A 225,723-nucleotide genomic window follows, 5' to 3' on the forward strand; every position below is an offset into this window, starting at 1 on the left:
GACCCGGGCCCTGACCTGCTAGAGGAAAAGCCTTCGTAAACGCGTTGCCCCGGCTCATGGTGAAGTGTGGCAAGAAAGAGTGGCCGCCTCCTTCCCCGGCCTCCCAGCAGGTTTTCAATGACACGCTGCTTGGAAGTCCTGAACCTGGTTTCGTAACAGTTTCTTAGGAATAGTAGTTAAAAAAACAGCCCACGGTCGCCTTTAGCATTAGAGATGCCCCAGTAAGTAGTACAGTTTTGGAACTCATTCCAAAGCGGGCGCAGGAAGGACATACAGGTTATAACATTGATTCAGGTGAACTTGTAGTTTATAAATTCAAGTTTATTCGAAGAAATAGGATGAAGAAACATTTTAGGTTGATGGGGGCGAAGGCTGCTTCAGCCTGAATTTATTGAGCGTTTACTATGCTCCCTTGACTGAATCAGGCACTGAAGGAAATTTAAATTTGGGGGAAGAGGAGGGTGAACACTCTACATTAAAATAATAGTAATGACACCATTAGCTCCTCTTGGTTTTCCAAGTGCCACTGTCTGCTGGTTCTGGGGCGCCCTGCCTGTCTGTGCATGTTAAATATTCTTCCCTGGTTGCCCTCTGTGGCCCACGGTTTCCATTTTTGTTGTTGAACATTCCTCCTCTTGTCTCCTTGAGCAATCTCTTCCCCATCATGGACGTACCTACCAGGTGTCCAGTGCACCAAGGACTCCCAAATGTATGTCTTCAGGCTACACCCGTTCAAGCAACAGCATCTTCATTTGGACTTCACACAGGTACTTTACAGGTGTCCCACATCGACATCGACATCGGCATCTCCCATCTCCTGCTTCGGATGCTGCGTCTCGCCCTCCCCACCTGGAACCGAGCCCATTTTCATTCCTTGCTTCAGATAATGGCACCCACTTGCCCAAGGCAGAAATCCATGAGTACCCCTACATTATATTTCCTTCATTTCCTTTATTCTGTTACCGAATTCTGTTGGCTTTTATCTCCTCGAGTACCTGTCACACCCACCCCCGCCCCCTTAAATCTCTACTCTCACTGTCTTCATTAATCAAGTAGTCACCCCATCTCCCGACTCACCTCCCTTGGACTCTTGCAATAGCCTCTACTTACTTTGCACTGCAGTCCAGCCTCAGTTCTACCAGTGATCTCTCTGACATGAAAATATGATTATGATATTCCTCTGCCAAGATTTTGTCAGGGGCTCCCCATCACCAGTACAGCCCCTCATGGACTGGCCCCAGACTGGTAACTTCATTTACATTTTTTTTTCTTTATTGATTTTAGAGAGAGAGGAAGGGAGAGGGAGAGAGAGAGAGAAATATCATTGAGAGAGAACATCCATTGGCCACCTCCTGCACGCCCCCCCACTGGGGATTTGGCCCACAACCTGGGCACGTGCCCTGACCGGAAATCGAACCGGTGACCTCTTGGTGCAGGGGTCGATGCTCAACCACTGAGCCACACCGACCAGGCCCTCATTTATACTCTTATCTATTTGCTCCACTCAACTAGCCACACTCAACTCCTTGCTTTTCCAGCATCCGGCTCGGTTCCCTCAAGATCCTCCAGGTCTCGGACGAACACTGGTCTCCCCCGTGGAACCTTTCATAGCTTTCCAAGATAGACTTGCCCTCCTTTGTCGTTTTTGGCCTCATTTCTATAATCACATTGATATTGTACTATAATTATTTCTGTGCAAATATAACTGATGAAGCAACCCCCACCTCTACTCTTTGAAAAAATAATTTGAACTTATTTGAAATTACCTCCCGGACACCTGGTAGGTAAGTCCATGATGGGGAAGAGATTGCTCAAGGAGACAAGAGGAGGAATGTTCAACAACAACAAAAATGGAAACCGTGGATCCTAGACTCGTGCTCTCTGCCTTCCTCGTTTGGAGATTCCAGAAGAATGTCCATGCAGTTCACCCAAGGGTTTGACTCAACCCTGACTACACTTTTATAGTCATAAAATTTCAAACTTTCTGCCCGTTCCTGGCGTGTCAGAGTACTGAGTTTCAAATGACAGCTGTGTAATAAGTTACGCGTTAAGTGTCAAGAGGTGAGTCAGCAGCGAACATGGAGATGAGGAAAACTGACACTGTCCTGCATGTCAGGACAGAAATACGCATTTTAAGATACATTTAAAAGCTACAGTGTGACATTCGGAACTACAAAGGCTCCCGGAAAACTTTGCAGTTCGGAACATCGCAGCGCAGGTTTTCAGTGTATTGCCTCTGAGAATTACTGTTTGTCTTTGAGGGCCATGTATGTGTGTATGACGGGATCATTATATTTGGATGGACCCAAATTTCCGAAGATCTCTGCACCTCACGCTGGCATAAGATCACGCGAGGGGACAGAGTTGGCGGCCCGGAGGCCACTGCCTTGTTTGGCTGAGGCCCAGCCGGAGTTGACATCGCCTGCACCGTCACACTTACACACCTGTCACTACTCTTCTGCAGTGTAACTCACTGGGAAATGGGCTGTGGTGTGGCTGGACCCACCCTCTCTCAGATGAGTAGTAGGGGTAGCAATGTTCTGTCCTTAGAAGTTGTGGTCCTGTAGTTCCAGGAGATGATTAACAGCTAAAGGCGTGGCGAGCCAGGGCTGAGCTGGGCAGGGTGGTGAGCCAAGGCTGAAGAAGGAGCGTCTGAAAGGCTGGCTCAGGATTAGATACTAGACAAACTGCTGTTTTCCTGAACGCATTAAGGAAATGATGAAGGCTAACAAGTTTTATTTTCCTTACTGAGCCCTTGGAGCACAGAGACCATATTTTTGCATTGTTTTATTTCCAGGGCATAGCACAGTGCCTGGCATGGATGCCTAACAGGTACGTGTTCAGTGGATGGAGTGAAAAATTGGAGGTTTTATTGATTGATTGATTTTTTTAGAGAAGAAAGACATCTGTGTGGACCAGAATTGTTAGGGGACCTTCTGTGGGAGATCAGACACGGACCTCAGCTTGCAGGGTTCGTGGGCAGGCATATTGAAGGCATTGAGGAGAGGCATGACTCCTTCAAGAGCAAATTTTTAGCAACAGGAATAAACAAGACCAATGTGGGGCTATGACAGGAAGCCTTTGTATGTTCTTGAACAAGATGACCAGCTTGGAATTATATAGAGAAGATCTGTAGAGGAAATTACACTAAGCAAGAGGATGAGCTAAACCAGAGCTGTTCCAGAAAAGTCTTCAGGCTGTGACTTGAGATCACCGGAACAGTGAGGTCACCGCCCACCACCCCTCGTCCCAGGGCCTGTGACACTGGCCTCGCCTGGCTCTGCCCCCGTCACTGGCCGCTCCTCTTCAGTCTACCTCAATGCCTGGCCCTGAGATCTCATTTATCCTTGGAGATTTCAATGTGTTTCCCACACAGGAGCCCGAGTAGTCTTCTGAATGTAGAGTTGTTACTTCCCCAACTTAAAATTGTTCGGTGACTTACCATTTATGTAAAAGAAAATCCAAATTCTTGCCGAGGCCTGCAGACCCCGAATGGCCTGTCCTTAGCTCCCTCACTGCATCTCATGTTGCTCAAGGCTTTGCATTCTTAATTCCCTTGTCTGGAGCAGTGGTTCTCAACTAGGGGTGATGTCATCCCCCAGGAACATTTGGCAGTGGGCAGAAACACTGTCACATTTCCTGTGTGTACGTGTGGGGTGGGGCGTCAGCACCAGGATCCAGTGGGAGAGGCCGGGGAGGCTGCTAACCACGCTGCAGTGGACCAGACCCCACAGCAGAATTCCACGGTCCGAAGTGGCGGTCGTGCCGATGGTCACCTGTAACACTCTGCCCAGGTCTCCAAGTGGCCAACTCCTTTCATCTTCTGTGCTCCAGGATGAACGTCGTCTCCTGAGAAGAGCCATCCCGAACTCCCTGCTCACTCTCTGGACCATAGACGGACGCTCTAACCACTGAGCCAAACCGGCCAGGGCCCTGCTCACCTCTGTCACAGGGTCCTGTTGATTGTTTATCACAACCCGTGCCTGTTTTGCTGATTTATTTGCTTATCATCTTTCTCCCTCTCTCGGAAGAAAATCCCGTTAAGGGCCTGTCTCTCTTGATGGTCACTCTGTGTGTAAAGTCTGTTCCCGCGGCCCGGAGTAGGAGTCAGGAGACTTGTTCAGCACCCACGTAGCGTCTACGATGAGTCTCTGCACGGAAACTCAGCAATCAGACCTTCTCGTATTATGTTTCTCTTTCCTGTACAGTTGAAATGTACAGTCACCAAGAGAGCAGAGTGAAGACACCTGGGAAGAAGGTGTGATGACGGACGGCGGACCTGGCAGGCTGCTGTTCTGCTGTCCGAACTCGGATGCGCGCCAGGAGGGCCCCTCGGCCCGAGCAGCTTCGCATAGTCAGAACCGGACGTGGAGAAACGTTACGGCCAGATTAGCCACTGTCTGGGAAATGATGGGAATCGTCCGGGAAGGAAAGATGGTGAGGGAGAATGGCATCCCCAAATGAGATAAAATTAGAACGTTTTTGACGAAGCGATCTCTTAGAAAATTAGAAACCCGATTCTTTAATGGGCATCCACATGAAAAAAGCCAGTCGATCTGTATTTGGAAATGTGGTTCATGTACATTTCATTTCCTTCACTTGAGAAAATGTCGGTAGTGGACACTGGTGGCTTTGCCTTGTCCTGCTGTCGGTGACAGAGCGGAGCACTTGACCACAGCACGAGTGTGACTCTGTGTGGCTAGTTGCTGGCCACAGTGATTGGTATGGGGTGATTCAGGCCCACGAGCACCCTTTCCCAGGAGTTTTCAAAGTAAAACTTACAGCCCTGGCTGGTTTGGCTCAGTGGTTAGAGCATCGGCCCGCAAACCAGAGAGTCCTGGGTTCGGTTTCCGCTGAGGGCACGTACCTCAGATGCAGTTTGTTCCCAACACCAGTTGGCGTCATGTGGGTGACAACCAGTCGATGTGTCTCTCTCCCATCCATGTTTCTCTCTCTTCCTCCCTCTCTCCCTCCTGTCTGAGGATAAATGTAAAAATGTCCTCGTGTGAGGATAAAAAAGAAAAAAGAACTTATAGGCAGGATCCCTTTTTCTCTGATTGCAAAGCGGCAAAGATGTGAGCTCAGCTGCTTGTGGCCATGGCGTAGCTGGTCTAAAAGAGGAAGACATGTGGGGGGTGCCCCTGAGGGTCCTGCACCCTCTTATAAAATGGGGAGTTTGGGGTGTTCACTGGACCCCTTAAAGTTCAGCAGCATGAAATCCTAATAAATATCAGATCAAATTCAATACCCATGACATGGCATCTTACCAGTCATCATCTGAGTTAACCAGAGTTAGTGGCTTACTCAGCGGACTCCTTAATTCTTGGCTGACTTACTGTCAGCTTAGGCGATTTCGTTTCCATAGCATGTTATTTCACTTTGAAACACTCTGATTTTCTTATCTGCGAAATTGGGATGAGAAATAATACTTACACCTGATGTCTTTCGATAAGGCCCCAGATGGAAGCCCTACACCATGTTGTTATGGCCATTAGTGCTGTTCCCATGGTTACTGTTGTCCTCACTGACAGCATGGTACTTTAACAACCTAGATATTGTTTTCCTGGCTGTGGTGTGTATTTTATTACCGTCTCAAAGACACAGGAGGCTTTGGACGTCCGCTGGCCAAACCCTGCTCCCTGGAGGATTGTCCCGACCTCTGTTCAAATGTGGTGACAGGGATGGAAGACCTGCTGCCTCCGGGGCAGCCTGTTCCTTTTGCAGACTCCTCTAGCTGCTAAGTCGTCGTCCCAGTGATTAAACCCACCTCCCAGTGATGGGAATCGTCCGGGAAGGAAAGATGGTGAGGGAGAATGGCATCCCCAAATGAGATAAAATTAGAACGTTTTTGACGAAGCGATCTCTTAGAAAATTCCCACACATCGCTCTTACTTCTGTTGTTTTCAGCCACAGAAAGTTGTGCTCTTTTCCGTAAGATTCTTTAACTTTGAAAACATCTCTCATGTTTTCCAGCTAAAAATACTCAGTTCTCCCCATTTCGGAAGGCCTGGTAAATATTAAACTGGTCAATTCAACTTCTCCTCATCCTACAAAGGACTTAGAGTGCATCCTGAAGAAAGGAAAGTGAGCCCTGGCTCAGCGGTTAGAGCGTCGGCCTGCGGACCAGAGAGACCCGAGTTTGGTTCCCGCTAAAAGCACGTACCTCAGTTGCCATTTGTCCCTCGCCCTGGTTGGTCGTGCAGGTGGCAGCCACTCGATGTGTCCCTTTCACATCAGTGTTTCTCTCCCTTCCCACTCTATCTGAACAAAAAAATTGAAAAATGTCCTCGGGTGAGGATTGAAAAAAAGAAAGTAAAATAAAGTGGGTTCTAGCATCGGTGTGGAACAGTGGTCAGAGCTGAATAAGAGGAAGAATCAGAGCTGCAAGGGGAACACAAAGAATGTGATCGGAGGGGCAGGCGTGCGCACGAGCCCGTGGCTTAAACTTGTTTGGCTCCAATCTGAAATCAGAAGAGGCCGTGATAGTCAGTTATCAGGAACAGGAAAGCATCCGTCTGTCATCACCCAAACACTCCCCCCCTTCCCCCATGGGCCTTCATCTGAGGAGGCTCTTATCTAGGTTCACTGGCGCTGGCCTCATCAACAAGTCACATACCATCCACAATGGGCTGAATTCACAACGCACTTTTGTTATCAACTTTGGAAAAATTGCGGCATCAAAAAATAAAGCCAGGTTTTTACAATGAGCTGGATTCATGGTTCGGGGCCATTAAACCTTCTCTCCGTTCGGACACTGTGTTTTTATCAGGACAGTTTAAGGTCTATTGTAACTTGTTTTGCAACTCTGTCTCTTTGTTAGCCAATGTGTGTTTGTGTTCAAAAGACTGCGTTTTCTATTTGATTGCTGTGTTTTTATGAATACATACGAAGCCGGGTTCCCCAAATCTTCATACCGTTAGTTTTTGAGACGCACATGCTTCTACTGCCTCAGAACACAAGCGACTGCGTGATCTGTTTCTTCAATTCTTTAAAACGTCCTAGTAGGTCTTGAAGTCTTCACCGTACCTCAGGAGTCACTGCTCTCCCTGGGTGTTCGTTTGCCAAATTAGGACCTTCTTCGTCTTCAGCTACGTCATCGAGGTGAATGTGGAAGAAGGTTGGGTCCCTGATGTTCTGCTCCAGCTGTAGCCCAAGTGCACCCAGCTGGCGGCGTTACAAAACTACTGTCTAGAAAGCTGAGAAGAGACCATGTCTAAGGGCAGTTACCACCAATGACTTATACCCGCCTTTAAAAACCACACCTTCAGACCTGGACAGCCCCAGATTCACGTCCTGACCCCGGCCATTCAGAGGTCGTGTGGCCCTGAGCAGTGGCTCACCTCTCTGAACCTCAGTGTCATCGTCTGCAAGTAGCAGCAGGTCCTTGCTGACCCCCCGACTGGATGGCTGCTCAGAGGATCAGTAGGGCTGCCAGCCCACGTGGGCATTTGTGTGCATGGTTGGGAAGTTTTCTGTGCCTGTAATCCGAGAGAAAGGAGGGAGAAGCAGGAAGTGGACCTGCTTCTGCTCAGCAGCCACCTGGTGGGGTGGAGGGAAGGTGGGCGGAGAATCGGAGTCCTGACACTGGCGGTGGGCGGGGCTTCAGCTCTTCTAACCGGCTTTCCTTATCCAGAAACGAGAGGATCGGACAACAGGCTTCTAAAGGCCAATTTAAACAATGGCTGGGGACAGGCCCCTTCATTTCTGTTCCCAGTCATCATTTCCAAAGTACACCTCAGGAACCAAGTGCCTAATGCAGCTTATTTTACTTAACTTTCCGAACAGCCCTGAAGTACTAATATGTAGATATCACTAATGTCCTCAGTTATAAAGACAGTGACGGGGAGGGGCCTAGCACCATGTCCGGCAGGCAGTCAGTAATCGTAAACTGAAGGACTAAAGAAAAGAACCTGTTAAGTGGGCTGCCGGTTTGGGGCCATGGAAATTCAGTTGGTAGAAATGAGCAAAAGTGCTACGGTCTCTACTAAAAAATCCAGAAGTAAAGGCTAGAAATAGCTAGAGATTTTGTCCTGAAGCCATTCACTAGGATTTTTGTGCATAAACATCTCTCTACTTTTTAAAATTTTTTAAATTTATCTTTATTGATTTTAAGAGAGAGAAGAAGGGAGAGGGAGGGAGAGAGAGAAACATTGATGAGTGAAAACATCCAATTGGCCGCCTCCTGCATGTCCTTCACTGGGGGTGGGGCCCACAACCTGGATATGTGCCCTGACCGGGCATCAAACCATTGACCTCTGGGCACATAGGTCAACGCTCAACCGCTGAGCCACACCAGCTGGGCTCTCTACTTTTATATAAAACAAATCTTATAGCAGATTTTCTATATAAGATTTGTTAGAATCGTAGCAGTAGAAAGGATCTCAGACTAGTTTGTTAAAATCCCTCACTGTACTGATGAGGACAGGTAAGGTCCAGGAGGTGGAGTTCCCCAGGCTCCTGCTGGACACGCCAAACCAGGACCAAGTCCAGTTCCTGAATGCTTGGGACAGCCTGGGGTCAAATACTGTCCCTGACTTACTCTGAAGCTTCACAGGAGACGGTTCTGTTGTTTCTTAAATTGCATTTGTATTGGCCCCTTGGTGTCCTGCAAGTCGAGGGAGGGGTGTGCAAGGACACCAGGGGTGTTTCACAGTGGAGAGCGTTTGCTTCTGAGTCATGTCTAGGGTTCTCTGACTTCGATGAAAAACTCGATGGGGGGTGGAAATTGACCAGATTTATTTTCCCACCTCTCGGGAACCTGACCAGTCTGAGCCTCTGCTATGTGCACACGTTCTCGCGCGCGTGCACACACACACACACACACACACACACACACACTTTACCTCTTGGGCCGGCTGGTTTGAAAGTAGTTCAAGAACACAATAGGAAAATAACCCCGTGTCCTTAGCTCCTGGCATGTCGGCCGAAGCCCTGAACCCAGCCAGAGGAAGTTGCCCAGCGAGGACGGATCTTTGTGAAAGTGACAGATATATTCAGGGCACCAGTGTTTTCGAGTTGAACTTCCTTGTTAAAATTCACTTCACACTCCAAAGAAAAGAGGGAAATGGGATATTGTCTGATGGAGTAACAGAGTTTTGGGGACGCATGCGGTGGTAGAAATGCTGAGAAGAATTACAGGTGTATGTCGAGGCAGAATGCTGGAGGCCCAGGTGCTTCTCGTTCCAAACTTGGTGCGCGTGCGGCTTCCATTCCCTGCCCCGGGAAACCCGCCTCAGCCCTGAAATTGCACTGATAAGAGAGAGAGAAGCTGGCTCTTCCCAACAGTATCCCTGGAATGTATAGGAAAGCCTTTTTGCACATTTGAAAATCATCGTTTCTGATTAAGTGGTTTTGCACATGTTTTCTTTCACTGTTTCAACGTCTTTTAATTCGGCAAACCAGTCACCGTAGTTTCACGGATCGAAGAGAAGCCGTTTCGGGCGCTGCTGGCAGCGCTGACGTCCGACTTCCAAAGGCACCCAGCAGCGGGCGGCACGGGCTTCCCCCGCAGTGAGGCCATCCGCGGTGTGCGAACGCTCCTAAGACCAGGTGCTGCCCGAGCTGTGCTCTGACGTTTACTGCACGTGACTCTCGCGTTCGAGAGGCAGCTGATCACAAGCAATTGGATTGCTTTCTAGACCTCTTAGCAGAACATGTTTGAAACACATGGAGCGGGAGCTCTTAGAGGATGGAGCAGTGTTCTGTCTTCTCTGTCCAGGTGGACGTGCTCCCTTCCACCTGGAAGAAGAGTGTTCGTTTGGTTTGATGTTGTCACGCAAACAGTTTTCCACCGATGGAAGTAAAACTTCTTGTAATACAGGCCTTGACTTTGCCGGCTCCACGTTTTACTAACATTGCCCCTTATTCCATCTTCGTCCTGCATGGTTAATACATAAGGCGTACAGCTTCCATAAGGCTGTGCCTAGACAGATGTCCATCGAGAGGAACCCACCTACTGTGTGTCCCCCGAGGGGGTGTGGGTTGTGCCCATGTGGGGGATTGTGTTCGGCTGAGGTGGGAGACAGAAGGAGACAGTAGGAGGGGCGTTAGATCAGAAGCGGGGTTTGTGGGTTCTAATTTGAGACCTGCAGTGTGAGATCAACTCCTCTGTTTCCACTCTGTGAGTGAGGGATTGATCGCGAGTGTTTGTAAACGGTGCCTCCGTTCCCAGCAAATGGTGGTTCATTTAAGCCCAAGAGAGTGTTTCGTTGTGCTGTTCACACAGTGTCAGTGGGTGTACAGTGACTTGTTCTTTATTACGATACCCAAAATGGTAATACCCTTCTGTGCTAACGGGACAGTTAGGTAAACACCGGGTTATGGGATTATACAGATGGGATCGTCTTATACAGTCTGATACTTACGATACACACTATAATTGATACATTTATACACATAATCATCTAACAACATGATACCTTTCTGTGTGGCTGTGCACCTTAGTCGGTTCGGGCTGCTGTTTCTCCCTGCTCTGGAGATTGGGAAGTCCAAGACTGAGGCCCCAACAGACAGTTGGTGAGAGCGAGCTGCAGGGTACGTGGAGGGCTGTCACCTCTGTCCGCGTGGGGGCAGGCGAGGGAGCTGTGGGGGTCTCTTTCCTAAGGGCACTAATCACATTCTTAGTGCCCCACCCTCATGACCTAATCACCTCCCAAAGCCTTCACCTCCTAACACCATCACATGGAAGTTAGGGTTTCAACATGCCAGTTTTAGGGAACACACATTCAGTCTATGGCATTATAAGTCTAATATGTTTTTAGTAGATTTTGATGAGTTTGTGAGGAAACTTACTATGATGAACCATCTCCTATGTTTATGTCTCTCTGTGTATCAGGAGTAAGGAATGTGTTCCCTAAGTGAACGTGGTCCGTTTGACTACATCCCCAAGTCGCTGTGAGCCTGCGGTGCGTGTGGGCCAGAGAGAGCCTTGCCCGGGAGGCCTGGGCCCCAGCACTCACGTTGTGTTACAGAACCCCCCTCGGCCCCCGTTTTCCACGTGGGGAGAAGAAAGAGTACAACAGACGTTAGGAACGGAGTTTGAAGATGAAGCCTGAGCGTGGAGAGTGGGAAGCGCCCCGCGTGCTTTTTCAAGGGGGTGGGAAAGAAGAAACGTTGCTGCGTGTTGGTTGTGTTTAGGTGAATTTTTCACTGTAGAAGAGTCGCCTCCTTCCCCTGGTTGTGACTTCCAGATGCCGAATTCTTTCAGCAGGGTGGGACCCCCAGAGAAAGGGACCTGGGGATGATGGTTTATTCATTACACCCTGGAGATGATCGTGGCAACACATGGAGTGCACTTCGTTTCTTGGTTGGAAATACTACGATGTGTCTTTAAATGAAGGGCCGGGTGGCCAGCAGCCTCATGGGAGCTGCCTCCTGAGTGTGGACGGTGTTTTCAGGAGGGTAGGGTGTACTGAAGAAGCAAAGTGTCCACTATGCTGATTTTTTAAAAATGTCTCAAGTGATAGAGAAAATATGTGAATGGTCACAAGAAATACTATTTTAGCAAGATCCTAGACAGGCTCCCTTCACTGCATGTTGAGTCTGGAGAATGGAGCTAATGCTCACTTGTCCTAAACACCTTAGTGTTGCTGATTGCATGTATATTTAATACACTCATTGCTCCAGTGTACATGAGTTCCAGTGTACGTGAGTTCCAGTGTACATAAATTCCAGTGTACGTGAGTTCCAGTGTACGTGAGTTCCAGTGTACATGAGCTCCAGTGTACGAGTTCCAGTGTACATGAGCTCCAGTGTATAGGAGCTCCAATGTACATGAGTTCCAAATCAGGGCCAAGTGTATCCCAAAGCAGTTTCAGTGGAACTTCTAATCTTGTTTAGTTCCAAATGCCTTTGCTTTCTTCCTGTGTGATCCTGATAATTGTTTATTCTGTTAACAACAGTAACTAACATTTATGGAGCCCTTACCATGAATTGAGTGATGTACTTTATAAAGCAGTCTTTTTAAGATAGTATAATCCAGATACATTTATTTGTTTAACAAGATTTTATTCTGTACTCTCTACCAGGCACAAAGGATATAGCAGTCAATATAGGCGAGTCCCTGCCCAGAGCACATTTGTACTGTGCTCAGTATTCCTCTACTGAGCAGAGGAATGAATACACAGACTCTGTGTGGCCGCGACCCCTGCCGCTCGCCGGGGGTGTAAAGCACCAAGGGCCCCAGTTCTGTGCACCGTGACTGCCACTGTGACACTCTGGTCAAGGCTGTCTTCCACCGTCTGCTCCCTGCCAGGGACCGACCATGAAGTAACATTAGGGCACACCTGTTCTGGAGAACATAGGGACCTCTCCTGCAGGTGACATTGGCTCAGAATTCCCCCAGCGGCCCTAACGACTGCCCTGGACTGCACAGGGGTCTAGGACACGCCCACATTGAGGACACACCCGGGGAGGTCTCTCAGCTCTCCCCTTTTTCTCTCACGTGGGCAGATTTTCTAGTAAAGTTCTTGCCGGTTTAAGCCCCTCTTGGCCTCTGCTTCTCTGAGGACTCAGACTAGAATGACACTGTGTTAGGGAGAATGAATGCTATAAAGAAAAAGAAAAACATGGTAAAGGGTTAGCGGTATGGCCTTTTGAATATGGGTGGTCAGGGGAGGGTGAGGCAGAGGTGGCATGTGAGCCACATACATAGAATTGGAGAGCCCTGGCCAGTTTGGCTCAGTGGTTAGAGCGTCGGCCTGCAGACCAGAGAGTCCCGGGTCCGGTTCCTGCTAAGGGCACGTCCCTCGGTTGCAGTTTGTCCCCGGCCCCAGTTGGGGTCGTGTGGGTGGCAACCACTCGATGTGTCTCTCTCTCTCATGGATGTCTCTCTCTCTCTCTCTTCCCCCCTCTCTCCCTCCTGCTCTATCTGAAGATAAATGCAAAAATGTCCTTGGGTGAGGATTAAAAAAAAATAGACTTGGAGAAAAGTCTGACTTCCTGAGTGAAGTAAACTGCTTAAGACGATAGTTCTGATTGGTGGCCGATCAGTAGCCAGCTGGCACCAGTACCTCCCCTGCTTTCATAGGTATTTGCAAGCGCATTATGACAAAGTGTGACGAGAGTATCTGTTGGGGGCCAGCTGCCATCAGACAGTTGCATGTAGTGAGCAGAACCGCTTCTGGGGGCAACGGGCCAGCGCCACAGAACAGTGAGCTGCTGTCTGCGGGGCCGGGCCTGTGTTCCCTCAGCCCGCTCCAGCCTGGCCCCCTCCCTGGCCCTGCGTATTTAACCTGCGGGGCTGCAGCTTCTGTCCGAGTTCTTCCATCCCCAGTGAAAGTGGGGAGTGACACCGAATTGATCTTTCTTCTTCTGTTTCCCAGTCCTGTTTCCTGAAATGGCTCTCTTTCCGACAGGGCCCAAGCTGTCACTGAAATGTGTTTCCAAATATCACACAGGGCTGAGTAACAGGCCCGTCGTTTGGGGTCTGAACTACGGCCTCTTAGAAAGAACTCCCCCATCCTTGCCCACATGTGCCAGGTCTTCCTGTTCAGCCTGTTACACTGAGCAGTGGGGAATGTTCACGCGCAGGGTTGACATCCAGCTCTTCTGTCTGAGGAATTTAAATGAGGGCACACCCTGTTATTTATCTGACAATACTTCAGTCTGAGCCTCGAAATCCTGAGCAATTTTACGTCTTTCTTACTTCTGCAAGGCTCCACCGCTTAAAGCATCACTATTTTCTACACAGCCTTTGACGCAGCAGCAAAGAATTGCCCACCCCCCCCCCCCTTGCTCTTTTGGCGACAGCCTGGCCCTCGCTCCCCATTCCCAGGAAGCCAGCTGCCCATCGTTCCCTGGGGTAGAGCCTGGGGAGGTGGAAAGTATTCTTCAGAAGAAAAGAGGTGTTCAAAACAAGTCTTTCCTAAGCTTAATGGAAAGCAGTTGTGGCTGAGAGTCCGCAGTGATGTCATGCAGGTTTTAGCAGCGGCTGCAGCAGAGCGAGGAAACCGGAATCAGTCGGCCCCTGGCCAGCCGAGCCGGGGCTGGAGGTGGCACCTCGTCCCTCTCACTCCAGACGGCCGTCCTGCCCCCAGAAGCCTCCCTGAGCATCGCTGGCTCCCTCCGTGCCCCGGCTACGCAAACGCTTAGAAATGCGTCCGTTTAGAAAAGGCAAAATTTCAAGTGGGTGCAATAGACGGTCATCCGGACTAAAACGTCATTGTCCGTATTCACACTTGATCATGTGATAACCGATGATGAGCTGTTTTCATTATCAAGTTCTTTTGAATACTAAGGAATGGAGAATGAGAAATGACTGAAGGGAGTTACTCGCCAAGAAGTGCTTTTTTTTTTTTCTTTTTAAACAGTAGTTCCAGTGATTAATGGAACTCATTACGGAGAGAACAATTGGCCATCTGATCATCAAGAAATGGGCTAAATAGAATAGGAAATGTCATTGCATGACCCAGACGTCCGTGGACAGAGTAATGGGAATTGGGAGAGCTTCCTCTGAAGTTTTGAAAGTAGGAAATATTTTCATTCGAAGGAATGTTTTCGGGGGTGTCCTTCAGCTGTATAGTTTTCATAGTGCTTCTCTTTCCGCTCTGGGTCCGTTCTTCCCCCTCCTCCGCTGGTGCGCAGGGAGGGTACACCCGCCGGGGCACAGCCCTGCGCGGACTCGGCGGTTTTCATCACGGCGCCCTGGGGGGTCTCTCCACCTTCGGAATGAAATGTGCACACGGCTGCTTCTGTTCAGTCACTTGGCATCTCTAAAGGTGTCAGACAGCTGAGCTAGAATTAATAGACACTTCCAGGAAAGGAAGAAATACAATAGTGAACCGAGGGTTATTCCATCATTTTCTAACCAGTATTAAAAAAAAAAAATTCTTAGCTTCTCCCTTTTTAAACTCTGCTTTATAGTACTGGGGAGTCCTGTTCTACAGCTAACATATTTCAATGTTGGCCCCTTTCGGTGGTTGACTGAATGGTGATCCATTTGGAGATAGTTAAATTCACGCAACAAAATTCCAATTTAATGAAAAATAGTAACTCATTTCAAACTGCCAATAAAAACTAAACCATTTCCGCAAAGCGAATACTCAACCATGAGTAACTTTCATTTTTAAAAGGTTAAAATGGCCCACGAAATGGCCTGATGGAAGCCTCATGGCTAGCATTTATCACAGGTGCCAACATTGTCGTTTCAAAACAGGAAAACTCCAAAACATAAATAAAAGGAATATATCTTAAAGCTATATTGTAAATTATACCAATGATCTACAATGATAATATGTATAAATACAATACATTGATGTTACTACTTTCTAGGGATTACATTTTTCATAAGAAAAAATTTTTTTAATTTCTCTAATTGCAGGTCTAGAGGCTGATTAAGACAACCACCGATCCCAACACCACATACAGATTCGTTGTCAATAAGCAGCGTTGCTACGTGGCATTTGCCTTCCTACACGGTACACACGCCTTCTTCCACTTCCTGAGCTTGATGTGGTAGTTGTCTGTGGATGGAACGTTTCTTCTCCACTTCAGCATCTGTCGCAGAACCCTTCACTGAAGTCAGTGGAAGAACTGATGTTTATTTCTCACCGGTTCTGTGCTACATCCTTCCTCAGCCATAGTCTAAGCTAGATCTGTACCCTTCTATCCATCTGGGTCTTCTACACCATATGTGCACACTGCACGGGGTGGGGATGACACCCGTCGGAGGTTTGCGCGCTCGGCTCTGTGTTTCATGGCGTGTCCTCCCTGGGGCTTCAGGACCTGAGCAGGGTTTAAAGATTCACCAAAGACAGCTGCCAAGTCACAGTTCTCCCTCTCACATATATTTATATGTCTATTCGTGTGTATTTTATTTGATTTTACTCTTCTAAAGATGTATAAGTGATTTTACTCAAAGTGAAATCCCATCGGCACACAGCACTGGGGTGTGAGGAACGTGAACTTGAGGTAACCTTGGCCTTTAAAACTAGTAGCAGGATGTTCCCTGAGTCATTGTCTCCGGCTCCCTGACGGAATGTTAAGTGAATATAACAACCCAGTTGAACTCCGGAGAATGCCTGGAGCCATTACCTAATGATTCAGAGCACGCGGAGGAAGACAAAGCCCTTTAGAAAAGGTCAACAAGCCTCGTGAAGAGACTTCATCCAGACATGCTGCTGTGTCGTGGTCACCAGGAAGGACCCAGCCCAGCCCTTTCTGTCAATGACGTTTGTACATCATCTTCCATAAGGTGCACCCCTTAAATAAAACATGGGATGAGTCTAGGTGTCTTGACTGTGTGTTGACTCTGGACACCACGCGGAGAGCCTATCTGGGAATAGTTCGTAGGGAAGGAGAAGGGCTGGGCTCTCTGGTCATCTGGATTCCTCAGTGAAGAGGCTGGATTGTTTGCACCAAGTGAAAACAGAATGAGGCATAAAGACAAGTGACTTCAAAGTTTTTAAAACAAGATTGTGAGTTGTTTATTAGCATTTGAGATGAGGCTGAAATTAAATGTCATAAAAAGAAAATTGCTCTTCAGTTGTTGCTACTGACGAGGAGTGTGAGTGGAATAACAAAACAGCAACATTTGTGTTCAGAGGTTTGGGGCTGGTACAACTTTCTTCTCATAGGTCTTCTGACTCTGGCACAGTGGTACCCTCTGTGGGCTCGGCTGTGACCACTATAGGGATATTCTCAGACACCCACCCCTTAGGAGTCCTGTTGAAGGACCGTCTACCAGAAAGAGGATTGGCAAAGGCCATGAACCTGGAATCTGTTAGAAGTAGTAGCTCAAAATCGGGAACCTTGAATTTAACCATTTTTGATGCTTTTTCAAAACCTCCAAATGGGGTGGCAACTCTGTGAGAAAGGAAAAGCAAAAGAATAAATTAATGTTTAAATGTATCTACTAGAAAATGGAAAACAACTTCGTTCCCACTTTTACAGGCATGTTATGCTACATTCTTAGCGTGACTGTCAGCGTTTGACCTCTGAGACAACCCTTTATGAGAAAACAGATACTCCTGTAAAGTCCCATTGTATGTGCCCTTAGTCTGGGGCTACACTAATCTCTTCCCTGTGCCTGGAGATTGTAACAGTCATTTCTTGCCTTTGAGTCTTCGCTCACGAGGTGTCCCTACACAAGAGATTTCCTCCCTGCCTCCACTCCACCTGTGCATGGCCTGTGGCCTGTAAGTTCTAACTTCCCAACCACGGTCCCAGCCCACACTCCCTGCCTTAGCCAAATTCCTTCAGCATTGCCTTATGTCAGTCATTCAGAGCTTATGACAAGGACTTAGATTGTCATTACTCTTTGTATTCAACTAGGAACGTGGTCACCATTCAGGTGCTCTATGAACGTTGAAAGCTGACAGTTCAGAACTGGGTACAGGCACCAGCCACTGTTTGAAGTGCTTCTCACACTATTGGTAAGGAACCGCCATGGGCCCTGGTTCAAGCGCAGATGCTGATTTAGTTCGTCCAGGACATGTCCTGAGAGTCTGCATCTCTCACCACTTCCCGCGTGATGCCTGTGCGGGTCTGTGGCTCGCACCTCGGGTACCAAGGCTCTAGAGGGCTGCCTCACTAGATCCTCCCAGCTGCCTCGTCAGTTGGTTCTGCTAACATCCCTATGTCGTAGATGAAACGGAGACAGAATCCATGAAATGACTTGCTCAAAGTCACCCACTATTAAGATGTAGAACCAGGATTTAAACCCAGGTCCTCGGACTCCCCAGAGTCCTGCTTTTCTGTTCACTACCTTGCGCCACTCCCTCATGAGATACTTCTTAAGGAGAGTCGGGCCTTCTGCAGTCACTTTCTAAATACAGCGTACTTAGGAATGGCAACCCACTTGGGCTATGTCTGAATGATGTCAGACTACGTTGCTGTCAAATTCATCATGCTGCTGTCTGATTCCCTGCCCCATGTTTGATCATTGGATTTAATGACTTGAAGAGTCTTTAGAATTCTAATTTGATTCCATACATAAGTAAAACCTATTATTCTTGGGTTTCCAAGATAATATTTTATCATTTTTAAAAGGTGCCATTGTATATAAATAGTTTGTTCATTTGTTGACTCATTTCATTGATTCATACAACAAATAAGTGATTGCTTAATATATCTTCTCTGCTGTGTGCTAGGAATTCAAAGATGGAAAGGCTGTAGTTATTCTTAACTTCAGTAAGCTCACAGAGAAGTAAAGATGAAACATGAGGAAAAGAACACATCGTGGAATAAGATAGTTACTCTAAAGGGAGAATATCCTGAATACAGAGTTGCTTAGGCTAAAAAGCACCAGTCTGCCTGGTAGGTAAGGAAACACTTGTTAAGCTCAGAGCCTGGGATCAGAACCAGCTATGAAATTTGTAAGGCCCAGTACAAAATGAAAACTCAGGGCCCTTTTTAAAAATTGTTAAGAATATCAAAACAGAGACAGCCAAGCATCAAGCTAAGCATGGCCCTTCTAGGTTGGCGCCACACAACTGTACAGACAGCACATGTACCAGTGGGGATTGTAACCCATTCTACCATTCTTTTGACATTGTTCCCATAAATACTGACTCTGTTGGATATGGAGCATGTTTGTAGAAGAATCTTAGAAGCTAACTTTGGAAGATACCGACTTTGACTTTCAGTCATCCTAGTTCCAGGAGATTAGCTGACCTTCAACAGTTGAGCCAGGATGTCGTAGAACCAGGATGATGAACACCAGGATGACCCACACAGATGACCACTTGACCAGTTTCAAGATCCTTATCATAATGGACTGTGCCAGCCTGCACGTGGAAAACTTTTCAACTCCCTCCCCTTGATTTCTGTGTTCTGCTTTGCTGCTTCCTCCTTATAAAAACCTCTGCCTGCACTGGGACGTGGAGATGGACTTTGAGACAGGAGTCCCCTATCTCCTCGGGTTACCAGCACTTGAATAAATCTCTTTCCTTTTTCACCAGCACCTGTCTCATGAGTTTAGTTTTTGTGGCGGCAGGCAGCTGAACTTGGGTTCTGGTTACACACATCCATCCCGGGAGTTTAAGAATATATGGTTTCCACTGGATACAAGATGCTGTACTTTATGTCTAGATTTAGACAGAATCTGGTCAATTAATTTTATGTTTATGAATTCCAGAAACAAATTTTACTTTTTTTTTTTTTTTTTTTTTTTTCCAGCATTAAATCAAAAAAGAAATGCTCCTCAGCCACTGAAATCCAGTATTTGGTTTTGGTAGTAAGTGCATTGCTTTTTCCTTTTTTGTCCAGTTCTGTGTTGTTTTTCCCTCCCAGTCTGTGGGTCATTTTCTTCTCTTATAAATGAAAACATTCCCTTCCGTTCCATCACTGGTCTCCTACCTCCTACCTCTGACCCAGTGAAAGCTTGCTGTTTGAAAAGCAGTGTTTTCTTTTCTTTGGCACCTTTGAGGCTATATCCTGTTTGAGTTTTTATTGCTCTAGGCACACAAAGTAAAGAAAGTCCATTAACAGAGATGTTAAGCATTCCAAGTGAGATTACTTGCAGGATATTTAAGGTCTCTGAAAATAGTTTCAAGTTTTAGGCAAAGATAGTGAAGCAAAAATTTCCACTAAAAGATTTGGACTAGTCAGAAGGTAACTGTTCATCCCTATAATTCCCACAAAATTTCTTCAAACATAGATCTGACTTAACATGATTTTACATTTGGTCATCTCTGGGAGTGAATAGGAAGCCTGTTACACTCAGATTTACAGTTAATAGATGCTTTCTTGTTTATTTTGATCAATAATAGGATTGCATTTATACTGATTAATAGTGCTGGACTTATAATACACTCCTAATAATTACTGATTATAAGGTAAAGAATGTTATAAAATGATTGTATAGAAATTAAAATAAAGTCATTTGACTAGATACCTAGTGTATGTAATACATTTAAAGGTACACCATAGAATTATTGTACAGGTGAGGAAATTAATATGAGGAGGGTGAAGTAACATAGTCACAGCTTCTTGAAGCAGAGCTGGGAACCTTGCTTCCAGTTTAATTTTCATCCCATGTTGCATGGGTTATTTAAATTATAATATAATAATGCCCAGTCGGTGTGGCCCAGTGGTTGAGCATTGACCCATGCACCAAGAGGTCACTGGTTCAATTCCCAAGGTTGTAGGCCAAATTCCCAGTGAGGGGCATGCAGAAGGCAGCCAATCGATGTTCTCTCTCATCGATATTCTCTCTCACTGATGTTTCTATCTCTCTCTCCCTCTCCCTTCCTCTCTCTCTAAAATCAATAAAGAAAAAAATAAATAAATATAGTATAATTTTTTTAATCCTCACTTCAGGATATTTTTCCATTTGTTTTCAGACAGAGTGGGAGGGAGAGAGAGAAATATTGATGCGAGAGAGACACTGGACTGGTTGCCTCCTACACAACCCTGACCAGGGCCAGGGACTAAACCACAACCGAAGTACATACCCTTGACTGGAATCGAACCCGAGACTCTTTGGTCCAAGGGCCAATGCTCCAACTGCTGTGCCAAACCAGCCAGGGCTAAATATAGTATAATATTTAATAGTATGTTCAAAGTGAGTACAAGAATGCAAAGCTGTATTACTAGGGGTATTTTGAAATCATGATTAGACCTGGAAGCCGTTTCTCCTCCTGTCATTATCCCTGACGAGCACCGGTAGCTGCCTCTCAGCTGACACGCGTCATTAACAGTATCTGATAATTATGTACAATAATGTGAGGCCACCAAATAATGTCATTTTACTCTTTGCAACGGACTTTGGGAGTATTTGGAAACTATTTCTCTCCCTCTCTCTCTTTGTCTCTCTCTGTTGGCTCTCATTTGTTTTTGCAAAAATGAATAAACATGTATTAGAATAAAGTCTTAATAATGTTGAATTATTTAAGAAAGGAAAGGAAAAATTGTAGTTGGTATTACATTTTATTTTTAAAATGTATAATAGTTGTGTGAAGAACTAAATTTCTGGTCAAATTATTTTCTTATAACCTTGAGTAGTTTGATAATAGAAACTCCCATTAAATAACCTACGTAGAAATTATTTTAACCTTTTTTAAATTATTGGAATGTGTTCTGGACTAATTCAAAGAATGGCATTTTATCACATTTAATTTATAAACACCTGGATAACTCTTGAGATTATTTTATCAATGTGATTTTATAAAATAAGAGTTTGTTGAAGTGTAAGGTACATTTTTAAAAGTATGTAAATCATAAGGTAAAACTTGATGAATATTATTCTGTTGTAATTATTTGCTGCTGGTATATAAAAATATCATTAATTTTTATGTTGACCTTGTGATCTTGCTAAATTTACTTACTAAGTCTACTTACTAACCTGTAGCTTCTTTTGAGTTTCCTGTGAACAAAGACAATTTTTCCTTTTCTATACTTACACCTTTTGTTTATTAAAACAACTTCTTTGTCTGAAAGAAATTGTTTTTATGTTAACTTTCACCTCTAAAGAATATTTTCACTGGATATAGACTTACAGGCCGGCAGTTATTTATTTCATAATTGTAAAGGCAATATTACAGGAGCTTTAAGATGTTCTTATTGTCTTTGGTTTGCGGCCGGTTTGCAGCCCTGCGCCTTCGCGTGGCTGACACCATGTGGCTGACGCCATGTGGCTGACGCCATGTGGCTGACACCATGTGGCTGACACCATGTGGCTGACTGGCTTGCGTAGTACTTTGTGGATCTGAGGCCTGAAGTCTTTTGTCAATTTTGAAAAACTCTTGACCACTAATTCTTCAGATATTCTTTCTGCCTTATTCTCTGTGTTATTCCCTCCTGAGACTAACCACCCCTGTAGGTTGGCATTTTCATTTCCAGGTGTGTCTGCTCTTTCCCTACATTTTAAATCCACTGTTTCTTCTGTGCTCCAGTCTGAACAGTTGGAATCTTGTCTGCTTCAGTGTATGAATCCTCTCTTCAGCTGTGTTTAATCTGCCATGAACTCTATTTATTAATTTTTAAAACATTCCTGTTACTAAATATAACGCAAGTACAGAAAACCTCATAAACACGGACAGTAGCTTATTCCAAAGTGGACCGCCTTGTAACCACCACTCGAGCGGAGGCAATACCACGTCCTGCCGGTCACACCCTCTCCTGCCCGAGTGGTGGTCAGCATTTTGACTTTCAGGATAATATCAACTTATAACTGTTTTTTTAAAACTTACTTTCTGTGTTAATAACCCAAGTATGCATCTCTAAATACAATGGTTTAGTTTTGCCTGTCTAATAAAATTGTGTCTTTCTAATCTTTTTTATACTATAGATACCCTTTTCATCCCTTCCCCACATTTATTTATTGAAGACATTGGATCATTTGTCCATATGATTTCCCACTGACTGGATTGTACTGATTCCGCTCCTCGGTATATTCTAGCATTTCTCTGTTCTTGGTGTTTCCTGTAAATTTTATATGGATCCGGTGACTTGATACTTTGACTTGTTCACTTCAGTTGCTACATCTTTGTTTTTTGTAGAATTCCCGTTTAACCCTCTTTTAAAAAAGAACATTCTCAATCGGCTGGAATTCCTCATCTTCTCAGCTCGCCTCTTGGTCCTGTTTCCCACAGTTGTTTCAAAGTGAGTGTCTGATAGTCTAATCGTTAGCTCTTTTATGGGTCTTGTTTCTTTTGTTTATTATTTTTCTCTTCGTTTTTAGTCATTTGGTCTTGTCTCATGGTATGCTTGGTGATTGGCAGGTGACTGATGAGCATCATGTATAAACATGCAGAGATCATCAGAGTCTCTGAGTGGTGTCATCTTTCTTGGAGCGAGGACAGACCGTTGTCTATGACAAGCAGTTTGATTTGAAGGAGGTGATCTTTATCCAACCCGGCACTGTGTTGATCGGCACAGCGTTTATTTTCATGAACAGTGACACATCACTTGTTCCTCTTTATTCCATGGTATAGCCTTTAGAGTTCCCAACTCAAAGCTTGGAATACCTGGACCCCTCCTCCCCGCACACCCTGGGCTTAGGGCTGTTCTAACAAAGGGTTCAGGCTCTGCACCATGGTGTGGAGACCCGGGTAGTGCAGACCAACCCTGTCGCCCAGGAGAACCAGTTACCTGTTGAAGCTCCTGTAGTCAGGCAGCTCTGCCTTGCCTTCGGGCTGGAACAGCTTAGGGTACAGAGCCTCTAACAGCTCCGGATCGCTGCCCATGGCCTGTTCCCAGGGCGACTGGTAGTACTTGGGGACAGCTGTGGTGTTGAATCTCTCCGGAGGAATTTCCTTCAGTGGCCCAGAATATCCTTTGGAAAAATATAGCAAAATAAGTAAACACAGAGTGGCCGAGAGTTACGAGACTCCCCCTGACATTCTGCTTAGTCTTCATGCGAAATAGCTGTATGAAGAAGGCACCCTTTCTTAGAAAGGAGTCGTCCAAAAGGCTTAGATATGTTTCAGCCCCTTTAAAGGAAATTTCCAAAGAAACCACTGTTAGTATACATTTGTTCCGTGTAACTATTCACTTAATTTTTAAAAATTGGGCCCCTTATATTAATTTATGGTAGGCTTTAGATGTCCCAGTTAGTGAATTAATTTGAGAATAGACAGTGAGCGTCTGCTGTGGTCTGGGCCCTCGAGAGAAGGCAGGTAAGACCGTCCCTGGTCTCGGAGCTGATTTGTTAGGGGTGATACTCGGGTGTTGTTTCCGAAAGTGCTGGCTACGGTGCTGAGCTTCAGGACGGTGCAGAAATCCGCATTCATGCCCTGGGTGAGGCCCTGCCCTCCCGTCCCCCTGGACCCTGTTCCCACGGGCCTCTCTCCTGACCCTCCTGCGTCTGGTCACCTCCTCAGCCGCCTCCTCTCACCAGGACCAGACTTCTGTCAGCGCCGTGTAACCATCACACGAACTCTGGCAGAAGCCGGGGACCACTTCCGCAGCATCGAGTCACACGCCTCAAGGACGCCCGCACGGCCGACTGTCCCCCGCGGGGCCTGCCCCGAGCCGGCGCACCCCGCCCTCCCCAGCCGCCTGCGCTCCGGGGCCCCTGCTCCCGCCTGCTCCCCGTCTCCGCCACATCCTCAACCCCTGCCTGTCCTTCCTTCACACGTGACAGGCCCCGGGGCTTCCTTGGTGGTTCATTTTCTGATTGCCTCCAGCATCTAAACGGGCCTCTGTTTAACGCGCCTTCTCGGCCACGCAAAGATCGGCGTCAGACTCTCGTCTCCACACCACCCTCCGCCAGGACGTCCGTTCCCGCCCCTGGCTCCAGTGCCCCTGCACACTGCGGACTCCAGGTTCTGACTTGGACCTGCTGGGTCTGTGCTGACAGGTGTCCCCAGCCCACTCCACGGCATGTCTGCACCTCGGTGACACGTGGGCAACCCTCCCTGCCTCCTTCCCCTTCCCCGTGCGGAAAGTTTCCCCAAGAACCACTGTCTCAGCAAATGCTACCCCTGTGCCCTCAGAGGCCAGGACAAGCCTTATCCCCGACTCCCCTGTTCCCACGACACCAGCTGAGGATGACGGACTGCGCTTCCTAAGGACTTCCAGAACCGTGGCTCTCGGACTCTGTTTCCAAACCCCCTGGGCACCTACTTGAAATGTTCCGAAGGACCAGATGTTGAGAGCTTCCCCCAGAGATCTGGCTGCGGTCGGTCTCGGGTCTGGCTCATGGTCTTATGCAGGTGATTTGCAAAGAGAATACTGGGAGCCTTCGCTCTAGCGCCGCCCTCTGTCCCTTATCCCTGCCCCAGGCCGGCCCTGCCCGCGTCCTGCCTGACCGGTCACCACCGCCTTCGTGCCCACCCTTTAGCTCTCCATCCCTCCCAGGCACCCCTGCACTGCTGCCCCCGTGACCTGTGACCAGGACACGTGATCATGTCACTCAGTTCTCGGGACAAAAATCTCAACCACTCAGCATGACACACCTGTCCCCACCAACCTGTCCTGCCTCACCTCCTGACGTCCCCATATTTTATGCTCCAGAACTGTGGCTCTAGTTGAAGCTTGCTGTCCCTTACGTCTCCCTCCCTGTCCCATGTGTCCCCTGAGCCTGCACTCTCCGACTTCAGCCTCCGCTTGAGGTGACCTCTCCTGCGCGGCCGCCGTGGAAAGCTGGGCCGCCGGCCTGCGTCCCGCCTGGGTCCGTACAGACGCCCGCCTCCACCGCACCCTGTTCCTGTTCCCCTCCTGCAGCTCATCAGGGGTCAGGGTGCAGACACTGGGCAGTCTGCCATTGTAGATTTTTAAAAATTTCCTAAAATCCCACTACGCCAACACATTTATTTTATTTGTGTATCTTTTCCCTCCTGTTTGTCTTCACCCACAGACATGATGATCATGTAACTGTGAATCTGGGACCAGACCTGGATTTAATCCTTCATCAGTCCATATGTAGCCGTTTGTAACATCAGTTTAATTTGTTAAAATGCAGATTGTAATAGATATGTTGTGGGGTTATTGTAAATGAAGGAAGACAAATACGTGTCAGCGCATTTCACAAATTGTACAGTTTCATACGAGTAGAATTTCAGTACAATTACACTGACTAGATTTTTAATCTAGCAGGTGATTGTCAAGAGACACACTGGGCCATCGGAAAGAACCTGAGACCACTGTCCATGTTTGGATGACTCCTTCAGGTCTGAATCTTTACACGGACCTTGACTCCCCCACAGACAAATAGGGGGTGGGTAAGAGAGGATCTACAGTTGTTCATGTGGAAAATGCAATAATTCATAAGTAGCAATGCAAGAATGAACTCTGCATTTCGTGTACTCGCAACTGCACACCTACTTTTGCCCATTGTGACCAGCATGCGACCAGCTGTGGTACTTTGATGCCATTTACCAAAGCGTCCGGGTGACCTGGGTCACTCATTTAAAGGCACAGCAACCTTATTGTTTCATTTGTAAGGCGATGAGTTACCTGGTGCGATGTTTTCTGGATTCGGGGGGCTCCTTGGATCCGGGGTGTTGGGAGGAGTAAACGGGGCTTGCTGGGACCCGCCTTCCAAGGGACTTCCGTCCAGTTTCCCGTTCTGCATGGCACGGTTGTGCTGTATTGGTCAAAAGTCAACTGCTGAAAACTCAGAAGTATTAGACACTCCTATAGGAAATACGCGAGCTGACCTCCATTCATAGATCTGGGACTTAACACAATGACGCTTCCTTTTTCGAGGGCTTCTCAGTAATTTACATGGTCCTCGGCTGAGCTTTGAATGAGAGACTTTACTGAAGTCTGTCTGGGATCTGTTTTATGATGACAGTCCACACCATCATAATTTTCTCAGCCTTAACTGTGTGCCAAGTGCAGGGTCTTGGCTTTGTATCAATTACTCCGTTCCCTTCTCCCGGCCTCCCTGCAAGGGGAGTCTGCCTACTCTTCAGTGTCCACTGATCTCACATCGAGGTACCGTCAGACACGTGGCTCAGACATTGTTACATTACTAGTTTATTTATAGTTGGGCTTAGATGAGATTCCTTAAGATGCCTTGTTTCAAAATTCAGTCTGATATTCCAACACTAGTTGTGTGTAACAGAAAAGAAATTTGTACCACTAAATTGCATAAACTGGTAGAAGGATTAAATCCCATAAACTTGAGGTTTCTATCAAATAAAATGCTTAAAAGATGTTTGTCTTTAAGTTTTAGGTGAGTTTGTGTATCATGCATTAGTGTTCGTTCTGTGGCAGTAACAAAGCAGTTTGAAAACATTTGCATTGCAACAGAGAAAACCGACACTGTAACAGCTGATGTCCTCAGAAGGGTCTCTGATACAGCGCTGTTCTACCTACGTGTGGGAGGCACCTGTGTGTGTTTGAAAAGGCCAATCTGTGTAAGAATTGTATAAAGTGAAATTATCATTTAAATTTAGAAAAAAAATTTGGTAAAGAGCATAGCAGAGAAAGACCAATTTGGACTTGTTTCTGTGTGACATAGCAGAAAGTGTCTTAATCCTTTCTTATTTCTGTATGTACTTATAAGGGGATATCGTGAAGTACAGTTTTACATTTTAATGCTTAACTTTATAGAAATGTGAGGATAAAAGACTCTTTTGTCCTAAGATCTCAATATTTCCCATAATTAAAGGCCATAATTAAGGGCCTCACCTGAGGTGTTATACATATAAGTTGTGCCAAATACATAGTAAAAGTTATTTTTTGAACAAAATAAATACATATTTAGAATCCCCCATATATGTAGTTTGGTGTTACTTAAGAATTACTTTTTATAGTATACGTCCCCTTTCCCAACCTTATTTAAGATTTCTAGAGATTTCAAAGAGCCCCCAGTTACCAAATGCAGAGATGGTCTTGACGGAAATGGGGGTTGCTTTGCTTTATATCCTTTGCAGTGGTTTATAGAAGTTTAAATATCATGAGCCACTCCTGGCCCGTGTGGCTCCGTGGTTGAGCGTCGACCCTGCACCAAGAGGTCGCAGGTTGGATTCCCGGTCAGGGCACATGCCCAGGTTGTGGGCCTGATCCCTAGTGGGGGGCATGCAGGAGGCGGCCAATTCATGTTCTCTCTCTCTCTCCCTCTCCCTCCACTCTCTCTGAAATCAATAAAGGAAAAAAAAAGTTTTTTTTTTAATATATCACATTTCTTGTCTCCTCCCGTGGCCGCTCCTGTCCTTCCTGTGTCCTGTCATGCCTTCCTGAGTGGGGTCATTCGTCCCTGAACCAGAGCCCACACCGGCTGTGTGGCCCCTCGGGTCCCCTCCTCCACGAACGCACATCCCCTGTGGTCTCTGTCAGGAGGTTTCTGCGGCCTGGATCGGCCGGTGCCTGACCAGTCGAGCGAGCCCAAAACTGCACTTCCATCGGCTATTTTTAAAGTGATACTTCATACTTGAGCAAACGGCAGGGAGGGAGTCTGCTTGTTTGTTACTAGCTTTTCATTTAGGAAACCTTTGTTCGAAGAGTTTTATGCTCACTGGTTTTATGGTTCACAGGCACCAAAGCTCCCCACACAATGTAGCCAGTGTCCGGGGACCGAGTGTGGCTGCAGGTCCCGGGCTCCTGTCGGTTCCAGGGTGTCCTCAGGCAAGACGCTCCCGCGTGCCCTGTGGGGCGCTGTGTGCTCTGGGAGTGTTCCCGCCCCAAACATTCACCCCGAGATGATAACACCGTGTTCACTCCCAGCACCACGACCTCCCCCTGCCCCCCTCCCCGGCTCCTAGCAGAACAGACCTGGCGTCAAGTGCCAAGTCTCCAAGCTCACGGCGTCCCTGTTGAACTAAAAAGATATTCAGTCGTACATAATGTTCCTTTATTGACCCACTGAGACTGTTCATTGTCAGGAACAAGGGTGGAATACTTGTTTGGGAACCTCGTAATAGGAATACATTTAGAAATGTATGCCTGACCGGTGTGGCTCCATGGTTAGAGTGTCGATCCTGCACCTAGAGGTCACCAGTTCAATTCCCGGTCAGGGCACATGCCCAGGTTGTGGGTCCGATCCCCAGTGGGGGGCGTGCAGGAGGCGGCCAGTGGATGTTCTCTCTCATCGATGTTTCTATCTCTCTCTCCCTCCCTTCCTCTCTCTGTAAAATAAGTAAAGAAAAAATAAGAAAAAGAAAACAGCCCTGGCCGGTTTGGCTCAGCGGTTAGAGCATCGGCCTGCGGTACAGAGAGACCCGGGTTCGGTTCCCGCTAAGGGCATGTACCTCGGTTGCAGTTTGTCCCCGGCCCTGGTTGGTCGTGCGGGTGGCAGCCACTCGATGTGTCCCTTTCATGTCGATGTTTCTCTCTCACTCTCCCTTCCTCTCTCTCCCTTCCACTCTATCTGTACAAAAAATGGAAAAATTGCCTCGGGTGAGGATAAAAAATAAAAAAAATAAAAAAAAAGAAAAAGAAAACAGAAATATTGCCCATTTATTTACATCCCATGTGACCAAGTTATACTTACGTGTATCTGTGCTTTTGATTCATACTGGAAATTTTCAAACGTGTACTTATCAGATCGTCTCTGCCGCATCTTAAATAGCCTGGCCCCGCGGTTACTGAGATGGGACAGTTCTTCCAACATGATGTCTCTGGGGACGCTGACCTTTTTGCCCAGGTCCATGCCATCGACATCTGGAAAACGATATTCGCATGCATGAAAACACCAAGGTAAGCATTTTAGCTGCTTTTCTAAATTCCGTAATTTATTGCCTGCCATCTGTGGGCGGCCGAGTCGCAGGCTCTTGCGTCAGACTGCTGTGGGCCGGATCCTGGCTTCGCTCCTTTCTAACCACATGATCACGGATATTACTTATTTCCTCTAAACCTCGGTGTCCTCGTCTCTAAAGTGGGGCTCCTGCGTTAAGACCTACCGCATAGGGTTGCTAGGAGGGTTTTTAAAAATGCTTCCTATAAAGTATTTCTGTGGTACTTGTCACACAGGAAGAGTGACTGAAAGTAAGTTGTCATTACTAGTAGACAAATTTAGTCTTTCCAAACTTAGAGAGTTTTTAAACAGCACTGCTGAGAGTTCTCTGAACGGGCTCAGCGTTGCTCCCCACATGTTAGGTGTTAGCCGGAGCCGTCCCTGCCCTGAGTGCTCGCCCCCACCGTGCCCCCTTCCCTGCCTGTCAACCTGCAGCCAGCGCCCAGCCCGGCGAGCGAGGCAGCTAAGTGAGGAAGGACAGCCTTCCCAGGCCCCTCGGCCATCTGTCGCCCCCTCAGATCCTGTCCCCGACCACCGCGCACAGCCTCTCGGTTCCGCTCTGCGTGTTTGTGGTTTGAACTTCCCTTCTGTTTGAGTCGTCATGTTCCCGTGCCTTGGACATAGTGGGCTCGCTCTGGAAGCCGGAGAGAGAACAGGAAACCCCAGCCACTCGGCATCGAACAGCACGTCTCCAGCATCAGTGGCGGAGGGAGTCTCAGGGGAAACAAACTCCTTGACTGAACGGAGGTGAGCAGGGAGCCTTAGCGAAACGCCCGCTCTGCTCACACCGAGATTTCTAGCACTGACTGCGCGTCCAGAGCGAGAGGCCCGAGCAGGGGTCTCAGCCTCTACCTCACATGTAGACAACGAAGAGCCAGGTAAACCCAAAGCAAGCAGGAGTCAGCAGTAATGAGGATGAGACCAGGAATCACAGACGGAAGAACAACACCGACGGAGCAAGCACAGAAGACAGATGCCCGTTCGGGGCGGGACAGGGGACAGGCGGACGCGGCAGGCGGCCAAGGGCAGGAGGGACGCCGCAAGGCGCTCTGCACACACCTTTCAAAACTGGGAACAAGGGATCAATTCTTTGAAAAGCTCAAAGTACCACATCTCACCCAATCTGAAGTAGATCATCCGAGTCCTTCTCCACCTACTAGGCCACGGAACTTAGAAATGGGAAATGTCTCAAAAAAGAGATCTTCAGAGCTAGATGGTTTCACTGGAGAATTCCACCTTTGAAGGAAGAATTCACACCAGTGCTACATATTCTGTGCCTAAAAGTGGAAGAAGAGGGAACACTTCCCAGTTCATGGTTTAGCTCATAGAATTCTGATACCAGAACCAAACTGGAGAATTCCACCTTTTAAGGAAGAATTCACACCGGTGCTACATATTCTGTGCCTAAAAGTGGAAGAAGAGGGTACACTTCCCAGTTCATGGCTTAGCTAATAGAACTCTGATACCGGAACCAGAACTCTGATACCGGAACCAAACAAGAAGAACACACAGAAAGCCACAGACCAATACCCCTCGTGCACATAGAAGCAGACGTCTTCCACAGAACATCGGCAGATAGAATTCAACAACATTTAAATGTGATTCTACACCATGAGCAAGTGCAGTTTATTCCAGGCATAGGAGACTGGTTCAGGATTCACAGATCAGTCCCTGCAATGCAGCCGACAGAGAAAGACCACATGGTCGGCCCTTCGGGATCTAGAGGCGGGCAGTGTTGTTAAACTCGACAACAGCAGTGCAGACCACTAAAGGAAGAACTCGTAGGTTGGACTTGATCAGAATCGTAAACTTGTATTCTGAGAAAGAGTCTGTGAAGAGGGTGAGAAGCAAAGCTACAAAGTGGAGAACAATATTTGCAAAACATGTGTTGGACAATAGGCCAGGGTGTATAAGGAACTCGCAAAACTCGCCAGTGAAAAGGCCAAACAGTCCAATCAGAGCACAAGACACGAAGGGACGTTTCACCCACAAAGATGTGCAGGTGACCAATACGCGTGTGGAGAGAGAGTCCAAACCACTGTTCAAATTAGAGATCAAACTGCAGCGAGACCCCACACCTGCTGCTGGGAGGAACCCTCCCCTTGGGGAGGGGGTGGAGGAACCCGACCACCCATGGCTGCTGGGATGTAAACTGGAAAAGAATGTCTAGGTTCCCTCTAACACTGAGCATAGAACTACCAGCATTCCCAGGCACTTACCCCAGCGAAAGGAAACATTCGCACAGAAACCTATGTGCAAAACACAGAACCCAGATGTACTTCAGCAGGGAAATGGTTAAAAACACTGGTCCATCCGCACTGTGACCCACAGCAGTACGAAGGAACAAAGTGTTGGAAGGAACGCGATACCTGGCTACGTGACGAGTTACACTGAGTGAGAAAAGCCATCCCTAGTGCTATGCTCGCGATTTCTATGGCATTCTTGAAATGAAAATATACACATACACAAACGAGGGCAGACTAGTGACGGGCAGGAGGCTCTAGACTATCTCAAGGTCAGTATTCTGGTTGTGGTGGTGCACCGTCTTTTACAAGATACTATGGGCAAAGCTGGGAAGAGACCAGCTCCATTATTTCTTACATTTGCACGTGAGACCACAATGATCTCAGAATACAAAATGTAAGAGGCGCCGAGCCGTGGAAAGACATGAATGATCTGTACGTGAATATTGCTGAATGACAAGCCAGTCGGTAAAAGAGTCCAGAGTCCACTGATCGATCGAGTTTCAGGAATTCCATGAGTCAGTTCAACTCCGAGAACGCAGCCATTATTACAGTTAAACGGCAAAGTTCGTAATTAGATCAATTATATTAAAAAACAAAGCAAATAAAGTCTCAAAATGTATCTCTATATCTTTCGCTACTTTCTGCTATTATCTGTGCTGTTGACTCTATTTGTATCTCACGCATCTGTGTGGTGGAAACTATGTAACGTCCCGCACTGCCCATCTCTTCCCATCTGCAGGCAGGGACTGCTGGGAGCTCGAAATCGGCCGCATGGGAGTGTTTATACCACGGAATCCGCGGACCAAGGCATGTCCCCCGCCCCACAGAACCAGTCGTGAGATGTTCACTAGTAGACACCAGTGTGTTAAGTCTGCATATGTTGCAACCAACCAACAAATGACAAAAGACACAAAGTAAATTCTCCGAGGTGTTCTTCCTTTGTCGTCCAATAGCTACGTCTGCGAAGTAACCAGAGCAGGAGTCCCAGACCCCTTGCACTGGAGAATCCGATGTATGGACAGGCTGGTCACTTCAGCTTCCAGAGTGGGGAAAACTGTCAGCTGGGCCCGTGAGTCCATGTCCAGCTGTCCCCTGCCCTTTACTGCAAACCCCGGTGCAGGGTCTCAGCCGTGTGTGAGCTGGATGCCTGGTAAATGATATAATTTGTTCAGGATACGCATCCTTGACCTGAGGATTAGCAGGTTGTCTCTGTGGCATTAGATCACCCATTGAAAATAAGATTGCTCGGCGTACTTTCCTCTTGATGTCATTGATGCTGATCCAGAATTTTCCGCGTATTCTTTTATTATTTCATCGGGTTCGTCTATTATGTTTTGCTGCTCTTTCAAGGAAATCAGTGATTATCTTTGAATAAATATTTAATTATGAAAGGATATCAACAAATAACTTTAGGGTCTTGACCATAATCAAAGTAATTTCTACCAAAAACCCCACAGTTTTTAATCTGCTAGAAATATTAAATAATTGTTATTGATATTCTTTCTCAGTAGGGTCCTCAAATGTACAATGTTTTTGTAGTTAAATTAAAATGTAAAATTTTACATTAAAAAGTTCACATATTTCGCCCAGGCCTGTTTGGCTCAGCCGTTAGAGCACCGGCTTACAGTCTGGAGAGACCCGGGTTTTTTCCCCCGCTAAGGGCACGTACCTCGGTTGCAGTTTGTCCCCAGCCCTGATTGGGTCATGTGGGTGGCGACCACCCGGTGTGTCCCTTTCATGTCGATGTTTCTCTCTCTCTCTCCCCCTCCCACTCTATCTGAACAAAATATCAAAAAATGTCCTCGGGTGAGGATAAAAAAAAAAAAAATGTTCACATACTTTGATATTTCAATTTTTAAGTATATTTTCCTTCCACTTTCCATGCTGTGGAACTGCATTGCTATGAGTACTAGAAGCCAAGAGGAAAATCACACTTACTGGGAGAGGATTCGTTATCACTGAAAATGTGGTCAGTTCCTTTTCCAAACCTACTTCAATGTGGAGACTTATGAGTAAACACTGGGCTTAAATTTCTCCAAAAGGAAACATTCTGGTGTTGTTGTTTTTCACATTAGTTTCATAGATTAACAGTCTCAAACTAAGTCAAAAAAAATGTATGTGTGCCCAAGTAACTCTGCATTTTTTATTTGAAATTTTGATCCTGCCAAAATGACGTATTTAGTTAGATCAGTGAATTCAATTCACACTTTGTAAAAATACCCACTTACAAATCATTGTAGTAAGACAAACCATCTTTCACAGCTATGTCCCGTGGTCTCTTGGCAGGGGCAGCTCTCATGGGTGGGCAAAACCCTGAAACGGACCAGCTGGAGGGGTCCTGCGGATTTACTTCGGAGCCAAGAGATTTTCTGTGCCCCTGACAGACTGTCTGGTTGGCCTATATGATTGAATATTAATCCATGACATATATACATTGTTGCATAATACAATGTAGTATATAAATGATAATAGTACAGACTGTGATTCTGAATCATGCCTGAAAAAGACAACTGGTAAAAAGTTCATTAATGATTTTCTCCATATTAAAAAGTTGATATTGAAATCCATCTGGGATTTTTTTTTCTCCTATTTTACATTTTACATCTCTTCCCTTTGATTTGAGTTCTGAGGCTATTTTGTAAAGTGATCAAAATTTTACTGTTAGTTAAAACAGTATCATGTAATGGCTGGGTGAATCTATAAACATTTAAGAAATGAGATTACACGAACTGAATCACACCCGGAGAATCGTCTAGTGCTGTTTCTAGGAGGGACACCTAGAGCCTGTGAAAGTGAGAAAGACACTGGGGTGATGGACTCGTGGGGCCAGAATCAAACGTTTGCTGTGAACTAGAACTGAGCCTGGTTTTCTGCTGCTCCTGTTCAGGGGTGCTGGGGGGTGGGGTGCTTTCTAGAGGTTCAGCAGTCTGTGGCAAGCTCACAACATCTGTGAATTCACAAGATATTACTGCCCACCAATTTTCAAAATAAAACATCCTTTTGTCCCCCCCTAGGGTTATGAGAAATTTTCAACCAAAGAAAACTAACAAACGTGTACACTAAAGCATTAGGTTGCTTTTCTCCCCCACGCTTGTTCATCTGTGGTGTTGAAGGCCTTCCTGGTGTCCTTATTTTGATACTGATGACGTGACTGATTGCAGTTCAGGACGTGCTTACCCAGGAGAGGCAACGGAGTCCTCACAATCTCGCATCCGAAGTTCAAGATTTTGCACTGGGTTTTCAAAGGGCCCTTGCCGCTCTGTCAATAGTGTCGCTGCCTGCGTCCTTGGTGGAGGAGCGCCGTGCCCTGGCGTCTGACCTCGGCCCGGAGCTCGGGGAGCAGACGGAACTGGAGAACAAGGTGCAGCAGCACATCCAGCCCCCCAGTCTCGAATGAGGACGCCGATGTGTGGTGTGGACCCTGGGGCTCCTGGCACCCTACCGACCACAGCACTGCCGTTAGATCCGGGTTCCGCTCGCACACAGCGAAGCCTTTTCCTGGCGTCGCAAAAGCAGTCTGTCCAGTGCCCGTCTGTGTGCTGGGAAAGGCCCGTCACAGCCAGGAGGGAAAAACAAAAACAAACGCACACCAAAATGAAAGCCCCGCTGGGCCAGGTGAGGACTGAGGACGACAGAGCAGCCCGGGAGGCCCTGGGGTCCTCCGGTGCCCCAAGCTCTCCCGAACCTCGGCCGTCGCTGTGCCGACAATCGGGGACCGCATGCTCCCACTTCCCGCGACAGTTCACTTCCAGTTCCGCCGCACTGACTCCGGACAACGCCAGGTGCTCCCCAGCGTCCCGCTCCGTCCGCATCCTTTGATCCTGCCCCCTTTCTGCCCCGTGGGGTTCACGTCTCCGGTGGGGTGCCGAGTGACGTGGTCAGCCGCGCAGAGCACGCCCAGACCGGGGTGCACGGCCGCCTCTCCTGCCCCCAGCGGGCACAGGTGACGGCCGGGCCCTCGTGTGTCCGCTCCGGCGTTTAGACTCTCACTTAGGTGGTCGCACACGGCTGATACTTCTGTGCAAAACATAGAGCTTTGGGCTCTCAACAGTATCACGGGCCGGCTGCTGCCGTTGGCCCCGCTGCTTCAGAGAGTGACGAGGGTCATAGCAGGGCGGTCGGTGTGGGCAGTCCCAAGTGCCACCTTCGGGTCAGGGGACACGTATTCGTTATGTGTTGGGAGTGTGGTCTGTTTGCTTCTGAGACACAGTTTGAAACCAAATGTAATGGGTTCATCGTGAGTAACAATTGGGGGGGAGTTAGTAGAGGCTGGGAGCTCCCATTTTTACCCGGTGCCACCCAGTTCCACGTGTCTGTGTGTGCACAGCATCTCAGTAATTCTCTGAGGTCATTTCTGCAGACGGGATGCATGCGCTGCTGTCAAACTCTTGTTTTTTAATATTTATCTTTTTCTACGGATTTATCTCAAAGGCTCGCCAGCTGCAGTCTCCCCCACAACTAGGACTGGACTGAACTTGCCTCTTGTGCTCGGAAGAGGGCTCGTCGAGCCGTCTGGTGGTCACATTCTGTTCTCCTACTGAGTGGCCTTTGCAAAGGGTGGTCAGAAATAATTCCCTTGTGATGCTACAAAGAAATTGTGATGCGTCAGGGAAGAGGCCTTGAAAACATTCTTCTCTTCGTGCTTATCAAGGACAGTCCAGTCCTGGGTGGACTGAATGCGTCTTATCCTTACGATGGAGCCCGTTGGTTTGCTTTAAACCAGCCAGATGTGTGCCGCGGGGACGTGATTGGGGGATGGTGCCCAGAAAGGCTTCTCTGCTTCCTCACTTCTGCATCCTTAGAAAAATGATACTCCCCTGAGCTCCGCTCCCTAAACCCCGTCGTGTGCGGACAGCGAAGTCCCCTGGAAGATGTCAGGGGGAGTAAGAGCCGGGCATCGTTTACGCTGCTTCCTAAAGTCCTGCAGCTCGTTTATGTGGGGGCTGGAAGGTCTGTGATGATCCCTGTGTTATCTGGAGCCTTGAGCACCAGACAGAGGCGGGACATGTGACCCACTCAGGGCTGGGCCTCCCCCGCGCTGGGAGCCGGCTCTCCGGGGGCCTGCACCCGGCCAGGACCCGCTGGTGCGGACACAGGAGTTTGAGGGGGGTCTCCCCCTTGAGACTTGACTGTGTTTTTTTATATTTCATAAACACAAAAGTTATGCTATATAAGTAAAAGAAAAAGACATTCTTATTCTTGCAGGTCTATGTCTGGACTAACCTAAATTAGGACCCAACATATGATTTAAACCAGGACTTCATTACATGGGTCCATTGGTGTATGATTATGATGTGATGAGAAAATAATACCATCTCAGGTCTAGTTCTAAGGTAAATAAGTTAGTCTGAAATTCCAGTGATTATCTGTTGCCGTATTGACCAGGTAAACTATGAAAACAATTTCAACTAGACTACCTGAAGCAGGCGCACAGGAAGCCTATACATGTTAAGGAGGAGTGCATTTAGCTGCTTTGGGTTGATGTCCACTCTGGAATCTGATGCAGAATTATTCTCGCTTTATTCCAAGCTAGTTTGACATCATAAAACATGGGAACTAAGTGGGGCCCAGATTTTGTCTTGCAGAAAACAAAGACCCTTTCGACTGGACTACGCTGTCCGGGGAGCATCTAAAACCGTCTTCTGTTGTTTCCATTCAGCTTTCTTTAGGGAAGATGAGGTGCAAACACCCTGTCGTGCTGCCCTGCAGACCTCTCCCCCAGGCTCAGATGCGAGGTCCCGTTCCTGTCCACCGACAGGGTGCAGCACCGTCCTGAGAAGGCCACGTGGCCACCGGGAATGGCTGGAACCAGCCCTTCACCGGATCTGCATGTTGCACGGACTCTCTTTGAACACGGATGCTCTCCTGTGCCCATGGCTGACGCTGAATTTCCGTTACAGCCATGAAAACGCAGGTCGAAAGAAGGCATTTCTTCCTTTCTAGAGCTCTTTGCCAGCCCTTAAAGAAAAGGCCGGAGCGGAGTGTCCCCTTGCACCGAATTTACATCGACAAGTTGTTGACTCAGCACCTAATTTACATCGACAAGTTGTTGACTCATTGGCTTTGAGACTGCCAGAACTTTATATTGTCCTAGAAATTACACATAAAAGTAGATTTCCACACAAAATAATCCTGGTCAATTAATTACTAAGTATGATGACTAGTTTCAGGGTTAAAAAAAAAAAAAACTTACAGTGACTATGAAATCCAACTTAACACCTTTTGTAAAAAAAAAAAAAAAAGGATGATTGAACATATTTTGAGTGATTTTGTACTATAAGGGAAAACCAAGACCCGCCATGGGGGCTGAATAATGAAGACAAATATGAGACCCACCCCCCAGAATGAAAGAGCTGAAAGGGGTCCCCTTGTCAGGTGCAAGGCGAGCCCCGCAGAATGTACATCGGCAGCGAGCGGCTCATTCCTCAGAGCAGTTGTCGTCTGAAAATAGCTCCCAGATGAGGAAGGATGACTACAGGAGGGTTAGTGACCAGGGGCTGGTCTCCACCCCCAGAGCCGGGGTCTGCGGGCCAGAGCTCCCGCTCAGAGCACGCAGCCCGGGGCTAGGGACGGCCGCCAGGGAGGGGCAGCGTTAGTGCCGGGCCACGCTCATGCTAAAGGGTTCGCACGGGTACCGTGTCCGTGGATCTCCTTCACGATGGCTGAGGCTTGCTGTCTCCTCTGCTTCACCATGGTGCTGTGCGACAGCATGGCTCCGTGCCCTGGGAAAACAAACACTGCTGGGCAATGGGGGCCCTCCTCGGGGGCCTTATCATCGTCCTTCAGAGAGAGAGCATCTTTGTTCTTTGGGAAGAATTCATCATGGCTTTCTACGGAGAGACTGTCCTCCGCATTCCTTGTCTGGTGACGGGGCCTGTCATCATGGACGGGCAGCGACCCAGTGAGCAGAGGGGCACTGGGTGCCAGGCCGGGCTTATCTATGCACAGGGCAGTGATCAGCAGGCAAGGGGAACCAGGGAGGGCTGCCTCCTTCCCCTCCCGCTCTCTCTCCCAGTGTATTGTCATCTGTCCCTGTGTCCTGACTGGCCTGCTTTTGTGCCGGCATCCCAGGACATCAGTCCCAGCAAACTGTAAGAATGAAGGAAGGACACCCGGTTAACCAGACGCCTCGGGGCGAGGTTTTAAAATTGGCATCAACAGCTGTCCTTTAAGACAAAGAATGCCCATTTGTGAGTCACAACCCTGAACCTCCTTGGACCACTGAGTAACAAGACATTTTAGGAAACAATGCACCTACCTCTCAGCCGTGCTTCCCGGCAGGACAGATCCCAGCGTGTGGGGGAGAGACCGGCGGTGGGGTGCGGGTGGCTCTGGGGCCCGATGGTTTCTATCCTTGAGCCTGAGACGGCATGGTCCCTCGCTCTGATCAGCTGGAGACTGAGCCCTTCAGAGGAGACTGGCACTCGGCTGACGTCGGCTGACTATATATAGCACCGAGTGCTTCAGCTACTCATATCTTCCTGGCGAGAGAGGACCGGGCAAGATTAGGCTCTCTCCATTGTGTTTCTGGTTGGCGAGGCGGTTGAATGAACAGACAGGGTTTTGGGGGAGCACATGCTGTTTGGAGAGCAGCCGGAAGGGATTTTAAAAACGTTTTAAGACACAGCTCTAATGCTGCATCTTCGTTGAGAGGGGCGACGCGGGAATTAGAGCAGAACAGTAGGATGTCACCAGAAAGAACGAAATCACAGGCAACCACATCATGGGGCTCCAAGGAGGAAGCAGGCCGCGGTGCGGGGGGCCAGCAGAGCCGTCCCGTGACCGGGTAATACCTGCACGGTGAAGTGGGGAGCACTCTGACGCGGATGCTCGATGCTGGGCAGTTCTGAGTAGAAGCGGAGACTCCCGACGGGTCGTGCTGTTTGAGGGGACCCTGTAGAGAGGTGTGCACACACGCAGGCCCTTCTCTGCCAGCCTGGGGGTCAGGGTCCCTGTTGGGGAGAAGGATGGGAGGAGAGGTATGGAGGCAGCCGTGCCGCCTCCTCGCTGGTCCTGGGGCACAGAGGTTTGCTTCCATTTCTGGATTCAGCTTTTGTGATTCTCCACTTGCTGGAGCTTCTCTCCCCCCCCCCCCCCCCACATGGCTCTCATGTGCACAGGACCCCGACCCTGCCTCCCGAGTCTGTCCCCAAGCCTCCTGCCTGAAAGGCCGCAGGGTGCCACCCTCTGGTCCCTCACTCTGCTTCATGGTTCTTCATATTTTTGTCTATCTTGTCGGCTTTGGCAAAATAGTCTCTCACTGGTACCGAATTAATCCCTGCAATACAAACATTCGCTTAGAAGCGATGGCAATAGGTTAGCTTAGACCTGCCCTCTGGCGCCATGAACTGTCAGTCCGTTGACCAGACACCAAAATGTGTCACCTGTTTCCGCCTCACACAGAGCAACTTCTCTCCTGAGTGGCCACTTAACTGATTATGTCAAAGGGGAGAGACAGAAAACCCCCCAAACTCAGACGTCGTCAAATGATGGAAGTTTGTTTTCTCATACAGGCTTGGTCCAGACGGAAACCATCCGGGATTGGTGTGACAGACAGGACGTCAGGGCCTCGGTCACCTTCTGATGTTTGCTCCATTGTCCCCACAACGCAGACCCTCAGACCAAAAGCGTGGCGCCAGCTCCACTCAGCAGGGAACAGGTAAGGAGCAAGGTGCTCTGTCTCCTGCAGAACACGACCCGGCGCTGCTCAGACCTCCTTCCCTCCCAGCCGCCGGCCAGAACGTAGTCCCCGAGCCACACAGGGCTCGAGAGAGGCTGGTGACGCCGACTTCCTTCTGCAGGGCCCTGTGCCGGCTACAGCTGAGAGGTTAGCTTACTGACCAGGGAGGCCGATGGCCACTGGGAGCCGGCACTCAGCTTCTGCCACAGGAACATGTCCACATTGATTTATCTACCATCTGTCTATCTGTGTATCTATGTATCTATGTATGTATCTTTATATCTATGTATGTATCTATGTATCTATGTGTGTATGTATGTATGCATGTATCTATCTATCTATCTATCTATCTATCTATCTATCTATCTATCTATCTATCATGTCTTTCCTACTAAAATATGGCCTCCATAAGGGCTTGGGGTTTGTCTATATCTTCAGCAGCAAGAATTGTGTGTAGCCTTGGCCGCTGGGACTCAGTGGTTGGAATGTCGGTCCAAGCACCAGAGGGTCACAGGTTTAATTCCCGGTCAAGGGCACATACCTGGGTTGCAGGTTTAATCCCCAACCCAGGCCAGGATGAGTGCAGGAGGCAACCAATCGATGTGACTCTCTCACACTGATATCTCTCCCTGTCCCTCCCTCCCTTCCACTCTCTAGAAACCAATGGAACCCTGGCCAGTTTGGCTCAATGGTTAGAGCATTGGCCAGCAGACCAAAGAGTCTCGGGTTTGACTCTGGTCAAGGGCAGGTACCTCAGTAGCAGTTCTTCCCTGGCCCTGGTTGGGGTCATGTGGGATGCGACCAATCAATGTGTCTCTGTCATATCGAGGTTTCTCTCTCGCTCTCTCTCTCTCCCCCACTCTCTCTCTCTCTCTTCCTCTCCCATTCTGTCTGAAGATAAATGGAAAAATATCCTCAGGTGAAGATTTTAAAAATAAAATCAATGGAAAAAAATATGCTCAGGTGAGGATTAACAACAAAAAAAGGGAGCATTGTGTCTGGCCTGCGGGTTGGGACCACCTGCGGACTGCACTGAAGGTCTGGCGTGCGTTTGGAATTCTCTTCGTTATATGCAGTCCTCCGGGGAAACGGGGCTGTTATATAAATAAATAAATAAATAAATAAATAAGCTGTTATATTAATTAATTAATTAATTAAATTCAGAAAGCGTCCATTTTCCTGTGTGGTCACCTTCCTGTGTTTCCTACTTTGTGTTATTTTCAGTGCTACAGGTTGAGTTGCTTATGTTCATTTTCATTTCCAAAATGAAAGGAGATCTTTTATGTATTTTTAAAAATATATCACCTTACTTGGTTTTGCTTATTTTGCTTATTTTTTTATTATGCTTAAAAGTGTTTTGCCTTATTTTCTAAGCTCATTTATCCATATCTCTAATAGCGTTCTGGCTTCTGAGTTCATATTTGTTCTGGAAGAAGAAAGAACATACCGCTGTGTTGTACTTTTCAGACAGTATGTGCCGACCACGTGACACAGAGGCTACATTGTAGCGAGAACGGGAGTGGATGTTACCAAGCACGTTCTGTCGTCCGTTCTGAGAGCTGGTGCGTTTCCATCTTTAGTCTAGTTGCAGTGAAAACAGTCCCATTTCATCTGCATGGAGACCTAGCTCCGATTATACCTCCTTCTAAATCTGTCCTGTTGCTTAGCCAGGGGCACCCCAATACATTTAATTTTTAAACCTGCCCTGTTGCCATGTGTTTGTCTGCAGCCTCCACCCTCCGACCCCTAAGGCCCAGGAGTGTCCCCCGCACGCAGGCACCCGGGAAGGACCTCCGCACTGCGCTTGTCTTTTCCTACCCGTCGTTCTTGACCGGAAGCTTCCTCCACCCCACTTTAAGTAGAGTGATACTCACTGTTCCCCTCAGGAGTACCTTACAGTAATCTGTGCTCAGGATGAGGTCTTTTCTCAGAGGCAACGTGATGGGTTCTCACGGTAGAATGTGGGGCCCCAGGAGGTTAGGAAGGAGGGTGTTCTGTACAGAGCTCGTCAGCTCCCCTGGACCGACGGTCCCCATTGCTGGGGCTGCCGCGGTTACGTGCATCTCCGTCACCCCTTGCTGAAAGAGAAAGAGTTTAAATAAGGTGAGTTTTACTGCCAATAGGCCACTTGCCAGAAAGCCACAGCGAGAGGGCCCGTGAGAGGAGCCTTATTCAGCCCGCGGTAAACAAGGTCTGGCTGGCGAAGCTCTTGTTTTCCTTCTGCTTCTCTTTGCCCCACTTTCAGTCTATATTCGGTGGCTGTGGGCAGTTAGATCAGGGCCAGACCCGGGGGTGGGGGACAGGATGTAGGGACAGACCATCGGAAAGGTGCCAGGCAGCATGTTGGTGTTCTTGAGGCTCCGTTCTGGACCCAGGCACACGTCGCCCCAACAGGGCAGCTGCTGGGCTACTGTTAGGAGCAATCTGGGGGGCCTTGTCCGGTGCTGACCCAGGAGGAAGGGATCTGTGACGGCTCATATCTGTGAGGTGTCCACGGAGGGGGCCTGGGCTGTGCAAAACGCCCTATGCAGCCTTTTTTTTTTTTAAATCCTCACCCAAGGATATTTTTTATATATATCTTCAGACAGAGTGGGAGGGAGGAAAAGGGAGAGGGAGAAACAGACGTGAGAGGGACACATCAACTGGTTGCCTCCCACACGACCCGAACAGGGCCGGGGACAAACTGCAGCTGAGGTACGTGCCCTTGGCCGGAATCGAACCTGTGACTAATTGTTTCACGGGCCGATGCTCTAACCGCTGAGCCACCCCGGCCAGGGCACCCTATGCCTTCGTGATGGCCGATCGGCCTGCCACGTCCCCGTGGTGCCTAATCTCCTCGACTGAGGAGCGTCCAGCTTACCACGATCTCCTTAGCAGGCGTGCAAGGCAGATGGTCGGCAGGACTGTGTGGTTGTGCCGCCGGCCAGGTGAGACGGGACAAGACAGACGGGTGAGTCTGCAGCTAAGCTCATTGCCGTCTAGGCCCAAGGGCCCAACAGTGGGCAGAGACCCTGCGAAGCCACCACCGACTGGTGCGGGCGAGGCCTCGCCCTTGTCTAGCATGAGGTCCTGAGAGATTCCGTCCCCCGCTGGTCACCCATGAACAGCACCAAGAGGAACTAAATCCAGGCTCTGTCGGATCCCACAGCCTCTGTATTCGCACAGTGCTGCGCAGAAACCTCTCTCTTCCTAAACGCGGAGTCCCGTGGCACTGATACCTGCATGACTCGTGTCAGGAAGCGGGGGGAGGCCTGTCAGGGTGACTTTTCAACGCTCTCCTTGCTGATTTGCATGGACGTCCGGCCTCCCAACACGAGGTTTGCTTTGGCCGTAGTTCTTTTGACTTAGAACATCTGTGGCACTTTTCCAACTCCTGTTTTTCTGGTTTGCAAACTTCTAGCATCCCTGCTGGTGTCCGTTCTCAGGGAGCTTTCCTTTCCTTCAGCTGTGCAAATACTGAGGTTATGAACATGCTGGACATAAACAGATGGAAACACGTCCATGGGCTGTGCAGACCTCCCCTCCCTTTCCTGGCCCGTGGGCCCCCCACAGGCACGCCGCCTTCGTGCCAGGAACGCGGCTCAGGCCCAACTCCACCCGAGTAGGCGTTTCCGAGGCCAGCCCGGCGTTCCGTCGTCCTCCTCGGCAGACGGGCCCCCCTGCTCAGGCTCTCCTTGCAGACCCTTAAATTAAGACGTGAGGTGAGCTGGGGAGAAGGAGAGGCAGACAGCCCGGGCCTGGCCCGTCGAGGGCAGAAGCTGACGCCACAGGGTCGGGAACGTGGAAGGAAAGAACATTTCCTAGGCAGGAATATTAAGGAACAAGTTGCCAAAGAAAACCCGCAGCTCACCCTTCCCTTCGCTTGCACAAGCCCAGCAGCCTCAGCCAGGGCTCGGGCCGCTTCCTCTCGCGGACCCAGCCAGGCTGGGTTTTTCCTACAGTCCGCAGCGTGTGTTCCTGGACGGTGTTCTCAACCGCAAGAACGTCTGCGTTCACCTGCAAATCTAGCGCGACCCCATTAAAATCCATCACAGGGAACACGGCGTTCTCCTAAAGAATGCAGAGTCAAGCCCCGGCCGGTTTGGCTCAGCGGATAGAGCGTCAGCCCGTGGACCAAAGATTCTCGGGTTCGATTCCGGTCAAGGGCATGTACCTCGGTTGCAGTTCGGTTCCAGCCCTGGTTGGGGTCTTGCGGGAGGCAGCCAATCGATGAGTCTCCCTCACGTCGATGTTTTTCTCTCTCTCCCTCCCTCTCTATCTGAAAATCAATGGAAAAATATCCTCTGGTGAGGATTAAAAGGAAAAAAAGCAGAGTCAAGAAATGCAGTGGCTGGGCCACAGCCACGCCTCGCACGCCACGTGTCCGCAGCGTGGCTGGAGTGAGGACAGTCTCCGCACCCTCGGCCGTGGCGTGGGGCTGGTCACAATGCCTGGCCCTAGGGAGTGTGTAAGAGCTGCCCGCCGCTCCTGCTATCGCCGTGAACAAGCTCAACTCCAGCGTAAACTTGCGGAAGGAGGACGATCCGGATGCGCGGCGTCACCTCCAACAATAACGGCTGAGCCCCCGTTTCAGATGAGACAGAGGCTGTCACAGGACGACGGTCGGCGGGACAAGTGGCATGTTCCTCAGCCGAGAAGGACACAGGCGTGGCGCTGCTGCGGAGTCCACACGCACAATCCAGCACGTGGCTCAGGGAGGGGTCGCTAAGAACCGGGGCGTCGGACGTGAACAGCGGGGCCTGGCAAGTGCATAGCCCACGTGGGACAGTTCTCAGTGCGTCAGAACCTCGCGTCACGAACAAAGTCTGGGCTGCGGGACTGGCGCCCTGTTCTGCTCCCTGCTCACAGCCCAGGTCCTCGGGCCACTGCTTTTTGGGTCGCGTGCCTGAGTCCAGGCCCACCATCGCCTCCCTCAGCCAGCCAGGACAGGCTCGAAGAGTAAGGAGTTGGGAGCTTAGCAAATGTTTTCTGAGTGAGTGAGTGAGAAGATGAGTGAAAACGCCCCGGCTGGGCAGCGGGGGCGGTGAGACGTTTGTCCCGATGCTCCAAGGTTGCGGGTTTGATCCCCGGTCAGGGCACACGTGGAACAGTTGACCAATGAATGCATGAATACGTGGAACAATGAATTGTTCGTCGTTGTTTCTCCTCTCTCTCTCTCTCTCAAATCAATACATTTTTTTTAAAAAAGAAAGAAATTGGAGAAGAACCAGCAGAGCCAAGTTCCAGAGAAAAGGGAATTCTAAGGCACGCAGTCCCAGTCCAGTTCTGCTCAGAGGTCGTGGGTGCCTCAGGGGAAAAGGTCATTGGACTTGGCAGGAAGTGGGGCACTGGCAGGATTTAGAGAGACCTTTGCAGTGTGGGGGTATCAGAACCCCAAGAGGCCACATTCAAGGCAAGAATGGGTGGATGGCAAGTGGGAAGTATTTATGGAAAGGACTGGCCGTGAACCGAAGGGGAGAGAGCTCAGTGGCCAAAGGAACGGAACGTGTGTGTGCATGTGTGTGTGTGTGCATGCGTGTGCGTGCTTGTTCGTGCGTGCATGTGTGTGCATGCATGTGCATGTGTGTGTGCTTGTTTGTGTGTGTGTGTGCTTGTTTGTGTGTGTGTGTGCTTGTTCGTGCGTGCATGTGCATTCATGTGTGTGCATGTGTGTGCACACGTGTGTGCATGTGTGTGCATTCATGTGTGTGTGCTTGTTTGTGCGTGTGTGTGTGCACGCTCACACATGCAGCATGGTTACTCATGTTTGTGATGTTTCTTTCTTTGTGAACTTGCACGCAATCCATGGACCTTTCTAGGAGGGGTTTGTGTTTTCTCTGCCACCTGTGTGAGGACGTTATAGACTGGGCTCCGGCTTAAATGGGTCCAGAAATGAACATTTTCGGTCCTTCCCACAGTGCACAGTTTCACTCTGAAACCCTGTCTGGACCTGCCGGGGCAGCGAATTCTCGGGAGAGCTTTTCCTCCCCTGTCAGGTTCTTCCTGCCCGTTTCCCGGGCTGCTCTCCTCTGAGGGCCGCGCGTGGGCCTGCGGCCAGTGGGCTGTCCCGAGTGCGGCTTGGGGGGGAAGAGGCAGCCTCTCCCCCGGCGCCCAGCAGCCTCCACGCGTGTCCCTGGGCTCCCGCCCCGCTCCCTGCCGCGTTCCCGTTCGTTTGCAAAGTGGGTTGTGTTGTTCTTGTTTCTCGGTATTTTTATCGAGCAGTTTGTGGGTGAATTAAGAGAATGATGAATACCTTTCTTTTTTTAGGCAGCATTTAAATACAGTTGAAAATTATACAGGTATTCGTGGGAAAGACCTTGTCTTTGTTAGTCTAGTGCCAGTGCTGGGGGCCCCGTGAACCAGTGGGTCCCTTGAAGCGACGGCACCAGGGACCCGAAATGATGGCTTCTGAAGGGCACGTAACGGGGGCCGCCGTTCCAGGGAGGCCTGTGCAAACACTCTCCCCTGCAGACGACCTGTTCACCACGCCGGAGTCCAGATGCCCTCTGGAGCTCGATTTTTCTGGTGCCCGCGACGTGCTGGTTAATCTAGTGTGTCTGCCCAGCAGGTGGGCGCCAGGAGCCAGAGGTGCTGACCCCTGCACCCGGTTGCTGGGCGGCGTGAGCCTGTACCGGCTGCCCTTAGTCTCCAGCCGGCTCATCTCCATCCCAGAGGCCACACCGGCGTCATCTTCCATGTGCTCTGTGCTGGGAGGTTAAGAAGACCTGACAGTCCTGTCTCAAAACCCCTTGAGTCCCCAGACTGACTGCGGAGGCCTTGCCCTCCTCCTCCTCCTCCGGCACGCGTTCAGGGAGGGAGCACGCTGTGTCCGGGCGGGGTTCCGAGGAGTTGCTTTGACCGGCATCCTTAAAGGAGCCACTGGTCTCTGTGAGCGAGGGCATCTCAAGCATGTTGTGCTAAGTGACCTGTTCGGAGCCAGTGATGCCATCTGGGAAATGGGTCTGATGATTCTCACGAGCTGGGGCCTGGGTCACGTTCGCTCTCAGCAGGTTCCGCTGGGCTGGCCAGCCTCGCGTGTTCCCGTCGGGGCAACATCACAGATCAGCGGTGCGCCTCGGGTCCCTTCCCTCTGCTGGGTCACGGGTCCCAGTCGTGTGCTTTGTCTTCCTGGGTGCTCCCAGCTCAGTCCCCTGCTATTTCGAACACCTTGAACTAGCAGAGCCCGATTTCGCTCCTTTCTTTCTGGTTTGCTCCTTCGACAGAGTCGAATCCCGATGTCCTCAAGGGCCGGAGACCATGCCTGCCGGCTGGAGGCCATGCTGTGGGGACACGTGCTGCTCTGCACGCAGCGTGGCCTCCGGCGAAGCCCTCCGGCAAACGAAGGGTCGCGGCTCAGTGCAGTCCTATGGAGCGGGTCTATTTTCTGCTTTAATTATGCCTGAGTCGTTCCTGGTGCGCGGAGAATCAGAATGGTCTCCTGGGGCACACAGGCTCGGGCCTGAGCTGGGGCCACTCGCCTCGTGTGGCAGGTGGTGGGCAACCCTGCTGTCCACACAGGCCTCTCAGCTGCCTCGTGATGTCTTGCTCTGCAGACTGTTCTGACATGTCCCAAATCTGCGGCACCAAACCTGTGGCGGAGGCTGAGGGGAAATCCACCCTTCCTGTCCCTGACCTCCTCCAACCAAGGGCATCTCCGCTTTTCTATATCGTGTTGAAATGCCGTGTTCTCCTCTACGTTCTCGTGCTTCTGATGCGGGACGTGCAGCCTGGTTTTTGTGTTTTCTGTTGGTCCCGCCTGCTTGGTAACAGGCGTCCTGGCTTATTCTTCTTCGTATTGTGTTTCTAACACCCACCGTTTGGAGATTCGAAACAGCTGCGTTTTTCTTACAACATGAAATAAACTTCGCTCCTTTGGCTTGACCTTCTACCTTGTTGGATCGACTTCTCGCTAATGTGTCATTTTTATCTTCGACCTGGTGACCTGGAGCTCACCTGCTAACTCTTACAACACTTCCCAAGAAATCCTTTGGAGGGACTGCAGCCCCGGGCGGGACGGGTCTCACCGGTTCACGCCTGACGCCGGAAATCTGCTAGTCCGGGCAACACACTGCAGATGTATTTATTTGTAAAGCATTTCACAGTTTCTAGATGCTTTCTCCTCTTTAGAAACCCCTCACGATAATTCTGTGAGTTAAGTATTATTGTTTTACCCATGTTGCAGTTGGAGAAGGTTGGGAACTAGGACCCAGGGGCGGCTGTGGTAGGCTCATCAGGAGGCTGCCTCGCCCACAGGGATCCTGTTCTTGCAAATCTTCTCCTGGAAGACCCTCCCCTGCCCACCCGACATGTGATGTGACCGGGAGCCCCTCATCTGAGGTGACCTCCAGCTCCTGGGCTGCGCTGACTGACCTCCCAGAGGCCATGTGCCATTAAGGGGGACTGATACCGTGCCCCCTCCTGGCCCCGTCATGGGTGCACGGGAACAGCCTGGACAGTGGAATGTTTCCTCCCTGCGGGTGGTGAGGGGCTGAGGGGGAGGCCTCTTCTCTGGCCGGGAGGCTGCCCTGTGGGAGCCAGAGGAGCCATGGACACCGTCACCAGGGGCCACGGAGAACACTGGTCCCTGGGAAGGAAGCTGGGGTGCATGGAGACAGAGCAACGACAGGGACCTGGCAGCCCTGCCCCAGCTGCCCATGACCATTGTGGTTTTGTCCTGCCCGGTCGGTGTCCTGAGCCTCAGCTACTTCTCGTGGGGCTCCGGCAACTTCCGGTGGCCTGGCCTCCGCAGCTGGGAGGAGGCAGAACCAAGGCGTGGAAGGATTCTCTCCAAATTTCACGCCGGGCCGCTGAACCACAGTGCCCATCGTGCCCCACTCTGGGGTCCTCGGTCCTGGGGTCACCGACACCGAGACAGTGGGGGCAGGAGCACGGCGCGGCTCTCTCGGCTCCCGGGATCTGTGTCACCAGGTCCCTCGGAAGCTACGTCGTTCAGTCCCTGCGCGTGTAGAACTCGACGAACTCTTCCCTGGCGGGACTCGGACCCCACGCCCCCCTTTGAATGATCAGAGCCAAGGAAGGGGAGCATGGAGGGTTTTTTCAATGCGGATTTTCTTTTTTCTTTTTTTATCCTCACCTGAGGACATTTTTCCATTTTTTGTTCAGATAGAGCGGGAGGGAGAGTGAGAGAGAGAGAGACATCGATGTGAAAGGGACACATCGAGTGGCTGCCACTCGCACGACCAACCAGGGCCGGGAACAAACTGCAACCGAGGTACGTGTCCTTAGCAGGAACCGAACCCGGGTCTTTCTGTACCGCAGGCCGACGCTCCAACCGCTGAGCCACACCGGCCAGGGCTCAATGTGGACTTTAACAGTCTCCCAGAAGGCTTCATTCTGGAGCGACAACCAGCCCATGTGGTTTAACGACATCCTCTGTCCGTCCTACGTGCCAGAATATGCCAGGCTCACGGTGGCTCATCCTTTCTGGGTGACAGGAAGCAGTGCTCTGTGGTCCTGGTCTCACACGGAGCCCACGTCACACTCTCCAGCGTCTCCTACAACCTCCCTCCAGTCCCTCCCGTACCGGAGGGAGACTTGGCTGTTTTGATGTGGACTCCTTGACCCAGGCTTTTTATTTCCAAATCACATCACTGAAGAGCTGACTGATGCTGAAAAAGTGTATCGATCTACATATAAGGAGACATTACGTGCACCATTAATATCGACCTTCTCTTTAATACATTCTAGGTTTTTGTTTTGTTTTTGTGCGCAGAAGCCCGGCAGTGAATGAAAGGACCCTTTCCAGGCCCCACCATTCTGGGTACAGTCTTCCTAGGAGTTCTGAGATCGGTGAGTCCTTCGTAACTGTTCGGCTGAGAGGTGGGGACGCGTCTGGAGAGGCCACGCAGCGCGCTCTGCCGTTAGACGTCGGCGACCAGGAGGCGTCTGCCCAGCTGTGCCCGGCCGTTCCCACTGAACTCATTGGCAAAGCAGCAACGGCAGCAACAACAGAAACAAATACCCGCTTAATATGAACACGCAGAGAAGGGCGTGTAAATAAAACCAGCCTGAGACCCATCACTCCATTCAGAGGGACCGAGTTAGGTGGCGTCTCAAAGGTCAGGTGAGGGTCTGCTGTGTTCTCAGCGACCAGCGTGGGGGATGATGGGCTCCACCCGGCCCTTCTCCTTCCTCACCCTGCACACGGCTTCCGTGGGCATCAGTAGAGACATAAAAGGTCGGAGGAGCGAAAGTCCAACACCAGACAAAGGCAGCAGCCCCTGGCCGGAGAGGGCAGTCACTCAGCCCTGGTGCCTGGGCTGTCCGGGGATCGCTGTGTTGTTTGTGTCCCTGCCAAGTCGCCTACCTTCTGAAGCCCTGGCTCAGGAAACGCGATGGGCAGGGAGGTGCCTCCGGTCCCGGGGACTGTGTCTGCTGCCAGCGCCCTTTGTTTTATTTTTACTGTACGGAGCACAAGGGGCCATGTAATTACGAGGCTCGGCTATTTATACTCTGAGGCTAAAGAAGGCTAAAGAAGGCTTGGCCCTCGGCGGCGTCCCCCGCGCCCCGTGGCCTTTCTGCTTTGCCAAACCTGAGCTGCCAAGCTGCCCTGTGCCAGAACGGCCGCCGGCACCTTGGTGTCTGAGGCACACAGACCCTCTTCAGAACAGGGGGAGATTTTCGCACTTTGGCAACCTGAAATGCCACATGAAGGTGCTGCAGGACCTGGTGGAGAATTCCCACTGGTCCCCGGAGAGAAGCGAACACGGGGGGTGACACTGTGCCGGGCTTGGTGGGTGATGATGAAGGACTGGAGACGGCACCTGCTCACCAAGGGCTTGTTCAGAGCTCGTAGTGGCTGAAGGTAGGTGAGGAAAAGTGAGCTGTGGGACACGGTTGCACTTTTCCCCACTTACCAAGACCAAGTCTGATCGGGCGTCGGGTACTGCGCTCACCGCCGCCTAAGTATTTTGTGTGTCGTTTTCATACGTGTGTTTTTCTTGGTTACCCTGCACGGCGGTGTACACAGACCAGGCCTCTCCACCCCACCTTGCAAATGAGACGTCTGAGACTTTGCACGATTCACTAGCATGTCCCCCTCCTGCTGCTGCTGGACAGAACCAGGGTTCGAAGCCAGCTCTTTGGATTCTAAGATCCACATACTTGACCCCCATGTTATCCTCTTCCCCCTTTCTGGTTGATCAGAAATAGTAACCAAACAAATTTTGACGTCTCTATTGTGGGAACATTCGAGACGTGCCTGAAGGCCTCATTCTTCCTGGTGACGAATCTGAATCCTAACATGCGAGGGCATGCTTCCCGAGCCAACGCCACCAGCTCGGTACGTGTGGTGAGAGTTCTCGCATTAAACTAGCAGGTTAGGACGTAAAGTCAGGAACACGCCGCACACGAATCCAGAAAGACACTGACGGACTTATTCTCACCTAGACAGAGCCCTAGTGTGGAAACCTGTTTGTGTGGGAAAATGGAAGCCAATTCCTTGAATTAGCCATTCCTTGAATTAACTATTCCAGTGCCCATGCTGAAATAGCTCAGAAAAGACATTTCCAGAGGAAACATTACTAACACATCTGCAGAGATACCATGATAAAGAATGAATTCTGCCCGGCCAATGTGGCTCAGTGGTTGAGCCTCGACCCATGCACCCAGAGGTCATCAGTTCAATTCCCGGTCAGGACACATGCCCAGCTTGTGGGCCAATCCCCAGTGGGGGGCATGCAGGAGGCAGCCAATCGATGTTCTCTCTCATTGATGCTTCTATCTCTCTCCCTCTCTCTTTCTCTCTCTCTAAAATCAATAAAATATATATTTTTTTAAGAATGAATTCCTTCTGTTTTTGGCCCCTTTCTTAGTTACCTATTACTGTCCGTTGCTGATCATCATGAAAGGGAAATTGTCTCATATTTTCAGGAATTCTTAGTATTAGGTCATTGTTACTCAATGGACGGACATCCGGTGCTTGGAACTTAAGTGACTGACTCAAGATTACAACTGTGAATCACTGTCTCAGCCAAAAGGAGAACCAGGGACTTCCTGTTACAACTGTCCTCTCTGGAGGAAGTCTGCCTCCTCGCCATCACTTCTCCTCAGATCCCCAGCTTTCTGTGCAGGTCATGTGGCTTGTTCTCCGGTGTGGCCAGCACACTGCTCTCCAAGAAGACATCAAGTCGGATTAGGATGTGTTTCCGTGGCTGGCACTGGAGCCTCGTGGCTGTTTCGAGATTACATCTAACAGTGAGGGCTCCTGTCAGATGCTAATTTCTGTGGGCAGGCTTTGCCCTAAGGGTTGTTGTTCCAGAGAACGGAGGTTTTGAATTGCAGAGCCAGGCTGTAGGCAGGCTCAGGGTGAGACAGCGTGACCCATGCCCTCCTCCTAGACACCCACCGGTTTCTACCTGGTGTGATGTAAGATTTCAGGAACTGTCACCTCTGACGCACACAGGTATCACTGTTGTCTGGACATGAATGATTCCTTCATTCAGTTCGCATCAAATAAGAGTTTATCGGTGGTTCTTCAGAGTTTAGAAATCAATGCTACCTGTGTATTGATCATCCCTAATGATCAAGTTTATTTTTCCCTCTGTCCACTCCCAATCCTAAGCTCTATAAAGCATTTCCTCTAGGGCAGTTATCTCGATCTATAGTTTTTATTGTAGGCTTTGAAGACATAAACTTGGCCTTGTTGACTTACATTTGGACATCATTTCTGAGACAAGCCAGAGATGGCCCAGGTGGGCGGGAGCGACTGGCCTCCCCGTTGGTGTCTCTTATACTGCAGATATTAACGGCAAGTTTCACCTTCCTTAAGTATCACCTTTTACTTCCTCTTCACAGAACTCTTCGGGCCCTCAAGGGAAGGCAGTATTGTGGATTACAGAAAATGTAAACTTTAATGGCGTCTTCTAAGTTCTCTGCTCGCTCTGTGTTCCGTGGGTACGTGCTGGCAGACATGGCCATCAGAACACAAGCTCTGTGCTGGGTAGCTCCTTGTCTGTCCGGCTCCTCCGACCTCCTCGGAGCTGCTGCACCGACCGCCGGTCATTCTCACGTGTACTTCCATCTCCTCCCCAGCTACAGCTTGCCTCCTCTGAAAACGCGATTCAATTTCCCTCCGTAGATTTGCTACCTGCCTGCAATACTTTTTGAATGTATTGTCTTCAGAGAGTCTAGAAATTGGACCAAGAGAAGAGGCTGAGAGGGGTTAGAGTAGCCCCGATCATCCCTTTCCATCAGCAGTCAGAGGGAACATCACATCGTCCCCACCGTCTATGCCTACCGACTGCCTTCTTCCCTAGAACAAGGGACGGGTTGTCCCCTGGTGGCTGGATCCCACCCTGTTGACAGCCTCACATCACTCAGGAGCTCCGCCTTGTCACCCGGGCCTTCTGTCCCCTCAGCCTGCTTGACGTTCCCTCCAGGCGTTTCACCGTTACCTGAAACGGTGTTAGGTATTTTCTCGTCCCCTTCCACGTAGCACGCAGTGGGTAATGGATGGCTTGCGGGCCAACCCCCTGCCACGTGTCGAGCAGAATGTGATCGGAACACAGCTTTGGCACCGACAACGCGAAGTTAGGTTGTCCCGGTAGAGATTGCATGGGACACGAAGCCTAAAATATTTATTCTCTGGCCCTTCACTGAAAAATGGGCCAATGGCCCGGCCGGTGTGGCTCAGGGGACTGAGCATCATCCCATGGACCGAGAGGTCCCAGTTCAATTCCAGTCAGGGCACCTGCCCGGGTTGCAGGCTCGATCCCCAGTAGGGGGCGTGCCAGGGGCAGCAATTGATGTTTCTCTCTCATATCGATGTTTCTATCTCTCCTCTCCTCTCTCTCTAAAAAAAAAAATGAATAAATAAAATCATATTTAAAAGAAAAAGTGGGCCCTGGCCAGTTTGGCTCAGCGGTTGGAGCGTCGGCCTGTGGACCAGAGAGTCCCGGGTTCAGTTCCCGCTAGGGGCACGTGCAAAAAAAAAAGTGTGCCAACCCCTGCCCTGGAATATAAGCCCCGCTAGGAAAGTACTTGGTTTCGCTCCTGCCGTGTGCCCCGTACCCAGCAGGACCCGGGCACCCAGCAGAGGCCCAGGAAGCCTGTTTCAGAGACAGAAGGAAACTCCCTTCTGGCTTCTTGCTCCCATCGACCTCTTCATGTTCGTCAAGTTGCCGCCTGGAAGAAAGTCCCTACGGTCAGCTAAACGCGGTTTGGAGATAGAGAGGATAAGTTCGAGAACTTGGGGGAGGGGCTGGCAATAGTATGAAACGTGGGTCTGTTTTTTCTTTGCCAGCATCTGTCTCACTGTTTTAGAGCAAAATCTGTCAGGAATAAGTGACATTTCTTTTAATAGTCCTTCTTTACAACTACTTACCCAGCATACCACTTGATACCCTTGGTTATTCTTGCTATAATGTTGGCTTTTTTTTAACTCCATAATTTATGGAATTTCTTTTTTTTTTTATCCTCACCCGAGGAGATATATATATATATATATATATATATATATATATATATATATTTTGCATTTACCTTCAGATAGAGTGGGAGAGAGAGAGGGAGGAAGAGAGAGAGAAACATCGACATGAGAGGGACACATTGAGTGGTCAACACCCACACAACCCCAACCAGGGCCGGGGACAAACTGCAACCGAGGTATGTGCCCTTAGCGGGAATCGACCCCAGGACTCTCTGGTCCACGGGCCGACGCTCTCACCACTGAGCCAAACCGGCCAGGGCTATGGAGTGTGATTTTTATGGAATAATTCTTTTTCTGTGTTGTTGGCTGAGTGCCTATTAGTATGAATGTGAAGTCCGCCCTCCCTTTTCACCTTCTGCTCACGAGACTTCGCCCGGAAGGTAAACCCCCCAGGCCCCTGGCGTCCTGTCCACGCCACGCCGCCGCGTGGGAGGCACCTCCATCCTGGCCTCGCGCTCCGAGACCGCGTGGCTCGCCACCAGCACGAGAGGGCGGTCTTCCTGCGCCCACACTTACAGCAAAGGAGAATGAGCAGAACTCTCGGCCGGATCCGATCCCCCTGAGAACCTGTTCGGTCCGGAATGAGCTGGCGGCCACCAGCCCGGACCGTCCACTGGAGTCTTGGAGTATGTTTACGAAACAGGAGGTCCAAGCCCGAATGTGTCCCAAAATAATCCCGAGTGCGAGTTATTGTTTCCTCTCAGGGATTTAACAGCTGTGTGAACTCGGATCAGGCAAAGGCACGGGACTGAGGACACCATTACCCCCATGCCCTGAGCATCGGAGCCGTCCTGAGCACATCTGTGCGGGGTCCCCACACCCAGAGACGTCACGGTCCTCCGTCAGGGCGACTGGCTGCGGCCTATGGAGCCCCCTGGGTTCGCGCCTGACGGGTCTCCAGGGCACATGCGACCCCCGCGCCGAGGCGCTGACCCTTGGTTGGGTCTCACGGCAGTGACCATGGCCGAGCACCCTGAGGAGATAGTTGTCACTACACAGCTGCATGCATTCCTAGGTCCACTTCAAACTGTGACCTAGGTAAATAGTAATGTTTTATCATCGTAATAATGGCACTCCCGAGTCACTTGGGTGTAGCCGCATTTCCTAGTGACCAGGCTGGTAAAGACCCAGACCGTGGGGAACAGGAAGACGAATCTACACCATGGAGTGAACAGTGTTTTCTAACTGTGGTTTTTTGGCCTTGTTTTTGAGTTCCAATAGATGGTTTTTGCTTATTTTTCATAAATCTCCGTCACAGGGTAGATTCATCGTTTTGGGGGGAAGGGAACCTCTTGCGAGGACCAGCCGTTCCCGGGGTCAGGCGCCCAGGCTGGACCTGCTCTGAGGTGTGGTGGGGCCGAGCGCAGTGACCTGTCTGGGTTTGGTTTCGTCCCAGTGATGGAGACGGCTGGACTAGGTGCCCTCTTCCCGGCCGGGTCTGCAGTGTCACTGGCTGTTTTAGGGCCTCTGGGATGTGTGTTGCGGAAACAAATTCACAAGATGGAATCAGGTATATATGCCGACTTCCAGTTTTTTATTGCTTATTTTCAATATTCCCTGCAAAATGAGGATAAAATAAAATGTATTTGGCTTTAATATATTTATATATATATATAAATCACATAGACACAGATGACAGTGTGGTGGCAGCCAGAGGAGGGGTGGGGTGGGCAGAGGGAAATGGGGACAGACAGAGACTTTGTTGGGGGGATGGACACACGATGCAGTGGGCAGATGACGTTTTGTTGAGTTGCACCCTTGAAACCTGTTTGGTTTTATGAACCAATGTCACCCCAATACATTCAATTAACACATACAAAAATAAAAATAAGTAAATAAATAATTCTAAACAAGTACAACAATACCAAAAATAGAAAGAATGAAAGAAGGAAGGGAGGGAGGGAGGGAGGGAGGGGAGAAAGAAAGAAAGAGAGAGAAAGAAAAAGAAAGAAGAAAGAAAGAAGGAAGGAAGGGAGAGAGAGAGAGAGAGAGAGAGAGAAAGAAAGAGAAAGAAAGAAAGAAAGAAAGAAAGAAAGAAAGAAAGAGAAGAAAGAAAGAAAGAAAGAAAGAAAGAAAGAAAGAAAGAAAGAAAGAAAGAAAGAAAGAAAGAAAGAAAGAAGAAACTCTCTAGGCACTTTGGGACATGATGATGCAATAATACGCTTTTGTATGGCGCTGATGCTCTGAGTTTGACAGAGTTCAAGGTTATAAAAAAAGTATTATTTCTTCTCGGCCGGTGTGGCTCAGTGGTTGAGCGCTGACCCCTGCACCAAGAGGTCACCAGTTCTATTCCCGGTCAGGTTGTGGGCCAAATCCCCAGCGGGGGGCATGCAGGAGGCTGCCAATCGATGTTCTCTCTCATCCATGTTTTTATTCTCTCTCCCTCTCCCTCTCTAAAATCAATAAAGGAAAAAAATAAAGTATCATGTCTCCCAAGGAGTAACAGGTGCCCTGAAGCAACTAAATAAAGTATAGCAGATATTGTGATCAAAACAGAAAATCCTTTTTAAAAAGGAACGTATTCAGCTTATTCATCCTTTGTCATTCCAAGGGCACACCCAGCCCTGGGGTCAGTGAGAAAATGTTCAAACAGTCGTATGCAGCTTCCTAATACGAGACCAGTTCAGAGTCCTGAACAGGGCAAGGCCGTGAACACAGGCCTGGGGGGAGTCCTCTGGGGGCCCAAAGCTGGGGCTCCCTGTTCACTGTGCCTCCCCCCCCCCCCCGGGTGTTATTGCTCAAGGCAAAGAGGGGAGAAGGGGCGAAGCATCGAATCGCTGAAATACAAATCTCAGCACGAGGACTTACACAGCGAGGGTCTGTGTCCCGTGGGTCACGAGCGGGCAATCCGGACACTGGACGCAATAGCCAACCACACAGACAGAGGGCAACCTGGCACCCTGCGGACCTGGTGCCCAGTCTGAGCCTGTTGCCAAAAACAACGTCAAATGTTGGTTGAAAAACAGAACTTTGTTTGTGTGCACAGGCTGGAATGTTCAGGCCATGAATTAATGCAGACGGGAGCCCAGAGCGGTCAGCAGAGCACACCCGCGGAGGGTGTGCCCGGTCCTGGATGAACTTGTGCCTTTGCAGTTTTATGAGGATGGAAAGCAAAGCCCAGGGCTTGCCCAGCATGAGCCGTTCAACAAGCAGGATACACGCCCTCCATGAAACTGGGGCACCGAGGACTGAGCTCCTATTGTGAGATACAGCAGATCGTGGGCGCCAAGAGGGAGTCTCCGGAGCTCCCAGGATGGGTGTGCTGAGGCGCCTGCCAGTCAAACGAACACCCTCTGCAGGCACCCACCTTTCCTGCCTGAGGAGCCCCCAGGGAAACTGAGCACCTTATGAAAATATACACGATGCACAGCAGGGAAGGAGACACCGAGGGGAAGAGCCACAAGACAAGAGACAGAGGAATCTCTTCTTCAGTCTGCTGCTGGATTAGCAGACGGGAACAGCCTGGAGCTCGGCCCGCGCTGTGGAGCCGCTCCTGGTGGTCTCTGCCTGTGGCCACTGCACGGCGCAGGGCCTGGCGGTGCAGCGGGCACGCCCAGAACGCCCGTGGCTCAGGAGGGGCACCTGGGCACGTGGATTTGCTATTGCAAAAATGAAGAAATCGCAGGACAGAAAGGTTAAGAAACTTGTTCAAGTCACAAAGCAAAGGAGAGCCAGGATGGGGATTCGAACCCAGGCTACCTGACTACAGGCGATTACGAAGGCAGGCTCTGGGCCAAATACCTGGGCTGATCCCCGCCCCCAGCCCTGGATCGGGTGGACTGTGAGCTCTGGACACTGTGGGGGCGGGGATGCGTCGGCTCCGCTCACCTCCGTGAGCGTGGCAGCTTGAGGCTGGCAGGTGCTGGGCACACAGCCATGGAGTGGATGAAACCTGGCGTGTCGCTGCTTCCGCTCCCGACGGGAGCTCTCTGCTCTGCTCGGGTCCGTGGGGTGTGCAAGCCAGAGCAAAAGCATTCTGAATTGTTTTCTTTTGGAAGATGAAAGAGAAGGATCTCTAATGGACTCGTGGGGATTGTGGGGACACGAAACCCCAGGTCTGTGGGTGAGCAACCAGACCCAGAGCGGCCGGGGACTCCAGGGCGCAGCCTCAGGGAGAGCGAGGGTGGAGTTGGAGCAGCAGACCGAGCACGTGTCAGGGAGGGAGACGGAGAAAGTCTGCTCCGGCCAGGTGGATGCTGACCCTAAGGTCAGCATGCAGGCCAGGTACGTGTCACTTAGAAACACGAGAGTGTTGTGGATCAGCAGAGGAGCTGAGGTGGACCCATTGTCTCTCCTGTGCCGGGACCTCAGCTGATGTGAGACCTGGCCTCCCCCCTGCCGCCCGGGGCCAAGGGAGACACTGAGGCAGATGGGGCCCGGCCTGGTGTGGAGGGCCGGGTCCCAGCCCAGGTGGCCACAGTGACCGGGAGACCTGGACCCCTGAGTCACTTTCCTTTATCACAGTTCCTTCCTTCCTGTTCTCCTGCTTCTAACTTCCCTCGATTCCCAAGCACAACAAACACGTTTTACTCCGAAGTGTGATCACGTCACAGGATCCACGGGAGCCTGTTGACTCGCATGAGCCCGCGAGAAGCGTTCGGAACCAGGCCCTGTGCGGCCCGACCTGCTCCTTGTCCTCCTGGGCCTGCCTCCTAACCCAGCTCTCCGGGCTGCGGGGCGTAGCGGAGGGACCGGCGGGCGACCCGCGGCCAGAGGCCTGAACGGTCTAATTGTGACCATAGACGGCCGCCGAGCAAGCTGGGTTCACCATCTTCCCCGGCAGCATCTCATCGTCCGCCTGCTCGTGCGGAAGTGTTGGCCGTGAGCCGTGTGTGCGGAGCAGACAGCCCGATGGCTGGCGTGCAGGGCCCGTGGGTTCCAGAGCCCCAGGCCGTGACCGGTCGGCCCTGGGCCAGTGGGACCTTGGGAGGAGACAGGCACCACTGAGGCCTTCAGACAGGTGCACCTGCGGCCCGAGACGGGGATGCTGGGAGGGGGTGGGGGGTGAATGCACGTTACTCAGAGGGCCGGGCCGTCTGGGCCAGTGGGCTGTGCAGCACCGGAGGGTCACCCATGGGAGGGGAGGCGGAGAGGCAGGAAAAGATGAAACCGGAGTTTCACAGGAGTTTGGACCACTGGGAGCCATTGAGAGTTTTACAGCAGGGGAGAGGGCAGCGGGCATTTCCTAACGTTGTCCTAACACCTGCGTGGAGAGCAGGCGGAGGTGCGTGTGGGGCCCTGCTGCAGGGTCCGAGGGAATGGGGGGGCCTGCTCCAAAGCCCTGAGGACGGCGCCAGGAGGGCCGGTGGGGAGTCTGGGGCTGAGGACGGGTGTGTTGAGCAAGGGGTCGGCAGACAGAGGACGGGGCTGGCTTCCTCCTGGCCTCAGGCCAGGGCAGGTCGGGGTGACCGGGGCCCTGCGGGAGAAGGCGGAGAGGAGCGGCCGTGGGGCCCAGGGACTCGTCTGCTCTGCGAGGATCAAACCACGGAGCAGGGTGGTGACCAGGTGACTGAGGAGCGTGGTGACCGGCCGTGCGCTGGCTCTCTGGAGGTGTGGGGGCCTGACGCCGTGTCAAAGGGCACGGGAAGCACGTGACATCTCCACAGAGACTTCCCCCCTCTGGCTGGGGCACTGAGCTGCCCAGCACTTTTTAAGTTCTCACTGGAGGATATTCTCCCATCTACCTTCAGATAGCAAGGGAGGGAGGGAGGGAGGGAGAGAAACATCCACGTGAGAGGCACACAGCAGCTAGTTGCCTCCCACAGGACCCGACCAGGGCCGGGGATGAACCGCAACTGAAGTACGTGCCCTTGACCGGAGTCGAACCCGCGACTCTTTGGTCTGCGACTCTTCAGACCAACGCTCTCACACTGAGCCACGCCGGCTGCGCTGCCCCAGCTTCAAGCCCACTCCCTCCTGGTCTCAGCTCAGGCCGGCCCCTGGGGCAGGGCTCAGCCGGCACGGCGCATGGTGGTTTGAGCTGGTGGCGTTTTGTGCTGCGGTCTCCCCCCTCCCTCCGAAGGTCCATGACGCCGAGTGGCGGTTCCCATGCTCCTCAGGTGCCCCTTCCCGCAGACGTCACCGAAGGTCAGCGCCTGGCTTCAGGAGTGGTGAGCAGATTGAGGGGCTGAGGGCTGCCTGCCCCTTCAGTTCACTCCTGGCAGAGGTCGCTGGTGTCCGGGACAGAGACAGAGAACAATGGCAGGGATAGTGACCTGGCTTCCGCACAGACGGTCATTCCCGAGGTGGGTCTGACAAGGTGCGTGGGCTGCGTGTGCCGCTGGGTGACTGAGGGGCGGGGCGGAATGGCCCTCCTGGCATCCGGTCGCCCACTTTTTTTTTTTTAAATGCTCACCCGAGGATATTTTCCCATTTATCTTTAGATAGAGTGGAAAGGGGGGAGAGAGAGAATCAGAAAAGGGAGAGAAACATTGATGTGAGAGACACATCGATTGGTTGCTTCCCCCACGACCTGACCAGGGCCGGGGACGAACCACAACCGAGGTACGTGCCCTTGACAGGAATCGAACCCAGGACTTTGGTCTGTGGGCGGACGCTCTAACTGCTGAGCCACAGCAGCCAGGGCCGGAGTCACCCACTTTTAAGATGCAGGGATTGGAAGGCCAGGCTCTGGCGTCTGCTGTCTGGATTGGAACCCTGAACCCATCGCTCACCAGCGTGACATCTCGGGGCAGAAACTCGACCGTGTGTTCCCTGCCTACGTCACCTGTGGAACGGACGCCACCCGGCGACGCCCTCCCAGCGGCCGTGGGCGTCCCCAGCCCCCAGGAGACCAGGCCGCACATGCGACAGGCAGCCCCAGTGATGACTGCGTTTATCATTCCCCGGGTCCCTCGTTCTCTACGTCCCCCACGAAGCCTTTCCCCCCAGCTTCTCAGTCCTCATCCCAGTCGACGCACGCGGCCTGTGCCGAGGACCCGACAGGAAACCGGAACATGCCCGCGCCCCTCCCAGGGGGCAGAGCAGGCCGCGGGCCTCCGGGTCTGTCCCTGGGGCGTCCACTGAGGCCACGCAGGCCGGGGCCGCAGAGTTTTAGCAGGGTCCTCCTGCTGCTGCCCTTGACCTTCATCGGTCCTGGTCGAGTGCTTGACACCTCAAACGACTGCCTGCCTGGAGAGCAAGGTGACAGTTCAGGCGGAGGGCGCCACCTGAATCCCCACTTGGGTTTCCCTTCACTCTGTGAATAGGATTTGTTTTTGTTTTGTTTTTATCCTCATCCAAGGACATTTTTCCATTTTTTTTACAGACAGAGTGGGAGGGAGAGAGAGGAAGAGAGAGAGAGGGAAACATTGACGTGAAGGGACACATCGAGTGGCTGCCACCCGCACGACCAACCAGGGCCGGGGACAAACTGCAACCGAGGTACGTGCCCTTAGCGGGAACCGAACCCGGGTCTCTCCGGACCACAGGTGGACGCTCCAACCGCTGAGCCAAACCGGCCAGGGCATCTTTGAATAGGATTTTTGCTGCTAGGAACACAGAGAGGCGCCGCTGGGTCTCAAGGGCACACCCTTCCGCTGGCCTTGCCCAGGGAGCTTCCCGTGGCAGGAGGCCCGCCGGGCATGTGGCAGGGTGGCCTGGGTTTGGGGGCGCTCTGCCCCAATTTTGTTTTTTCTGTGTTTGAAAATCCGCGATAAACTCGGGCATTTCTTTTCAGGTCTGTTTTTGGCCGTCACGATTCTCCACATGAGAATCCACGATTCTCCGTCGAAAGATGTCCACGTCCTCCTCACGTCGGCGCTGTCGTGTGGCTGCAGATCCCTGGACGTTCCCGTTCCAGGCCGCGCGTGTTGGAGTGAGCTCCCTGGACGGCCGCGCCGTCTCCACCTCGCTCCGTCAGAAGCACACGTCGCTCCACACCTCCCGCCCTGCAGCCGTCGTGCCGTGTGTCTCCATTTCGGGAGGACTTCGAGGTGGAGATAATGATAGAGTATCACAGAACCGTCCCCTGTCGGCTGCCAGGACGTCACCTCTGTCTGCAAAGCAGGAAGGGACGAGGGGTGCGAACACGGGCCGCGTCTGGGCCTCGCCACGCCGGCTCGGGTCTGCGCACACCCGGCGACTTCGGGGGCATGAAACGGAACCGGCAGCTCAGAGGCTTAACCTTCCGTACACCGTGCTGCCGGGGCTGGCGTTGTACCAAGGCGGGCAGCGGTGCCCCCCGAAGTCGAGCCCGTGCTGGGTTGTAAAAGCCCTGAAGGAAGGCACAGCATTGAAGGGGAAGAGCCCCGTGCTCCTCTCGGCTTTTGAAACCCTGCCTGCGTTTCACCACGTGGCCTCCAGCCCCTTTCTCAGTTTAACGGTCCGAGTTTTGAAAACCTGCCGGAAATATTCCCACGTCCGTTCTTCATCTTTTAAAAGCGGGTTCTGTCACCGAAGCATTCTGGTGGCGTCCGTCGCGGAGCACACTTCGCGTCCAGAGGACTCGCACAGGCCGGCTAGGATTGCAGGGCGGGAGCAGAAGTTAACCATTGCAGGTCCCGCCGCATCCTCTGCTCTGCGAAACGCAGACCACGCGTCCCCGAGATTGGACCCGGTCTGACAGGGGCGGGCCCCTGGCGAAAGGTCGGGCTGCCCCGGCGCTCTCTTAGCCTCTTCTTCCCAGAAACGGGGCAGCGGCCACGGGAGGCCGGTTCCCAGCAGGGCCCTGCCCTCTGCTGGCTGAAGGCCCTTCCAGGGGAAGCCAGCGGCAGCCCTCTGTGCTCGGAGGGGGGTGGCGAGCTGAGCAAGAGGGTGAGCCCGGAGGAGGAGGAGGAGGAGGAGGAGGAGGAGGAGGAGGAGGAGGAGGAGGAGGAGGAAGCAGAGGCTGAGAGGGGGTGAGCAGTCCTGGGACCGGCAGGGACACCTGGGGACAGTCCAGTGATGGCGGGTGGATTGCAGTGTCCCAGGAGGTGAGGGAGGCGTCTTTCCCGTGGAAACCCTGGCACTCTCTGTCCGTCCTCCGCCCTCCTGTCCTGCCCGCAGACCTCGCTTCCCGGTGCTGGCGGAACCCACTTCCTCCCACGGGCTGCTCAGGCCTCCTGCTGTGGACCCCGCCAGGGCGCCCTGTGGCTGCCCGCAGCAGCGTCGCCAATTCCACCCATAATTCCACCTGTCGCCTGGTTGTGTACAGTGAGTTGCAAATAGTTTCAACACCTTGAAGCGTTTTATTTTATTTTTATTTTTTAAATTTTTTTAGGGTACGTGCCCCTAGCAGGAACCGAACCCAGGACTCTGTGGTCCGCAGGCCGACGCTCCAACCGCTGAGCCAGACCGGCCAGGGCCGTGCTTAAGAAGCATTTTAAAGAATAACAGTCCAGCCCTGGCCGGTGTGGCTCAGCGGTTAGAGCGTCGGCCTGCGGTCCAGAGAGACCCGGGTTCGGTTCCCCCTGAGGGCATGTACCTCGGTTGCAGTTTGTCCCCGGCCCTGGTTGGTTATGCAGGTGGCAGCCACTCGATGTGTCCCTTTCACGTCGATGTTTCTCTCTCTCTTCCTCTCTCTCCCTCCCGCTCTATCTGAACAAAAAATGGAAAAATGTCCTTGGGTGAGGATAAAAAAAAATAATCAAAGTTTGCCCGGCCAGTGTGACTCAGTGGTTGAGCACTGACCCTGCACCAAGAGGTCGCTGGTTCCATTCCCGATCAGGGCACATGCCCAGGTTGTGAGCCCGATCCCCAGTGGGGAGCATGCAATCGATGTCCTCTCTCATTGATGTTTCTATCTCCCTCTCTCTCTTCCTCTCTCTCTAAAATTCAATAAAGAAAAAATAAAATAAAATCATCAAAGTTTCTTAAAAAAAAAAATTAAAGCTTGTCATTGATAACTTCAAATAATAACCACTTGGGGGATGCTAAGTGAAGTAACGTAATGCTCAGGGGTTTCTTCCAGGCACACGTCTGTGGAACTGTGTGTGCCATGAATATCGACGTGTTCCTGGTGGTAAAAAAAAAATTGGTTTTATGCTTATGGCTAAAATTCCCTCTTTCGCTCCTTTTGGGATCTTAGATGGCCCCCTTTCGATGTGTTTGAAGAGTAATTTTGGAGTAAGGGAATGGTGAAATAAAAATGTGTTACAGCCCTGGCCGGTTTGGCTCAGCAGTTAGAGCGTCGGCCTGCGGTCCGGAGAGACTGGGGTTCGGTTCCCCCCAAGGGCACGTATCTCGGTTGCAGTTTGTCCCCAGCCTTGGTTGGGTCATTCAGGAGGCAACCACTCGATGTGTCCCTTTCACATCGATGTTTCTCTCTCCCTCTCTCTTCCTCCCATGCTATCTGAAAAAAAATGGAAAAATGTCCTCAGGTGAGGATAAAAAAAAAGAAAAACTGTGTTACAGATTCTCTTAGAACTTCAGGCGAAGGATTGATGCGTTTGGTTCATACCACTGACTTTCTATGTGAAGGCATTGTAGACCTCGGGCAGACTTCTTCCTTTCTCAGTCTCTCCTTCGTTATAGAAAAGGAGACATCCAGGGGCTTTGCATTCAAGCCCACCGTGGCCGAAGCAACAGAGTGACGGGAAGTGGGGTTTCAGAGCCGCCCTGGGGGCACCGCAGGGCCCGCACCTCGGCCTCCCTGGGCCTGTTCTCTGCTGGGCGGGGCCTGGCTTAGCTGAGCACTGCACTTTGACTGCTTTATCACAGGATCAGGGTTCTCTCCCCTCTTCCCCGCCCTCTAGTACAGACCAACCTCAATAAATTACAGGCATGCGGTGCTGCCAACAGTCAGAGTTGCCGTTACTATAAATAGAAACCGGAGAAAAAGTCATCTGAAGTCAAGGACGGAGAGGCATGGAAATGGCGTGAAGGTCCAAACAATGCCAAACTGTGAGAAAATAGGTAGCCTCACCCTCCCTTTTGAGAGTGTCCTTCTTCTTGGGCCACCTGCCGGTCGGGCAGGAAGCTACGGTCCGCAGGACATGGAGGGCGACAGGAAAAACCAGCAAGCCCACCTCTTGACAGGAGGCTCCTCCTCACAGGCCAGGGGCCAGCCTGCTGCAGCTCCTGGCTGCTGTCCTGGTCCCTCCGTCCACGTCCGTCCACGTCCGTCCACGTCCGTCCACGTCCACGTGGGAGTGAGTAGGGGCAGTGCCTTCCCCAGTCTTAGGATGGGGCCAGGGACCCACGAGCTGCCCTCACGGCTACGCTGTGGCTATTGTCCAGTGAAAGCCAGGGACCCGAACTCCCCTTGGCTCGGCTGCGTGTTGTGGAGATGACACTACCTCCCCCTTAGTGCATTTTGCCGTGTTTACGCACCAAGCACCTGGGATTCCTCCGAAAAAGGGCTTTTCCTGGGCAGTCATTGCTTAACACAATGCAGAGCTAAGATCCCTTTTGTTATTTTAATCTCTACCCGTCCTCATCTTTCAAGTATGTTTCCCAGTGCTGGCTGGCTCTTGAAAAGTGTTTTTTATCAGAATGCCAAAAGTAGCCATTTTATTCAGGATTTATTTATTTTCTAAAGTGTCGAAAAGTTGTGCTGCAGGATACTGGCTGACCAGGCAGCCACATTCCAGTTGGTAGTTTTAATATCATGGAAGATCAGACAAAGCCATTTTTTTGAAAGTTTTCCTTAAATATGATTTATTATAAAGGAAGGCTTCCGCCGAACAGAGTCAGCCCTGGGCCAGCCTGTAGGGGACAAGTCACTGTAAATTGTCTGAGCGAGTCCGACCAACATGTCATCAAGTCGGAGTATCAGTGGCTGTGCATAGGACTCACTTCCAATGTGCTGTAAAGGGAAGAATTTAAAAAGACTGATACAAAAATATGTTTGGATCTCAAACTTCCTAGCTTGCATTTGAAACGGATCATATTTTCAGATAATTTTTTTCCTCCAAAGTTTTCTACATGTTGCAGTTAAAATGTTGCAGTGAGTGAGAAATCCTTGGATGGGTCTGGAAGCTGATAATGTAGAAACTAAAATTTAAAAATATGTAGTCGATGAGATGAAATCTTCTTTGGGGTGAAGAGATTAATTCAAAGCAATGCTTTATAAGGAAAAATGAAAAGCCTCTTTGAATTGGTTTTCAAGTTATCTTTTATTACTAACATGATTTTGCATTTCAGAATGTATGTTTCCAATGCAGTGTCTGGGATTAACACAGGTGGGGATCCACCTAATGAGCAAGAAAACAGCCTTTTCCTAATGAAGACGTGTGGACAGTGTAGCTACTTCTACTTTGACTAGAAATCAAATGTGAAAATCTACTTCCTCTTACAAAAACAAACATGTCTATAGCTCTTCTCTAATTCTAATAACTGAGCCTACGTGATATAATCATTTTTATCCAAAGTTTCAGTTCACTAATACATATATATGCTTGAGCCCTCTAGGGTGGCCCTTTCCAATGTCGTGACGTTATGGTGCCAAAACATGAAAGAAACCCATTCAGAGACAAAGGGACTAGAAGCGTGCATTTATAGACTCAAAATACTAGACACAGTTGAAATCATCTCAACAAAGAACACGTCCCACAATGCAATGCTGAGACATTTCAACTCAGTTTGAGGAAAGGTGCTAGGTCAGCGTCCCGGTGGCCGCACACTGTACTTTTAGAGAGTGCGCTTCAATCCGTGGTCAACAGGGACTCCTTCTACCGGGTCACTGCTCCCATGAGAGAGGTCTCGCGGCCAGTGTGGTCTGCGCTGACAGGCCACAGCTCCCTTATCAGACAGTCCTCCAGGGGTGTGTTCCACCCACAGGCACCAGCTCTCGGGGGGCTTGGGTCCTGCCTCAGACGTTAGCTTGAGTCTAAGCAACCCAGCTTCACTCAGTACACTGTGGGATGTTTTGACAATGACACTTCTCAGATACAGCTACAAAGTAGGACTTGAAACACTGGTTTCTAGGAAGCGCAGGAGACATTGCCTTGTGGATGTAAGATGGTGAGACTCACCTTTCTCTTGGTGTCTGGAATAAATTCAGGTAGCTTAGTACCGGTGAGCATTTTGATCCAGGGCACACCGAGAGAGGGTGGCTGTTTTATAATCATATTTGTTTAAAATGTCTGCTTCTCTGCATTTTGAGTCTAGTGAAAGGTTCAGTGACTATTATTATGCATATCAACATATGGAATTGGAGCATATCAAATCCTAGGAGACATGGAAATGACTCCTATGATTATAAAAGAAAGCAACAAAATATGATCCCATCCCATCAGGCAAGGTCCGCTCTGCTGAACCAGCCATGTCTGCAAACACCGCCGTCTGCAATGGGTCAGCATGTTCTGTGGGGGGTTCCCGAGAATTTGCTGACAGATTAATCAATATATCCGGCATTGTTTTTTAAGATTCCATAGACACTCTTAGGGATCAATAATGACATCTTAAAATGTGAGAGAACTAACGCTGTATCAATTTAAGATCATACAACTTTCTAAAGTATTCATCTTTTCTCCATAACTAAAGAAGGTCGGTGCATCATAGCAGAGCTGATTGCGATTTCTTCAAATTTGTGTTCTTTTACTTCCAAACTAAGCGATCACTTGTACCCTGGAAACACTTTTTAATTTTATTCTGTGAAAGACACCATCGTAATGATAAGTACAAGAGTTAAAAAAGTAAAACAAAGCAAAATAGTCAGTTTCAAAAACCTAAGAAAGTTTTCAATACTTGAAATGTTTTTAGTTTTAAAATATTCTCAACGCTAGCTTCTGGTGTAAAGTACTGGGCGTGCCTCATGGGCGTGGCTGTGATCTGAAGGAGTGGGTGTGGCTGTGGCCTGAGGAGTGGGTGTGGCTATGGCTGTGAGGAGCGGGTGTGGCTGTGAGGAATGGGTGTGGCTGTGAGGAATGGGTGTGGCTGTGAGGAATGGGTGTGGCTGTGAGGAATGGGCGTGGCTGTGAGCAGTGGGTGTGGCCTGAGGAGTGGGTGTGGTCATGAGAAGCTGCCCTCTGACTGGTCATGCTCCTGGTCACGCTCACGAGGCTCCAGCTGACCTGGCAGCTGTCTGCCTTTCTTGGAGTTATGTTTCCTAGAACTAAATAAATGACCTTCAATTGCCTAATGACTGACACATCCATCGACCACTTCCCCAACCCACCAATAGTCTCTTCCTTGACGTCAACCCTCACTCCATGTCACACGTACCACAAAACCTGCCACCCAACAAATGACCTTTGACGATGCACGCAGTAACACTGACGACCTAATCCACTCCTAAAGCGAACCCCATATTCATATGATGAGCAACAAAAATGCGTAATGAAGGCCATTCTGATCTCAGAAATCAGAGCTGTGAGGGATAAGAGATTAGATCATCTCATCTGACCAGCGAGGACATCGGAACCCTGAAACCATCCCTGTCTCGGGCTGCTGGCTTCTAATGGATTAAAAATAAATCCTATGCCTAAATCTATTTCCCACATCTTAGACCATTTGCCTCAAAAGTCCTTCTGAAATGTGTAATTACCTTCCTCTCAGATAATTCTTTCTTTCTGAGAATGCCCATATTTCAGCTCTACAACAATATCTGAATTTTATTAGATTTTTAAAAATGTTTCTGAGAAATGCTTAAAATAACACCAAAGAAGTCTTTTTTTAATATCATTATTCATGGGCATGTTCCCACCGACAACGCCCCAGTTCTAGGCCTGGACGCTACCGCTCAGTCCGATCAGCACATCATATTTCATTCCTTCCTTCCTGGACCGAGATGATGGGAGAAAACCCTGCGTTTTAATTGAGCAGGGTTTGATTCGCCTGGACTACCCCATGTCCACGAGTAAGTGGAAGGAAGGTCCTGAATTAGATAACAGATGCCCGCATGTCCACCAGAGAATGAATTCTTTCTTCAAAGACGTTCTCTGTGCGTCAGCAGACAGGGAAATGATTCACACTCCTGTGTGCGCACTTACACACACACACACACACACTCAGATACGTGACTGCTGAAAACAAGCCAAGAGTGGACCTAAAACTACAGAAGGAGTCGAGAACCCTGCAAAGGAATACTTTTGAAAAGTACGCTTATGGGCGTCTTTCATGTTTGGCGCCTCCACCCCCTGGGGTGTGGATTATAGTTGCCGTCGGCTACTGAAAGGCAGTAGTCAGACCTGGTCTCCAGGGACAGCATTTCGGACTCATTTCTGGAAGGCTGCCTAGAGTATGCATGCCGCATCTGGGGGCCACGCGGGGAGACGGTGGCCATGTTGTGATTGGGAGGGGATGCAACACTATACTCTCGTCTTCCCAGGGAGCCCACGCTGGCCTTTGGGGCTCGGGGGACACAGGGCAGCCTGTCATTCCAGTCCTCCGAGGGGCCCAGGAGCACCTTCCTCCGAGCGGCGGAGACCACGTGCGCCACAAGGGACTCCTGGATGTTCCTGGGCTCAAAGGCGTCATCCACCAGACCGAGGGGGGACGTGGCTGCTGCTTCCCAAGGAGTTGGTCTCCTGTGTGCCTTCTCTTGCCCATCGGTTGGTTTGCTCGGGTAGCGACACGCAGGCTCCCAGGGAGGTGTCGCAGGAATGGGGGGCGGGATCGGTCCTCCGGGAAGAGACAGGGAGCGGCCACTCTCCTAGAAACAAGGAAAACGTTAGGATATCTTATTCATTCTGGCTTGTGCCAACTGACTGTGCCAACTGACCCAAGGTGTTCGCGGCACCATGAGCAGGCCCTGTAAAATCGGGGCCGGCAGAGCTCAGAAGTCCAGCCAAGCGGCTGCCTCTACCGGGGGCGGAGCTCTGGTCTGGGACTCCGCCCCCTGAGGGCCTCCTGGTCGCTCTCTGAGCCCACAGCTCGAGGCTACCAAGTCCCCTAGGCTGGACCGCTGTCGCCCTGGAGCGCCCGGCCTGCGGTCTGCCCTCCACACACCCCGTGTGCGTGCACAGCCAGCCCCCCAGTCCTGAGTTCCGGCACGCAACCGGTGAGTCAGTCACCACGCAGGAGCAGAGCCGGCTCTTGACTCTTCTCAAGTGGTCTTTCACCGGTCATCTTGGGTTAGTGCCCCGAAGAGAGCAAGAGCAAGCCTAGGCTACTTCGGTGTCGTGACGTCCCTAGTGTAACGGAGTGGGGGGCTGTTCCCTCTCAAATTATTTCCTGGGGGTGCAGCTCACCCCGGTCTCTCTTTCCCAAGCCTGGGGACTGCCCACGTCGGGGGGAGACGCTCGCCGCCGTCTCATTCGCGTTCTCCTCCCTTTTGTGCGCGTGGCGGTCCTGCTCCTGGGAGCGTGTGTCCCGGGACATGCCCTAGGGCAGCGGTGCTCCCCTTTCCTAATGCCCGACCCTCGAACCCAGTTCCTGGGGTTGTCTGTGGGCAGGTCTGCCTGTGGGCGGACCCCCTGGAGACCGAGGAGCGGAGTCTGCGTTCCTAAGGCCATCGAAAATATGTGTTTTTCAATGATCAGGCGACCCCTGTGAAGGGCCGTTGGACCCCTAAAGGGGCCGCCACCCACAGGTTGAGAACCGCTGGCCTAGGGGAGCTAATGGTCGGTCTGTCTCATATGCAAAAGTACAGCGTACTGAAAGCTCTCGACCCTTCTGCACTCCCCGCACCCCCATCCGCAGGCGGTGCGCCCGAACTCCGGCCAAGGTGGCCAAGGTGCACCTGGCAGATGAGTCAGCCTGGGAGGTCCCAACCTGTCTGCAACAACAAGCGTTGCCACAGTTACAGGTGCTCAGATGCCATGAACGGTGTTCACGGCTTTTCCTTCTCCATCAAGTTCGTTAATTTAAAGTGAACGGCACCCCTGGGCCTGACAGACCATCTCCGACCCTGAAGTTCAGTTTCTGTGTTTGCCCTCGGATGGTCCGTTCTTGGCTCGCTAGGGGCCAGTCGAAGGGGCCTTGCTTCTCTCTTCATCATTAAAACTCCAGTCATGATGGTTGAATCGCATCAAAAACGTGCTTCCATTAACCTCCTTCTCCTAATGTGACCCCAACAGTAAGTAAGTAAGTCCACTCCCCTCTACAGTCAGGGCGGGGAAAAGCCTGGTTTCCGTCACCTGATTCCCATGTCACTGCATGTATGTATCGCCTTCATTCATTCACTCACAGCTGTTTTACTGAGCACCTACTACGTCCAGGCAGTTGACCAGGAGCCTGGAAACACAGAGTGATCAGTGGAGTCCTGGCCCCCAGCGAGTGCACAGCACAACCCTGTCTTTGGCTCTACAGGGGCAGCGTAGTCAGTACTCGAAGGTCATTTTAGAGAACAGGCTCTTCAGTCATCTTGGCTGGACCAATAGGGGACTTTCTCGATGGTGAGACGTATTGACATTCAGTATGAGAAAGAGAAACCCAGCTCTTGTCTTTCATGGTATATGTTATACCTCCCTCTGGTCCTTGCCTATGAAGAGAGAGCAGTTGGTCCACAGAGTCCCTGGGGGTCCGATCATCCTTCCCGCCCTCTCATCAGACAGGGCCCCTCAGGGGCCCGTGGTAGTTGGGGCTTTAAAAACAACAGAGACTTGAAGGGGTGATGATAAAGCATCCAAGACGCCACAGAAATGCAGAAGAGGCTCCTGAACATACACACAGGTGACTAACACCACTGGTGAATGACTGGAGAAAGTGACACTTATCACGACGTCTGGAAGGGTTACAGACCACGGGACGCATACACGTCAGCGACGGAACATCCGAAACACTGGCCAGAAGAGAAAGCCGTGTTTCCTGATCTTTCTCCCACCCACTTAGTTCTGAAATCTCCAGAAGAATGGAAACGTAGAGATGGAAAGTTCAAAACGTTGTTGAATGATCTCCTAATAACAGAACTCAGAGATTTGTTTTCCACGGAGGTGGCCTCCTGTACCCACCCTGACCGGAGATCAAACCCGCAGCCTTTGGGTGCACGGACGGCGCTCCAACCAAACGAGCCACCAGGCCAGAGCTCCCTGTCCCTTGGATCCAGCCACACTGTGAACACACCAGGCACACCGGTGCCCCAGGACCTCTGCACTCACTCAGGTCACGATCTGGCTCGTCTGGCTGTCTCTCAGGATGCCCTGCCCCGCCCCTCCGCATTCTCCCTCCTCCTAGGCTCACGCCTGCCTCCAGAATAAATGTTCTATTTCGTTACTTTGCTTCTCTGCGTCTTCTCACCAGATTCCAGCTCCATCCAAGTGTCCTAGGACGTGCCCGAGGAGCAAATGCTCCGTGTTCGCCGCAGGACACGATCATTTCTCTGTCGCGCGGCCAGAATCAGGAAGCTGGACTAGCTCCCCGAGATGTGAGGTCCCCTGGGAGGAGGTGGCCGGTCCCGTGTGTCAGCTGCAGGCTGTGGGGCTCACACACAACTGACGCACCCCGCCACCCCAGCGGACGCACAGCCAGGCGCGCACCGCCGCGTCCGGCGAGAGAGCAGGGTTCATGGGTGTGCACACTCGGGCCCATTTTCTCAGCAGGCGGAGGCTTTACGTGGGACTAGAAAACTCTCCGTAGAGGAGGGATTCCTGTAGCTCCATCTTCAGCCACAGGACCGATGGTCCCTTGAGCTTGTTTAGATATAGTCAAGCTGGGAGTCGGAGCGTAGGGAGAATTTTAAGATCATTTTTGCTCTAGCCTCTGAATCAAACCGTTTCCAGCCCATGTTCCCTGGGACCCGCCCCCTTAAAGTGGTTCTCACGTGTTCTCCCACCAAGTGGAGATTCGGGAAGTCCTGCGGCAGCACCGCATCTAAGTGGAGCCAAGGGCAGTGCGGAGACAGGACCCTGAGCCGCGTCGTGCGCTAGGCGGGGAGCCACGTGAACACACGTCGCCTCGACAGTCCCGTGAACACAGCCGGCGAGCTCAGACCTCCGAGGAGGAGCTGCTACTGCTCCCGTCTGCCTCGGCCACGGACGACTGTCTCCATTCCTCTTAGGGGAACTTTTAGAGTAAAGTTGCAGTTCTCAATCAACTGACTTTCAAAAAGAGTTTTACTTCGTGTTTGAGGGAACCCCCTGGTCAGAGAGGGTCAGCGCTGTGACCCTGGAAGCCCAGACAATGCCTCGGACACATGCGAACTCGGATGTCACCCTGACCCGGAGCCCTGCCTCGGCCCCTTGTTGGGTGACAACCAGATTCCACCTCCAGCCTTAGTCTCCGCGGCTGTGAGTCGGGGACACGCTGGTACCCTTTCTGGGTGACGGGGAGAGGACAGATCGCGTTTATGAGTCGGACGCCACAGAGCACGAGACACAGGGGTTATTCTTGTCCTTGTGAGAAGAGTCTGGAAGGCCCTGAAAGGTGTCAGAGACCTGGCAGAACCTTTTGTTCAAGAGGCAAGTGCGCAGGCCAGCTGCCAACCCCGACAAAAATAGGGGGGGCCCTGAACTGGCGTTGCGCCCGCGCCAGAGAGAGCGGTGCCGCCAGGAAGGAGGCGGAGGGCGGGCTGGCCGGGAACATCGGTGACCTCATCTCCCCGCCGGCCCCGGGTGGGCCCACACGCGGATTTCTTCGTGCCCTTGGCCCTGCTGTTACAAAATAATAAAAATAACCACAGTCACGTAAGGTCAGGAAGACAGGTGACGGGGACCTGCACGAGTCTGTGTGTGGTCCCTTTCATCTCAGAGGCAACGACACAATAAAATCCGTAGCATTCTTGCCACCTGCTTGTGACAGGTCTAAGCACTTCTTTCCCTACCAACCCTCTCCACCCCCCGTACCCCTGTCTCGCAATCAAGGAAACTGGGGCACAGCCATTAGGTCACACCGCTGGAAGGTGGACAGGGGGACAGGGCACCAGACCATGGGGCACAGCCATTAGGTCACACCGCTGGAAGGTGGACAGGGGGACAGGGCACCAGACCACAGAGAATGAAACTGCGTCTAAACAATGTATGTTCAGGCGCCACACCTGCTCCTGGAGAGAAACGATGACGGCAGCCCTTTCTCCTCGCCACCCTCGCTCATCCTCAAACAGGAAGAACGTCACCCTGAAGACCCCTCGGGCAGACCCCTCTGGGCAGAGACCGTGTTCTAGTTCAACAGCTGGAGCTGTCATCATGGTTTCCTGTGATCCTTGGGGGAAAGACTTACTTAGTCCATTTTTATGTCAATTGCTTTGAACATAAAAATAAAATCCTTTAAACACATTTCAAAATATTTTCTGAAAAGCTTTCTCTCTCTCAGAGATTTAAACAGTAAAGATCATCTAGAGTCCCCCCGGAGGAAAAAGAAATCAATACCCACTGTATGGGACAGCATCATTGCCAACGATATATCCGAAAAGGGGTTAATTTCCAATATATAGAGAGTGCTCATACAACTCAACAAAAGGAAGACAAAGAATCCAATTAAAAAATGGGCAGAGGAACTAAATAGACACCTCTCCAAACAGGACATACAAATGGCCAAGAGACATAGGAAGAAATGCTCAACATCACTCATCATCAGAGAGATGCAAATTAAAACAACAATGAGGTACCACCTCACACCTGTCAGAATGGCCGCCATCAACAAATCATCAAACAACTAGTGTTGGCGAGGGTGTGGAGAAAAGGGGACTCTAGTGCACTGCTGGTGGGAATGCAGACTGGTACAAGCCACTATGGAAAACACTATGGTGTTACCTCAAAAAATTAAAAATTGAACTGCCATTTGACCCAGTGATCCCACTGCTAGGAATATACCCCAAGAAGCCTGAAACACTAATCAGAAAGATTATATGTACCCCTATGTTTGTAGCAGCACTATTTACAATAGCTAAGATCTGGAAACAACCCGTGTCCATCAGTAGACGAGTGGATAAAAAAGCAGTGGTACATGTACACAATGGAGTACTATGCAGCGGTAAGAAAGGAAGATCTCTTATCCTTTGAGATGACATGGAGGGACCTGGAAAGTATTATCCTAAGTGAAAGAAGCCAAGCAGAAAAAGACAAATACCACAAGATCTCACTTATATACGGAATATAATGAACATAACAGTCTGAGGAACGGGGTAGTCCCAGAGACATGGAAGTGGGGTACAGACTGACAATCCCCAGAACAGGGGGTGGTGGGGGAGAGATAAACCACAGAACTTATATGCATGTGTGCATGAACAGTGGACATGGACAACAAAGCTGGGGACAGGGCAGGGAGGGACAGGGAGGGAGTAACCAGTGGGGGGGGGGGGACATCTGTAACAAAAATAAATTAAAAAAAAAAGAAATCAATAACAGATATCAGAAGTTCCAACTTCATCAGTTTCTACAGAGAAAAAAGTAGTTTTCACACTAAACAAAGGGTGTAGGACGTATATCAAACAGACGAATCTTCGACTTGCGGGGGCCTTTGTGGAGGAGAATGTGAGTGCCTGGCACTTCATAGACGAGAGTCATCATTATTGGTGCAAAATTAAAACTTACCCTGTGTACCTTATTAGAATTAGAAATACGACAAATTATAAAGCCACTTGAAATGTCTTTAGCTATGTGAATTTGGCTTTAGCTGTTCCTAATATCCTAAATACCTCTCCTAAAACAAATCCGGGCAACCTTCTCCCTCCCTCATTCACAAAAAGAAAAGTCATCGTGAGTGTGCATTTATCCCCAGAAGAAAAACGAGGCTAAGAGAGCAGATTTTTTATAGATTATGTGCCTACTATTTGTGGATGAAAAGGGGGTGATGTAATACATCATAAATTCCTGAGGGGCAGGTCATGGTGGGCAGTCCAGCCCAGCCCTGTGACTTCTTTAGTGAAAGGTTTAACCTTTGAAATGCAGAAGCGAGGCCCCTGCAGGGGGATCAGCCCCTAAGGGAGCAGCTCATCTCTGAGTCATCCTGAGATCCAGCCCACTTCCCTGTCTCCACCTTCAGGTGACCTTCCCACCTCCGTCCTGGATCCCAGATGCATTGAATAAACCACAAAGTCATTCTTCCCGGAGCCTCTGAGATCTCGCTCTGGGTTTATGTCGTCTTTGTGGCTCAGATAAACTCAAAAACATTCTCTCCAGGTTTGGACATTTCCACACGTCGGGAGTGGATTCGGCGTCACTGAAGCAAACCCATTTCCCAGCGGGAAGGTGTTGGCTGTATAAGGAAAGTGCGTCAGTTGATTTCAAGAACGAGAATTCTTAAGAAATGTGTGTGTGAGTCTAACATCCTTGACTGGGCCCTTTGCACAATCACATCTGCCAAATTTCCCATCGATTTTTTTCAGACAGAGTGGAAGGGAAGGGGGGAGAGAGAGAGAGAAACGTCCATGTGAGAGAGACATTAATCGGCTGCCTCCCACACGACTCCAACCAGGGCCGGGGATCAAACCTGCAACCCAGGTATGTGCCCCTGATGGGTGACTGACCCTGGGCCCCTTTGGCCTGTGGGCCGATGCTCTAACCCTGAGTCACACCAGCCAGTCCCCTGGGCTCCGTTAGTCTTGGCGCCCCCCTGATCACGTCACGAAACACAGATCGGATCTGGTCGATGATGGTGACGGCGACCCCCATGACGGGAGCCGCACAGAAGCTCCGCTCTGGTGACAAGACCCTGCTGCTTCCTGTCCGCCCCCACCCCACTCCTACCGCCCAGGACCTCAGATCCCGGCAGCGTCCAGCCGCCTTCAGGACAAAGCCTCGGTCAGCCGGCCACAGACACAGTGTCCGTCAGGCTACCTGTCCCATCTTGACCTCGGTCGTGTTTCAGCCCAGGCCCAGGAGAGGGGAGTCACCCTGCGGACCCTCAGAAACCAGACAGAACGCCGCCTCGGCGGACCTCAGACCTGATACAAAGATCAACTACTGCGGCCGTGACCAGTCCGAGCCCACAGCCGGTCTGAACCCAGGACCGGTCCGAGCCCACGGCAGGTCCGAGCCCACAGCCAGTCCGAGCCCATGGCCAGTCCAAGCCCACGGCCGGTCAGAGCCCACGGCAGGTCAGCGCTCAGGACCGGTCCAAACCCAAAACCGATCAGAGCCCATGGCTGGTCCGAGCCCACGGCCGGTCAGAGCCCACGGCCGGCCCAAGCCCATGGCTGGTCCAAGCTCACGGCTGGTCAGAGACCAGGACCCCAAATCCCTCCGCCACCATGAGCAAGGTTCCCCCCATGACCGTCCCCAGGAAGCCACCGGGTGGACGGGTCTCTGAGCCCCAGCTCACCTGTGACTCTGGGCTCGGAGCCATTTCCTCAACTACAAACATCTTTCTTGTCGGCAAACCCCTGCTCCGGTGCTGTGAGCAGGGAGCCCCTCCGGGCTAGTGGCACAAATACACACCCGCGAGGACACTGCCTCACGGGGACGAGGGAAATGCAGTGTGAGGAACAGGCATGGCTTGATCTTTGTAACTCTTTCTCTCTGCTCCTTATGATTAAATAGATCCTTTGATTCATGTCTTGAGCCCTAGGGATAATTTTTTCTTTTTTTTTTATTGATGTTGGAGAGAAAGGAAGGGAGAGAGAGAGAAACATTGATGAGAGAGAACATCGACTGGCCACCTCCGGCAGGCCCCCCTGGGGATCAGCCCACAACCTGGGCATGTGCCGGACCAGGAACCGAACAAGTGACCTCTCGGTACAGGGTCGATGCTCAATCACTGAGCCACACCGGCCGGGCTTTATATGAACAGTACAAAGAACTTTATTCCCCACTTGCTGATGTTTTAGCACATTTGTTTCCTCTTTCCTTCACTTATCCATCCCCGTACACACACACACACACACACACACACACACACACACACGGGCTGTATGGCCGCACACCCCCTGGTGTGCACACGTATTACTTTGAACCATTTGAAAATAAGTAGCAGACATCATGCTCCTTTATCCTCAAATATTTCACTATATAGTCCCTAAGAATAAAGACATTCATTCTATAACCACAGTAAAAAAGTGTTTAACAATGATAAAAATTTTGGGTTTATTTACCTACAGACCTTATACAGATTCTGCCAATTATCCCAATAATGATCTTTACAGCAATGTCTTTTTCTGGTCCCGAATCCAATTCAGGATCACATAGTACATTTAGTTATCTTTAGACTAGACAATTACATGTTATAGGCTTTACCATTTTTAGTTCCTAGTTACCAGTTTCTTATAATAGGATTTTTTTTGCTAGTACAATTGTTGCCTTTGAAATTTTAAAGGGTTCACTTTTTGTATTTTCTCTTCCATGTAAGGCCAATAACTGATTAGAGAAATGACATTTTGTGGTACCAGCATGTGAGAGTAAAAAAAAAAAAATTGAAGGGGGCTTGCCAAAGGGACAAAGGAGCCAGTTTGCAGAGCTGCCCACTGGTCAAGTCTGGGACCATGTAAATATCAAAATAAACATGAGCCCGGCCGGTGTGACTCAGTGGCTGAGCATCGACCCATGCTCCAAGAGGCTGCCGGTTTGATTCCTGGTCAGGGCACATGCCCAGGTTGTGGCCAAATCCCCGGTGGCGGGCATGCAGGAGGCGGCCAATCGATATTCTCTCTCGTCGATATTTCTATCTCTCTCCCCCTCTTCCTTCTTCTCTCTCTAAAAATCAATAAAGAAAAAAATTTAAAAAACACAATAAATATGACAAAGGAATTAGAATCCATTGAATAGGAATGCATGTGTCCACACTAATAATAGATAACTAACTGGGAAATGCAAGGCAGATTCTTGTGGCAGGATGATGATTTGTCAATATTAATGTGCCAGAGTTCGAAAATCGGTATTTGGCAACTGTCACTGTAAAAAGTGATTTGGGGAGAAGGATCGAGAGGTCTGATGAGGAGCAACATAGTTTCAAGATCTTAAAGTATCTCCCACAGATACAAGAGGGAAAATAATAAATGATACAGAGTACACCTTGCCTGAGCTGCCAAGATTAACATCATCGATGCCTCTGCATCTGAAACCCCGAGGACACCACACGCGTGTGTAGCATTCTAACTGTGCACGCACAGCGTGATCTAGTCGTGAGAAATAGCTGATAAACCCCAAATAAGGAACCCGCATTAAAAACAGGGGGTGCAGCGCCTTGCGTTCTTTGTAATGCCAGTGTTGTTAAAAAGTCGTAAGAACTATTCCAGATTAGAAAGCTAGATATGTGATCTTATTCTATAAGAGAAACAAAAAGCCACAGAGGACATTATTGGGACCACTGGCCAAAAATGGAATATTCCCCGGGGACAATGTTTAACCTACTGTTCTTGGGAAATTTTTAAGATTTATTAGCAAATCACATTTTTGTTTCCTTTGTCAAGAAACACGGCCCCAGCGTGGCATTTAAAACCAGGAATGAAGCATCTGGGAAATCATCGCCACCTGTTTTCTTAAGCACAGAACAGGGAAGGTTTTGCTCGACGGCCCTGTCACATCCCCGGTCCCCGCTGGGGAGTTTTACGTTCATGACATCTTTCTCATTCGAGGGAACTGACACACACATGTTAGGACGACGTAGAGACATCTTTTATCAGAAGTGTCCCGGGCACGTTTCTACAGAACAGAAAGCATTTACTTCACTTGAAAACACTTGGACATGCTCTGGCCTGTTAGCTCAGTCGCTTAGAGCATGGGCCTGAGACACCAAGGTTGTGGGTTTAATCCCTGGTCAGGGCACATTCCAGAATCAACCAATAAGTGCATCAATAAGTGGAACAACAAATCTCTCTGTCTCTCAAATCAATAATTTATAAAAATGTTTAAAAAAAAAAAAGGCCCTGGCCGGTTTGGCTCAGCAGTAAGAACGTCAGCTTGCGGTCCAGAGAGACCTGGGTTCGATTCCCGCTAAGGGCACGTACTTCGGTTGTAGTTTGTCCCCGGCCCTGGTTGGGTCGTGCAGGTGGCAGCCACTCGATGTGTCCCTTTCACGTCGATGTTTCTCTCTCTCTCTCTCTCCTTGCCACTCTATCTGAATAAAAAATGTAAAAATGTCCTCGGGTGAGGAAAAAGAAAAGAAAAGAAAAGAAAAGAAAAGAAAAGAAAAGAAAAGAAAAGAAAAGAAAAGAAAAGAAAAGAAAAGAAGCCCGGCCAGTGTGGCTCAGTGAATTGAGCATCCTCCCCTGGACTGAGAGGTCCATGTTTGATTGCCGGTCAGGGCACAGGCCGGGGCTGCAGGCTCGATCCCCAGTAGGGGGCGTGCAGGAGGCAGCCGAACCATGTCTCTCTCTGTCTCAGATCCATGTTTCTATCTCTCTCTCCCTTCTTCTCTCTCTAAAAAATCAATAAAAACGTATTTTAGGTTTGGCTCGGTGGTTGAGGCCCTGGCCTGCGGACCAATGAGCCGCGGGTTTGATTCCAGCCAAGGGCACGTACCTTGGTTGCGGTTCGTCCTCAGCCCTGGTTGGGGTCATTCAGGAGGCAGCCAGTCGATGTGTCCCTCTCACGTTGATGTTTCCGTCTCTCTCTCCCTCTCACTTCCTCTCTCTCTAAAATCAATAAAGAAAAAGAATTTTAAAAAAAAGAGAGAGAAACAAAGAGCAGTAAACACCTGGGCACCTGCACTGCGGAGGGCGCCCTGTACCCTCCAGGAGGTCTGTCCGCTGTGCTGCACACTGGCAGGAACACAAAGGTGTGCTGAATGCAAACTGCACTTAAAACGACTAACAGCTGACGGGGACGCCAGGGAACAGAGAAGGGACAGGTCAGCAGCCGTGCCTCCCGCGCCCGTGTGCCCGCGCACCGCCGGGTGCAGGCTGCCCACGCAGCACGCGCTCTGGCCCAGGCATCGACGGCGGGGGCAGCGGAAGGAGCCAGAGAGACGACACCGACCCCGGGCACACCTGCGACCCCGTTACCGGTCCCGGGGGCGTCTCGGGAGGCACTGGGATGCGTTTACCTGTCGGACTGTCCAAATCGGAGCCCGGGCACTTGTTTTGCCCGTGGCCTCGGCTGTCACGACAGTTCTGCCTGTTGGCGTAGCCTTCTCAGCACACCCCCAAAACAGCCAGGTGTGCCTCTCCGGGCCCATCCGTGCGTGTCGGGACTGCCGTCAGCTTTGCTGCCTGGGCCACAGTTACTCAGAGGACCTCGCTCCTTCCCCTGGACTGCTCCTCCTTCCCAGGTGTCCGTCACTGTGACAGGGCGCTGGGTGGTTACCGATCCCCCAGTTGCTACCCCATGTCGTTCACTTTCCGTGTTGATCCAGCCAAAGGCGGAGATGCCACAACAAACGCCTTGCGAAGTAGCCACAGACCCTCCATCTGACACCAGGCCGCTCGCCCCGCGGGCTCAGCCCCGCGCAGAGCCCGCCCCGGAGGACTGAGCCTCGGCCTCATCCACATGCCTGCGAGGAGAGCCTGCCGACCCGGCCTGGCTGCACTTCTCCAACCACTGTCCCTTGCAGACACACGGGGACGGGCTGGAAACAATGTCTCGAGCTGCCCTGGCCGGTTTGGCTCAGCGGTTAGCGTGTCCTCACACCGAAGGGTCCTGGCTTGGATTCCCGGTCAAGGGCATGTACCTGGGTTGCTGGTTCGATCCCCAGCCCTGGTCAGGGCTCGTGTGGGAAGCAACCAATTGATGTGTCTCTCTCACCTCGATGTTTCTCTCTCTCTTCCCACTCCCTCCCTCCCTCCCTCTCTTCCACGCTCTCAAAAATCAATGGAAAAAATATCCGGTAAGGATTAACAGCAACAACAAATGATAAATGTCTAGAGCTTGGCCCCGATGACCACTGAGCGCCTGGAATCGCACACGGCGACGGAGGCTACACCGCGGCCTCTCGTTTCTGTCCCCGAAGGGCTTGGTGCAGACCCTCCTACAATCTTCATGCGGGCCAGCGATTCCCTGGTGAAACGCAACTCGGATGTTACAACTAGTTGCTAAATTCAAGTCAGTCTAGATCAGTGCAGGAAAACTTTTTTTTGCATAAAATGAAGTCTAGCTGAGAAAAAATGAAGCCTGTGATACAGTGTTTCCCCACGACACACGGATAAACCCTCATACACCCCCCCCAAGACAGGGTCTTGGCTTTGAGCATGGCTGACAGCGCTGGGCAGACAACTACAGAAGTCTCAAAACAAAGCAAAATGACAACCAAACCGGCTGAACACTGACAGCAAAGAGCATCCTTACAAAACGGCTCTTCTCCGTGAAAAACTGCTTTCTGTGTGAAGGCACAGACATGGGACCGAATTGCATCAACTAGAATGTGCACTTGACAGCAAAGGATGGAGAGCCAGCGACTCGGGAGAAAGGACAGGCAGAAGGTTCTAGAACTTCTGCTCCACAGCACAGCATGCCCATCTCCTACCTTACTCCAGGCGCCTGCCGGTGTCCTAGGACCGGGGGACCCCTGGGGCCCGAACACTCCCTTCTCAGGAGCTCCTGTGCTCCAAGCTTCGTCGCTGCATTGTGACCACACTGCACACACACGGGACCCTGAGCACATCCTTCTGCTCATGACTGAAGCAAAGAAAAATTATTTCTCCCGGCCGATGCTCCCCTTTCCCTCTCACGGAAAAGGTGGTGTATTTAACATTAAGATGTTTTCCTTTCAAAAACTCTGGAATTAGAGCGGTGAGGAATACATACAGTTTGTCTTGTGAGGTTTTAAATGAATCCATGTTTTTAAAAATCATTGATCTAAGTCAAGATACAAGCTCTAAGAACCCGAGTATTTTTTAGGAGCTCTTTCTGTGGAACCTTATACAACCCCGGGAAAAGGATCTAGGCCGCGGTTCTCCACCTGGGGGGGCCAACGACCCTTTCACAGGGGTCGCCTGAGACATGACAGTAGCAAGATTACGGAAGTAGCAACGAAAATAACTTGACGGTTGGGGCCACCGCAACACCAGGACCTGTGTTAAAGGGCCGCGGCATCAGGAAGGGTGAGAACCACTGAGTCTCAGCGGACTCTGGGTGCGGGAGGGCTTCGCACACCTGCCGGGTGCTGCGGGGGGGCGGGGCGGCCGCGAGGAGAGACGGCTGGGCCCCATGCCTCCCTACCAGCTGCTGGCTTGGGGCAATTTTCTTAACTACCCTGAGCTGCAGTTTCCTTATCAGTTAAGAAGAAATGAGGATAATTCCCAACAGATAAGGATGTGGTTAGATTTCAGCTCAGCACAGTAAAGGCCTCTCACACATTGTGTATGTCTCCTGGACACGGCAAGACCCTTTCCACCTCTTTCCCGCAAGTGTGTGAGGTTGTCTTCGGGTACACTGAAATGTACCTTCTTGTTACTCTGTTCATTCGTTTTAACTTCTTTTTTTTTTTTCTGTATGTGCCCCTAGCTGCTAGAACCGAACCTGGGACTCTCCGGTCCGCAGGCTGACGCTCCAACTGCTGAGCCAAACCGGCCAGGGCCGTTTTAACTTCTTGGTCACCAGTAGCCTTGTACTTGCTGTGGTCCCCAGATACCCAGCGCCCCGTTCCCTGTGGTCTCGTCTCCTCCACGGGGCAGCATACAAACATGTCTCTCGTGTCACAGAACCTCCAGACACGTCCCCGTCCCTTTTGTTTTAGAAATAAACTTGAGTGTGTCAAAGGTCTGAAAACAAGTCACCTGTCCATTGTCCCAGGCGCTCTGACCGCGCCTCGTGGGTCCACCCCATCGTTCCATCACCTCGCTCTAAGGTTCAACCAAAATGCCGGGCTCTTTCCCTGCAAAGGGCATGAGCTCAGTTTTGCAAATTCTACGATCATATTTGTTTTCACGTTTAGCAAAGCTAATCAGCATTCAAAATGCTTCAAAATTCTCCTTCAGCCTCGATCCCCAAATAAGAATGCTCTGGTGCCAGGGAGATTTAAGGGAGTTGTTAGGAGGAACATTTGTGATGGGAGATAACACTCTGGCCCTCCCGCCAAGGGAAGGGAGTCAGGGATCCCTTTTCCAGAGCTAAGCAACTTGGTGACTCCCTCCTCTGCACGATAAAGAGGTGCCCTTCTGTTCCTAGCAATATTTACTCTCTGCCTGGATTAGAGGCAGGGGGCGGACGACACCACATCTCAAGCAAGGCCTCTGTATTCTTCTGTTGAAATCAGTAGAAACAATGTTTCTTTCAAATTCCGCTGCCAGGAAGCCCCTCCGGAGCGGGAGCAGCGTTTGCTGCCCTCTGCTGGACGCCGGGAGCACAGCCACCCGCGGCGCTTCCCCTTCTCCACTGGGGCATCTGAACGGGGCGCATGTCCAAGCCCGCTGTCCTGACCAGGAGCCGAACTGGGAAACTACTTAAGGGCTTAAAGAATGAAGTTGACTTCGCCGGGGTTTTTGTGTGTGTGTGTTCGAAAAGTATTTTTCAAAATATGGTTCACAGCCCATTCGCATCCATCAGAATCACCTGGGGTGTGTGTTCCAGAAATTAGTTCCTGGGCTCCACCCAGACCCACCAAATCCAAGTTTCCAAGGTGGGGCCAGAGGATCCTCGCTCCCCTCGGGGAACAGAAGCTGGGCAACCTCGTTGGAAGGCTGTCCAGGTGCTCAAGTCTGCGCAGGGGGAAAGCAGGGTACTTGGCGAACTCAAGCATACAATTCAAATTAAAATCAAGAGTTCTAAGTGATGCACTTGGCTTTCTTTGCTCTTTATTTCGGTAACGCCACCCAAAATGGGTCATGACATTCTGCGGCTGTTTCGCAATGTAGAATTCCAGCTCCATTTAGCTCTATGGGTTTGTAGGAAAAACCACCTGACCTGTACTGACAGGCAGTCTCGTGGGCCAGACTCTCAACAAACTGTGGGGTTAGGGGAAAAAAAACAAACACCTAATTGTGGAAGGACTGGTATGGAGCTTGAAATGAGCACTTTCTATCGGTCCAGCCTATTTCTTACTGATTTTTTAGCTTTAGAGAACGGTTTTGTGAACATTTTTTAAAAACCAATCTGAGATAGACGAGGAGAAACAAGAACCAAGGGGTCTGCGATGGAGACCTAGTTGTTTTTTTTACTTTTAAGGGGAAAAAATGTGATTAAATGTCACCAAGGGAAGCTGAACGGAATTGATTTAACTGCACTTGAAATAAAGTCGACTGTGGAATCCGGGGAGGTTTCCAGAAGCTCAGCTTGTTTTGCTTTTTTCTCTTCCAGAGCAGATCCTGACTTCTGCTTCTGACTCAGAGGATTCTAGAAGTTCCAGAAAACCCACAAAAATCCCCTGGGGTTTGAGCGGCGGCTGGAATTTTAGGTTCCTCCCTCGGCCAGCAGGCCTGGAGCTGGGGGTTTGCTCCGGGCAGACCGGGGCTCCACTCCCTCTGCTTTTGGAAAGCGATCCTGTTTCTGGGGCAAGGGGATCGAGTACCCTGAAGGGGCCAGGTTGCTGACCCTTTGTCCTGGGACAGCGGTGGGAAGGGGGATGGGAACAGCTGTCCGCCGCAGCTGTCAGTGCCCAACGGCTGCCGTTGGATCCGGGCGGCCTGGGGACAGCCCGCCAACTGCCCCACTCTCCGTGGGAGGGGCCTCGGGGCACCGGCTCTCCTACTCTGAGAACACAGTTATTCAACCAGCATTTCCCAGGAAGTTTCCTTTACATCCCTCAGGGCGCCTGGCTTGCTTGAGTTCACGCCGGTGCTTTGAATTGAACCCAGCTGACACCGGTTTCTCGTTCCCAAAAGTACCGAGCCCGTGGTTAAGGCCTGGCCTCATCTCTGCGAACCGCTCGGACAACGCCGGGCACAGACGAAGACAAAGGCCGGAGGGGGAGGAACACGGACGGAGAAAACTTCAGTGAGGACGGCGACGAAGACACGGCTCTCCGTGGCCCGCTCCCCGTCGGGAGGCGATCGACACCCCGCTCGCGATCTCTAGCTCAGTCGCTGGGCCCCTTCACCCGGGCTTCCCATCAGCAAAGAACACAAGGGACGTGTTTCTCCCTGGCCGGTGCGGCTCCGGTTAGAGCACTGGCCTGCAGGCCGAAGGCTCTCGGGTGTGAATCCCAGTCAAGGACACATACCTGGGCTGCGGGTTCGATCACCGGCCCCGGTCAGGGTCGTGCGGGAGGCAACCAATCATGTGTCTCTCTCATGTTGTTGTTTCTCTCCCCCTCCCTCCACTCTCTCTAGAAAATCAATGGGGAGAATATCCTCGGGGAACGTATCTCACTGTTGTGTGTGTGTGTGTGTGTGTGTGTGTGCATGCATGCGTGCGCTTCTCCTGCGAGGTCTTGAACAGCAGCTGTAGTTTCTTCAGAGCAGGCTTGCGGCGGGCCAGGCCCCTCCCCCACACGACGCACACTGACCCACTGCACTCTGAGACCCGGGATCACGCCTGTCCCTGTCCCCACTTCCCAGCCGAGCGGCTGAGGCAGGGGGAGGCAGTTGGCCGTCCACACCCTCAGCGCAAAGCGTGCCTCTCAGCGCCCAGCTGCCTTCCTGCAAGGTGTCACGTCGCCCACCCACGAGGGTCCTTTAAGAAATGCTCACCTGTGGCTCCCCTACATCAGATCATGGTTTTTCTGTTTCTGTTTTTGTCTTTATTGATTTTAGAGAGAGAGGAAGGGAGAAGGAGAGAGAGAAACATTGATGAGAGAGAACATCGATTGGCTGCCTCCTGCAGGCCCCCCACTGGGGATCAGCCCACAACCTGGGCATGTGCCCTGACCGGAAATCGAACCAGCGACCTCTTGGTGCTGGGTCGACGCTCCACCACTGAGCCACACCAGCTGGGCATGACTTGGTTTTAATTTAAAATTTGGGCGGCACAGTTTTTGCATTATCGTTGCTGAATAGGAGGACTGACGTTCTCCTGCGGTGCATTGGTGCAGCCCTATTACCAGGCTGGCCGGAACGCTCTCGGGCACTCGGCCGGGCACGCCACCTGTCCGGCACGTGGTGACCAGCACGTCAGGCGTCCCTCCCGCTGACTGAGCTCTAGCTTCCGGCCTCTCTACCTTCACGTGGGGCCACTCAACTCTTCGAGGCTTGTCAGCGTGTCTTACTTTGATGGGGAAGGTGTAAGTAGCGGAGTTATCTCTGAGACAGGTGCAGCTGGTCGTCTCTGATGGGCAAGTCTGCTCACCTGTGACCTCTGCCGTGCTGGGATGGGGGCGGTGAGCCTGTGATTGGAGACTGGCTCAGGGGCCTCTCGGGTCTGCAGTCTCAGCCCACGACTGGAGACATGTCCTTGTCTTTGCTCAACTTCCTCCTCTGTAAAGTGGGCGGTAACAGTAGCTATGCCGACTTTGGCCGTTTTGCTGTGACTACAAAAGTTAACACTGCTAAGTATGTAAAGTGACTCCGGCCTGCAGTAAGCCACACTAAGGATGACGTGAAGCCAGGAGACACTTCCTTCTAGCTGGGGGTGGGGGCGTCCACTTTGTTTCTCTAGATGGCATTTCTGCCCACTCCCAGCCCGCGCATGTCACCGGCTCAGCCTGCGATAATGAAGGAAGTGGGGGCGCACGTGGACACGTCTCCTGCAGACCGGTCTCCCCATCTCTCACGGCACCTGCCTGAGCAGCCGGGTCCTTCCCGATGCGCCAGCGCAGCCGGAGCCCCGCAGACAGAGCTGAACAGGTCTCCGGGAGTCGGGGTCCAAGGGGACCGTGGCCACCTGCGGTGGGCGCTGTAGGCAGAGCACAGGTAGGGGTGTCTGATCTCCAGGCCCAACCCCAGCCCACGGCTGAGCAGCTTAGCGATCGTGGGAGAAGGTGCTTTATACCCTTGTCTGTGGAATGGGAGCAGTAACAGCCTCCCGTTAGGGTGGTGCCGAGGACGAGTGAACGCACAAGGCAGCTGGTCACGAGTGCGGGTCCAGCTAAACGCTGTGGGATCTTGGGCCAGACGGTCAGCCTCTCTGTGCCTCAGAACCCCGCTGTGACCATACACGGGGATGTGTGCCTGTTCTGTAAGGACGGCTGATGAACAGAGATCATCTACGCTGGGTTGGGGGGGTGGTTGCAGGGGGTCAAAGGGGGCAACTTCAGTGATAAAATAAATAAGTCCTGGGCATGTGATGAGCAGCCCGGGGACTACAGTGTATTTGAATGTTGCTGAGATTATGTTGACAGTCCTCACACAAGCACAAGTGTGTACCTGTGCGGTGACCATGGGAACTAGACGCACTGTGTGATCAGCTCGCAGCCTACACAACACCGAATCGGCGCTGTACACCTGCACCGGCGTGTGACAGGACGATTACCCCCAATGAGGAGAGAGAATCTCCGGAAGGTGCTGCCATGTGCCTTAGACCTCAGGGCTTGACTCGGGGCCTTCGAGGGGCCTCAGAGAGGTGATGCCACCAAATAAAGACATCGAAGGTCCCCGGACTTCTACAGTGCCTCCTGAAAAACAACAAAAACACAGCACTTTGCGTTTTGCTATTTACTCTCTGTGTCCCCTAGACCAGGGGTGCTCCCCCTTCCTAATGCCGGACCCTCTAGTACAGCTCCTCGTGTTGTCTGTGGGCGCATCTGCGTGTGGGCGGACCCGCCTGGAGATGGTGGAGGAGCGGGGTCTCGGTTCCTAAGACCATCGGAAATATGTGTTTTCCGATGGTCTTAGGCGACCCCTGTGAAAGGGTCACTCGACCCCCAAAGGGGTTGCGACCCACAGGTTGAGACCACTGCCCTAGACTGTGCATGTCTCTTCAACTCAGAGCCCAGGGCAATCCCTTGTTGCCTGTTGTCCTATGACCAGCCTCCGTGGTGACCGCGAGGACCAGCCGCGGGGCGGGGGGAGCAGGTGTCCCCCGCGCACTGACTGCCACCATTAGTTTGAGTCATTATCACTGTCAGGTGGGGGAAGGGCGCTGGGCTGGACCCTGGCTCTGGGTCACCAGTCGTAAAGCACACGTCATTCGTGCCAAGAACGGGGTAAACATTTGAACCAATAAAAAAAAGGAAAACAGAAAATCTAAGAAAATCTGTGTATCAAGGCAAAAAGGTATGTGAACTCCAGAGCCCTGCGGAAGCCCCTCGCGCTCCCTTTGAACCGGAGGTAGACTGTTCGCCGGGAAACCTGCGAGAACTGTCCCACGGGGCTTGGTATTCGATTTTTAGACTAAATTTCTCTATGTTCGGTTGCCTTTGAGTGCTGAGTTCTGTGATTTCCAAGTGCCAAATGGTAGGTTAGTGTACACACATACAGGCCATGGACACACTGATTTTTTAAACACTTAACAAGCTGACTGTCCCTGACAGAACTGAGGACAAGGTAGTTCTCCTGGGCCCCCCAGAAGACTGGCTTTCATTGTCCTTGTGCTCCAGAGGATGGCCCATACATTTTTTAAGTTTTTAAAAAATATGTTTTTATTGATTTTTTAGAGAGAGAGGAAGGGAGAGAGAGAGAGAAACATCGACGTGAGAGAGAAACATTGATCGGCTGCCTCCTGCACGCCCCCTGCTGGGGATCGAACCCGCAACCCTGGCCTGTGCCCTGAGTGGGATTGAACTGGGGCCTCTCAGTCCCTGGGACGATGCTCAGTCCACTGAGCCACACCGGCTGGGCTGGCCCATGATTTGGATACCTCAGTTTTAAACAATTAAATCATAAGGGCAGAAACGGAGGCTGGCCTCTGTTGGCAGTTCTGCCCGGTGTCTGGGTCCTGTGGGGGTCACCTCGCTGGCCTCCTGGCCCCCGGCCACCTCTGGTGGGAAGTTTCGAGAACAGGGCCCATGTTTTCCCAGAATACTGGCTGATGACTTCCGCGGCACTGGTGTGACATGAGTCTGTGTCCCCCAGAGTCCGTCATAAGGGGACAGGGGACCAGCCAGGGTCAGTGTCTCTGGGAATACAGTGTGAGGTCCTAGAACTCACACATCTTTCTCATGAACTTTCAACAACTTTTAAAACAAACACAACGACCGGATTCCAAGCGGGAATGAGCTCACAGCCCAGGGCCGCCCTCTGGATGCATAGGAAGCACTGAGCTTATCAGGAAACAGTCGCGTCTTGGTGACTGTCACCCGTACCCCTGCCCGGCCAGGGGTCCCGGGGCTGCCCCGGAAAAGGTGTGCTGGCAGGTGCCTGGGGCCCGAACACAGCGCGGCCCCCAGGGAAGGGCGACTCAGCTGAACGGCCCTGTGTCTCCTGCGCTCAGAGGAGTCGCTGCCCAAATACCAGAGTCCGTGCTCGGACGCCCGGCACCGAAAAGTGACCCTCAAGCTCTTTAACCGAGTACGGAGCCGGGACAGTGGTCCCCCACCTTCGGTGTTGACCCCTGGGTTCCGACATCACGGGTGTAACTTGATGCCCGGCTAGAATCTAGGCTACGGGGGCAGATCCCAGGTCCCAGAGCCCGCCCACTCCTGGACAGGGGTCCGAGCTTCCCAGCCCGAGACAGCCCTGCTTTCTTCACGCAACTGCTGCTCACTCGGATCAGTTTCTCAATGGTTAAAACGAGCTGTTTCTTGTGAGGATGAAATGAGACAGACGTTCTCGTGAGCGATCATGCTACATATATTTTAAAGTGCAAACTTTTACATGGTCTATAGTGACAACCCAGATGTGCGTTAGCAAACACATTCCTAAAAACGTGTGGCTTCTACTCTCGCTGAATCGTCCAAATGTGGTGTGTTTTCTCCTCTCTCAAAGCGAAATGCGCCTCTTCTTGAGAGACGAGGAACAAAGCCGCACCTGTTCTGAGACCACAGTGGCCCCACTCAGAGCCCCGCCCACCGCCCCCCCCTCCCTCCCTCCCGTGAGACTGGCACGTCCAGGCTGTCCCCACGCGCCGGGCCGTCCGGAAGGGAGGTTCCAGAGGGTACGAAGCTCGTAGAGAGAGGGGCACAGGGCCCTGCAGGACCCTGAGCCTGTAGACTGCAGTGGGGCCCCTGGGTGAAGACACAGGCACCCAACACGGAGCAGGCACCCAGCGGGGCGTCGACGCTACCGTGTCGGCTGTGAACACCTGGCCGCGTAGGTGCTCTCCGAGACGGGCGGCTGACACCGGACGAGGGGAGCGGCCGGGCGCAAAGAGAAACAAACATGGCCCCCTGGAGCCCCAAACCAGCCAGCACAGCCCACCCCTGCCGTCCCCACAAAGCCAACAGCACCCAGGCTGCAAAGGGGCCAGGGGGGAGGCTGAGCTCCTGCGTCCTGTCTCCCACCTGCCCCAGGGCATCATCCCCAGTTTTCACCTGCAAGGGGTCCCTGCAGCTGTTTCTGCAGCCAAGTCCAGGGCCCCTTTCCCTCCCTCTGCCCACCCCACGGGCGAGGCTAGACCTCGTCCACAGGCGGGGCTGTGTGACTCGAGCTGACACGGATGCTCCCAGGTCCCAGCGGAAGCTTTGCCTGCGCGCCTGCCATGTGCCTGAGGAACCTTACAGGGACTCATGACAGTCCCCGTCATGTTTGTTCTGTCATTAGTCAGGAACCCCAAAAAGGGCCCTGCTAAGACCACCATCTGTCCAAGGAAGCGGACCTGGACCTGGGAATACGTCCGGGTCGGCACACCGTGGGCTGCGTGCGAGCCGACGCTCTCAGGCCGCCTGCCTGTGTCCCATGGTCCTTCCTGATTCCTGTCCTCCAGAGGCCGTGTGAAGGCTGCAAAGGGGTGCGAACACCTCGCCTCCCGCTTGACCTGAAGGAGCCTTTCTGGTCGTTCTGCCAGGAGAGAAGGCAGGTGCGCAGTGGCCAGCAGGTGTCCTTTGCAGCGGAGGCTGACACCGGCCGTCGTGTTGGAGAAAGGTCAGGCTGCTGCCTGCTTAACCCGGCACTCACCTTCCAGCTGATCCTCCCAAAAGGCACGTGAGAGCCCCGCTACACCCGTGTTTGCACCCCGAGGTAAACGCCATCAAAGGCCATGGCGGATTTTCAGAGAAAAGGCAGAAGGGCCGGCCCGTTGTGCGGTGGCCGGCTGAGCCCTCCTCCCCGCTGGCCTGTGTTAGAGAGACGGGGCTGCCGTTCCCGGGGACACGCACATGCGCACAGGAGGGCAGGCAGGCGCCTGGGAGGCAACACGAGGGAAACATCAGAACAGATACAGGTCAGACGGCTCGCAGAGGGGAGATGAAGGAAACAGTACATTGAAAGGATGAAGAAGAAAGTCATGTTTTAATAGGACAGTGAAAAACAGGGCAGCTGTGGTGTGTGATAGCAGAGAAAGAACAAGATCACAGGTGTTTTCGAGGGAAGGGTACCCCGTCCCCCGAAACTGGCCCGTTGGCACGAGCGGTCTCTACACAGACCCCCCGTGTGCCGTGGACGGTTTTCCCTGGAGCTGTCAGAAAGGCTTTGTGACTCTCTGCATGAAATCACGTTGACTCTTTTCCAACGTTGCTGAGACTCGGACTTAAAATAGACATGAGCGAGGTCTCCGGGTCCCTGTCAGCAGCGTGGCTAACTCGGAAGCCAGCTGGGTGACAGCGTGTGACCCGTCCGAGCGCACAGGTAACCTTGTCTGACTCCTCCGGCCCGTCAGAGAGAAATCAGGAGGTGAAGGTGCGCGGTCAGGACTGTGAGGGGCAGTGAGAAGCAGGGGTCAAAAAGCACAGACACGGGAGCCACGTCCGCGAGGCCGCTGGGAACCGGTGACCATCGCGGGCGCTCACCCTCCGGCCCCCCCAGCCCGTTCCTGCCGCCCCGCGCGCAGTAGGGACGGAACCCTGCTCTCCGACCACGTGGACCTCCGTCCGCGGCCCCCCATCTTCCTACCTTCCTCCACTGCGCTGTACCCCACCGCCGGCCTCAGCCCAGGAAAACCAGCGGTGCTTCCGGCAATGGGAGCTGTGCCCGCCTGGCCCCCCGAGCGACCGGGCGATGGGGTCACTGTCTAAGGGCAGTCACCTTTCCCCCCACCTCGTTGGAAGACGTCTCCTGAAATAAGTCCGTCTGTGTCAGACTTCTGACAAGGAACCGCCTACATCCCAGTGTCCAATAATGATCAATACCCTCTCTCTCACCCCCTCGCTGAACTGAGGACTTGCCCACAAGCCCAGGCGCCTTCTCTGCAGGGTCACCCAGGTGGCTGAGGCGGACAGGCCAGAGCTGATCCCTGTCCTCGGTCAATTTCTTATCCCTTCACACTAGCACTAGAGAGCAAACGCTACTTTAAGAAGAAACCTCAGTGAATGCGTGTTGAATGCTCGCGGCCTCGAGCCCCGTGTCCTGGAGCACCGCTGTCCCCTTGCAGAGGGCTGGGCCCTGACATCTCCGAACACTGCTCCTTGCCTGTCTCCTGGCTAACGCATGAACCCTAAGAATCCTGTTTCCTTAATATCATGACACATGCCTATTCTGGGGTGTCCCGGATTTTTTTTAAGTGCACAAAGAAGATAAATATGGTTGAAGTCCACCCGAGTTAGATTTTTGAGTCAGTGACACCATTAGGCTCCTTGGACCCACACTGGGAGGTGACATCTGAAACTAAGTAAGTGGAGGACTCGCTAAGCATTCTCGGGGACTCAAGGAACACGGCAAACAATTCGCTTCAAGCAACGTGGACACCCGGCGTCTGCCACAAGGTTACCCTTCCGCGGTGGTGGGTTTCCACACCTGCACGGACACGCCACTTCTCTTAGCCGAGAACTTGGGCCTTGGAGCCACAGGATACGACGTGGAGGCCGACGACTCTGGCTTTGGAGAGCTGGGGATGCCCGCGGGCACTGGGGAGGCACTGACGGCGGCCGTGGGCTCTGGGAAGAAGACTGGCTGGGGGCTGTAGGCTGGCACCGAGTACACGGATGAGGCCTGCACGCTGGTGGGTGAGCTGGCGTTCACGGCCCTGGGCGGGAGAGCCTGCTTCGTGATGGGCACCGAGTTGACCTTGGCGGGTGACCTTTGGGGGAGGCCCGCCTTTGCATCTGGAGGTTGGAAAGTGAACAAGGATGCATTTAGCTGATACGGTTGGTGCTTCATGACATCCAAGGCGTTGAGGGGTTTCTTGCCCTTTTTCTTGCTGGTCTTGGAGGCCGGTGGGGCTGATGGCTGGGACTTGAGAGCAGCCAGGGGGTAGGAGGGCGAGTGGATGGGGTTGTAGGCCACGGGAGGTGGTGCTCGGACGTTGGAGGAGTACTTCCAACCCGCCGGGAGCGACGGTGTAGGGGACTGGGCCCGGGCGGCGTGGGCCTGCACGGTGTCGGAATCCACCACGTACTTCTCCATCCTCGACTGCCTTTTGGCGAAGAGCTGGGCCCCTTTCCCCTGCATCCCGGGCAGCTCGCTGGGTGGCCCCGCTGAGCCCACGTGCGCTGCGCTGCCGGCTGGCGCTGGGGCCGCTGGCATGGGGGCCGCTGGCATGGGGGCTGCCCCCTTGGCGGTGTTGGCGGTGTAGTTCACACTGGCCACTGCCGCCTGGGGACCTCTGAAGGGACCGGCCAGGTTGAGGGCACTGGTGGGCCGGGCAGCAGGGTAAGACGGCTGCGCTATTTTGATGGATGATGTAATGCTGCCCTGCGAGGGGGTGACGGTGGGGAAGGCAGGAGGGTGGGCTGGAGCCACGCCAGGCGACCAGACCGGAGACACCGGAGTCGCTGGCTGGGAGGAGGAGGACTTGACTGCAGGTTTGGGGGCTACGGGAGGGGGCGTCTTCTGCTTGGCAGAGGGGCCTTGCATGAAATTACAGGCCTCTGCCCCTAAGCTGAGGTAGTCTTCCTCCGGGCCGGAGTCAGCCCCGGCCCCAGGGCCCGGGCGTTTGCCTTCCGAGTTCTGGAGAAGCGACAGGAGCGCGGGGTTGGGGTTCACTTTGGGCTCCTTGAACGTGAACATGGGCTTGGCGGTGCTCCTGCGCTTGGCCTCCTGCAGGATGCCGGTTCTCTTGGCGGGCACAGCGATCCTCTCGTCCCGGGAGGCGATGCGCTCCGGGCACCAGGGCGCCGGCTGCGGCCAGGGCGGGGGCTGCGCGGGGCTGGCCGGGGGGCTGGTCGCTGCGCGGGCCGGGGCCCCCGGGGGCGGCGTGACCGCGGAGTAGGGCGGCGGCACAGGGAACTCCGTCGTGGGGCTCGTCAGGCTGCGGGGTGGGGAGAAGGCGGCTGTCGGCTGGGCCCCGGACCCCGGGAAGGGTCGCGCCGTCCTGTTCATGGGGGCCATCCTGGGGGCCTCTGCTGTGCCGGGCGCAGCCCCGAAGCCATTGTGCTGGGGCGCGTGTCCAGGGCCGTGGCTCACCTCGATGTAGCTCCTGCTCACGGAGCTCTGGCTGGTCACCGTGGCCTCCTCCGCCTGTCGGTAGGAAGTCACTGTCCTCAAGCTGTCCCCGTGCGCGCCGGCCCCCTCCTCCTTCTGCGCAGCGATCTGGTCCATCCTCTCCCTCCTCCTTGCGAACATGAGGGCCCCCTTGCCCGAGGTGTCAGGCAGCATCTCCATCTTGTCCCCTGGGGTCAGTTTCTTCTCAATGTCCCCGAGCCCGGAATCCCAGTCGAAGGTCACGACTTGGGCGCTGTCGTCTGTGTCGGACAGCAGCTCCTCGTCCACGTCCGACTCGCTGGCGCCCAGCAGTGCCGCCTCGCAGGAGCTGTCCCAGTCGCCGTCCTCCGGGTCCCCCGGCTCCTCCTGGTCCTCCTGCCGCCGGAGCTCCCCGGTCCCGTAACTGACCAGCGTGAACTTCTTGGCGCGCCGCCGCCGCTTCTTAAACATCAGCACCCCCCTGGAGTGGGGGCTGGGGGCGGCCGTCAGCAGCAGCGCGATGCTTCTGCATTTGGACTTGGCTTCCTTCACCTGCTTGTCCGACAGGCTCTCGCTCCTCCGCAGCCCTGGGGAAGGACAGAGTCACACTGAGCCAGGAGGGGGAGGCAGCCCCCCCATCCCGCAACGCCCACATCTGCCCGGAGCAGACGCAAGGACCCGTGCCGCCCCCGCGACTCCGTGCTGGGGCCACCCCACCCCCCTGCGCCCCATCTTCACAATCTGCACCCCTACTAGGACATGGGTAACTCAGGCATCGCGCCACCTGCTCACGGAAACACACTCCTGTGTGCTGATGACTGGGCGGATCCTCCCGCCTCAGCGGTCGAGGTGGGGAGTAAATCCCAGCTAACGGATGCGATCAGAACTAAAAAGAGCGCTTAAGAACAGTGTTTTCTGAAAAAGCAAGCTAAGACATACCTTGTATTTCCGGATTTAAAACTAAAATGTCAATATAAAACTGTTCCCAAGCCTTTTTAAAAAGCAGGGGTGGGGGCGAGGGGGGCAAAAATGTTGTTGAGCTTCACGTTTTAATGTAATGACCTGAACTATTCAAGTTTTCTTCCCCCCCCTCCTTTGACTTCCCTCCGAAGTCTTTCCACTCATGGAGACTGAATCAGTATACATTCGGAAACCAAGGGGATACTTGGAAGTACTGAATCATGAGTCACAATAATGCAAACAGTCGATGGTTGCGATACTTTAGCTACAAAGTTATCTAGATAAATTTGTTTGCAATGTGTTGCTATTTTAGAAATATAATATTACTTCAGTTGCAGCAAGAATCAGTGTAAATCTTGGGGAAATGTCAAAGTTACAGGACAGTGATCCTTTTAACTGTGGGTAAGAAATTAATTTCTTAAATAACAATACAGAAATTAAATAATGTAAAATGAGAGCTTGACAGTTTTAAAATAAAATTTAAAAATGTCATCATTGTTATAAAAAAAAGAAATTGGTGTCAAATTAATGTATAGCATCAATTAGTTATAATTATGTCTCCAAGGATCATGATCCAGAAATGAGTTTTAAACTCCTCAACACAGTTGAGTATTTTATGATTGAAAATCAGCTCTTTTTGTACTAAGAGAAAAAAAAAATCAGACTTAATGGTTAATTCAAAAAAGAAACAGACACAGAGTAAGTAGTTTTCTAGCAAAGTTACGGATACTCACTGGAAGCACAGGTCTAGTTGGAGAAAGCAAAGCAGCGAACAGTCTCCGAAACGCACCCTGTGTTATACAACTTACGGTTCAACTGACAGTCGCAGTTGCACACTTGTCGCGGACACCGCTGCCAACATGTGAAGTGTGGGAAGCCGCCTGAGCACGCGTGTTTCAGATCTATAAATGTGAGGACGCCCACGAAGCGTCAAGTATCTGGGGTGATTGACAGCACTTGCCAAGGAAGCTACAGAGGGCTGTGCTAAAAATAGGCTTCCAGAGGAATGACCGCAGGTTAGAGGACCGAGTCTCACTGCTCTGAATAACCAAGTTCCTTGCTGTCATGTATCACTCAGACATCCGAGTGCCTTTCCCCTCCTCGGGTGACAGTCCAAAATGTGTGCAAAAAAGGGAAGAAAATGTCCAAAGCCCTAAAACCTCCCTGCTAGGCTCGCCCTGGTTCTTCTTTCTCCGATCGCTCCCCTGGGTGAAACAGAACGCTGGGAACAGCCTTCAGTTGAAACAGACTGGCCGTGTGGGGACATTTCAGGGCCTCCACGTGGCCCTGGACACGGACCCGGTGTCCAGAGGGAGATGACAAGCCCTGCAGTCTGGGGAAGACTTGCAAAATGGGGCGGATCGTGTAACTGCCCAGGTCCCACATGTCCTTGTCTGTCAACTCGCTCCTGCAGGAATCATCGGGCCGCGCAGTGATGTGTCTCAAAAGGGGAACCTGCTTTCCCTAGGCGCCCCGAGCCTCGGACTCGACCGTTTCTGACATTTAAACCCAGAGCCCACATCCCTCCACACACGTGCTGTCTTGACATGAGCTATGACAACTCTGAGACAGATCAAAAGAGCACCGTTAACAGTATCGTCGTCTCTGGCAGTTCCTGTGCCTTTGGGGGTAAAAGAAAGTGCATTGAAAACACTGACCTCTGCCACAAAGTTCAAACTTCCTGCTTCCAATTCCGAAACGAGCATTGTACCCAATTTCATTTTCTTACTTTGTGCATCTAATCTTTTTTTTTTTTGAAGCCAATGAGAGACAGAAGAAAAAAATACTCTTTAAAAGAAAGCCGTCCCCGCAGGCCGAGCCTCAGGGGAATGCCCGCAGCCCCCCGCCCCCGCGGCCCCGCAGGACTCACGTGCGTGGCGCGCTCTGTGCTTGTGAGGTCTGCTGTGGTCCCTTGTGCAGCGCGGATCGTCCCCCTGCTCGGTGCCTTCTGATGAGACGGCAAAGGCTACCAGAGAAGGAGGTGCTTCTGAACGCCCTCCTTCCACCAGGGAGTCCACACGCCCCGCCTGCAGCCTGCACCCGCCCTGCGGCTTGTCAGAGCAGCCCAGGATCACTTCCACGAGGGGCAGCCCCGCGTCCCCGGCTCCTTGCCCCTGGGTCACTCTCAGCTCTCGGCCGCTGCAGATCTGGATGATCTTGCTAGACCTCAGAGAAGGGTCCCCTTTCTCACTGCCGGGGACTGAATTTACGTGCACAGTCCCGCTGCGGTGTGAGGGAGGATCCGGGTCAGGACGCTTAGGTTCTTCCGCTCCCAGGAGAGCCACCACGGGGGCACCAGCGCTGGGGTGTGCGTCCTGCGACAGGGACAGCTGTAGCTCGACCACAGGGCCTGGCCAGCCTGTGTCTGCCTTGTCCCGGGAGGCAGCCCCCTCTGCCGAGCGTGCTCTCGGGGTGTCCGGTGTGGGGGGGGCCTCAGGGCAGCTCAGGCATGTTTCTTCCTTTTTGCTGCTGGAAGAAGTGGGGCTGCCGTCTCGGCCCTCGGCGAGGGGGGCTACGCGCTGGGTGAGGGCCAGGCAGGGCTCCCCGTCCCGGCTCCGTGTGGCGGCGCGGATCTGCAGGGTGGTGCTGCTCACGCACCCCTCGGTGGGGAGACGCTCGTGGGTTTTGTTTTCAGTTTCAGAGACCGAAGTCTCACTGATGCCACGGGACGGTCTGCACACAGAAAACCATCAGAGGGTTAAGTCAGAGGGCCCACACCTGCCAAAGCACCCCGCACGCCCACGACGTCTAGCACACGTCCCCGTGTCGCCTCCTGAAAGCCAGCTGCGGCACATGTGGAAACTGAAACTGGCAACACACTGACCCGATGACTTAAACATTTTTCAAATACTTCTTTGCTTTTATAGTCAAGCAGCACGGCTGACGAGAGATTCTAAAACCCAAAGCCATCCTAAACGTAACTTCTATTTTTTTTTTTTAAAGGGACAGGTGAATGCTACATGGATGCTCTTCCGCGAAAACGACTCGGCTGTTCTCAAAACACTGTGTTTGTCATCGTGGGAGAAAGCGTGTCTGGGTCTCACTGACCAAGGTTAGGTCTGGGCACTGTGGAGCCGCAAAGGCACCCAGAGATCAGAGCCATATTCTCGGACAGGTCCCGCAGGGAACCCTTCCGGGGGCTCCCTTCCCCGGACGGAAGGAAACCAGGCTGAGCTCCCGGGGCGGCACTTTGTAACCCGTAGACCCCAGCCCAGCGCTCTGGGTAGAGAGAACGCCTTCCGTGCGGCAAAGGGACACGGAGTCATGGAGCATTTATATTCTGAGACATCTCCCCGGCCCCACGTGAGCCTGTCTCTGGGAGCAATTTCCTTTTAGGACCTCTGGAGTCAAGCCGGTCCCGTCTCTCCACGGAGGAGCCCAGGTCTTCTTCGATTCTGACCCTCAAATCTGGGTGCACCCAAAGCAGTGTCGACGTAAGGGTTAAACAGCGTCTAGCTCCGACTCTCATCTTACACGCTGACGGCTGTGGGCAGAGACGTGTCGTCCACGGAACAGCTGTGGGAGACGCCTTCCTTTCTGGCACTTGTAAGGGGGTTTTGTTGTTTTTTTAAGAAGCAGCTGTGTCCTCTGCCCCCCTTCCTCCCTCAAAATGCACCCTGACTAATGCAGGATCATTAGCCGAAGGAGGCAAGCCCCCTTCTTGTCCACGCAGGGGAATCTACCTTAGAATTTTTGTGGCCGTACCATGTCATACTATTATAATGACTCCTACCTTTGAGTCTGACTACATTTAGCAAAACGAAACAATAAAAACCATGCACGAAATGCCGCCTTCTCTAAGCGTGTACGTCATCTACGAAGCTTCCCGGTAATACACAACAACTGTGATAGTATTTTAAAATCACGCGGACAGGTAATTAGGTCTTTCCTGGGCAGGAGATGATGAGGACCTCGGGTGCCACTGCGTTTGAGGGCGCAGAGGGCAGAGAGGTTCTGCAGCAAGGCCCCGGGGGGACTGGGTGCCGTCACTTGGCATCGTGTCGGCGGTCACTCAGGAAGCAGGGTGAGGGTGTGAACTCACCCCGGCCTCGGAGGCGGTCAGCGTGAACTCTTACCGGTGGCCGGAGTAGGAGGGATGCGCGTGAACACAATCATCCACGCACCAGAGGTTGGAGCTGTACGCCCGAAAGCGCTCACTTCCAGTCCGCCTCGTGGGTGCACCGTCCCACAGTTCCTGGGCCAGGCAGGGAAGCCGAACCTGACACCCCAAAACGCACCTCTCCGGCAGGAGGGTGGCTTTATTTTTAAGAAACAAAAGACTCAGGAAGAACCTGTGACCTCCCCCCCCCCCACTGCCTGGAAGAACGGAGACCCAGTGCCTGTTCCGGAATTGAGCCGTCACCCGATGTCCACAGGGAACACGGGCAGGTGTGGGGGAGCTGAAGGAGCCCAGGGGTCAGACTCCTCTGTCCCATTGTCTCCTGCGGCCCGGCCAACATTTGTTTACCAAACACTTCCTCCTTCCTCCCCTCTGAAGGCCCCAGCACCACCCTACCTCAGCTGAAGATGCCACTCCAGCCCAGCGCGCCCGGGGCCTTGGTCGTAATGAACCCCTGTCCATACAAACATAATTACATTTGGTGATTCTCTCCTGCTGATCAGTCTCGTGTCAATTTAATTCTGAGACCAGCCAGAAGAACCCAGAAGGGCAGAGTAAAATTTCCTTCTCCCCAATACATAATTATCCAATTAAGAAAAATCTTATTTTAATACAATTTAAGATAATAGAGGCTTGATGGTGAAGACGTATTTTAAGAGAACCTGACCCAGCTACCTCCGGGCCACGGTCCAGGGAAGGGAGCCAGCTGCCCTCGAGTGACAGAGGACATTCATGTGAGTGGGAGAACAATTTACATCCAGGAGATGTGTTCAGGGGCCATGGTGGTGCCGGTGCCGGTACCGGTGCCGACACAAGGACTGCCTTTCGGGGCGCATTCATGTGAGGTCTGTTTCCAACATCACCGATTATTTATTCAGTCACGTCAAAGTACTTAAGAGAGAACAATGATCACGATTCCATTTGCTAAAAGTAGCAGAGAATAATACAGTTGTTTCTGACAGTAAATATGTAGCCAAGACTCAGCTTTAAACCACCCAGGGTTTTCCCCGCTGGTCTAAACAGGACCTAGTAGGGAATGTCCCAGGCCACGTGTTCCAAAGAAACCGGCCTCATGAACTCAGTACAGGCACTAAAAAAGGAAACAGACTGAGCCGGCATTTCCCCCGCGTGGGGTGTGGTTAAACCGCCACGAAGATGGAAGTATTCTCGGAGCTCGGATGTATGCAGGGTCGTGGCTCACACGGTGACCACACGCGACCTCCCTGCTGGGCTCCTTTCTAAAGCACATGGCCACTTTACAAATAACTAGGCCCCGCAGGGCTTGCCCACGGGCTTGATGAGTGGCTCCGCACGTGGGAGGGGTCAGAATAATGCGAGAGTTCTTGTATTTGCACCAGGTTTGGGCCGTAGCGAGTCCGTGTCGGTGGAGAAATGGAGTCATACTGAAGGACCATCAGAGGGATGATGCTGTGTCAGGTCTCTGAAGAGGTTTCCCCACACCCCCAGGAAGCCTTCCTCTGTGGAGTCATTAACATGCCACGTCGGGGTCTCACTGCAAAGCCGCGTGGGCTGGGCTGCTTTCGCACACCACGGAAATGTAGATGCTACAGGTTTTGTTCTTACCTGTGCTAGCCTTGCCTCATTATTTCCCTCTGTGTTTATGTTCAACGTTGCTTCTGCGTTTTTAAGGAATCAGTGGGGAGGGTGGATTTGGGGAGATCGAATTAACAAGTGATGTCCGGCCGGGGTGGCTCAGTGGTTGAGTGTGGACCCCTGCACCAAGAGGTCGCCAGTTCGATTCCCGGTCAGGGCACATGCCCAGGTTGTGGGCCTGATCCCCAGTGGGGGGCGTGCAGGAGGCGGCCAGTCGATGTTCTCTCTCATCGATGTTTCTGTCTCTCCCTCTCCCTTCCTCTCTCTCTAAAAAACAAATCAATAAAGGAAAAAAAATTAACAAGTGATTTGCATTGGTAGTTCAAAACCTTTATTCTAACCACCCAAATATTGGTTTCGCTGGAGGGTCTGGCAAGCAGGGGTCTGGCTACTTTTAAGGTTTTTCGTTACTGTTCTCCTTGTCCTGGGCATGTTTGTTCTTTAAGAAAATGTAGTGTACAGTGTCATGGTTTGGTATTTAAATGTTTCTCATTCATCTGGGAATCTGGGAATTATAAGTTAGTGATCCTGGCCAACCACAAAACCTTAACCTGGAGGGATTCAATTCTGTTCAACATACCGAGCTATCTAAGGCATTAGTTTTAATTAGCTGAGATTTTCAGCAAAGCTCCTGAAACAAAGATTTTCAAAGTAATTTTCAATCAACCAGAAAATTCAGCGGATTAAAATCAGCACTTTTCAAACACAGTGGTTTCTCTGTTTAGCTCTCCTGCCCTCCCACAGGGCACCTGGATTCCCCATCAATGACGAGCCGTGTGTGTAACAAGAGTCATAGCCGCTCCCATCCAGCTGCAAGGGCACACCGATATTCCAGCCCCCGTTCTTACCGCCTGATGAGCATGTGAAGAGAGTCCGAGATGCTTTCCATGAGCTTGATGACCTGCGGGTAGGTGAGGTCCGCACACGGGTTGCCGTTGATGGAGACCACTTCATCCCCTTCACAGAGCCCGGACCCGGACGCTTTGCTCTGGCTCCGGATCTGAGAGGATCAAAGAAGGAGCAGCAGTAAGAATCGTGCCCCTTGTAAAGACCACGCCACCGTCTCCGAGGAACGTGTACGGGGCAGGTACGTGGACTGTGAGTCGTACAGTCAGCCCAGACTTCATGTTTACCTGTTAACCCGTAAGACCATCTTACACATGCCCCGCCCCACACACACGTGGCAGGTACCGTGATGTCCACTTTAACTCCTGTGACTGTCAACAAACACAAGAGGAGAGGACATCAATACTAGAGAAACGAGAATGCAAGAGACAGGTAGGGAAGAACGGAAGACGTTTTTAGATCCAGTCCACGTGGAAAAGAATCACGCCACGTGGTGAAGTCCGACTCCCACCAGTGACCTCGCCCATTCACGTGCATTTGACGAGCCTGTCGCACTGCGAAGGGGGCGGACGTCGGAGGGAGATGCCGGCGGCGGTCTGTTTCAGGAGACGGAGGTGCAGGTAAACACACTCAATTATGTTCAACATGCCCAGCGTGGCGGGAAATCGGACAGCCAGGGTACTGAGAAGGATGTCCGAGGAAGAAGTCCTTTTGAAACCAAGTATTCAAGACTTAGCACTAGGCAAACTTCGGCCAAAAAAAAAGATAGAGAAAAGATTGTGCACGAAACAAGAACAGCAGCCGCGTCATCTAGGCCAGAAGGATGCGGAACAGCCGGAGCAAAGACCGAGGCGAGGACGGTCACCCCCGGAGAAGAGAAACGCAGGGACACCAGCCTGCGAGGGCTCCCACGGACTCTCCGTGAGGGGGGCCTGGCGGTGAGGTCCCTAGGATCACGGAGTGTTGGCTGGTCACTGTCCCTCTGCCTACAGCCCATCTCCACCCTCCAGTGTGGCTTCGTGGCCGGGTGCCCTTCACATTGGCCCCGGCTGGGTCTGGTCAGCGGGACCGCCACGTAGAGATGGGAGAACGAGGCAACCGGTGCCAGGCAGGAGTTCCCCCAATTTCAAGAACACTTGGGGGTGCTATTCTGGGTATTTTCCACCGAGGTGACCCCCCTCTGACGATTCAAGTCACGATTCTGAGTCCAGAGCGGCCCCACCGGGGCGCAGACTTCCCGAAGGACGCCCTGGAGGCCGGCGGTTCTCACTGGGCAGGAAATAGTCTCCGGGTGCCCGTCACAGCCCCCCACGGACCCCTGCTGCGGTCTGCAAGGGTACTGTGTTCACCGATAAGGATCTAAAGTTCATATCTCCACGGGCATTTGCATTTGGAAGGATACTCTTGAAAGCAAAAGAAAACCTTTAACTTCTAGAGCAGTAACGCTGCTGAAATCCAAAGTCATTCAGTTTTGTTCTGGGAGGCTCCTCCTTTTTTTTTTTAATATGTTTTTATTGATTATTATTTTTTTTTGAGAGAGAGAGGAAGAGAGAGAGAAACATCGATGTGAGGGAGATACATTGATCTCGACTGCCTCCTGCATGCCCCCCATTGGGGATCGGGCCCACAACCTGAGCATGTGCCCTGATCGGGAACCGAACCTGCGACCTATCGGTGCAGGGTTGATGCTCAGCCACTGAGCCACCCCGGCCGGGCAGGCTCCGTCCTTCTATCGCATATTCAGATCTGTGGAAGGTCTTCTTCTTTTCCGACAAATCAACCTCATTCCTTTTATTTTGGAAGAATATACTAATTTACTGCAAAAATTAAATGAACTTCCTATTTCAAAGGTGATAAAGAAGCAACGAGCGCCAAGAGAGAGGATTGGCCCAATTTCGGGGAAAAAGGCCTATTTCACAGCCACATATACTTGTTCCCTTCTGTCCAGCCTGAGGGACGGACATACAGACTCCGAGAGAGCTCCCAATACGTCGAGGAGGAAAAATGCCCAACAACGAACTCTTCAGTTAGGTTAGAGTTTTGGGGGGCACGTCTTCCATTTCAATGTGTGTTTAACTATTCTTAAAGGACTGGACAATACTCAATATTGTGACCCAGTGTGTTACAATTTCAAAGTCGAGTGTCTTTTGCAGACTGTGATTCAGTACGACACATCTGTGGGAACAGGCTGTGTGACTCCTGTCGTCTGGGGCACCCTCAGGGACCCCCCACCCCGCACACACTGCCGAGTCTCTCCCCACACAAGGCCGTATCCCCGCAGGGCCTCAGCGGAACCGCCACGTGGCTGAGCGGGACGGGGTATGTGAAATTTACCAACACTACGCTCCATGGCTTACAGCTCCGGGCCCCCCGGGAAAGGCTCCCTTTAGCGCAACCAAGGACAAATGGCACGTTAAGGCTCCTCTGCAAAATTGAGCATTATTTCCACGTTATTTCCACGTCATTGAATGAATCTGAGAGTGTGTCAGCTACGCTCAGTTTTATGAATAAATAATTCCCTGGCAAAATGAAGAAGTCCCTTCTCTTTCACTGTCGCTTCATGCCCACATCTCTCAGAGCCAGCTGGGCGGGGGGACCGGTCTGCGTGCCCCCAGAAGCCTGGGGTGGGGCCGGTTGGGGTGGGTCTCCCCCACGTCCACAGTGTCCGCTTCCTGGTGGGGACACTGCCCTCGTCTCATGTGCGAGTTGTTGACAAGTCCTCTTGGAAGGTGTCAGTGGTAGAACCAAGACCTTCTCCTGAAATACCATGATGACGTCTATGAACAGACACGAGGAGGAGAAAACAGGTACGCATCTGGCCTATTGCAGGCTGGGAGGGCTCGTGGTGACCCTTGACTGCAGCCTGGGGACCCGGGGATGATGAAGGAGGGGTGAGGGACGACCGCAGAGCACAGGCTGCGGTCGGGGACGAAGATTCCGGTGGACCTTGGGGAGCAGTCTGTGAGCCACGCGCTCTTCTGGAAGCCCCAGCCCCCCACGTCTGCAAGGCAGGCCTTGGGCAAAACTCGCCCTGCACCTGAGACAGGATTTAATCAGCATCCCTTTGGCACAGCTGGCCCTTAGCCCGAAGCCCTGGGAAGGTCTGTGCTCCTCAGCTGACCGACAAAGGGTCACCAAGGTCACCAGGAGGCGCAGCAGGGCGATGACCACACAGCTCGTTATAGAAACGGTAAACACCCCTTTGACAGGCTCGCCCCCAGACCCTGAGGGGGTGAGGGGTCCCCCCACTGAAGCTGGGTCTACAGCAGTTGGGGACTCATGCTCACAGGGGTGCAACGCGTTGGGAAATCAACGGCAGAGAGCAGGGGACAGTTTCGGGGTGACGAGAACCAGCACGCAAGGGGCTAAAAGCAAGAACGACCCGGAAGCGCTACGCATCCGGGAGCTGAGTGCGGAGATCCAAACAGGACACGGAGACGGAAGAGTCGCGGGAATAAAGAATGAGGGGACGTAAACAAGAAATCTAACTGGTAACTGAGCCGGGTCAGAACAGAGGACGGAGGCAGAGCCGACAGGTTGCTCAGCTTCCGTTCCAAGCTCCATCCAGGTGCCGGGGTGTCGCCGTGGCGAGGAGACAGAGTGCGTGTCCCCGACGCCCCTTCTGGGGGCCCCGGTGAGGCCCAGCGTAGCAGGTGTGGCTCCGAGACCTCCGTTTGGCACTGAGTGACGCTCGGAGAGGCTGGGCACCCAGAGGCTCGGTGTTGCTGGTGCAGACCTGGGAGACAGTTCACTCTGGACACGGAAGGGTCACTGGCAGGGTCTCAATCCCAGGTCAAGGCTAAGGTGTGAAACCTGAGCCCGGCGCTGGCCCAGAGCTCCCCGACCGTGGCAGATGGTGCCAGTCCCTTGGGTAGCCTGTGGCCAGTGCCTTTGAAGCCATTCCCGGAGGCTCTGCCCGAGCTGCCTTGCAGACCTCTGCCCAGTCCTTCCCGACCCGGAGGACTCGAGGTCTCTGTCCCGCAGCGCGCCCAGCCTGGTCCGCACAGCAGAGCCACCAGCACACACGGAGGGAAGGGGGAGGCGACCATGTCTTTGGTCCAGAACAGAAGAGAAATGTGCGGGCGATGGGACGGGCAACGTGGGAACTGCCCCCAGGCAGAGGGGACGAGGTCACCATCTCCAGGGAGAAGGAGGGGCCAAGGGAGAGGACCCTGGAGGATGAGGAAGGATGTCCAGGGTCCAAGGATGTCCAGGGATGATAGCAAACAAACCAGGCAACCAGAGGAGAAGAATCAACACTCAGCGAGGAACCCGCCGGGGGTGACGTGAGGGGGACGCGAGGGCCCTGTCACAGGCTCAGCTGTTCAGGAGAGCAGCTGATTCCAGGGAGCGAGGTGTTTCTCCCCAGAAGCACTGGTAAGTGCAGGGAGGACTGAACAAGAGTGTGATCACACAATCGTGTGCCCGGACGGTGCAAACCACCCTCCAGTGGGATGTTCCAGCCGGGAGACCGTGCCCACGGAGGCAGCCTCCGACCTCTCGGGTGTTCTGCCCTCAGACCTCAGTCCCAGCTCCGTAGGCTGCTGGCGGTGTTTCAGGCTGGAGACGGGACAGTCCAGCCCTGGGCGGACGGTGACGGATCGCAGACCCCGGGCAGAACGCTTCCTTCTGAGGGACTGTCTGGAGCCTTGGGACCTCGTCTCCATAAAAGTAGAAAGCATCCCTGGCAGCAGCCTCGGACAGATTCCCAGCGGCCTCGGCAGGAGCGGGCCCTTGGCGGCGCACCCTCGGGAATGTGCGAGCCGCCGGGTCCCGCAGGCAGGAGCCGAGCCGCTGTCCCTGCCGTGACCTGCTCCAGGCAGCGTCGTGATGCCGAGCAGCCAGTACAGATATGGAATGGTATTCTCCCGCCTGCCTCCCGGAATGTGGACGGCCAGCTCCTTCTGCGGAACGCGGAGGGGCCCCGCGGGGCGTGGACGGCCCGCGCTGTCGGCCGGACGCTGACGGATCGCAGGAGGCTCCAGAACACAAAACATACCTTTAAAAGAAATTAAAAACACATGTGGAAGCCGAAGGAGGAGACAAGTAGTCGGTGTGATCAGGGTTACTCAGAAGAGAGAGAAGAATGCGAGCCCTCTCTTGGGGTCTCCCCAGCCTCTGTGCGTGTTTGTGACGACACACACGACCTCCTCGATCGGGCCCAGCGGTCTTCCGCGTGGTCAGAACACAGTAGAGACGAAGTTCGGCGTGACTTTGTACATCGCTGTAGGTGTCCGGGGCCCTTCCTCAAGCCGGTTGCTCAACTTGATATAGTTCTGGTAAGCGTTCGCCCTCGGTTTACCGGCGGTCAGCAGTGGAGAGAGAGACATGCTCACCGTATAAAGGAAGGTGCCATAGGTGATGCACCAAAGCAAGGGGGCAGGTGGGGAGAACCAACATTTCAAAACACATGAACATCTTTTTATTATTATTATTATTTTTTTAATCCTCACCCGAGGACATTTTTTGCATTCCTCTTCAGACAGAGCGGGAGGCAGAGAGGGAGGAAGAGAGAGAGAGAAATACTGATGTGAGAGAGACACATCTAGTGGTCGCCACCCACCGACCCCAACCGAGGCCGGGGACAGATTGCGACCGAGGTACATGCCCTTAGTGGGAACCAAACCTGGGACTCTGGTCCGCGGGCCGACGTTCTCACCACTGAGGCAAATGGGCCAGGGCATGAACATCTTAAATAAATAAAAAAGGACTCAAAATACTGGGGTCAATTAACGAAAGTGTAAAACACATGGGCTCAAAGAGACTTCAAGCCTCTGTTAGATTCAAGGGTAAGGATGGGCGTTGATAACGATGAGCCCGTCATTCAAAATGTTTCTATCATCTTCGGCTGGCTGATCAGACACTGAAAAGTAGGCGCTTTGTTTTAGAAGCAGCACCGTCCCGGTGGGAGTTCTGCCCCGTGTTACAGACGGGGGACGGAGAGTTCGTCATCCGGGGTCCTGGGTCCTTGGCCTGCGTCGGTGTTTTACTGAAACGGCTCGGCTTCAGACCCCGACTCTGCCTCTCGTGTCCAGAGATGTGAGCCCGGACGCTCTGCCCCTACGGCTCTGGCCTCCCAAGTTTTACTCCATCTCACTACACAAGGCGGAGCGGTTCCCTCTGCCTGGCTGCTCAGCCATAAAACTGCAACAACGGAGACACATCAAGTGTAAAATGTCCTCCAAATGACAAGAGCACAGACTTTTTAACAAATGTGTCAGTTCTATTCTTTTGCTCTGGCCTTGAAGTTTATTAGCAAACAGGAGATTGTATCTTAATTCTGCACGAACTCCTGTGACAAGGCATTTAACTTGTCAGGAGCCATTCTCCAGGAGAACGAAGGGAGCTCTGATTCCTAAATCTATACGTTATTAAAACGTGACACACACACAAGCACACACACATGCATACACACATACATATTCACACATACACATATGCACACATACATATATACACATACATATACACACATACACACACATATACACATATACATATTCACACACATAAACATACACACACACACATATACACATATACATATATTCACATACATATATATATATATATATATATATATATATAATACATCACAGTGTTTCCACTTTGGAAAGTTACATAAAATTTCTGTTGAGCCCTGGCGGGTTTGGCTCAGGGGTTAGAGCATCAGCCCACAGACGGAAGGATTGTGGGTTTGATTCCCATCGAGGGCATGTACCTGAGCTGCAGATTCGATCCCTGGCCGTCGGAGTTGTCCAGGAGGCAACCTGTCGATGTGTCTCTCTCACATCGATGTCTCCCTCCCTCCTTCCCTCCCTCCCTCCCTCTCACTCTGTCTACAGATCAATGGGAAAATGTCTTCAGGTGAGGATGAACAAAAATAAATAAATAAATAAATACAATTTTGGTTGAGGTTTTAATCAAAGAAGCGTGGACAGTACAAATGTAAAAATGTTCTGCATCATCTTAATGCCTTCAGGAGGGAACCGGTGAGAGCCGGTCTCCACGCGACGGGGACAGTGCCACCCCCGCGGCACGTGGATGTGGTGGCACAGAGGAGCTGCGCAGGCCGGGGGAAGTTAAGGAAGGATTGTCCCTTTCAGGCAAGGACTGGTTTAGGTGGTCACCTCCAAAGCTCTGTTGACCAGTGTCCGTGTCATTAAGGCCAGCATCAGCGATCGAGTGTGCGACCCCAAGCGGCACCTTCGAGCGCGGTGGTCATGGAACCGGTCTGCACGTAAATCTGGACTGAGGACTTCGAAGGCACTTTGTTCTTGTGGGGCCCTCGACTGGTATTCACCATGTTAGAAATAATAATGACGCACTTGACCATCAGGAGACGAATGGATAAAAAAGCTGTGGTACATGTACACAATGGAGTACTATGCAGCTGTAAGAAAGGAAGATCTCTTATCCTTTGAGACGACATGGAGGGACCTGGAAAGTATCATCCTAAGTGAAACAAGCCAAACACAGAAAGAGAAGTTTCATATAATCTCACTTATTTGTGGAATATAATGAACATAACAGTCTGAGGAACGGGGTAGTCCCAGAGATGTGGAAGTGGGGTACAGACTGACAATCCCCAGAAGAGGGGGTGGTGGGGGAGAGATAAACCACAGAACTTATATGCATGTATGCATAAACAATGGACATGGACAACAAACTGGGGAAAGGGCAGGGAGGGAGGGGGAGGGGGGAATCAGTGGAGGGAAAAAGAGAAACATCTGTAACAAAAATTAATTAATAAAAAAAAAGTGACACACTTGAAATCTTTGTTCTATAACTGATGTTAAAATAAAATGGCAGGTATAGTCACTGAGATACTTTGTTTTTATGCAGAATGACCACGTTTTCCATAACTGAGCTAATGTGGGGGGACGCACGGCCTGCTTTCCGTTTCTGTACATGAACGTCGGAGCTCGGGGAACACAGCTGGCCCCTCCAGCACGCGCCCACCTCCCTGCCGTGCTCCGCGTGGGCGCTGCAGGGTGTGCAGAGGGCCTGGGCCCACAGAGACGCACAGCGGGAACGGAGGAGCGCAGCCTTCCACGACTTTGGACACCCTTCTCCGGTGCCACATCAACCTCAACATGTCGTCGTTCCCGGAGTGGCCATGTGGCATCTGAGCACAGCCACGCCCTTTCATGCGTGGTTACGTGGAAACCCACTGGTCGTGTCTGCCCACGACTGTCCCCGCCCACAGCGGCCTCTCTCACATCACGCCTTGGTCACCCGGAGCTGCGGGATCCCCGGCTTGTGCAGATCTAGCAGGGCCGACGCGTTTCTTTATCCTACATCCAGAACCACACTCCCGACATCGTCAGCGATCCCAGCAGGGCTGGTCCTGGTCCGGGGCAGGCGCAGCTTTCTGACCGTCCCGCGGAAGCGCACAGGCTGCGGGTCGTTCCCGGGGGGCGACAGGCTCACTTTGCTCATTGACCAGAAAGCGTCCGCTGGATTCCCAGGCCCAGTAACTGCTGCTCGTCTGTTTGCTACTCTGTCCAGGAGGAATGGTGGTCCGTGGGAAAATGGCCAGCAATGCCCGGCAGTGTGGCTCCGTGGCTGAGCATCGGCCCTGCACCAAGAGGTCGTTGGTTTGATTCCCGGCCAGGGCACACGCCCAGGTTGTGGGCCTGATCCCCAGTGGGGGGCCTGCAGGAGGCGGCCAATCGATGTTCTCGCTCATCAATGTTTCTATCTCTCTCTCCCTCTCTCCCTCTCCCTTCCTCTCTCTCTAAAATCAATAAAGAGAAAACTTTTGAAGTGGCCAGCAAGTCAATGTACAAGGGCTTCCTCAGGACACGTCTCACCCTTCAAAGTCCTTCAAGTGTACTTCCAGCCTGTCCCGCGGGCTGTTACGAGGGCACATGCTCGAGGCTGAATAAAGTGCAAACGCTCGCTCCGTCAGGGAGACCAGAACGCGTTTCCTGGCCAATGGCGACGTGCGGAACCCCGGGCGGGGGGAGGGGTGCACCTGCAGTAGCTTCGGCTCCATCCACGCAAATATCAACACGGTGACGAAGACAAACAGCATTTCGTGTTTCTGTGAAACTCGCTCTGACCTCACCGATCCCCTCGAAAGCGTCTCGAGACCCCGAGAGGTGCGGCCACGTCTGAGAGGTGCCGAGACCTGGAGGGACTGACACATGTCACCAGCACGCTGGCATCTGGAGAGCTGAGCTGGGCAGGCGGAATCCACCCGAGGCCACGTAAGGGCGACGGGAGTGAGGTCCAGCCTGAAAGTGAGGCGGGTGGACAGCAGGAGGGACTCTAGGGACCGTGTGGGGAGCCGGCTCTGGTCTGGGAGGTGGGAGGGACGTGCAGTTCCAGCCGGTTCTGGGGGTTCAGAGTCCACGGTCTGCAGATGGGCGGCCTGGGGGAGCAAGACGTGTTCCCGGGGCCAGAATGTCAAGGTTGGTCTGGAAATGGCTCCTGGAACATTGATCAGTCTCCAAACTACTGGCCAGTTGGAATCAAGTCAGAGCTGTGACTGTAACACAAGGACTTTGTGCCTTTTACACTTGATGTGCGTCCTGCACATAGTAGGTGTGCAGTAAATACGAGTTGAATAAATGACAATGTGAGTGAGTTGAATTTTACCCAAAGGTCTGTCTCAACTTCCCTCAGTGCCTGGGCAAACCGTCGCTCCAAACCTACTGCTCTTTGTCCTTTCTCTGTATACTCTTTCAGGCACGAGACTGCGCCGACATGGATGGGACCATCAGGGAGTGCCCGAGTACCTGTGCCGAGGACTGGCCTGCTGGACATGGGACGTCAGAGATAGCTGAGTCCCCCGCCGAGCAGTGGCCGCCCCCCATCACTCAGGAGGCCGCTCCTGTAGTCACTGCAGGTCAGCACACGCCTCTGCCCCTCGACAGGCAAGGTCACGGGCAAGCAGTGCAACTTGCCCACCTTGACTACGTGTGGACTTGGAGCCTGTGGAGGTCAGCACATGTGGAGCAGCGTGTAGTCTGTGGGGGTCAGCACATGTGGAGCAGCGTGTAGTCTGTGGAGGTCAGCACATGTGGAGCAGCGTGTAGTCTGTGGGGGTCAGCACATGTGGAGCAGCGTGTAGTCTGTGGAGGTCAGCACATGTGGAGCAGCGTGTAGCCTGTGGAGGTCAGCACATGTGGAGCCATGGCGTGTGGTCTGTGGAGGTCAGCACATGTGGAGCCATGGCGTGTGGTCTGTGGGGGTCAGCACATGTGGAGCCATGGCGTGTGGGTCATGCCATGGCGTGTGGTCTGTGGGGGTCAGCACATGTGGAGCCATGGCGTGTGGTCTGTGGAGGTCAGCACATGTGGAGCCATGGCGTGTGGTCTGTGGAGGTCAGCACATGTGGAGCCATGGCGTGTGGTCTGTGGAGGTCAGCACATGTGGAGCCATGGCGTGTGGTCTGTGGGGGTCAGCACACGTGGAGCCATGGCGTGTAGTCTATGGAGGTCAGCACACGTGGAGCCATGGCATGTGGTCTGTGGAGGTCAGCACATGTGGAGCCATGGCGTGTGGTCTGTGGAGGTCAGCACATGTGGAGCCATGGCGTGTAGTCTATGGAGGTCAGCACATGTGGAGCCATGGCGTGTGGTCTGTGGAGGTCAGCACATGTGGAGCAGCGTGTAGCCTGTGGAGGTCAGCACATGTGGAGCCATGGCGTGTGGTCTGTGGAGGTCAGCACATGTGGAGCCATGGCGTGTGGTCTGTGGGGGTCAGCACACGTGGAGCCATGGCGTGTGGTCTGTGGAGGTCAGCACACGTGGAGCCATGGCGTGTGGTCTGTGGAGGTCAGCACACGTGGAGCCATGGCGTGTGGTCTGTGGAGGTCAGCACATGTGGAGCCATGGCGTGTGGTCTGTGGGGGTCAGCACATGTGGAGCCATGACGTGTGGTCTGTGGAGGTCAGCACATGTGGAGCCATGGCGTGTGGTCTGTGGAGGTCGGTGCACATGTGGAGCCATGGCGTGTGGTCTGTGGGGGTCAGCACATGTGGAGCCATGGCGTGTGGTCTGTGGGGGTCAGCACATGTGGAGCAGTGTGTAGTCTATGGAGGTCAGCACATGTGGAGCCATGGCGTGTGGTCTGTGGGGGTCAGCACATGTGGAGCCATGGCGTGTGGTCTGTGGAGGTCAGCACATGTGGAGCCATGGCGTGTGGTCTGTGGGGGTCAGCACATGTGGAGCCATGGCGTGTGGTCTGTGGGGGTCAGCACATGTGGAGCCATGGCGTGTGGTCTGTGGGGGTCAGCACATGTGGAGCCATGGCGTGTGGTCTGTGGAGGTCAGCACATGTGGAGCCATGGCGTGTGGTCTGTGGGGGTCAGCACATGTGGAGCCATGGCGTGTGGTCTGTGGAGGTCAGCACATGTGGAGCCATGGCGTGTGGTCTGTGGAGGTCAGCACATGTGGAGCAGCGTGTAGCCTGTGGAGGTCAGCACATGTGGAGCCATGGCGTGTGGTCTGTGGAGGTCAGCACACGTGCGGAGCCACAGCGTGTAGTCTGTGGAGGTCAGCACATGTGGAGCCATGGCGTGTGGTCTGTGGGGGTCAGCACACGTGGAGCCATGGTGTGTGGTCTGTGGAGGTCAGCACACGTGGAGCCATGGCGTGTGGTCTGTGGGGGTCAGCACATGTGGAGCCACAGCGTGTAGTCTGTGGGGGTCAGCACATGTGGAGCCATGGCGTGTGGTCTGTGGAGGTCAGCACATGTGGAGCCATGGCGTGTGGTCTGTGGAGGTCAGCACATGTGGAGCAGCGTGTAGTCTGTGGAGGTCAGCACACGTGGAGCAAGGTGTGGCGTGATGCATGGGTTCCCACCTGCCTGGTGCCCTCTGTGCGTGTAAGGGCACCGCTGATGTCCCTGCAGGGACTGGTGGGCACTCCTCTGTGTTTCTGCGGGAAGAGCCGGACCTAGCGCCATCATCCCTCCGACCTGTCCCAGGCACGGGCTGCCGAGCAGAGCCTTGCGGAGCACATGGACTCAGCCTCCTTGCTGTCACCTCCCCGAGGTCGGAGCTGGAGCAGGAGGCTGGCGTCGTTGCTCGTGCAGTCAGTGAGCTAAGTCAGCCTCTCTGCTACGTGTTCACTGAGGACCTTTCAGGTGACGGCGGTGTCCTGAGCCTTGGCACAGGTGGTCACTGCCCTCAGGAGCATCCCACACTAGATAGGTAAGTGGACGGTGGAACCCAACAGGACAGCTGCTGTGACCACAGTCAGGGAGGGCTCTCAGACAAGGTGAGGTCCCAAAGGACAAATACGTGCCAGTCGCATGAGCAGGGGCAAGGGGCGTCGGAGACTCTAAGCCCAGGACGGGCACACAGGTGGTCAGCATCCGATGGACCAGCTCCTTGGGACACGACCCGGCCTGCATGGGTGCGGCAGTACTGCCACCCCACGGACAAACGGCCAGAGAAGTCCCGTTTGCTCTTCCAAGAGAGGCTCACAGCCCAGCAGCGCCCACCGGCAGGCTTGTGAGATCGTGGAGTCACCGCAACCCGGCTGACTCAGCATCCGGCCACAATCTGCCCACGATTCCCCGCTGTGGCAGCGCCTGGGGCGGTGTGTGTCCAGCGGCTCCAGGTCCCTGCTGTGCCTCTGCTGAGCACAGACTGTGGGTGTGCAGACTTTCAGGAGGACTGCGCCCATCCCCCCCACCTGGAGGTGGGCCCTGCGCATCTGCATTTTCCATGAGCTTCCCAGGGGACCCCGAGGCCGATTTTTTAACCCAACCTGCTATTACTTTTTACAAAACACTTAAGGAAATATGTTTGGGCCAACATTTGTGTGTGTGTGTGTGTGTGTGTGTGTGTGTGTGTGTGTGTATGTGAGAGAGAGAGTCCTGAGTGACTTTCTTCTCAGTGATCATAATATCAACTCTATAAGCTTTGACTAACCATACTTTCCACCCTGGCTGGTGGCTCAGGTGGCTGGAACATCGTCCTGCACACCAAAGGGTTCACCACCCGTTCAGGGAACACACCTGGGTTTCGGGTTCGATTTCTGTTGGGGCTCGAATGGAAAGCAGCAAATCAGTGTTTCTCTCTCCTATCGACGTTCTCTCTCTCTCCCTCTCTCTTTCTGAAATCAGTAAAAACACATCCTCGGGTGAGGGTTAAAAATAAATAACCATACTTTTCAAGAAGACTAAAAAATGAGTTTATGATCATTAGTTTAAGATTTTTTTTGCATGTTCTTTAATTTTAACTATATACCTTTCGTTGTTCTCAAAACAAAGATGTTCCAAGACTTTCTGCATTCAGAGCAGTAGACATAATGGAACTGCTGAAGACCAGTTACGTGGGCAGCGGGACCCACACTGTCCCTGAGGGTCCGTGCAGGCAAATGACTAGCTTTAAAAAGTATGTGTGTAGCCTCCAGACACACAGAAAGCTCCAAGTGGTGTGGCTGGTGTGGCTCAGTGGCTGAGCGTCAACCCATGAATCGAGAGGTCGCCAGTTCGATTCCTGGTCAGGGCACACGCCCAGGTTGTGGGCCTGATCCCCAGTGGGGGGCATACGGGAGGCAGCCAATCAATGTTCTCTCTCATCGATGTTTCTCTCTCTCTCCCTCTCCCTGCCTCTCTCTCTCAAATCAACAAAGAAAAAACAACAACAAAAATCTCCAAGTGCCATCTGACAATACTTGTGCTCAATGTATAGTTCAAGTGGAGCACACTTTCAAGTCCTGGTGACCTCAGCAAGTACCTTTATTCTCCAGCTGTTCATAACATTGAACATGCCAAACACAGGGGATTTCCACTAATTCTTTATTTTAATTTGAAACTAAATATGATGACATTTCAATTTCCTCTCTATTATTACATAAACCCGAAGCCAAGAAACGGAATCACCAAGTGCCTATTTTATAAGGAAAATGATCTCCACAGTGATTAAATTAGTCATGTATAACGTGGTATCTTCTAATACATGAAGGAAATGGGACAGTCAAAAGGCAGAGAAACATGTCAAAGTATTTTAATGAGTTAGAGTTATACACATTTGATATCACTCGAGCAAACTACACAATAACCTTTAGAAATTATGCTCTTTTTTTTTTTTTTTTTTGGTACGTGCCCTTAGCGGGAACCGAACCCAGGACTTTCTGGTCCACAGGCAGATGCTCCAACCGCTGAGCCAAACTGGCCAGGGCTAGAAATTATGCTTTTAAAGGACAAAAACACATTAATTTCTTGAGACAAGAACTTCCCTAATGTTACAGATTGTCTGTAGAAGATTTAAGCAATATTGAGTCCCCTCTTCCTTTGAAAGGTGGCTCCCAGCTCAAGGCAAACAGCTTCTACAAGACGTATCTGCTATAAAAATAAAATATAACGAGTATCATGAAGAAAATAAAAAATGCACAACCAGCATGTCCCTTCGGGAATGATCTCAGCTCCAATCCACTGTTTTATAGACGACCATTCGCAGTGCTCACTGCTCTGGGTCAGATTTCCCTGGACACTGCAGCTGTTAATGGGGAAGAAGCTCAGAGTCCTACTGAATCACCTCTGGGCTCGGCGCACAGACAAGATCAGCCACCTGCCTGGCTCCGGAGCGAACAGGTGTCTCGTTAAGGAAAACACGAAGGTGCTGTTTTTATTTCACAGTCTGTCCTTGGTCCATAGGCAGCTACAAATACGCACATGTGCGTGGGTTTCACATGGAAGGCTGTCTTCTGCATGTGGTCTCCACGTGAGAAACACTTCCTTTCTCTCTTCCTTTGTTTCCTTCCACTCAGTTGACCTGTTCTCCTTTTAACTGTGCATGGCAGGACCACGGGGGCAGGACCACAGGGCAGGACCACAGGGCAGGACCACGGGGGCAGGACCACAGGGCAGGACCACGGGGGCAGGACCACAGGGCAGGACCATGGGAGAAGGACCACAGGGCAGGACCACAGGGCAGGGCCACGGGGGCAGGACCATGGGGGCAGGACCAGGGGAGAAAGATCACAGGGCAGGACCACGGGGGCAGGACCACGGGGGCAGGACCAGGGGAGAAGGACCACAGGGGCAGGACCACGAGGGCAGGACCAGGGGAGAAGGATCACAGGGCAGGACCACGGGGGCAGGACCAGGGGAGAAGGACCACAGGGCAGGACCACGGGGGCAGGACCACGAGGGCAGGACCAGGGGAAAAGGATCACAGGGCAGGACCATGGGGGCAGGACCAGGGGAGAAGGACCACAGGGCAGGACCACGGGGGCAGGACCACGAGGGCAGGACCACGAGGGCAGGACCAGGGGAGAAGGACCACAGGGCAGGACCACGGGGGCAGGACCACGAGGGCAGGACCACGAGGGCAGGACCAGGGGAGAAGGATCACAGGGCAGGACCATGGGGGCAGGACCAGGGGAGAAGGACCACAGGGCAGGACCACGGGGGCAGGACCACGAGGGCAGGACCAAGGGAGAAGGATCACAGGGCAGGACCACAGGGGCAGGACCAGGGGAGAAGGACCACAGGGCAGGACCACGGGGGCAGGACCACGAGGGCAGGACCAGGGGAGAAGGATCACAGGGCAGGACCACGGGGGCAGGACCACAGGGGCAGGACCATGGGGGCAGGACCAGGGGAGAAGGATCACAGGGCAGGACCACGGGGGGACCACAGGGGAAGGACACGGGAGCAGGACCATGGGGGAAGGACACAGGGGCAGGACCGCAGGGGCAGAACCACGGGGGCAGGACCATGGGGCAGGACCACAGGTCCACGGTGCTGCAGACGCCAAGGCCCCCATCACACTTCACACAGGTTAACGACACCCTCGGGGCACAAAGCCTGGGAGAAAATGATGGTGACTACGCGAAGGCGGGGATTCTTGACCTCCTGACAGGGACGTGTGTGGGCAGGGAGGACACCAGCGTGGAACAGGAATTCTCCCGTGGACGGCACAATAAAACTCCACTTCCCCCATTCGTTTGGAACCCTGGACCCACAGACCGTGCTCCCATGAATGACTCTGAATGCTGGTGCTCAGAGCCTCTCTGGACATGTTCAGCAGAAGCCAACAGAAGGGGCAGCAGAGGGGGAGGAGGGCAGCGAGAGGCCCGGACCCCTGCACACGGTGCGCTCCACCTCTGAAGAGTGGAATGAACCTTTCCCGCCTCCCCCCTGCTGACCTCTGCTTCCTCTCCCCAGGCACCCCCTCCCCCTCCTCCTGGCAACTCAGACGGCGATGAGGTCACCGACGCCCAAATACGGCCCTGGTTCGGAGCAGCACACACGGTCAGACGGCGCTCAGCCCCACCACAGTGCCCAGGGGAGCCACGGACTGTGAGCCCTGCGGGTCTGGGCTGTCCCACGGACGGGGCGGTGACCCTGGCTGCACTCTGTGTCTCCTGCAGCCTCCTATCTTATAGGGCCAGCACCAGCAAGCCCTCCTGTTCTCCGATGTGCCGCAGGGAGAAAGGAGGCGACTCGACATTCACCCCAACTCTGGGGTTCTCCCCCATGAGTGAGGTTCTGGATGTTAAAAGCAAAGAAAGGTTGACATGAGAATGACCTTCCCTGGCTTCCCTTCTCCACCTCTTGCTCCCTGCCACCTCGTAGGTCACTAGACCTTGCCACCTAGAAGGGGAGACTGCGGAGGTAGCTTCAGCCCCGTCACCCTGCGGGCGCCTTGCTTGTCCCGGGGGCCGCTCTCTGGAGCCCCTCTCTGCCCCAGAGCCCTCCCGCTCCCTGCCAGGTCCTCTGGCGGAAATAACTCCTTGAACGCGGTGGCATTTAACATCTCTGCTCCAAAACCTTTTGAAAACACCAGGCAACAGCTTGAAGGTGGTTGCGGACGGCACTCCAAGCGACTCCTCCTCCGCTCACCACTGTGTGGCTCCGAGCGCGTTACCGAGTCAGGGACTCCAGCTCTTCAAACGGGAGCAATAGACGCATCCCACGGGGGTGCTGAGAGGAAGAGCAACAGTGTGTGGGAAACGGTCACCGCGTAACCAGCAGTAAGCGGAGGCTGCTGTTCCTGCCGCGTACACCGGGCTTGGCGCTCAAGGGGGATCCAAGGCAGGACAGGTATTTCCCCTCGAATACCTGCCGTGGCGTCTGGTCTGGGTTCTGGCTTTTGAAGAAATGATGTGGCATCTGTTTAAAGAGCTCCAGCCTGGCATCACTGCAGCGAGAGCCCAGCGACCACGGGCGCTCAGACCACGAGGCCGCACTGCCCGCCTCACGGCACGGGACCCCGTGGAAGGAGGCCTCGCTCCCACCTCCAAGGAGGCGAAGAGAACAGACCAAACGCATCCTAAGAGCACACTTGTCTGTGTGCACGTCTATCAGTTAGTGACAAAAATAATGAAAATGCTCAGACAGGCATCAATGATTTCTTGGTTAAAATCCAAGCACATTTCGTCATAGGTTCTCGGTCCTTCTCCTGCCCAGATAATCTCATTATTCCGCGGGCGGGCATTTGGCTAAGAAGACAAGAGACGGAATTAAAGAACCAGAATCCAGAGGCGAAGGGCACGGGCTCCCAGTCCTCGGCATCGTCAACGCGCGAGGCCCCCTTCGTTCGCGTTAAGGACAGGACACTTCCTGCCACGTGACCCACACCGGTCATGGAGTCAGCTCTGCCTTTCACAGAACACACTGCTTTGCCCTGCGTGAAGAGCTGCTGGGCACAGGCCTTCCCAGTCGTTTTCCAGAACCCTCAGCAACCCGTCAGCACCCGAACCCTTGTGAACCCCGGCACGCGGGTGCCCACGTATCGATCCGTCCACCCCTACGCCACTCCATCCCTCCCTCTGCAAATTGCACTCGGGTTGGAGGTGTCCTCTTCCAAATGGGGTTAACTACGCACTCCCAGCACCGACGCCCGGCTCCTCGGGCCCTCCTCGCCCTCGGAAACCTCGCCCCTCGAGATGCTCCCGGGGCGCCGCGCCCGGCTCTCCCAACAGGTGCGGCAGATGAGCACCGAGTTCATTTATAGACTTCGTGGTCCCCAGCTGTCGCTGATGTCAGGGTTTCTGCTGAAATTGTGTATTTCTGGCATGTGCCTCATGCCCAGGGCAGTTCTAACCCCACCCGCAGGGCCCAGGGATGGGTGGGGGCCGGGCCTCAGAGAAAGAAAGCAGATTCCCTGCAGGAATAACACTGCTCGGCAGAGGTGGCCCGAGGGGGACGGAAGCAGAGGCCTCCTCAGAGGGCCAGATGTCCTCGGGAGAACAGGAACGGTCATCAGCATGGACTGGACATCCGCAGCAGACCGACTAAAGGATAAGCCCCGCCCCCGCCCCGCCCCCTCCATGAGTCTGGGATGAAACTCGCGGATGGAATGCACGTCAGCCCGTCAGAATAAAAGTTAACACTCATCTGAGATGCCTTTACAATCCGAGGAATTCTGAAAAGCATTTCATATGCAAGTGTATATATTCTCGTGTGTGTGTGTGTGTGTGTGTGTGTGCATGTGTATTTAAATATTTGGAGGCAAAGGGGGGGCGGAGAAAAGACCCCGAAAGTAGTTGAACAGGTTCCCAAACAGACACCTAGGAACACGTGGGTGAGCTGCAGCTGGGGAGCCTCCCTCAGGGCAGGTGGGTGAGCTGCAGCTGGGGAGCCTCCCTCAGGGCACGTGGGTGAGCTGCAGCTGGGGAGCCTCCATCGGGGCAGGTGGGTGAGCTGCAGCTGGGGAGCCTCCCTCAGGGCACGTGGGTGAGCTGCAGCTGGGGAGCCTCCTTCAGGGCAGGTGGGTGAGCTGCAGCTGGGGAGCCTCCATGAGGGCACGTGGGTGAGCTGCAGCTGGGGAGCCTCCATCGGGGCAGGTGGGTGAGCTGCAGCTGGGGAGCCTCCCTCAGGGCACGTGGGTGAGCTGCAGCTGGGGGGCCTCCCTCAGAGCACGTGGGTGAGCTGCAGCTGGGGGGCCTCCCTCAGGGCACGTGGGTGAGCTGCAGCTGGGGAGCCTCCTTCAGGGCAGGTGGGTGAGCTGCAGCTGGGGAGCCTCCCTCAGGGCAGGGAGCAGGAGATTCGCACCCGAGGAAACTGCCTGAGGAGCAGTGGAGGCCAGAGGAGGCCGGGCTAACCCACCCAGGCCCAGCATGTGGGTGGGCCCAGGGGTGGGGCGGGGGTTGTTCAAAGACCTCAGAGATTCACGCAGACTGTTTACAAGCCGTTTTGACAGTTTGATCCAAGGGAATAGGGCTTCCTTCCAGATTTCAAACCCACAAAATGAAGGCGGCCTCCTAAAAGGAGGTAAATTGGTCTAAAGGAAAAGGTTTCCAGATACATTGCAATCCAATAAAATCATGTTTCTCCACAACGGCCAGTCCTTTCTCAGCCTACTGTGTTACGACCTCATCTCCACTTCGTGAAAGACTTTCCTTTTCAAGAGAACACTCACGCACACACCACATCTGGCTTCCTGCTTCAGTCTCCTCCTCCTGTCGTTAATTCTGCAAATCGGTGACAGATTAATAAACGTCTCCTGTCGCTCTCCTGCTCGGGCACTGCTCGGACCCCCGTCAGGCCTCGGCCCCGCTCTGCTGGGTGTTGGCAGCTCCCTAGCCGGATGGAGCTGTCTCTGCCCAACACCCACAGGGGCCCCAGTGGAGGCCGCTGTCCCCGGGCAGAGCCAGAGCCCAGGCCGCTGACAGAGACGCTCAGATCTGAGCAGATGGGACGCAAAGCCCCGCAGGAGCCGGGATGCGGACTGGAGGCCGTGGAGAGGCGCCAGGACGGTGGGGGAGGCACGGGCTTGGGTGGTGGAGGGGCTGCTGAGCCAGGGCAGGGCTTCTGACACGAGCGACAATCAATAGCAGCGTCGGGTGCAGGAGATTCCGGATGGACGGCACTGACGCGGTGGTTGGTGGCGAGCGGGTCGTGGAGAGGGTCAGGGATCAGGAGCTGAGTCCTAAGTAACTGCCAGGACAGCAGCCTCCAGTGTGGTTCAAGGCCCTTGGAGGGTCCCTGAGAGCCTCTCGGAGGATCCGTGAGGTCAAGACTATTTCGTGATGATGGTGAAGCACCGATGGCCCTTTGCACGTTCACCAGTGACAGGGGAGCTTTTCGGAGGCTGCCTGACTTTCGATGACATCATCCCTCTGATGGCTGATGGGATGTATGCCTCCCAGGCTGGCCACCTCCCTGCTAGTCTGGACTGTCCTGCACCCTCAGCTCACGTCTTGTGCACCTCACCTCAGCCTGTCCCTCTGCCTTCAGGACTGTCTGGAATCTGGTCCTCCCACCACGGCCTCATTCGGTCCCTCCTCGGCCTGTTGCGAGGGGCTCTACCCCAGCCTCCTCGCTCTGCGTGTGCCACAGGCTCCCCTCCAAAGCCTGGGCAGAGGCTGCTCATGAACAGACTGACCCTGTCTCCCCCACTCCGTGTCCCGCGCCCACTCTGCCCTCCAGTCTGGGTGCCGCCGGCCATACCCTGCACACTGCCCGTCACTCTGGAATGAGCTCCCCTGAGTCCTTCTCCGCTGAACGCGGCTCAGTGCGCCCCTCCCCTTCTCTGTCCTCTCCTCTTTCACTAGCTCAGCCTTCCCCGTCTCCGGGCTATTTCTGGCTCATGTATCTGCAGCTCTGGACCTTGTGTATACACATAGTTCGCGCAGGTCACATCCCTGCTCCCGGGGCTGTGGACGCATTTCCAAAGTCTCCTTCTGGCTCAGCTCATCGACCTCTTTTGTGTGACCACCTCCTTCTTTTTCCAGATCAAGGAACTGGAGGGCCTGCTGCTCAGCGTCAACACCAGAGGGGTTTCTAGGGACATTCGTCAGGGTTGAACCTGCTGCTGAAGTCGAGGCCGGAGGCCTGAAGGACCGGGCCCTGAGGCTCCTGGGCCGCTGGTCTCTGCAGAGAGCCAGCCTGCTCCGGGCAGCCCTGGGGGCCCCACGTCTGACCTCCGCACTCTGGGGAGACAGGTTGGGGGTCTGAATCTGGGACTCCTCCATGGGCTGTGAGTTAAATTCCTTCTCCCCAGGAGAAAGCCATGGTCATTTATCAAGAACCAATTGAAAGGCCAGTGCTCACTGACTTCCCCAGAATCGGCAGCTGTCCTCAGAGCGCTTCTAAGGAAGCCGGGAGGCTCTTCCCAGAACTTGGAGGGAAGGAGCCAGAGCCCCGCCTCTGCCCCAGCCAGCCCTGTTTTTAGAAGGAGGTGTCGCTCCAGCTGCTGGGCTGAACCCCAGCTCTCCGGGAAGCTCCTGCTGCCCCAGGGGCAGGGGCTCCCCCCCTTCAGCCTCCTCCCAGGAACACCCCTCCCGTCCTCGGGAAAGGACACTCCTTTCGCCTAAAGTTTCCTTCAAAACAGGGAAGTGGGCGCTGTGAAAATCAAAGCAACAGAAACAAAGCAGATGAAACAACAGACAGGCAGGTGCGCGGACACGCCCCGGTGGGAGGGGCGCTGGCGAGGGGCGCGCGTGGGCACGACTGCTCCCCCTGCTGGACAGGAGGGGAACCACCTTCTGCTCAGGGAGTCGGCTGCGGTTTGAGGGGTGAGCCCTGCTCAGCCCTCTGAGGCGCTGGAGCCTGAACTCAGATCCTCCCACTGAGTAGCTTGTGTGACCATGGTGGGAAATGATCCCTTTAGCTCAGATTTACTGAGAAAGTGTTACATGTCAGGCGCTGAGCTAATTACTTCACATGTTGCATAACTTTTCTGAGTCATTTTCTTTTCTGTAGAGTTATGATGATGAAACACACTCTACCTGTTGTTGTGAAGAATACAGAAAAAGCAACTTACACTCCCAAACATGGAATAAGTGAATAAAAACAATATAACTATTTAAAAAGTAACAGTGGGACCGGCAGGTTCTCTGCTAGTATATTTAAACAGACAATTCTCACTCTACTCTTAGCTGCGCCAGTATTCTTTTCAAATACATTTTTATTGATGTTTTTAGAGAGAGAGAAACATCAATCGGCCACCTCCCACACACCCCACTGGGGATCGAGCCCAAAACCTGGGCATGTGCCCAGGAATGGAACCGGGACCTCTCAGTCCGTGGAACACACTCAGTCCACTGAGCCACACCGGCCGGGCCATCAGTATTAAGTGAAGAAAAGAATCTAGAAGCCATCATTTCGGTGCGTATTAGGTATGCTAATAAGTGAAGAAAGTAAAATAAAAAACAACTAAAGTTACATCATCTTTAAGTCCATGTGAAATCCTAGAGGATGAAAAGCATAGTCTTCAATCCCTCCTTGATGCTATTTGGGTGTAGGACATCCTAGGTCCTGGGAGAAAATAAATCCCCCCCCTGAAGAAAATTATTAGACCTCGATTTTTGGTCTCATCTCCCTTTATTCACTTGCTCTGTGAACTTGACCCTGTCGGTCCACTTATGCCCATGTCCACTTGGATATCTGCATGAGCCCGTTGTCTTCCTTCGCAATTTCACCTCGAGCAAGGGTAAGGATCGCGAGAGCCCAGAGAAGCCTTCGTGTGAGCGCGGTTCAGGAACAGCCCCGACTTCAGGAGGACACGATATGCCCGCAGTCTGGGAGGACGACAACAGCAATCCACCGCTACGTTCTGGCCCGTTCGGGGTGCTCCCGGGGAATTTGTTGGAAGCTTCTGGGGCAACGTCAGTAGAGCAAAAACATTCTGTTTCCTGGTTCCCGTGACCCAGCTGGGGGGGTGGGGGGCAGAGACAGGATGAGCATGAGTGTGGAACAATGTGGACTTACTGGCTAAATCCCTCTTGGGAACGGGCTACACTCCCTGCCACCCTTAGTGCCCACTTTGGACCGGAGAAGGTGGAAATGGCCATGTGTGCCCATTATCACCTCTCAAGTTGGGACAGGCCGTGCTGTGTCCCATCAATGCCTTGATACCACCAATGCCAGCCGGTCAGGGTCAAGTTTCTGGGCTACTTCTTAAACCACATGGACTAGGAGGGAGAAAGGGGCCGGGTTTTCAGATCTTGCCCAGGGTGGTTTTGTGCAGACACTGACCCCTGCAGGTGACCAGTGACACTGGAATTCTGGTTTTCAGGACCCTGGGTGACCTCACCGAACGTGTGATGACCTGCAGGGCACTCTGGGCCCGGGGACTCCAGGCTGAGTGGACATTGGTGCACACACTGAACTTGCTTTACTAGCTTTGGTTCCTAAAAAGTCCACGGACAGAAGAGCGGAACCTGGGCTGTCCGTTCCTGGGGCGGTTCCTGCCGTGACGGTCACAAGATGAATGAGAACGTCCGTGTTCGTATCGAGCCCCTGACCGAGAACGTCTGTCTGCCGTTGGTTCTGGGAGGGGGGACAGGGCTGGGGGCCGTGGGCTGGGTGTCAACAACCATCCGAGCCCGAAAAGGGATTTCTCCTGACAACGCAGACCGTGTGCGCCGAGGTGGGGTGCGTGTGCACACGCTGCAGGGGAGGAGGGCTCCTCTCACCGGGTCACAGGCTTGTCTGCAGGGCTTCTCACTTTAATCCCAGGGAAGACGGCAGAAAACCCAACACTGTGGGAGGCACACATGGAGCTCAGACTCCCGGGCAGCGATCACATTTCAGCGGCCCCTCCCTGTCCCTCAGCTTTGAGAGGCTGCAGGGTGATGTGGACGGCCTGTGTCCACGTGAACCCAGCTCGGCGAGCTGGCGTGAACACAGAGGCGGCCCCAGCAGACGGCGTGGTACCGAATTAGATCCCCGATCAGGGATGAGGTGAGGTCATCGCCCCGCGGCCCCGCAGGGCCCAGCCCAGCCAGCAGATGCTCAGTAAGCCGGTCTGGGCGCCTCCTCGGCGTTCAGCAAATGCTCGTTGATGAGTTGACCGACTTACTGACGGACAGGACGCTCCTGGGAACGCCAGGCTGGACGGTGGGGCTTTCGACATTAATTCTATTAATATGCCGGAGGCTTAGGCAAGTCCCAACATTTTCCTGCTGCGTGTCTGTGACACGGAGATGCCCGCCTGCCTGCACTGGTCACAGGAAAGAAGAGAAGGCTGAGAAAAGACGAGATGATTGCTGAAGCCCAGGCACCAGCTCTCAGGGACTCAGGGCTTGACGGCTCAGCTGTCACCCCCCCGAAAGGGGAGCCCGAGGGCCAGCAGGAGCCCGCGGCGCAGCCAGGAACACAGAGCACACCGGCAGGGCCGGCTGAAGGAGCCGCAGGGACCGTGTACCCCTAAACCCTTCTCCGTCCTGTCCGGGCTCTCCCGCTTGAGTGAACTCGGGTCACTTGCTGTCCTCACAGCCTGCCACACCCAACCCCCGGCGACCCTGAAGCCACCAGCCTTTGCTGGAGCCCGGGACCTACGGTAGATTTCCCTCCCTCGCAGCATGTCCTGGGGCCATTTATCCCAGAAGTCACTGATGGCACCGGTGTCTTTTGTCTGGGGAGGACCGTGGGAACCATCCCAGGGCCCAACGTTGGCTGGGCGGGAGCGGGAAGAGCAGAGGAATGACAGGAGGTGTGGCGGTCACTTCAGAAGTCGGTGACCAGGTGCAGACTGAGCAGAGCCGCCCCCAGCTGCAGGGCTGCTCTGAGAACACACCTCGTAACCTCTGCTCCCGCGTCTAATCCGCCCACAAACGCACTGAGGGAGGCTGGGGTCTGGTCTCGGGACTCCAGGGGCTGAGGAGGGGACCGAGTTTGGGACGAGGCGATGAGGGGCTGAGCAGGAAAGACGCTCCACGTGGGGTTCGGTGTCAGGCCACAGAGTGGACAGGAAAGGTGCCCTGGAGGGCCGGGCACGCAGCTTCAGGAGCAGACACCGCGGGGCCGGGCGTCCCTGCTGCGGGACAGGACGCGCTCAGTGACGGGCACGAGGGCCAAGCTCTGAGTCCCGACAAGTCCCCACGCTGAGGCAGGCTGAGCAGGATGCTCGGGTACGAGTGCGCGGCCCTGAGTCCAGGGAAGGAAGGACTTCCAAGGGGAGGGATGGAGGACGCGGGGTCACACTTACTGTGGAGCAGTAAGGAGAGCTGGGAGGACGAGGTGGCAAGTGGGTCCCTGCTGAGCCTCACGCCTCTTTCTGGAGAGTGTGTATGGGGGGGGGGTTCAGGGAGAGGCAGGGGGGGGTTCAGGGAGAGGTGGTGGTGGGGGTTCAGGGAGAGACGGGGGGGTTCAGGGAGAGGCGGGGGTGTTCAGGGAGAGGCGGGGGGGTCAGGGAGAGGCGGGGGGGTTCAGGGAGAGGTGGGGGGGGCAAGGATGTGCAGATCTGTCTTCCAAGAAACACCAGGACGAAGGGAGACTGAATAGGAGCTGGACAGGGGCCTGGGGCACCACAGGACTCCTTCCCAGGTGTAGGGGAAGGTTGGAGTGAAAGGTGGACTTGGGGGGACCTTTGATGGAGAGACTGAAGGGAAACGTGAAATGAAAGGGGGAGGCGGGGAGGTCACACCCAGTCGCGGTGCTGCCTCGGCCACGCTGCCGAGGTGCCCGGGGTGCTTGTGTGCCAGGGGGAATGAGTTTGCTTTTGGATGTGTGCCAAACAGACGGACAGGAATGTGGTAGATGCTGGCTGGAGACGAAAGGGGGGACTTCCAAGAGGCCATGAAGGTCCCGCTGAGACTGGACTAAGGCGGCTACTCCCCCGAGTCCCTGCCCTCAGCTCCTGGTCCCACAAGCCCAGGCTCGGCGGCGCCTCCTGGGACATCTGGGAAATGTGTTCAAGGAGCATCCGCTTCCTCGGAGGAGAGCGGACCGCCTTCCAGAGGCCTGCGCTGGTCGCTGGCACTTACACAGCGATATCTGGAAGGGAACTCCAGCATCTCCATCGAACGAGGCCCGTCCACGCGGCGTGTTCACGAGCAGCCCGTGGACACGGCCGAGGGCACGGACAGCGGACTGGGGTCTGAGGTGGGCAGCCTGGGCCTCTCCCGGGCGCCTGGCTCTCCCCGCGCTCAGGGCCGCCTGCCTCCCCTCCCGTCACGCAACCTGCTCCCGCAGACGGCGGACGGGTCACCGTGAAGAACTGCGTGTCCCCAGGAGGGACAGGCACCATGATTTTGCTCCCAGGTGAACGGTGGGATACACTTTAGTTTACTTTTTCTGTTTCTATACCGTCCAGGGCTCTTTTTTTTGGTGCCCGTTGGTTAGAGTTTTGAATCTCTCCGCACATGAATGGTTTACACTGTGCCTGCCCCGAGTGGTTATATTATATAAGAAAATGATGTAAGTACATTTAAAATCGGACCTTTGCACCTTGGTCCGCGACCCCGAGGTGGCTTCTGGGAAAGTGTTCTCACTGTGGCTGTTTCCCTCGCTGGTCCTGTGCCAGGGGCTCTGCCTGGAGCTGCCCGAGCCGGGTCTGCTCGGCCACTGCTGGGGCCACACCGCCCTCTAGTGGCCACGTCCGAGAACAGGCAGCTCTTTCCTGGGTGCGACGGGTTTCCAACCAGACCCGTGACCTACAGAAATGACCCTGTGCCAGTCGGAGGGGCGCGGGGACAGAGGCTTTGTTTCCCGATATCCGCTCACAAGATGTCGGTATAAGAAGAACACCTTCGCCCTGGCCGGTTTGGCTCAGCGGTTAGAGCGTCGGCCTGCGGTCCGGAGAGACCCGGGTTCGGTTCCCGCTAAGGGCACGTACCTCGGTTGCAGTTTGACCCCGGCCCTGGTTGGTCGTGTGGGTGGCAGCCACTCGATGTGTCCCTTCACGTCGATGTCTCTCTCTCTCTCTCTCTCTTCCTCTCTCTCCCTCCCACTCTATCTGTGCAAAAAATGGAAAAAAATGTCCTCGGGTGAGGATAAATAAAAAAAAAAGAAGAAGAACACCTTCGCCCCGAGCTCGTCTGTGCCGATGACTGAGTAACTGGGGGTGCCTGCGAGGCCCGGGGACTCGGCAGCGGGGTGATAGCGGAACGGCCCCTTGGTGGCCAACTCTCGACAGCTCAGGGCTCAGGACGTATGTCCCAGAACCGAGGACAAGCAGTGGTCAACTCTTCCCCTGCGGCCAAGGCTTCCCAAGGGGATCCGTCAGGTGACGACCTGAGCCCCGGGATTGCTGGGGAGCAGAGCAGGGATGTGGGTGCCCTGTGAAGCTGCTCTGGGGGGGCACTGCCCTGACTGCCGCCACCAAGCCCACTAAGCCTCCGCTGAGCCTCCCTGGCCGTTGTGGGCCAGGCAGCAGCCACCCGCCCAGGACTCAGCGGGCTGGGCTGTGCTGGGCTGTCGGGGCTCAGGAGCCCGGCTGCTCACAGGGCCGGAAGGCTGCCCGGCCCGGGGCCCGTCCGGGGCCAGGCTGCAGACACGGGCTGTGCTGTCCTGGTGTGTCACATGGTTTCGGGTCCTTTCCGCGGTCTCGGTGCATCGTGACTCTCCCATGACGGGCTCCCAGCGAGGACAGGACAGAGACGGGCTGGTAGTCCCTTGGGTGGAAGTGACTCTCGCGGTTACCTGGGGCGGTGGGGACCCCGGAGGGGACGCTGTGCTTCGAACCTGGGATCTCGCGTCAGCTCGGCACAGAGTGGTTATGTGACGTGTGTGTCACCCGACCTTCCCGGCTCAGGTCCTCATCTGCACTCCGTGACACTGGCTCAGGAGAGGGGTTTACGTGCGGGGTGTGCCGCGTACATTCCGCCAGGACACCGCCTCACACGCTCGCTAAGCACGTCAGTGGTCTGAACGTCCTTCCTGCCCAGCTGCATCGCACAGGGGCCGGGACAGACGCTGAGTGGCTGGAGGGTGACACCTGGTGAGATCGCACACGGCTCTGGGGCAAGACTGTCCTGTCAAGTGACACAGAGTCCACGAGAGACAAATTACGCGGACTGTTCACAAGCCGACTGGTGACAAGGGGGACGGATAGCCCCAACGTCCCTGCAAAGGTCAAGCTCTCCTCGTTAGAAATGAGTGTCAGACCCAGCTCTCTGTGTCCCCTTCTGCGATGCTAGAAAACATGTCTTTTTCCATGTCCTTCGAGCTGTCCCTAGACAACGGAAGGAAACCGCTATCTGGGATTCCGAAACTTAAATGAAACGGGGACAGGAGGTAGTCAGTGAGCTGACGACAGCTGCAGTTGGACGCTCGCTAGGAGACAGCTTCGGGGTCACGGCGGGGCAGCCAGAGAAAGAAGAGACGGCCCGTGCGGGGCCGAGTGCAGCCTGCTGGCCGAACCCGCAAGGCTGCAGCGCCGACCTCACGGCGTCCACCCGAGACCTCAGGAGACTCCGGCCGACTCCCCAGCAGCCCGGAGCTGCCCACAGTCCCCACAGCCAGGCCGGGCATGGCGGGGCCGACTGGCCGGGTCCCCCGCCTCGCCCGTGGCTCACACCTCGCACCGGAACTCGGGGTGGAAGCCACGTCCTCGCAGGGTCACAGCTGGCTGGGCCGTGGAGCCGGGGATTACCGGGGAGCGGTCCGGGCTGGGCTGCCAATGCCGAGCAGGGTCAAGGGCTGCCGGCAGGTGCCTGTCCTCCGGAGCTGGAAGGGGGGAGGGATCCCCGGACGCTTTACAGAAGAAGCGAGGAGATGGGGGGACAGGGGAGGCACACAGCCCAGCAGGAACCCGGCCACGCCCATTTCTGGCCTCTTCTCTGCCTTCCGTGGAATGGCTGGGTCCCACGGGTTCAGCGCCACCTCAGCCACGAAGGCCACGCCTTTTCTGGGGCAGCACGGATTTCTGGTGTGCCGGCAGACGGCAGGGGCCCAGCCTGTCACTACGTGGAGCCTACAGCCGGCTCTGTATTTAACCATCAAACCAGATCCGTAAAATGCTTATTATTTTATATTTTATATACGAGGAAGTCAAGGCCCACGAAGGGTAAGGCGGTGGCACAGGACTGCACAGCGGGGCCAGGAAGAGGGAAATTGTGTCCAAAGGCCTCGCCTCGGCAGGGCCCCTCGGGCTCCGGAACACCGGTCAGCAGCCCGGTGCTGGGCTCGCTGGACGCCAGCCGGCTCTGATCGGGTGACCCGGTTCGGACCGTCGGGCTTTGCCTTGTTCTGGAGGACCAAGCCCGTGACCCTCTTCCAGCCCCTTGGCCTCTGGACCTCACCCTGCCCCTGACAAGCTGCATGATGGCCTGGCCCTTCCAGGGTGTCCACTTCCCTTGTCCCCCTTCACCCGGGACGGGGGCCCCGCCGTCGGATTTCACCTGGATGTCTGGACTCCTCCAACCCGTCCGCAGCTAAACCGGGGCTATTTGTGTGGATGCCCAGGTCTCCCCGAATGGCTACCATCCCTGCCTTAGACCGGCCTCGCTCTTGAACTTTGGCTTTTTCTAGAAGGAACGGCGTGCTCCGGCTACCCCCCCGTCTCCTGTTCCCACACTTCTCCTGAAGTCTGGTCTACTTGTTAGACTTGTCCTGCTAGTATTGGGAATCTGTCTCCCGGGTTGTTGATCACGCTGTGTGGGGTCTTTGTCCAGCTCCTTCAGCCCCATCACGGGGGGCGTGTGGCCCATGACGTCCGTCTGGGAGAAGGGGGGACTCACAGAGCTGGACTGCACACAGGTGGGAAGGGGCGTGGGGTTGGTTGTAGGGAGGAAGGTGGGACAGTGGGTGGAGCCACAGTAAAACAGTTTTAAATGCCAGGATGAGACACAGACGCAACCAACAGAGAAACGGACTGGTCCTTCGGCAGCCTGGGGAGATGTCAGAGCGCAGGACGGGCTGGAGAAGACGGGACAGAGACCGGAAGCCACCCACAGGCAAGCAGGATGTGGTGAGAGCCTGGATGAGTTCACCCATCGCCACCCAGAGGAAGGAGACAGGAGACAGTGTGAAGCACCAACCAGAGGCTCAGTGAGAGGCTGGGTCCCAGGGCGGCCGAGATCAGGGGCCAACAGCACATTCCCAGCGAGGGCAGTGCCGCTGGTGAGGCAAAGGCGTCCAGGAAAGAGAGTTCACACGCTGCGGGGAGGACCGGCTCTCTCGCTGAGACGGCCCCGCAACAACACTGACTCTCCCGGAGGCGCTGCTAGCTCGCGAGGACTTGCGCAGAGAGATGTGTCTGACGCAGCTGACCTGCGGAGATTAGCCTCGAAGGGAAAAGACACCAGAGCCGAAGAGATCAGTCGGGATCCATGTGGGAGAAGAAGTCATGACGGAGCATCAGGGAACCGTGGGGCGTTCGAACCCAGCCTGGCCGGGAGCCCCCAGTGTCTGTCCCACCACATGCTGGGTCTGGGTCTCCACGGGCCAGCGGCCCGCGACGGCGGAAGAGTCACCTATGAGAAAAGCAATGACGTCACTTGGCTTCACAAAGTGTCGCCTCTAGAACCGGGCTCTGGCACGTGAGGACGCTGACCCGAAGACACTCGTGCGAGCCCAGCCCTTCCCACGAGAGAAGCACAGACGAGTGGCCGCGGCCGGGCCCCTCTGGCACTGAGCATGCTCTCCACCAAGGTGCTGTGGAAACGCCTCTCTTCTTGGACCCAGGGTGGTAGCCATCTGAACCGAACTCCCAGCGGTGGTCACTGCATCCTCAAGTCTCCTTCCCAAAAGGTGTATCATGTGACCGAGATGAGCAACTGCGGTTGTTTCTAAGCCAGTGTCCTCAGCTGGCAAGTGGGAACATCAGGACCTGCTCTTTCTTCCTGGGAAGAAAGGGGGATCTTAGAGAAGGTCGACAGAGAACCTCGGCTTTTCCAGATCATTCTGAGCGACGGCAGGTGGCTGTCCTCGGGGTGGCTCTTTGGCTCTCTGGTCCGATGCCACCGCCTAGTGTCGTCAGCATGACGCTCACGTCCCTCCAGGACCACGCTGGGCTTCTTTCGGTTCTGGTCCTTCAAATTCAAATCCGTGGCTCCAAAGGCAGGAGAAAGTGTGGGTGTTTCTGGTGGGTTCTGTGGGGAGGAGGGAACTTTTTGGGCACAAGCTGGTATTTGCCCAGGGGCATTCTGAGTCAGCAGACAAGGACTCGACTTCCAATGAGAATCACGAAGTTTAGGAAGTAAGTGAAAAGTACTTGGCAGGATCTATATTTACTCATGAAGAAGGGAATTTGGATGGGGGTTGGCCAAACCGGACAGGCCCCAGGATGACCCCAACCTCATCGTCACAGTCACAGAAACTGTCAGTTACCACCGGCACCGAGACGTGGCTTCGTCCCAGGACGGGCGCATCCCGGAAGGGAGCCGACCCCGGCGTGTGCACACGCGGCGCACACGGCACCCGCGGGTGCACCGCTGGAGAAGCGAAGACCTGCTCTTATACGTGAGCACTTTCTAAACTGCAGAAGAACTGATACTGCACCATCATTCTCTTCTGCAGCACAGAAGTCTGACCACAACTCTCCTTTCCCGTTGTGATGTTCTCCGCACCGTAAGAGGAGCCCTTGCCGATGATTTACTCACGGTCACGGCGGATAAATGATGGACCAGAAATGCAAGCCCATGACTGTCCCACTCAGATGGCTCCCTCTCTGTTGGCTGTCTGCACGCAGGGGTGTGGGGAGAGGCAGGGCAGGCAGAACAGCCAGCTTGCAAAACAGGTATTTCTGACTCCCTGCCACCTCCTGCCGCAGGCTTCCCGAGGGACAGCATTAACGCCTTCCGCACTCCCTCCATCACCGAGAGCACACTCACCTCCAAGGGACTTGAGTGGCCTGCCCGAGGTCACAAAGCCAGCCCCCGAGACAGCCGGGGTTCAAACCCAGAGAAGTGTGACCTGCAACGTGAGGTGCAGGGCAAAAAGCTCTCAGCCAGGACGCCTCTGGCCCCTGCCAACCCCAGGACACAGCTAGAGGTCACGGAAAGAAACTCCAGGGGGCACCCAAGGGGCAGGTCTGCAGGGCTTCTTATAGTGCCTCCGACAGATCCGCTCCTGCGTTTTGGAGGGGGAGGGGAAGAAAACATCAAATGTCTTATTTTCCCGGATGGGCACACGAGGGATCTGATTTTGCTTGCAGGCTCAGACTGCGGTGGGTGTGCTAACCACTGTTCCGGCTCCTTTTCCTCTCTGATGTTTGAGGAGGGCCCGTCGGAAGGGAGGGGGGTCCCAGGTCAGGACTCCTGCCTGTCCACCTGCAGTGGTTCAGGACCACCTGCAGAGCACCTGGAAGGTCACAGGTCACCCGGACGGCGCTGTGAGGTCCACCCCCAGGAAGGATTTGGGGCTGGGAGACCATTACTCCCCCTTTCATGCTTTCTCAAAAGAGGGAACCCCGTTCTTCTCAGCGACGGGGCAGAGACTTCGGGTGGCTCCCCTCGCATCTCCCACGGGGACAGTCACACCTGGATGGGTGGATCGGGCCGTGATTGTTTCCGAGAACTGCAGTTACTGAACTGAAGAGTGGGTGGGGCCAACCCTTGCTCCCACTGTCGGGGCCCCGCTGCGCTCATGGGCGGTGGCCCCGCGTGTGCTTCAAGCTCCTGGACGGAAGCCAACTCCCCTCCGGACTCCGGCCGGCAAGTCAGGCTGCCCCTCCCCCAGAGGCTATTAGCTTTGGTTTAATTAACATTAATTCCTAAAAGACAAGGAAGTGCCATGTTGGCCTCAGGTCCAAGTCGCATGGTCCAGTCCCCCTTTAAGCGAGGACACTAACCAGCCGCAGTTCAAACCTAAATGTGTGCGTGCTAGTCCGCCTTGACCCTGGGCGGCGGGAGGGGCTGCCGTCCTGCGCTGCCATGGAAACGCGCAGGCGTGGCCGGCAGCGGGGCAGCGGGACGGTCGTTCTCCAGAGTCCTGGACTTGTTCTGCATTGTCCCTGGCTTTCTGTTTAAAAGGCACATGATAAATATCTGTTGATTGACTACAGTAGGGTACTAAACAGCAGCTGGTGTTTAAATTAATCCTACTTGAGCCAAAACAGCTGGCCCGAGGCACTGGGCCCATCTCAGGAACCAAACCCCGCCTTCAATCAGGGTGCAGCGTGTTGAATGTCGAGATGAAGGGACAGGAGGAGGGCGCCCCTCACTGGCACTAGAAAGTGCTCGGCCCCCAGGCCAGGCCAGCTCTCTGTCACCTCTCAGAGGGTCCCAGGAACAGCTGGCCAGCCCAAGGAGGCCGGGGGTCACCAGGGGTCACCAGGGGGCCAGACAAAGGGAAAGAACCCAGGTGTTCTGGGCTGTACAAGAAGGTCCCGAGAGGAGCAATGGTCTCCTTTCTCAACGACAGCTTCGTCCGTTCACACTGACAAGAAGCTGTGCCGGGGTCCTGGGTGCTGAAGCTGTCCCCCACGGGCAAACGCCTCGGGGGTGGCGGGCCCCCTTAGAAAGCCTGCTGGGCCAGCGTTACCAGTCAGTCGTGAAGATGACCTTTCCATTGCTTTATTTTCAGCTCCTGTCTAACTCTGGCCTGTTTCTTCATTGACTCAGAAATGGAAGGAGGGAGAAGAGGGTGACTAATTACTGCCCCTAAAATTTCACAACACGTTTATTGTATAAAAAAAAACACAACAATTTTGTGGAACGTTTTCTTGACATATTCCTGAGTGTAGGCTGGTTTCCGTCAGCGGAATTTGGGGTCATTGTGGACAGGCAGCGGGGGTCACTCTCTGACAAGTCCGGGCGGCACACACAGCTGGAGAACATACAGGCCTGGGGGAGACTGGAGGGAGGTGTCTGGGCAGAAGGTCACGTCCTGGCCACATGCAGGTGGCCCGTGGACACGGGGTGGGCTCCGCAAAGGTTCCCAGAGAGAAGTCTGGGATTTCCATCCAGGGCCCACATGTATGGACCGGCAACCGCGGTCCCCAGCGTCCACCACACAGCGTGACTGCAATGACAATCCCAGAGAAACTGGAGGGAGCACCGCTGAGCCCTAACTTGACCAGACAAAATAAAAACCGTCATCAAAGCATCTAACACTGAGCAGCTCGGCCTGTGTCCTCATTCCTCAGATGGCATTTGGGGACTTCCAGCAAAGCCCCTTGGGTATTCCTTGTGTTTCCAAAACACGCTCTTGGTAACCAGATAAACGAACTTGCTCAAGAGCCAGTGCAATGCCACGGCCACCCCACTGCACCCCACCCAACATGGCCGCCCCCCTGCACCCCACCCAACACGGCCATCCCCTGCACCCCTCCCAACACGGCCACCCCCCTGCACCCCACCCAACACGGCCACCCCCTGCACCCCACCCAACACGGCCACCCCCTGCACCCCACCCAACACGGCCACCCCCCTGCACCCCACCCAACACGGCCATCCCCTGCACCCCACCCAACACGGCCACCCCCTGCACCCCACCCAACACGGCCACCCCCTGCACCCACCCAACACGGCCACCCCCTGCACCCACCCAACAACGCCACCCCTGCACCCCTCCCAACACGGCCACCCCTGACACCTCCAACACGGCCACCCCCCTGCACCCCACTCAACATGGCCATCCCCTGCACCCCTCCAACACAGCCCCCCCCTGCACCCCACACAACACGGCCATCCCCTGCACCCCACCCAACACGGCCACCCCCTGCACCCCTCCAACACGGCCACCCCCCTGCACCCCACCCAACACGGCCACCCCCTGCACCCCTCCAACACGGCCACCCCCCTGCACCCCACTCAACATGGCCATCCCCTGCACCCCTCCAACACAGCCACCCCCCTGCACCCCACCCAACACGGCCATCCCCCTGCACCCCACCCAACACGGCCACCCCCTGCACCCCTCCAACACGGCCACCCCCCTGCACCCCACCCAACACGGCCACCCCCTGCACCCCTCCAACACGGCCACCCCCCTGCACCCCACCCAACACGGCCACCCCCTGCACCCCACCCAACACGGCCACCCCCTGCACCCCTCCAACACGGCCACCCCCCTGCACCCCACCCAACACGGCCACCCCCTGCACCCCTCCAACACGGCCACCCCCCTGCACCCCACCCAACACGGCCACCCCCTGCACCCCTCCAACACGGCCACCCCCTGCACCCCTCCATCACGGCCACCCCCTGCACCCCACCCAACACGGCCACCCCCTGCACCCCTCCAACACGGCCACCCCCTGCACCCCACCCAACACGGCCAACCCCTGCACCCCACCCAACACGGCCACCCCCTGCACCCCTCCATCACGGCCACCCCCTGCACCCCACCCAACACGGCCATCCCCTGCACCCCTCCAACACGGCCACCCCCTGCACCCCACCCAACATGGCCTCCCCCCTGCACCCCACCCAACACGGCCATCCCCTGCACCCCTCCCAACACGGCCACCCCCCTGCACCCCACCCAACATGGCCGCCCCCTGCACCCCTCCAACACGGCCACCCCCTGCACCCCTCCAACACGGCCACCCCCCTGCACCCCACTCAACACGGCCATCCCCTGCACCCCTCCAACACGACCACCCCCCTGCACCCCACCCAACACGGCCATCCCCTGCACCCACCCAACACGGCCACCCCCTGCACCCCTCCAACACGGCCACCCCCTTGCACCCCACCCAACACGGCCACCCCCTGCACCCCTCCAACACGGCCACACACCTGCACCCCACCCAACACGGCCACCCCCTGCACCCCTCCAACACGGCCACCCCCTGCACCCCACCCAACACGGCCATCCCCTGCACCCCTCCAACACGGCCACCCCCTGCACCCCACCCAACATGGCCGCCCCCCTGCACCCCACCCAACACGGCCACCCCCCTGCACCCCACCCAACACGGCCACCCCCTGCACCCCTCCAACACGGCCATCCCCTGCACCCCTCCCAACACGGCCACCCCCCTGCACCCCACCCAACATGGCCGCCCCCTGCCCCCCCAGCTGCAGCTGCTGGTGTGGCCGTCAGCGGACAGAGCAGGACCAGGTTTCCGTGACCTGCACCTGGAGCACCTTCGACTCGGTATTATTTACGAACACCCTGTGCTTAGAGGACGGGGTGCTGAGGGCCGGCGTATGCACCCTACCCAAGGCAGGTACCCAGTTATTGAAAGTATCCAGTTAAAAAAAAGAGGGAGGCAAAACCCACTCACATTATCTTAGTGGGTACTGAGGGGTACTGAGGGGCAGTGAGGGGCAGGACCAGTCACGAGAGCGTGTGTGGGTCCCGGTGGGGAACGAACTGCTCAGGGTCCCGATGGAGCACAACCCCTGGGAAGTTCTCAGTGAAGCCTCCGCTGACCCACATGTTGCCCCCACTGGGCTGGGGCCCCTCAGGGCACCAGTGCAGTTTCGTCACGCGGGTCCGTGCCAGGTACCTGGTCGGCACTGGACCGCCAACCGGTAAGTGAATGAAGTCTCGTGATAACTCGTAACCCAGGAGCACACTAGACGTCAGGCGAACAGTGACTACGGATGACAGCACAGCTCCAGGGGTCTCCTGGGGTCAGGGGCAATCATTTTGCTGTCATCGTTAAATAGACGCCCTCGAGGAGAATGGACAGAATGGCCCCTACTGCTGTTAATTAAAATGAGACAAAGACATCACGGAAGCTGGGAATCTGTCCCTGATGCCAAGCACCCACTAGTCAAGCGTGAACAACAGAACATCCCCACAAGTGAGGTAGGTTCTCATCCAAGATCAGTTTTGTTGCCATTTCTACCGATTTTTCATGTTTTAAAAAGTAACTAACACTCTACCAAAAAACAAAAACAAAATGATTTGTAAGCAACTTCCAAATAAACAGCCATTCCCACAGTGGTGACCTTGTAGAAAGAACACCCGGAACCCCATAAAACCCCAAGGACTGCAGACAACCCTGACTCACGAGAACACAGTGCTCATCTGGCCTCCGGCCACGGGCGACGTCACGGCTGGGAAATTCCAAGCCGGGTGGTGTTACACTCGGAAGGAGCCCGTGAGCACCCATAACCGGACCTTCAGTGCAAGGCTGGTCTCCCCGGCCCAGGCAGCAAGCTCTCCAGGGCGAGTTCCCGCCAGGGCAGCAGGGGGCAGTGGAGGCACTGGCTAACTGCATACACTTCTTTTGTTGTTAATTCTCACCTGAGGATGTTTTTTCCATTGACATTTCAGAGAGAGTGGAAGGGAGGGAGGGAGGGGAGAGAGAGAGAGAAAGAGAGAGAGAGAGACAGAGAGAGAGAGAGAGACAGAGACAGAGACAGAGACAGAGAAACATCGATGTGGAAGACACATCTATTGGTTGCCTCCTGCAAGACTCCTATCAGGACCGAGGTCAAACCTGCAACCCCTGTATGTACCCTTCACTGGGAATCGAACCCACAGCCCTTGGGTCCGTGGGCTCACATGCTGAGCCAAACCAGCCAAGGGTTGATCATATACACTTTTTATTATGAACTAGAGAGAAAAAGTCTATTTCCTTCCAACTTCATTTTTCCATTTTAAACACCACACGTGTACGTGGTTTGAAATATAGTTCTAGTCCCAGATGCGTTTTTGGAGCCGTATAAAATGTTTACAAAGTGCAATGAGATGTCTAGATAGCATTTTGGGGATTTACAGTTGAATTTCATGTCACAGGGAAATGTTTGGAGGAAGTAAATACTACAGAGTGACCCTGGGCTCCCACATGCCCGTTCCGGGCTCGGACCCTCCGGGGGGGTGGACTCTCAGAGCCGGCCCACGGCCCCACCAGCGGGGAAGGAAGGGCTGCCGGGCCCGGCTCACTCCCGGCCCACGCCCTTACCGGGGCCCGGACAGAGGCCCAGGAGTGACCGAACACTGGTGTCCTCAGGCCCTCATCCAGCGTGTCCATCTGGCCACACCGCGTTTCATGACGAGCAGCTGGGCTTCTGTCCTCTGGTGTGTTCTCAGGAACCCCGCTGGGAAGGGCTGCTGTGCCCCACGTCAGTCTGATCGTGCCTCTGCAAAAGCTCATTTCTGTCTTCGAAAGGGGACGCTCCCGCAGGCGAGGAGGAACTGAACCTGGTGGTGTACGTTGGAAACTGGAAACGTTCTCTGTCTATTAGCCGATCGATATATATTTTATGTTCTTCAAAAGTCACACCTCGTCACTCCCTGACCCAAACCCCAGGACTGAGTAGAAGACACTGGTCTTTTCAGCTCAGCTGGGCCCCACGAGGCGGGTCCCCTTCCTCCGGGCGCACCCCAGCCGTGCCGTGGCCCCCGGTTCCAGGTGCGTTCTTTTTTTTTTTTATCCTCACCCGAGGACATTTTTCCATTTTTTTGTACAGACAGAGTGGGAGGGAGAGAGAGGAAGGGAGAGAGAGAGAGAAACATCGATGTGAAGAGACACATCAAGTGGCTGCCACCCGCACGACCAACCAGGGCCGGGGACAAACTGCAACCGAGGTGCGTGCCCTTAGCGGGAACCGAACCCGGGTCTCTCCGGACCGCAGGCCGACGCTCTAACCGCTGAGCCAAACCAGCCAGGGCCCAGGTGCATTCTTAGCGGTGACTGTCCAAGGCCCGGGCTTCAGTTAGGAAGGCCTGTCAGCCACGCACCCCGCCTGCCCGAGCTGGGAAAGTCTGCACCAGGGCACACGACTGTCCTACATGGGACAGGGGCCTCGCTGGAGCCAGCGCGGGGCTCTCACAGTTCTGCTGAAACAATGTCCCTCTTGACGTGCGGTCTGACTGGCACCTGCAGGTTCCAGGCCCGTCAATGACATTCTCCTGACAGTAGCAGCTTCCCCCGTGAGGAAGCCGCCGGGCTCCCCCTGCATGTCTGGGGTCGGCCCCACGGCCTGCCTGCTGTCTTTAAGGTCTGCCCTCTCTTTTTTTTTTTTTTTTTTTTTATCCTCAGCCGAGGATATTTTTCCATTTTTTGTACAGATAGAGTGGGAGGGAGAGAGAGGAAGGGAGAGAGAGAGAGAAACATCGACGTGAAGGGACACATCGAGTGGCTGCCACCCGCACGACCAACCAGGGCCGGGGACAAACTGCAACCGAAGTACGTGCCCTCAGAGAGAACCGAACCCGGGTCTCTCCGGACCACAGGCCGACGCTCTAACCGCTGAGCCAAACTGGCCAGGGCGAGGTCTGCCCTCTCCACGGTCCGGGGCCAGGCTGTCCCAGCAGATTCTCCCAAGGCCAAACCAGGCACCGCTCAGCCCGTCAAGGACGCCGCCAACCGAGAACGCCGGGTCCTCTCGTCCCGAAGTCAGCACACACATCGGACGTCACATACTCCCCACCCACCTTGGTACTGTGGGTTAGCTGTGTGTTTTCATCAAGTCTCCTTCTCTAAGGTTGCAGGTGCAGTGAGGGGTCCACATTGTAAGTAAACTCTCTTTTTTTAAAAAAGATAAAAGGGTTTTTTCTCCCTCAAAGGCCAGTAAAGGGAAACACCTCCACGGGCTTGGGGGTGAGAAAGTTTAGTTACAATGTTGTGAATCTCGGCTTTCACATGGGAGCTGGTTGATACCCCAGGGAGGTGTCCAGAGGCGCCCAGGGAAACATGGACCTGCCTCGTCCGGGAGCTGTAGGTACCATCCTCCCTTTCCCCAGGGGCAGGGGTCCCACAGAACTGGGTGCGGATGGGCGACCCCAGGGTGCCCTCGGCTGGGCTGGCAGGAGGCACCTCGGAGCCTCGGCCGAGCGCCCAGCGCGGTTCTGTGTCCCCGGGTGCAGAAACGTGTCACCACCAGCCGGGAGCAGGCTTTGGCCGCAGCCCACCGGTTCGGAAGCCTGAGGGCAGGCCCCACCCGGCGAAGGGCACCGTCCGTCTGAAAAGCCCGGTCTCAGGGGAGGGCAGAGGGAGAGGCCTGCTGCTGAGGTATCGGGAAGCCCAGTGGGCACCTTACTCTTCGTGCCCGTGGGGCAGGGGCGGGACGGAGGGAGGGAGGGAGGGAGGGAGGACCACATGGGCAGTAAGACAGAGTTCGGCTGCGGTGGGCTCTCTGCTAGAAGTGGCCGACGAGCTGGTCCAGCCACTGAAGGCCGTTTTGTTACATGTGAAGTGGGGACAATAGCGCCCACCCAGCAGGCTCAGGAAGGTGAACCATGGGCACTGCTGTCTTAGGAGCTGGACAGGAAGAGGGAGGAGGACCAGTGGCGTCATCCTCGAAGGTGACCGTCCGTGAGTGAGTCGTCAGGGCTCGTGAGGGGGGCCTACTCCCCTAACCCATCAGTGGCTCAGGGGCTAAGAGAGCCTCATCCGTCCGCTGGCCTGCAGCGGTACACTCCACAGCTGGGCCACGCTGGGGCCCGGGCAGGCTCCCCCGCGCCAGGGCCCGGGTGGGGCCCTGAGCCCTGCCGGGGCTGCCCGCGTGGAGGGAGCTGTGCCCCGGACACAACCCCAACTCGCCTCTCATCGGAGCTCGGGACGGTGTCCGTGAGGACCGCAGCTGTGCCGACTCGGACGGCCCCCCCCCAGCACCCGAACTGTATCTGCCCCCGGCAGACGTCCGCAAAGGTGCCTGGATGACCGTGTACGCGAACCAGCGCGTGGGAAGGAGGGGAGGGCGGAGGCAGCCGCCACGGCCTCGTCCATGGGGACGGCAGCGGGGACTCCAGGCAGGAAAGGCCCTTGGCCTGCGCACCAGGACGCGCTGACGTCTGACCAGAGTGGCCTGCTCTGGAATTTGGGGGAAAGAACAGAATGGCTTGCACAACAGAGAGCGAGCACGGCCCAGACGGATGGAGGGAGAGGAGAGAGCGCGCAGGAGGGCCCGAGGAGGCCACGGGGGAGGGAGGCCACGGGGGAGGGAGGCCACGGGGGACAGGCCACGGGGGAGGGAGGCCACGGGGGGAGGTCACGGGGGGGAGGCCACGGGGGGAGGCCACGGGGGGAGGCCACGGGGGAGGGAGGTAGTGAGAAGTCTGGGTGTCAGTGGGTGAAGCGGACAGTGGGGCAGCCCTGGCGATGGGGACCAGAGAGACACACAGCGGGAATGTGTCCTGTGTCATCTGAAGTTCATTGCTGTGCTGTCCCATGACCCCAGACCTCCCCGGCCAGCTCCTGAAACCCCCTATCGCCGGTTTCCATGACTGCGGCGTGGGAGGGAAGGGACGGAGCTGTGCCCGAGCTCGGGTTGACGTCAGCCCAGAGATAAGGGACACAGAGTAATCGGCAGACAGGAAATCCGAGCAGAGCCCACCGCCAGCGAGACGGGACCCGGAGCACGCTCTGGCCTGTATGAGGACATGACCTCAAGGGGCAGGAGGTCCCGCCAACCCTTGGGGCCTGTTCCCCCTCCTGCCGGAACGGCTCAGTTCCTCGTCTGGGACCCTCTGGGTTCCTGGGGGCAGTGTCCCATCCGTAGGCGCGTCGGGATGGGGTGTGGGTCTAAGGGACAGTACAGAGTGTCTGTTGAATGAACAAACGATGCTTTATCACAGGTCTTCATTAAGAACGTCCCAATATTAACGAGAAAATCAAACAGGAGGGAGGCAGGGGGATGGAGGGAGTCGGGGAGGAAGAATGGAACCTGAAGGTACCCTCGGGTAGGGTTTATTCCTTATCTCCGATTTATCTTTAACTGGCACCTCTGTATTCTAGCATTAGGTTGAGTGGGTCTAAAGCCTGGGGGGTGGTCTTCTTGGGTGGTTATCAGACCTTTGTGCAAAAAGCTAATGCCGGGTGGTAGGTTGGGGATCCGGGGACACAGCCTGCAACAGAGGTTCTACAAACACCGAATAAACCATGACAACACTCACACTAATTTTATTTAAATCCTCACCCGAGGATACCTTTCCACTTATCCTCAGATAGAGCAGGGGAGAGAGAGAGAGAGCAACATTGATGTGAGAGAGACACATCGATTGGTTGCCTCCCACACGATCCCGACTGGGGCCAGGGACCGCACAGTAACCGAGGTACGTGCCCTTGACCGGAATTGAACCTGAAACTCTGGTCCAGGGGCCGACACTCTAACCGCTGAGCCAAACCGGCCAGGGCACGCACACTAATTTTAAAAAGTGAGGGGGTCCCCACGTCCTGTGAAAGTAAAATCAGATGTTTAAAGTAAGTTAAAGATTCAAAACTTAAAAAATCAGGTTTGGGGACCAGCTCTAAATACGTGAGAACCGACGTGAGTGTCCCTTCCTGCCGCAGCTGTGTGCAGCCCTGAACTGGCGGTTGCTGGGAAGACAGACCCGTACGTCTGCAGATGGTTTCTCAGTCCGGTGGCCTGGCGGCTAACCCTTACCTGGACGGATCCACCCGCGAGGCTGCTGACAGGGTGAAAACACACTTCAACAGCACACAAACGACGGCCCGGATCCCCGCGGTGGACACCTCCCACGGGGGCCTGTGGAAAGGCTCTGACCCGGAGCACAAGGGTGTGCACAGCAGTGGCTCCTTCTTAAAGGCAAAGGGGTAGTGGCTCTGTGCTCACTCTCCACCCTGCTTTCCAGAATGTCCTTTCCTCCGCTTGTCTCTTCCTACGAAGGGACAGAACTCGCCCCGCTGGGCCAGCCCACTCATGGGGTTGCCACGTGCTCAGTGCCCGCATGGCTGTGCCCACAATGCCCCTTGCCCCTCGGTGTGTGTGCCCCGGATTCTGGACGTTGCAGAGGGTGGTGGGGAGGAGAGGCCTGCCCACAGACGGGGCGACGCCCCAGAACCAAAGGCGCGGCCTGCCCACAGACGGGGCGACGCCCCAGAACCATTTCCAGACATGGAAACCGGGACTGGGTCGGTTCGGGCAGATAGAAGCTTCCGCCGGTTCTTACGCTGGCCGGTCTCCCGAGCCGACTCCTCAACCCCTCGGCACAGGGCGAGCGGGAACAAAGTGACCTGTGTCTCCCACACTCTGCGACCTCTGGGCACGGTCAAAGCCTAATAAGTACGGCAGACACTGGGAAAATGAGGGGCCCGGGTTACCCAGAAACCTTCACAACCATGGAATTTCAGAGCAGGGTTAAGAGTCTTTGAAAATAAGAACTAAATATTTACATGACCTCCCCTGTGTGCAGATACGTCTTTATAATTGCGTTTATTTTTGCTTTGCCAGAAAATGTTTAGCTATTTACTGATTCATAAAAGGAGCATGCACCCCCAACACAAAACCTCAAAACCCCTCAAAACGCACTCACGACGCTTCCTTCCTTCATGGCTACCTTCCATCATTCCGTGGCCTGGGCTCCGGAGACTTTGTTCCCTTTTGTTTTCCTGGTCATTTTTAATCAGTTTTCCTCTATTTCCTGATAGAAAACCTCTACCTTTAACAGGAGGTTCTCAGGGCAAATCCTCGCTTTTTTCCCAGAAAGTGACCCCTGGGGGGCCCCTCGCTCTCCAGGATCCCTCCATTGCCCCGTGGGGATCCTTCAAAACCTACAGGCACCTGCCCTGGCTGGTGTTGCTCAGCAGTTAGAGCGTCAGCCTGCGGTCCGGAGAGACCCGGGTTCGGTTCCCGCTAAGGGCACGTACCTCGGTTGCAGTTTGTCCCCGGCCCTGGTTGGTCGGGCGGGTGGCAGCCACTCGATGTGTCCCTTCACGTCGATGTTTCCCTCTCTCTCTCTTCCTCTCTCTCTCTCTCCCACTCTGTCTGTACAAAAAATGGAAAAATGTCCTCGGGAGAGGATAAAAAAAACCAATTACAAGCACCTTGACGACCAACAACCCGAAAGCCTGACCTGTCCTCAGAACGAGTCAAAGGTAAAATGACATCTTTTCTGCACACCAGGCCCGGACTCCTCCTGCCGCGGGGTTGGCTGGGCGCAGGGACACCCGAAGAGCCGCCCCCTAGACACACCGGGGCGACAAACGGGCGTGCCTCCCGGGGTCGCCCCCCTGCTCGCCTCCGCACCACGCGGTGAGACCGTGCGTCCCCTCTGTCGCTTCACGTGTGAACGTCCGCCATCTGACACATAGTCACGGAGCAAAACCACAGGCGAAACAGACTGCTGGGGGCCTGGTGTGGAGGCCACCTCCGACGGGGACGCCTCTCTGGGAGGTAACATTCGAAGCCCCCCGAATGATGGCCACACGGAGATGGAAACGTCTAGGAGAAGCCTGTCCCACCCCAAAGGGAGAGCCTGGAGACACGGGCCAGCCCGAGCACCCAGCCCGTGGGGACACTGCGGGCGGGTCTCTCAACCTGGCACTGTCGTCATTCAGGGCTTGACCGTTCTTTGGGTGGGGGGGGGGCTGTTCTGTACAGTGCAGGGTGCTTGGCAGCATTTATGCACCCACTAGATGCCAGGAGGCTACTTCTAGTAGTGACAACCAAAAAATGTCTCCAGAAATTGCCAATTGTCCGTGAGGGTGGGGCAAGATTGAAAGGCACTGTTGTAGGTCAAGGCAAGAAAGCAGGACATCGTTCCAAGTGGAGGGGACACTGTCAGAGCAGGCGAGGCCCAGGGTGATTGGATCGCGGCCCCCCCAGAGGACATCGGAGGCTACAACAGGGGCCCGAGTCGGAGGGGACAGAGCAGGACGGCAGCCAGGAGGGTCCGTCACAGGGCTGGGGAACCTTTTTCTGCCCAGCGCCATTAGGATACTTAATATACCATTTGCAGGCCGCACGAAGTTACCAGCCTGAAAATCAGCCTGCTCTGCTCGGCTCACTTGGTGAGAGTGTGATGTGGGCTGGTGTTGATTCCACGGGCCTCACACAGCCCACGGGCCGGCCGTGCCCCACCCGTTTAGGTGGAGGGTGCTGAGAGGAAGAAAGGAACCGAGCACTGGGTTCTGTTCTGTCCATACGGAGTTGGACCTGCGCCATAAGCCTGAGATGGCAGTGCCCTCCATGGATGGCGAAGACTCGAAATACCTGCGGGCGCAGGGGTTGAGCGTCGGAGTTCTGTTAGCCACACCAGGCTTGCAATACCTGCCAGACACCAGGAGGAGGCGTCAAGGGGACAGTTAGATGCACCGGGCGGCGCACTGAGGAGGGTCGGGGTCGCAGTCGCAGTCACAGACGGGATTTGGAGATGAGAGGTCGGATGGGAACACCCGGTGCACCAGCTCCCGGGGACGCTGGGACAAATGGCCGCAAGCTGGTGGCTGCAAGCAACAGAGATTTGTTCTCCTGTAGTCTGCAGGCCAGACGTCCACACGTCCAGGTGTCTGTGGGGCGGGAACTCCCTCTGGAGGCCCAAGGGAGACCATTCCTGGGTTCTCTTAGCTTTGGTCCCTGCCCAGCATCCCTGCGGCCTTGCGGCCGCCTCACTCCAAGCTCCACCTCTGAGGTGACAGTGCCTCCTCTGCTCGGATAAGGACATTTGTCATTGCATTTAGGGCCCATCTGAACAGTCCAGGTTGATCTCTTCCTCTCAAACCCCTTCGTGTAATTGCACCTGCAGAGACCCCTTTTCCCAAATAAGGTAATGCAAGCTAACATTCACACGTCCTGGGGATTAGGATGTGGACACATCTCTTTGGGGGACACCGTTAAGCCCACTCCTAGGAGAGCGTGAAGAGAGAGCAGACAAAGCCCTCACCCCCACCCCCAACCCCGGCTGAAGCTCCAAGGGCAGAGCAAGGGAGACTCCGCCACACACAAGTTGGCAGAGAAGGAGCAGCTAAGAAGAATGGCTGGGTGGTGCAGTGGTCACAGGTGACGAGGGATCAGGGCTCTCTCTGGGGGTTCTTTTTTTTTTTTTTTTTAATTTTTATTATTTTTTTTTTTTTATCCTCACCCGAGGACATTTTTCCATTTTTTGTTCAGGTAGAGTGGGAGGGAGAGAGGAACAGAGAGAGAGAGAGAAACATCGATGTGAAAGGAACACATCGAGTGGCTGCCACCCGCACGACCAGGGCTGGGGACAAACTGCAACCGAAGTACGTGCCCTTAGCAGGAACCGAACCCGGGTCTCTCAGGACCGCAGGCCGACGCTCTAACCGCTGAGCAAAACCGGCCAGGGCTCTCTGGGGTTCTTGATTCCTTTGTATCTCCCTGTTTCTTTTTCTTAAATTTAACTTTATTGTGTATTTTTTTTCTTTATTGATTTTAGAAAGAGAGAGGGAGAGAGAGATAGAAACACCGATGAGAGAGAACATCGACTGGCCGCCTCCTGCATGCCCCCCACTGGGGATCAGGCCCACAACCTGGGCATGTGCCCTGACCGGGAATCAAACCGGCGACCTCCTGGTGCAGGGTGGACGCTCAACCACTGAGCCACATGGGCTGGGCTCTCCCTGTCTCTTTGTACCAGATTCATCCCAGGGTAATTTAAAAAGACAGTCCTTGAGGTAAAGTGAATGCTGATAGTGATCTTGAAAAGCACGTTGTCCATGCTATTAAACTGTCTTGAGATTCTTGGGAAAACTCGGGTTTTCACCCACACATGTATTGCTTTAGGTGAGGACATGCAGAGAGGGAGGGAGGGAGGGAAGGAGGGAGTGGGGGCGGGGGAGGGAAACTTTCATTCTGTGCCAAGTTTTTACTACAACAGCGACCACCACTCTCGTTTTAAGTCCTCTCCCGAGCTCACGGAGAGCTAACATTTGAACCTATGTAGCAAATTCTCTGGAACACAGCAGGCTCCAGGGGTCAGCAGAGGGCCCAGACTCTGTGATTGGCCAGTGAACTAAAGGGGGGGTGAGTGGGGTTGGGGGCAGCAGTGTCCTGAGGCCCGGATGCGGTAACGGGAAATCTATCTCGGTGACGCAATTAGTGCTTTGCTCCTGGGGAAATACACTCACTGTCTCATCACAGAGGTAAGAGGGTCAGTACTGCCGATAGCCTCGGAGCCCGTCCGTTCCCGCTCCCCTTGCTGACGAACACACGGATCCTAAACTCCTTGAACAGAAATAGACCATGAAGGTCACAGTTTTATCGGTCTTACTAGGTAAAAATCGATACATTTTAAATCAAAGTAAAATCGAATCTCCGAAAGGTGTGTTTTTTCGGGGGTGGCGCTCTTAGAGGTTGTCAGGGCACCCTAGGACTTAACCCTCCAAAACTCGAGGGGGAGCGATTTAAGGGACATTTTCAACTTTCCCTCCAGTGAAGTCACCCTGTCCTAGCAGGGAAATGATGACGGACGCTGTTTCCTGAGATGGCTGGGGACTGGTCCCGTTCACCCCACTCACACAACGGGACAAGTCGTAGGGCGGAGCTGGGGACGGGTTAGACGCGCAGACTTGGACCCCTGATCCCTCCCTCACACCCCACCCATCCTACCCGCCCCAAATCCTACAGGGTAAACAAAGTCACACAGGCCTGGGACCTGCTAGTCTGGGGCCTTTGCCTCCCAGTCAGGTACATTTACTGGAGAACAGGCAGGTCGAATGCCCGGTAGACAAGGGTGAAGCAGAGCCTGTCACGCGTGTGAAACTGGAGGACTGCCCTGGTGGGCTTGGCTCAGCAGTGCCGGCCCGCGGGCCAAAGGGTCATGAGCTGGCTTCCCAGGCAAGGGCACGCACCTGGGTTGTTGGTTCACGCCCCAGCCCTGATCAGGGAGCATGCGGAGGGCAGCTAATCGATGTCGTGTCTCACACTGACGTTTCTTTCTCTGTTCCCCCTCCACCCTCCCACACACTCTAAAATCAGTGGGAAAAATATCCTCCGGTAAGGATTTAAAAAAAAAAATCAGCTCTGGCTGGTTTGGCTCAGTGGTTAGAGGATCGGCCTGAGAACCAATGAGTCGCGGGTTCAGTTCCGGTCAAGGGCATGAACCTTGGTTTTGGTCTGAAAACCTCAGACTAATTCACTTGCTCGTCCCTCGGGGTGACCAACCCCCAGCTTCACCCCTGCCCCCCCCACCTCCACACACCAGCCCCCACCCCCGCACACCACCCGTGTCCGAACAGTATTTGGATTTAAGTGTCTGGGTGCGCAGCGCGAACTGAGCGGGACGCCCCGGCCACGTCAACCCCGAGCGCTGCTGAGACGTGTCTGCTACCGGCCAGGCGCAGAGGATGAAGAAGCCTCGAAGCAGAGACCTTACCGCTCCGGTCGAGGGCGCGCCGAGGCTGCGCCACGCGTGGGCGCCCACAGGCAGCCCGTGGACCCACAGCCCGGCTCACCCCCGCGTCCTGTCCGCGGCGGAACCGGAGGGCCCTTGGCAAGGGAAGCGGCGGGGATCCCAGGCTCCTGCCAGCAGGCTCGGGGGAGCGAGCGACCGCGGGTGCTCCGGCTCGGGGACCCTCACTGCCGGGCGGCCTCCCTCGCTGGGCTCCCAGGAGCGGGGCCACCTGGCTCCTTCCGGTCTGCTGTGCGGACACTCGAAGCAGTGGCTACGGGAGGTGGGTCATTTACGGGGAGAGGGGACCTGGGACCTCTGACCCCACTCGGGCCTCCTCATCTGCTGGACGCTCGCCGCCCTTCCCCGAGTCCCCCGCGGACACGACAAGGGAGTCTCCACGTGCTCCGTGTCGCAGGGACACAGCCTTCCACAGGGCAGCGGTGTCCACAGGTGACGAGGGGCGTCTGGGCGGTTACATGGCGTCCCAAACTGCGGCTCTGACACGCAGGGCTGGGGTCGGGGCCACATCTGATGCCCAAGGACACAGGCCGCAGACAGTCACTCGGGATGGGGCCCCGAGGCCCCTCCGCACTCATCCCCGGGGCCCCCAGCGCAGAGCGGCCAGCGGTCCCGCCGTGGAGGGCCCCGAGTTCTGCGTTTCACGTGGGTCTCATCTCACTCGGGCTCCCCGGGTGACGATCTTCGAGGTGATCTTTGAAGTCGGCCCTGGGTCTCCGTCACCATCGGCAGCTCCTTCGCTACTTCCTTAGGGATACTCCCAGAACGTCTGGCTTCCTCTTTCTTCATCCAACGTAGATCTGTTGAATTCCAGGCCTCCAGTTCGACAAATGCAGCCACGTCTGAGTGGCCCGCATCCTTTTCCTGGGCCTCCCCTGCGTCCCGCACCTGGTGGCCAGACTGACCCCCCCCCCCCCCCGCCCTCGTTCCTGACCTCACAAGACAACTCTGCTTTCTCTGGGAGACGAAGCCCAAGCTCCGATAGCCACATCCTGGCAACACCTGGATGTACGCGACCTTTCCAGAGGCATCTCCGGTTCCTCCCCCTGGAACTGTCCCCTGGGCAGACTGGGCGCCCCCCCCCCCCTGCTCCCGGCAGTAGTGCCCTGAGCACACGGAACTGTGTCGCTGGAGTTCTTCCTCCCGCCCACGGTGCCGTCCATCCTCCGCTTCTCTCGTCAGATCCTGGTCCTACGCAGGCCCAACGCAGTTCTCCTCCGTCTGAGAAGGTTGCCCGGTCCCCTCACCCACAGGAAAAGCCACGGGCCATGTCCTCGCTATCACATCCACGACTGGCTCAGAGCCCACACGCCTGAGCACACGCGACACTTCATAGCGGGGACGGGGTGTCATTTAACGTCGCGTCCGTGGATCCCAGACTCCCACCCACTGCACCTCTCTGAGGACAGAAGCAGTGTGGCAGGTGCAGACAGCGGGTCTAGGCCAGACTGCCAGGGTTCGAGTCATCGCTCACACGGGTGTGAGCACCTGTTTCCTCACCTGCCGACCTGAGGGTGACAGTCCACTCCCCAGTCTCATGGTGAGGGGCCGGGGGTGGTATACGTCAGGGGCTTGGACGGCGCGGGCACCGCAGGTTAAGTGCAGGTCGATGGCAGCTACTCGTCCCCCCTCCACACTTCTCAGGGGACAGCCGTGTACCCCATAAACACACATCTGTGTCCACACGATGGAACCTCGGTTCTCGAACTTGGTTTGTTCCGGAAGGCTGTCTGAGGAGCAATTTGTTTGACAACTGAGTCATATTCTGCCATTAGCAATCATGTGAATGGGATTAGTCCATTCCAGACCCCCGATCGGTTCCGTGCTAACCTCTCGCAGTCGCCTGCGGTCACTGTTTCGTGAGCACTTCCACACCCTCGGTGACAGAGGCGGCTGATGGCCTCGTTACGGTGCAGCATCGGGCCACTCGGTGACCGGCCGTGCCACACTCAGGAGCCAGACCAGGCGTGTGAACACCTCTACCACACTGGGCAGTGACTTATGGTTTAGGCTCTATCGTTGTTCTGACAACTTTCCTTTCCACTTTGCTGTGGTCACTAAGCTTCTCAGGACCCTCGGTGACTTCCTGGACGTGTGAATCATAATAAGCAGCAACGCCCTGGCCGGTTTGGCTCACGGTTAGAGCGTCAGCCTGCGGAACAATGAGTCGTGGGTTCGATTCCAGTCCAGGGCGGGTACCTCGGTTGCAGTTCGTCCCCGGCCCTGGTCGGGTCGGGCGGGGCAGCCGGTTGGTGTGGCTTTGTCACCTGCATGCTTCTCCTTGTCTCTCCCTCTCTCCCTCCCTCCCACTCTATCTGATGATAAAAATAATAACAACAATAAGCAGCAACAAAGGCAAAAAAACCATGAAAATATTCACAACACGATTTCCCAAGACGTTAACAACGTGAGGTTTATCGGTAGACCGACACCCGAGAGAGACCCGACTGACGGCACAGGTGCCCCGTGAAACGGCTGTCGGGCTGGAAGCCAGTTCTGTGTGATAACCGAGACGTCTTTCCACGGACATGGGGTCGAGCTCCGAACTGTCCGACACGGCAGACGCTCGAGAACCGAGGTCTGGCTGTCTGTCCCCGTGTCTGGAAGGGTAGCTGACCAACTATCTCCACCAATTTGGAGAGGATGGAAACACCAGCTACTTCCAGAACCTGCCTTCCCCAGCTCGGCCGAACCACGCCCAGGGCCCCTCCGCCTGCCAGTCTCCTCCTCACTCGCGTGACTGTGCCGCGGAGTCAGACGGAGCAACCGCACACTTATTTCGGTCCAGACTCCGACCGGAATAGAAGCGTCCGTTTTTAGCTGAAGGGCTGGCGGTTGGAGACAGACACGGTCCCTAGAGGGCGATGATGAGGCCGTATCCTTAAAGGGGGGCTCTGTGCTACCACTTGTGTTCAGTCTGGAATTAGGCCCTAGGATGTTTCCCATGAATAATCTCCCTGAAGTTAAAAAAGGAAAAGAGGGACGAAATGGAGGGAAAACCACTGCTGAATAACGAAGACGCACAGGGCACATCTGTGGGCAAACTGCCAGTTTTTAAACATTTTGTTGTTTTAAAAATATGTGCTGACTGTCAAGCAGGATTCTATGGAAATGCATCCATTTCATTAGACCCTGAAATAAACGGGCTTTATCAGCAGCTACCTGGGAATAAGGTGCGGAGCCAGGTGCGGGCAGAGCAGCGACCTGCGTGAGCTGTGGGCTGGCGGGCAGAGCCGGTCCTGGAGCTGGGCTGGAACCCGCCTCTAGGAGGGGTGGGGGACACGGCTCTGCTCCACCTTTTTGTTTTGTTTTTTTTAAACATATTGCATTGACTTTTAAAGAGAAAGGAAGGGAGAGGGGGAGAGAAACATTGACCGACCGAAACATCAACCAGCTGCCTCCTGTGCGCCTCCTTCTGGGATCGAGCCTGTAACCTGAGCCCTGAGCAGGAATCGAACTGGCAACCTCTTGGTGCCTGGGACGACGCTCAATCCACTGAGCCACAGGGCCGGGCAACTGTTCCACCTTTCTGCATTCTGATCTCTTGCCCCTCAGGGGTCCCGTGTTGTTAGAGAAATGTCACTGCAGAGGACCAAAGGAGGGGGACCCCTAACTCCTCACAGAGCTCACCCATCTGTCGCGTGGCTCAGAACCTTCACTTGGTAGCGTGGCGTCTGTCTTGGTCCCTAGGAATTGTGACACGCACCAGGGTTCTGCATTTGTACATGAAATCATGAAACTGCTACAGCAGACATTCTCTGGGTACCCAGTGTTCGAGGCCCGATGTGGGCACCACTCGGAGGGGCTGGTCCCGCCGTCTCTCTCTCCTGCCCCAGAGCTCAGCCTGTGCCCATTCGCCGGGCACGCCCGTGGTCAGTGTCCGATGAGCGCCCACGCTGCCCCGAGGGTGCCCGCCGCTGTGAAATGCAGGGTGTCACAGAGCCCCCAAAACGGCAGGGGGCCCACGGAACGCTTCGGAGCGGGAACACCCTTGTTCCCGTTTCTCCGAATTCTCAACATCGTTTGGATGAATTAACCAAACATTTCAGCTGAGAAGGACCAATGTGTCTGAACTCCCGTACGAGGGTCCCCAAGGGTGCTCTACCCGTGTCCTGCCTCCCAGACGTCATGTCCTAGGTCAGCTCTGCTCTTCGTGCCACAGAACTGCCGCCTGGAGGGGACGCAGACGGGCTTGTGGAAGGGGAAGCACGTGGGTTTGCAGGATTCTGGGTTCTAGTCCTGGCTTGACTCGAGCTTTGGGGAAATGACTCAACCCTCTGAGCTTCGGTTTGGCCCCGTCGCTATCTTGGGATAAGAAGGATTCCTTCCAGGTGGTTACAGGATTAGACATGAGCCTTTATGAAGCACCTGGTCCCGCACCTGGCACATACAGAACCCGGTGAACGGCACATTCTAGTACCTTTGCTGAGAGATGCCCACTTCTCACATGTCGCCATGTCCGTGTAATACTGAATGTGTGCTACCTGGAAAGGTGATCGACATCCTACCGCCCACTGTGCAATCAGCCACGGCCAACAACCGAACAGTGAGAGTCCACCCCGTTTGTAGACCGCTCTTCTGACGATTCCACCGGTCTCCGGTCTCCCCGGAGTGGGACTGGACAATCCCGTATAAAATCAATTAGGGCTCACCCAGAATGCACAGTGACAAGTCACCTGGACTCAGGACATCCCTTTCCGCATCAATTATAAGGCTTAGTCTCGGGTATTACGTGAAAAAAGTTAAAGATAAAAAGAGAGAGCCATGCCCTAACTGTCAACACCAGGAGGAGAGTCTCTGCGTGGTGATGAAGTCCTGACGACCGCAGTCCTGCAGTTTAAATGCCGGCTGCTCGGGCTCGGCCTGCGTGTCCTCCTCTCCACAGGAATCCCCAGAGGGACGTGGGGCTTTCCAGTGCCCCTTCCGGTGTCCAGGGAAGGCGGGGAGGATGTCGCCCCTGCTCCATCACGCCTCACCCACTCCTACGGGGGAGGGTCCTTGCCCTGCCTGATGGTGGAGGCTGGGAGGGGCCTCAGCCTAGCTCAGGTCAGCCCCTCAGGACCCCCAGAACCCTTCAGGATTGTCTCAGCTGGTCCCGGGGTCCGTTCAGAGGAGCGGGTTCTCTCCAGCTTTGCCGGAGACGGGTCGGGGAGGTTGAACTCTGGGTGAAATATTAAGACGCTCATGACGGATTCATCTCTCAGCCGCATCTGCACATTCCGTTTAGTCTTCAAAACATTTTATATTTAAATCTTCATCTCTTCCCTGCGGTTTGTTTCTGAACTGCTTCCAATGTCAAGAATAGACAGAGCTTGCAGTTTATGATGAAAACGATCTCCATTGTGGAGAAATGACGTACGTACCCAAACTTCCACGGTGAGGAGATGCTCAGGGAAGCTTGAGCCAACTTTCTGCCCAGTGTCTCTCCAAGACCCTGTGCTGCCCTCTTATTTATTGATTGATTTTCTTGATTGATTTTAAAGAGGAAGGGAGGAGAGGGACAGCAACATCGATGAGAGAGAACATCGACTGGCCGCCTCCTGCACGCCCCCCACGGGGGATCGGGCCCACGACCTGGGCATGTGCCCTGACCGGGAATCAAACTGACGACCACTTAGTGCAGGGTCGATGCCCAACCACTGAGCCACACCGGCTGGGCCTGCCTTCTTTTCTATGAACAGTAAAACTGACTACAGCAATAGCCCAGGCGGTGTGGCTCAGCGGTTGAGTGTCGTCCATGCACAGAGGGGTCGCCCGTTCCATCCGGGTCAGGGCACACGCCCAGGTTGTGGGCTTGATCCCCAGTAGGGGGCGTGCAGGAGGCGGCCGATCGATGTTTCTCTCTCATTGATGTTTCTTTCTCTCTCTTCCACTCTCTCTAAACAATCAATACAAAAAAACAAAACAAAACACATATTTAAAAAAGAGGATGTGTGATAAAAACGCTCAGCAATGTAGGAATAGAGGGATCATATCTCAACATAATAAAGGCCATATATGAAAGACCTACAGCCAACATCATACTCAATGGACAGAAACTAAAAACATTTCCATTAAGAACAGGAACAAGACAGGGATGTCCACTTTCGCCACTCTTATTTAACATTGTACTGGAAGTCTTAGCCACAGCAATCAGACATGAAGAAAAATAAAAGGGATCCAAATTGGAAAGGAGGAAGTGAAACTGTCATTATTTGCAGATGACATGATATTGTACATAGAAAACCCTAAAGACTCCATCAAAAATCTATTAGACTTAATAAATGAGTTTGGCAAAGTAGCAGGATACAAAATTAATGTCAAGAAATCGACGGCATTCTTGTACATCAATGATGAACTCACAGAAAGAGAAACTGAAAAAACAATCCCATTTACCATCGCTCCAAAAAAATTACGATACCTAGGAATAAACTTAACCAAAGAAGTAAAAGACCTATTTGCAGAAAACTACAGGTCATTGAAAAAAGAAATAGAGGAAGATATAAAAAAGTGGAAGCACATACCCTGTTCATGGATTGGAAGAATTAACATAATTAAAATGTCCATACTACCCAAAGCAATCTATAGATTCAACGCAATCCCCATCAAAATACCAACGACATATTTCATAGAACTAGAACAAATACTTCAAAAGTTCATATGGAACCAAAAAAGACCCCGAATAGCCACAGCAATCTTGAAAAGAAGAACAAAGTTGGAGGGATCACAATACCAGATATCAGGTTATACTACAAAGCGACTGTAACCAAAACAGCCTGGTACTGGCACAAGAACAGGCATATAGACCAGTGGAACAGAACTGAAAACCCAGAAATGGACCCAAGGCAATACGCTCAATTAATATTTGACAAAGGTGGCAAGAGCATACAGTGGAGTAAAGACAGCCTCTTTAATAAATGGTGTTGGAAAATTGGACAGCTACATGCAAAAAAATGAAACTAGACCATCAACTTACACCATACACAAAAATAAATTCGAAATGGATAAAAGACTTAAATGTGACCCGTGAATCCATAAAAATTCTAGAAGAAAATGTAGGCAACAAAATTTTGGACATCATACGGAGCAGAATTTTCACTGATACATCACCTAAGGCAACAGAAATAAAGGAGAAAATGAACACATGGGACTACATCAAACTAAAAGCTTCTGCACAGCAAAAGAAACAATCATCAAAATGGAAAGGCAACCCACTGTATGGGAGAACATCATTGCCAACGATGTATCAGATAAGGGGTTAATTTCCAGTATATACAGAGTGCTCATACAACTCCACAAAAGGAAGACAAAGAACCCAATTAAAAAATGGGCAGAGGAGCTGAATAGACACCTCTCCAAACAGGACATACAAATGGCCAAGAGACATATGAAGAAATGCTCAACATCACTAATCATCAGAGAGATGCAAATTAAAACAACTATGAGGTATCACCTCACACCTGTCAGAATGGCCGCCATCAACAAATCATCAAACAACAAGTGTTGGCGAGGGTGTGGAGAAAAGGGGACTCTAATACACTGCTGGTGGGAATGCAGACTGGTGCAGCCGCTATGGAAAACAATATGGTGCTACCTCAAAAAATTAAAAATTGAACTTCCATTCGACCCAGTGATCCCACTGCTGGGAATATACCCTAAGAAGCCTGAAACACCAATCAGGAAGAATATATGTACCCCCATGTTCATAGCAGCACTATTTACAATAGCTAAGATCTGGAAACAGCCCAAGTGTCCACCAGTAGACGAATGGATCAAAAAGCTGTGGTACATATACACAATGGAGTACTATGCAGCGGTAAGAAAGAAAGATCTCTTATCCTTTGAGACGACATGGAGGGACCTGGAAAGTATTATCCTAAGTGAAAGAAGCCAAGCAGAAAAAGACAAATACCACATGATCTCACTTATATACGGAATATAATGAACATAACAGTCTGAGGAATACAGTAGACCCAGACACATGGAAGTAGGGCACAGACTGACATCCCTCAGAAGAGGGGATGGGGGGTGGGGGGGTGGGAAGAGATAAACCACAGAACTTATATGCATATATGCATGACCAATGGACATGGACAACTAAGCCGGGGACAGGGGGGAGGGGGGGTGGGGTGGGGGGTGCCAATGGGGTAAAAGGTAAAATATCTGTAACAAAAAAATAAATAAATAAATAAAATTAAAAAAAAAAAAAAAAAGAGGATGTGGGCAAGGACCATGGTTCCCACATTTCGGTCAGCAGGGGCTCTCCCGGGGCCACGGGGGCTGGCCTAGGGCACTCGGTCTGCACTGGGATCCCCAGAGGGCCCGTCCTGAAAGGCGAATCACCGACCTGACCCGGACATGACCCAGGCCGCTGAGTCAGAGACGCGGGGTGGGGACAGAGATGGAGGCTGTAACAAGCACCTGACCCCGGACATGACCCAGGCCGCTGAGTCAGAGACGCGGGGTGGGGACGGAGACGGAGGCTGTAACAAGCACGAGGACGCTGACGCTCTCGAATCTGAGAACCCGGCGGTGACACGTGGCTCTCCAGCGCCCTGTGCCCCAGCCGCTTCCTTCCCGCCTTCAGAAAATCCGCCTTGTATTCCTACTGCTGAGTTTTATCGCGAACTTCGGTAATTTGTTCTTAATTCTGTTCCTAGGAACCCAGAGTGGATTCGTGCAATCGACTAACTTCAAAAGTTCCACTTTCGTCAACCACAGTTGAACATACTGAACAAACAGAGCTCTGAGCCAACCACTTGGAACCTCTCTTTACACAAACTGTACAGAATGAAAAGAAGAGTTGTTGTTTTGTGTGTTTTTTTTCCCTTTCTTTCTTTGCTTTTGCTTACAGAGTCAATGAGACTAAGACGTTTCTGTTTGGACCACTGCGAACATTTAAAATTCTTTTTTTTTTTTATCCTCACCCGAGGACTTTTTTTTCCATTTTTTGTTCAGATAGAGCAGGAGAGAGAGAGAAAGAGAAACATCAACATGAAAGGGACACATCGAGTGGCTGCCACCCGCATGACCCAACCAGGTCCGGGGACAAACTGCAACCGAGGTACGTGTCCTTATTGGGAACTGAACCCGGGTCTCTCTGGACCGCAGGCCGACACTCTAACCGCTGAGCCAAACCAGCCAGGGCTAAAATTCTTTATGTTTTGCTGGAAGTACCAGACAGATCCCCAAACCTAAGGGGACACTGAATATAAACCACTTTAGACTATGGTGAGAATGGCATCCACACTCTCTTCCCTCGTGAAGTCACACTGATTCCCGAGCTACGCCGCCCCACCATCACGCGGACACACCGGGCTACGGAGATATGACCCACCGGGACCTAAACGCATCCCACATGCTAGAATTAAACGGCTCCATGCTCTTGAGTTGTTTTAATTTTCTACGGGGTTCAAAGCTGCCCTGCACACGGAACAGATGCTGAAGGAGTGTGAGGACTCCTTCCTGCAGGCCAGGCCTCATGACACGAGACGGACTCCGCCAGGGAGAGCGAGCGAGGACGACAGGGAGGAGGGAGCAGGGTCTGCGGCTCTGCACAGATTGCAGGTGGCTTCAGTCACGTGCAGAGGCGGGAACGGGGTCCTCTCCTCCTCTGCTGCTTTAAGCGAGGCCCAGGCTGCTGACATGAAGGCCCTTAGGAAGTAATGAGTGTGGGAAGCCAGGCCTGAGAGCCAGGCGGTGTCCCATCTGCGCTGGAGCTGAGAGGGGAGGCGGCCGCCCGGGACGGGCCCCGCTGCCCATAAAAGGTAACGTAGCTCCCGTGACCTTCTCGCTCAAACATACATCGGGCCTGATGTAAACTCTCTTCCCATCTGGCGGTAAAAGAGATAATACAGAGATGACAGAGACGTTCATCACCGGAGACTCTGACGTCCCCCGGAGTCGGTCTGCCGGCCTCCAGATGAATTAAAGGGACCTGCAGCCAAGTGAAAATGCAATCCCTTGTACAACCTGAAACGCCAGCAAAAATCGCTTCTGGACAGAACAGAGAGATGAAACGAGTATTCGGTCAACCTTTTTAGCTGCGGTGTCGCAAAAGCAAGACCACTCATCCCTTCCGAGAGAAAATGGGTCCGCTCAAGGTCTCGACCCGAGTCCCAGCCGAAATGCGCTGCTCCTGACCGTGCTGGGCTCCGGAAAGCAGCGCCGTCGACGGTGCCCGTCTTGGAGGACACGTGGCGTTTCCTCGGCACTTCTCAGAGCGCATTCGGAAAAGAGAACAGGCTAAATGGCGTCTAATGGATTTGAAATGTTCGAGTAAAATCGGGAAACTTACTTTCTGTAACATTTGAGGATTTCACGATCTTCGACAGTATCAGTGAAGGCACAGACTGTACTGTCCTGCTTCTAACCACGTGGAAGGACCACAGAAGGGAGGGCCACTACCGCTTTAATCCTGTGGTCTGAGCACGGCAGAGCGTGGGCAAAGGGGTGGGGCTCCCCTGGGGTCTGCCGGCCGAGTGTGGAACCCTTTGGGGGCTGGGCTCTCCTCCTGGGGTGGCAGATTCTAAACGGGGTCACAGAAAGAACCAGAAAGTCGGGGCCCCCCCAATCACCGGCAGCCTTATGCAAAACACCACCGGGGCTCCCCAAACAGCACGCCCCGAGCCCTCGCCCGGCAAGGAAGGGCTTCTCAGCCTGGTCCCGGCCTTGCTGTCCGAACCTTCAGTCAGGAAAGCAGCCCAGACCCTACGGCAGAATGCGTCCCTACGTGTGTGGCGCCGAGCCCACGCCGTCCTCCGTGGGGGACCGCTCCCCACGTAGCCCGCAGACCATCTGCGGGGCCCGCCAGGAACCCTGTGCTCTCTCCCGGAGCCTCCCGTCGAGTTTTCAGGGAGTATTAAACTACTCAGCCAACGAGCTAGTTTCAAAACAGCACAAGAGAAACTGTTGAGGGACAAACCGTTGACTGTAGAGGTGGCGCCCTCGTGTGAGGTCAGTATGTTAGGAGACTGCGTGAAGGGGTCAAAAAGTACAAACTTCCAGCCGCACGGTGAGTGAGTCCTGGGCTGTGACGGACAGCGTGTGACCACGGACAACACAGTGAATCGCGTATTTTTTAAATGTATCTTTACTGTTGAGAGTATTACAGAGGCGCCTCCTTGTTCCCCATTGACACCCCGTCCCCCTCCCCCACCTCTGCCCTCCCCGCACTGTCGTGTGTCCACGGGCTGTGCACACATGCACCTCAGTTCTTTGGTTCATCTCTTCCTGCCGCCCACCCCCACCCTCTGAGGCCGGCCAGTCTGTTCCCTGCTTCCATGGCTCTGGGTCGTACAGTGATACCTCGGTTCTCGAACGCCTCGGTTTTCGACCAAATGGAGATTCGAGAAACGTTTGTCTCAGAATCCGAACAAATATTTGGAACTCGAACTTCCGAGATGAGCTGAGTTGAGCCGAATGGCGTTCATCCGGCCCAGCGCGCCTTGCTCGCGTCATCAGTGTGAGTGCAGAGAGAGAGTCACGCTTTGTGGAGTCACGCTTTCCTATTGGGTTTCATTGCTTCGGTTCTCGAACAATTCGGTTCTCGACCGTCCTCCTGGAACGAATTATGTTCGAGAACCGAGGTATCACTGTACTGGGAACTTGCTAAGGGAGCAGGTCTCAGAAATCCTCACCCCAAGGAAAACGTTGTCACTACAAGGTATGATGGGTGCTAACTAAACTTGCTATGCTAATCATTTGCAACATATACATGTATCAAGTTATTATGTTGTACACCTAAATGAATACAATGTTATATGTCAATTATATCTCAATAAAACTGGGGGGTTTACCTATGAAAAGCACTATAAAATCTGTTGTAAAGATCCTCACGCCAACAGAAATTGGTGGCACACACATTCGGTGTGACTTCCACGCATATTCGTGGCACCGAAAACAATATGACCGTCGAGGCATGTTCACCTACACCCCTCAGCATGCACCTCGCTCCTGAAAAGACCCCTCCGGAGGGCACACCTTCCTGCAATGAGGCTGACTGAGCTCAGGCGTTTCGGAGACCCCTGCAGAACTGCCCTCAAGCCAGACGTAGTCACCGCGCAGCGTGTCCTCCGTGTCTCGGAGCGCGGGTGACCGCCCCTGCCCAGCCGTCCTCGCGCCCCCCACCGCAGCACTGCTGGCCTCTGGGGCGGGGTCACTGCTCGTGGGGGCCCATGTGCCCCGGCCTCCGCCCACTCCATACCCATCGTGACAACCAAACACGTGCCGGACGCTGCCCAGTGTCCCGTAGGGCAAACCTGCCCCTGGCTGGAACCACCGTCTCCCATGAGGGCCCCAGACACATGCTGCTCGCCCTAGAGTTTTAGGTCCAATACATTTCACTGAGCCAGACAAAATCTTCCTTAGTCTGAAAGGGAAGAAACACTCACATTTAAACCACATAAAAATATATTTTCCTCGATGAACTGATAAAACAAAAGCTGTATTTAGAAAAACGCTGTGCTCTCCGGGTCAGACACGGAACACGGCGCCCGTTCGTGGTTCCGTTCACCACTGCTCACTAAGCTCCTACCGGGGGGCGGCACCGCGCTGGGCGCCGGGCTGCAGGGGAGGACAGACGGCCGCCCTCCCAGGCCTGCAGGGGAGGACAGACAGCGCCCTCCCAGGCCTGCAGGGGAGGACAGACGGCCGCCCTCCCAGGCCTGCAGGGGAGGACAGATGGCCGCCCTCCCAGGCCTGCAGGGGAGGACAGACAGCGCCCTCCCAGGCCTGCAGGGGAGGACAGACAGCCGCCCTCCCAGGCCTGCAGGGGAGGACAGACGGCCGCCCTCCCAGGCCTGCAGGGAGGACAGACAGCGCCCTCCCAGGCCTGCAGGGGAGGGACAGACAGCTGCCCTCCCAGGCCTGCAGGGGGAGGACAGACAGCGCCCTCCGAGGCCTGCAGGGGAGGACAGACAGCCGCCCTCCCAGGCCTGCAGGGGAGGACAGACAGGCCCTCCCAGGCCTGCAGGGGGAGGACAGACAGCCGCCCTCCCAGGCCTGTAGGGGAGGACAGACAGCGCCCTCCCAGGCCTGCAGGGGAGGACGAGACGGCCGCCCTGTGCAGGCCTGCAGGGGAGGACAGACAGCGCCCTCCCAGGCCTGCAGGGGAGGACAGACAGCGCCCTCAAGGCCTGCAGGGGAGGACAGACAGCCGCCCTCCCAGGCCTGCAGGGGAGGACAGACAGCCGCCCTCCCAGGCCTGCAGGGGAGGACAGACAGCGCCCACCGAGGCCTGCAGGGGAGGACAGACGGCCGCCCTCCCAGGCCTGCAGGGGAGGACAGACAGCTGCCCTCCCAGGCCTGCAGGGGAGGACAGACAGCGCCCTCCCAGGCCTGCAGGGGAGGACAGACAGCCGCCCTCCCAGGCCTGCAGGGGAGGACAGACAGCGCCCTCCCAGGCCTGCAGGGGAGGACAGACAGCCGCCCTCCCAGGCCTGTAGGGGAGGACAGACAGCGCCCTCCCAGGCCTGCAGGGGAGGACAGACGGCCGCCCTCTGAGGCCTGCAGGGGAGGACAGACAGCGCCCTCCCAGGCCTGCAGGGGAGGACAGACAGCGCCCTCCCAGGCCTGCAGGGGAGGACAGACAGCCGCCCTCCCAGGCCTGCAGGGGAGGACAGACAGCCGCCCTCCCAGGCCTGCAGGGGAGGACAGACAGCGCCCACCGAGGCCTGCAGGGGAGGACAGACAGCCGCCCTCCCAGGCCTGCAGGGGAGGACAGACGGCCGCCCTCCCAGGCCTGCAGGGGAGGACAGACGGCCGCCCTCCCAGGCCTGCAGGGGAGGACAGACGGCCGCCCTCTGAGGCCTGCAGTGGAGGACAGACAGCTGCCCTCTGAGGCCTGCAGTGGAGGACAGACAGCCGCCCTCTGAGGCCTGCAGTGGAGGACAGACAGCTGCCCTCTGAGGCCTGTAGGGGAGGACAGACAGCCGCCCTCTGAGGCCTGCAGTGGAGGACAGACAGCCGCCCTCTGAGGCCTGCAGGGGAGGACAGACGGCCGCCCTCTGAGGCCTGCAGGGGAGGACAGACGGCCGCCCTCTGAGGCCTGTAGGGGAGGACAGACAGCCGCCCTCTGAGGCCTGCAGGGGAGGACAGACAGCCGCCCTTGGGGGACCAGCCGGGGGCCCAGTCGGGCTCCCTGAGGAAGGACAGGTTGCTGAGGAGCAGGAAGGGGACACGTCTCACGCCGGGGCCGGCGTGCATGCACGTCCAGGTGGGACCAGCTGGGGCAGGAGATGGAAGGGCAGACTCAGCGCCCCTCCTGAAGGCAACGGGAACTCGTTACACATTGGAATCAGTGAGTGACAGGATTTGGCTGTTTGACCGGGAAGACCCGTGGCTGCCTGGTGGGAACCAGGTTTCAGGCGGAAGAAGGGGCGCAGACCAGGAGCAGGTTTCCGGGCCGTGGAGGGAAGGACCATGTGTCCTGCGTGGAGCTGCTGATGGAGGAACAGGAGCGGACCGAGTAAAGGGACGTTCAAGGGAGGAACTGAGCTGAAGCAGTGAGAGGGAGGAGGAGGAAGGAGCCAGGTTTCCGGTCAGATGTGTGTGTTGTTCCCTTCACTGAAACGAGGACCCAGGAGGAGAGTCAGGGGGGAGGGTGAACCTGGCATGTGGTCGCCCTGGAGAAGGCTCCCCGGCATCAGGACAGACAGTCGGGAGCGGAGGACAGCGCCGCCTAGAGGCAGAACATCTGAAAGTGGGGTCTGAGTGCTGCAGGCGTCCCTCAGGGGGAACATAATGGCCCCAGGAGCTGAGCCAGGACAGTGGGGCAGAGACAGAGCAGAGGGCGGGGCAGCACCCAGGGGAGCCTCGGGGCCCCCCACAAGCGGACTCCTGGAAAGAGCCGGAATGGGTGCAGCCCAGGCAGGAGGAAAACTTCACCCGAGTCACCTCACTCCCCGTGTGGCCAGCCTCACCCCGGGACCACTCCGCTCCCGACTGTCTGTCCCGATGCCGGCGTCCCTGTTTCCAGGTCACCAGGACCTGAGGCGAAGACAGCTTCGAGCACGGCCTCTGCGGGGCGCTCCGGGCACTCAGCCCCGCACAGCGCTCGTCACACCGGGTCCACTGTTCTCACCCCGTGCCCAGGCCGAGGTCAGGCAGCTGGGGGGCATTCCACTGATTTGTTGAGTGACCGAAAAGAATGTCAGTTCCCATGCATGTCCCTTAGGACTGTCCTTCAGCTTATCATTCGAAGACACCTTCCCCTTCTTTTAGAAGTAATCCCGGCCGGTGTGGCTCAGGGGTTGAGCGTCGACCCTGCACCAAGAGGTCGCCGGTTCCATTCCCGGTCAGGACACATGGCCAGGTTGTGGGCCCATCCCCAGTGGGGGGCGTGCAGGAGGGGGCCAGTCGATGTTCTCTCTCATCGATGTTTCTCTCTCTCCCTCTCCCTTCCTCTTTCTCTCTAATCAATGGAAAAAAAGAAGAAGAAGTAATTCAATGTGTTTTCTCACCCACGGTGACTGCACCCAGAGGCACACATCGCAGGCTGCCGGGCGTGAGGGCCAGAGCGTGGAGGACAGGAAGCCGAGTCTCTGTGCACGTGGCCGCCCGGCATCGTCCGGTATAAGCGCCAACACGGGCGCCAGTCGACGCCAGGGTCAGAGGGGGGCCCGTGGGGGAACACGGCTCCGAGGCTGGCTGCAGAGGCGCGGCTCTGGCGAGTCCGTCGAGGGGCTGCCAGCTGTCCCCGATGTCCCTCGGGGGTGCCCAGTGTCAGGCTCCAGCTCAGCAAAGAGAAGCGAAGGGCAGAGGACGGTGAGCTTCGGCAGAGGTCTGCACCAAGGGCACCGTCCCGAGGGCTCCTCACTGACCGGCAGCCGCTGACCGAGGCGCCATCCGTGCAGACACGGGTGGACCCTCCCTCCCCGTCTGCAGACGCGCCAAGGCCGTGTTTCCCACGGAAGCCGGAAAGTGCCACACCCCACTCCGAAGCGGCCACCCTCGGCCACCGACGGCTTCCACGCCAGGTGCGCGAGAGCGTCGCGAGGCGCCTGCCACGTGAGCGCCCCCTTGGTCCCTGGAGGAGGTGGTCCTAGTGTCCTTGGCAGGCAGCCTGCGCTTCTCCGCCACCAACTCAGGACTGTGTCCCTGGGCATTCGAACGAGGCTCCCTCGGAAATATTCCTAAATAGGGCACGCTGGTTTAACCGGCGCGGCTATAGATAGCGCAGGACCGAAGTGTATTTTTGTCTTCATTTCTCGATGCCAGACGCTGCTGAGCCAACTGTTAACACACGGGCGTTTCTGTGGTTGTCAAGGAGCCTGCGCGGCTAAGTCGGGCTCTTCTGGACTCTGAGCTGCGTCCGCGTAAATATTTAGCGGAGGTGGGTGTCCGGGCGAATGTCACGACCTTCACACAGAGCAGGGCTGCGGCTGTGCAGACCCGCGGGGACCCGCGCGGGGAAGGAGAGGAGCGGAAAGGCACCTTCTTCTCCAGATGTTTATAAAACAGACTCTGTCAGGAGGGCTCCGCCGTTTGCCGTGTGTTTGAAATAGGTTCAGCTCATCCATCTCAACGGGAAAAATAAAAAGTCACGGTGGATTATCTTCAAAGCCTCTAAAAATAAATACTTATATATAGTCCACACATTTTTTAAAAAACTCAACGTACTTCACGACAATTTCTGAGGGAGAGTTTAGAGTATGTGTTAGCGTGGCTAAATGTAAATATCTGGTGATATTTAAAAACACACTTAGGGAGAACCACACTTGATCACGGAAAACACGGTTTTCAGGGCTGTTCTCCTTTGGAGAGCAGTGACTTTTCTGGAGACTTCTGGATTTATCCCGGAGACCGGTATTTCCCGGGGTCTCTGGCCTTCACTCCGTGAACACATCCTGCTACACTAAGTGAACAATGGTGACGTCCTAATAACCGGCGGAGAGCGAACCCCGGCTTGCACCCGACACTCCAGCACGTGGCAGGGTTCTGTGACGCGCTCCTGTCACGAGTCCTGAACAGAGGTAATGTCATCCTCTCCGCTGGACAGGAGGGGAAACTGAGGCTGCGTGTTCAAGGCCCCACTGCTGCTGACTGGGGGCGCCAGGGTTCAAACCCGGGCAGCCGGCCCCGGAGGCCAGCAGCCGGCCAGCCCGCCCTGCCCCGCGCTCTGCTGGCCCGGAGACCCCACACCCAGACGGCATGTCAGTGCCCTGAGGAAGGGCAGGGGGCGCCGTTGGAGGGTGACACTGGTCCGAGGTCAGCTGTCAGGGCGGCCCGGGGGGCTGAGAGACCAGCTGGTGGGGGCTTGCCCGGCAGAGAGGCAGGGGGGCGCCCCGAGCAGCAGCGGGTGAACGCCCAGGCCCGACAAACAGGTCTGACCGAGTTTTGTTTTTGTTTTTTTTATCTGTTTTAGAGAGAGAGGAAGGGAGAGAGAGATAGGAACATTGATGTGAGAGATACGTGGATCGGCCGCCTCCTGCACGCCCCCTACTGGGGATCGAGCTCACAACCTGGGCCTGGGCCCTGACCGGGAATCCAACCGGGACCTCTCAGTCCCTGGGACGACGCTCAGTCTCTGAGCAACACCGGCTGGGCTGACCAAGTTTTACTGTACACTTTCTCTTTCACTTGTTTTTATTATCTTCACTTGAGAACATTTTTGTATTTATTTTCAGATAGAGCGAGAGGGACAGCGGGAGGAAGAGAGAGAGAGAAACGTCCATGTGAGACAGACACATCGAGTGGCTGCCACCCACACGGCCCCAACCAGGGCCGGGGACAAACTGCAACCCAGGTACGTGCCCTTAGCGGGAACCGCACCCAGGTCTCTCTGGTCTGCAGGCTGACGCTCTAATCGCTGAGCCAAACTGGCCAGGGTTCTTTTACTTTTATAAGAGAAAATGAAGAGAGGTGCCCTTCAAAACAAAATAGTGTGTGTGTCTAGAAAATAAATCATAAAAATCAATATACAGGGTGTGGCCAAAGTAGGTTTACAGTTGTGAGTATGCAAAGCACCAGAGTTTACTCCTGTGTTCTTATTTATCGTAGTATTTCCCACAGGAACAACTGTAGACCTACTTTTGCCCCACCTTGTATATTAGTTATATCTATTAGGCACTCATTAAACCGCTAATAATTCATGACAATTTCAAAATTAAATATCAAGTCTCCAGCCACAAAAACAAGGACTCCCAACAGCAACAGAGTGGAAAGACCACGCCCCGCACACTCTGGTGCGCATGCCGGCCGCGCCTGTTCTAGTTCCCAGGTCGTCCAGAGACCGGCTCCTTCTCCAGACCGCTGCCTCGGGCCTGGCCGCCGTGGCTCAGCGGTTAGAGCACGGGCCCGAGGTCCAGAGTCTCGGGGTTGGTTCTGGTCAAGGGCAGGGGCCTCAGTTGCCGTTTGGCCCCGGCCCTGGTCAGGGTCGTGCGGGAGGGAACCAGTCGATGTGTCCCTCTCACAGTGATGTTCCCCTCTCTCTCTCTCTCTCTCTCTCTCTCCCTCTCTCTCTCCCTCCCTCCCTCCCACTCTGTATGAAAATAAATGAAAAATATCCCTGGGTGAGGAGGGAAGGAAGGAAGGAAGGAAGGAAGGAAGGAAGGAAGGAAGGAAGGAAGGAAGGAAGGAAGGAAAGAAGGAAGGAAAGAAAATCCGTTACTTAAAAAAATGCAGCCTCCTTTTCCTCAGTACCCCCCGCCCGACCCTTCCCAGTGGCACACGGGGGTCTCTGTGTCAGTCTACGCAACGGCGCTGGGGTGTGGAGGTGATGACCCGGGGTCATCAGAGGAGAGAGGCCGAAAGAGCGGGGGTACTTCAAGCCTTTCACCACTCATAACAGGTCAGAGAATGGGGTGCTGAACCTGGAAAAGAAAGATGGGGGTGAGTGTCCTGATGTTTCCATATCCCTCAGGAAGGCTATGACGCAGAAAAGAATGGAAGTGACATGTGGCCACACTGAGCACAACAAGGCCTGGCGGGCGAGGGGCAGGGCGAGGACCCGCAGTGTCAGGAATGCCTTTCCCAGCGCCACCGGGGATCACTGCAGCTCCCCACCGTCGCGGCGGTGCCCCCGGAGACTACCCCGGCGTTGCTTGGTGCTTTGCAAGGTTTGGTCATTCCGAAAGGCATCTGGCTGAGGGTTCTACAGTCCCCGCCTATGTCTGTTTCTTTTTAATTTTTTTCTTTATTGATTTTAGAGAGAGGAAGGGAGAGGCAGAGAAAGAGACATTGATGACCGAGAACGTCGATTGGCCGCCTCCTTCGCGCCCCTCACTGGGGATCTGGCCCACAACCTGGGCATGTGCCCTGACCGGGAGTCAAACCGGCGACCTCTGGGTACAGGATCGACGCTCAACCACTGAGCCACACCAGCAGGGCCCCTCTTATTTCTAAGATTCATCGTGTAATCGGTACGTCTTGAGCGTCCGTTCTCAGCATCCTAAGTCGCACGTGATGCTCGGTGGCTCGCTGGGATCCGCTGGGGATGCGGGAGAGGGTCTGGAGCCAGCCTACGTCGTCAGCCCCTTCCACGTCTCTGGCCACGGCGATGGGGTCACAGTGAGCATGTGACTTCCTCCCATCTAATTTCTTGAGGATTCTGGGACAAACAGGCTTCATTCTCCCAGCTCTGGGTGGGGAAGCAGGTGGCCTGTGCAGAGCAGTCATCCTAGGACCACAGGGGAGATGCTGCTGGGGATGGCATTAAGGACCCAAGCAGAGGACGGAAGGGAGGAAGGAATACCTCACCTGTCATGTCGCGGACACCAGTCCACGAAGCAACACCGAAAGCGAGTCTCCCAGGGGACGTTGCCATCACGGGACACAGGGCAGTCTCTATTGGGTCTGAGCAGTGTGTTTTCTGCACATGCGAACAGGTGAGTCCTAACTCTGATTCTTACCCAAGGACGTGTGAAGTTGTCCACCCTCAGAAGAAAAGGGAAGAGACCGCAGCCTTGGCGTTGAGGTGTCCACCTAGCAGCGAACGGACATCTCCAGGACCGCCCTCTGAACCTCACACACTCGATCTGTGTGAAAACCGGGCTTCCGCCGCACGCCACCCTTCAGAACAGACCGCGTTAACCAGCATCTCAGCTGCAAATTTGCTCAGGACTGAAACCAGACCAGCTTTGCAGCCAACATCTCATCCGTGTGCAGAGACCAGCCTCCCTCCTCCTCCCAGGCGGCTGGGGTGAAGAAACCAGCTCCAGGCAGGGCACGATCCCACCGGCTAACAACCTTGGGAGCTCACTGCGTTAAATGCTTAAATAACTTCTTGGTTTGTTTCAAGTTCTGGTAACTTTTCGACACTGAAACGATAAAACTAGTTCTGCATGCTGTGCTCTAATCACATGTCAATTCCATAGAATTTGGATTTTGACCCACATCTGCAGGTCATCCCCAAGGGGGTTCAAGTTTCACCATTCTTTTTTTTTTTTTTTTTTTTTTAATCCTCACCTGAGGACATTTCTCCATTTTTTGTTCAGATAGAGAAACATACATGAAAGGGACACATCGAGTGGTTGCCACCTGCACGACCCAACCAGGAACGGGGACAAACCACAACCGAGGTACATGCCCTTAGCGGGAACCGAACCCGGGTCTCTCTGGGCCACAGACCGACTCTCTGACCACTGAGCAAAACTGGCCAGGGCAAGTTTCACCATTCTTTTTTTTTTTTATCCTCGCCCGAGGACATTTTTCCATTTTTTGTTCAGATAGAGCGGGAGGGAGAGAGAGGAAGAGAGAGAGAGAGAGAAACATCGACGTGAAAGGGACACATCGAGTGGCTGCCACCCGCACGACCAACCAGGGCCGGGGACAAACTGCAACCGAAGTACGTGCCCTTAGCGGGAACCGAACCCGGGTCTCTCTGGACCGCAGGCCGACGCTCTAACCGCTGAGCCAAACCGGCCAGGGCAAGTTTCACCATTCTTTACGTATCTGTGCCTACATGCAAACTGAGACAGGAGCGGAAACCGCGGACACACACTGAGGCCAAAGACGAGCATCAGCCTGGCCTCCGAGAGGCCCCGCCCAGCTGCGGGCTGCGGCCGGTTCTGTTCCCGTGCATTCCTGGGGCCTCGGGGACCCCCCAGATCAGCAGCCCCTGGCCAAGAGCGGCCGTGTCTGTTTACCCAAAATGCCACAGAAATATTTTCCTGTCCTCCGCGTGGCGATAACGAGACCAGGGCGTGCTACCCTCAATGACACCACTTCAGGTTCCTACCTTGCTCCTCTTTGGAAATCTATAATGAGCATTGTTTCCCCGGCATATACAGCAAAGTAGGCTTTCCTTTGAGTCTGAATTCAAAGAATTTAAGAAAATCCGAAACTTAATTTCTTTCTCAGCATGCAGATACAATGTTTTCACTTGTCTCTTTCCCTAGAAGTTGTTTTTACGTCCTTGCGCTCAGGGTTCCGTTTAGGAAGATGGTTCTGAGCCACCGACAAGACTCCGACAGCCAAGCACGGGGAAGTACCGCACAAAGACCACACGGCAGGTCCTCGGACGCCTGCAGGAGGACAGGCTTCCCACAGGATGACACCCATGGGCGCTGACTGCCCGTCACTCACTTGCACTGACAGAAGTTACTGAACATTCAGGCTTTTACATAGCAGAAAACAAATTCTGCCACAGGTGTTCTTACATGTCCACTCCATGTCCACACAGAAAACCGCATTTTATGGCAAACGCTAGCCCTGCAAAGGCCTGTGCCCAGTTCCGTGGACAGTTTCTCATTTAACCGGGATACAGTAACTGATGATGGAGGGTGCATGAGATCCGGGTATGCGCTGGCTAGAGCAAGCAAGAACCATTCAGAGCATGTTTACATTTCATAACTAGCTTCAGGATGCTCGCTTTCAGAGGACAGAATATGTTACCTTGTGAAGCACCAGTCAGTCAGATGCGAACACGGGTGTTCACCAGCTCTAAGCTCGGCTTAGTTTCTGAAGGCGGGGACGGGAGCCTTCCAGAGTGCGTCTGTTCGCCTCTGAACTCCACCGCGCACGCTGCCTTACGCCTCGTGTGGCCAAGGTGCGTCTCTCCCGGGACACGGGGAGGTCAAAGAAACCGCCCCGTCTATTCTCCAACACCTGCGATCTTTCCGGTGAAAAGTGTTACTAGTTGCAAGCCTATTATTGGAAGTCTTTTTTAAATCAAACCATTTTGGTCAGAGAAAAACTACGTGCCAGGGGAAGAGCTGATAAGAGCGTGGATAACCCTCAACTCCGATGCGGGTGAGAACGTTCTCCTGCTGCGACACACGAGGAACCGTGAGCAGGGACCAGTGTCTCATTCAGGATAAAACTGTAACTCAGCAAATTCACATTAATGATTGGTGCAGTAAGGAATTTTCACCTGGTCAATAAACAAGTATTTGCTGATTTTTAATTATGGATCCGGTTAGCTCCGTACTGGCCGTTCTGCAAAGCCTAAGGCATTTGTTGGTGCTCCCAGCCAAAGGGCTCTTGACCAGTGAGCCAACGGAACGGAGAGAGCCCTGTGCGTGGATGGGATGCCAGGCCGGCGTGGCTCCTGAGACGGTGGGATCCCACCAACTTGCTCTCACAGTCTCCTAGCCTCACTTACGCCCGGCTATTTCTGATCTATACGTGAAGTCTAGATTACAGAAAAAAGGAGTCCTCTGGGTTCATGTCAGTATCTAAAGATACCTCTGGGAGGAGTCAAGCTTCTTGAGATTATAACACACATGTATAAAATGTTTCACTATGAAGTTTATCATTTTGTAAGTGGTTCAATGAATATTAGAAACAAAAATAGCCTAATGACCCTGTATACTTGGGAAATGGAGTGTTCTCATAAAGTGAAATGCCAGTGTGTGAGATTACTATCCCAGCAAGGACCTAGCAGTTGGAAGGCCTGTGTCCTCATCTCCAGTCTGTCGCTGAGAGCCAGCTCCACAACGTGGACACGCCACAGACTCTTCGATGCTCAGTTCCCTACCTGAGAGATTAAAGTGAGAATTCAGGTTTAAGTGAGAATTCAACAAATGATGTTTGCTAAGCCATAAAAATCCTAGAATAAAATACAGGCAGTAAAATCTCAGACATTTCTCATAGCAATATTTTTTTCTGATACATCTCCTTGGGCAAGGGAAACAAAAGGAAAAATAAACACATGGGACCACATCAAACTAAAAAGCTTTGCATAGCCAAGGAAACCATCAACAAAGTGAAAAGGAACCCCCTGTATGGGAGAACATATTCGCCAACATATATCCGATAAGGGGTTAATATCCAAAATTTATAAAGAATTTATACAACTCGCTATGGCCAGTCTGGCTCAGCAGTAGAGCGTTGGCCTGAGGACCAACGAGTCATGGGTTCTACTGTGGCCAAGGGCACGTACCTCGGTTGCGGTTCGTCCCCGGCCCTGGTCGGGGTCATTTGAGAGGCAACCAGTCATGTGTCCTTCTCACGTTGATGTTTCTCTCTCTTTCTCCCTTTCTCTCCCTCTCTCTCCCTCCCACTCTATCTGAAGATAAATAGAAAGATATCCACAGATGAGGATTAAAAAAAAGAAGAAGAATTTATACAACTCAATACCAAGAAAACAAACAATCCAATTAAAAATGGGCAAAGGACGTGAGTAGACATTTCTCCAAAGAGGACATACAGATGGCCAACAGACATATGCAAAAATGCTCAATGTCACTAATGATCAGAGAGATGCAAATTAAAATCAATGTGCTATCCCCTCACACCTACCAGAATGGCTCTCATGGGTAAATCAACAAACAACAAGTGTTGGCGAGGGTGCGGAGAAAAGGGGACTCTAGTACACTGGTGGTGGGAATGCAGGCTGAGGCAGCCACTGTGGAAAAGAGTATGGAGTTTCCTCAAAAAATTAAAAATGGAGCTGCCTTATGATCCGGCAAACCCGCTTCTGGGAATACAGCCAAAGAAACCCAAAACACTAATTCGAGAGAATATATGTTCCCTGTTCATATACTCTGTTCATTGCAGATAAAAACCCTCGGTAAGGGATGAATTCTTAATAAATGCTCAATTACTGTTCACACACACACCCGATGGTATTATCTCTGCTTGAGTCCCCAATACAATGTTATACATGTGACAAGTTCTCTGAAAATTCTTAATTACAATTCCGCAGGGTCATTATTGTAACTCGATCTGAAGAATTATCATTATAAACATCTAATCCAACAATATAATATTTGAAGATGTGATTTTTGTTTACTAAGTCAATACTGTCCACTGTCTTTCTTAGTCCTTTGCCTTTTTCTTCTAAAAGCAGAATGTAGATATAAACAAGTCAGAAACCAAGTATTCATACCCACGGCACAGCATTGATGGAGAGTTCTAGTCAATGGAATTGGACTTAACGCAGACCAGTCAGTCTATGAGTTATGGTCTCACTGTATAATTTTATTTTTAAAAGTGCACATGTACTTTTTTGGAACTTTCCATCATGGTTAAGTTAGTGAAAAATTATTTCTATTTTTTGGACTCTTGTGAGATCATTAGACTCTATTCGTACAAACAAACAAAAATAAGAATTTGAAGAAATCCTTTGGCTAAAGTGAGGGGCGGGATTCAATGGAAGAAAAAAAATGAAGTATACGTTTTTCTATTAAAAATGAAAAGCCAGCTCTTACTACTTGGGAAAATATAATCAAATATATTTCTATTTTCCTCTACATAATGAGCCAAGATGAGATGACAAATCTCTTGCGTTTAAAACTTTGAGAGGCTATTTGATTTCCTTAAAGGACATTCTGAATTCTTTATGTTGACATAAATATAGAGCTACAAACTATTCAGTTGCTCATACAAACCAAAAACAAAAACAAAAAAAAACCCACATTCATCTAATTTTTTAAAAGGTCCAAAGAAAGTGGTCAGTGCCTTATTTCTGTGGCGAATACAAACAGCCCCTGAGCTGGCCTGTCTGTCTGCATGCATTGTTCTGCTCGTTGAGACATCACTGACATACAACAGCGTATTGGGGTTAGGTGTCCATACGATTTGATACATGTGTATCACGCAAAACGACTACCATGATAAGTTACCATCCATCACCTCCATACTTAATTTTTCTCTCGTGATGAGAACTTTCAAGAGCTACTCTCTCAGCAACTTGAACATACTTGGTAAGTACTGTGCACTTCAGTCGCCGTGCGGCACCCTCGCCCAGAGGTTACTCGACGGGCTTTAGTTTTTGCTTCTGTGCCCCCTCTTCTTCCCCTCTTCCTGCCTCTCTCGTCTCCCCTAGCCTTCCCTCCGTCCCTCTCTCTGTCCCTCTTTTTCTTCTTCTTCCCTTCCTTCTTCCCTTCCTCTTCTCTTTCTTCACCTCTTTCTTTCCTCTTCTCTTCACATGGCCAGGGACCGGGAACTTGCCCAAGTTCTGGCAAAAAAAAAGAGAGAACAGAACAGCCAGGCGGCTTGCTCGCTGCGCGTATCATCTTCTCCGGAAAACTGGTCGTTAAACAAGTGTGTTCCCTGCAGTCCTGTAAGTGCCCCAACGGGCACACAGGGCACGTCGCTGTGGAGTGCGGCTTGGCCCAGCGTCACTGTTCATTACCCGGCGCTCCCCAGGTTGCTTTCTGCTGCGCCACAAACCCCTTCCGTGCAAGTACCTACGTACAAAGTCCCAGCACGGTCCAGCCGCCTCACGCTGCCCCTGGGCAACCAGGCTGAGCATGCCGGTTCACGACAGTGAACAGGCTAAGCCTCCCCGCCACGCGTTTATAAAATCAGAAACAGATTCAGAAAAAGCACCTTTTGTGTCTGTGTGAGAAAGGCCTGAGCTTTTTAAGCAGCATCTAGTCTCTCCAAAGAAATGCCACCGCAGTCGCGCGGAGGGCGTTGGGAGCGGGCTGCGTTCTCAAGTCCCCAAGTGCCGGCTGTGCCCTGACAAGACCTAGGCCATCTGTGGGTTTTCTCTCTTGCTTGGAGCAGCTTTTCGAAGTTTACTTTACAAGGGCATATTTCAAATGCATTGCTTCCCACACAGATTGATATGCAGGTTGGCAGCCCCTCTCAAAGATCAACAACACTGCTGGCTTCATCATGGGCGCTTTTCCTGCAGCAGAGCCGCAGAGGGAGGAAGGCCTGGTTTCCCTGCACTTTACAGAAGTTTTGATCCTGACCACTTAGCTAATAACCCCCCCCAACCCCACCCCCGGGCTGATTAGTTCTGTACAAGGAAACGTCTTGCCATAAAACATCAGCACTTCTTAAAGGGTAACCCGGCGACGCCGCGGTCCATCCTCTGTGCCTGTGCCTACTTGCGGAGGGTGGCGGGGCCAGGCAGGGACCCTAGGCTTGTTGGGACGCGCACTCTGGGTGCCTAGCAACCCTCCTGTCCTGGGAGCCTGCCGCCTGGCCTCAGCAAACCTGAGGGCCTGGCAGGCCCCCTCCGCCTGCCGGGATGAGGTCCAAGAAGGATTCACAAGTATTTTTTAAATAGGAGAATTCTTTATTCATTTCTGTAATCAACCCATGGAGGTATTTAACACAGTGCCTTATAAAGGTAAAAACGGGGGCGACGTCGAGAATCTCTAGGTCAATATCATCTCCTGGCCAATTTCTGTGTCATCCCAGCACAACCCGTACACGCAGGGTGTGCTTCCCCAGGATCGGGCGCACAGCTGACCTGCCCGGAAGTTCGCACTATGTCTACAGAGCACACGTGAGGCTGGGAGCAGCTACGGGACCAGCGGCAGCAGCCTCTGCAAACTCGCAGCTGTCCACAGACCACGAAGCACCCGTACTGTCTGCAGTTCTGCCATGGCCGGGGCTTCCCCATCAGTTTAGGAAAAGACAAGCTCCATTAACATCCTTAAAAGCAACCCTGGCCCTGACCAGTTTGGCTCAGCGGTTAGAGCGTCGGCCTGCGGTCCGGAGGGACCCGGGTTCGGTTCCCGCTAAGGGCATGTACCTCGGTTGCAGTTTGTCCCCGGCCCTGGTTTGTTGTGCGGGTGGCAGCCACTCGATGTGTCCCTTCACGTCGATGTTTCTGTCTGTCTCTCTCTTCCTCTCTCTCCCTCCTGCTCTGTCTGAATAAAAAATGGTAAAATGTTCTTGAGTGAGGATAAAAAATAAAAAAAAGCAACCCTGTGCACGGTTCTCAGGTGGTCACCGGCGCCTCCTGGAGCAGGTGGGTAGCAGCAGGCTTCCCAGCAGCTCCAGACCTGGGGGAGAGCAAAGACGTTCTACCCCCCAGGCGGGCTCAGGAAAGACGTGGATGAATGTCACTCTCACGAACACTTTCCACAGCTCCCGGCACACGCTCACCGGACGAGACCCAGAGCTATGCTCGGCTGCCGATGGGCCCCTGCTACCTCTCTAGGTCACCCCTGCGATCCCAGCTCTGACCTCCACCCCCCGAGATGCCTGCAGCTCCTGAGACCCATGCCACATGCTGTCTGCTTGCCACTGCGAACGGGGCTGCCCCAGGTCCGCCTGACCCGTCTGCCTGGTGCAGAGCCTCCACCTCCCGGACCAGAGGGCGCTTGTGGAGGCCGGGCTTTGTTCTCCCAGTACCCAGCAAACGTCTCGGCACTTCCTAGACATTTAAAACCTGTCATGGGCCCGGCCGGTGTGGCTCTGTGGTTGAACGTCAACTCAGGCACCAAGAGGTCGCCAGTTCGATTCCCGGTCAGGGCACATGCCCAGGTTGTGGACCGGGTCCCCAGTAGGGGGCGTGCGGGAGGCGGCCAATCGATGTTCTCTCCCATCGATGTGTCTATCTCTCGCCCTGTCCCTTCCTCTCTCTCTCTAAAAAAAGAAAGAAAAAATAAGAACCAGTCTTGGAATCAATTTAAAAACAGTGTTGGGAACTGGTCACACTGAGATTCCAGGGCCCCGGCCCCACACTGGGCTGTGGATATTTGTGACCTGAACCTGGCTGGGCGTGCGGGCATCATCCCAGCCTGGGTCCCTGGAGAACAGGAGACCATGGTACCGAAATACACACTGGAAACTCTGGCACCTCCAGAAAATGAATTAGATGGAGACGGAGCTGCTAGCAAAGTGCTGTAGCTCTCCATGAATGATGGGCACAGCCGTGCAGGGAGGGTCCCCCGGTCCCAGAAAAGTCCCATGAGTGGATCAGTACAGCTGTGAAGGTCGTGGCTTAGGTTTTACTGCCTTGGACAGCATTTGCAAGATAGTTTTCCAAAATCCAGTAACACGTTAGCTACTCAACCCCACGCACGTTATCTGGGATTTTGCAACTGAGAGATTGACAGGTGGGCCCGGGAGAAACCTCATCGCCTGGACTGCGGCCCCGAGAGAAACCTCCCGGTGACACAGCAAAGTGGCCAGCAGCACCGATGGTCCCGTTTCCAAGGACCGGGGGTATTTACCTGACCGGAGAAGGCACAGTCTGAAATAAAGTCTCTCCACATCTTTCTGGAGATGTCCAGCCCTTCACCGTGTCCACACAGTGGTGGCGTGCCAGACACTCAGGGTCAGGGCCCAAGAAGGTGGACACAGACGGGCAGGGGTGGGGGAGGACATGCCAGCAGGCATGACCCGTCCAGCAGCACTGACCAAGCTCCTGATCCTTTAGGCTGTGAATCCCCTACTGGCTTCCACGTGGCCAGCGCACTTGGCGCATGTCTGAGATGCATCTCCACCCTCTGAGGACCGTCATGACGAAGGAACGAACTCAGAGTGCCCGCGGCTCTGCTGCACCCAAACAGTCACACCTAAAAGGCAGCACCAAGGTAAACATTCCTCCTCAGAGCCAGGCCACAGACCCCTTCTGTGGATTCTAGATCCCCGAGTCCAGGAGAAACGGGCAGATTCCTGCAGCCCTGGCAGCCCTGGACCGACGGCATTCCTGTAGCAGACCAGGGGGTCCTGGAGCAGCTGGGGCAGCTACCGCCCACACAGAGCCCCTCGGCACTGCCTTCCACCCTGCAATCTGGTTCACCGCCAGATGGGCCAGATCGCACGGTCTAGACCGCTCCTGTCAACCCAAGTGCACAAAACACACACCACAGAGAAGGGCGAATCGTTCCAGCCGAGATGAGCGTGAAATGGAACTCAGAGCAATGTCCCCCGGAAGCCCGCTGCACAGGACTCCGCCCTGCGGACGGCGTCAGTGCACCCGCTGAGATGCGTGTCCCTTCCCCAGGCAGGGACTGTCCCACGAGGTGGCTCCGGACGCTAAGACGGGGCCGCCAGTGCAGAGGGCGCAGAGGCTGCCCTGGTGTGCCCAGCCTGGACCCTCTCCTCGGTGGGCGTCCGCACGCTCACAGTTAGCTTTTGTATCCTAGAAGGGACGACACCCTCCACTGCCCATCTCGGCTGGACTGAGCGCCAGGAAGCAACCTCCAAGGTCAATCAACATCGGGGTTCTTAGACCACATTTTACAGGCGGTATTTGACTAAAACATCAATATTCTGAAGCTGCCACCGGGCTGTGTGTGTGTGGCAGAGAAGACTTTGTTTTTCCAGAATATGTGCAAGGGACAGGGACACCTCAGATCCTTTATTACATATCCGGGGAATTGACTGTTTTATTGAAAGGGTTTGCTCTGTGCTGTTAACACAGATGTATCATTACCGACAGCTGCATAGCTAGGGCCAGCCAGCCCCAAGGTGGCTAAACTGCACAATGTGGGTGATATTTCTCGTGAAAACATCTTGTTTCTTCTTGACGGGCTGAGGTCATCAGCTCTCTGTGATCTCTAAACATATGTGCTTCTCACAGGACATTTCCCTTTGAGTTTCAAGTGTAAGACGACATTCTGTCTGTCCATCCGACTACAGTATCAGCCTGATATTCAAAACAATGCCTGGAGTTAATGCACCGGACATGGCTGTCAACCTTCTTTGGTTTCATACGTAAACATGGTACCGTGCGTCTGTGAATGAGGATGTGGGTCCCGACAGGATATTTGGGTAGAAATACGGTCTGTGGGTTTCATGAATAGATGGGTTGAAAGAGTTAAGAGCAAACCCATTTGACCAAACTGCAGCCGTGGAAACTCCCTTGGGGAATTCCCTAGAGGGACGCAGTAAGGAGCACCCCGAACCTCCATGGTCGTTACTTGCAGAGGAGCTCAGCTCCCTGAAGGTCCTGGAGCAGAAGGAGATCTGTTCTCCTCTAACCCTGAAGGACCCCACGCGGCAGGCGTGTGCGGCGCAGACAGTGGTATCAGATGAGGGTTCCGTTCCCAGAACTGGGAGCAAAAGCACCGGCGCACACCCATGGACCCCAAGGGCTCCTTCCCCTGGGGCTCGGGTCTGTCCACACAACTGCCAACAAGGCCCGCGGTGGCCTCAGGAACCTCGGGCCCCGAGCCCGTGAAAACAACCTGCTTCCTTTGCTGCACACCTGCTCCTTCTCCTACACCCTGTCTCCGAGGGGGACACTCAAGTTTGCTCAGTGACCCAAGCCACTCAGATGCTCTTTGTCCTCCACCCCCACCCCACCCCCGAGCAGCTTTCCTACAGAATCGAGTTATTTCCAGCAATGTCTTTGCTCCCCTCACCTTCTGTCCCCAGACGAGGACAGGGCTCAGGAATGCTCTCCCGGCCTGCCGCCTGGGTTGATCATACACCCCTTGAATGTGCAAACTGTTTCCAACGAATGCCCATTGCCTTTGTAAAATGCTGACTTCTGGGGGCCGGGACGTGGCTCCGGCCCATCTCCGGCTGCACCCCAGCCTGCCCCGCGGCTGTCCGGGCACACAGACCTGCGGCTGAAACCTGGGGCTCTCCCCAGACACTTCCTGTGACCCCGAGGCACGTCCTCCTGTGTGTCCAGCTTCAGCTTCTGCATCACCTTCTAGAAAAAGTTCTGACCATCCTCCCGTCCCCGTTTGTGCCTCCGCTGTCCCAGCACCATCTTCCACAGGAACGTGCACAGTCCTAGCGGGCCAGCTGCACCCCACATTTGACCCCGCCATGACACTGCCAGCATGTTGAAGAGATGAGCCTCAGAACGCTCCTCCTGCGCCCCGGGACCCCGTCTGATCCGTGGGGAGCTCTTCATTGATGCTTATTGGCCTCAGAACAGCTTCGAAAGGTTGATATTCAGAGGCATGCTCTTTTCTCTCTTTGCCTTTAACGACGTTGGTCTATAAAAGTAGCCAAAACATGAGGGGGAAAGCCAAGTGCAAGGGCTGCGAAGAGATTTTTGGCTCCGAGTCCAACTCTAATCAATTGCAAACGGCTGAGTGGGCAGAAGCCTGAGGGCCGCCCAGCCAGCTCTGCAGGAGAGGCCTGACCTTCCCGAGCACTTCCTGCCGCGGCCTTCTGCGGCTCCCCTCCCCCTCCCTCCCCTCCCTCCCCTCCCTCCCCCTCCCTCCCCCTCCCTCCCCCTCCCTCCGGAGCAAGGCTTCTTGAAGAAGCATTTTCAAAGCTCTCGCTCTGTGCAGACGAGGGGGCAGCGCCCATGTTTATAGACACGTTCGCAGTGGGGTCGCTGGGCCGAACCGCCAAGGGCCCCTCCTGGCTGCAGAGCCCCAAGCGCGCACCTCACTCCCATGGCCCCATTCCCCGCGGTCCCCCCGCTGCTGCTCCGCTCCTGTGCGCTCGGTGGGGGACCTGGGATCTAACCCAGTCCTGGCCTGCCCCTGGAAACACTGGAATCAGAAGTAAAGGATGCTGCCTGATACAATTACGTTTGTCATGTCTTTTGGTAAATGCAAAAACTAGATATCCTGAGTTAAAAAGGCGCATGCAAATCTGATTTCAAGGCTTGGATTGTCTTTTTTTGGAACAGCTTATTTTCTCGACAGAGCTGATTTCAGAAAATGCAATCCCTAAAATGTCCTTGTGAAAATGACCCTCTCATCCCTCAAGGTCTAATTAGGGCCTGTCTCATTATGATTTTATCGGAGCCCATAGGCTGCAGGGCTGCCCCGCTGATGAGTCAGAGGACAGTTATTCCCCTTTGCAGCCAATTCCCCAGAGAAGCAAAGGAAAAAAGGAACAACGGCCTTTTAAGGAAGTCAGACCTGTTTCTGGCGATAAACCTCTTTTCATTTCCATTTGAACCAGATCTCACAACGAAGACAATCCTGCTGCAAAATGCATGCTCTGTGGGACGCGCCACCCAGCCCCAGACAGCCGTAGGTTTGTTGAATGTTTCTCCTGCTCCGTAATCGGTTACATATAAACACACGAGGTAAACATGTGCACCTGGGCACACATGGAATGCGAGGATACAGGACACTTCTTTTTCTGCAAACAGGGAAACATCTGGTCTCAGTTTGGAACTCTATTTTGGCTACTTTGTTAAAGAAATTTGTTTTTAAAAGTAAAAAAAAAAGTGGGGCTGGGGTCTTGAAGCTTCTAGTAAAATATGGAATTTGTATTGCAAAGAATTTGTATAAACAGCTGAACGGGCCCTGCCTGGTGTGGCTCAGCAGCTGGAGCGACGCCTTCAGACCGAAGGGTCGTGGGTTCAGTTCCGATCAAGGGCACGTACTTGGGTTGACAGTTCGATCCCTGGCCCAGGTCGAAGTCGTGCAGAGGCAACCAATCAATGTGTCTCTCTCACATGGATGTTTCTCTCTCTCTCTCCCTCCTTTCCTTCCACTCTCTCTAAAAATCAATGGAAAAATAGAGGATTAACAGCAACAAGAACAACAGCTGAATGGGAAAGACCACTGAAGGTGGTCCTGTGCCAGACACGGTCCCTTCACCTCCTCTCCGCCCAGCTCATCCCTGAGTCAAACCAGCCAGAGCTGAGCAACTTTTTTTTTTCTTTCTTTTTTTTTTAATCCTCACCTAAGGACATTTTTCCATTTTTTGTTCAGATAGAGTGAGAAGGAGAGAGAGGAAGAGAGAGAGAGAAACATCGACGTGAAAGGGACACATCGAGTGGCAACCTCCCGCAGGGCCCAACCAGGGCCGGGAACAAACTGCAACTGATGTGCATGCCCTTAGCGGGAACCGAACCCGGATCTGCAGAAGGGAAACTCGCTTCATTGAACTTGAAAGTGAGAGGATGTAAGCTTTTAGCACATGGTGGCTGCATATTTAGCTATTTTCCTAAATTTTTCCAGTTGTTTTATTCTCCTTACATGATACCAGAATATTTCTACCACCCATCTTTTTTGTCAGTGTCTTAGAATAAACTAGAAAAAGGACTCCTGGAATAATGGAATTCTTTCTTCTTTTAAAAGCACAGCTAATTAATGTTTATCCAATAACACAAAATTATTCTTACACGTTAAAATGTTAGTGTTGCACCTGGAAGTCATACACATACACATATATACACACATACACACATATACACACACACATACACATGCACACATCCGTATACACATACACATGTACATACACACACATATATACATACCCACAAATATAACCACGGATCTACATATGAAATCAGGCTTTGTTTTTTACTACATTCTGTCCTACTTTTCTTATCTGAACAACAAAGCAACAGCTGAAGAATGAGAACACTTCACCGCCATCTACTAAGTCACAACATTTGACACCATTTTCGGTCAGGGAATCGGAATGGCTGGAGTCTCTGAACCTGAGGGGTTTGTTTGTTTGTTTTTAACCAAAATACTTTTAACCTTTGAGATAATTAAAGCAAAAAATTTTAAAGCAGCAGAAATTCTCTGGGATTTAAACATCATTATGTAAGAAAAATAAAAGATTTATTGCAAAACTTATATATCTGGTTCAACAGCTTAGAAAAAAACACTTCAACGTAATTTAAAAACTCAAGATCTCACAGAAAATATGTGTCTATTCATTAGACCTTGGCATAGGTAAAGGATTTCTCTAACAAGACCCCAAAACATTAACTACGAAAGAAAAAAAACTGATGTTTGACTCATTGTTGTTCATCAGCAGAAATGTTAACAACATGAAAAGTTGGGCTACGAAATCGGAAGGCCCTTCATGCCCACACCCCCAGAAAAGTCAAGGCCGGCACTCATCAACAGCCAGCACAGAAGTCGCCTAGTGGAAGAATATTCTAGAGCTACGCAGAGATGAGTCAAGGAGGAGAAAGCACGAGTGAAGAGATCGTCACCTGGAGGTCAGAGCAATACAGATGGAGACACAGCGAGAACACCGGAGGGCAGAACAGTGACTGTCAGATCGTGTCGAGTGTTGGAGAGGGCGGGCACCAGGTGTCCGTGCTGCTGGCACTGTGGCATCGACATCGGAAGAGGGGCTGCACTTTGTCCCACGCCTGGTCATTCACACCCGCAGCCCAGCAATGCCCTCCCCATGGAGAGCAGGGAGCCCTTGGCGGGCCGGCAGGCGGCATGCCCTCCCTGGCAGCGCCGCTCGCAACGGCAGATGCTAGAGCAACCCCTGTGCCCACAGCCAGACGCTGGTGGACAAACCGCAGGACGGTGTCCATCCACCAGGCAACCAGATGGACACATCCTAGTGAAAATGCCTTACATGAGAGCTTGACACTCTTTTAATAAAGCCAGAGCTAAAGCAACTGAAATAAAAACGCCCACTTCTGAAGAATGCATGGATGTTCTGTAAGACCACACAAAAAGAAAGGCACGCGGTGATGAAGGCCAAATTCAGGATGGCAGTTAGCTCGGGGGAGGGGGGAGGCGGGTGATCCCCTGGGGGGTGGGGGCCCATGTTGTTTTACTTTTTGTTTAAAGAGTTGGGGTCACATGTGCTCATGATGTTATTAAAAATAACTCAGGACATGTGCTATGAACCAAGGATTATATTCATTCCAATTCTGTGCTCCTGTTGTCCAAAGGAAGGAAAAAAATTAATTTAAATAAACAGTCACACTCCACGCTCAAATGCTTTAGAAGGCTTTCAGATAATGATCCCATTTGTTTGTTTTTTCCGTTCTTTCATCGGACTTTTTAACATCTAAGATTTTTATAATATAAAAAGTACTTCCAAATATCAAAATGAAATATATGAAATATCAACATATTAAGCACTAAGGTCAATGGACTTAATCCTTCCCAACTCCCCTGATTTTGCTAAAAGAATAACTACTTTGTGTAACCCGCTGCCCTTCTCTCTCTTTCTCCTTCCAATGTTCTCAAAAACACTTTCCTGGCCCAGTCAGTGTTCGCTGAGATTTGGAGCAATGCTTAGTGGTGTCAGAAAGAACACAACAAAATAGTACTTTGCACAAAGCAAGGGGTGAGTACTCCTGCCTAATTACAATGAATATCAGAAGCTGGTGCTAAAAATTAGGTGGAATCCGTAAGTCAGGGAAGCGTGGTTGACTTTACCCTGAAACATGGCTCCCCTAATGGCTGTAGACCCAACTTTGAAAATTTCATAGAAAAAAATTCTTACAATGAAGTTGAAGCTATAGACATTTAGCTAAACATTTGCCTTATTAACGATGCCCCAGATTATTTTATAACTGCTGAGTCAGTGTAACTTAATAGTGAGCCTGGCCAACGTAAAACCCGAAAGTCTTATTTTTCTGAACTGCTATCTTGCCAGTATCACCTCGTCAACTTATAAAATTGATTTTTTAATTAAATGCAGAACTTTGTGTGTACTGGTGTCCGAGGGCTTCGAGGCGGACGTGTTCCATGAGAAGGTGAGTTACAGGGGAAGAATGGCTGGAATTTCCAGAAGTCTTTATTTGAACAGCTGTCATAGGAAGGAGTCGACTGTTCGATATTTTACTGAAGGCAGAGTTTGAATCAGTGAGTAGAAGTTACAAACTGGAAGATGTCACCTAACTATTAAGAAACATTTTTCTCTGAATAATGGTGACCAACGCTCATTTTCTTTGAACAATGCTGACCGGAACTATTTTTTAAAAGGCTGCTTGCTTATCTGTTAGTGATGTGAACAAAGAGAAGCCCTCCATGGAGGGGCCTGTCACATCAGATGTGACATCTCTCTCAAGTCTAAGGTTTTGGGATCCTATTCATACTTCCCATGTCTCTCAGGTGTTGCCATTCTGTAGCTGATCCTATTTCGCACCTGGACTTCACCCTGTCAATTGGTGTAACCTGTTAATTCATGTCCACGCCTTTAGGGAAATTTCTCTTTATGAAATAAGCCTGTGTTCTCACTGTATCATAAAGAGAGAAAAACGATCTGTGGATGAAAATGGGGCGTGTCAACAAAATGATTTTTAGTCCACGACTTGTCTCAAGTCCTGGATGTAATGTTCTCGAGAGCTTCTGACGGTCTCTCGACTCCTTCCCGGACGGCAGTGCGGCGGGGTCTCCACTTGACCTCTGTGCAGTTTTCCTTTGACTCTGACACAGAAACTTCGTGCAAACTATGAAGAAAGAATGTAGCGTTTTTACTCGTATAAGAACATGCCAAAAAAAAGTCCACGTGTGCACAGACAGTAGCACAATAAATGGAAGAATGAAGGGCAGCAGAGCACCCTGCTGCTATTTCCACCCCAGCAGCTAGAACGGGGACGAGACTCAACAGAAAAGCCAGTGGTGGCGGGGAAACAGGTTGAATTCATCTCCACACACACCTGGCGTTTACAAGCGAGGAGTGGAGAAGGGCTACAGCCGATCGACGTGGACAGAGAGCCCAGGACGTTCACACAGGGAAGAGGCAAGCAGTTCCCAATCACCCATGATAATGAATCCAAGGATAGCGTGAAATGACTGGAAATCTCAGGTAATTCAAAATTCCATCCTCATACTCATACCCATTAGATATTCTTTTTTATAAAAAATTTTTTCTTTATTGATTTTACAGAGAAAAGAAGGGAGAGGGAGAGAGAGATAGAAACATCGATGAGAGAGAACATCAACTGGCCGCCTCCTGCACGCCCCCCACTGGGGATGGGCCCACAACCTGGGCATGTGCCCTGACCCGGAATCGAACTGGCGCCCTCTTGGTGCAGGGTCCATGCTCAACCACTGAGCCACACCGGCTGAGCCCCATTAGATTTTCTTAAATGGAAACATTTCCAGATCTTCCTTTTTCCCCATTAAAGGTGGCACCGTGTGGTGAAAATGCCAACGGCAGTGAACAGCACATCCAGACGGGCTCCTGGATATTTAAGGGTCGTTTAGGTGCAAGAAACCATCAGCTAAAAGAAATGTAACATACACTCCCTGTCGTTAAGGGGCTCACCATTTTTTTCTGGAAAGCCCCCACGTGCGTGCGAAAATCAAACCAATGAACAGAACGTGCTCAAGCACCAAACTGCGGGGCCGTGCCCACGCACGGCGCCCCGGCTGCGGGAAGAAGGCCCGTCCGTCTTGTCCGCGGAGGGATTCGTGGAAACGGTCGGACCGAACCATTGGGCCGGTTATCAGGACAGTTCATCGACTGCAGAACAGAAGAGATGCGTCCTGGTGCCGTGTTCCTTCAACCTCGCTTAGAACCAGGGTCCCCTGCCACGCAGCTCCACACACACGGCGAGCTTGTAAACCTCTTGGCTTCTCTCTGAAATCGACTAAAATCCCCCAAAGCCACTAGTCCCTGAAAGCACCTTCTCCTCTGTGGGAGGTCAGCACACGGTCCTCCCCGTCTGTCCCGCACTGAGCCGCACCGACGGCCCTTACCGACGCCTTTCCCGCGAGCACGTACAGGGGCACGGAAAAAAGCAAGTCCTGTCCGAGCACCTGCGCTCCGGGAGTGGCAGGGACTGCGGGCGCTGCACAAATGAAATGGCCAGGGCCACGCTCTCGTTTAGGGACGCGTTGGAGCAAATGGGGGGACAGAGGGAAAAGCCAAGTCCCAGCGCAGAACGGGAGGGCCCCGCGCAGTGGCCCGTGTACACTCCCCCGCGCCATCCCTTCCCTACACCTGCCGCCTGTCCTAGGGAGGGGCCGGGCTGCAGGTCAGGGCTCCTCTCTATACCGGGGCCCCCTCAGAGCTCACAGGACAGTCAGCCCAGAACGTGCTGCTGCGGAGATCCGCTCGGAGATTCAAAGCAGACACGCAGGCCCTGGCCGGTGGGCTCAGCGGTAGAGTGTGTGTGGGGGCGGGGGGGGGGGCGGGGAGTCCTAGGTTCCTTCCCCAACTTCGGCTGCAGTTTGTACCCGGTCTCCCTCCCGCTCTATCTGAAGATACATGCCAAAAAAAAAAACCCCAAAACCCTCGGGTGGGGATAAAAATAAATAAAAGCAGCCACGCGGGAGGACTTGGTGAGCCACAGTGGTTTAGCTGGATTAGTGCTCCGGGGTCCCTGCAGAACACAGATTCTGGGAACGGAACACAAAAACCTGGGGTGAGAACCATGGTCACCCTTCTTCCGCGAGTGGGTGGGGCCAGGGCACGCTGTGCCCTGCCCTCTGGTCTCGGTGATGATGTCGTTTAATGGTGGGATGGTTTGTTCTTTCACTTGGAACTGAAGGTAAGTGTTATGCGAGTTGGTGTGTGTGCAGAGAGCAGGGTCTCAAAAGCTGTTCACCAACATGTTAATGCGTTGTTTCTGGATGGCATGATTTTTACTTTCTTTTATCCTTTTCAGTAATGTTTGGATGCTTTTTCAATGACAACGTGCTATTTTTGTAAGCCAAAAATAAAGCCATTTTCAATGGTAGCTGTTTTAATTTAAAAAAAAAAAAAAAGAGAGACCTTAAGCAATCCATTTGTGGGATAGAGCCACAATTTGATTCAGAATTCCACATTTTTAGATGTGCAGCTAAACTAATCAGTTGTTTAAAACCCATGAAAATTTTAAAAACATAGAGATTACATTTGCAAAACAGGACTGAAGTCACCCTTTGCCACCCTGGACTCAGGACCCGGGCTGAGCAGGACTCCCAGTCTGGTGGTCGTAGCGTGGGGACCCCGAGCACGGGTGTCCTCCTTCGCACTGTGCTGCAGGCCCGTCCCTGCCACCCAGACCCTCAGGCCACCCTCCACCCTCTCCTCAGCCCCAAAGCACTTTCCCCTCCCACAGCCTCGGTGCACCGCGAACTTCAGCTCGTTTTCACCTCCAAAGGCTCAGGGGAGTTTACAAACCTCCCCAAACAAGGCGCACTCATCCTTGATGGAATGCACCGTCATCACCTCCTGAACAGAACCCATCACCAGTCACTCAGTTAAAAAGCATCACCTTTACTGCGAGCCTACCGCGTGCCTGGGAGAGCGCACGGAGAGCATTCTGTCCTAGAAAAGGTCATGAGCAAAGTCTCGGGGGCCCGGGAAGAAGCAGCGGGCATCCTCCGAGCCGGGAACAGGGTTCCGGGGGCGGACGTGCCCCCACCAGCAAGGGAGAGGAGGGCGGGCCTCGAACCCTCACAGGAGCTTCCGGGAGTGACGCCGGGCTGTCCAAACACTCTCCTGGTACACTCTCCTCTAGTTCATCTCATCCCTCATCTGCTTCTCTGTCTGTCTGTCTGTCTGTCACACACACACACACACACACACACACACACGGTGCCACTCCTTCTGCAGGGCGGCTTTGATGTCTTGACCTGCTTAGGAAGCTATGGGGGAAAGAAGCTACGGCTGCAAAGACATTAGATGAAGAGAGAATGGGGCCCTGGCCAGTTTGGCTCAGCAGGTACAGCCTCAGCCCACGGACCAAAGAGTTGCGGGTTCAGTTCCAGTCAAGGGCACGTTACCTCGGTTGCAGTTCGTCCCCAGCCCGGTTGGGGTCGTGCAGGTGGCAGCCAATCAATGTGTCTCTCTCACATCGATGTTTCTCTCTCTCTTCCCCCCTCACTCCGCCCCACTCTATGTGGAGATAAGTGTAAAACTATCCTCGGGCGAGGATTAAAAAAAGAAAGAAGAAATGGGAGAATCGGGTAGTAAAGACAGAGGAGGAATTTCCCTGCTGAAAGAAGAGGCGGAGCAGGTCGTTAAAGGTAACGAAGAACAGAAGGAAGCAAGTGCCCAGTGGGATCCTGAGCTCAGTCTGTGCCCACGCTCAGCCCTGTGCGCCCCCCCCCCCCCGAACCCGCGGGAGCTGCGGCAGGGACAGGCAGGGACAGTTACGAGGCGCTTGGGCACAGAGGGTGCCTCCGGCACAGGCGTCCTCTCGCAGCAGCTCTGCGCCGGGAGAAACTAGGCTGACCCCCATTTCCCCGCGGGCGGGCGGGCGGGCGGGCGGCCAAGTGATCGAGGACCTACACGGAGCCTGCGTTTTGACTCCCTGCGGCTGCCAGTAAGTGGAACAGGCTCTTTACACAATGCGATCTCATGTCCGTCACGCTGAGCACCCGCCAGAGGAACAGGCTGGGTTTGTCATGAAAGACAGAAAAACAAAGGTGACTTCTAGGGTTGCATCTGGCTCCTGGGGCCCTGCCCGAACTGCGTTTCTCACTTCGCTTGATCTTGATGGAGGAGAAGAACTCCCCCCGTCTGAGAGCTGAAACACCGAGCGTTCGATGCATTAGCGTTCGCCCAGGAAAGGGCCTTATATAGTAATAACTTCTCATTGAGGAGACGAGCGTGGGGGTGGGCGGGGGGGAACGCAGCGCCCGTGCGCCTCCCCGCAGGCCCTGGCACGCAGTCCTGCCTGCTCCGAGGTCCGCGTCCTGTATTTACTTACCAGGAACAATTTATTTTCTTTTATATTTTCAAAGCGCTGTAAACGATTCCTTCTCTGGGTGATGATTTCCATATGCTGCTGTTCTGACAGAGTGTGAGGCCACATTTTGAAACCATTAAATGCCATCTCACAGGGGTACCCGGGGACTGCGGGAGCCCTTCCGCTGACATCGAGATCGGGGCTCACGGGCCCCGTCGGGAGGCGGCGCGGTCCCTCTGCCTCCTACAAGGTGGTTCCGTGGAGTTGGAACAGCCACAGACGTGGCCAGAGTCACTCTGAAAACCCATGCCTGTCCCTGGTGTGTGAAGTCAGGTACATGTGTCATTTCTAACCCTGAAAACAATCCTTGGAGACGGTGCCAACACGACTCCCACTTCACAGATGAGGAGACTGAGGCACACAGACGCACGTGATTGCAGAAGTCAGAGTTGCCTTACTCTAAATACAGCCGATTCGGCCTGGTTTGAGGGAGCTTCCCTTTCAAAATCTGTGCTGTCCCCTGGCCGGGTTGCTCAGCAGTTAGAGCGTCAGCCTGTGGACCAGTGAGTTGTGGGTTTGATTCCGGTCAAGGGCATGTACCTCGGTTGCAATTAGTCCCCGGCCCTAGTTGGGGTCATCCGGGAGGCAGCCATCCGATGTGTCCCTTTCACGTCGATGTTCCTCTCTCTCTCTGTCTCTGTTCCTCTCTCTCTCTCCCACTCTATCTGAACAAAAATGGAAAAACGTCCTCAGGTGAGGATAAAAAAAAAATCTGTACTTTTCTTAAGGGGGACAGTAATTGTACGTAGCCTTGTAAAATATATGACTTTTGTACCCACTGCCTCAAATGGATTAAACTGCATAACAGAGACATCCTGATGAGTAATTGGTACTGCAAACACTTTGTGACATGTTGCGTTTTACCAGAAATGAACATCTGCACTGGATGAAAGAACCACCACAAATCGTTTATTCGGGGTTTGTGCCCTTGACTTTCCTCTCTGTGTGCAGCCCAAGGCACTGCATTCCTGCTGGTCTTAATTTCTGAAGAAAGTAAACCTGAGTGGGAGAGAGTGACTTCCTCCCCCACAGGATGGCGACGACAATGAGACTCCGTACTGCACCATCACCGTGCGCCAGGCACTACCTTAGCACACGGCCCTTACAGAGTGTCCCCAAACACACTACGAACGGACTCCCTGGGTCTCCGATTCCTCGCCTGCAACACTGGTGACATTTTCATCTATAAAACAGCAATTTCTTAACGGAGTGCCCCATTTTACAGAGGAGGGGACTGAGGCTCAGTAAGTGGCGCTCAGCAGTGAAATGCTCCCGTCCTTTCAGTGGGTTGGTCTCCAAACAACATCTAAATGAGATCCTCCCTGTTTTGAAGGAAAAATAAAATTAAGGCACATTAAAAAACTAATAAGTCCTCGCCAGTTTTGCTCAGTGGTTAGTGCATCCGCCGGCAGACCAAAGAGTCTCCGGTTCAATTCCAGTCAAGGGCATGTACCTTGGTTGCGGTTCGGTCCCCAGTCTTGGTCAAAAGGCAACTAGTCGATGTGTCTCTCTCACATTGATGTCTCGATGTGTCTCTCTCACATGGATGTCTCTCTCTCTCTCTCTCCCTCTCTCTCTCTCCCCCCACCCCCTTCTCACACTCCATCTGAAAATAAATGGAAAAATATCCTGGGGCGAGGATTAAAAAAAACAAACTTTGGTCTGATATCAGGGTCAAAATAAACAGGATCTACATATCACATTGTCCTGGACACTCCTTAAATCCTCCTCCTCTCACTGGGAAACTACTACAGGAGAGGAAAGAAAGACGACTTGGATAGAATTTTTAAGCCAAGTTTTACGTAAGAGATCGTGGTGACTCTTTACTTAAGCGAAGTGCTCTGAAGACCGGCCAGGACCGGCCACGTCAGGAAAAGCTGAACCGGTGATGGGCAGAGAGGCGGACAGCTCAAGTGTGTTACCACGGAGCCCGTGTGCTCGCTGTTTCACGATGAGATGGGGAAAGAACACGTGGTCGGGGGGCCCGGGAGAGAGAGCGTTTCCGTGAATGACACGAAATCTGTGCTGCGACACCGGCGTCTTTGGGTTGAGGGACAGGCCAGCACCCCTGTCCCAGCGCCCTTCTGCCCTGGGAGCCCCTGATGCCTGGAAGGCTCCCTATTTATCCATTAAGCCAGCGGGAGCTCCTACGGACATTGGTTTTCATCTAAAAACGAGAAGGAAATAGCACTAACGAGCAGCATTTACTCTACAGTACTATTCGGACTGACCTGGTACCCTGGTCCGGAAGTGACGAATTTCATACTTGAGGGGACCCCGCCCCGCAGGGGACCTCCCAACGCCGGGTTGCATCAGTGAATTTCCGTGTTATTATCTAGTCTCAACTCTCGGCCAGTCACACATTCTATAACATGTTTCCGAAGAGAAGCCATCGATACAAGGTAGCACGTCAAGCTTGCGAGAAGAATAAGGCGGACCTGACTGTTCCGACGGAAACTCCCCACCAGCCAGGTCGTGAGAGGAGAAACCACCCCTGTCTGATCATAGGTGACCGGCAGGCAGGATACTCCCGCTTCCAGGGCGGCTACCTGGAACACAGATGCACCCCCGCCTTGTTAGAGAGGAACACAGACGGTGTCTCTACGGATGAGCTCCGTGGGTGTGCCGCAGTCGGGACTAAGAAGATACTTAGTAACGAGGCTTTCGGCACGTGAGAAACTTCAGAAACTTCGGGATCTGTTCTCCAAGAGACTGAAGTCAGGCAGTGCTCAATTTAAAACTTGACAGAATTGGAGCTAAATGATAATGTTTAGAAAGTTCTTCATAGATGCAATTAAAAATGGCTAAAATAATGCAATATGGCAACGGACCAAAATGTATTATTATTATTTTTTTGTCAGCGAACACTTTTGAAGATGCAAAGAAAAAGGAAGCAGGAAATCGGTAGAAACGATGTTAGAACGACTAACGCTGTCGGAGGGAGTTGGCGGTGCAGCTAGACAGGGTGAGGTTTTGGAATGCCCCAGCCCATGCTGGTGTCTCGGTTCTCCCTCCACCCCGAAACGGGCCAAGAAGGCCACGGGGAGCCCGTGGGGAAAGACTGCAGATGAGCGCCCAAACATAAACGATCACGTGGTCTCCTCATATTTGGAATCTAATGAACAAAATTAACTGACGAACAGAATAGGTCCAGAGACTTGGAGGCACGGGGCTGACGGCTCTAAGAGGGGATGAGGTGGAGAGTACTGGAAGAGCCCGACAAAGGACCTGTGTGCGCGTGCGCAGAGCCCCGGGACACAGACAGGAGTGTGGGGGAGGCCTGGGGTGGGGCAGGGGCTGGGGGGACACAGCAACGGAGGGGAGATGGGGGACATCAGGAAATACTGCCAACAACAAATTTAAAAAATAATACACGGATTCTTTTTTTTTTTTTATCCTCACCCAAGGACATTTTTCCATTTTCTGTTCAGATAGAGTGGGAGGGAGAGAGAGAGAGAGAGAAACATTGATGTGAAAGGGACACATCGAGTGGCTGCCACCCGCACAACCAACCAGGGCCGGGGACAAACTGCAACCGAGGTACGTGCCCTTAGCGGGAACCTAACCCGGGTCTCTCTGGACCGCAGGCGGACACTCTAACCACTGAGCAAAACTGGCCAGGACCATGAATTCTTTAATTAGAAAAAAAATCAATGTTTTATGAGATAAATGTAAATAAAACCACTGGTGAAGCAGCTCTTTGACAGGGAATTAGAGAGAAGCTTCCAGGACAGACCGTGAAGGTGACACATACAAGACTCACTGGGTGTGTGGCTCAAGGTGGGCTCACACAGAAGTAGGTGTGCCGATGTCATCAATATGGCTAACGGCATAAAAACACATTTAAAGTGCACTGGAGATTCTCACCCGTGTCGATGACACCGGGAGAGGCTCATCGCAGAGATGGGTACCACTGAGGTGCGACGGCATCTCCTGCAAATCCTTAAAGGCGTCGCAGAACTTAAGGATGCTTCACAGTGTTATTGACAGATAAATGAATTTACAAATTTGCTGACCTTTTCGGGAATGGCAAAGTGCTCTCATAGCATGTATTTTACAGTGTATTGTATTGTCTCCTAACCACGAATGGCTTTGAAAGCAACTTAAAAATAAAAAAATAGCCCCGGCCAGTTTGGCTCAGCGGTTAGAGCGTTGGCCTGCGGTCCGGAGAGACCCGGGTTCGGTTCCCGCTAAGGGCACATACTTCGGTTGCAGTATGTCCCCGGCCCTGGTTGGTCGTGTGGGTGGCAGCCACTCGATGTGTCCCTTCACGTCGATGTTTCTCTCTCTCTCTTCCTTCCTCTCTCTCCCTCCCACTCTATCTGTACAAAAAAATGGAAAAATATCCTCGGGTGAGGATAAAAAAATAAATAAATAAAATAAAAATAAAATAAAATAAATGAAACAGATTTTGAAAAATTGTTGAAAATGCCTCTATCATGATGTGATTTTCCTGCTTGAAATTATTCACGTGTTATTCTCTAAAATGCCGCACCTGTATTCTTAACTCGAAAAGCATTTCCAACCACTTTTCACATCTTTCTAACAAAACGTGATCCGTGAGATTTTCACACACAAATATAAAAATGTAGCCTGTCCCAATTAGTTTGTTAGCACAAAGTCTGAGCTTCGGGAAGGTGGACATCTACCCGGTAAGTCACAACAAAACCTCTGTATTAGCAGCTGAAGAGAATGCAAACGGCTTGCAGCTGGACAGCCGTGTCTTCCGTGTGGTCCACCTGTGTGAGGAGGTTATCTGTCGGACACGAGGTCTTTAGGGTCCTGAAATCAGTTAAAATCCCACGAGACCTCTGACTCGCTGCGCCATGCAGGTCACACCGACACCATCGAAATCACATTGTTCTCCCTGCAGAAACTTCTGGTCAGTGAGAGTAAGAAAGACCTGGTGCTATCCAAGCAAAATAAAAATTAGTTTTAAAAATATTGCTCATTCCACCCTGGCCAGCTTGGCTCAGCGGTTGGAGCGTCGGCCTGCGGACCAGAGAGTCCCAGGTTCGGTTCTCACTAGGAGCACATACCAAAAAAATATATATAGATAGATAGATAGATAGATAGATAGATAGATAGATAGATAGATATAGATATAGATATAGATATAGATATAGATATAGATATAGCTCATTTCATCTTTATCTGATTCTTTTAATCTTTTTGATAGGTGGTATAGTAGACATAAACTAATAGCACAGCATTCTATATATAGTATATGTATTCCACTTATTCCATCCTGTATAGATAGATCTAATATGCTCGAATTGTTCTTTGTAACAACGTAACAATCACACGCACACCTGCACAGATCTCTGGTCTAATGCAGTGAACGGATGTGCAGCCGTGGGCAGTGCATCCTGGGAGAGCAGGGGTGACACCGTGTGACACAGGGACAAGGCAGAGCTAGTGCTTACCTCCCACTAGAAACCAAGTCAACCCTCCCAGAGACCTGACTCTGCCCAGAGCCCCTGGAGTGGATAAAATGCCTCTGGGCACACTGGGGTCATCCCAGCTAAGGACCCTCAGTAGCAGGAGAGGACATGGTGTTGGAGAGAACTGCAGTGTTTTCCGGGGCCTACGTGAATGTTTGGGGGAGCAGGCGACGGGGCTGGACCGCGTGGCAGGGACCAGCTCACAGAGGCTGCGGGTGTCACATGGGCTGGGAGCCGCTCGGAGCACAGGCGTTGGCACCCAGCCGGCCCCCATCCTGTCCTGCTGCGTGCCGGCTGGAGGACCCAGTTATTATTCCCCCCACTTCTCTCGGTCTTTCTCGTCACCTGCGCAAGGGACGGGAGCAAGCCCACTGTGAAGGCAATAGTTCACAGAACGCTTGTCTGTGCAGAATGACATTCCAGACACTGCATGTTATCTTGATGACTGCGATGGGGAGACTTTGAAGTATTTTAAGCAGTGCTGTAACAGGTGATTGAGAAAAATCTCCCTGGCAGCTCTCTGTGGCATGAACCTGAGAAATGCGAAACCCCAAGCAGGCGGCCAGTGAAAAAGCCAGTGTCCTCATCTAAGGGACAGTGGTGAGGACCTGGCAGACACTGTGGTGGCAGGCGCACACAGGAGGAGATGGCAGGGACCCTGAGGAGGGTCGGTACCCAGTTACGACCCACATGCACTGTCTTTTTTTTTATCCTCACCCGAGGACATTTTTCCATTTTTTGTTCAGATAGAGTGGGAGGAGGAGAGAGAGAGAGAGAGAGAGACAAAGAGAGAGAGAGAGAAACATCGACATGAAAGGGACACATCAAGTGGTTGCCACCCGCACGACCAACCAGGGCCGGGGACAAACTGCAACGAGGTACATGCCCTTAGCGGGAACCGAACCCGGGTCTCTTTGGACCGCAGGTCAACGCTCTAACCACTGAGCCAAACCAGCCAGGGCCCACATGCACTGTCTTTATAGACCTTTAATATGTCTTAAAAATATGACAAAATTCTCCTGCTAGAATTTGCTTGCATCGAAGGTAAAGAGGTGTGTCGTATTTTTAAAGAAGACCTGGGGAATTTTATAAGAAGAAAATCAAAGGAAAACTACCCTTTAGAAGACAGAATTATGACAGTTTCTAGTGTTTCTGTTTCACTCCCTAAATTATTTGTTCTGGAAATAAAAGATTCAAATAAAACGATCTGACACGAATTTAGTGCAAACACACTGAGGGTCAGAACGGGAGGAGTTTACAGGCCACAGAAACCTCCCCCCCTGCGTCTGGTTAGGTTCTCCTTTCCCCTTAACTGCTGTCCAAACCACACCAGACCCGGAAGTGTCGTGTGTAGGAGTTGGGTGTAGGTGTGTATAGAACACAGACCCTGGCGCCAAACCCTCCGGGCATCTGACCCTGACTCCCCCGGCACGGAGGAGGCCGCCCACCTGCTCTGTGAGTCTGTGACGGGATCTCACATAGGGAGGATGCCATGGGGTCCTCTCAGCATGTTTAAAAGGTGAGTGGAGAAGCACCTGGCACTCAGAAAACATGATATATGAGTTTCTTGGATAAAAGTAGCTCCACAAGGTACTGTTACAGGCAATAAGATATTTGGAGGAAATGACACTCATTGACTGTTATTGCAGATTTCTTCAGGAAAAAATAATCTGTGTCCTAGAAAGGTGAAATTCAAGCCAGATAATTTGGGGGTTTTAAAATTTTTTTTTCTTTATTGATTTTAGAGAGAGAGGAAGGGAGAGGGAGAGATGGAAACATCGATGAGAGAGAACATCGACTGGCCGCCTCCCACACGCCCCCCACTGGGGATCGAGCCCACAACCCTGGCATGTGCCCTGACCGGGAATCAAACTGGAAACCTTTTGGTGCACAAGACGATGCCCAACCAACTGAGCCACACCAGCCAGGCCGAGCCAGATCAGTTTTGATGGTGCAGAGGGTAAGGATGGCGTATCACCTACGAAGAATTGGGTGGAACATAGAAGCTTCCTTCTGTCCAGGAGAACGCCTCCGGTACCTCACTGTAAAACCCAGTGCCCGAGACCAACGGACAGCAAAACGCTTCTTCGTTATGTCGTCAAGAACTGGTCTTCCGTTCTCAATGTTTCCAATAGTCCACCAAATTTTTTAGCATGTTTATCTGAAACACTGGATTTACACACCAGTTCGGGAAAACTGTATCCAGACTGTTGGGACAATGAAACCATCAGTGACCTGTTAATATCACCAGTGACCTGTTACGGGGCAAGAGTTTCGCATGACCACAAACACAGGTTTTGGTTTTGTTTTTTTTAAATTCTCACCTGAGGGTATGTTTTTATTGATTTTAGTGAGAGAGAGAAGGGGGAGAGAGAGAGAAACACAGACGTGAGAGAGAAACATTGATCAGTTGCCTTCTGTACGTACCCTGACCGGGGATGGAACCTGTGACCTTTTGGTGTAGGGGACAATGCTCCAACCAATTGAGCCACCGGGCCAGGGGCAAATACAGTTTTTTGAAGAATCTGCCCATCTCTGCTTTTTAATAGGAAAAGCATAGTAGCCGGCCGGTGTGGCTCAGTGGATTGAGCGTCGTCCCATGGACTGAGAGGTCCTGGTTCGATTCTCAGTCAGGGCACAGGCCTGGGTTGCGGGGTCAATCCCCTGTAGGGGGCGTGCAGGGGGCAGCCAATGGATGTTTCTCTTTCACATCAATGTTTCTCTCTCTCTCTCTAAAAAGTCCATAAAAACACATTTTTAAAAAAGAAAAGAACGGTAGATAACTCAGAGAAATAAAGCATCTAAGGTAATTCAATACTATAAATACGTGCTCACTGAGGTGGTCAAACAGCGGACTGTCCCCCCAAGAGCAATGTCCTCTGGTTTCTCCCGGGAGGTTTGGACTCTGCCGTCTGCTTACTCATTAGGGCTGCTCAGCGAAGCCCACGCAGGACTCCCTCCCCCTCACACAGCCTCCGGCACTGGGCTTCATCACCGGTCTCTGAGAAGACCCAGCGAACATCTCGGACTCCGTGTGTTTACAAATAAGCTGGTCCCCCGCCCGCCTCGTCTCCCGTCGCTCAGGAGCCTGGAGGGGCCGTTCAGAGAAGCAACGGTCATAAATGTTTTCAAGGCTCAGGTGTGGGGAGATTCTAGTCCACACGAACGATGGATAGAGGTGCCTGCAGTTTCCCATGAGTGACATGGCTAAATATAGAAATTGACTTGCATTCTTTTCTTTTTAATCCTCACCGAGGACACTTTTCCATTGCTTTTTAGGTAGAGTGGGGGCGAGAGAGAGAGAGAGAGAAACATCAATGTGAGAGAGACACATCGACTGGTTGCCTCCTGCATGACCCCCCAGGGGCCGGGGATCGAACCCACAACCGAGGTACATGCCCTAGACTGGGAATCAAACCCATGACTCTTTGATTTGTGGGCCTAACCACTGAGCCAAACCAGCCAGGGCAAATTAGCTTATATTCTTGAAAACTTATGAACTGACAGAGAGAAGGGAGATTATTTTGGAAGCTAATGTCCCTATTTTAAAACTATTAAATGTGCAAATGTTATCTAGTTAGGGATAATGTATATGTCACAATGACATTACCCACTGACTTTTAGAATTTGCAATATGACTTTCTTTAAAAAACAACAATCCCTTTAGTTTAATACCAATAAAAGTTCTGAGTACGTATTTACTTCTAACTTGAGAGGTCCAGACCCTGACAGTCGTTCAAGCAGCGGCTCCCTAGACTAGCTGAAAGTAAGCACCAGCCTCATAGCAAAGGGGGTCCCAGGTTCTTAGAGTGCTGATTCACAGTCAACAAAGGAGGGGGAAAAGGAAGAGACGGTCGTTTCTATGTCTTATTAAGCCCAAGCCAGATTGTAATTCTATGCAGTTTTTCACTCTACCTTGAAACATAGCTCTGACATGATCAGTGGAAGTCACATGGGCTGATGATAAATTTTCACAGCTAACATACATCCAGCGCATGTGACAATCATGGGAACCTGTGTGCTATGACTGATGTTCCTGAGAAGAAACAAACCCATTTGGTGACAGATGTGAAAAGGTTTCGTTTCCTCCAGTAACTGCTTTCAGCCATGATAATGTCAAGTCCCTCCCTGAATTCTAGTTGGTCGGATCCCATGCATTTCTGGTGGCTTTTGGTTATTAACACAGTGGAGTCCAATCCTGGCTTCAATCTGCTGTCTGACTCTAAGTTCTCTCCCTCTGCTCTGTGGCCAGGCCTGCGGCTCCTGCGCTTGGCGTGGGGTGGAGGGTGTGGGCTGCTTCTCACCACCTCTAGCTCCCTCCCTCCAGGTCGAAGGCAGGAGGGACAACTGGAGAGGGAGGGGGTATATGTGTTTATTCATAACTGAATGCGCTGGCATTTCTCTCTGGTTAACACTGAGTGGCCATCGCTGTCTCCTCTGTGCCCGGTGCCCACATGCTGGGGCACTCATGGGTCTCTCCTGGAAGGCATGCCACCTCTCAGCTCCGGCCAGGGGAACAGGGCTCCTCCCGACCCCTGCACGTCCCTTCAAGCCCTGGGAGCTCCTCGCGATGCCAGCTCCCTCCTGCCAGCGCCTGGCTAAGAGCGTGGCCTGGGGGGTAGGTCCTGGCATGAGGCTCAAGGCCAGCCGCTTTCTGGGACAGTCCTTCATCCAAGGAAACGCAAGGATCCCTGCCTTCCCGAATGGGCAGGGTGCTGTCCGTTCTCTCTGTCTGACTCTGTCTCTCTCTTCTCTGCCTCCCCCTGTATCTTTTCCAGTTTTATGCTGCCCCCTCCCCATCCCTGTTCACATGGGCACTAGGCAGGCCAGTAACTGCCCTGACACAGAGGACATCCCCCAGGAAACAAACTGCCAAGCTCCCCGCCTGCAGCACCCCACACTCTACAACGATCATTTCTGAGTATCCCAGCAGCTCCCCTCCACCCCTGACCCCTCCATGGCCCACCCATCTTGGCTTCGGAAAGGGACAGTCCTCCCAGCATTCACGAAGACCTGCTCACGTGCCGAGGACTGGCCGATTGTCGCCTGTCTCTGGTCCTCCCCTTGTCCGCCCTGGGGAAGTGCCACCCACCACCACAAAGCCCTTCAGGGACACACGTGACCTCCACTTTCTACAGCAGAGCTTCCAATCCTGACCACCTGTCAGTGATCTTCGGACTCTTGGGGGGGGGGTGACTGTAAATCCCCTTTGGGGGACCACCTTAGCCTGCCTTCATCCTCTGGATACCTGTTTCTACCAACACAGAAGGAGAGGTCAGCCTGTAGGGAAATCCGCCACGTTTTATAACCTGTGGCCGGTAACAGCATCTCTGTGCCTTGATCCCCTCATCTCTAAAACGAGGGTGTTTTTCATAGAACTTCTTAGGTCTAGGGGATCATTTGAAGAGACAATACCTGCAAAGAACTTGGGACATTCCCAGGGGCCTGATCAAGGAAGCTGCATGTGTGCTGTCCAGATAATGGCAAAGTACAGACAGTCATCGCTGCATCCCTCCGTCTGTCCCGTGAGCTGCCCTAGAACTGCAACTCCAAGGCAAGGCTTCCTATAACACGCTTAACCGATCTAGCCCGTGTGCACGACTTCTGCCAGCACACCTGTTTCCGGGGTTCCTAGACAGTTAGTCCCCAAAGATCAATACGAAATTAAGTGATCTGTCCTATTTTCTCATAAGGGTGTGGCTGCTTTCCATGTGTAGTAAGGAGCATCCATCCTCAAACAGACACATTCGACACGTTAAAATCTTTCCCCTTCAGAAAATGTTTCTGGAATTACTTTATTTGAAACATTTAGAAACCTCCCTGATGGCACTAAGGGGTAGGAATTGTGTTATTTGAATGTGCTTTGCCTAAATAACATGATTTTATTCAGCGTTTTTAAGAGAGACTAGGCAGCCACAGATAAGAATCATTAGGTCGACTTCTGCCCCGTGCTACGGGTGACCACAGTTTGTTACTTCGATTTTAAGAAATGGGTATTTGAAGCTATGAATTAAAATGTAATCGAAGAATAAGAACCACAGTGGTCTATGACGTTGGCGGAAAGCTTACATTTCTACACGTTAAAACATGTAAAGGAGAAACAGTCGAAACATTTCTTTAGTCACTATTTTCAAAACACGAGTTTTGTCTGAACTGTTCAGAAGATTTGTTTGCAACACAGAAATTTCTCCCCGCTTCTTTATGTGAACATTTTTCAGACAGATTTGCCAAGAGCACGTCCAAGGACATAGCCATGTAAGTACATGTTCCCAAAAAGAGAGTTTGTAAAGTAAAAATGCTAGTATCCTTTTCATAAGGACATCTGACACACAAGTGGAGTTTTCTGTTGTGATCACGTCTGGGTACGTTTGTTTCTGCGGACGGTCTCTTGGAGGAATACTTTGCAGAGCACTGTCTTATGACTCTGCCCTGGAGATATTTCCTTCCCATCACATGTATTCAGGACACAAGTGAAAAGATGTATAAACAGTTAAAAACCAGAGTGACATTACTGATTAGTTGGGCCTTTTCAAAATTCAATTTGTTCTTGAAAACAAAACAGAATCTTGTGGCCTTGAGTTTCAATGTTGAGGAAAAGCTATGATTATTAATATTGCTGTCCAGGGGTTTGCCTACGGTCAGTCAGCCGGCCGAATACTAAAACGTTTGGACATCTTCCCAAAGTCACTAGGCATGTCACCAGAAAGATGTTTATTGGGTCTTATAAAACTATTCCATTTCTAATCATTTATAATAACATTAGACTCGTTTTTCTTTTGCTATTTCAGCTTGTTAGATTTTCATTCTGTGCAGAATTATGGAAATCTAAACACTAGGTATTTACAAGCCCAAACTGTGCTGTTACCTACAGAACTGCTGGGTAGCCTTCCCATTTTAAGGGGCATGATTCAAGCTCTGTCTAAAATTTTCTTTGGAAATACATTTTTTTTCTTCAATTCTCTAATCAACTGTTTGCATGTTCTTCAAAACCATGAGTATTTTGCTTGCCAGCAACCATGCCTCGCCAGCCTTCCTGTGTCCCCTCTGCATCGAGGTAACCAGGCCCTGGTAAGTTACTGCCAGTTCAGGGACAGGAGCAAGCCTGGGCCCGAGCAACCTTCCTTTCACCTTGAACTCGGGAGAAACTGCTCATGCAACCAGGTTGACTCCGAGTTTTAAGCGAACAACAGTGACCTCAGGGAGGCCACGGCCTTGAAAACAGACAATAACACACCCTGCTCCGGGGTTTTCTACAGCAAGTAATGCTAGTGTAAGGAGCCAAACACAGTAAGTTTGAATTAGGAAAAACAGACAAGGTAGATTTATAAAATGTGGGATTGGCATAGTAATTGAGAATTTATATCTTCTTTGGAAGTCCCTCCAGTCTCTTTTTACATATGCTAAAAACTGGACTACAGCCTCTCCCCCCCCTCACACACACACACACACACACACACTGAGTCAGAAAGGGCAAGAGACTTGTCTTAGGCCCGGTTGCAAGTTGGATCAGAGCTGGAATTAGACCCCAGATCTCAGTCCTGGGAGACAGCCAACTGCTAATCTAGACCCAGAACAAACCAGGCTCCTGAATTCTAGTCACTAAACGAGGCACCAATGTCCTGTCCAGCCAACTGCTAACCTAGACCCAGAACAAACCGGGCTCCTGAATTCTAGTCACTAAACGAGGCACCAAGGTCCTGTCCGATGCTGCCGGCCGCTGCCTCCTAGAGATACAACAGACCCACCTCTGTGCCCCCCACTCTCCCGCCAGCTCCAACCACAGTCCTGCAGCCAGCTGCCTGGCCTCGCTGGGTCCTTTCCTCACCTAAAGTGTGGGCGAATCTGGAGATCTCTGAGAAGCCATCGGGTTCTAAACACCCCGCTGTTATCTCCTGTTTTTTGCTTCCCTCTTGGAGTCTGAAGCTCCGCTAGGTGGCAGGATTCCCCCGCCACACGGAGGATTTTCTGATGGAAGCCCCGGAGAGAACGTTTCAGAGAAACTCCTTTTCCCCCACAGCGAACATTTAAAACAAATAAAAGCCAAGGATGAAGAATGGCCACCAAGGCCAGCAGTCCCTATATTTCATAAACATTCAGATCCATTTTTACGATAGGTTTGCAACAGGAAATGAACCAAACGCACGTTCTTTCGTACAATACCACAATTTAGCACTAACGTCAGATAACAGTCAGCTTATTTTCACGCATTTTAAATTTTATTTCGGCCGGATCCCAATTGGACAATAAGCACCTCCCCTCAAAGCAAACTGGTAGCATATGAAGCTAAGAAGCAAGCAATCTAGTGACAATACAAACATCAAGAACACTTAAACGCATTATTAGATGCATTTCAAAGCTATCTCCAAGTTACTGAAACTACATCTGACCGTCTTGGAAGGTATTCTGAGCACTGGAGCAGATGAGATCCCCGGAACGGAACACAGTACCCGGATTTTTGCATTTATTTGTCAACTCTCTAAGTGAAAATTTCTTTCAAACAGATTTTATGACATCGCCATACTTTAAAAATCATTGCCCCAAGTTGGCCTCTTCATGAATGCTGCACAATCAGTGTCAGTCCAACAGCCCTGAGTCCAGGAACTGGCCCGGCGTTGTGCGGAGCTGAGCGCTTCTGCCCCGCTGAGCCACGCAAACTGGCCTGAAACAGTGACTCGGGGGCAATTTCTAACGTTCCCTGCAAGACCAGGCGTCCTGGCTGGCAGTGAGGCTGGTCAACTCGGCTCTCCTTCAGCTGATACCCAGGACACATTTAGTTACGTATCTGCTCTCTGGTTTTCTCCCAAGTTTTCTTGAAACAAACCAACCAACCCAGCGTCCTAACCATTCCGACAGCACCCCATTCGGGCAACTCCCTCAACAGGTTGCTCCCCGCCCTCCCTCCCCCGCGCCCGCCGCACCTTCCCGGATCCTACCTTGGCCACTTGTAGGGGCTGCTTCTGCTCCTTGCCCCCCTGCAGTCTGAACCCCCACGGCGCCCCTCCGGTCATGGAAATGCAGATGAAATCCCCGGTGCCCATCCTCTCCTGCGGGCGGGTCGCAGGCGGGGCGGGAAGGAGGCGAACCGGGCGGGAGACGCACGCTCGCCCAGCGCCTGCGAGGAGCGGACCGGGCAGGACGCGCGGAGCCTGCGCTGCGGCCGCGCTAATGGGCCGGTCACCCAGACCCAGCGCCAGCCGCGGGGACACAGCCCACTCTTGCGTCACGCGCCTTCGCTCAGCCCACCTTCAGGGAGGGGAGAGAGCCTCGCACGGAGACAGTCCCCATTTGGAACAAGATGGGGCGTGGAGCCACAGGTCTCCAGCGCAAACGGATGCAATCCCAGCAAAGGAAGCAACCGCGGCAAAACGTGCATTTAATCGTTCTATAAATAGCAGAGGGCACGTGAAGGCCTCCAGGCCTGGAATGATCGCCAGCCTCACATGGGAGCTGAGCGCTCAACTACTTGGAGGACCCGGTCTCCAGTGAGTGTTGTGAGAAGCACCTCGCTGATGACACTGACAAGACAAAAGGAGCTAAACTGGGTTTAATCATTATTTTTCTAAACTTAACTGTATGCAGCCTGCGCACCTAATTCCACAAGAAGAGGACATAAAAGGGCAGAACATCTATTTAAAAACAAAAAAACAGCCCTGCTGGTGTGGCATAGTGATTGTGCACCGACCCATGGCACTAAGGGGTCACGGGTTCAATTCCCAGTCAGGACACATGCCCAGGTTATGGGCCTGATCCCCAGTGGGGGCGTGCAGGAGGTGGCAGATCGATGTTCTTTCTCATCGATGTTTCTATCTCTCTCTCCCTCCCTCTCTCTCTAAAATCAATAAAGAAAAAACATTTTTTTTTAATAAAAATAAATGAAAACAAAAAACCCTATTCTGAAAAGTAGTCTTCGGAACTCTATTATCTCTACATGATGTGTAGAAGAGACCGGAGGATTTCCTCCCGAACCGCACTCCTAACTGCTCCTAGCACAGAGCAGAGTAGTATGTGAAATGTAAATACGTGTTTCACTCTCTTCCCTCCTGGACCGAATGGAACCGCAGCAGCCCGACAGCAGCCACCGACAGGCTTCCTAGTTTCCGTCTGTCCTCACAGGTACTGATTCTGGGTGGCCCGATGTGGATGCTGATTTCATATGTGGTCCAAGATATTCTCGTGTTTTAAATCTACCACGATTATACAAATGGAGCATTTTTACTTTCCCACAGTACTTTTATTTTCCATAACATTCGTCCACATGGAGACATACTGAGATATGGAGCCTGGGAGAGTTAGTTAGTGTCCCGTGTGGCATTGGCAGCAGTCACAAGTGACGTCAACACTGCCCAGTTCCACAGCAGGAAGCGCTTTGCAGAGAGCGGCACACAGCCCGCCCCCAGGTGAATTTACTGACCGGTTTTCATGTCCTATGAGGATGAGGAGGATGCAACCCGAGACCACTGGGGGGCACTGGAGGAGCCCCTTTGAAGGTCTTGAGGCCCAACTCTGCAGCTTGATTCTCTTCAGAAAGGTGAACTGACTTTCTCAAATCTCCTTTAAAAGCAGGAAAAGACGTTTACAAGCGACAGCCTAAAACATGAACTCAAAGAACAAATGAAAAGCAAGAGAACTTGTTACATGTGTCCTTTCCACTGCCCCGGGTCTCCTCTGCTCCTCAGTCCACTCCCTGCCCCCGCAACGGGGAAGCTCTTGGCAAGGGGACGTGCGACGGCCGCGCCCCTGTGTAGCCCTCCATGCTGTTCCCCACGGCCCCGAAACTGCTGCCCGCTCTGGGCGGGCCTCCTGCCCCAGCTGCTCCTGTCCCGCCTCCGGCAGGTCCTGCCTCTCCCCCTGCGCTAAGCGTTACGCAGTCCCACTGTGTGTACAACATCCTCCTGCATCGTGTCACCTGTCCTGTGGTGGGTGACCCAAGGTCCAGCGATGCAGACATGCTGATGATCATGCTCCTGCTGTGCCCTGAGTAATCGACTTCCTTGTTTCTGACCCAGGGATCTCATGTCTTTTTCCAGGATCCGTGACGCTGTAACAGGCTGACTTCGTGGCTTGCAAGGAGGCTGAAACCAACTCCTGGACTCAAAGGGGGAAACTGAGACACTACCAGAGAAAGGGAACCAGAGCCCTGGTCACACAGCACATATGCCTGCTTTACATTTTGTTTTGTTTTATTTTATTTTGTTTTATTTGGGATTTAAGTATCAAGGCAAAGCACACAGCACCTACACCTACTCTTTGTTGTATTTTATTTTATTTTGTTTTATTAGAGATTTAAGTATCAAGGCAAAGTACACAGCACCTACACATACTCTTTGTTTTATTTTATTTTATTTTATTTTATTTTATTTTGGATTTAAGTATCAAGGCAAGAGCAAAAGAGTTATTTTGTTAAAGGAAAAAAAAGTGACTTACCTGGTTTTCAAAGTGACTTTAAAGTAACTCTGCTTCCCCTGGCTGGTGTGGCTCAGCGGCTGAGCATCGGCCCTGCATCAAGAGGTCACTTGTTTGATTCCGGGTCAGAGCACATGGCCAGGTTGTGGGCCTGATCCCCAGTGGAGGGCATGCAGGAGGCGGCCAACGGACATTCTCTGTCATCAATGTCTCTGTCTCTCTCCCTCTCCCTTCCTCTCTAAGAAAAAAAAAAATTTTTTTTTAAAGTAGCTCTGCTTCTATGCCATGTAAATGATTTAACAATGTATCAGCCGCTCTGTTCACTCACTGGATAGGAAATGATACAGGCCTACCTCGGAGACATGGTGGGTTCAGTTCCAGATCACAATAAAGCGAGCGTTGCCATGAAGCAATCTTTTTGTGGGTGGACAGTCTTGTCCTCCACGTGTACAAACATCACGCCTGTGAAGCACAAGCAGGCAGAGAGCAATAACACGAGCTATGCCTGTCCCTGCGCCCTGTTTCCCCGTGCTGACAACACAGTGACACAGACTGACGAGGCACAGCACCAAACAGAGACACCCAGGAGGGATGACTCTCTCTATAGCAACTTCACGCCGGCCACCTATGCTCGGCGGGTGCCTGTGGTTCTTCCCCTAACTCACCTTTTCACTCAACAGTATTCCTCTCCATTTTCAGCTAATGTCTGTGATCTCTATTCAAAGATTTAGAGGTTATTCTTCATTATGAATGGCACACTTCTTTTTTTTTTGAGAAAAATAAAGCATGGCAGCAAAAGGAATAGACGTTGTAAAATTACATGACATTCAGAGTGACTCAAGCCGGGCTGGTGCACCAGGATTTCAACACCTAAACCAAACCTCGGTCTTCTTTCCTTGGGGTCGTCAAAACTCGGTGCTTATTGAAAGGCCTCTAGAGAGTGGCAGGAATATAAACGTACAGACAGAACAGAAATGGACTCGGACACTGAGGACAGGCCGGTGGTGGCCAGAAGGAGGGGGGAGACAAAGGCCAGGGATTCAGAAGTCAGACTGGTGTCAACAGAACACTCACAGGGTGGGAAGTACAGCCTAGGGATACAGTCAGTAGTATTGCAATGACTAGGTGTGGAGTCAGGCGGGCACTGGAATGATCAGGGGACACTTTGCAAAATATATGATTGTCTAATCACGATGCTGTGTACCTGAAATGAAGACAATAATACTGAATGTAAACTGTGATTTTAAAAAATAAAAAAAAATCTTTAAATTTTTTTTAAAGGCTAGCAGGCAACTTACAGCGTTACCTAGTATATTTACGTGAGTTAAATTTCAATGAATCAGCCCTGGCCAGTTTTGCTCAGTGGTTAGAGCATCAGCCCCTGGACCAGAGGGTCCTGGGTTCGGTTCCTGCCAAGGGCCCGTACCTCGGTTGCAGTTTGTCTCTGACCCCAGTTGGGGTTGTGTGGGCAGCCAAGCGATATCTCTCTCTCACATCAATGTCTCTCTCTCTCCTCCTCCTTCTCTCCTTCCCACTCTGTCTGAAGATAAATGCAAAAGTGTCCTCGGGTGAGGAAAAAAAAATTTTTTTCAATGAATCATTAAATGAAACCACATGGATTTAAATACCTGTTAACTACACATATCATATTGAAAGTTTCCCTTTCAAAAAGCATACTTTATAAAAGTGTGGTGGTGGTGAGTGTGTGTGTGTGTGTGCGTGTGTGTATGCGGGGAGGGGGGTGTTTTAGGACAATAAAGATGAAATTAAATAAACATATTAGAAAATACAGTTTTCGGTATCCGATGTTCCTAAGACTAGAGGGCATTTGTCTACAATGTCACGAAATGAAATGACGGTATTATTGTTCTGATGTCTACTGACTATTTCGTTTTGCCAGTTTATGTTTTTACTAATATATATTGCATATTTTGCAGTTCAGATAGTATTGGATTATCTAAGTGCTTAATCACAAATGGATGTTGTATCTTATCAAATGCTTTTTCTGCATCTTTTGCTATGATTGTCTGATGTGTATCCTTTACTTTGTTAACATGGTGTATCACATTGATCAATTTGCATATGTTGATGCATCGGTACTGGACTATTAAAACCATTTTTCCTCCATGGGTTTGACCATGATTTGGAATTGTCACTAAATTATGCCCTCCAAAATCAATGCTAAAATTGGAGCTTTGACACATTATATTTTCTTATTATTATGTTTTTTCCCCCTTGCAAAAGGTGACTGACAACAATGAGATATAAGAGTACATAAATGGGAAGAAATTAACATCCCAGACAAAGACAAGTTTGTTCTTAAGCTCTGGAGGAAACATGCTGGTTGGAATTAGCTGCAGACAACAGAACTCCAAGGGGGAAAATATACGTATGTAGGTCATCAACGGGATGGATGCACATTAGTGAAGTCATGTTGAATAGTTATTCAACCCTCAGGCCACTGGAGAGTCATTAATTCATCCTCTGCTGACCCCGCCGGGCCTGAGGGACCAGGTATTTGCGTGGTTTCCTGGAGGCGTGTGTGAGACCCTCTGAGCGGGCGCTGCTCCGAGCATCCCAGTGAGGGGGGGACAGTGTGGAAGAAGACACGGGCCTCCCGAGAACAGCTCCCCTGCTCAGCCCGCGCCCTCTCGTGTATCGAGGCGAGGTGGTCTGGGGAGACACGACCACTGTGGCTGCAGCGACGTGAAGTCCCTCATGGAGACCTCAGGGCCCGGGACGCTGCTTGCCCGGTCTCACAGCACGAGGGCCTGTGTTCCTCCGCTGGGCTGCATCGCCGCAGGCTGGTGGCCTCAGGAACAGAAATGTGTTGTCTCACAAGTCTGGGGGCCAGAAGTCTAGATCGAGGTGGCCTGTCGCCTTGCCTTGTAGACGGCTGTCTTCTCCCAGAGTCTTCAGATGCTCCCTCTGCACCTGTCTGTCTCCTAACCTCCTCTTCCTATAAGGACGCCTCCTGTTAGCATGATGACCTTGAAAGCCCGTATCTCCAAAGACAGGTGCGTTCTGAGCCACTGGGGGTAGGACTCCAACATAAGAACTTGGGGGGATATCATTCAGCCTCTAACAGGGAAGCCGAGCCTCCAAACAACCAGACTGCCACTGGCTTCCTTCCCAGCACACAGAAACGCACCACGTGGAAGCCACAGGGTGATGTTGGAGATTCCGATCGTGCTGGCTCTTCTTCAGACTTCTCCTTCTTCCTAGTCCAAGAAAGTAGTCAGCTCCTTACAACTCGGGGGCTTTAGCTGAGTGGGAAGAGAAGGGAACACCAGCCTTCCAGCTCCGTAAGGCACGCACTCCATGGAATCACTTTGCAAGGTAAGCCCAAGGAGAGGAAAGCAAGAGGTGTTTAGTCCTGACTAGAAGGGGCTAGCGTCTGTGGGTCCCTCGAGTCACACTGGCCACCGTGCTGCTGTCGGGAAAATAAGGGCTAATACTTTGAGGGAAACGGCTATAAGGTCTTTGGAAAGAGGCTGGACACCAAGCTCAGAGTCCCCTCGGCCTTCCTCAGCCTCATGCAGGTCATGGACAGTTTGGCGACCAGCAAGGACAAATGACTGAGGACCTGCTCTGTCATCTCTCTTGGCCTGTCAGGGTTGGCGCAACACAATGACCTACAAAGGCACGCTGGTAGGAGTGAGAGGGAGCATTGCAAGGGAGCAAATGATCCTGATCTCTGGATGCAGCCCAATTTATTTGCAGATTGGTTCCCCAAGTTACATGCAGATTTATGTAAATTATTTCCTTGAGATGGCCTCTCTGCAAACCATACAGCCTAGCCTTGTTTCTCGCTCTTTAGGGGAGGAAATAGACTTTAAAGCTAAAAAATAACAAACCCCGACATTCCTGAGTCCTACAACTCATTTGTCCACTCAATGCGGTGTTCTAGCCTTTGTCATGCAAACCTTATCTTCTACACGTGCAAATGAAGCATTTGATACAACCAAGTGGTTTTCCTGCCTATTGGTCAAACCCATCTGTCCACACACACACTTTGATCCTGGGCTGGCCAGGTTGCGAGAATGCACCTCACAAAGTTACAAATCATCCATCCACCAGCTCCCCATCCCCACACTGCTGCTCTGTTATCCCAGCACCTTTGCGCACCCTGGGAGGATGGGCCCCAACCCGAGCTAGACTGGCCATGCCACCAGCCCGGGAAGATGGGAGACTAGGGTCGCCGTAAATACATCAAAATGACAAAACAATATTCTTGAGCTAATTTTTAAAAATACGTATGCACTTCTGAGTTTATAATTCATTCATTCGTCCAAAAGTCACGTGCATGATGAGCGACAGGTGCTTGTGTAGGCCCCGGTGGTGAAGCTACAAGCACCCCAGCCACACTCCTGTCTCCTGGTGTCCACATTTCACTGGAGACGCCAGAGCTTCAGAGAGAGAAAGAGGGCTGAGAGGGAGAGAGGGTGTCCTGGCAGCAGAGAGGCGGGGGTGGTGCCCAGGAGACAGGACCAGCACCCTGAGCGGAGCCAAGGGAGGTGGAGACAGTTCTTGGAAAAGCAGGGCGAGGGAGAGAAAAGGCAGCAATAAGCTTTGTAGATACAAAAACACGACGGCCAGTGGAGTAAGTCCTCACTCTTCCCTGAGAGTCCACTGAGGAGTCCATGGAGCGGAGGCCCAGACTCCTTTCCAGGGATCAGGGAGGCAGCAAACTGGGCTCCGGCCCCCACAGGTCAGCACGCCGAGGGTGCACACAGGTCAGAGGCCACTTCCCTGACAGCAGAGGGGTTCTCCTGCGCTTCGCCCAGTCTGGCCTTCACCATCCCCACTGGCGGGTTTCCCTCCACGCCCGGTCCTCCCTGCCTGGGCAGTGCCGCCAGGCATCCCGAGCTGGGACCCAGGAGCTGGTGGATCAGGAGAGTGCCGCTTGCAGTCTCTGTTCAGACTCTAGTTCCTCTTCCGTCTACCTTTCCTTCCTTCTGCGTGGGCTACTGCTAATGATTGTCACGTCGGGAGCAAGACCGGCCGATGCGAAAAATCCCTTCTCTGCAGTAAGGCAAAATGGCTTCGAAAAATCTTTCCATCTTTGATTAAAAGGTAAGGTGGCTTTTTAAAGATCAAAACATTGAAGAAATGTTCGGGCAAGTCATCTCCTCTGCCCGTTCTCCGTACAATTTCAAGGAAATGGATGAAAAAATTCTGAAAGGCAAACATAAAAGCACAGGTGGAAATCTGCCCCAGCTGACCGTTTTATTTTATTTTATTTATTTATTTATTTATTTATTTATTTATTTATTTATTTATTTATTTATTTTAATTTTGTACAGATAGAGTGGGAGGGAGAGAGAGGAAGGGAGAGAGAGAGAGAGAAACATCGATGTGAAAGGGACACATCGAGTGGCTGCCACCCGCACGACCAACCAGGGCCGGGGACAAACTGCAACCGAAGTACGTGCCCTTAGCGGGAACCGAACCCGGGTCTCTCCGGACCGCAGGCCGACGCTCCAACCGCTGAACCAAACTGGCCAGGGCCAGCTGACCGTTTTAAAATGTGATGTTATGTTATCGTCACAGGAGAATTTATTTTATTTTATTTATTTATTTTATCCTCACCAAAGGACATTTTCCCACTTTTTTGTTAAGATAGAGTGGGAGGGGGAAAGAGGAAGAGACCTCAGGCCGACGCTCCAACCGCTGAGCCAAACCGGCCAGGGCCATCACAGGAGAATTTAATGGACACACGAAATACTTCAGATGCATTGCTTCTGGGGGATCGCATTGATTAATGCATTTTAAAAGTCTGAGAATCACCCACATTTAGACCATCCGTTTGACACCCTGTAAAATCTTAGAGCAAATGTGCTGTGCTGTCCGAGGAATAGCGTGTTTTAACAACTGCAGGCAATTAAAGAATATACATGTAAAGCCCAGCAGAGGCACTACACAGAAATTCCGAGTAAAATTATGTCTCTTAGTCGAACATTTTTTGTTAAGTAGTTTTTTAAGTCAGAGGGAGAAGAGGAGTAAATTAGGTCACTGTGACTTTTATTCCTATGAAGCACACACTCAAAGCTAAACGTGCCAGAGCCGGCCTTGGAGGGAAGTTTTCAGTCCAAAGAAGAATCCGATAATGATCATTAAAACTGATTTCACGTCATCCTTTCCCAATCCATCGTCTCCTGCCCTGGCCATAAATGAGATCCAGATGCCGGAATGATGTGAGACACTTTGTTTGAAGGCCGGCAGGGCAGAGACATGCCTTCTGCTTAGTACAACCATCCATCTGGAAAACAAGCATTCCGCTCCTTACCGTAGTGTTTGGCTAAGGAGACCCTGGGATGGCGACCACTGGAAACAGACAATGGATGCTGCCCAGGCACCATCCCAAGTCCTGAAGTGAGAGTTCCAGACTGCTAGGTAACTTTTTCCAAAGACTGAATGAGATTTATAGGATGGTAAGCTTTGGCGACAGAATTGACCGACCCGAACACACATGAATACCCCAGATGCAGGATGACTTCAGGATCATAGCATCAAAGACCAGCAGAACGAGTCATGGACAAGAATTAGAAGACTCTGGCTCGGCCGATGTGGCTCCGTGGTTGAGCATCGACCCTGCACCAAGAGGTCGCCAGTTCAATTCCCGGTCAGGGCACATGCCCAGGTTGTGGGACCGATCCCCAGTGGGGGGCCTGCAGGAGGCGGCCAATCGTGTTCTCTCTCATGGATGTTTCCATCTTTCTCTCCCTCTCCCTTCTTCTCTCTCTAAAATCAATAAAGAAAAAATATATATGTTTTTTTAAAAATAGAATGAGAAGACTGAAGTGGAAGCACAGGGGTGACCACTCCCTCGGGAGACAAAGTACACCAAGTATTATCTCAGCCCAAGCACAACTAAGCCCACAACCCGCCCTAGCAAACCAGGCCCTTTCTTTGGTTTCTGGGTCCATTTGCACCTGAGCTTATACGAATTTCTCCACCTCCGGTATGCCCAGGAAAGGGGGGGGAAGGGTAACTTTTCAAGGACTCTCTGCTTTTGAAGGAAATAATAGGCAATTCTTATTAGCAAATAATACATTTCTGAGTACATAAAATATAAACGATTACATTCTTCAGATGAATTTCAGAGAATCTGTGCATGTGTGACGTAGAAAGGTGCTCATAGAGCCGTTCTCGAAACGGAGATGAAGTAAACAACCACCTTTCACAAATGCACGGGGTTTTTCATCTCTGGGAATGACAGATCTGTGCTGATGCGTTTATTCCCTTTACCCTAGTCTCCTTGCAAAAATAATACTTTGGGGGGGGGGGGGGACAGAGGAAGTGCAAGGCACAGTCTATGACCAAACAGATCAAAAATAGCCAAGAAGTGGTCTATACTCTTAAGCTAGACTCTTTAGCATTATTCTGTTTTTGTTTGTTTGCTTGTTAATCCTCATCCAAGGAGATTTTTTTCCATTGAGTTTTAGAAAGGGAGGAGGGAGGGAGGGAGGGAGGGAGGGAGGGAGGGAGGGAGGGAAGGAAGGAGAAAGGGAGGGAGGGAGGGAGAGAGAGAGAGACAGAAAGATCCATGTGAGAGAGACACATCTATTGGTTGCCTCCTGCCCCGACCCTGACTGAGGCAGGGATCAAACCTGCAACCCAGGTACGCGCTCTTGACCAGGAATCGAACCTGACACCCTTCAGTGCTAGGGCGGACACTCCAACCACTGAGTCACATGAGCCAGGCATTTAGCATGATTCTTTAACCTACCATGCCTCTGACTTAATACTCAATAATGCAGACAAGTGCAGTTAACATCCTTCATTGCTTTTAGTCATTTCAAAGAAAACAACAGAATGCCATTTATATTATCCGCTACGATACCTTAGACCCTAGAGATACAGGCTCCTGGTCCCCACCTCACGGTGTCGGGTCTACAGCAGGCTAGTGAACTGTGGCCTGAGAACCTCCCATCTCTGTGGCAACCACGCCATGGCCTCAGACCATCTGTACGTGACGGGGTGGTTTCCAAGAGAGGCAGGGGCTGCATTTGGCCCCCTGGCTTAAGCTTGTTGATCAGTTGGTTAGAATAAAGGAAAAATGGAACTAAGTCAGTGACTCAACACAACATAAAAGCTAGTCCTTTGGGACTGTTTCTGGGCATTAGCGGAGACCATTCAGCAGGACAAAATGCTAAGAACTACTGGAAAAGCCAATGACGTTCTCTTAACATCTGCTTAAAGATCTCGGGGGGCCGGGATGAGAGGGTGCTGCGGTTCTGGAGGACAAGGGGGGAGAATACAAGCTCCGCCCAGAGAGGACAGCTGCTGGGGACCAGGGACCGAGGGTCTTTGCTGAGCCCACGGAACTGGAGCAGTGGGCTGATTCTGCTTCCAGGAGACATTGCACAACATCTGGGGACATTTCTCATCGTCGTGATTGTGGGAGGGGATGGCTGGCTCCTGGCTGTTAGTGCCTAGAAGCCAGGGATGCAGCCCAACACCCCGCAATGCACAGGACGGCATCCCCCCCAGTGAGAAATTAATCTCCTGGCCCAAAGAACTGACCCTGAGTGCCTAATGGTCAGAAAGCCCTCTGGTTTTCAGCCACGAGGAAGTATAAACTGTGAAGGAAGGAGAGAAAGGTCAGCAAAAGAAGAATGACCACCTCTTCTTGATTTTAGCAACCTTCTTTTTTTATCCTCGCCCGAGGACATTTTTCCATTTTCTGTTCAGATAGAGTGGGAGGGAGAGAGAGGAAGAGAGAGAAAGAAACATTGACGTGAAAGGGACACATCGAGTGGCTGCCACCCACACAACCAACCAGGGCCGAGGACAAACTGCAACCGAAGTACGTGCCCTTAGCGGGAACCAAACCCGGGTCTCTCAGGACCGCAGGTCGACGCTCTAACCGCTGAGCCAAACCAGCCAGGGCATCTAGCAACCTTCTGATGTCACTATTTCTCCCCAAATTACTTTTACAAGTCAAAGTAGCCAGAACCCCCCTGATAAAAAGCCACTCACTGTCCTGATCGTGAACAGAATCACTCTACACGTATCTTAGCTGTGAGATCATGGTCAGTGTTATTCGGGTAAACGGTTCTAGAGAAATCCACGTGCCTCTGTTCGTATGAAACGTCGCTCGTGGGAGCCTCCTGCTCAGCTAGAAATCAAACCCAAGCTTCCCCTCGACACGGAAATTCAGAGATTTTCTTATAACTAATTGGCACGTTGTGTCGGTCTGTGAGGAAATGTAAAGCTTTAGCAATTTCACCGATGACTTAACACGTTCGGTTTTTAAGACAAGAATCGATCCTGTTTCCGTGCACCACATGCTCTGTGTGGTTCTTTCCAGGCAAATCCGCACACTTTCCACCCAAGGCTGTTCTCCTGCCAACGCAGCCCAGTCTGCTCCCCACGCACAGGGTCCCGGCTGGCCCCCGGGCACCGTTCACTGACGTTTTGTACAACGTGCCCGCCTGTCACGGCGTGGCCTGCCCTCGGTTTAACGTAGTTCCCACGGATGACGTTTCCTGTGGAAACAGGTGGCTCCGTGTGGCTGTCACCTACACACGACTACACACCAGTCCTGGAGATGGAGCCTCTTCCCACGCTTGGTGTTTCTTCTGCACCGCGCTGTTAAACCCAGCGCCTCTAACTAGAAACTCAGGAACGAAACACGACTCCGTTCAGCTCCTTTCCCGTGGGGAAGAGAAGGGTAGAAACTCAGGAACGAAACACGTCTCCGTTCAGCTCCTTTCCCGTGGGGAAGAGAAGGGTAGAAACTCAGGAACGAAACACGACTCCGTTCAGTTCCTTTCCCGTGGGGAAGAGAAGGGTAGAAACTCAGGAACGAAACACGACTCCGTTCAGTTCCTTTCCCGTGGGGAAGAGAAGGGTAGAAACTCAGGAACGAAACACGACTCCGTTCAGTTCCTTTCCCGTGGGGAAGAGAAGGGTAGAAACTCAGGAACGAAACACGTCTCCGTTCAGCTCCTTTCCCGTGGGGAAGAGAAGGGTAGAAACTCAGGAACGAAACACGACTCCGTTCAGCTCCTCTCCCGTGGGGAAGAGAAGGGTAGAAACTCAGGAACGAAACACGACTCCGTTCAGCTCCTCTCCCGTGGGGAAGAGAAGGGGAATGACGGCTTCGGCCAAGGTGGCCCCGAGTTCAGTAGAACACAGTCATATAACTAGCTTGATAATATATTTGCTTCACACAATATTTTGAAGCCAATTTCTTTTCACTTATACAAATACAAGTCTGTATTTTTGGTGTATACTTATAAAGAATAAATCTGTTGATTAAAGATTTTTAATAGAAGACAAAGTAAATTCGCATCCTTTAGCTAAAACACCACGTAGAATGAAAATAAGGGGGAAATGTCCGTTATTTCCCCACAGCTGAAGGCTGCATGCTCCCTCTCTTCGCACTAACCACGGAACAGGAGGGAACATGGTGTTTCCGGATCCACACACTCGGACTGCCGTGCGCCTCCGTGTAGCACGGCTCGGTGGGGTGCTGCTGGTGAGCAGCCTGTCTCCCGGGAGCCTTCATAATCCTCCCGAGACGTCAACAGGCGGCTCAGGACGAGACCGGTGCCGGCCCCAGAGAACAAGAGGCCAAACTGCCTTCTTCAGAAAACAGTTACTGAGAGCCATCCCGTGCTCAGCCCTAGTCGGCGATCCAATGAAGGTGAGTGAGTTAAACACGGCCCTCACCCACAGACAACGCCCGGCTGGTCGTGGGCCAGGCGTGAAGGCAGGTCACCACACACAGTCCGGTACTGCTGGTGGCATCTTCTGCTCCAAGACCAAACTTGCCCTCTGGCCTCAGGCGGAAATACCCCAATCCACACTTGGCCTCAGTACTGGGATGTCACATTCTTCTCAGATGCAACTTGTCCCAACCGACACCCGCATCCCCACCCTCACAACCTACTCGCAGGTTTTCCTCCTCTTGATAAAGGGCCCCTTGCTCCCACCAGTCACCTATAAACCCTTAGCAGACCTGGGTGCCGAGGAAAGCCCAGCTCCTTGTCGCACTCACGTATGATGCCTGTGAACCAGTGAACCCAAAGGTGTACCTGTGGCGGCAGTTAGACAGACCTGACTGAGCAAGGACGACGGGCCAGGCACAGAATTCACCAGAGTGGGAAGCCCCGGGTGCCTAGCAAGGGGCAAAACTGGGAAGACAAGGACCTCGCCCCCGGGGTAACCTTTCCCCCCCTGGCAGGTCGCTGGTCATGCAGTTTGGACCCCTGACCGTTCAGCTCCAGGCCCAGAAAAGCAGAAAACCGGACAAGTGACATGGTGGCTGCCTCAGGACCAGCTGCACTGACTAATGACCCTGCCTTGGCGCTGGCCAATCAGTGGAGACCACGACCCTGAAAGAGCACACCTGGAGAGCGGATGACTGTTGCATGGACATCCCCCGCCCCCAGACCACCCCTAAGATTCCCACCAGCAAAAGACAAACACCCTCAATGCAAGGACCCAGGGCACCTCTCCCTCTGAGGGCCACCCGTACCAGTCCCTCTCCCTCCCCTCCCCCTCAGGTGAGCATCCCCTGAGCCCTAAGGGACCCCACAAGACCAGCAACCAGGGGAGCCGTGGGCAGCAGCAGCTGCTCCTGGGCTGACCCAGAGCCCGTCTCCCAGGCCCCTTTTCTCTGCCTTGGGAGCGAGAACACAGCCGCCTGGGCTCCCCGGCCGCTGCTTCTAAGCTGGGCCCTTCCGTGGGTCACTGTCCCGAGTGTGCTCCCACCCCGTCCCGCCGGCCTTGCTGCACTTTGTCTCTTGACTGAAATTCTTCCTCCAAGAGGATGAGAACCAAGGTCTGGTGGTCTCCCGGTGACGTATTCACATCACATCAGTTCTCTACAGACATGCCCTCACACCTTCAACCATTTCCAACCAGCGCCTGTACCCACCTTCTGGGGAATTCACAGCCCCATTCCAGGGCTCCTCAGGGTTGTCCACCAACACCACCCTGCCACCGCACCAAATGGGGGACATGTCAAGCCAGGGTCAGTCGGGAAGCCCTGCAGGGGTCTCCCCAGGGGGCCGTGGGCCCGCTGCTGGGTGGCCCCTGCACAGGTGTTGGCTGGCACCACCAGGGCAGGAGGGCAGGAGACGGGGGCGCCCAGGGCTGGTGGGCAGCGGTTTCCCGCGCACGGAGACTCACGCAGGCAGGCCCGGCGCGGGACACGCGTCCACGTGGGGGCCCACCCACATCAAGTCGGTCTGCGTCAGGGTGCGGCCTTGAAAGGGTCCCCCAGCTCGGTCTGCGAGGTCACCTGCTCCGGGACCTGCCGCAACGGGGTGGGTTTGTGCGACTCTCCCAGGCCTGTGATTACAAAATTAAGTTACACCATACAAAGCAACCCAGTTTGCTAGGGGACGAGCGGTGGCAGCTCGCGGGATTCCGCCCCACGGAGCGCTGGACGATACATTCCCTCCGAGCCAGGGAATTCCACCCGCGAGCACCCCACACCTCACCCCGAACTGTCTGCGCCCACAGGCAGGCGGAATCCTCGGGGCTCCCAGGCAGCAGGGCGCCCAGGGCGGGGCCCACGCTGCTCGCCATCCACACGGAGTCTGCAGGTGGCCGGTGGCTCCAGGCCTCCCTGTGCTGGGTCTGGGCTCAGCGCTTGAGTCCGTGGGGACAGGGAGGGGAGCCTCTGCCTTCTCGGTGGGAAGGCATCTTAGGAGTAGGCCAGCGTCCACTCCCTTCGGGAGGAGCCTCCAGCCTTAGCCCTCAAGGTCTGTGGCCAACACGGGCCCCATGGAAACAGGACGCCCCTAACTGGTCACACAGTCCTGCCCTGTGGTCGGCTCAGCCCTCCCCTTGGTAGTCTAGGGTACCCACCGGTCAGTTTGTCCCTGGTAGGTTTACCCTGACCCGTAAAATTCACAGGCATCTTCAGTTTTTTTCTTTATTGATTTTAGAGGGAGAGGAGAGAGAGAAACACCGATGAGACAGAATATTGATCAGCTGCCTCCTGACGCCCCCTCTGGGGATCTGGCCCCCAACCTGGGCATGTGCCCTGACCAGGAATCGAACCAGCAACCTCTTGGTGCATGGGCCGACAATCACTGAGCCACACCGGCAGGGCAAGCATCTTAATTTTTAAAATATACTGATTTTAAAATGGGATCACGTGTTTTAAGAGGTCCCTCCCTCACCCAAAACCAGTGGCTGAAACTACACTGGGTTTATTTTTCTCTTGTGTAACAGCTCAGAGGTGGACAGGAGTTCAAGGTCAGCAGGTGGTTCTGGCTCGTGGAGAAATCCGGGTTCCCGAGACCTTTCACTTTATTTCTTGCCATGAATCCTCCAGGACTGGCCTCAGCTAGACGGTGAATTAGACTTGACCACATGTCTGCATTCCAGCTGCGGGAAGCGAGTATCGGGACGGAAAATGTAAAGACGAGACCAAGAAGTTGCGCCAGTGACTTCCACCGTGCTCAGGGAGGCCACACACCAGCTCACACTTAGAAGAAGGTGTGTTCCAGAAGAAAACAAGTCATCTCTGCCACAGTTGTGATATTCCCAAACCTGAATTTCTACTGTTCTTTTTTTCTTTCTTTTATCCTCACCCAAGGACATTTTTCCATTTCTTGTTCAGATAGAGTGGGAGGGGAGAGAGAGAGAGAGAGAGAGAAACATCGACGTGAAAGGGACATAGAGTGGTTACCACTCACACGACCCAACCAGGGCCAGGGACAAACTGCAACCGAGGTACGTGCCTTTAGTGGGAACCAAACCCAGGACTCTCATCCGCGGCCCGACGCTCTAACCGCTGAGCAAAACCGGCCAGGGCCCAAACCTAAATTTCAAATATTTTACTTACGGCAACAATATGGAATTACAGTCTTTTTCTAGTTAATTGCATTTGAGGAAGGAGTCAGGAAAATCATTTCTCCTCGTTAATGGTCATGTATTCAATCACTGGCTTCAGGGAGATTGTTAGCACCTTTCCTACTTCATCCCATCATTGTTTTGGCGAGTTACCAGGTGCTTTTGTATTTCTCAATTCAATCCTAGTAGCAAAAAAGGGAAATATTTGCAATAGAATATCTCATAGTAAGCTTTCAATATCATGAAGGTGAAAGTACCCTCCTTATAAGCAGTTAGTTGCGTAAAAATCTGGTTTCATTCACCTTTTAGGTGCCTGCTCTCCTGCCTTCCTTCCTTAGATCCGGAAAGCCAGTGGGAACCTTGGTCACATCTCACCCGCCTCATCAGTGCTGCGTCTCCAAGCCCCCAGGAATGCTCCGTGGGCCGGGGGAGCTAAGGGGCAGAGCTGTGACGGCCGCCCTCATGGCTGTTTTCCACCCGCCCTTCCTCCCCAGATCTTAGCCGGGACCGGAAACCTGTGTCGAACCAAATAATCAAAGGGGAACTTCTGAGACTAAAATCTCACGGAGACTTTGGAAAATGAATGTTTTCTGAACATGACATTGTTTTTTATTATCCTCACCCGAGGATATTCTTGCATTTATCTTCAGATAGAGTGGAGGGGGGGAGAGAGAGAGAGAGAGAAGCATCAATGTGAGAGGGACATATCAAGTGGTTGCCACCCACACAACCCCAACTGGGGCCGGGGACAAACTGCAACCGAGGTACGTGCCCTTAGCGGGAACTGAACCCGGGACTCTCTGGTCCGCAGGCCGACGCTCTAACTGCTGAGCCAAACCGGCCAGGGCGGAACACCACATTCTTTATGAAGAGATGCTGTCTCCCGTGTAAGTGAACAGTATTGGAAAGGAAGTCGGAGCATGTTATTCCTCAGTTCAAAACCTGAAATGATCCTTTTTGCTCGGAGTGAAAACCAGACTCTACAATGGCCTACCGGGCCCAACGCCATGTGCCCCTTCTTGACCTCCTCCCTCTTCTCCTGGCTGCCTTCTGCTCCTGGAACGTGCCAGAAACCCTCCTTTCTGCCAGGGGGGCGGGCGGGGAACCCCCTTCTGCCTGGAATGCTCTGCCCTCAGGGGGTCTGCGGGCTGACTCCATTGCCTCCTGCTGGCTTCGTTCAAATCTCACCGCTGTGAGGCTGTTCATTCAGGTCCCCTGAAAAGCTGAAGGCACAAGAGTTATTGGGGGACACACCTGCGTAGAACGGAGAGCGAGGGAAGAGGGGCCGGAGAGACAGGCTTCAGGTGCCCTGCAGAGCCCACGCCTGGGAACAGAGTGGGGGGGGGGGTGGCTGGATGAGCTCAGGTTGCAGGGAATCTCTGAGAAAGTCTCAGGCTGGCACATGCCCCTGGGAACCCCAGGACGGGCAGAACCCTCTGACAGCAGGGTGCCCACCACGCTTAGTCATGGGCATTGAGCTGCTGAGACTGTTCGCTCTGGGTGGCGGGGAGGCTGTGGCGCTCAGCAGGGAAGGCTCTTGGCCACCTGCACCCTTTGGAGCATGTTAGCTTGAAGGGAGACTTGCGTGTTGCACCCGCAGGCCCCACAGAGCCTTGACTGCGCCCACTAATACCACCCACCGCCACGCATCCCTCCCGCTCCTCCTCACCCTGCTCTGCTCTTCCTTTGTCTCATAGCATTTTATTTCTTTTATGTCATTTCACGTTCATGGTCGCAATGAGAACAAGGTAAGATGCCACATTTACAAGGGAGCTGAGATTGATGAGTTTAGAAAGCTCACTTCATAGGTCTCGCTGGGATGGCGTCCTTAGACTCCACCTACTTGCATTCGGCAGTCACAGATTGTTTTCATAATGACGATGGAGGATGATGCCGTCACACCACTGAGCACTTATGATGTGCCGCACGCTGTCCTCAGCTTAGCTGCCTCATCTCATTTGATCCCCACAGCCGCCATGGAGGTCAGTGTTGCCATCAGTCCTGTTTTTGTAGGTGAGGGGACTGAGGTTTGGAGAGGGCACACACAGCCGGTCAGTGGCAGAACCGGAAGTCATGACTTGGTCTGGCCCTTGTCTGCCAGGCTGACTTCCGTACCCTCCCACAGAGCACCTCTGTCCTCTCCAGTGCAGGTCCCTCCCCCTCCAGACGTGCGTATCCCTGTGACATCTCCATGCGGATTCCCCGCAGGTGCCTCTAACAGAGGTGCCCAGAGCCACACCACTCCCCCAATTCTGCTCTTGTTCATTCTTTTAAATGTCTCTTTTTTTAATGGGGGAGGTGACATTGCATATTTTACTTTAAAATCTCAGGGTGGCAACACTGCATAGTTGCTAATAGCACAGCCTGGGCTTTGTTTTTTGTTTGTTTCTTTTTAGTGCATTGTTCATTTGAAGTTCCCAAGAAAACTGAAAACATATATCCAGACAAAAATGTGTACTCGAGTGCTCACAGCAGCATTCGTAACAGCCCACCAGGAGAAGCCACCTAAGTGCCCTCGGTGAAATTAAACGTGCACGCCCGTACAGGGGTTTACTTTTGGCAGCAGAGAGGAGAGCAGTGCTGATCCGTATTCCAACATGAACGACCCTTACAAACAGGCTGCTGGTGAAAGATTGTCACAAAGGACCATGTCTTCGTGTGTGATTCCATTTGTATGAAGTAGCCAACTCTGCGCAGACAGGAAGTAGATCAGCGGTCGCCTAGGGCGGTGGGACAGGAGGGTGGAGGTGCAGGGAGGGACGGAATTGTTCTAAAATTGTGGTGATGGCTGCATAACTCTGTGGACATACTAACGACCTTTGGGTGTACACTTTATTTTTTTCTTTATTGATTTTAGAGAGAGATGAAGGGAGAGGGAGAGAGAGCTGGAAACATCAATGAGCGAGAACATCGACTGGCCGCCTCCTGCATGCCCTGTACTGGGGATCGGGCCCACAACCTGGGCATGTGCCCTGACCTGACCAGGAACTGAACCAGTGACCTCTTGGTGCATGGGTTGTTGCTGAACCACTGAGCCACACTGGTCGGGCTGGGTGTACACTTTAAAGGAGTGAATTGTTAATTATATCTCAATAAAGTGGCTCCTTAAAAAAGGAAAGAAATATAATTTCAGAAACAGCTTGTGGTTGGGGCTGATGAACATTTGAACTCTATCCTATTGTTACTGTTACTGGTTGCTTCTCAACAGGTCTACAATATACCTTCCCCCACCCCCACGCATCGGGACCTTATTAACTGTGCTTCCGGGTATTTAACATAGTCCAGGTTTGGGCCATTTTAATTATTTAAAATATAAATCTTTTTCAAACTGTTTGTAGCTTTGAAATCAGAAACCTCCAAACTACTTAAGTTACAGAACATTATAACTCTGACTTTCCAAAAGCCACTTCCTGAGTATTGTCAGCAAACTCCTTCTCTTTCTAGGTCGCCTTTTGCACAGTTGACTCTCTGCTTTCTTCTTTTCAAGTTAAAGCAGAAAGACCCCACAGAACCCAGAACCCCAGCACCTGGGCAGTCCCTGTGATCTCACCGGGCAATTAAGGTGTGGTTACCAGGGTGACCAAGTAAACTACACGTGGAAGGGCAGAGGCTGAGCTCAGGTGACGATAGGGTAGGGCAGACCCAGGAAGGCTGGGAATCTAGGCTGATGCTTAAATCTGGTGAAGCCAGCAGCCTGACCACAGAAATAAGATCAGAAGGTTGTCACTTAAGGGTTGAGCACTGTGGCCACCAAAGGGAAGCTGTACTAAACCCAGAAGTCCATTTCATAAGAAAAAGATTTGTGATCAGTTCATCCAATCACTGGTGGAACTGTGTGAGCCATTAAATTGTAGTTATTTGAAAGCTTGAAGAGAAGGCACGGGAGAAAAGGCACAGCAAATCACAGCAGCATCAAAAGGAAAAAAAAACATGAGGTGGAAAGACCTTTCGAATCAGAATCGGAAGGTACGTCTTCCAACTACCGCCGTGACTAGTCATTTTCATTTTCCGAACCTCAGTTCGTTAATCTATAAAGTGACTGGGTTGAACTCAGTCCTCACGGAATATTGAATATCCATCTCTCTCAAATCCCTTCCCACATTAAGCACTTAGGAATTCAAAACTGCCCTTTGAAACCCCAAGTTGTCCTGGTGTCCATGAACGAATCGTAAGAATGAATTTACACATTCAGATCTGGTGGTTTTATAGGGACAGCAAGCCACCCAGTTATCACATGATGTTCCTGTTTCCAAGCGACTGCTCCTACATTGTGACATAGCTGAGATGTGGCAACTTTGTTGCTCCTACAAACTGTATTCCTTCAGCACAGGCCAGAGCTCCCTACACGCCATCAAACGTGTTCATCGTGC

General features: G+C 53.0%; 2 protein-coding genes across 3 annotated transcripts; both read right to left on the reverse strand.

Moving 5' to 3' along the window:
• Positions 1 to 16,425: 16,425 nt before the first annotated feature.
• Positions 16,426 to 38,678, reverse strand: MYOZ2 (myozenin 2). Its single transcript, XM_036241117.1, has 6 exons — positions 38,570 to 38,678; positions 37,947 to 38,033; positions 28,823 to 28,992; positions 25,840 to 25,969; positions 23,032 to 23,215; positions 16,426 to 16,803 (listed from the first exon to the last, which is right to left on the reverse strand). Exons 2-6 carry the CDS (start codon positions 38,020 to 38,022, stop codon positions 16,569 to 16,571), a joined length of 795 nt encoding a protein of 264 aa, XP_036097010.1. The 5' UTR covers positions 38,023 to 38,033; positions 38,570 to 38,678; the 3' UTR covers positions 16,426 to 16,568.
• A 30,718-nt stretch (positions 38,679 to 69,396) lies between these two features.
• Positions 69,397 to 205,164, reverse strand: SYNPO2 (synaptopodin 2). 2 transcript variants are annotated; one of them, XM_036242085.1, is made up of 5 exons: positions 205,060 to 205,164; positions 102,751 to 102,902; positions 98,039 to 98,841; positions 93,604 to 95,795; positions 69,397 to 69,933 (listed from the first exon to the last, which is right to left on the reverse strand). In XM_036242085.1, the coding sequence occupies exons 1-5, from the start codon at positions 205,162 to 205,164 to the stop codon at positions 69,397 to 69,399; spliced, it is 3,789 nt and encodes a 1,262-aa protein (XP_036097978.1). The 2 variants fall into 2 exon arrangements, with proteins under 2 accessions (XP_036097978.1, XP_036097979.1); XM_036242086.1 differs by lacking the exon at positions 69,397 to 69,933 and having other exon boundaries at positions 92,145 to 95,795.
• Positions 205,165 to 225,723: the final 20,559 nt, after the last annotated feature.

Source organism: Molossus molossus, unplaced genomic scaffold (assembly GCF_014108415.1).
Source record: "Molossus molossus isolate mMolMol1 unplaced genomic scaffold, mMolMol1.p scaffold_m16_p_4, whole genome shotgun sequence".
Lineage (NCBI taxonomy): Eukaryota > Metazoa > Chordata > Mammalia > Chiroptera > Molossidae > Molossus > Molossus molossus.

Bases quoted from the DNA above. Each gene is read 5' to 3' on its own strand.
- MYOZ2 (XM_036241117.1), bottom strand. From the start codon at position 38,022: ATGCTGTCGCACAGCACCATGGTGAAGCAGAGGAGACAGCAAGCCTCA. The intron at 23,216-25,839 runs GTAACTCATCGC...ATTTTTCCAAAG, and splicing joins TCCAGAAAACATCGCACCAG to GATATTCTGGGCCACTGAAG. The intron at 16,804-23,031 runs GTAACTGGTTCT...CCTTTCTCACAG, and splicing joins GACTACAGGAGCTTCAACAG to AGTTGCCACCCCATTTGGAG.
- SYNPO2 (XM_036242085.1), bottom strand. From the start codon at position 205,164: ATGGGCACCGGGGATTTCATCTGCATTTCCATGACCGGAGGGGCGCCG. The intron at 102,903-205,059 runs GTAGGATCCGGG...TGATCCTCTCAG, and splicing joins AGCCCCTACAAGTGGCCAAG to ATCCGGAGCCAGAGCAAAGC. The intron at 98,842-102,750 runs GTAAGAACGGGG...TTCTGTGTGCAG, and splicing joins CTTCACATGCTCATCAGGCG to ACCGTCCCGTGGCATCAGTG.